The sequence below is a fragment of the Polypterus senegalus genome, chromosome 2, assembly GCF_016835505.1.
Source record: "Polypterus senegalus isolate Bchr_013 chromosome 2, ASM1683550v1, whole genome shotgun sequence".
Taxonomy (NCBI): Eukaryota; Metazoa; Chordata; class Cladistia; order Polypteriformes; family Polypteridae; genus Polypterus; species Polypterus senegalus.
The window spans coordinates 72945355-73214327 of NC_053155.1; the positions used below are offsets into that span (position 1 = coordinate 72945355).

General features: G+C 36.9%; 1 protein-coding gene across 11 annotated transcripts; it reads right to left on the reverse strand.

Moving 5' to 3' along the window:
- Positions 1-13166: 13166 nt before the first annotated feature.
- Positions 13167-235234, reverse strand: LOC120523032 (mitogen-activated protein kinase kinase kinase kinase 4). Of its 11 annotated transcripts, none has more exons than XM_039743961.1 (33): positions 234813-235232; positions 234354-234419; positions 158398-158454; positions 153957-154082; positions 150855-150965; positions 149270-149360; positions 145265-145395; positions 143940-143994; positions 137400-137478; positions 135914-136089; positions 133910-133982; positions 129875-130085; positions 124654-124791; positions 117298-117384; positions 103872-104093; positions 98168-98317; positions 87902-88138; positions 87309-87415; positions 72459-72598; positions 60127-60224; positions 59925-59933; positions 52318-52493; positions 51607-51727; positions 50573-50755; positions 46787-46904; positions 43635-43802; positions 41742-41885; positions 36997-37131; positions 35079-35179; positions 26137-26286; positions 22766-22925; positions 19392-19531; positions 13167-16188 (listed from the first exon to the last, which is right to left on the reverse strand). In XM_039743961.1, the coding sequence occupies exons 1-33, from the start codon at positions 234867-234869 to the stop codon at positions 16105-16107; spliced, it is 4101 nt and encodes a 1366-aa protein (XP_039599895.1). In that variant the 5' UTR covers positions 234870-235232; the 3' UTR covers positions 13167-16104. The 11 variants fall into 11 exon arrangements, with proteins under 11 accessions (XP_039599895.1, XP_039599894.1, XP_039599898.1 ...); XM_039743960.1 differs by having other exon boundaries at positions 87902-88144; XM_039743964.1 differs by lacking the exon at positions 50573-50755 and having other exon boundaries at positions 87902-88144; positions 234813-235234.
- Between the last annotated feature and the right edge of the window lie 33739 nt (positions 235235-268973).

Consider the following 268973-nt stretch of genomic DNA (forward strand, 5'->3'; position numbering starts at 1 on the left):
CAATCTCAATTCTATGCAGCTTGGCCTGTTCCATATAATGCTGGTTACTTCTGCCCTCACATCAGAAAATGGTAACATCCAAAGAATTTGTTTGCCGTCAGATCCCAACGTAAGTCATCCATATCAGCCTCTCTGTGTTTTATGAAGTGCTGAACTTTCCGAGTGTGTCTGCTAAAGACGGCCCCACAAATCACAAGCACTTCATTCTTTACAGCCACACCACTAGCAAAAATGTAACAGATCTTAATAAAACATAAAAAAAATAGCACAGAAGGTGCAAACGTCTACCTAAAACTGAGGATTTTTCATTCACATTTGAATTTCTTCAAATAGATTCTTTGTTTTAATATAGATATTCAAATCAAAATCTTTGGATAGCTTGACTGCCTTGCTGCACCACTCCTGAAATTTCAAGCCTTGGGTACCAGATGGACTGTGGTGCCCGGCTGCTGCGTCACATGTGGTTAGGACCAGAAGAACATCAGAAATGTGACATATAACATTGAGACCATTCTGTTCATCAGGCCCCCAATAAAAAAGTTTTAAAAGTTGAAAATAACCAAATACACAATTTACAAAGCTGAGTGTTCCCACACTTAGGAAGCACCAGAAGAATGACACAATGTACGGATATAGCAAAGCAAGACAAAGGACTCGTGCATATCCACTCGGATTCTGACACGAGCAACATGGACCACCGGCTGATGCTGGATGCCAACCCAGGATGTTACATTGGTGAGGCGGCAGAACTACCCACACTGCCTTACTGAAGCGCCCCCAGCCAACTAGACTTGTGAAAATGACCACGAGAGGCAGGGTGGTGCAGTCGGTCAACTGACCACGAAGAACAAATGGCAGACGGACAGACCTTTTAACAGATTTATGTTGTTAATTCGATTACGGACCCCTGACCTCAACTCTAAAACTGTGAGTTTTCACCTTCAGTGCTGTCCGGGGTTGCTTCATTTTCAAGAAGTCTAACATCCACAATACTGGAGTATTGTGGAAATCCCTGTAGTCCCCTTTAGTGGATTAATCATTTCTGTGTCTCCTCCCGAGTTGCGAGGTTGTAGGCAGAACCATGAAGCACTCGTTTGCTGTCATTACAGGATTTTTTTTTTCTTTCCAGCAATCACATCTTGGAAGGACAGAATCAGCGCCGATCATCATGTGTTATGCTACACGTGTTATGTCATTAAATAAGAAGCTTCACCGTGAATCATCAAAGTCTGGGCAGCTCTAGCAAACTTGACAGCTGGGCTTTTTCGTTGTCGGCTCGAAGCACAGTGACTCAGCCATGTTCACTTCCTCTGAGTTGATCTTACGAGCTACAGGGTGAATATTGACGTACAGTGCCATGTCTCTTCCTTTTCCAATTTGTCATTCCTGAATGAAGTATCTATGCTGAAATCACATTCTTCTCCTTTCTCAAGTTGCCATGCTGTCAAAAGGTAGTCGGAAGTAGCAGCCACACCACAGTTTGAACGATCTCAGCTTTGTCACCCTGACAGTTGATCAGAAAGTTCCAGCTGTGATGTTTCCACTTTCTGTGACAGCAGCGGCTCCGTTGCCAGCCTAAGGGAAAGAGAAGACGACCCTCTTCACACCCAACCCTAAGTGCAGCTGCCATTGTTGTTCTCTTCAAGAACGCCTGAGATTTGATGACTTCAAAATCTGAGAGTTAGTATAACAAGCGGTATGCAGCCATGAAGTTCAATCAATGCTCAGTACTTCACGATCATCTGTGTGCTCAAATATGCTTAAAGTTTAAATACATGATCTTCTTTGGAAATGCTCTCCTGACGTATACACATCCTTATATTAAATTGTGTTGCTTGGTTTAACTTTTTCTTTCCATTATTGTGATATATAAGTCGCCGAGAAAAAATCTCTTGGGCTCTGTCAGGAGGAACAGCAACAAAGTTCTTTGTTTCCAGAGATTTCTAATGGAGGGGACAAAGTTAGACACGGACAGGCTTATTGTACCAAAAAAACATCATCTCAAAGCTATAGATATCTTTAGTCAAGGTGGCACCATATAAGAGTGACATGCCACGAGTCCCTGCTTGGTGAATTTCCACCGTTTTTACCATTTTCCTGCGTGGCGTAAGCTGCTTTATTGTGTGCGACCAAACAACATTGCTTAACACTAGAAATAATGTTTCAGTACTCTTCACTATCCAGAACTTACCTCTAGATATTTTTTGCAACAGAACAATAACGACAATCAGTTGACTCAGTGAAAGAGAGGAAGACGAGGTGGCACCCTGAACAGGCTGCAGAGGCACCCAAAACAGCCTCCGGTCCCCTCCATCCTGCCAGCTAATGTCCAGTTCAAAGAAAACAAGCTGGACAAGCTTCAGTGCCACTTCAGCTCACAAAGGGGCGCCATGGACACCGCCATTAAACCTTAGGGCTTTTCTGAACAATGTTCAGACCACAACATGGCAACCACCGGCATGACAGAGAGGTGGTGTGTGCTTTTGTATTAACAGTTCCTGGTGCAATGATGTGGTAGGGGTCTTCTAGTCCGGTTTGCTTGTCTTGAAATACCTGACAACCAAGTGCTGGTCCTTTTTCCTCAGTGCCACTCACAGCTGTTTCTGTTCTTCCACAGGAAACTCTGGCACTTACTACACTAGACGAGTTGTACGCCGCCAACTGCAAACAAGAGAGTCGGCACTTGGAAACAATCTGCCTCATCACAGGAAACTTCAACCATTGCAACCTCAAGAATGTCCTCCCCAAGACGAGAAATTCTGAAAGATCAAGGGCAATCAATCACCATCTACTCCACATGAACAGCCCCCCGGTCTAGACAGTTAGCAGCTTTAGGTTCCTGGGGGTGCAGATCAACGAATGCTTTATGTGGTCTGTCAGCACCACCTGAACCCTCAGAAAGTCTCAGCAAAGGCAACTTTTCCTGAAGAGGCTAAAGAGCTCTGGGGAGGAAATCAAAACACGAGTTACCTTTAAAATATCCAGACTGGATGCATCAGGGTGTGTTCTCGTAACCTCTCTTACCAGGATTGCAAAGTACACCAAAGGAGTGGACCTTCCACATCTTTATATCATCTACTCAACCAGATGTCCGGAAAGAGTGAAATCCATCATCTCTGAATCCAGCCATCCAGCTCATCTTCTGTTTTAACTTCTTTCTTTTAGAAAGCCCTACCAGACCCTCACCACTCACTCCACCTGCTCCAGGAACAGCTTCAACCCCCAGGTCATAAGGTCACTGAACTCCCAGCAACCAGACCCTACCTGCCTTGCGCTGTGTACTGTACCCACCTGCTGATTTATGGGTAATTACACTCTACCTATCTTCTGTTGCTCTTATTGTATTCATTTATTCATCATCACTGCAACTGTGGCCCAACGATTTCACTCTGCTCTCACAGTGTACATGATAATAAAGATCTCTCATCTCTTTACCACATTCTGGCAGTTCAAAGCCCCCTAACCAGTTTATCCAGGACAGACTGGAGCACCATGACTGCTAATTGCGCCCAACCCTTCTGAATTGTGACCTCTGTGATCTTCCACCTTCCAAACCTCAGCACACTTTGCAGCACTAGAAGAAGATAAAGGTTAATACACAGAAGCAATGAAAATGGCTGTTTGTTGTTGCTGTTGTACCCTGAGGTTGAACTGTAAGCGGAATGAGCTAGACCACAACGTTGATCTCCGTCCATGTGTGCAATTAATGCTCCTTGCAGGACACACACAAACCTAGCCATGGATGTGTCACCACTGTGCTTAGGACCGCATGGTGTCAGAGCAGGTGGCACGTCTCGCACACAGCTTCAGAATCCCGATTTTGCAGTGAGGACATAACCTCCTTGTTGTAGGACTGTCTTGGTTGACACGTCTCTGCAACATCACATGGACTTCGGGGACAGTGCCTCTGGATTGGCAGACCGGGGTGGTGGTCCCCCTCTTTAAAAAGGGGGACCGGAGGGTGTGTTCCAACTACAGAGGGATCACACTCCTTAGCCTCCCTGGAAAAGTCTATTCGGGGGTTCTGGAGAGGAGGGTCCGTTGGATAGTCAAACCTCGGATTCAGGAGGAACAGTGTGATTTTCGTCCTGGTCACGGAACAGTGGACCAGCTCTACACCCTTAGCAGAGTCCTGGAGGGTGCATGGGAGTTTGCCCAACCAGTCTACATGTGTTTTGTGGACTTGGAAAAGGCGTTCGACCATGTCCCTCAGGGAATCCTGTGGGGGTGCTCCGGGAGTATGGGGTCCCGGACCCCCTGATAAGAGCTGTTCGGTCTCTGTGCAACCGGTGTCAGAGCTTGGTTCGCATTGCCGGCAGCAAGTCAAACACGTTTCAAGTGAGATTTGGACTCCGCCAGGGCTGCCCTTTGTCACCGATTCTGTTCATAACTTTTATGGACAGAATTTCTAGGAGCAGCCAGGGTGTTAAGAGGGTCCGGTTTGGTGGACTCAGGATTGGGTCACTGCTTTTTGCAGATGATGTTGTCCTGTTTGCTTCATCAGGCCGTGATCTTCAGCTCTCTCTGGATCGGTTCGCAGCTGAGTGTGAAGCGGCTGGGATGAGAATCAGCACCTCCAAATCCGAGCATGGTCCTCAGCCGGAAAAGGGTGGAGTGCCCTCTCAGGGTTGGGGGAGAGATCCTGCCCCAAGTGGAGGAGTTCAAGTATCTCGGGGTCTTGTTCACGAGTGAGGGAAGAATGGAGCGTGAGATCGACAGGCGGATCGGTGCGGCATCCGCAGTGATGCGGGCTCTGCATCGGTCTGTCGTGGTGAAAAAGGAGCTGAGCTGTAAGGCAAAGCTCTCAATTTACCAGTCGATCTACGCTCCTACCCTCACCTATGGTCATGAGCTATGGGTAGTGACCAAAAGAACGAGATCGCGAATACAAGCGGCTGAAATGAGTTTCCTCTGCAGGGTGTCTGGGCTTTCCCTTAAAGATAGGGTGAGAAGCTCAGTCATCCGGGAGGGGCTCAGAGTAGAGCCGCTGCTCCTCCGCATTGAGAGGAGTCAGATGAGGTGGCTCGGGCATCTGATCAGGATGCCACCTGGATGCCTCCCTGGCGAGGTGTTCTGGGCACGTTCAATCAGGAGGTGGCTCCTTGGAAGACCCAGGACATGCTGGAGGGACTATGTCTCTTGGCTGGCCTGGGAACGCCTTGGGATTCTCCCGGAAGAGCTACAAGAAGTGGCCGGGGAGAGGGAAGTCTGGGCATCTCTGCTCAAGCTGCTGCCCCCGTGACCCGACCTCGGATAAGCAGAAGAGGATGGATGGATGGATGGACATGACCTCCTACACCCTAAAGATGTGTATGTTAGGATACTTGGAGACTCTAACTGACCTGACCTACGTGAGTGGGTCCCACCATCCAGCATTTGTTCCACTCACGACTCCAAAAATTATATTAAGCAAGTTCCAAAAACTGATGTATTAATGGACTTCCAATTTGAACCAGCCTCTCATGTGACTTCACAAGGACACAACTGTCACCTTCATGTGAGGCCTGCTAAAGCCATCGTTTTGCATTTTGCCATTTTTCCTTGCAGTTGAATTTTTATTTTTTTGGGTTAGGTCCACAATTCTGGAGCCAACTGAAGGCGTAACAGCAGCTGTGTTTTTTGCTTCATTTGTCTCCTGTGCATAGTGCAAACAGACCTCATCCTGGCTAAGTACATTCATGGCTGGGATCACAAAGATCAGGCCATCACTTTTACAGTTCTACTTGAAACATGTTTGTTTCATTACTCACTGTCATATTAAAGTATGTGGTGTCTCGGCCAGTGGGCAATTCTGAAACTGCATGTGCTTCGACTGTTAAGTAAATGCTGGTGAACAGCTATTCCCAAGCGTGACCCTGGAAAAAGGCATCAGTTGAACATTCCGGAATACGAAAAGTGAAAGCAGGACTACTGCTCAACATCACCACTACTCCGCACTACAGCAGCCCCCACGTGACCACATTGGGCAGACTCCCTCATGTCTAGGGGCCCCCACTGAGTGTGTCACAGCCAGAGTGGAGCATGTCACAAGCTGTCACCGACATGCCATTGTGGTCTGCTGTGTGTTTTTCCAAGTTATATAACGTTTCCTTTAAGTGATGTTCTCATTTGCAGAACACTTTCTCAACTTCCTTCTCTCTGGCAAACCACAGCGGAAACCGACTACGGCACTTGCATTACGTTTCTTTGGCGGCGTCTGAGGACTCAGTCCACAGTTACTGGTCGAGGGCCGTGCTGTCACTGAGTGCAGCTTGTGCTGCTGCAATAGTCGCCATTCCTGGGAACTGCTGTGCTGGTGTCGCAAACCACAAGCTAAACATGAAAATGTCATTTGAAAAGGGGGGCATGTCAGCGTTGCTGAGGATCTCCAGCGGCACAAGTTACATTGATTCATTAGAATAATGTAATGCTTTGATGCAAATTAGAACATTAAAGATCTGAATGTGTGGAGGCCAGTCAGTGCATCGAGTTCACCTGGTCAGCTCATAGCCGGGTTAGTCCCAATGTCTCATTCTGGTGCATTTTAAAAGCTGTCATGGTGTCCACTTCAACTACATGACTCGCCAGTTGTGCTAGATTTCTACAGACCCTCATCTGCAGGCCAGAACTACCAGATGCACTAGCCTATGTAGCGCCCTTCTCCAGGTGCTTTAGCAGCACTCAGCCATAGCACGGACCTTTCCTTATTTCTACAGTTGGAGTAAAAACAAATTAAAAAAAGCTTGTTAGAAGTTAAACACGCTGACTTACCCTTTCATGCACAGTAGAACCCCCACAGGCGCTACGTCCTAAGACCCACCGTGGTCCGTTGTCCGTTTTTCATTTAATCGATAAATTTCCTACAATTAGACATCCCTATCCATCCATCCATTATCCAACCCGCTATATCCTAACAACAGGGTCATGTGGGTCTGCTGGAGCCAATCCCAGCCAACACAGGGTGCTAGGCAGGAAACAAACCCCGGGCAGGGCGCCAGCCCACTGCATAGAGATCCCCAACATAACAAAATAATAAAATACACTGTACATTATTATACTCGCACTCTGTCTCTCTGTAGAATCAGCCTTCAGGGGATGACGGAACAATGAAAAATATCTTGTCCACGCACAACTTGATCACATTTCTACATTTGTTTTTTAATAAAATCTCTTAGCTATTGTGCGTACTCACCGACTTCTCTGATCTTCGTTGTTTTCACTGATGGGAGGCACTTCATGGCTTCTCTTAGGTGCCAAAGAACTGCCAGCATCACTACATGTACTTTTAATTAAAATGAAGAGTTATTCTCACAAGGACACTGAGATAAGAGGCGATGAACGTGGACAGCAGCAACACGAAAGACCGGTTTATACTGAACGCATTGAAAATGATGTCAGACACATTGGCACTTGCTGGGTTTTCATCACATGCTGCGCATGGCATGCAGCGATCGTTTTATTTCTGGAATTATCGATTGACCATTTTTGGGCTACGGGCAAAGTGCGGATAAGTGAAACAGCAGGAATGAGATCTGTCCTGCCATCAGTTAAGATCATTTCAAACAGTGAAACACTCAGCTGGTAAAGACTTTGAATTGAATGGCCGAAAGATCTTCTCTTGAAGCGCATCACTAAACATAAGAGGAAATCATCACCATGAACAAATTAAGCGACCAACAGTAAAGGTGCAAGACAGATGAGAAACAAAACCGGAAGAGAAACCATCAATGAGTATGGAGAAGGCAGCCATAATAATAATAATAAAAATAATAATAATGCCAACACATTTTATTTTGGAACATGTGCACAAATGTCTACAATAAAATTACAGATGGAAATTCTGGGTGTGTTTTAAAAACCTGTAGCAGCCAATCAGTTGCCACCTTTAATATTTCACAGACAGAATCTGCTGCCCTCATCTGCTTCCAAAGGACATCAGAAAACCAAAGGCGCTAAATGAGTCCAGAGTGGCGGCTGTCAGAGTCTGTAAGGAAGTTTAGGATCCATGGCGGTGCTAGAAATAAAAGCTGTGGGCCTTTAACGTAATGGGTGTTTAAGGCAGGAGTGAGGGGATTGCTGGTTAGCGGCTCGGCTGTTTCTCACTGACACTCCGCAGGCTGGTAGGCAAAGCATCTGCAACCGCAGAATCTAAGAGGAGTTGGAGCAGGACAGTCACGAGACACAGCAAAGACTGAGAAAGGATGGGAACAATCAGAAGAAAGAGATTATGGAACGAGCCAGGAGTGCAAGTCAGTGAGGCAGATGGGTGGTATGGCGGTCAGGAAGAAGCCCCGTGGGGAGCGAGAGATCATCCTGTGGACACCCACAATGGAGTGCGCTAGGATGATGAAGGTGAGCTGGCTGAGGTGAAAGTCGTTTTAGTGGCTGATGGTCTCAGCCTCACTGCGAAGATGCAATGGGCGAGTTGGGTGAAGACGGGAGGAAAGAACGGCACTAAGGTTAAGGGAACAGCGAAATGAAACCCCATTCCATTTCTGCTTGTACAGTCTTTTTGGGTTTGTTTGTCTCCCCCAAGGAGTTCTTGTTTTTATTGGATTGTTCATTTAAAGATAATTTGCATCACATGTTCATTATTGGGACACACATCTTTTGAATAAAACTGCACTGTGCACTTTGGTTTGTGACTTCTGTTGTTGTTTTGTGCCCTCTTTGCCCCGTCATGACATTGAGGTCTCTGCTTTAAGAAGATGTCAAGGCTGAGGACACCAGTGAGACTCTTGCTGGAACACACTATTAAGAATATTCTAGACAGCCAATATCCCCTTCCAGTTTGCATATCAACAAAACCAGACCCAGCAGGGTGCCATATCCTTTGAACTTCACCCTGGTATATCTTGATAATAAAAACTGTTACACCAGTGTCCTGTTAATAGATCTCAGCTCAGCATTTAATACTCTTGTACCAGAAAAACTGACCACTAAACTGGTCATTTTAGGATTTGGTGTCAGTCTTTGTAACTGGATTTAGGATTTCCTAACCAACAGACCTCAGGATGTGTGAAACACCAGTGCCAAACTTTCCATGCTGACCCTCAACATAGACACAGCAAAAGGCATTTTGTTGAACCCCCTTCTGTATTCCTTGTTGTTCTCTGCCTGTATGGCCAAACACATCCCCACCACTATCAATAAATTTGCTGATGACTCCACCTCCTTAGGCCTGATCACCAAAAATACAAAATAATTAAAAAAGAAGATGTTTACCTGATAACTTAATGGTACCCTGACAACAATCTGATTTAATGACAGCAAAATATAAGAGCCGAGCATAGGCTTGATCAGGTGGAAAAATTCAGACCACACCAATATATACATTTGAAGAGATATTGTCAAAAAAGCAAGCAACTTCAAGTTTCTTAAAAGTAACTATAATGAAATAAAGTCGCACAACACATTTTGGCTCCTGTCAAAAAGGCTCATCAATGCCTCTGCTTCCTCAAATGTCTCTGGACAGCTCACAATTCCCCACATCTTCTAAGAAACCTCTACAGGTGCACAGTAGAGTCCATCTTCACTGACTGCATCACATCCTGGCACACCACCTGCCCACCACAAGAATGTAAAGCACTGCAGAGGGTGGTGAAGAGGGGGGCATAAAACTCCCCTGGCACCCAGCTGCCTTCTATTTAAGGAATAATGTGTGCAACACTCACTGCCTTAAAATTGCAAAAAAAGGACAATTAAACATCTCAGCCATCCTGCCAAGCAGTTTTTCTCACTTGTACGTTCTTGTAAACGGTGCAGCTCCATTGGTACCCACCCTGGTAGATTCACAGACAGTGTCTGTCAATACAGAACAGTCAGCCATGACAACAAGGATAAGTGTGTGTCTGTCTTTAGTTGGTATTGTTTTATTCTTAACTGTTCTAAGCAGACATGAAAGTAAAATTTTCATTGTACACATGACAACTAAAGCATTTTTTTTAACAAAATCCCTTTATTTCAGGGGCTCAAAAGTAACTGGATAAATTAAATAACTGGAAATAAAATGCTAATTTCTAATACTTAGTTGAAAACCCTTTGCTGGCAATGACAGCCTGAATTCTTGAACTCCTGGACATCACCAGATGCTGGGTTTCTTCCTTTTTAATGCTCCGCCAGGCCTTTACGGCAGCGGCTTTCAGTTGCTGTTTGTTTGTGGGCCTTCTGTCTGAAGTTTAGTCTTCAACAAGTGAAATGCATGCTCAATTGGGTTAAGATCAGGTGACTGACTTGGCCATTCAAGAATTTTCCACTTCTTTGCTTTAATAAACTCCTGGGTTGCTTTGGCTGTATGTTTTGGGTCATTGTCCATCTGCATCATGAAATGCCGCCCAATCAATCTGACTGCACTTAGCTGGATTTGAGCAGACAGTATGTCTCTGAACACCTCAGAATTCATTCGGCTGCTCCTGTCCTGTGTCACATCATCAGTAAACACTAGTGTCCCAGTGCCACTGGCAGCCATGCACGCCCAAGCCATCACACTGCCTCCACCATGTTTTACAGATGACGTGGTATGCGTTGGATAATGAGCTGTTCCGCGTCTTCTCCATACTTTTTTCTTGCTATCATTCTGGTAGAGGTTGATCTTGGTTTCATCTGTCCAAAGAATGTTTTTCCAGAACTTTGCTGGCTTTTTTAGATGTTCTTTAGCAAAGTCCAATCTAGCCTTTCTGTTCTTGAGGCTTATGAGTGGCTTGCACCTTGCAGTGCACCCTCTGTATTTACTTTCATGCAGTCTTCTCTTTATGGTAGATTTGGATATCGATACGCCGACCCCCTGGAGAGTGGTGTTCACTTGGTTGGCTGTTGTGAAGGGGTTTCTCTTCACCATGGAAATGATTCTGTGATCATCCACCACTGTTGTCTTCTGTGGACGTCCAGGTCTTTTTGCGTTGCTGAGTTCACCAGTGCTTGCTTTCTTTCTCAGGATGTACCAAACTGTAGATTTTGCCACTCGTAATATTGTAGCAATTTCTCGGATGGGTTTTTTCTGTTTTCGCAGCTTAAGGATGGCTTCTTTCACCTGCATGGAGAGCTCCTTTGACCGCATGTTGTCTGTTCACAGCAAAATCTTCCACATGCAAGCACCACACCTCAAATCAACTCCAGGCCTTTTATCTGCTTAATTGATAATGACATAACGACGGACTTGCCCACACCTCTCCATGAAATAGCCTTTGAGTCAATTGTCCAATTACTTTTGAGCCCCTGAAATGAAGGGATTGTGTTAAAAAAATGCTTTAGTTGCCTCAAATTTTTATGCAATCTTTTTGTTCAACCCACTGAATTAAAGCTGAAAGTCTGCACTTCAACTGCATCTGAGTTGTTTCATTTAAAATTCATTGTGGTAATGTACAGAACCAAAATTAGAAAAAAGTTGTCTCTGTCCAAATATTTATGGACCTAACTGTATCTAGTCTTCTATTATGTCGCACAGCCCTCTCCATTAGTCAAAAGGCTCTTTATTATACCTTCAAAAAACAATTTGTTCACAAAAACACCACCTTACTTCTGAATTTATGGATTCTTATAACTTTCTTAAATAATCAAAATGAACAGCAAAGTGTCCCTTTTGTGCTCAAGTGATTACAGCAGAGTGAACGAATCACAAAGTGCTAAACACTATTAAGGGTGGAAGAAGAGCCGCAACATCTGCTGAGCACCAAGCAAATCACAGAAGATGCTTAAGTGACAGAGAATGAGAAACAATAAGACACTAAGCACATAGATGACTAAGAAGTAATTCTGAACACAGAGAAATTCATCAACAGGAAAACACAATGGCTCGAAGGCATGCTTTGACATTAACATGAACATCATATGCAAGCTTAGGAAGGGGCAAGAAAGGATGTACTATAGTACAGTTAGTATTACTTCTGAAGATGGAAATGGTCAACTTAACTTCACAGTTGAATTCACTAACTCTTTGATACCTTCAGAACTGCCATCTCACAAGGTTACTCTTTATATATATATATAAAAAAAAAAAAAAAAAAAGGAACAATCACCATGGTTCTTGGAAACCTTAATGGAAACACAGGAATAGTCGATGGCACCAGGTATGTGAGAGCGAATCTCCTTCAAAACGTGGCATCACTGGATCTTTCAATGGTGAGACATCTTTTGTTTCTCTCTATTGAAGACCAACCAATCCCTTTTAAAATTAAAAGGCAGCAATCTCTAGTTTGCCCTGCCTTTGTAATGGCCATTAATAAAGCTCAAGAACAAACATTCAACAATCAGGCTTTTCTTTGGATTTGCACATTTTTTTTCCTCTTGGACAACTCCATGTGACAATTTCAAGGGTCTGTAAATATGATGGCATTAAGACACTTCTCTCAAAGAAAAGGTCAATGAACATTTTTACACAATGTGATACATAAATGAGTTCCCTAAATATTTCTGTGGTGTTTTCTTTGGCTTGCTTATTTTTAAATTTATTTTATTTTCTTATAATTTGTGATATTCTGTATATTTCATGCTTATATATTTTTTTTTCCCCCAATAACACAATTATTTCATTCTTACCTTGCATGGTCCCTACAAGCCCATGTTCAGCTTGCTCTATAGGAGTCACTCACCATAAGTAATGAAATACATTGTAACTTCTTCAGGAACTGAAAGAAGGATCTATTTAGAAAACATAAGAAATATCAACAGCTCCTTATCTTTAACTTGGTTTTCATTTGCATGATTTTATTAGGATTGGGTCTGACAAAGTTCACTAGTAAGTCTAAAAATATAAAACAGATAAAGCTTTTTTTTTTTTTTGTTTTGGAAACTGCTGATACACCAAAACTGTGTCTGAAATACTGCTTGAGAAATATGCAACATTGGGTCCCCCTACTCGTGCATGAACAACTAATTACAAATTCATAACTTATCAGCAAGTTTACATTTGATCACTGAGTGTTAGCAGCTTCAAGTTTCAATTAAGTTGTTAAAATTACACAACATGCACTTACTTTTTACTTTAACCTAATTCCTTGCTTCTTGGCATTCCAGTGGGTTTCATGCTATTTTAAAGGAGCAAACATGGCTTTTACTTGGCATATTACTTTTATGTAAACCTACGACATACAGACACGTTAAAGAGGCAGGGTGGACTTAGGTCAAAGTGGGGAGGAGGTGGAATTTCTCTAGATATCAAATGCATGCATACAAATGCATATGTAAGGAAATCAAACAACATTTATTACTTTATTTTATTCAAGAAAAAATTGACCTTCAAGAAAATACAAGAATTTTCATAATACACATAGGACATAAGTTAGATAGCATGGCAGAAACAAATAATGAAAACATTTTGCCTGTGATTTGTTGGCTCTGCAGCTAAAGAATTAGTTATTAATTGAAATTCACCATTTGCATTATTTCTGCATCACCCTTAAAAAAATAAAAATAATCAGCAGAGTTTAGGGGTTATGAGTCACAAAAAAAAGTGTATTTATAATACAAAACAAGCTTAAAAAACACAAAAAACTTGCTTTCAAATAAACCATAAATAAGTGATGCACATTAGTGAAACAAAACATTGTTTTTTGTAAACATTTCTCAACGTAACATGTGCATAAGATTAAAAACACTGCAGTCATATAATAAGGGTTACGTAAAATACAGAAATAAAATTTAACTATCCTTAAGCATCTTAACTAAATCTAGAACTTTAAGGTAACAATGCTGAAAGAGTTCTTCAGTTATTTTTTACGTAGTGGTTTTGTAATACTGTTAAGCTTGTATCATTGCCACCTCTGCACATCGCTTTCAGATGAAACCTGCTAGTCAGACTCTGCTGGGGAAAAATGCTTTCTGTTTTAAAATTTCAAAGCTATCTGCTAATGGTAAATTCACTTATGTCAGAACAGCCTTAATTAACAAAGTTAATAACATGAAGAAAGACCATCAGAAGTCTGAGACAGACTCAGTCCTTGGGGACTCTAGTTACCATAAAGACCTCATCAACAACTGTTTTCATTTTAAGAAAATGATTTTGATTTGTAGTGAATACAAGTGCAGTGTCTTAAAAAAATCTGTTATTGTTTTCAGGTCTTTGACAAGTACGTCCCTTTTTTAATATTAAAAACTTCTTGGCTCCCTTAAAAAATTAAAGCATTTGCAAGTTATAAGCAAAACAGCTTATGTCTTCAGTGCTCAAGTTAAATAAATAAATAAAACAAATATGCAGGTACTGCAACCTGGAGTTCACCAGCACCTATTTAAGTAAGCCATTGTCAGTTCTATTTATTTAATTTATTTATTTATTATAATTTTGGGGTGGGGAGGATGAAAAAAAATGAACTATAAATCAGAGGGTCTCCTGGGCATTGATGGGGCAGGGTAAATTCTTCCGTCGTTAGAATAATGCCTTGTAAAACAATGTTCTCTACAGCATTTCAAACGCTAGATATAGTTAATTTAACAAGGTGGTTAACAAGTCATAGATAATCTCTAAAATGTTTACTTTAAATATGACCTACCATTTTTAACATGTTAAACAAATACAAAGCCTCAAAAAGCCCTACGATGTCATGCTGATTCAGAGAATAATTCAATTTACTGAAGACTAAGCCCTATAGAAACACTGAGATTCTGTTCACAGAATGAACAGCTTAAGGCAGCTGTCAACACAGTACCCAAAAAAGGAAACTACGGTGTAAGAATGCAATACCACTGTGTATTGTAATTTTATCAATGTATCATACACTTCTGGTCTTTCAAGTAATCAGACAAAACGACATGTAACTGTTGAGCATTATAAATGTCAAACCACTTTGTAAAACAAAGCCTGTTTAAGCTCTATTACAAAGAAAAACAATTAAGCATCAGGATTGGTATTTTTGCATCCAAAAATGGGGAAATTTAATGCTATTTACTGAGAAACAGTAATTTTCTACATTCTTGAGAAATTTAGTGCATTGCATTCATTATTAAAAAAACGTAAAAGTAAAATATAACCACACAGAGTTTATACTCCACTACCCATGGTTCAGAAGCTTAGCAGAATTAACTGTTTGCTACAAAATTCTGTGTTTTTTTTTTTCCTTCCTTAAGATAAACAAAGTCATCCTCTCCATTTTTAGCTACACATACTTCAGGTACAACTTTCTGCTGTTACATGCTTCCTTGTTGTTATCATTGCCTTTGGGTCATCACCATTACAATGGTCCATCTGTCTGACTGTGCCAGTTCCTTTATAACAGTCAAACATTATCAAATATTTTGGTTAATGTATGTTTAAGAGTCAGAAATTTATTTTTTATTTACTTTTTTAACATACACAATATTTCCACCTCCATTAATTCCTGCATTTCAACAATGAGGTAGGCACAAAAACAAGAAAAAAATCAGCTGTAATCTGGGAATTTTCAAAGTGCAATATTTGTTATATATAACAACAACAATTATAATAATAAAAAAAATACATGTTGTTGCACTTCTAAGAAGGAAAAAAACTTCAAACATTTAAAAAGTTTAATGTCTTAACCCTGCATGATGTGAACCCAATCCAGGCCTAACACAAAGAGTAAGTGAACAATGACTTCCTTGCTTTCAGAAGATTCCTGGTACACAGAAAGTAAACAAATACATCTCCAAGTCCCATTCTCTCTACAGGAAAATCGTCATTTTTGCCCCCCAATGTTTTTTTAATCACAGATTAAAAACTTACTAAAACCTTTATCTCTCTTCTATAGCCACTACCAAACATTAACACTTTTAAGATTTTTCCAATCTGCCTCGTAACAGCTTCGCTGCCCTGCTCGCACTTGCACACTCAGTGTTTATCCTACTACGTGACTGAAGATAGGGCTCATTTTCATTTTGACAAGCAGAGTTGCCTGAAGCTTAAGGATTCTATAACTGAGATGAAGTGTTGCTTACTGTCAGGTCAGAGCCACAGTGTTTCTGGTGTCTGACTGCCACATTTTAACAGCACCAAAGACACCACAGATTTTAATTCCTCAGCTGTCATTATCTAAAAAGCCGATAACAGCTTTCGAGAATTAATGGCCTCAGTGCAGGTCGTTCTCCAGTTGTAGATTAGTTCAATGATTATTTTATTCAGATCTTAAAGATTCTGTTTGTCTTGTTTCATCTGGTAACTGTGGCTGTTTCTCTCGTTTACCAGCTAAGAAGGGAGCTTCGGCCAAGAGTCATGAAATAAACCTGGCTGGATCCACCGGAACGGACTGAGGCAAAGAAGACCTGAAATGAGACAAAAAGGCATAATATATCAAAGTCTTTGAAGACAAAAACTAAATGTTTAATAAATACTGAAGAGTCAGGCTTTATTTAGAATTTTTCAACATGACAAAATGCACCAGACTTTAGAACTAACACCAACTAACAAGTGGAAAAAAAAAAATGTTTTTCAATTATTGATCTTAAATTTGTCAAATTTCTAACAGGTTTGTCTATTTTTTTTAAGTAACCTAAACATATGAATTTATAAAGAAAAAAAAACTATAAAAGCTTTTATTTTTAAGCTAAATTACTATTTATGTATTCAGTAGTGTCTAATTTGCCACGGATTGCAACCCAAATGCTAAAAACACTCTGGGATAATATTTACCAATAAATGATTTATAGTCTTTGAAAATGAAAAATACATAAGCAAGAGAGAACATGAACAAGAGCTTTTTAACAAGAAAAGGTGCAATCACAGTGATTTTATGAAATTAACCTGCAGGACCAAAAACAGAAAAATATCTGTAGAGTTCAAAAGCATTCACCAACATTACACATGAGGAAAAGAGAAGCTGATGGAATTACAGAAAACTACAGCTAAATGTTTAAATTACATGATTCTATACTCTTCTGGGAAAACTTACAGAAGAAATACAAATGGCTTAATCTGATGAGATTTGCATAACTATTGAAATCAAAAGCAAGTCTGATAATGTTTCTTAAGTCCTGCATCCAGAAACAAAATGCAATATTTTCACAAGATGGAGTTAAGAAATAATGTAATTATTCTGTTTAAGTATATAATTGCTTCCAAGTTGATTATATCCTTTAATAGGCACTGGATATTTTTCATGCCTCATTTTGTGAATGCTTCTTTCACTGTGATGCATTTGCATTTCAATATTGAACTTTGATATTAAGTATATAAACAGCATGCTGTGGAAATATCTCTACCCTAGTAATTTAAAGTGTAAAGCAATTTGTTTCATAGCGACTATAGCCACATGTAAAGTTTTTCTCTCATCTATAGCAGCACTCATAGTGTGGACAAAGTCCTGGAATATTAGCCCAGCGAATTGCTTTTGCATCATTGTTATACTTTTGTTGCAATCACAAACGCCTTCTTCTCCCATTGTTTGTAGACAGCCTGTGTTTTACATAATTAACTGTTGAGTTCTAACCAAAAGTGTCTTCTTTTCAAACACAATTGGGAATATCTTGCATAACAGCATTAATATATTGTTTGCAAAATTCTAACAACTTAATCTGATGTCAAAACCAGTCAAGCAATGTTACTGACACCATCAATGGCATCTGTGCTAAAGTGAACAAACACTTTAATAACACTAAGTTGAGATAGCTAAATTGAAGCCAATATATGAAACTACAGTATTTGAATAATCTGGGGATGTCTGATTGCCTTCATTTTATTAGTGGCTTATCTAGGGAGCGTGATTTGAACTTCACACTTTTTTTTTTTTTAACACTATGTTGTCATTTGTAATAAAGAAATCCAAAGAAACGCCTTATCTTAATGATTGGGTGGGGCATGATGGAATTGTATTTTGCTCATCTCAGTGCATTCAAAATTTCAGTTGTACGGTCCAACAAAAACTCTGCTTGCCCCAAACAGCAACCTCCAAATAATTCAAACCAAACTCACTGGAATAGTGTCCAGAACAGACTGCATAATAAGGCAGTTAACCTCCTCACTTTTTAAACTACTGGCTAATCATCTGGTTGGGGTGGTTGGAGTTGGAGAGAGGAAGGATTGTTATTGTTGATAGCGGTGGATGATTTCTTGAAAAGGAAAGCCTGCAGATGAATTCTGTAAACTAAATGCCACCTTTGTGGATTCTGTATGGAATTCTTCTAGAGTTTTCAGTTTCTTCACAAAAAAGCTGTCAGAGATACCAATACATTTGCCATTGACTGGTGTAAGTAACATCTGATAAGCTGTTCAAACTGATAATCAGTAAACAACATACACTCAAATATTTGTTAAGTATTTAAATTGCCTTGTAAGTTGCCTTGGATAAAGGTGTCTGCTAAATAAATTAATACAAAAAAATGTTCATAAAATTCTAAAAATATATCAAACCAATTACGAGATGTTAGCAATAGCACACCCAAACTCTAGAATGATTTACCTACTAATGAAGGCTGACATACTTTCTTGTATATCTACAGTAGAATGATGTTTCAACATAGTACTTTGCAATCTGTGGTAATTCTTTTTTTAAATAATGTAGTCATAAATAACATATAATGCATTGAGTGCAAGAAGTAGGAATCTGCATAATTATGTTAAAATAAATGTGGATGTAATGTTTTTTGAAATATATGCCTTTGCGAATGGCTTCTGAATGGTACAGGCTATAATTTGGCATCTGGAACACCAATGCTCACAGCAAAACGCTGAAGCTAAATCAGTCCTTATTTGTCTAATTAAACATTGTGTTTTTGGTAATGCATTTAAATAACAGGCAACTAGTTTTCAAATGCATTTACTGCAAAATTTCATGCAAAATCGTGACAATTAATAGTAATCACATAATTAACATAACTTAATTTTTCAGGAACAATTAACTTTATTTTTATCTATTTATTGAACTTGAACAGTTTCAGCCAACTGATGTTGAAATCATCTCTGTTACAGATGAGTTTAGGTGGGTATGTGTGTTTCTAGAACCTGGTCTTACGGTACTTAATGCATTGTTCTCATGAAGGAAACAGGAAATGAATATAAATATAGTAAATATAGTACATAAATTGCAAAAATACCAAATGATTATTGCTGGCAATTATATTGACTCAGAATAAAATTATTCAACAAATCATGACTGCTTACTGAACTAAGGAAAACAATAACATGGTAGTAGTTTAGGAATTTTTGAAGAAAAATGGAACCATTTCAAATTTTATACAAAAACAAAATCTAAAAAAGTCACCATGATACTCACTATTAGGTTATTTAGCCGATTTTAACACATTCAGTGCAGTGAAACTACATCTATGAATCAGATGTGGAAAAATTAAGGGGAATATCTAATTTAACTTCTATTTTGTCATCTTGAACAACAAGTTTGTTTTTCTAATATAAAGGTAATAAAATCCAACACAATGTAAATTAAGTTAAAACATTTTTAGTTTTGATTTATATTAAATATCTGGTTAATGTGTTATGGACAAGGAAAAGACAGCCCTAAAGATATTCCTACCTTGTCATTTCTTTCACAAAGAAACTTTAATCTTTGTGCCCGTTTATGCATGAATACACCATCCAAATGTCCTGTTTCCACTGAGCGGATTTCAATTGCTTTTTCACCCCAGCCCATAATCTGATTGGAACGGATGTAGGCTGCAAAAAACAAATTAAAATATTAGGGGGGAAAACACTTGATGCACAGTAATTATTTCTAAATGAGAAACCAAAAGAAAAAAGTGGAGAAAAAAATGGCAGTACACTCATGTAATATTCATTCCAGTACAGACAAATCATCCTTTTTACAAACAGATGGAATGGGAGATAAGTATAACAATAATGACTAGCAGAATGGAACAGGAGAGAAACTATGATGTGCAAAGGGATTAAATAAATTCAGCACGCTTATTTCAAAGCTGAAATGAAAGGACACATACATCTTTTGAACACTTAACCGTTGGTATTCAAATATAAGCACTCAAATGGCATGGAGATCGGTATTATATATCTATATATTGAAATCAATTTCACTCAAGTGCACCGCATTGGTATTTATCACATTGCATGAACCCATACTTAGATACTTTATAGTGCCTGGCAATGCACTTTACTTTCACATATGTAACTACTACCAATTTGTACTCTGTAGTTTTTATTAGATAAATATATGATCTTCAGTCTATACTCTACTAGCAACGCATTTTCCTGTTGGGCAAAAGTTACAAATTGCAAATCATTCCTAAATGTTTATGGGTACCTAAATCTACTCTGCAACAGAAATTAACTTTAGATGAGATGCCGATGAAACACAGCAACATTAGGGGGAAGTTAGTTACCAACTGCAAAGTCAATCTGCAGGGTATAATTAAACAGACCACCACTTTTTGATAGCTTCAGGATACACCCAAATGATGAGGTTTCATTGCAATATCTAGTTTAATATGCCTTATCCATTACAAATAAGGAATTTTAAACAGTTCATTTCAATCATAAATTAAAAGTTATGATTCCATCTGCTACCTGCTACTTCACAATCAGTATGAGTCCAAGGATATGAACATGTTGTTTCTCTCTGAAAACTTGACTCCAAAACAGTAGGAAAGCAAAGTTTACAATACTCAAAACAACACAAAACAGAATTATGAGCAACAAAAAATACTCTGACTAAATATTGTATGTAACAAATTTTTAAGTAATACTGTAATTTGATATTTTCAAATTTAGTCCCGACACCAGGGTTGAAAGGCATGCTACAGTCCCGCTCAATCCTACAAAATCTAGCCCAATATTGGTTAGTGCATTTTGAGTAAGGAAATTGCCACCCAACCAATCTCCCCACTCAAGCTGCAAACATCCATGGATATCACTTCTCTGATTGGTTAACTGGTACTTAATTTGAAGGAGGAGGCACAGTTAAGTAGTTCAATTTTAAAGGTATTTTTCTGAACAGTTGAGATCTGTCAGAGTGTACAACCTACAGAGCAAAGCCTTTAAACTGATTCCTTTAACGCAATGTGTTGTCATATTTACTTATGTGTATGGCAATCTTTTCTTTCATATGAAAGAATGTAACAATAGGGAGGGGCTGCATCAGCGTGCACCTGCAAAGGAAAGAAGACTGCACAGCCTTTATTATGTCTGTCACCAAAATGTTGTCTATTAACCTTCTTTTCACCTTGGAAATAACCTGTAACTTTTTTTTTCCTTAACAGAATGTTAAGACACCACTACACTTATGCAACGCAATTACAAACATGATAGAATATTTTACCCCCACAAAAGGGACCATATCTTTATAAAAACATGATACCAAATGCGCAAGTGTAACATTCAAATGTTTTATTATAAAATTAACCCATATAAGAAAGTGTTAATTGCCAACTATGCCAAAGGCTTTAACTCTTATATTGCCTCAAAGAGAATAAGCAATTGGTTTAAGTCAAATACCTTCTTATACATACGTTTGTTTATTTTTTCAAAATAATTTTAGTTTTTCTCCATATTTGACAATCACAGAGTTACTGTAAAAATACTTTCTGTATTGCAGTTTTCCCACTAGTGCATTCCATTTTACGCCACTGTTTTATCAATTATAATTGGGTGCTCCCTATTGCAATGTCAAGTTTCATTGATAACTAAAAATGAGTACTGGTGACTGCAAAAGTCAACGGCTGAATGAACTGTAACTATCAGTGAAACTGACATGTTTTAAACTGGGGGTTGGTGTAACATTTCATTGTTAGAGGTGAAAAAAAGAAAGCAATGGTTTCATAAGTAAAACGGAGTGGAAATACAAACAGACTTTGTCTTTACAAAATTGTGTGTAATGTCAAAAAAAATAACCCAAAATTGAAGTGTTCTACCCAAACCATTTTTCCCCACACACAACAGAATTGAAAATAGCCCAACTGGGTGTGAAAATGCACAATTTGGCAATTAAACTGGCACTCTACTGCTACTGCAGGTTTTTGTCACAACCAATTTCTACTTTTAATTAGACTTCTACAGTAATTAAGCAAGCTGTTATTTCCTAATTTCTATATTTTCTTGTACAAATCCAAAAATTATAACTGGGTTACATAAGAATTTGTGTGTATTAAACAGGGATGAATTCATCCTTTTCAATGTTCTGTTGAATATTTTGTTAATTTTTTAATCTTCGTGTTATTTAAGTCATCCATCCATCCATTATAAAGCCCGCTATATCCTACTCATTATTTGCTAATAAGTCCACGTGTGGATTAACACTAAAGTTGCTGCTGGCCTTTAGCATTCAGTTAATTTGTATATGTGTCAGCTCTGCTCATTGTAAACTATCAGTATTCAGATGCAGTTAACAGAAAACTCACCACAAAAAAGTGAAATAAAATGAAAACACCAGAGAAGAGTTGAACATTTAAAGGTATGGCCCAAAAAAAATCCTTAATTTCTTTTTTGAATACAGAACAAACAAAAAAGGTCAACTTTAATGTACATAAATATTTTCTGGTTTTATTTCTGTCACACAATGGATGGTTACATGCTAATTATGAAATTATAAAAATACTTATATTAAAAATGTGTCAAAATAAGAAAGACCATCCAAGAAATGTGTAAAATATCCAGGAGTAGTCAGTATGTTAACACAAAGCTGTCATGGAGTAGAGAAAAATGTCTTTATCCAGCAGTTAATTACTCATTATCAGACAAAATGCCAAGTCAAGCCAAGCCTAGCACAGAGGTAAATCACCTGTCAGCCAAAAATATTTCAAAATGAACAAAACAACTTTTAAAAATATCATGGAGTGCTGATACAACTACAGAACTTGCATCAGACTATTTTACATTTTTAGCTTTAGTTGCTCATGCAGCTTTCCAATCTTCAGTAAAGAAAAAAAAACTTTTGCATACCAACTGATGTAGGCATTTCTCCCCACTGTAGAACCACATCTTTTGTGATCCTGCCATATGTGTTCACATAGACACCTTCATCCTCATAACATACCAATAACTCTATTCCATCTGTATTAGGCAAGATGATTATGGCATGTGGTTGGATGCTACTTTGGATCTAAAAGTTGAGAGAGAAAATCCCATTAATCATTTCCAAAATACATTCAAACAGTTAATTTGCCCAAAACAGTTAAAATTATTAATTATAATAACAAATCACACAATTCTCAAATGAGTTCTGGTACTCATTTTTGTACATATAATTTTGTGTCATATAATGTAGCAATGAGGAAGGAGGAACATGGGTGTTTTTGAACTTCAAAAATAGATGCTCGTCTGTCTGATGTCTCATATTTTATGTACCACAACAGAATGAAAAAAAATATATAAAAGAGCCAGATTGTGGCTGAACTCTCAATACCTGTTCACCCTTCGTGACGCACCAGCTCCATCAGGCAGCACGTTATTAGATGTTAAATAGGGGTGAGCGCAAATTTAGTTGCTAAATGGGACATGCCCAATGATTTTCAGTTGTGTAAACTGACAAGGTCTGGTGACAAGATTAGAAACTGCAGTCAGCATGTCTGACATACCCAACGACGAGAAGTTCCATAATGTGACATTGGCTTTCTAATAACAGAAACAACAGGAGGCCCTTGTACAGGACTAGGTGCACCATATGGTGTCAACAATGTTCAACTATTCCAGCATTATAACACCACCATATACTCTACTATTCAGTGGAACACCAGGTTGAACTGACACATAGTTCATGGCCTCCCCAACCACCAGATTGTAAGTGTACTGGTAATTTTTTGTACATTTAATATTAAAATATTAAATAAGTGTCCATACATTGACAGATTAAAGGCTAGAGGTCCACATGACCATCATCGTCTAATTCTTTCACATGAAGCACGAGGACTGATTGAGATAATTTATGTCAGGCAGAATGCTTAGTGGGGGCTGAGCAGACTCGTGGCCTTGGAACGCCTGCAGATTGTTTTTTTTCCTCCATCCCACTGTTTTTTTTTTTTTTTTTCTGCCCTCTCTGGCCATCGGAGCTTACTTTATTCTTTTTTAATTAGTACTGCTTAATTTTATTTCTGTATTTTTTTCTTTTCTTTTTCCTTTCTTCATCTTGTAAAACACTTTGAGCTACATAATCTGTATGAAAATGTGCTATATAAATAAATGTTGTTATTATAGTGAATACCAAATCTTTACTAAAACAGGTTTAAGTGAACTTCGTAGAATAGTTACTCAATCAAAATTGTCCCCCAGTATCCTCTACCTAGTCCCCAACAGGCTTTTTAAAAGAAGTTTCTGAAGTGCTAATTTACTGTACTAGAAAAAGTTAACTAATAAGATTCCGGTGTTCTACAGGATTCTTTAAAGCCTGCAGTAGTTAAACACTTAAGAAAAATAACGGACTCTTCGGTCTTTGACAACTTCAGACTAATCTCTAACCTGTGTTTTTTAAATAAAATTCTAATAAAGGTTAGTTTTCAGCAGTTGAATGACTACTTTATAATAAAAACTTTCCTAAATTCCAGTCAGGTTTAAAACCAAATCATAATACAGCAACTGTGTTGGTCAAGGTAGTTAATAACTTTTATGATAATGCTGACACTAACAACATCTTTGTACTTGCTCTCTTAGACATGAGCACAGGATTTAACACCCCAGACCTCAATCTACCTGCTCCTTTTAGGCCAAATAATTTTGAATTACAAGGTGACACGTTTACTTATCTATAGCATCTGATGACCCAGACACTTGCAGCTCTTCTATAAATTGTCTTACTAGAATTACAGAATGATTCACTAATAATTTCACCAACTTAAACAAGGAATAAAGATTTTGCTGGAGGAAATGTAAAAATGAGGACCTTAGAAGCCAACTTGATAACCAGACTCAAGCCTGAAGTAAATAACTTGGGTGTACAGATGAATTCAAATCTAAATTTCAAATCACATGTTAACTATAAAACTGAGTTTTTTTTTTTCATTTAAAAATACTGCAGAAGTCAGACCTCTTATTACATCTCTAGATGCTGAAAAATTATTTAACACTGTTTTTATCGGACTAGATTACTGTAATGCTCACCTAACAGGGCTATCTAAAAATAAGAAAAAAAATGACTGCAGCTAGTTCAAAATGCAGCAGCAAGAATATCAACCAAGAAAAAGACCATCTGAGCACATCTTACAGGTCTCAGCATTGTTACACTAGTTACTTATGTTCTTTGGAACTAATTTTAAAATACATTTAATCATATATTGTATTTAAAGTCTGTCCCCTTATCTTCCTAGTAATAATGTTACATCCTCTATTGCTAATTTGTTTATTATTCATAAACAAAGTTAAGTATAAAAGTGGTAAAGTGGCATTTTGCTGAAACACAACAAAGATCTGGAATGCTTTACCAACAAGATATACCAGGGCAACAATGAGGAACATAAACAAAAATAAAACAAAGAAAGAAAAAAACCCTAAATACCCAGTTTTTAATTTGAGCTTTTTCATAGTTTTTTCCAGCTCCAATTATAATGTATTGCAGTATCACATACTTTACAGATTTGCAAACATTAGTAACATCTCCTTTTTTTCCCCTCCCCCCACCCTAGTTTTCGGTGTACCACTGCCATCTGAACAATGTGCTCTGTGGCTGTCTGTAATTTTTGAAGAAATGTAGATCCACCAATTTGTTAAGAAAACCCACTGCATCTAATATTCTACCACAACCATAATGAAATACTGTAGAAGATTCATGTTTACTAGAATGCCCATTGGGGCCAGGTGGTCTTCTGACCTTGTAATTTATGCAGAATGTTTTTTCTCTTGCATTTTCCAGCAGGATTTTTATTCCCCTGTCCTTCCTGGCCATATGACCATAGAGCTAGATTAATCATGATAATTATTAGACTTATAAAATGAGTTTAGTAATTTAATCCCTACTTAAGGACTCCTCTATTTCTGTTGTTTACTTGTTTTTGTGCATTGAAAATTTAGCAGTAAGCCACTGCTTCAATATTTTTTTTACCACCAGTACTGCTAGAACACTGTAACTGCTTGCACCCTATATATTTAAAGGGGGTTTCTTTGGGCACCTCAGGTTCTAACAACATCTTAAAAATGTGAATGGCAAGTATACTGCCATTGAATACCAACTGTGAATACCAGGTAACTGTAAAGTAGTCCATAAAGGCTGATGAACCGGTATCCCATCCAGTATTATTTCTTGTATTGGATGAAATGCTATCATAATCCTACAGCAGAACAAGTCATTGAGAACAGGAATTGCAGCATGTAATTTTTGAACTCACATGTGTTGGCAGATAGATGTCATAAACTGTCCCTGAGTCCACATCCACTGCATGAAACCCAGAACTGGATCCATAAATCACTTTCAGCCTTTGACCTTCTTCGACAGTCAGATCCACCAGCAATGGCTTGTGCATTAATTCACCAAAAGACTGCAAAAGAAATACAAAAATAAAGACCATGAACACTATATTTTTCAGATTAATAAAATGACTGGACTTGGCGTTTCTAAAGATCGACGTGTACAACCAAGAGCGGAGTTTGGGGGTGGCAAGTGGGGTGACCACCCCAGGTCCCGTGCGTAAGATGGTCCCGCGTGTCCCATTTGAGCAGGTTTATCAAGTTTTATTCTCCAGCATTATATATATTTTTGAGATGTTTCTAAGAGAACCCTTTTAAAATCCCTCTTCAATGTCAAGGTCAAATTCCGTACATGTACGTCTTTGAAAACATTCCATAGTCCACCTTCATCATCTGAAAAGGGTCACCAGTATCATCTCTTCCTAAAATAGGTATAGCCCATTAGTCGCCGGGTTGGCTTCTCCTACCTATAGAAAAAGACATTGTATCCAGATTAGACTATGAAGATGTCATCAATGACTTTTCCCATCAGATGGCAAGAAAAGTGTATTTCCGTCTCTGAACCTGGAAACTGGTAAGAGATTTCATGATGATACCTCTACGTTAATTTCACACTTCCTGTCGAAACACTGAAACTCACATTTTATTTGTAGGCCATAAAAGTGTCCGAATATTAATGCACAAGAACATGCATCTCTAATGATAACCAGCTGACATGACATCAATATGAGTTATGACTATGACATCCTGCATATCGAGACTCCGCATACTTGCAAGTTGGGTACTTTTCTAGAAGAGGCCCTGCTAATTTCCACATGACACTGCATTTCTCACTGTCATGGTATTGTCATGAATTATGAATTGCACCTTTTTAATACATCGTTATATTTCGATAAAGTCTGTGTGTTATCTTGCAAAAAGTTTAGCTGAATACTGTAATGAGAAAATCTGGAGTATGTTAACGTTATTTTTTATTAAATTTGCACGCAGGTTTATACAGTCCACACATACCGGTAACAGTGTTTGACGTAACTGGCCCCGTGTGGGGTTGGTCAGCCCTAGGCCTCAAACATCCCTAAGGCCGCCTCTGTGTATAACCTAGCTAAGAGAGGACACATATTGTATATTAATAAGTATTTATTAACAATTATATTATTATAGTCCATTTGCAAGATAAAATTATTATACTCTGGAACTTTCCGGATCCTGCAAGAATGGTGTCTAGAATGTCTTAAAATTAGTAATGGTAAAACCTTTTTAAAGGTGCAATAACCTTAACTAAATACTTCCTATACAGCTGCAAAACAGATCTGACCCGCAATTAGGAGGTATTCTGCTTCTCTTCATCTTCACAGAACTGTTTCACTTGATTTATATTTCTGACATGGAATACTTGGGTTTATGGCACAGCACTTCAAAAGGATTGAGGTCAAAATGCAGAGGTGAAAAATAAAGGTGGATTTTCTTCTGTGTAAACAGACAACAATTTACTCCTGTGTTTGGCATTGTATTTATGTGAAAGACAGAGTGTCTTTTGAGTTTTCAGTTTAAAAGAAATTAACCTCATATTCTCATGCAGAATATCTTGTTACAGTTAGAAATAAATTGTCACCCTCAGTGACTGTAAGATCTTCAGACTTTGAGGCATCCAAAAAAAAACCAAACATATAACAAAGCTCCTGTCACCATGTTTCAGTGAAGGGAAGAGATCCTTGCATTGGTATGCTATGTACTTCTAAATAAGTTCAATTCAAACCTTATATATTCAAAAGGAACTGATCGTTTTTTTTTTTTTTTTTTTTAATTTTTTATAAGCAAATTTCAGAAAATGTTACTCTGGTTTAGTGATTTTGGAAAAGAACATTATCAGGTTCCTGCAGACTATCAGCTATCAAAAGGTTCTGTGTTACAACCCTGAGCACTGTACAGATTGTTTTTTGTGAAACACTCACTCCTAAGAGTCTTTAAACTTAGAATTAAAGGTTTTTACATTATAAATAACTGACATAAGATTTTGTGTTTCTCTAGGCAGATCCAATTCTCATTTGAAAATAACATGTGTTGTGTCACAAGTTTAGGTGCTAGCCCCTTTAAAAAAAAAAAAAAGTATCATGTTGCTTTCAAGGTTATTAGAAGGTTATTCAAGGTTGTTAAATAAAACTGAAACTATTAACAAAAAACATTTTCGTAAACTGAAATAAAATAATTAACAAACCCGAAATTAAAAACTAAACTATTAAAGAAGCTGAAAAGACTAACTAAACTAAAATAATTTACTAAAAATATTTTTAGTTTTCCTAACAACAACATTATGCAAGGGCTAACATGGGCTGCAGGGGTCCCAAAATTAATCAAAATATATTAATAAGAATATCATATTTGGCTTTTGAATAGATATTCCTGCCATTAATCTTTAACCCTTGTAACTTTTAACTCTAAAACAGAAAGTCATCCACCACAAGCCGCCAGCATCTATTCATCCAGTGATCAGCAGCTGGTGACTGAGAGTGTGTGTTCACACAGCATTTGCGGTGATAAGAGCAAGCTGAATATGGGCATGTAAAGTATGTGACGTAGAAAGAGATTTACTATGTGATAATGGCAACAGTTTTTCAGGAGCCAATAGTGACAGCATAATAAATTTAGGTCCCATTGTTAGTGAAGCACACCAAGGTGATGATTTTGCTTTGCATATGATCAGTAACTTTCAAAGTTGCCATTCACTGAATCTCTAGGGCTCAGGAGAGAAGTAATAGATACAGATAATCCTGTACAGAATTTCAGTCTGTTCATAAATAGCAGCATGTTAGCTATAATTCTGACTGAGCCCAAGATACAGTATGTAAAAAGCATTTAATACAGCAGCACACACTAAGCTAAATTCTAGGCTGCATGAGTCTGATAACCGTTACAATGAGCTGCTGCATTTGCTTGTGCTTCTTGCATATCAAGATGTAATTTAAATGCCTGTAATAATGTGCTGGTCAACAAAACCTTTACAGTATGGACAAAAGAATCACCAGTGGGTAACGTTTCAATTTATTTCGCAGGTGTTTGTGTTTTGTTGAAAATAATTTACCTGCCACTTCACACAGGGGAAACCTATTCTGAAAATAAAACAGCACTGATCGAAAGACTGACAGTCAACATACAAGATCAGCATATTGTTACTGACCAATCACTTTTGTATCCCTTTGGTATTAAAAGAGTCAGTTGACAACGAAGCAATATAAATGTCTCTACTGAACTAAAGGTAGGTAGGTAGGAGTATGGCAACTGGTGAAAACTACATGTGTTTGTATTTATTCTGTATTTATTAATTTATCTTTTTTTAGTTTTACTTTCACAGCTCAAAACACAGGATATTGTGAAAATAATCAGGTGGTAGAATTGTGCTTTAAAATATTTGTCTCCCTCTTTTCGATCTCTCTCTCTCTCTCAAAATAGATACTTGAAACATTACACTTTGTTGTTCTTAGCATCAACAATATCATACATATTGTACATATGTATATATATATATATATATATATATATATATATATATATATATATATATATATTATTGGTACAATAGGTTGGCACCCACTCCAGGGATTTTTTCCTGCCTTGCATCCAAAGCTGCTGGGATAGGTTCCAGGTTTCCTGTGATCATGTTCTGGATTAAGCAGATTTAGAAAATGTATATACTGCTCCTAATCACAGATGCTGTTCTGTCACTTTGTGGCTCTCCACACTCCTATTCCTGCTCATTAAGGGTTTACTATTCTTATGTATGGGCTATTCAAGTCCCACTGCCCCTAACCTTCACACTACTGACTTGTTTTTTTGTTTCCCTCAATATAGCTAGATGGGGCCTGCACACTAATTCAAGCCTAAGAGCCCTGTTCTTCCTAAGCCCCCATGATTTTCATGATCACACCAGAATACAGTAGAATCTGTTTTCTGATCTTTTTCAGGCCTGCAAGCGGCAAAATTCTGTCTATAAATTATATGTGCCTGAGATGGAATAAGAGATCAATATGGCTAGAAGAAAATAAAGCCCAGTATGGGAGATTTTTTAATACAATACTGAAGGCATTAATTGTAACCACGTTGTCTTGGAGCAAGATTATGTTGTGTGCTATAGACATTTAGAGTAAAAATCCTCAAACCTTAAAATTCACCTAAATTTCATCCCAAACTGGCCCATTCTGGTCAAGAAAAGGAAAAGATGCCAACAGTCAGCGCACACTTGTTCGGTACAAATGACAAGGAAAATATTTTAAAACATATATTTTTCATATTCAGCATTTGAGTTTGATTATGCTTGTTTTTATCAGACAAAAACAAATCCAGACAGTAAACTATGTAGTGTAGTGAGCTTCCACTAACATTAAAATCATATCCAAACCTGTTATGTGTACAATTCTGTCCAATTGTGACACAAAACTAAATTCCTTAGTAGCTCTTTAAACGTACTATAATTACTAAAACTGAAGGTAATGTATATTATATATAAATAATATATGTATATATATATATGTATACAGTATATATATATATATATATATATATATATATATATATATATATATATATACACACAAACACATACACACATATACATATATAAAAATAAAATACAAATGTCTTTGTGAAATAAAAACTAAATAATAACTAAAAATACACAATGAAGGAACACAAACTTTCCAAGTAGAATAAGTAATATAGAAATAAAAACTAATATAAAAAGATAAAACTATAATAACCTTGGTTGCTATTTAAAATAGTAATAAAATGTTTTGGTTTTTTACCATTTCTATACTAATAAGAAATATGCAAATTTCTTTTAAAATTTGATGTTTTTTCTTTCACAAGCTTCTTTATTCAAGCCAGTTTAAAAAAAATCAAAACGCTTACAAAATATTGGGTTGGGCTGGCAAGAAAGAATAAAATTAACAGTTAACACAGAGAATACCAGTAAGTACAGCAAAAGACCCTTGGTACTGCATTCAGTTCATGACAAACTCTTATGGGTCCCATTTTCAAGACCAACATGCACCACAAACCGCAACAATAGAATTATGAAAGAGTTGTGCTCCTTTGCTTCTGTATTATGATTGAAATGAAGGGAATTTTATACGTTATGTGAATGTTATTCCTCAACAAAAATGTTTACGTTAATCTGTCTGATATAACTAATTTTGCAAAAGTACAACACACAATATATATATATATATATATATATAATTGTATAAGGCTAAGGAGTAACGCAGTGGTAGTGCTGCTGCGTCGCAGTTAGGAGACCCGGGTTCACTTCCCGGGTCCTTCCTGTGTGGAGTTTGCATGTTCATCCTGTGTCTGCGTTGGTTTCCTCCTGGTACTCCTGTTTCCTCCCACAGTTCAAAGACATGTAGGTTAGGTGCACTGACGATTCTAAATTGTCCTTAGTGTGTGCTTGGTGTGTGTGCGCGCCCTGTGGTGGGTTGGCGCCCTGCCCGGGGTTTGTTTCCTGCCTTGCGCCCATGTTGGCTGGGATTGGCTTCAGCAGACCCCCCGTGACCCTGTAGTTAGAATATAGTGGGTTGGATAATGGATGGATGTACAAGGCTATAAACAGACTACATGTCCTCACTGAAATTAAAGCTTCAGTTTGGGTTGGATAATGGATGGATGTACAAGGCTATAAACAGACTACATGTCCTCACTGAAATTAAAGCTTCAGTTTAAGTAAAAAAAACAAACACTTTTCACCATATAAGAAACAATATTCATCAATATTAGAGGAAAAAAAACTTTCATTTTATGCAGCAAGTGTGCATCTAACTCTGTTTTCTTAGTAAGTTTTGGGATTTTTTCATTGTGTTTACATTTACACTTTATAGTTTTGGGATGAAGGTCTTATATTACACTGTTAACTTCTAGCTTTTTACTGTACCTTGTGCATTTAAAAAAATACCCAATGTGCAATGTGAATAGAATCTATTGAAGCGTTAAGCTGATTTGAAGATATAAACTGTTTGTTATTATAAAAAAAAAAAAAGTGGTTAGCACCTAAGACCCACTTAAACCCTTCACCTTCTTGAATCACATTGCACTAGTCAGGGAGGTGACCAAGAACCCGATGGTCACTGTCAGAGCTCCAGAGGTTCTCTGTGGAGAGAGGAGATCCTTCCAGAAGGACAACCATCTCTGCAGCAATCCACCAATCAGGCCTGTATGGTAGAGTGGCCAGATGGAAGCCACTCCTTAGTAAAAGGCACATGACAGCCCGCCTAGAGTTTGCCAAAAGGCACCTGAAGGGCTCTCAGACCATGAGAAACAAAATTCTCTGGTGTGATGAGACAAAGATTGAACTCTTTGGTGTGAATGCCAGGCATCACGTTTAAAGGAAACCAGGCACCGCTCATCACCAGGCCAATACCATCACTACAGTGAAGCATGGTGGTGGCAGCATCATGCTGTGGGGATGTTTTTCAGCAGCAGGAACTGGGAGACTAGTCAGGATAAAGGGAAAGATGACTGCAGCAATGTACAGAGACATCCTGGATGAAAACCTGCTCCAGAGCGCTCTTGACCTCAGACTGGGGCGACAGTTCATCTTTCAGCAGGACAACGACCCTAAACACACAGCCAAGATATCAAAGGAGTGAATGTCCTTGAGTGGCCCAGCCAGAGCCAGGACTTGAACCCGATTGAACATCTCTGGAGAGATCTTAAAACGACTGTTCACCGGCGCTTCCCATCCAACCTGATGGAGCTTGAGAGGTGCTGCAAAGAGGAATGGGTGAAGCTGGCCAAGGATAGGTGTGCCAAGGTTGTGGCATCATATTCAAAAAGACTTGAGGCTGTAATTTCTGCCAAATGTGCATTGACAAAGTATTGAGCAAAGGCTGTGAATACTTATGTACATGTGATTTCTCAGTTTTTTTATTTTTAATAAATTTGCAAAAACCTCAAGTTAACTTTTTTCATGTTGTCATTATGGGGTGTTGTGTGTAGAATTCTGAGGAAAAAAATGAATTTAATCCATTTTGGAATAAGGCTGTAACATAACAAAATGTGGAAAAAGTGATGCGCTGTGAATACTTTCCAGATGCACTGTATGCAAGTCTAAAATAATGTTATTTTCAGATTTCCATTGGTCTTCTGCATGTTAATCTATTCATTTTCTTATTTGTATGTTTTAAAACAAGTAAACAATTTGATTAGTATTATTATTTTCTAAGTCCACATCCTGACAAATGGAATAACATGACAAATACGTGATTTATGAGCTTACTAATAACATTTCACAACAAGCCAAAGAAAGTAGGATATTCATACATCATCTTTTATGAACAAATCTTGCAAATAATCTACATTAATATTATGTAGCAATTTAAGTTATCAGCACAGTACACGAGGAAGCACACAAAAGACAAAGCATTCCAAATCGGTCCAGAGTGTACTTGTGTGTCTTTCTATGTGCACTAAATGAACAAGTCTGGTGTATGGCTCAAAGGCTTTCATTCAGGGTTGAACACTGTGTTGCCTTTATTTTTGTAGAGACTGGTCCTCTGTGTTATAGTAATGAATACAGCTGTTTCAGAAAAATCACAAATTCTTTTGTGTTATTCAAGTTATATTACCACAAGGCCTAACATTTTGAGCTCCTTCTTCAAAGTAACACAGTATATTAGTACATTCACTACAAGCTTAGTGGTATGGATAGCTGCCAGTTTCTGTCCAATAGAGAGCCAGTGCCCAAGAACAGTTTAACTTATGTAAAACATTAGCAACAGCTTTTCTAGTAGAACATCAAAAATACCTGTTCATTCAAAATGCACACTTAAAAAAATGGTTTGCTTTTTTTTCTATTTTAGGGGTCAATACAATGATACAATGAGCAGGATTGTAGACTCATAGCTTCAGAATCCTGGTTTAACTGGGTTCCAATCCCAGCCTGGTCACTGACTGGATGTAGTCATCACAAGTGAGCCTTGAAAGTTATTTTTGAAGAAAAAAAAATGTATGAAATATATGTTGAAGGTTGTGAAAATATCTATAGATTTCAATCAAAACATTTTTGGTATTTCCAGTCATTTATGATGCCAGCATTTTACATTTGCTAATAATATTTTTTTTTCTCCAAAAAGAGACTTTGGTAGTTAGAAATAAAAATAACTTGGTCCTCTCAGGAATTCACCCTGCCTCTTCAGTCTCCTAACAGCTCTTAACAGTTATTATATATACTTCTGTCAAACTTAAGACTAAATGTTGGTTTTCTTATGTATTTCGTCCATAAGGTGAAAAAAGTGCTTTCAGTAACAGTGCAGATATAGTCAAGTGGGGAGATCAAAATGGCAGTTTTCTTTACAAGGCAAGAAAGAACTCTGCCAGAGCAGATGCGCAAGGCGTTCTGCTGCTAAAATAAACTACCTGCCGTTTAATTCTTACCTGAACAAGCCCGAATATTACAAATGAGAACTGAAAATAAGTAACACCATTTTGTAGTTATTTTTAAACCCTATGCTAGAGTTGGGTGTCCTTGCACCCAATATCAATCACCATTATATGGTACAATATGTAACTTAAACACACAGAAAGGTATGTAACACACAGGTAGGGGGTTAAAAAAAAAAAGGAAAGTGAATAAAGAAGACAGTAACAAAAAATTACATATACATAACTCTTTGAATAAAGATCTTCTTCCAAAGTTTACTAGACTATATTATTGATGATAATGAATAAACCAACATTTCAAATTTTTCTCTCTATTTTAACAATATGAAATTAATAAAAAAAAATCTTAGTTTTAATTCAATTTATTTGGTAAAGGTAAATATTTAAAGTTTATTATATGAAAACTGTGTACTGCAACTAAACCTGTATTTCCTACCTTGAAGGCCATAAATTTATGATATGGCTTGGGTGCCCATGCATAGACTTCCACTGAATTCTTCAATGCAATTACTAAGAACTTGATCCTTTCATATTTTACTGCCGGCCAAAAAAAAAAAAAAAGTGAGCACAACCAAATAAAAGTATTATATTATATAAATTATATAAACAAATCTTTTTATGAAAAATGTATTTTCAAAATTGACAACTTTGCCTAATACACAAAGAATTACTTAGTGCAAAATGAATGTTATAATAGTACTATGGTGACATGTAAAAGAATTTTGATTTAAAAAAAGTATCCATTATTTTATTGCAAATTTTCAATAAAGGGATGTGGAGCATAACCTGGCATTATTAGGCAGAAGGCAGGAATCAACCACAGATGGAATGAGTCCCCCTTAAAGGACACATTTAGGTAAAACACACCAAAACTTGTTCACACATCTGTTACTATCACATCACATTATACATATAACTTTCTGTCCAGTTTAACTGGCTGAGAGATACAGTAACAATAATAAAAGGAGGACTAGTAACTCAATGTAAAATATAGAAAAAAATAAGGATTTTAGAAATTTGACGCAAAGGCACAAATTGTAACAATTGTACAGACTTAATTAAATGAGTCATTGTTAAGAAGTCTGACACAGCTGAATATTTCTGTCATTTTGTACTTCTGTTTAGAATAACTACAAAAATAAAGTTAATAAATTAAAATAATCACCTCTTGCTTTTGGATGGAATATTGAGCCCAAAAAAGGATGTAAACATTTTGCTTATTACCTGTACTTTATCTACACTCAAAACATAATTTTTGTTTTTATATAAAGCAGGCATGACACTATACAAACTAAATAAAAGTTCAATTAAAGGTAATAAGACAAGGAATAGACGTGGTTACATGTGCTCTGTCCATCCCGCTAGAATTAAATGGAAAAATACAAGAAAACTCAGCATTGCCAGAAATATGATTAAACTACAACAGCCACAACCAAGTACATTTAAGTGTTCATGAAGACCACAATAATGAATTTCACTTATACAAATATCTCAACTATTTTTGATAGGAGAATTCTCTCCAGGAGTATGGCCAGTAATTCTACATGTTTTTTGTATGGGTTAACAGGCCTGATGCTGTGGGATTTTCAGTCCATGGACAACCCGAGTGAAAGCTTGGTTCTTATTGCCAGCAGCTAGTCAGACTTGTTCGTAGTGAGTTTCAGACTCCACCAAATCTATCTTTCTGTGCTCACCTATGGTCACTAGCTTTGAGTGGTGGCTGAAAGAATAAGACTGAATATACAAACGACAGGAATAAGCCTCCTTTGCAAGGTGTCTGGGCTCAGCCTTAGAGACAGTATGAGGAGCACAGATATTGGGGAGGAGCTGAAAGTACAGTATAGGCACTGCTCCTCTGCATCGAAAGGAGTTAGTTGAGGTAGTATGGGCAACCGATTAGAAAATTGATGGATACAGAAAATGGATATGAAAATTTATATGCATCTGGACTCTCATTATTGCAGCTCCAGCAAGGTTGCAACCTTTTCACTGTACTTTGTAGGATTGCATCTTACTTTGCTAATTGGCGAGTGTGCACTTGAACTGTGCCAGAACAATTTTTGTAATTGGCTTCTATATGCTACTGCTACCAGACCTGTACTTTAATTTTCACACGTTTGGTATGTTTTTCGTCTTTTGGTTGTCAGTTTAATGGTCACTATAATTTCTTACAACTATTACTTCAGTTACTTGACTTCACAAGAGTTTTTTTTCCTGGGTCAATTACTTTTTTTTTTTTTTTTAAAAAAAGGGGTAAACACACAAAGTTAATTTGCAATATATATTTATTTAACCTTGATACAGTTCCTTACTGTGGCTACCTTGGAAAGAAAAGATAACTGCTAAGTGCTTACCAACTTTATAGTGCACACATCCTTCCAAATCACCTACTGTTGTCCACCCTTGTTTCTTCTCTACTTCAGGATCATTATGCAAAATCTTATTTCGCAACCATGACAAATAATACACTCTTAGTTTGTTCTTTTTTCCTAAATAAAAAAATAAAATATATCTTAAAACAGAGCAAGGGACACTTTCATTCCATCATTACAATTTAGTTTAAATTGGCGATTGGGATGGGGGCAGTTGGAAGAAGAAAATGACACCTTATGAACATAACCTTGTGGGTAGAAACAAGTCCTTTGTTTTAGAGGAACATAGTGAAATACAACAAAACAAAAAACATGCAAAGCACAAGAGACTGTCTTGATAGTAAACCACTATGGTGGTCAATCAAATGCAAGTTCAGATTAGTGAGTATTTGAATAGCACATATTTTCAACATTAAGGTACGCACGTACTGAATGTTTTTGAGAAGGAAAAATAACAGGCACAGCAGATTTGTATTTGGCAATGAAGTAGGCTGTTTAATTTGTTCTACTATTGCACGTTTTGGTGATTACACATCTCTGTTGATACAGTACATATCGTATTAATGGGGAGATGTGCCTTGCCCTTTGAAGCAATGAAGCATTAAACACTTTTTTTTTTTTTTTTGGTATTAACACATGGAGCTGTTCTTGTCATCGTCAATGCAGGCAAGCCAAATGGCCATGTTGTTTCAGTCTTGCCCAGAGGGGACTGGGCAGTCTCATGGTCTGGAATCCCTACAGATTTTATTTTTTTCTCCAGCCGTCTGGAGTTTTTTTTTTTTTCCTGTCCACCCTGGCCTTTGGAACTTACTATTATTCTATGTTAATTAATGTTGACTTATTTTATTTTCTTACTGTGTCTTTTATTTTTCTATTCTTTATTATGTAAAGCACTTTGAGCTACTTTTTGTAAGAAAATGTGCTATATAAATAAATGTTGTTGTTGTTGTGTTGATATTTCTTGTTACAACTGTCATTTGCGTGTCACTCCTGCCACAGTCCTATAGGCGTAACTGTAGATGCGTGTTAAGGTTGAAATTCTAGCATAACCCCGAACTGTATACACCATTCGAAAATGGACAGATGCTTAAACTGGTGGACATCTGTAGAAGTGCTTATTACAATCAGAGAATGAATGTGAAGCCTCCTTTAAATTAACAGGGTTTGTGTAGAATGGCAATAAAAGTGATTAATTTCACTTTAATCTTTTTAACTCCACTAACAAATGCATGATGAAACAACTTAAACAATTACAGCTCATTTGATCAATAATGTTATTTCAATCTCACGGCAAAAACTATTTTTTTCAGAATAGGATAAAAGTGGCATTAAGTTGACCCTGTATGGGTATTTTGCTTTTTAATGTAATTTTTTTTTTAACAACATAAGATTCCTGTACTCATGTACTGAAATGTTAATGCACAAACTCAAAAGCATTCCCAGATATGACCTCTGCTGTTTGTTTTTTTCTTTCTTTTTTTTTTTGCTGTTGCCATGCTGTATCATTTCCACAGGGAGACCATAGAATTCTGAAAAGATCAGCTTAGAAACTGGGTAGGCCTCTCCAGCAGTGTCTTAAATTGGTTTCAGTCCTATTTAACAGGAAGAAAATTGGTTGTTAGTTGTTATTTAGCAATTGATTATACCTAGGAGTAGGAGTATGTGATATTGGCAAAACAATGATATCAACATATTTTCGGGGACTTTGACAATAGCGATAATGGGACAATATTTTGCATCCTTTAGAAACGCGTTTGTAGAAGTCTTATTGATTTTGCTTGGTCTTTTTAATTGGGTATTAATTGTAGCTGACTAATGAGATTAATAGAAATAACAGTTAAGGAAAACAGGTCTTATTTACTTAAAAGTGAAGTAAAATAATAGAAAAATGTTAACATGACTAGACAAAAGTATTAGCGAGATCAAACAGTGCAAGTATGAGTAAGCCATTTCAAAGTGGCACACAGGATTAATACAAAAGACCAACAAAATTATTATAATTAGAGCATTTTAAACAGACACTTACCCTTAATGTAAACAGGACATGAATCCAAAAGAAATAAAATACTAATCATAACTGAACTATGGGGCACAAACATTACAATCTGGATAAACATAAACTGCTCTGCCGTAAGGTGAATTGTGTAGCATACAAGCAAGAACAAAAATCTGACATACTGTACTATAGTGTAAAAATCCAAAGTTCTTTCAAATACTTCATAGGAAAAAAAAAACTATAGCATTTAAAAACAAGTTGTCAGATATTGCACTAGGGTACAGAAAAAACAAAAAACAAATCTAACATTTTACACACACACACACATATACATACATACATACATATTCTTCTGAGTCAGGCTGCTTGAGGCAGGGATGCACGGGTTGTTTTTTGCAAGTTTCTCCAATTTGGGGAAACTTATTTCTTGTGTTTTCCACAACTCAAGTGTCCGTGCTTGATCTCTTTCTCAATGGCAGTGTACAGAGACTCACCTTCTCTGAATAACTGTGCTTTTTTGAAACTCCCTTGTCAACACCTGTTCCAACTTCTGTAGCCATAGAGGTGGGATGAAGTATGGCAAGGAGGAGAGGATTTGTGCGAGTGTTTTAAACAAAAAAATGTGCTTTGGAATTGAGTACTCCTAACAAAGACAGCTTGCAAAATAAAAACGCACCCAATAGGCATATGCTTCTTATGGAAATAAAAATAATCAGTTTGAATGAATCACATTATTTGTTTGAACTGATTAATAATCTATTTTGAGCCCACAACATTTTACAATCTGCATGTTTCCATTTGGCCAGATTATCTAAAAGCACAAGATGAACTACCACAGGAAAATAAAAATAAACTTGATCAATTAGAATTAAATTCAAGGTGGAGGTAAAACACTTTGGTATAATCATGGACTCTGACCTAAACTTTAAATCGCACACTAATCAGATTACAACTACTGTACTTTTTACTTAAGGAACATTGCTAAAGTTGGACCTCTTATAAAACTGCAAGACCCTGAGAAATTAATTCATACTTTTGTTTTTAGTCAACTAGATTACTATAATGCACTCCTGTCAGGACTACCTAAGAAAGACATTAATCGGTTGCCAATAGTGCATAATGCAGTAGCAAGAAACTTAACTAGAAAAAGATCTGATTATAATTTTGAACTGACTTGAAAATACTACTAATGGTATAGTAAGTAGTACTAGGGTGTTGTACCGTGTTAGCCATTATGAATGTACAGAAAAGCCAGGCAAAATGACACCTTTAAATTGTAATCCTTTTAGTTATCCAATAAAAGGTGTCATTTTGCTTGTGCTTTTCTCTACTAATGGTATATAAAGCTTTAAATATTCTTTTGGAGTGCCTGTCCCCCCTAAATTCCAAGCAGTAACCTTAAATCTTCCAATAGTCTTCTGCTTATTAGTCCAAGAGCTAAGCATGGAATCAGTGGTGAGTCAGCCTTTTGTTGTTGTGCACCAAATTCTGGAACACTTGACCAACAGAGACACGTCAGGCTAATACTGTGGAACATTTTGAAAAACACTGCTAAAATATCGCTTTTTCATTACTACATATTCATTGTACTCTTAATAAACTGCATAGGCATAGAATTACTACATTCTTCAGTGATTTGCGGTCTTTACTAATCTCTACTTTCTTTGTTGGTTCTTCTGTGTTGGCATTTTGTGCCACCACCACCACCTGATCAAGGCTAAATGTAATGCTGGAATGACGGTGACTTTAAAAGCTGTCCACAAAATCTTCTATAATCAATCTTCTGGGACAAAGCCTGGAAATGATGAGGGATGATTTAAGCACATTTATGTTAGGCAGAATGCCCATTGGGGGCTGGGCGGTCATTTGGCCTTGGCACCCCAGCAGGTCTTGTTTTTTCGCCAGGTTAAATGGAGGTTTTTGTTTTTTCCTGTTCCCCTGGCCATCTGACCTTATCATTAAACTTAACTGTAATGACTTACAATATGACATTGTATATAAGCAGGCTACATTTCTACTCATCATCTGTCTATGTCATATAAGCCTGCCGAATTTATTTATTTAATTTTTTTCCTCTTTATTACTGATGTTAATTTTTTCCTTGTTACTTTTTCTTTGACATCTGGTAAAGCAACTTGAGATACATTCTTTGTATAAAATGTGCTATAGAAATAAATGTTGTTAAACACTATTATTCCCACTACACAACTGTTTGTTTCGCTTAATCACTTTGGATCAACCTACACATAATGCCATTGATCCCTAACAACTATTTGCTTAATTAATTACTGGGCTATATGCCTCAAAGATTTCACACTTTTTACTGTATGTGTATGCATGTAGGTTGCCTGGGTATACAGTTAATAACTGGGGGAAAGCTGCCTTTTTGGAATACAACATGGCTATATACAACCCACGGTGAGGCAAAAAGCAACACTCTTAGACAAAAGCTGTAATCCTTTGAGACAATGAAATTGTTATTCAAACTAATTTAGAAGAAAATTAGCCAAAAAAGACAACCTTCATAAACCTTATATGTTAGTAAAACCCTAAAATTATCCACAGCCGAATGCATGAATCTTGGAAGAGCAAAACACATAATCAGGCAAGAATTCATCTGATGTAGCAAGAATAGGGGAATGAGTAAAATGCACATATTCCTTTCTGTACACAGACTGCATTTTTGCAGCTGTATATTCATAGTACCTTATGCATTGCTTTTAAGTCTCACCTGATATTGTCACTAGGACATTCAGACCTTCAAGAACATCCATTTGCTGAAACCTTCTCCTTCCAATTAATGGATATACTTTCCCCTGTCCACTTCTGTCCAGTAGCATGAGGCCACTTTCTGTACCTACTAATAAGTTGACACCTTGAGAGAGGAAGAAAGAAAATATGAACATGTATTTAATGTTTGATTTTGATCATAAATGGAACTTGTATTAGACTTGTGCCCAAAAAAAGAAACAGTTTATACAGACACTATAAGAAACTAGGATAACAGGAGGATAGGAAAGTAGAAACAAACCTCTTTTTTGAACAGAGAGAACACTAACTTCTTTATAGTCTATGAATATGAAAAGTTAATAGGCTATTTTTACTTTTCAATTTATTTCTTAAAGTGACGATGAACCCACAGAGTGAAAGCCCATTTCTTTTTCTTAGACAGTACATTGTTTTTTTCAATAATACTCTGATATACTGTACTGTATATCATTTACAACATAAAGTAAAAGAAAGCATTATTTAATTAACATCTGTTGATCTTTACTTGTATTCTTGCAAATAAAAAAGGAAAGTGATTAAATACTATACAGTGTTTGCAAATATTATAAGACTAGAAAAAAATCCAAAGACTCTTATCACTAGAGACTAGGTACACAAAATAAATTAGTGTAGCTAATATTTGATATATTGCAGATACTAATGGTAAACTTTTCTTGTGGTAGTTAATGGCATAGTCTTAAACTGACAGATTTCCAAAGGCATGTTATAGATAGGAATTTCTGGATATTGTAGAAATGAAGAAACAGCTTAAAAACAAAAACTAAGACTTTAACAAGAATGCCAGGTCCCAAAGTAAAACATATATGAAGATAGATCAGTATTAAGAGGTCAAGGTTGCACCTTGACAAAAAAATTCTACCTATTATTAAATATCATTTATCACCTATTTGTGCTGTAAAAGAGTAGACTCTATTAGGCAACCTAGTACTTAAAGCTTAAGAAATTTTCTGAAAGATGCAAAGGTAGTTATACAGAACAATGCTAATAAATCTGTCTGTGCTTATGCCCCACATAGACTTTTTCCAGGTGAATTATACTCGTAAAGCAAACATATTTGCTTCAAGATTATTTTAAAAGTAAATTCTAAAAAAAATTAATAAACTGATGTGTTTATAGCCAGTATTTCAAAAAAGAATAAGGAAGCAAGCAAACACTGGCCTCATAATGATTTGCTTCAATATGACAATTTAAAGACAGACTACACTAATCTATTACATGTTCAACACCAGGCTGCCCTCTAAAGGACAAAGAATATATTTGAATAATGTGGTAAAATATGATGAATACATTATTACCTGTTAACACAAAAAAATGAGAATACAGTACTTTTTTAAAAACATTAAATATGGTGCATAGACCAAGTAAAATAAAGCAGATTTTTTTTAACAAATTAATTTTACCATGAGCCTAATCTTTATAACTGAGTTATGAACGAACTTATTTATTAAAAACCACTACTTGTCGCCACAGCTCTCACAATAGTGCAATAAGCACCATTAATGCTCGCAGGGTGAATGGTGGTGTTGGAGGGAACAAAAAAAAACAAAAAAACCAAGCATAACCTTCATAGTAAAATGGAAAACAGTTTAGCTGTCCTGGTAAAACAAAAAACAAGTTAACCATTTGATATTTTCTGTTTTTGTTGCACTACTTAGACAGTTAAATATAAAACATGTTATTGTCTTCAGTCTGATTGTTAAAGAAACATATCCTTTTACTATATTCAATCACATTAAACAGGTGTACCTCCATTTTTGAACATGAATTTATAGCATAATCATACTTTAAATGATGTATCCTTTCAAATATAATTAGTAAAAGAAATAATACTTACCCCACAGAGCTGCACAAAGAATTTCTGAATTGAACCGTTTTTTGTATTTACGTATTTCTGGGGTATCACTCTGTGGTCTAGTGTTTGTTGGGTTGACATTAACTACTGAACCTTTCCTAGTTGGATCTTGTCTCAGGGCATCTGGTCTGATTTCATTTGAAAAACCCACTGAAAAGAGAAAACCATAAAAATAAACAAACATACAGGTAACATTCCATTACAACGAATATCTTTACAATGAAATTTTCATTGCAATGAAGTATTTTTATGGTCCTGACAGTTTCCTCATATGACAGTCTATAGAAATCTCCTTACTGCGAAATACATGCCTGAATGAATCATCCACAGAGCAGTTAGTTCTGTGGTTGTAGCTCAGTTGTAAAAAAATGTTTTGTTTCTTCGACCTTTCTTCGTACTGTTTTTTTGTTGTGTTTGTTTTCTGTGGGTTTCAGTGATACCTTTTGCTTATTACTCGTCAACATTTGAAAAACATCCTTTGGAATTGAACTCATTGTCACCCTTCTATAGAAACGGCAGACACGAAAAAACGATAACAGATCATATTAGAAAACTACATTTTTGCGTCTCTCGATTCCGGCAAAAAGAAAAAAGACAATGCTAGTGAATTCGGAATTTCGCTATCAACACTGTCAACTTTCTTGACAGACTAAGCAAAAAAAGAAGAAAAATCTCAGGATGCAACTGTATGCAACCTGCTGCATTTGAAGACGTCGAAAAAGCAGTTTTTATGTGGTTCAGTGATGCTCGTTCAAGAAACATTCCTAGGGTATTAATGCGGCACTCATTCAAGAAAATGTGAGGTTTCTAAACTCTCTTGGGACTTCTCCCAACTGGACAACACACTGAAGAGTCTGCATCTATTGAAGACTGTTTATCCATTGCTGGGGCAACAGCAGGCTCACAGCTCTACTGCGGCTCTCCACCCAAGCAAACAGAAAAGATCTCGATGGGTGATGCAAGGAACATTGTAAATGCAGGGAACAGTTTTACTTGGCCACTAACCTAGCCACAACCCTGCCTGACTGCTGTGTCTGTGTATAGGAGAGTGGCTGATCCCACTACAATAAATAACCGTGCTGTTCCTGTTTCAAGCTAAATAAAGCTGGTTTTGCTAAAGTACTGAGACAGCGTCATGTTTTGGGGTGCAAGACAGGGACTTACAGTGCAACCACTATCTTTTAGGTTTTGCTTCTGTGTCGCTTCACTGCAGCGCTATAAGCCTTTTGTTGACCTGCCCCGGCAAAGGACAAACAATCTTCCACAGAAGCGGCAATCCCACTTCGGATGCACTTCAGCGTATCGTTCCCGTTGGGTGGGGGTGGGGGGAATCCCAAAAGCCTCATAATATGAAGTAGAGAAAAAGGATGAATTGGCTTTGATTGATAACTGTGCTGCCCACAACATGCTTCCACATTTAGATAATGTTCGCATTGAATTCTTCCTACCCAATTGCACAGAAGTGCTTCAGCCGTTGGATTTGGGCATCATTTGCACCCTGAAATTGTACTATTGCAAGGAAATGCTGAAAAGTGATAATCAGTAAAAAAAAAAAAAAAAAATTGTTTTCACATTAAACAAGCTCTGTTCGACAAATATTTTGAGCGAAATCTGCTGTGCAGCGAGCGTTGACAAAACATTTTTCCCCCAGCATCACATTTATGCTTTAAGAGGCCTCCGTGACATCACAGAGCTATAACAGTCATGCAGAGAACTTTGATGTTTGCATATTGCAAGCAAACTTAACCTGATATTTAACAAATTAATGCCCAATCTGTTTCACACATTCATGATGTCACTACTACAGCTGGATTTGCACCCCATATGCATCATAAATAAATTAATTAAACTAAATAGAGTAGCGCAATTATTGAGTCCCGGCGGCTGCACGCAGGGTTTTTATAAGGTAATGGGGTGCATGCTAAATGCATATGCAATTAGTCATGTAGTGCAGCACCTAAGCAAAACAAAACATTTGTCAGAAAACATGAAACACACTAAAATAACAAAAAAAAAAACAGATTTATAACTATTTGCAAGGCATTTCTGCCTTTTTGGTGGAAGAAAAAAAACCAAAGCACCTGCAAAGACAGATCAGACATATGAGCTTTGTTCTGACCTACCTGTACAGATGCTTCTAACTTTTTAATTTCATCAAAAAGATCGAAATCCCTTGTAAATAATCATAAATCATTCATTATTATATTTCATTGGGTTTATGGTTTGTTTTAGCCCTGCGCTGCATTACACCCCATTCAAAGTAAACTGAGATTTCCCAAATTCTGTGTTTAAGGAACAATATATTAATTAGAAAAAAGTTTGCTGAAGAAAAAAATAAATAAATTAATTAATTTATTATATATATATATATATATATATATATATATATATATATATATATATATATATATATATATACTAAGCAGTTATATAGGAATAATGTATTTTTTTCTTTTTAACAGTATTTTCATCTTGATTTTCAATCTAATTTTCTAGGTGTTCTAATTGTTTAATTAATCCATTATTTACTAATTACTGGGTCTGACTCTAAAGTTGCTGCAGCCTTTGATTATTCAGTGTTTGCCATCGTGTCTGCTCTGCTATTTTTAAGTTGTCATTATTAAGATACAATGAAGGGGCAAAAACTGCACAGAGAAAGGGCACAGTATAATGAAAGCAACAAAAGAGAGTTAAGCATTTAAATCTAGAGCAAAAGCAGAAATATTTATAAATGTAAAAATAATGCTGCTATGCTTTTCTGAATGTCAAATAAAAGAAAAAAATACCAGCTAATTAAATGAGATCAGTGCTATAAGGTGTTGTCACTGATTAGGAATCTGGTTGGAACAAAAACCTGCAGCCACAGGGGGTCCCCAGGACCGACGTTGAGAACCCCTGATCTATACGGACAAGCTACTAGGACTTCAAAATTGTGCGTAACATTGTACAGCATTGATCACTTTAGTCTTATATATAATTAAGCTTTCTTCCCCCTCCTGCTGCATTAAAAAAGGAGAATATGTTCCTGGCCATCATTACAAACTGCATGTGGTAAAACATAATAAAAAATATTTAATATTAACATATTAGCTATTACTTCTTGCACATTTATTTGCATGTTAAAAATCACTTACCTACAGATGTAACAGTTGTACCACTTGATGGTGAAATTTGAAGCAAGCGTGGGTCGATAAAGGGTGTAAATGATGAGGATGATTTGTGTTTCTGTAGTGTATTACTTGCTGAAGGACTCTAAAATGCATAAGGGACTATGTCAGTATTTGGTGTGAAATGGTAACTTATTCAACAAGCAAAAACAAATCATTACCAATTGACAAAGCATTTTAATCACTTAAATAAAACTATATTAAGAACATCAATAAATATTTTTACCAATTTAATCAAACAGAATAAGCAGTTAAAAAGGGTTATTTATGTGCTAAAATGTATTTAATATTTCAAGTCCAAATTAGATAAACTCACACAATAAAGAAATGTGTCACTAAATTAACAGCAAACTAAGTTTGCAAAATGGATTGGTTAACACTCAGCTGGACAATGATTAGTTTTCTAAAGACATAGGACCAAGCCTATTTTATTATTTAAGGTTTGTTTAACATAATCATGTGGGTTATAAAAATGCATATTAAAACTTGCAAGTCAGGCAAATATTTGCTACACTTGGCGGTTGAAAACAACTTCATTTTCCAAAATGAATACATAATTAAGAAGATTATAGGTTAACATCAGTATGAAAGCAGGTCAAATCCATTTTGTATCTTAAAGTGATGTGTAAAGTGTTTCGGGAAAACAAAACTGTGAAAAGTTCTGTAGAAATTTTAAATACACATAAAAGACCCATCCATAAACAGTCCAAAAACTACTTTAGACAGTGTACATAAAAAATTCATTTCACAGGCAAGGTTCACTTAAACGAATTGCATGCAGCTGAAGCCAATTTATACAGAGCTGCTCGATGTTTTTGGCAAGAAAGGCCCAATTAAAAAAAACAAATTCAAGAATCAAAATAATTTAAAGCAGACAGTACCCATCCACCCACCTTAAAATTAAGTTATTTAATTTTTTTCACTTGAGTGCCAATTGAAACATACTGCAAGAAATGCAACTATCCTACCCCATTGTGCCACTCTCAGCTAGACAGCTCTGCATGAAATACTGGCAGAAGTAACCACAAAAAAAAAACAGGGAAGGAAGAGTACAGATGAAAATTAAACTGGCTTTAACTTATGAGAATGATGTTGATTAAAAAATCTGGACTGAAAATACCTTAATTTACTACAGATAAGTATTTGTCTGGGAAAAACCACAAAGTAATCAACATACACTTCTTTCATAGCTAACTGTGATGGCTAGGATGTGAAGTATAAAAATAAAAAAATATATACTAAGAAAGCTGAATACATGTTATCCAAAATACAGAAATATACCAGATGTAAAAGAATTGGCTATGATATAAGATTTTAAAAAAGCCCCTCAGCTTTATTTTACTTATGGTAAAATATGTTTCTAAACTAGTCACTTACAAAGTGTTACTGAACATTACATATCAGATGTTCCATTAGGCAAATCATTATGTACTGCAGATAAAGCAAGTAAAACCAGTGTTCCTAACAATACTCCGATTGGCAAGTTCACTATGATCTTTGGATTCTGGCTAAACATTTGTTTATAATACAGGTATGTATTCCACAAGATCTAACTTTTATTTTGCCATTCAGAGAATTCAAAAATATAGCACTGAAAATAGCTTGAAAGTACCTAAAGTTTGTGACTAGATCAATGTCATGAACAAGAAGGTGGACCTGTTCTGCTATTTGTCTTGAAAGTCAAAATCTTAGAAATTACTGATCAAAATACAGTATATGCTGATGTGAAAACTGTCATTGCACAAAAAGTATCCTACTGTACATGAATTAGTTTTTACAATTTTATATTTCAATTAGACGGAAAGGGGAAGAGAGGCTCAGACCTAAATTAGGGTTGATCTGCTCTTTATGTGATTTTTTTTTTTTTTTATAGAGCTTTGCTTGTTGGTGGTGGATATTATTACGTATATTTAAAATATAAACAAATCCATTATATAAAACACATCGCCTTTTTCTAGTATTTTTATGACTTTAAATATCTAGCTGCATTTTATTGTACATTGATTTCTGTTTTGTTTTGACTGTCACAATTATTTCAGTAATCAAAGTCACCATGAGCATTGTAACTATAATTTCTATTACAGTTTTAATTTAACACTGGAATCTCAAATATTAAACCCTCACACGTCAGAGGCTGCTTACTGATGTTTAACCTCTTACAACTTACTTTTCAACACAAAAGTTGAGTTAAGCAGGTAAGAGTCATAATTTAACAAAAGAAAATATATCGTTCAAAAAATGAAAAAGTTCTTTTTGAATAAAATACTGTTACAAAAAAAAAATCAGTTTCTATGTTTAAGACAAATACTAAAATACAGTGTGTATTATATAAGACTTATATAAATTATACATTTGGTACTGAATTATACATTGTTATTTTTACAACATGACGGGCACCAAGCATAATCTTACCAAGACAATAAAAATACACTAATCCACATCTTCACTAATAAATTATTCAACTCATCAAACAGTAAATTTCACTCTAAATGGCATATGTGGCATTGAGTGGATTTTACACATTTTCCCCCCATTGTTAACAATATTTTTCTTTTGTTTTCAGGTATTCTAGTATTCCTGACACATTCCAAAGACATGCATTCTGACTCTAAATTAGACCACTAAAATAAGATTGTGTCAGTATGTGTGCCCAATGACAGATTAGTTCTTGCCTTGCTCCCACTGCTGCTGTGATAGATAAGAGTGATTTGTTGCAAAGTTTGTTGTTTTAACATAACACAGCTTTGTATATCTAATATTATTCAGTCTTAGTGACATACACTCAATCTTTCAGAATTTTAAAAATTGTAAAAATCTATAACCTAGCCAAAAAAATCATCTTTAGTGTTTTATCAATATCCATATATTTATTAAACCCATTTAAATTATGTACTGGATATCCCAATAGGCACAAGTAGGATACAACGCAGTTTACTACCATTGCAAATCGAAAGCATTTCACAAGTAATGCTTTTGAAAACTTAAAGAATCACTGTACACTAAAAATCTTATTTCCTAATAAAGAGACAAGGAAAACAGTAAAAAAATTTACTTCTACTATTGCTTCTACAAGGAACACACCAAATGTCACTTAAACTAATTTTTTTTATGAAGATTTATATAAAGAATGAAATAAGACCAATACAAATATTGGCAATCTATTTTTTTTTTTTTTACTGCAGACTTAACTGCACTGTTGTTGGTCTGTTTGAACCACTTGAATGCTGAATTAAATTTAAGTTATTAATTAATTATTAATGAATGGAATAAACTTCAAAATATATTTATTTGATTTAATGTGTTTGTTTTCTTTTGCGGTAATGAAAATCAATATTTACTTAACATTAGATAAAATAAATATAAATCCTTTCAGTCACTAAACAGTGATGTTCATATAAAGGCGTCCAGTCATAAAGTAATTGGCAATCAAGTGTGACCCTAGCTGTGTTTTTTTTGTACAGTCATTCATAATTTGCACAACTTGACAAAATGATTAGGCAAGTGGTTACATTTACTATGAAAGCAATATTTAAACCTTGGGAAATAAATTAATTACCAAATACCAATTACCACGGATAACCGTGAAAGTTGTAATAAATGTTCCCAAAAAAAGAAAAAGAAAGAAAAGAAGTGCTTATATGATAGCAGTAAAGTGGTTAAGAACTGGTCTATCTAAAGCTTTACTTGGCTAATCAGGTGCTGAAAACAGGCATGGCCTGCAAAAGCAGCCAGCTGAGCGGGTGCAAGACATACCTCATTTGCAGTAGGCTTGTCCTGGGGAGTCTGAGGGGACATGGAGGGAGTCGGCTGGCTGGAGGATGGGGAAGAGGTGGATGAGGAGGAATGGCTTTGCTGTATGAGATCTGGCAAGAGGTGAATGCGACCGGCAAAGCCATTGCTCTCATGATGGCTGGTGCGCTTTTTGTCACCTGAACTCTGTAATCAAAAACAGGCACACTCGGTCTCGCTCAAGTGCTGCGGAAATGACTGATACTAATCTATTTAAACAAAAGATGTTAATTCCAAAACAAATAATCCCACACCAACTTATTGTTTTTTTTGCTTACCTACACAGGCTGTTTACACTGAAATACTAAAATATACCTACAACAAACACTATTCAGAAATCTCCAGTGGAACTTCACTATGCATTATCCTCAGGTTTAACAAGGTAAAATGAATGTATTTGCATTGTTGTCTTCATATTATCTAAGGTGCAGGTATCAAATTTGGTTGACTAGTGTATGGAATGGAAGCTCTTTTTATAAAAGTAAAACTAAATTGCTTAACATCATAACTGCATTACAAAAGAGCTTCATTTAATTTCTTCTTACCTAAAACATTTTACTCTATAAACAAACTTAACTGAAATATTTATGCTCCACAACTGAGTGGCAAAATAAAAACAATAATATGGGCTTATGTTCAGTAAGCATGGATATAAAAGTCTTTTGTAAAGAGTTTATCCACAGTAGTTACTGAACTTCTAACACTTGCGGTAAATAAAGTTCTAACTTACTTTCTCTAAAAAAAATCACTAAATAAAGAGGGGGATGAAAAATGCATGTCATGCAAAATAGATATTCTGATTATGATTTCCTGTATACATGCACTGAAACATTTGCCTCTATTAATATGTTCTCATGCCAGTAAGAGCATCACAGATACATAGCAAAAAAAAAAAAAAAAAGACTAACTTGTAAAAGCAATGAATGAATTAATTCATAACTGCTCAGAAAATAGAAATGTAAAGAAAGAAGAAAAAGAAAAGAAAACACAAGTAATACCTGTCGGACAATTAAAGTGCCATCTTTGGAAGGAGTAACAGCAGGGTCACTCTCAGTGTCATCATGAACAATCATCGTCTTCACAGACTCTGTTTCACCATTACTCAGCTTAGATGAAGAGCTAGTTGAAATGCAAGAGCAAGTAAACAATCAGTCAATTTTCAAAAATAAGAATTTGCTTTCAACCTATAATGGTAGCAAATACAAAAAACACTTTAAATAATCTTGAACTGCTAGGTTTAAAAATGAATATAAACTTGATGTATCTTTTCATGCCTAATGGTATAAACAATTGCAGTGCAATTTGAAGCCTTTAAAGGAATGGTACTGCCAAATTTCAAAATTTTTATGTATTTTTATTGCCCTGAAACATATGACACGGTGTCAACAACTTTCAATAGGAATCAACTTTTCAACAGTATTCTTTAGGCTAAGTCTGTTAGAAAACTAACAAGGTAAATAGTTTTAATATGTTCCTTAAGTTTTCATAATGAACACCTTCTGAAGCATAAATTAGACTCCCAATGATCTTATACTAAAGATGCAAGAGTTCGGAAAATAAAGAGACTCTATTTCCATCCTAAAAGATCAACATATCTTCTTGCCGAGAATGAGGGAAACAGGCTTAGTGAGTAATTTAAAATGTGCAAGAAGGACATGTAACATGTCTTCACTTGAGCACCAGGTGTTACCCACTAGTTGCTAACTCACAGTGCCCTAGAATCCTCAGGTCCAGAAGTAGACTCATCAGCTGCTTCTTGTTCCAAGTCATCCTCTTCCTCATCTGTAGTTCCTGATTCTTCACTGGACGATGAGTAGTCTGTTACTTTCTGTGGTGGCCTAATATCTTCAACAGCTCGCAATTCCTTGGCTAGATCAGCAAGGTCCTAATAAAAGAAATAAACGTTTGTATTCAGTAAAGTTTTAAATCATTATTTAACATGTTTATGTTTTCAGGTCTACATAGGAGGAGAGTGACAGTGTTATAATAAGCTCAATATAATTTAGCTTAATTAGAACATAACTGACTGGTTTCCTGGAGTAAACTTCAACTATCAGTAAAAATTATAGACAGCTTATAGACTTGCTCACAAACAAAGATGAGACAGCTGACAAGGAATGTATACTTTTTGACACAGTGATGATATGGCAACAATCTAAACTTTAACACCAAGTAAAACCAAGGAGCTAATCATGAATTCCAGGAAACAGAACACAAACCTAGCTCTCATAAACTTCAGGGATGATGTTACAGTCATTGTGAGCATCTTTAAATTTATTAGTTACCATCACTAGTAAGCTGAAATTGGCCAAACATATCTTGTCTATCATCAAGAAGGGTTATCAATGTCTTTATTTCCTCAGGTGTCTGAGATAGTCCATGCTGATCTGTTTCAGAAGATACACTATAGGGATAAAAGATTAAATGTCCCTAATCAAATGTAATTCTAATGGACTTTAAAAGCTTCATTTAAAGACATATGAATGCAAAAGAATGCTTATGTGTTTTACCTCACACTAGCTTTAGCACCCAGCTACTCCAGATATGTTATGCAGCACTGTAGTATTTTTCAAATCTATTTTTGAAAATCAATTCCAGCATCAATCTACTGGAATTGTTAGCTTGCATCATCATTAATAAAATGACCAGCCATCTGCTTCTTAAACAACATAAAACATTTTGGGACCGATTTTTCTAATGCACTGCTCTTCTCCCAGATCTACAGTTTTACTATATTTCTCCAATACCCTAAAAGAATCATTCTGCTCTTGAACCCATTCCAGTTCACTCTTAAACCAGACAACTCTTATTTAGTGTGGTTTTATACAGCTGTTAAGCAACCATTATATCAAGCAAAAGCCAGTTTATCTTCTCTTTAAACAGAATGGAAAATAACTGCCATACGTCTGATTTTTTCCTTTTTATTGTAATAGCTTTATAAATTACCATTTTAAAAGAGCCAAGTCAGCAATGCTCATTTTAGCTACTTGATCCAACAAGTAGTCTTAAAGAAATCTGTATGGTAGTTGGCTGCTAAATTGGAATAGTTGCCTAAACAATTAAATAGAGGGAAAAAAAATTCAGGTCATCCTATCTTAATTTTGCTTGTACTGTAGAAGAGGAAAAGGGGAAACCAAGTTTAGCTTAGTCCTGTGGTCACTTCTTTCTCTTAAAAATAATTTCACACACCCTATCATCTTCCAATGATGACAAAGACATTTTATAAATATTTCTAGTTTTCAGCTATCCATGTAACTAACTAGACTATGCTTCCTTCGCATTACTTTAAAATTTTGTTCTACATTTATTATCTTAGTAGTCTCCTGATAAACACTCAAACTCATTTCACATTTTTGCAAGTTAATAGGAGATTGTTATCAAGACCATGACACTGCATTTTAAACTACCGAAGCAATCTAAAGATATTCCATCAGTTTCCTGTATACCTTACAGGTAGACAGAGATGGTGCATTATGTGCTCCACTTCCCTTTCTCTGTATTTATGTTGCTTTGTGCATGCAGAGAATTTCACTTTTGTGAATGCCTGTGTTGCATTCACTTGAAAGCTGTATGTTTTAAACAACATGACATGATTCATAAGCACTTAATTCATTGCAGGGACTAAAGCAAGCAAACACAGCAGGAATAATTATAAGAAAAATAAAAAAAACACATACAGTGGGTACAGAAAGTATTCAGACCCCCTTCAATTTTTCACTCTTTGTTATATTGCAGCCATTTGCTAAAATCATTTAAATTATTGTTTTCCCTCATTAATTTACACACAGCACCCCATATTGACAGACAAAAAAAGAATTTTTGAAATTGTTGCAGATTTATTAAAAAAGAAAAACTGAAATATCTCAGTATTTAGTAGAAGCACCCTTTTGAGCTAATACAGCCATGAGTCTTCTTGGGAAAGATGCAACAAGTTTTTCACACCTGGATTTGGGGATCCTCTCCAGTTCTGTCAGGTTGGATGGTAAACGTTGGTGGACAGCCATTTTTAGGTCTCTCCAGAGATGCTCAATTGGGTTTAAGTCAGGGCTCTTGCTGGGCCATTCAAGAACAGTCACAGAGTTGTTGTGAAGCCCCTCCATTATTTTAGCTGTGTGCTTAGGGTCATTGCCTTGTTGGAAGGTAAACCTTCGGCCCAGTCTGAGGTCCTTCGCACTCTGGAGAAGGTTTTTGTCCAGGATTTCCCTGTACTTGGCCGCATTTATCTTTCCCTCAATTGCAACCAGTCGTCCTGTCCCTGCAGCTGAAAAACACCCCCACAGCATGATGATGCCACCGCCATGCTTCACTGTGGGGACTGTATTGGACAAGTGATGAGCAGTGCCTGGTTGTCTCCACACATACTGCTTAGAATTAGGCCAAAAAGTTCTATCTTGGTCTCATCAGACCAGAGAATCTTATTTCTCACCATCTCAGAGTCCTTCAGGTGTCTTTTAGCAAACTCCATGTGGGCTGTCGTGTGTCTTGCATTGAGAAGAGGCTTCCGACAGGCCACTCTGCCATAAAGCCCTGACTAGTGGAGGGCTGCAGTGATGGTTGACTTTCTACAACTTTCTCCCATCTACTGACTGCATCTCTGGAGCTCAGCCAAAGTGATGTTTGGGTTCTTCTATACCTCTCTCACCAAGGCTCTTCTCCCCCGGTAGCTGAGCTTGGCCGGAGGGCCAGCTTTAGGAAGGGTTCTGGTCGTCCCAAATGTCTTCCATTTAAGGATTATGGAGGCCACTGTGCTCTTGGGAACCTTAAGTGCAGCAGAAATTTTTTTGTAACCTTGGCCAGATCTGTGCCTTCCCACAATTCTGTCTCTGAGCTTTTCAGGCAGTTCCTTTGACCTCATGATTCTCATTTGCTCTGACATGCATTGAGAGCTGTAAGGTCTTATATAGACAGGTGTGTGGCTTTCCTAATCAAGTCCAATCAGTATAATCAAACACAGCTGGACTCAAATGAAGGTGATCTCAAGGATGATCAGAAGAAATGGAAACAGCAAAGGGTCTGATGGGACCATGCGATATTTCAGTTTTTTTTTTTATTTAATAAATCTGCAACAATTTCAAAAATTCTTTTTTTTTTGTCTGTGAATATGGGGTGCCTGTGTGTACATTAATGAGGAAAAAAATTAATTTAAATGATTTTAGCAAATGGCTGCAATATAACAAAGAGTGAAAAATTGAAGGGAGTCTGAAAACTTTCCGTACCCACTGTACAGTACAAATGTACATGTAGTATTAGACACTTTAAGTCTGAATGTATTTGATTATGCATTTATTTTTAATATGAATATTCAAATATAATTTGACTGACCTAATGAAGAGTGGGGTTTCTTCTAATTGACTGTACGGTATCCAGGTATGGTACCAGGCAAGCGGAGGACCACAAAATACTACAAAGTCAGTGTGGAATATTACACCCAAACAGTGTAATTCTGCCCAGGTCAAATATAACATACACTTCCTATATATGGAAACATTATTATTAAAGACCTCCATTTTCCATGCTCAGTAACCACTCCCCCTCTGTTCTGGCAAATTAACCATATTGCACTTGGTTTTATTAGTCGGCTGTTGTTTCTGCCAATACTTCTTTGTGATAGACTACATTTTTATTTTCATTTCAAAAGATCTCCAGATATGACTTTTTGCTGTTAATTCTGCAGAGTTGTTTTAAAAATTTGATTAACCTAATTAGCACCTGATAGGTACTGCCAGCTTGTTCTCTCATATTGACTTAAAAGAATTTAAATAAAACTTAAAGCTCAAACATGCAAGACAGGTTCTTTTCACTGTCCTCCTCACAACCTATACAGAATGTATTTTTGACAGGTTTGTGAGTTTGCATCTCCATTTTCACTCCTCACAATACTTGAACTTAATTCTGCACCTTACATAAGATCTTTCTTTCGTCCTCTTTTTCACTGGCCTCTCTTTAACCCTTCTGGCAACTCCTTCCTTTAACTCACCCCTCAACTCCATCTTCACTGGTTCACTAGCCAGGGGCATCCTCTAAACCCAGCACTAGCATGACTTAAGAGCTTTGTCCGGAAATTACAGGGGTAAGGAGATGGTTTATAAAGTCACAGGGCCTACCAAGTCGACCGCCTCTTTTGGCACCTAAACTCTGCTTTACTTAAAAATGAGTCTACTATAAAATAGATACTGAGCATTCTGTTATTTTATTTAAAAAGGCAACATGTCCCCCATTGCCCCACTTGGGAAATGCACATGGTTTTGGCAATTAGTGTTTCGTCAGCTATTTGCACCTGGGCACCACCTCTCAGTTTAACCAGCAAAATAATAAGAATCAAACTCTGCTGAAAAGGAATATTTTTTTTTATATATAAAATGAAAACATCAGGTCAGAAAAGGCACGTTTACCCTCCGCATTGTTTGGGACAATAGTAAGAAGCATTTTTAGAGCCTCCAGTATACCTGTTAGGAGCCCAGAGTACATATTATTTAATTGTGAGCATCTTATTTAATATAAAATTACTCTTGTGCCCTCTAGGACTACACAAGGTAGTATCTATTTGTAATGACGTATAGCCCTTTCAAAAGGTTAATGTCAATTTCCTAAGGCTGAATGAACACTTGAAAATTTGCGACAACAGCGTGGTTGGAACATTCAAGTCATTACACGGGATCAATAAGCTGTTTTATGTAGCTAATGTTCTCAGCAATAGCTAGCCGTAACAGCTGAAAATACCTGATTCAACAGTGTACATTTTTGCTTCCAAGTTTTTCTTTCATGAAATGACTCCGTGCTACTGCAGCATTTGTTAGATATACGCATGCTGACTACTGTAGTAAACAGACTTTTACAATACTAAAATAACTTTTTCCTGAAAACAAAGAAACCCTTTTATATGTGGTTTCTTGTTGTTCTCTGCATACAGCACAGCAGTCATCGCTACTTTGTATAATATCCTCCTTATTTAGTCAGCTGAAAAAAGTTCTTCTAGTATTAGAAAAGTTATTTTCCATTTATTTTTGTCACAATGTTGATTGTAACTGAATCCTTTCACTTGTAACAGGTATTGAAGCAGTGGTGGAATTGTTAGCCTTTGTCCTCTCTTCTCTCTTTTATTTTGGAAATCCAAAACAGAATATGCATTTTCATTTATTTTGCATTAAACAACAAGAGAATACGATAAACTTTTGGCACACTTGCACTCACTACCCCAGCTGCTTAATAGCTATTGTTTCACTTGCTTGCTTACCAGTCCTGCTGCACAATTTTGTTGTATAGCTCACTGGTGGAGGAGTGCATGGTAAGCCCGGTTAACATTTGAAACATCCATGCTGGTTGCGAGGGCCACATGGTAAAAATGTCAGAAGTAGCAACATGCACTGGATTTTCACCGCAAATGGTGGTGAACTGCAAGGAAAGGCTGTTTACGTGGGTGCCAAAATGATTTACTAAGGGCTAAATATAACATAACATGTAATCAAAGCACAAGGAAGACATGCAGAAATATTTGCAGTTCATCTGTTCATCATGTAAGCCACCCGTTTACAAGAATGCTATACTTGCCCTCATTGTTTTTAGTTAATGGGTCTGACACGCCACCTTCTTTTCTTTTCTCTTAAAGTAAGCAATAACTGGCACAACTCTTCTTCAATCTTAACAGTCTCACTTCCTCTTCTGTGAAATTGTTAGGTATGCGACACTGACCAAAAACTGTCACCTAATAACTAGGAGAATATCAATACACTGATTAAACAAATATAAATGTATTTTGGATGCTGACAATACCTGCATTCTGAGTTGTGGTCTGCACTCAGTAAATATAACCAAGACAGTCTGGCAAGCTAAATGCAGCTGTCTTCACCCAAGTTATGAGTGTACTTGAAGAAATGGGTCTTTTGCTTGTATTCATTTTTTTTTTCCATTAGGGAAAAATTTTAGGGACCAAAGAGAGGAAGCATCTGGTAGTGCACTGGTCTGTAACTTGGTTGTTTGAAATTAAAAACTTAATAGTCCCAGCGTCCGGACAACCGATTTGTCCACCAGTGCTTGCTACATGTCTAATGGTCAGTTAACCTTAGATACAGAGAAAGATAAGATAAAAATTAAATAAATCCCACAATGGCTTCTGAAGTTAAATGTTGAGGTATGAAAACTTAACTGTACTCCAGAATGAGTATACAGTTCAGTATTGGTAATTACGATAAATCTCTTTGTGATGCAAATATATTCCCTTGTAATGCAAGTTAACTCTGTACAATAGCTGAAACAAATCTGTTTGAACAATGCTCTGTGCTAAAGGTGATACGAGTGTCAGGGGCTTTAACAGTTTTAATATATGATAATATACAAACTGAAAATGCATTAATTCCACCAATAAAATACAGTATATATTCCACTAATAAAATATTATAAGATAGATTTTTAAACCACTGTAACAAACACTGAAAACTTAGGGCCTAACAGAATATGCCAATGTCTCTATGATCATACATTTCAATGCTAGAATAGCTAATTATATAAACACACAATAACCTAAGATAAATTCAATTTAAGTCTGTTTCAAACCAAAAACTTGACACTAATGGATTTTAAGGGCAAAACACTCTTTAAAAACATGTTTATGTAAATATATTATGTTCTAATTTAACTCAGCATTAATCTCCCATTAAATAAGTGATGGTAATATGTGTAAAAAATATTTTTTCACTATTTTTGGAAAACAAATATTAAATATACAACATAAAAAATACCACATTACATTACTGTTCAAGCATACTGGTCTCAAAGGAACTATCCATTATATTTTGACTTAATTTAATTGATTATCTTTTTTGAATTAAAATTTCTCAAATAACTGTAAAATCTTTATCTGGCTTGCTTGTAGTATTATCTTGCATTTGTATACAGACATCTGTGAACATGTATAAGCAGCAAAAGATGACATCTGTACATTAACTTGGAAAGGAAACCAAATGTTTCCATGGATCTTAATTACATATGCCCACAAAATCCAAAACTGAATAAAAACATAACCGAAAGGAAATATTCTTTAAACAATTACGTTAGACCACTTAGATATACTGTAACTCCTAGTTGAAAAAATGCAACATCCAGTAATCAAGTAATTGAAAGGATAAAAGTGGTTGCAAAAACTAATAATTCATGCAGTGATATCATATGATAAGAACGAAATGGCTGGTGCTACAATGAAAAAAATAAATGGCAAAATTTTTCAGCCAACATGAAATGTTAGCTTCTTCCTTGATCCAAGTAAGGGCAAGCAATGATTCACAATAAACGATGACAGGACATTTTGAGTAAAACAGCTTACCACTTCACCCTACAGATGTTGAGATTAGGTCATACACAACCATTTATCGACGTTGACAGAGTGGTTTGGCAAAAGAAAGATAAACAAAAAATCAAAGTCAGCACATTTTACTGTTGCTAATGTAATAATATTCAGTGCTAAAGCACATACCTCTACCAATATTTAATTAATACAATTAGTCTGAAAAATAGCAAAATCTTACAGCTGGCCTGCTTGGTCTAAATGCATCCTTCTTCTCCTCTGGCTTTTTAGCAGCATTTTCTTGTCTTTGTGATGGTGATCCCTCAGATTTTGAAGATGCTAAGTGACAAACAGTAATTATTTAAAATATGTTAGTTATGATAGGGATACTGAATTGCTGTGTATAAAAAAATACCTGTTACATGTACATAAACATGTAGAATTACAAAACGTACATGGTTGTAATTTTAATGCTGAATATACTACCACAAATTTTTAAAATATTAAGCTAGAATTTAGCTTATATAATTTTAATAGTAATAAAGTTAGGAATAAAGTAACTCTTAAGTTTTATTAGAGAATACAATGAAACCTGCATTTCTGAAAAACAGAACATCATTTAAACATATCAGTTTATTTGTGTGATGTATATTTTTTAAACTACATTAAAAGAAAATCAATCAAACATTTTGATAATTAAAAGAATATATTATTTTCAGCCTGATTAGAAAGATAACGATACAAATGAATATATACAGTAAACACTGCTTGAGAATCAGCACCAAGCATTTTACGAAAATTAAGTACAAAGCCTTTTAAATACAAATATACCATACATTCACCACAAGATGGCATATGACAGTTGAATTTCTACAATCATGTTTGTAATACAAGCTTGTGTTTTGAGGCAGAAGGTTACAGCACAATGCCTTTTTGGTAAAGTCTGTCTTTAATATATATACGTTTTGTTATGTTACAGCCTTATTCCAGAATGGATTAAATTAATTTTTTTCCTCAGAATTCTACACACAACACCCCGTAATGACAATGTGAAAAAAGTTTACTTGAGGTTTTTGCAAATTTATTAAAAATAAAAAAACTGAGATAGCACATGTACATAAGTAATCACAGCCTTTGCCATGAAGCTCAAAATTGTGCGTGCATCCTGTTTCCCCTGATCATCCTTGAGATGTTTCTGCAGCTTAATTGGAGTCCACTTGTGGTAAATTCAGTTGATTGGACATGATTTGGAAAGGCACACACCTGTCTGTATAAGGTCCCACAGTTGACAGTTCATTTCAGAGCACAAACCAAGTATGAAGTCAAAGGAATTGTCTGTAGACCTCTGAGATAGGATTGTCTTGAGGCACAAATCTGGGGAAGGTTACAGAAAAATTTCTGCTGCTTTGAAGGTCACATTGAGCACAGTGGCCCCCATCATCCGTAAGTGGAAGAAGTTCAAAACCACCAGGACTCTTCCTAGAGCTAGCCAGCCATCTAAACTGAGCAATCAGGGGAGAAGGGCCTTAGTCAGGGAGGTGACCAAGAACCCGATGGCCATTGTGTCAGATCTCCAGAGGTCCTCGGTGGAGAGAGGAGAACCTTCCAGAAGGACAACCATCTCTGCAGCAATCTACCAATCAGGCCTGTTTGGTAGAGTGGCCAGACGGAAGCCACTCCTTAGTAAAAGGCACGTGGCAGTCCGCCTGGAGTTTGCCAAAAGGCACCTGAAGGACTCTCAGACCATGAGAAACAAAAATCTCTGGTCTGATGAGAAAAAGATTGAACTCTTTGGTGTGAATACCAGGTGTCACGTTTGGAGGAAACCAGGCACCGCTCATCACCAGGCCAATACCATCACTACAGTGAAGCATGGTGGTGGCAGCATCATGCTGTGGGGATGTTTTTCAGCGGCAGGAACTGGGAGACTAGTCAGGATAAAGGGAAATAGGACTGCAGCAATGTACAGAGACATCCTGGATGAAAACCTGCTCCAGAGCGCTCTTGAGCTCAGACTGGTGCGACGGTTTATCTTTCAGCAGGACAACGACCCTAAGCACACAGCCAAGATATCAAAGGAGTGGCTTCAGGACAACTTTGTGAATGCCCTTGAGTGGCCCTGTCAGAGCCAGGACTTGAATCCGACTGAACATCTCTGGAGAGATCTTAAAATGGCTATGAACCGACGCTTCCCATCCAACCTGATGGAGCTTGAGAGGTGCTGCAAAGAGGAATGGGCGAAACTGGCCAAGGATAGGTGTGCCAAGCTTGTGGCATCATATTCAGAAAGACTTGAGGCTGTAATTGCTGCCAAATGTGCATCAACAAAGTATTGAGCATTATGGGGTGTTGTGTGTAGAATTCTAAAGAAAAAAAATAATTTAATCCATTTTGCAATAAGGCTGTAACATAACAAAATGTGGAAAAAGTGATGCGCTGTGAATACTTTCCGGATGCACTGTATATATGTATATATGTGTATATATATATATATATATATATGTATATATGTGTATATATATATATATATATATATATATATATATATATATATATATATATATATATATATATATATATATATATATATATATATATATATATATATATATATATATATATATATATATATATATATATATATATATATATATATGTATACTAATAAAAGGCAAAGCCCTCACTCACTCACTCACTCATCACTAATTCTCCAACTTCCCGTAGGTAGAAGGCTGAAATTTGGCAGGCTTATTCCTTACAGCTTACTTACAAAAGTTGGGCAGGTTTCATTTCGAAATTCTACGCATAAGGGTCATAACTGGAAGCTATTTTTCCCCATATAATGTAATGGAGTCTTGAGTTGAGATGGCTGGGGCGGAGTTTAGTGTGACATCATCACGCCTCCTACGTAAGTACGTAGAGCACAAGGAAGAACTCCAAACAGCGATCAGCACAAAACGCCATTTCACAATTGAGAAGGCAGAAAAACATTATGAAGCAAATGATGCATACAAGCATATTCATAAGTACAGCTACTCGGAAACAAAGCACGGCGTGAACCGTAAGTTTATATTAAATTAAGTTCATAGGCTACCACTAGCGCTTGTAATTTAGTGCCTGCCCATATAAGGCCGCCCATCAGCGCAATCCAATACAAACACTGCCGGTAAATATTCACGGTGAAGGACTGTGCTTATGCAGAGGAAGATGAGATGGTCAGGGTGGTGTTTGGCACAAACTCATTGAAACTGAGAGAAAGTTTTAAGTGCCGGGTCTTAGCTGACATTACACGAGATGACACCAGTACAGCTGGGAAACTTCGATGCAAGAACACCAAGCCGCTCACGGAACTGACGCAGTGCACAGACAAAAGCAACAGTTCCAAAGAGTGCTGAACAAAACCGAATTACACAATTGAGAAGGCAGCAAAAAATATGAAGCGCCTTATACATACAATCATATTCATAAGTGCAGCTACTGCGGAAACAAAGCACACGGTGGAAAAAGTGAATGTCCTGCTAAAGGAAGACAGTGTAAAAAAAAACCGTGCATGCAGTTTGTCACATCACAGATAAAAGGAAGACGAGCTGTTTATTGATGCAGTAAGGAACTAATCGATGAATGAAACCTCTTATCTTTACAACGATTGACAAACACGGAATGTAACTTGAACACATCCTACAAATACGAGCCTGATTGAAAGAAATAATGATAATCAAATCCTTGATGACAGCAACATTCAATAACACTCACAAAACAATTACTGTATATTGACAATCATGTTACGCTATTTTTAAAATGTTCCCTTTTCTTTTCATAACTTCTACTTCTCCACTGCGTACACGGGTATATATATAAATGTATATATATACCCGATCTACAATACATACTTTAGCATAGACAAGCCACACGCTGTGGCTAATTGTAGAGTCTTAAGCCTCTAACGCCGACATTCGAGGTTCGATTCCCGAGAGGGATGTACTGACTATGTATGCGCTACCCGATTCATTTTACCTTCGATCTCCTTGGTTTGGGACGTATGAAAAATATTAGGTTAACGCAGAATCATGTTACGCTATTTTTAAAATTTTCCCTTTCTTAGCACAAGCACAGCTGAGAAGCTTCGATGCATGTACTCCATAACGCGCTAAAAATAACGATTTAATCACACTTTCAATTCCAAGCAAACGGAACTTTTGTCAATGCATGATTTCCTGGTACATCCATTACACTGATGCACACATCACAGCTACAAAAATGTTAGAGTCGGAATAAAGCGCGTTCCTACGACTGATCATTTCGACTTCCCGCGAAGCCTTGATAAAAGCATGGTTTTTGTGCACACTGAAAAGCAAGCAAAATTAGATGCATTACAGAAAGCGGACTTTGTGGCTCTTACTGGGGATCATTGGACTTCCGTGACCGTTAGTAATTCTAAATACATCTAATTACAAAATGTTCAATGATCACACTGTTTTAGCCTAATGTACAAAATAATTTTGGCTAATGTTACTCAGAGTTTAAAGAGTAAGCTGGTCAAATTACCTTTTATGTTTCTGACTTATTTTTTAAGAAGAAAACTGCACTTTATGGTGAAATTTTGGTTATTATTATTTAAAGACAATACTATTCTGAAAATGTACTTAAAGTACTTAAACTACCACTTTATTTTTAAGTCTGCCCAATTTTAACCAGGGATGATATTTTTGTTTCTGTTTTGAATTCAAATGCAGTTTAAAGGCTTTTTTTCAGAAATTAAAACAGCTTCAGTTTACAATATTCATGTCCATGTCTATTATTTGATTCTGTCGCCCACTAAAACCCTTTTAAAAAAAAAAAAACATTTGCGATTTGGGGCAAATTTACGTGTGCGATTACATACGATTAATCAAGATTAATTCTTACACAGCCTCTAATTAATTGGATTAATTTTTTAATCGAGTCCCACCTAATATATATATATGTAGATATATATATGTAGATTTGTATATATATGTGTATATACAGTATATATGTAGATATGTATATGTTGTATATACAGTATGTATATATGTGTGTGTGTATATACAGTATGTGTATATATGTATATGTATATATATGTGTCTGTGTGTGTATATATATATATATATATATATATATATATATATATATATATATATGCCAGCAACACTCATATCAATGACAAAACAATTACATTAACAATCATCTTACGTTATTTTTAAAATGTTTGCTTTTCTTTTTCATAATTTCTTTAACACACTACTTCTCCGCTGCGAAGCGCGGGTATTCTGCTAGTATATATATATATGTGTATATATATATATATATATATGTGTGTGTATATATATATATATATATATATATATATATATATATATATACACTGCTCAAAAGAATTAAAGGAACACTTTTAATCAGAGTATAGCATAAAGTCAATGAAACTTATGGGATATTAATCTGGTCAGTTAAGTAGCAGAGGGGGTTGTTAATCAGTTTCAGCTGCTGTTGTGTTAATGAAATTAACAACAGATGCACTAGAGGGGCAACAATGAGATGACCCCAAAACAGGAATGGTTTAACAGGTGGAGGCCACTGACATTTTTCCCTCCTCATCTTTTCTGACTGTTTCCTCACTAGTTTTGCATTTGGCTACAGTCAGTGTCACTACTGGTAGCATGAGGCGATACCTGGACCCTACAGAGGTTGCACAGGTAGTCCAACTTCTCCAGGATGGCACATCAATACGTGTCATTGCCAGAAGGTTTGCTGTGTCTCCCTGCACAGTCTCAAGGGCATGGAGGAGATTCTAGGAGACAAGCAGTTACTCTAGGAGAGCTGGAGAGGGCCATAGAAGGTCCATAACCCATCAGCAGGACCAGTATCTGCTCCTCTGGGCAAGGAGGAACAGGATGAGCACTGCCAGAGCCCTACAAAATGACCTCCAGCAGGCCACTGGTGTGAATGTCTCTGACCAAACAACCAGAAAGACTTCATGAGGGTGACCCAAGGGCCCCATGTCCTCTAATGGGCCCTGAGCTCACTGCCCAGCAGCATGCAGGTCGATTGGCATTCGCCATAGAATACCAGAATTGGCAGATGCACCACTGGTGCCCTGTGCTTTTTACAGATGAGAGCAGGTTCACCCTGAGCACGTGACAGAAGTGAAAGGGTCTGGAGAAGCCATGGAGAACATTATGCTGCCTGTAACATCATTCAGCATGAGCAGTTTGGTGGTGGGTTAATGATTGTCTAGGGAGGCATATCCATGGAGGGTCACACAGACCGCTACAGGCTTGACAAAGGCACCTTGGCTGCCATTAGGTATCAGGATGAAATCCTTGGACCCATTGTCAGACCCTATGCTGGTACAGTGGCTCCTGGTGCACGACAATTCCTGGCCTCATGTGGTGAGAGTATGCAGGCAGTTCCTGGAGGATGAAGGAATTGATACCATTGACTGGCCACCACACTTTCCTGACCTAAATCCAATAGAACACCTCTGGGACATTATGTTTTGGTCCATCCAATGCCACCAGGTTGCACCTCAGACTGTCCAGGAGCTCAGTGATGCCCTGGTCCAGATCTGGGAGGAGATCCCCACAGCACCATCTATCATCTCATTAGAAGCATGCACCGATGTTGTCAGGCATGTATACAAGAACACAGGGGCCATACAAAGTGCTCATGCATAATTTTGAGTTGCTGCAATTAAATTTTGGCAAAATGGACTAGCCTGCCACATATTTTTTCACTCTGATTTTTGGAGCGTCTTTGAATTCAGGGCTCTGTAGGTTGATCATTTTCATTTCCATCAAACGATGTGGCATCCTTTCGTTCCTAACACATTCCCCAGTCTATATCAGTATAGATATCCAGGAGGATTTCTTTTTCCCATTGAGATCTGATGTGTTTTCAAAGTGTTCCTTTAATTTTTTGAGCAGTTTAAATATATATATATATATATATATATATATATATATATATATATATATATATATATATATATATATATATATATGTTACACAGCAACATTAACAAATAGCTGTTTCTGAAAAGAAAAAAAATGTGCGCTTTCATTTAAGGATGACAGATTTTTTTTTTTTTTTATCTACAGCAGTCCTTCCAATATTTACTGTACCTTTCCCTACTTTAACAATTTATTGAAAAAAGGCGTTTTTTCACATTTAAACAGATTTCATATGAGACCAGGAAACACAACAATCACAATGAAGCAATAATTAGTAATGAAAACCTAGAGTCCTAAGTTCAAACTGTCTGTGAGCAGTAAGAGCTGGTTATACTTGACGCTCAAAATACTTACACGTACACATCAAGGCTGCCACATGTTTCCAGCACTCTTTTGACAGAATCGTGAGCAAACTGCACTATCAGCAAAAATTTGGGTGGCATGTGTTCATGCTTTAGTATGTGACATCAGCATCGTTGTTTATTATTAGCCATCTCCATAGTGATAAATATGCCAACCAGAACAGCTGGCATCAAATTGCCAGCAAAGTGGATGTGTAAACATTCAAGACAAAATGGAAGGAAATTCGAGACAGATATGTCTGTGAAAAGCGGAAAATGTCAAAGAAAAGAAGTGAAGATTTGGCTGTTGCACAGTACCACAGTATGACAGCAACCTGTATTGTAGCTCCCACAGGATCAATGTGCGTGCTTTGATGTTTGATGAAGGGATCGATGCTGGGAAGCAAACCATCAAACATAAATGCTGACATACGAAAGTATTCATGATGCTTTTCTTCATCTATTTTTCAAATAGGTAATGCAAGTGTTGCATATTCCCCATCGTAATGACCTGATACATTTAAAGGTCTCGCATACCATCTTGTGTGTCATTGTTGCCATCTTTAATTGCACCTTTGCTACAGCATCTCACACTGCCACCCTGTGAAATCCTCCAGATATACACACGTTTTACACGCAAGTATAGTCAGTACACAGCTTGCATAGTAGCAGCGCCTGCAAGCATATACGTCGTGTAGTGTCAAGTATTTCCTGGTTGTTACTATTCATCTGATTTCCAAATTAGTATTATTTAATATTGATTGAAATTTTTAAATGTCTCCAATCAGTCCAAATACAAAATTTCTCTACGTAATATTGCATGACTTTTTCCCCCATCTTGTATTTGCACATTATGTTTTAAAGAATAGCCTATTCTAGATTAAGAATAAATATCTACTAGTATTTTATTAAGTATAGCCTTTCTTCCTTTGAGAAAAAAAAACTAGTATTTTCCTTTTCTAATGAAGCTACACTGTGGTTTAATGCAGTGTTCCTCAATTTTTCTGGTGTTGTGACCCCTTTCCCCCATGTAAGTGTTTTTCGTGACCCAATTTTGAGAAGCAATTTCAATTGTCAAAGCGTTTTGGGTTTGTGGGAGGTTGGGGATATGTGAGTCCCCTTGATGAATCTAGCATAGTAATTAAAGCAGAACTGGAAGGAATGACGGTGAATCAAGTGCAACCATCGTTTAAGGGTGCAGCATGATCACCGGATCTCTGATACAATACATCACACAGTGTTATACACTACAATTAAAAATAATTGCAACTGGTGACCCACCGGCATCAAGCTCCAACCTAGTGTTCAAGAAACACTGATTTAGTGTTCCTTATTCTTTCAACAGGTAGAACATGTTGCTCTAGAACATCAGAATACAAAGGTGGTGACACATAAAAGCTTAAATGCTTAGTATAGCATGAAATTACTAATTCTATGCACATACACGTAGTAATCAAAAGAAAAGGAAGAAGCTCACACTTTAGTACAAGTCTCTTTCTACTCAATGACATAAAAGGTAGTTTAGATATTTTGTGTGTAAGAAATATACCTTAGGAATGTGGAAGAAAATCAGATTACCCAATGGAAAAAAATTTGGTGGGGGCGAGTATGTTTTATATTGTTTCTTGCAGTTGTGAGCTTTAATATAGTAGACATTTTAACAACATGTACCTGTATTTCTGCAGCACATTTTCCATACAAAAGATGCAACTAAAAGTGCTTTTACAAGATGTCAAAGAAACAGTTACAAGCAAAGAAAAACTAATTACAAATTAAAAAATAATAAATACATAGTAAACAAAAATAGATAATGAACACTTAACATAAGATATATAATTAAACATAGTCCTTAAGTACAGAATTGTTTTTTTAAGCCTCTAAATGACTGGCTGAAGATTCAACACTATAAGTCTCGTGGAAAGTAGGGGCACCTGATTTCAATCATAACATCAAAACCAAAAGTAGTCAAACTTGTTAAATTGTTATAAAAAGTCAATTAACATTAAGAAAAACTTTTGATAGAAACTAGGAAATAAAAAGTATTTAAATTAACAAGATATCCAATTAATTGCAAAAATGGATTGGTATGAAAATATGCAGCTGCTGCATTTCTCCAAGACTTAACATGGCTTATATTTACAATGATTATTCATTAGCTCTAAAACATATGATGTATTCAATGTACCCCATGAGCTGTCTAAGCAAAGTTATTATTTTGGCAGCTTGTATGTGCTCAGCCTTATTTTCAGTTTCTTCGGAGCCAAAGTCATACAAAGGAACAGTTATTGTAGCATTCACTATAATGTTACATGTATTTATGAATGATATGGTAAAATATTTTGCTATCCAGCTTGATAATTCTTTGTGTAATTTAACATCCTCGACTTCACAACCTTCTTAAGAATGAAAGAGATCAAAAAAGTTTATTTAAAAAAAAAAAAAAAAAGAACTTGGGGAATCAAATTTTAATTTAAGAAACAAAAATGTTAAAGGAACATTTCTCTCAAAAATGATTTTATATCTGCTAATCACCCCATGTTTGTAGTGATGGTGAATAAAAAAATGTATTCTCATGCCTTGATGGAGAAGGGATATAACAAAATTCCTTATACAAATGGTTTCAAATGGGAACAAAATTGAACATAAATATATCAAAACAGTCACGAAAAATTTCAAATTGTTTGTGTCCCATAATCCAATTATGAGGTATAGTCATATGTTCAAAACAATCTAAAATCATTTGCAAAAATGCAAGAATGTTGTAAATTAACCATTTCTGGAAAATCCTGCTGTGTACAACAATGACATGCACTGAATATGACTGAGGTTTTAAATTGAAGGTACTTCATCATTCTCATCTCTGATTTTTGTATTAGGTAACACTAGTTATATTTTCTAATGAATGAGAATAAAAATTGCTCTTGGTCATCACTATAAACATTACAAAAGTTAAATAACTTATTTTAGGATGGAGCCTAAAAGTTAGGCAAAACACTAATGAACCAGAATTTTTAGCTTTGCATATAAATAAAAACATTTCTTTAATGAAAAAGATATCATGATATGATTGGGTATATACACTTATGTGTAATGCTACTGTCGCCACTGAGCTCCATAGCCCTACTAGCTCGCAAAATCAGCTTCATGAAATGAATGGATGAGTGGTTATTTTTAGCATTACTTTCTTCATTCCCCTTAATATACGTAAAATAAGAATCCAAGGAGAATAAAACACTAATTATAATTTAACTACAGAGCATGGGTAAACATTTAACTGCTTTACTTTAAGGTAAATTGTGCAGCATATAAGCAAGAACAAAAATCCAACATACTCTACTCTAAGTCACCAAATCAGAATTTAAAGTTCTGTCGAATACTGCACAAGATAAAAATGATCATAGCATTAAATGTGGACAAACATTAGTATATCCTACTAGGCTACACTTAGTGCACCAGGTCATATGATATACAGTTATGTGCTAATTTACTGCCAAATGAGTTAAGGCAATTTGTACTTGGGGCCAAGGGCCATGCTAAAAGATTAGGGTAAAAATGTTGTAGGAATTTCCAATACCAGCCACAGTAATACATCTTATGTTATTATTATTACACATGGCTTCATATGTTTTCAGATTCTGAAAGGGCTCTTTGTTTGTTTTGATACACATGGCTAAAACATTTAGCCTACACCGTCTTCCCTTCCACCAGTGTTTCCCAACCTTTATGCTCCCATAACCAAGTTTTGCCTTTTTAAGTTCACTAGTAGTAATTGCACATTGCTTCCTTTGGTTAAAAAAAAATCATGATAGGGGGTTCCACCTGATGAAATAAGCTCATTTTGAAATGGGGAAACATGCAAATTGTTTAGGTGATTCACTTGTGGCGCACCATGACCCACTTGTGGACCAATGATGACAACTCTCGACCCACCGGGATGCAATCCAATGGTTGAGAAACACTGTCTTCTATGGACCCACTATGCAGTTGCCCAGACATGAACATCCATTTGTGCTACTTTGAACCAACAGTTACAGTATGTATACTGGTGACCCACACCAGAGCTACAATTGCAATGACCTGTAAAATTTGTGACAGCCATATAACCAAATGGTCAGTCCCAAAGGGAGACATAACTTGGCACATGACTGTACACATCTGGAGAAAATCATGAATGGTGGGAACAATTTGACAGCTCACTAAACCAATCCAATATCTTGTGAAGATGGTGCTTAAAGTGGGGGCAGTGATTTTGGACTGAAAAAAAAAAATACTGTTGTTAATTTGATCTGACAGCAAGCAACTTCTGATTACGATAAACTACTATGTTTGTGAAAATATGAACTGCAAAATATGTAGTCAATGTAAATGATGTGTGACACCCAGTCAAAGGCAAGTGAAAAGGGGCTGCCTTTAAGAGCACTGACAATGAAGAGCTACAGGAGATGCAGATTTTAGCAATGAACACACGCGAATCAAAAAATCTGCCTAACACCACCAGCAGAAACACGCATGAGGCTGCCCAGCCTCCACCGACTCATAACACATCTGAACAAATAACTAAGGGAAGTTAACATTACTGTCTAATCAGAAGTGTATTCTCATTTAAGAATCATGTCTAGCCCTGCATGACACAGTGAGTGCATGGACTCTCAATGTGTGTTTTTGATTTGTTTTTTTGTAAAGTGAGTAGCATACTCTATAGTGTCAACTCACATTTTGTTAAGACAACAATTAAGATATTATTTTAGACAATACAGATCACACACCCCAATTCTGGCCTTTAAATTATCAAAACTAAAGTTGAGTAAACAACCAAAAGAAGCATATTCAATGTTTTGCTGTACTCCATAGGACAAAAACTGGTGTAGTCAGAAAGAAGAACTGAATAAAAGAAAATTAGAAAAATACAATTTTGGCTTACCAGGTGCTATAGTTAGAGGTCACTTCAAAGGTGACTTACCTAAATGTGTTAACATTTAAATACAGCATGAAAAAAATCAAACCATTCCAAAATCAGTGTAATAATCACAATTTATACATGGCTGTACTACTTATAAAACCATGTGTTTATCTAGAATTACAACATGAATGGAATTTTGTTATTTTTAAGCATATGAAACAGATGCATAGATAAAAGGAAAAAAAAAACACTGAACCAAAAAGGCTTGCATGTTTCTAACCACTTGAAAGTGTTTTTAACGTGGGTCAAGATTAGCATAAAATAAATAAATAACCATGAGGACAAACTTAACTGTAAGACTTACATCGAACACGAAACCGTTCCCCAGACCCGCTCTGTGAACCTGGCTGCGACCCAGAGTTGCTGGAACCCGAAGAGCTGCCACTGCCTGGTCTGGGCACCCGCTTCTCAACTCGCTCCCATAGAAGTCTAGGTTCAATATTGCTGAAAGGAGACAATTAGTAAACAGTTAACACCCACGTTTAACCTGAATAAATGTAACAACATAGCCTACAAGGACATGATCATCAAGCTGGGAGAAAACAGAATATAAATTCATCTTCTTTGAAAACAGTAGAAAAAAAAAAGTTTTAGTAACACTTCTAATGTATATCAAAAATTGACCTCCAAAGCTTATAAAAAAGAAAAACTTTCCAAGTTTCCCTGTCATCTAGGTAGATTTAATCCAAATACTCAGGTTTAACACATCAAAAATGTGTGAGCTAGGTTAACTGGTGATTATAAATTGGCCTTGTATGAATGAATGTGCCGTGGACCCATAATGTTTGCTTCTGCGGTGTACCTGATGCTGCAGGTATAGGCACTGATACTCTGTAATTATGCACTTAAGTAAGCAGATTCCAAAAAATAATGAACTACCAAAATATATTTAAAAAAAAAACATCATGAATGTAATATTTGTTAGTTGTGGTGATTGTACATCAAAGGTCCATGATATTGTATATGGAGCACCACAAGAATATATTCTGTGCCTTCTACTTTCTTCAATCTGCAAATTTCCATTAGGTCACATTATCTCAAAACACAAGGTGAGCTACCACAGCTATGCAGATGACACACAGCTTTATTTATCGATAGCTTGTGATGATTCAATGTCTCAGGAGTATTTCGAATTGGATGAGTAGAAACTTACTCAAAATAAACAAGCAAAACACAGAAATCTAAGTGGCAAACATGAACATAGTGAGGGTATTAAGTCATTTATTTATATAGCACATTTTAAGACAACTGGAGTTGACCAAAGCACTTACTAGGTAAAAAAAATTTAAAAACAAATTCCACATGCACAGTAAATATATTAACATAAATAGCAAAATATAAAATATATACATAATATGAAATTGTACATATAATAGTCAAGAAAATAAATTAAAAATTAAAATTAAAGTAAATGTAATACACAAAGAACAAATTAAGAAAAGAGGGTAAGAATTACTAAAATGAGATTAAACATAATAGAGGACTTAACAAAAGCACTAGAAGAACTTAAAATTGAACTGAAAGCAAGAGGAAAAAAAAGGTGGGTCTTCAATTTAGATTTAAAATCCTTAATAGTAGGGCAAGACTAAATCCTGGAGACTATTCCAAAGTCTAAGGGCAGCTACAGGGAAACCCTGGTGTCTTTGGTTTTGAGATATGAATGAGGAACTGAGAGGAGCTGCTGTGAGGATGACCTAAGTGACCGGGGGCTAAACACAGAAATAGCATATCTGAAATGTATTAATGGGCTAATACACTGAATGCTTTAAAAACTGCAAAATTTTAAAAACCAACTTTGTGTTTCACACATAACCAGTGCAAATGAGCTAGAACAGGAATAATATGCTGTCTTTTCTTTGTTCCAGTTAATAGTCTAACAGCTGCATTCTGAATCATTTCAAGTCTAGAAATTGTGGAATGGGACAACCGAATACACAGGGAATTACAGTAGTCAAGCCGAGAAATGCCAAAAAGCATGGATAACTATTTACAGGTCCTTATGAAATAAAATTGGCTTTAACTTGGCTATAGTTCTAAGATGATAAAAGCTGCCCTTTACAACCATGCTGACCTTGAATTGTTCATAAACAAACCAAGGTTTTTAACCTCATTATGAAAATCTATGGACAGTGGACCAAGTGTGCTGCTAAGGCTAGTGACAGAGTTTTGGGTGCCAAATATAATTACTTCAGTTTTGTTTTCATTTAGTTGAAGGAAGTTCCTTGCCATCCAGCATTAATATCATCTATGCAATTGGAAAAAGTTCTTCAGAGAGCAGGTGCTATCAGCTATAACTAGTAGGTACAACTGAGTGAAATAAACTTCATCCCTTAGGCTGAAAAGTCAAGACAGAGGTAAAGAATTTAGTGGTAATTCATTGACTCTGACTTAAACTTTAAATCGCATGTTAACCAGATTACGTCTGCATTTTATCACTTAAGGAATATAGCAAAAGTTAGATCTCTTAAAACTTTACAAGACGCTAAAAAATTAGTTCACATTTTTGTTTTTAGTAGACTAGATTACTGTAATGCAATGCTAACGGGACTACCTAAAACAGACATCAATCTGCTACAATTAGTGCAGAATGCAGCAGCCATAATCTTAACTAGGGAAAGAAAATATGAGCATATCTCACCAGTTTTAGCACTGTTACATTGGTTACCCATGTCATTCACAATTGACTTTAAAATGCTACTAACTGATTCACAAAGCCTTACATAATCCATATCCATCCAAGTCATAACCTTAGATCTTTAAATGGAGGTCTGCTTACAATTCCAAGCACTACACTTAAAAGAAGTGGTGAGGTGGCCTTTTGCTTATCCACCCAAAATCTGAAATACTTTACTGATAGAAGGTCGCAAGGCTAGTACTGTGGAAAGAAAACTGCTAAAAACCCATTACTTTAATATGGCTTTTTCACAGCTACATTTTAGTTATATTCTTGATAGATTACAATATATGGGCATAGAATTATCATATTCTTCAGGGATCCACAAGCTGTACTAATCTCGGCTGTCATTTCATTTCTTCTGTGGTGACAAACTGTGCTATCATTACCACCTGGTCAAGGTACCATGCAACCCCCTGCGTTGCTGGATTGATGGTGGGTGTTCCAGCTGTCTACAAGTCCAGCATTATCATATTCTGTCATGTGACACCTGACAACAAAGAGTTAAGAACATTTACGTTAGGTTGAATACCCAGTTTTTTTTTTGTCCTCCCAGCCATCTGACCTTGTCGTTTTCTTTGTTACTTATTAATATTACTCCCTAATCTTATTTGTTTATCATTTTATATAACTTTCTTTTTGTCATCTTGTAAAGCACTTGTCATTGTATGAATATGTCATACACAGTATAAATAAATCTTGTTGTTGTAAAACTTTCAAACTATTTATGTGTAATATTAAAAAACTTAACAGAAGACAAAAGGTGACGGCAACAAAGATTTACTACTAATTCATTTCAACAATAAAGGGATTTTGGAAACATTTCTTCATTGTTCTAAAAAAAATGTATTCAGCGGTTTCATAAAACTAACTGCACTCCCATACTTGGCTTGGGAGTTACACCCCTACACTCATGCTCAAAGTATGTAAGAAAGCAGAAACAATATTCAGCATTTGTATTAGATGAGTAATTTTTTTTTTTAATTTTAGTTTTTCTGAATATTTTTGGAGTAGAGGTCTTTATAATTGTAATAAACATCACTTAGCACTACAAACAAAGGCATAACTATACAATAAATGTGTTAATGTACAATCATTGATTTAATGGGTATCCTTCCCCCAGTGAACTCAGTAAATCTGTTTTAAAAGCTAAAGAAACAAAAAAAATTATGTAAAATGAAAAAACACTAAAATCATAGATATAGGTATACAGTATATAAAACTAAATTTCTACATTATATCTAAATTCTGCAATTAATGTTTGCAATCTCTAGTGATGCTGTTGTGGCTTCTAAACTATATCATGTGTTCATACAAGATATTCATCTGAAAATACAGTACTTTAAAGGAAGGGGAAAATGACAGTTATGAAATAAATAAAATGAAATAAAAAATACGAACTTATATAATACAAAAAAACAAGGGTACAAAATATTGAATAATGTTTCAAATAGGAAAGAGAATTGTTTCTTCCACTAGACATATGAAAGATATAGATTTATGGATGTCCATGTCAGAACTAAAACTAATAACAATCCATAATAGAATAAAGTCATGATGTGTCTTCTTCAGCTCATATTTCAGCTAGTGAAGGTCACAGTGAAATCAGATCAAGAAGTTTTTTTCTAGAGCACAAGGAGAATTCCCACACTCCTAAGAAACCGGAGACTGTATTTCTTCATCTTGTAAGAGGCAAACAGGGGAATATACTAGCTACATACTGAAACCAACTCAAATGGCTTCCTTCAATCTAGAGAAGTAATTTTATTTCAATGTACACCAATACTGTTGAGCACTTAATTATATCAAAGCACCTGCACACATTAACATTGTGTAGGAACCACATTTTGACCATGCATACCCAGAGTCTAATTTTTTCCATCATTTGCCAGATTCCTTGCTAGGGTCGTCCTCAATAGGATCCATGATCACTTGCTCACCTACCAGCGACCGGAACAGTCTGGTTTTACGCCTAAGAAGTCCACCATTGACTGCATCCTGGCACTGAGGGTTCTCATGAGCGCAAACGCGAATATAGGCAGAGTTTCTTTGCAGCCCTTGTCGATTTTCGCAAAGCATTCGACTCAGTTGATTGAGCTGCCCTGTGGGACATCCTGAGGATTTGCGGGATCCCCTCGAGGTTGTTGGATATCAAGGTCGGCTTGTACATTGGTCCTGCGAGTGCTGTGCAGAGTGGAGGCAGGACCTCTGCATTTTTCCCAGTTGATTCTGGGGTTCGTCAGGGGTGTGTTCTTGCTCCTGCTCTGTTCAAAGCTTGTATGGACTGGGTGTTGGGCAAGGTCGTGGGGTCCAGCGGCTGTGGGGCATCTGTTGGTGAAGAAAGGTTCACGAATCTTGACTTTGCCGATGATGCTGTGATCTTCACGGAGTCAATGGAGGCTCTGATCGGTGCTCTTTAGAGCCTGAGCAAGGAGTGCGAGTGTCTGGGCTTGTGAGTGTCCTGGATAAAAACCAAGATCCAGGCCTTTAATGACCTCTTGGGTACAGCCATCAGTAGTGTGTCCATTTGCAGAGAGAGTGTTGACCTTGTTGAGAGGTTTACTTACCTTGGCAGTCATATTCATGTCTCTGGTGACTCTTCCTATGAAGTTAGTAGACGTATTGGGAGAGCATGGGGGGGTCATAAGGTCACTGGAAAAGTGTATGTGGCGCTCCCGATATCTATGCAAAAAGACGAAGGTTCAAGTCTTTAGAGTCCTGGTGCTTCCTGTCTTGCTATATGGTTGTGAAACATGGACGCTATTCAGTGACCTGAGATGAAGACTGGACTCCTTTGGTACTGTGTCTCTCCGGAAAATCCTTGGGTACCGTTGGTTTGACTTTGTGTCGAATGAGCAGTTGCTCAAGGAGTCCCAGATGAGGAACATTACCTGCATTGTGAGGGAGCATCAGTTACAGCACTACGGCCATGTGGCGCGTTTCCCCAAGGGTGATCCAGCTCGTAAAATTCTCATTGTTGGGGACCTGAGTGGCTGGACCAAGCCAAGGGGTCGACCACGTAACACCTGGCTGCGGCAGACAGAGGGTCATTTCCGGAGGGTGGGACTGGATCGCGTGTCTGCCTGGGGGGTTGCAAACCAGGATCCCCAGTTGTTTCGTTGTGTAGTGGGTGCGGCAACGCACTGTACCAGTGCATGCTCCCCAAATTGACTTGACTTGCTAGAGTTTGGAACCATTGAGAATGGGACTATAAACTGGCAATCAGAAAGCTTCATCCAGTTTACCATTATAATTTGGTATTAAAAAAAATGTCCTAAAACAATATTATGAGGTTTTTGAACTCTACAACTTGGGACAGCTGACAAAGAAGGTTTCAAATCTCACTGTATATATACATTAATATATAAAAGTGTCTGATGGCAATTTAATTTGTGAACAGGTTGCTGCTGCCACATATCACTAAATCAAACATATTTTTCAAACTACCACTACCAGTAAATCAAGTTACAAGCAATCCATGTACATATAAGAAATATATTTCCTTTCAGGTCTTGTAAATTCAATTAAGTATTTGGCATCAATATCTGTTAAGGTAGGTTTATAAAGGCAGCAGCGATGCCATTGTGGCTTTTTTATATTATTTATTAAAGAAGTTACAAAAATTTAGTTAAAAAAAAAAAAAAAGGACAAAACTTACAAAAATAAAAAAGGCTATATTGTTATCAAATGGCTAAGAAAAAATAATAATTCAATAGACCTAGTACATAAGAAAATGGAAATTTTAACCCATTGTATTACAAATCACACATTAGATGCTGTCAGTAAATTTTATCCAACTCTAACCAAGACTCAGACTCTAGTAATCCAGTAATTGCTTTCAACTCCGATTCCATAGCCATTTGTTCCTTTAATAAAGTAACAATAATAATTCCAAGCCTTTTAACGTATCAACTTCCAGTCACAAAAAAAATATTTTATTCAGACAATAATCAGTGCACTCATGCATACAGTATATCCAACCACACAGGGTCATCTTCACAGACGTGATAGGAATAGTATTATACTTATTACTACAAGAATAAGAACTTTACAATGCTAGTGTTGTCTAGGGCTAACTATTATGGGTGCCAGTATTCAACTATTGTTATCACTATTCAGCAAGAATGTCATAAAGCATTGATACTGAGTATTGATTTGCACTTTCTTTTATCATAAGTTGTTGAGACATAAATGTATTAAAATTACATTAAAATTACCACTTTGCATTTACTGTTTTCCATTCAATTTCTGTTTACTGAACTGGGCAACGGAAAGAATTTCCTTTTAATGAAATGTAGGGGCAATTGCTGTATACTATGATGGGGGACTTTTTTTTTCTACTTGAGTTTCTTTGAATTAACACAGGCAAGATTTAGTGATATTTCAAGTACCGTAAACAGCTAAAGAATGCCCACTTAAGATGAAAAGCCAAACATGACGGCTTGTTAGAGGATACCAATTGATGCTGTTGAATTCAACAATATAGACTACTTTGTAAGGTTAACAGAAGTATCATTTGATCTGACTGAACTGTACTGGTTGGCCAAGGAGACAGCAGCTGCAACTGAAGCCAAAGCAAAGTTCTGTTTGTGAAAGATGCTTGAAAACAAGGGGCAGTAAAAGCGGAACCGGTTATTATAAACAATGATAAAACAAAGATAAAGAAAAAATAAATAGTTACTTAACTGATAAATTCAAAAAAATATAAAAAAAAATATATATATACAGTAGATTGTGATGAACTCATCTCTCTTGCAGGCCAGGGGGTTGGCAAGCGAAGCCCCCTAGTTTCAATGAAAATACATTGAACAAAAAAACAAGTAAAGAGTACCAAACTACAAGGGAAACAACACCTGAAAATACTTTACAATTATATACTGCAAAGGTACATAGTGTGATGGATAAAAAATAGTTCTTGGAGTAAACGAAAAAAGAGGATTCAATCTTGGGCTTTCATGTATATGAGGTAGGACAATGCACACTTTCTTAGGTATGTATCTCTGAGTAGAGATTCATCAATTTCCTCTATCTCCTACAATTTACTCTGAGTAGTTTATATCCACAACACAGAGCTCTGCCTGCTGTTCTTTATTATATCTTGTCATCTGATTCCTGAAGTCAATTGTGACATTATTACATTCTTATTTAATTATCATCATTTCGTTCCATATCTTTGAATTCCTTTACTGACATCTTTTCATTTCTCTTTTGATCCCACTTTTGTTTACGCCACCTGTGTAAAAAGTGTACACTTTTTTCAATTTTTTACTTTGATTTCCATATCAATGAGCTTTTCATATTGTATTCTTTGCTTTTTTTTGTTTTGCTACTTTTAATACATTTGTTCAATTTATTTTCACTGATATAGTTTTTAAATTAGTCAATTAAATACCCATTTCTCCTTTTTTTAAAATTTTTGTTCTGTCATTGTTTATTATAAATGACTCTGCCCTACTGCCACTTGTTTTCTTTCTTGTTGAGTACTTTGAGTGACTCCTCATTAGATTATCATTACAAAGAAGTCTGGCAAAGCCATGAAAAATAGCAAATCATTTCATACAGTAACTCATAGATGGGGAGTCACTGAGGCAGTTGTTGACAAAGTAGACCTCAACTTGGAATACAGTCAAAGATCTCTCTTCACCACTTGACAATCTTCTAGTCCTAGCAAATATGAACTCTTTAGTAGGGCTGTCACAAAATCAGCATTTTTGTATTTGCTGCCAACATCACTGAAATGTCATTATGGTACAGCGGGTCTATGGCTTCAAAAAATAGAGCCAGATTTAAATTTATAAAGCCGTGTCACTCTCCGTGAGCACAATTGCATGACCGCGGGGAGTTAATGAGGTAGTTGGAGCAAGTCGCACCTGCACGTACGGGTGCGATCGTTCTCAATTGCTTCATTGGCTTCCTGCGGCGTATGATTAAGGCACTGCGCCCATGGAGACAAGAGTATATATACGGGCCAGCACAAAAGGAGAGGAGATGAGTCAAAGAAAAGGAAAAAGATGGAAAGGAAAGAGGTTAAAAGACGTTAAAGGCAGTCTTGGAAGGACAATCTGGCCACCTGGAAGGAGGAGGCAGTACAAGCTGGGGCCCAGCGAAGGAGCATTGACTGTGGTGCTCTAGGGGCTAGTTCGCCTCACTGAATATTCTGGTGGAGTGTGGCAAGCAAGGCAGGTGCCCTCCATAGGCTTCCGGGGTGCGACCAAGTGAGCGCGAAGGAAAAAGGGAGGATAGCCGACCTTGGATTGTCTGGTGGCAGCCAAGACAGGGGTCGGAAGAAAGGAGCTCATGGCTGCTGAGTCTCTGCCGGCTACGTGAGCAATGTGTGAGCCAGGGAGAATGAGAAGGAGGAGGGCTGAGATCGGTAGGAGTTAGCCTGCATTTTTAAACTTTGATTTTTAACGGATTTCTTTATTGATTTTTTTAAATTCCCACTTTTCACTGGATTTTTATGGATTTATTTATATACTGTTTTTAGAACACTGCACAATTGACACTTTTGTTAGTTTTACTTTTGTTTTGACTGGTTTTTAATAAAAGCACTTAGACACTTTTTCCATCATCCTCTGGCATCATTAGTGAATTGTCCTCATTTGTTAGCTCATCTTGGTCATAACTATCGACAGTGTTGGTTCAGCAGACTCCCATGTGGAAAGAGGGAGTCTGTAGGGGACTGGCATTGTCAGTCATGATACTCAATATCTTTTTTTTTTTTTATACAACTGCAAAAACTGAAATTCCATTCACTGGCTTTTTATGAAGACTACCTCCAGTATTCAACAATACTGTGCATTTATATATAACATATAAACATTAATAGTAACAGCAGCTTTAAAATACTGGTATATTCATCAAGTAGTTACCTGTTATTTAAGTAAACTAGTACTGGCATACATATCACAATACAGTGCAGGGCATGAACTTTAATGTGAGATAGACATGGGTTCCCTCAGTGTAACAGTAAGTGGGGAGAAACTTTAAAATCCTGGGGGAAGTTCAGCACCGCACAGCTACCTGATTTCGCTTAGCATGTGCATATTCCAAATTTATGCTGACTGTTTCTCTCTACTAACTGAAAAATACCGTCTAAAATTAACACTAAAATTAAAAATTCAAACATTATCATCTGTACTCTTAAATTAGTGAATTTTAAGCATTTTTTGTAACATCATGCTTTTAAAATCAGATTTTTCAGAGAATCCTTCTCAGTTAGAGTCAAATTGATTCAAATGTTGCAAAATTGTATTTCTTTTATTCTCCAAATATGCCCCCCCTCCAGTTTTTTTCAAGCATTTCTGAAACTTGAATATCCAGTGTGAAATCAAACTTAATAATTTCAAATTAAACAAACAATTATTTCAAAACTCCTGTAATGTAGCTCTTATTGTGCTGTTTTTTAATGACTAATCAGAGTTTGTTATTGCTTAGCCTGTGTACTAATCTTTAATTAGAATATGAACTGGACATGCAGTGTAGACAGGTAGATTGCATTACATCTCCCAATACACCATTCAAATACAAGACCTACAATAATAAACTTGAATATGAATATTGAACACACAGGCACAATGTCATGGGGGAGTATCAGTAGAGACTCAAATGTATGGCAAATATGAGAAGTTGGTATTTGTTGCTGGAAAATGTGTATGTGTGGTCCTCAAATAAAAGGGAATGGAAAAAACACTCAGAAGCAGTGTAATGTGGAAGCACAAAACAAAAGAAATGTTTCATTGAAAAAAACAAAAAAAAACAATAAAAAAGTACATGGAAAACACAAAGCAATGCAAGAATGTATTGAAACTAAAAGCCTGATGTACAGTACTATGTGCTATAACAGCATTGTAAAGGAGGTTGTACAGTACAGGACATCACCAATAGTAGCCTATGGTAATGCTTTAAAAGTGATTTACAGTAGAGTGGATTCATTGAAAAGTTAACAAAGCCAAAAATTAGCACTGATTTTTCTTACAGTAGGTTTAAATACATTTTTACCATCCAAAAAAAGTCAGTAAGTACTTTTAGTTGCTGAAAAGCACTGCTCTTCTTTGGTCTGTTTCTATCACATTCTAAAAACACCATCTACATGAGCTACAGAAGAAATCAGGGCTTATTCTGTTCTATTGTGACGTAGGTCCACAATTTGTGTGCATGTTTTTTCTTTTAATAAATTATATTTTGATTACTTCAAAAAGTGGTTAACACACTCGTTGTTGATGCATATAGGCAAGTTAATGGCAATTTACAGGTAGACAACAGTGTTGGCTTTTTGAAAAATAAAACGTTCTGCACTTTTCGTCAAGTGGAATGTACACAGTAAAATGAAGTAGATGCTTGAGCAAGTGCAGAACACAGATGTCAAATATAACATCATAAAAGGTAGTGTTCGGCAACACTGCATAAACCACCTTTGGATTTGTACATTTCTCTGAAGATGCTGAAGTTGAAAATAAAGGGGAGAAAGGTGCCTAAATGCAATTTGGCTAAACACAACCGATAATGAGAGAAAAAGACATGCTGTAAGAGAACAGCTGAAATCTAGTGAGGGAATTAAATTTCTATCACAAAGTGTTTCAGGAAAGAAAAAACATCCGACACTGCTGTGACTGATGTTTTTGCCACTGTTTCTTTTGAAACTGTGAGGCTGTTGACATTATCCACCACATGGCATAATGGGAAAAGCAGTCTTCACATCAGGATTGACACCAGGTTAGAGAAAAGATGAATATAAGGAGATGAGGGAGGGGTTAAAAAGGTCGAACAACATTTGCTGGATTATCTGTCTGAATTTGACTGGATGAGAAATGGTATAGTTTTGGGATTGGTTTTGCAAAGCGAAATTATGTTTTCTCAAGGACTGAGTTTTGTTGGAACCTCTGGCATATCAGTACAGGCTAAAAATAGGCCAGTTCTGGGTGGTCTCACTAACTCCACTGTGTATTGTTGGGCGTAAGGGCTTTGTGCTTGAATGAGATCCTGTATTTCTATAAGGAAGTGAGAACAGGTGTCTGTATTTGCAAGTCCTGAATGTGTTTGCTTAAGCGTTTCATCTGAACAGCTATGTATATGATATGTTGTTGAAGCAGTGAGTGATATATGCACTGTGTTGGGCAGGGTTTATGGGATGATTATCAATAAAGGCTCATATGGATGCAAAAAATAAGGAGCTCTTGATATTGCATGAGTGTTCTAAATCATTTATTCTTGTAGTTTCTGTGGAATTTCAGGCTGATCTTTCACCTTGGTATGTGTGGTTGCTTGTCATCTTTTATCAATGAAACAAACACAACACTGAGAAAAGGTCACAGATGTTGTTGTTATTGGCAAAATGGTGTGTATGACATTGTTTTGTGAGCTGATTGTAAGGTTGTAGAGGAAAGAGTCAGTGTTTGTCCACGACAGCATTTTGAGTCTTTCAGTTTGATACGTGCATCTTTGGCATATGGAATATGCCTCACTGTGACGGAGTATGTCAGTTTGTTTTGCTCAGTGACTTTCCTGTCCCTGGGGATCAGTTCATGTCAGCAATTCCACGTGAACACTGCATACCTACAGCAGTACCGTGCAACCATTAAGTGTACAGCTGTACATTTCCTGTCAGGGGATGCGCAAACCGGCATCTTCTGTGACTGTGAGAGGGACTCTATTAAATTTAAGGGTGACAATGAGCCAGAGATCCAACTCATGGATTGTGTTGAGTGTGTCATGGCATTAGCTGTTGATTGAGACTAACATCAAGCTTCAAAGGATAGCAGAGTGCGCAAGTTTTTGCATGACAGGCAGACTACCCTTACAATGTTTTTGCGAGAGAGAGAGTAATATGCTCAGTTATAATCATTTACTTTTTTTTTATCCATCAGCTATGTTTATTGGACAGATGATCGTCCAATTTAGGATCGCCAATGCACCTAACCTGTATGTCTTTGGACTGTGGGAGGAAACTGGAGCACCCGGAGGAAACCCACGCAGCCACGGGGAGAACATGCAAACTCCACATAGGGAGGACCCGGGAAGCGAACCCAGGTCTTCTTACTGCAAGGCAGTAGCGCTACTACTGCTCCACCGTGCCACCCAGTTAAAGTTATTTACATTAGTTTGGCTTGTAAAACCAAACCACAAATTTAGTGTTTGCATATTCATGTTTAACAATGAAGTCCATCCTTCTAACTGCTTTGAAGCCATGAATAAATATTACTTTGGTATTAACAAATGGATCAGCTTACTTCATCACTAGTTAGGACACAAATATCCACGTTTTCTAAATCCTGCCTTGATTTATTTATTTTTATTTATTTGCTACAACTGTTGTTAGCACTACAGTTTTCCTCAGTTCCATTGGCACAACGGGTATATGCAAGGTTTGCTCTGCAATAGTGAAACTTTACAATGGTGTCCTGAACTTTAAAAAGATACTTGAACAGACATCTTCAGACATTCTTTATGCACTCAGAGAATGAATGTAAAGCCTCAGTTTCCTTTTAGGCATTATGTAGTATTTGGAATTAAAAGGCAATTAAAAATGGCATCATTTTTTCTCCTCTTACAACTAAAAACTAAAACCTAGTATATGATCAGTACCAAAATTTTGAATTTGTGGTGTCAATACCAGCTCTCAGATTTCAGTACTGGTACCAAAATGGTTCTGAAGCAAATAATGGATAACTCCAAAATCTCCCAAACTTGCTCCAGTTTCTCTGGTTCACCGTATCATTGCACCCCTTCTCTCCCGATATCCATAATGTCCAGATTATGCCAATTTAACAAGGGTTTAATTTAAGGTTCGCAGTGCAATCCAAATAAGGTTGAAGCAATAACTGGGGGCTGGCGGAAGTCCATGTGAAGTCCCAATGGTGTCAAGCAATAAGGGTGTGTGTGTGGGGGGTGGTTACCACGAAGTCCTGATTACATAAAAACAATTACCCCATGAAGTTAGTATTGTGTTGAAGCATATAGTTTTGTTTTGTGAAGTCTACGAAATAGACATTGATCCACAACTGCAATATCAAGTGTTGATGGCAAGGGGAGGAGGGGGGTTGAGTGGAAGGTTCCAATAAAAAGTTACAACCTCAGATTTTGGTTATAGAAAGGTTGTCTGCCTTTTTGCTATTGCACAGATATCTAAAATATAATGAGTTTGCCAGTTCTGTTTACCTGAACATGAAAAAAGCTATTCACTATATGAATATTTGATATCATGTGGAATGTGGAACATGAGTATGGGGTTATGGGGATGCAGATGTATGAATTCAACCATTGTTACAGAATGAGAGTTGTGCTCACATAACCCATTTTAAGTGGGCACAGCACCCTGTCATGGGTGCATCTTGTGTGCTTTTCTATTTGTGACTTTTATGCACAAAGTAATCCCTGTGTAACATCCAGTTTGGGAATCCAAGGGAAACATCTACTGTTTGTGGATGCTATTATTCTTTTGACCTCACTGTGATCAACAGCATGCTCAAGAATTTATTTCAGCAGCTTTTTTCAGGTTATAGGAGAGCAACTGCTTAAAGAGGGTAATGTTCATCTGTGAAAGTAGAGGTAATTAAAAGATTGACCAACAAACTGGAAAAACAGCAACAGTTTCTTATGAGAACTATACTTGGCTGTGGTGGTAAAGTGGCAGTGAAATCTACAGATGATTGATTTCATTTACTGGCCGGTCAACAGATAAATGTTTAATCAAAAACTCTCTTTAAGATTATGGGCTCTGGGCAGTAACTAAGAGGATGATATCATGAATACAGGTGGCCAAAATGATGTTTCCACTCAAGGTTGCTGGGGTCACTCTCAGACATATAGTAACAAGCCCAACAATGCAGGGGGACCGGTGATTAGCACTGCTGTTTCTTAAGATTAACACGGCTCTTACAATAAAGATATAGTAATGATACCGGCAAATAAATCACAGTTGACTGGGAGGAGAGCAGGGGCAGACTTTAGACATTTCGAAGGGCTCACCTCTTCGCAGTCTAGTGAGCACCTGAAAATTCCACAAAAGGAAGGGGATGTAATTCTGATAAAATCAATGCCACTCACCATGATAATAGGAAGAAAGGCGAATCAAAGTGAAACCAATGGATGCAATAATAAAACAACTGTCATCAACAAATAAATGTTTAACCTTTATCAAAATCAATTCTAAACAATAATAAAACACAAAAATAAAAATAACTTCCCAAAAATTACATCTTTCTGAATAATCTATGAAGCTTCCAGGAAAATAACTTAAATGGGTTTATATTATTGGTGTGAAAAGCTTAGTACAAACATTTAGTAATCTCAACTACCCTGAAAGACAGTTAGGAAATAGGTCTTAAGACAATAAAAAAGAACCACTTAGGCTAATAATAAAAAATAATAAATCCAGCTACTATGATTGCATAATGATGCAAAAGAAACATTTGAATTATTTACTACCAATTTAATTATTAATAAACCACAGTTCAAAGGGGAAAAAACAAAACTCACAACCTTGTGGAATTCCTTTGGCCGGCCTGATTGACAAGTTGACTGTTCAACGGTGATGGTGAGTCACGACGTGATAACACAGGAGATCTGGATGTTGTTCTTACGGGAACCTTTAAACAGAAAGCCCAGTTCTTAAAAACCAATGCAAACCTTCCTGCTTCAAGATTAGTATACCAATTCACTCTAACTCAACACCACTTTTCAATATTTAGCACATTGAAAATACAGCAATTACAATAATTTCTGAGAGAAAGCCAGGTGTTTTATGAATCAAACCTTCAGTTGCAGCTTAGCAAGTGAAATTGAAATAAACTGAACAGCAAAATGGAGAAACTATAAGAGATGTTTTACAGGCTACAATATTAAACACATTCAGATAAGCTTTTATGATATAAACATCTAGAATCCATTGTTCAAAGCAAATGAAGTACAGTTTTATCTTAATACCTACAGTTCCAAAGAAATGTTTTACAGTTCACATGAAAATGGATAAATGTTTTGGTCACTTTATTAATGGCAGATTTTGCTTCTTTCCCACAACTTGTCCCACCCTGCTCTTCCCAAATAGTTCACAACACCACTTGTACTCCTCTTACCCTTGGGGGAACCTCCTCACTGTCTGCCTTAGCCCAGACCCCAGAGAATTTATCCTTTTGGCTGGGGTCAGGCATGTCTGACCTAGGCTCAGAGCTTTGCTGAATGTCATTGCGAGAAGGTGGATATGGGTCCTGAGAACGAAGATGGAGATGTGCAAAAATAGGAGAAGGGTCACTGAAGGAATGGGATCGAGACACAGGGGAAGCATTATTCTTGAGAGATGCCAGATGGGACCACTGTACCTTCCAAGAAGAGAATAAACAGAACGTTCAGCTTGCACTTCTATAAATTGCATCATGCTGCACATACAAAGGAAGGGTGTGGAAACACAGAAAATGGAGATGAATGGAGACAGACATTTACAGTATGATATATCCAAATGTAAGCCAACAAGCACTGCAGATTCCAAGGATTATATGTACACAGCAAAATAAAAAGTAGCAACACCTATTAACACTCACTTAAATCCCCAACTTCATTGACTCAATTCATCATCTTAAGGCCGCCACAAATCTCCCCAACATACATAAATGTTTTAAGGAGAATATGTAATGCCAAACAAATTTTGCCCAATAGTTCAATGTAGATGTGTTTAAAATAACTCAAACGTGTACTACACATTCAAAGTTTAACTATAAACAACAATAGACATACTGCAATAAATTAGGCACTGTATATTGTTTTGTTTTAAAATGTAGTAACATAAAATACAAATTAAACTATCAATGGACTAGAAACCAAAGGATGCCCTGTTGAAATACATCACACATTAGTCTGTGTGAAACTGAAATGTTGTTTCTTTTAAAATATAACCTCGATTTTCCATCAATATGTCAAATGTAAACCTTTAAATATTGTACGTGGAACTACAACTATTAGTGCTGAAATGGTCTAACCTAGTTAGATCCTTCAAGTCACACTGCCATCTGAAGCTGGTTTCTGAAAGCAATTTGCTTCACTTCCATATAGATTTAGAAAATTAAAGCAACATTCATTTACTAAATATTTACTAACACTGCAGGTGCAAAGGAGGTACACTGCTCACAAATTTTTGTGCAGCTAACTTTTTGTAAATGCTAGGACAGGGTGAATAAGTGAAATGGGGAGCTCACAGTAATGTGCCTCTTTAAAAAAAAAGGTCTTTGTTAAATTTAAATTAACCAGATTCTTGATTTGATTTCCTGGTGCATAGTATAGTAGTGGATAAACAATAAATGCAAGTTAATTTCCTGAAGTTACTATTTCATTTCACTCAAGAGCAAACATTACATCTAAGTGAGTTCTCTTGGGCCCTGGCATCTTGCTTTGAGATGAGGTGAAAGTGAACATTTCAAACAAAGAACCAAAGGTAAATTTGAAAAAAAAAAAATTAAAAAATAGCGTTTTGACCCTGTACAGGACAAAAGTAAGATCAGAAAATGGATGGCTACAAACTTGGAATCACAATTAATGTACAACAAGAGATAACTATTTTGAGCAGTAACTCATAGCAGACATTATGTAAAGGCAATAACTGCCAGTTTTATAGTAATTCAAATAACAGTTAAAAGAATGCTCAAAGCATTAAAAATCTGTTTTTAGTATAATAGCAGTCTGAAATGCCCAAACAATTTGTGCTAAACAAAACAGCTTTCTTTGTAATCTAAAAATGTGCTTTTACAGTTCCTGAAAATGTGTACCCAAACTTCATTCTCCAAATGAAAAATCAGTTTTCTAAATTAACATCTGAAATATTTTCAAAGGATACATCTGGGAAGCTGTTGAAATGGTCTGCTAGTCCACAGAAAGAATGTAGACTGTACTCTAGTCATGTTACACCTGTTAATTCGACCATTGCTATTGTTTTTTTAAAAGTGCTCAGCTTTTGCTTTTTCATTATTATTTTTGCCTTAATATTAAATGAAAATGTCTACAGAAAGAGTGAAGACTAGTGTGAAGATGATGGGTGAACCAGAGGGGCATAGATTAGTCCATAAACATGGTGGGAAAAAACTTCTAATTGAAATTCTGTTTGTTATGGTAAGCTCCACTGTGTTGCTTGTGTCAGGCAAAATATTGTAGATTGACAGCCACAGTCAATGTTGGCTTTCCATTATGTTTTTCGTCCCATTGCATAAACGTTGGCCAGGGGAAGTGATTTACCTCTTCTGTAGTAGTAAGAAAGGAGATTCCACAAGCTCCTTATAATCATACACAAACAAACCTCAGCCATTTACTTTTTCAACCATTCCAGCACTAGCTGTTTCTCACTTGATTTCACTGAGTGTCACAGTAACAACTCCTCCAATAATTCACTCCTTTTTTTTAACCGAACTCGTTTCAAGTCTTTAATCAGTAATCAACCATTCCTTTAAAATTATCTTGTTTATTCTGCAAAGTACTAAATGTATTCATTATGGGTTTTCATTGTTTAACTACATTACAGTTCACATTGCTGACCATGAATATGATATTTTTAATATTTGACTCTTCACTGGTGGTCCTAGATCTCTAACAGACACACCTGGAACGTTATAAATGAAAAATTTCAAACATAACCATGTAGGGTAGGAGTGGCGAACTCCAGACATGAAGTGCCACAGTGGCTACAGGTTTTACACATTTAAATTAAAGAATACACTGTAATATTTCAAATATCAGGTGCAATTTTTCACATTTATTATGTATGTATATCTATCCAGGGCTGTCACAATCTGGAAATTTTACATAATTATGATTAATAATTTAATTGTCTTTTACTGTTAGTTTTACAGTACAACACTAATATTACAATAAGCCTAATAATTTAATATACATAACTCCTTAACAAGAAAAGAAGCAAATTATTGGTATTTCTGTATCATCCAGCTATTTTTATACAGATGAATGTAGGCAATTCTAATAATCATGCAAAACAATCGTGGTCAGCTCAAATAATCACAATCAGGCAATTATGTAATATTTTTCGCTTAAAGCATGAAGGGAAAACAGATAAGCTTTATCATTTTATTGCTTAAACACAAAGTGATCAGTGTCGTATATCAAAACCATGTAGGCATTCTCTGTTCAAAGCGACTTCTGGTACTTATTAGGTTAAATATTCTTAATAGAGCAGAAAATATGCTGTGGAATACAGATACCCCAAATATTACAAATAAGTAATGATTATGGTTGATTCCTGTCTGTGCATTTTGTTTGTATTTTTCCACTACAGCCTGCTACAGACTGTATGCTGGTGAGCTAATATAATGAGAATTGCCTTTTCATAAATTTAAAATATAATGCAAAAAAACAAAAACACTTGACCAGAAATTAATATCTAGAATGGTGACAGCTCTTGCCTTCAGAATCACTATAGTTTTTCCTTTAATGTTGTCATATAAGTCCAAAACTGTGTCAAGAGTGGTATATTTCAGATAGAAAAATCTGCTTGGCATTCTACACTCCAGAAATTCCAATAACAGAGTAATGAAGTTTAAAGCTGGTGATTAGGGAGGCATTTGAGCTCTTTGTGGTGTGGATTAGTTTAAAAGTGTGTTTAGAAACATTTTCATCTTGATATACAGTAAGAAATCATCATGAGGGAAAAGTGAATGGAACATTAGGTCCTTTAAAATAGCATTCCTTGGTTATATGACCATGCAGAGCTATTATTGAACCTAATCACTCCCATGAGACATTTGCCCATACCAGAGAAGATACTAGGCACCTGGTGATGTCTATAAATTGCAGACTTCAAGCAGTCTTTGCATGCAAGGGATATACAATAAAGTACTAAATACAACTGCTCTAATATTTCTGTCATTGCCATGTCCCAAACATTATGGTGCCCTGAACTGAGGTGACCATGTAGAAAAAATGTTGGATTTTCTACATGGTGTAACTGAAATGTATCCAAATACCCTTAAACAAACATCTGCAATGTATACTTTAAAATTTCAAATCAAGCAATTCAGACATGATTAAACTGTGAAGGGGTAAATCAAGGAAAAAATGTGTCTCTGTCCCAAACATTATGGAGGGAACCTTATAACCCTCCACAAAAGCTTGTTCCAACCACTCAAAAGAGAAATTTGAAATTAATATTTTCACAAAATTACAGACTTACAAATTATAAATGAAGGGCATACATCATAAAACATTACTAACTGATAACCTGATTTAAACAAACTACACGTGCAATGCTGGCTCAGCTCATTACACTTACTACATTCTACTTGTCTGCTTAATCAATTTCAGTGATTAGAATAGCATAAAATAACATTGTGAAATAAGTCATTTTTTATGTTCCACTGGAGGCAATAAGCTTCTGCAGCCCTCCCCAAAAGTTAGCTAAGATAAATGTTAGCTAGTTATTGTGCTTAGATCCACAAAGTAAGAAATTCAGGGATTTTTTATTCTCTCAGTGTACACTGATTTAAATATCATATAACATAATAATGACTCAAATTAAATATAAAAATAGATTTCAAAACTACAGAAGAAAAGCAACTACAACCACAAGTTTACATACACTGAATATGCAGGTCTCATTATGTAAAATAATGTTTTTAATTGACTAATTCTGATTCCAGTGGTAGTCACTCAAACTACTTCACAAATCCTCCATGGATCCAGTTTTAAAACTACTTAATTGGAGTTTCCAAAAATGAAGACAGCATATTCCTTTTTTTAATGTTTGGTAAAAATGTTGACACTCTGATAATTAGTGGGACACCAGTAACACACAACTACAAAACAAGTGGCAAGGCTTTGTTATTCATTTTCAGTCTTAGAAAGGAACACAGATAGCTGAAAGTGACCAATGAAACCCTGATGGGGAAGGAGGCAGTAGCTGTTCTTCACAGTAACAGAGATGTGGGGGTTGGATTCAGTTGTAACATGTGGGTTGTCCTTTGCCACCTAAAATCACATATTCTAAAAATGAAAAGTTGCCGCTTCAATTTAGGGAATTTGTAATGTATATGTTTTCTTGGGCAGTAATACAAATGTGTATTGTTGCAATTTGACAGATGTCGATGCTAGAGGAGATCAGTGTTGTGATGCCAATAGAGATGCACATGTTAATACAGGGGCTCAGTATAAAAGAACATAATAGGTGGGCAGTACAAATCAATGTTCTTGTCCAACCTAACAACATATTTTCATGAATATATCGGCACCTATGTACACTTGCATGCATATTATGCAGACAAACGTGTTATGAGAAATCAAATTAACTAAAATAGCTTTTGTTTTTTCGTTTAAACTTTTTTATTTTCATTTTATTTTTTTACTAGTTATTATACTTTCAATTAAGATTTTCCTATAACAGTTTTTCATTAACAAGAAAACACCAGCTAGGAAGGAATCTAATAAATCTTAAATAATTTAGCGATTAACTTAGTGATACTTATCACTCACCTGAAGTTTTTAATTCAGACTAACATAATTCCCTTGACTGATATGGATACATTTTTTAAAGTCAGTATTCATGTTGATTACACTGAAATAAAATATGGAGGAATCCAGAAAATTCAAAGGGATTTACTGCTTCTCTCATAACTGTAATTTTCTTCCTCAATAACTGGATTTGATTCTGGCACCTTCAACTACTTATTTACACTTTCTGAAGTAGCCTAACAGAAAGTATGTTTACAGATTATAAAGCCGCAAGACTGCAAATAATAAAAATAATATAAACCAAAGCAATTCATGTAAACTACTGTAAAATCAACTATTTATTTATCCATTCCTTCACTCATTCAGGTGCATATTGATTCTTTTTTTTTTTTTATAAAGTGCATTAGGCTACTGACTGCAGTTAGGATTTTTACGCATGCTGACATTTTTACTGGACTTTTATGCAAGTGGAGCAACATAAATCCTAATCTAAATATTTTATTCAAGAACAAATTTGATAATTTAATAATTTGTCAGTGTCCCATCAAAAACTGCTGAAAGAGGAATTCAGCAGCTAGCGGTCTCTATGATCACAAATACAAATATATATAGCAAAACTTGTTCACAATAGTTAACAGAACCAGTGAGTGATTACAGACACTAAAAAATATGAGTTACTAGAAATATACTATATTCAACTGTTAAATAACCACAAACTAAACCAAAAATAGCTACAACTTAATAGTCAGAATTCCAATACACAATAATAAAAATCAAGAGCTCTGCACATGTAGCTAAAGTTAGGAGTAGAGATGCAGTCACAGAGTGCTGAAACACTCAGCATTACATGATGTGGCATTCAAAAATTAAACTTAAGTGATTTATATATCAACTGAAATATTTTTTTCTAGGTTACACAGCCTATTTTAAAGGGATACCTAAACATCAACTTTTATTGCATTTTGCATCCATTTACAGTCAAGTCCAAAAGTATTTGAACAGTGCCAATTTTCATAATTTTGACTCCGTATGCCACCACAAAGGATTTGTAAAAAAGCAATCAAGATGAGACTGAAATGTAGACTTTCACCTTTAATTTAAGGGGTTTACCGAAAATATCATATGAGACTTTTAGGACAGCCACTTTTCTACATAGCCACCCCATTTCCAGGGGCTCAAAAATATTTGGACATTGACTGACAAGCTGTTTCATAGTCAGGTAGGAGCAGTTCCATCATTATTGTATTAACTATTAAACACATAAAAGTCCTGGAATTGATTTCAAGTGTGAAATTTGCATTTGGAAGCTGTCATTGTGAACTCTCAATATGAGGTCCAAAGTATTGTCCGTGCAAGTAAAAACAGTCAATCATTAGGCTTAGAAAACAAAACAAACCCTTTAGAGAGACAGCAGAAACATGAGTACTGGTTAAATCAACCATTTGGTGCATTTTTAAAAATAAGGAATAGACTGGTGAACTCGTAAGACTAGATGGTCTGGAAAACCACAAAAGACAATTATTTTGAATGATTGCAGAATTCTGTCTTGGTGAAGAAGAACTCCTTCACAACATCTAGCCAAACCAAGAACATTCACTGGGAGGTAGACTTATCATTGCCAAAGTCTATAATCAAGAGAAGACTTCATGAAAGTAAACACAGAGGTTTTACCACAAGGTGCAAACGATTTATAAGCCTCAAGAATAGGAAGGACAGATTAGACTTCGGCAGAGAACATTTTTAAAAGCCTGTCGAGTTCTGGAACAATTTTCTTTGGACAAAGGAAACTAAAATCAATATATACCAGAATGTTGGAACGAGAAGAGTATGGAGAATAGAAGAAATGGCTCATGATCCGATGCATAACACATCAACCGTGAAACATGTTGGAGGCAGTTTTATGGCATGATCATGCATGGCTGCAAATAGAAGTCAGTCACTGGGGTTTACTGATGATGTGAGTGCTGGCAGAAGGATCAGGATGAATTCTAAAGTATACAGGGCTGGCTATACTATCTGCTCAGGTTCAGCCAAATGCTGAAAAACTGATAGGACAACACTTCACAGTACAGATGGACAATGAGCCAAAATATACTAGCCAATATATACTACGAAAGCAACCAAGTGCTTTTCAATGAAAAAAGTGAAATATTCACCATAGTCAAAGTCAATTAACTGACCTCAACTCAAATGGACAAGTAATGCACTTGTTGAAGACAAAACTGATGGCAAAAAGTCCAATGAACAAGCAGCAACTGAAGACAGCTGCAATAAAGACCTGGTAAAGTATCACTAGAGTGGAAACCCAGCACTTGGAGATGGCCATGGGTTTCAGACTTCGGGTAGTCATTGACTGTAAAGAATTTTCAACTAAATATTGAATATGATCATTATGATTAACCTGATACATTCAATCTTATCCCCCCACCTTCAGTTCTCTATATTTACTGCCTTTGCAGTAACTTTATAAAACTGAGCAGGCAAGACACAAGGGGATGAAAACTTGCACAATAAAATTATTTGTAACAAATACAGTACAGTAAAATTCTTGTAAATTCAAGTTCAAGTACAGTGCATCCGGAAAGTATTCACAGCGCATCACTTTTTCCACATTTTGTTATGTTACAGCCTTATTCCAGAATGGATTAAATTCATTTTTTTCCTCAGAATTCTAGACACAACACCCCATAATGACAACGCGAAAAAAGTTTACTTGAGATTTTTGCAAATTTATTAAAAATAAAAAAAATGAGAAAGCATATGTACACAAGTATTCATAGCCTTTGACATGAAGCTCAAAATTGAGCTCAGGTGCATCCTGTTTCCCTGATCATCCATGAGATGTTTCTGCAGCTTAATTGGAGTCCACCTGTGGTAAATTCAGTAGATTGGACATGATTTGGAAAGGCACACACCTGTCTACAGAAGGTCCCACAGTTGACAGTTCATGTCAGAGCACAAACGAAGCATGAAGTCAAAGGAATTGTCTGTAGACTTCTGAGACAGGATTGTCTCGAGGAACAAATCTGGAGAAGGTTACAGAAAAAATTCTGCTGCTTTGAAGGTTCCATTCAGCACAGTGGCCTCCATCATCTGTAATTGGAAGAAGTTCAAAGCCACCAGGACTCTTCCTAGAGCTGGCCCAATCTAAACTGAACAAATGGGGGAGAAGGGCCTTAGTCAGGGAGGTGACCAAGAACCCGATGATCACTCTGTCAGAGCTCCAGAGGTCCTCTGTGGAGAGAGGAGAACCTTCCAGAAGGACAACCATCTCTGCAGCAATCCACCAATCAGGCCTATATGGTAGAGTGGCCATGTAAAAGGCATGTGGCAGTCTGCCTGGAGTTTGCCAAAAGGCACCTGAAGGACTCTCAGACCATGAGAAACAAAATTCTCTGGTCTGATGAGACAAAGATTGAACTCTTTGGTGTGAATGCCAGGCATCACGTTTGGAGGAAACCAGGCACTGCTCATCACCAGGCCAATACCATCCCTACAGTGAAGCATGGTGGTGGCAGCATCATGCTGTGGGGATGTGTTTCAGCGGCAGGAACTGGAAGACTAGTCAGGATAAAGGGAAAGATCACTACAGCAATGTACAGAGACATCCTAGATGAAAACCTGCTTTAGAGCCCTCTTGACCTCAGACTGGGGCGACAGTTCATCTTTCAGCAGGACAACGACCCTAAACACACAGCCAAGATATCAAAGGAGTGGCTTCAGGACAACTCTGTGAATGTCCTTGAGTGGCCCGGCCAGAGCCAGGACTTGAATCCGATTGAACATCTCTGGAGAGATATTAAAAGGGCTGTGCAACGGCGCATCCCATCCAATCTGATGGAGCTTGAGAGGTGCTGCAAAGAGGAATGGGCAAACTGGCCAAGGATAGGTGTGCCAAGCTTGTGGCATCATATTCAAAAAGACTTGAGGCTGTAATTGCTGCCACATGTGCATCGACAAAGTATTGAGCAAAGGCTGTGAATACTTATGTACTTGTGATTTCTCAGTTTTTATTTTTAATAAATTTGCAAAACCTCAAGTAAACTTTTTCACGTTGTCATTATGGGGTGTTGTGTGTAGAATTCGGAGGAAAAAAATGAATTTAATCCATTTTGGAATAAGGCTGTAACAACAAAATGTGGAAAAAATGATGTGCTGTGAATACTTTCCAGATGCACTGTAAATGTTTTCCTTTTTATTTGTTTCAACACCCATTTCTTTGGTAAATTATATGATACAACCTATGAACGGATTAATATATAATGTCTATAGATTACCAGTTTTTTGTATATGAAGTAATTCCTCACAATATCAGTGCATTTAAAAAAAGCAAGAAAAACAAAGAAATTTACAAAAGGATTTTACAATAATCATAAAAACAAATACATTAATCAACAGACATGCATTTCTTGACAACAAAATACAGAGCCAGAATAAAGAGTTTTTTAGAGTTTTAATTTATAGTTATTTGTGGCTTTGACGATATAGGAACTGTTAGTTCAAGATGGAAAATTGAGGTTTTATTGTGTTCATAAAAATATTTCATATAATGCCTGTATACCAAACTGCTGAGTAACATCCAAACTTCAATGAATCTGGGTAAAATTTATATGTGCGTGTGTGTGTGTATATATATATATATATATATATATATATATATATATATATATATATATATATATATATATATATATATATATATATATATATACACACAAGCAAATAAGCAGAGATATCATATGTAAGTAAGCACTGCCCACATGTGATTTTTTTTTTTTAAATCTTTCAGAGCACTAGAAGGAAAAATTACTTGCTTAGAGTGACACACTGAGTCATTGACTAAATTTGTTTAAATGTTACTGCCCTAATCATTATGCCCAACTAATTTCCCCTCCATTTCTTACCTGAGGCTCCACAGGCCTGTGTACTGCAGACTGGGCAGGTTCTGAGCTGCCATTAGAAAAGGACTCTGAGCGGGAAGGCACTGGGGGCTCCAACACTTTGCTAGGTTGTTTTGATTGTGCTTGAGGTGAACTTCTGAATCGGTCCTCACTCTGAAAGTATATAGAATGTATGGATATTAATACAGAAATGAACCAAGTCATTAAAAAAAAAAAAAACAACAATGAAGGAAAGGTATAACCCCAAAAATCTGTAGTCTTATTTTTCATCTACTAAAAACATAACTAAAACATGTAAATTATCTTTACAATTCCTTTATATATTTTTTTTAATTTCACTCTAAAGCTGAATATTGTATATACATGATGTGAGATTTATGATTTTTTTCATTAGAAAATCTTGCTTAATATATTTGAATTTCCATTACTATTTGCACAAAAATAAAATGATACATTAACCTAGAGGCAAAAACCATAAGGAAAGTGATGGATCACAATTTTGACTTGTTACTTTAACGCATTAACAATCAGAAATAAATGGCTGAATGTAACTTCGACTTAGATAACAGTTTGCAGACTTAGAGTACGTTCTACATAAAGCTGCAAGATACGTTTGAGAACCTTTAATTTACCAGGATTTCTCCATTTAAACATTTACAGTCTAGGATGGAAAAAGTCTAAGTGAAACTTGCACTAATGACTTCTCCAAAGTCTAACTCAACTCAGGCATTATAGTCACTGAGATGAGATTCGACAAAAAAGGCACACAGAAGTATAGCTACTGACAAAATCTGTTCTTCTTAAGGATGTTTTAAGGTAAACATGGCCTTAATAAAAAGGTACCTATTCTCTTCTTGGAGTGTCCTCACCTGATTTGACTGCAAAACCAGTAATGAAGATGAGAGGATGAGGCCAGAAGATGAAAGATGCCTTTGAATGACTTTTAAGGAAATAAGTTCTCACACAGTTTACAGAGACTAAAATGCCAAGAGAGGAAAATGCATTATAATGGCCAAATAGTAATAATGCTAGATATTGTATCTTGATAAAGTAAGCACTATCACTGACACTGTTCTCTGGAGAAGGCAATATATACAGCCAGACTAAGAAATATTCCAGTGAGCTAAAACTTTGGCATTACAATTAAATGTTCTTGTAATGCCCTTGTATCTCCAGAGCCTAGGGTCTGGATCGCTGCCGATACTAATTTTGCTAAGTTTGAGCATTTTTTTTTTTATTATGAATTACTTCAAATGATACGTATGAGATTTGTATACATTATATACTATTTTGTTGTCTGAAAGATGGCATTATGCAATATGAGGAAAAACACTTTTTCATGCTAAGCATGCATTTAAATTTGAAAATTATTTTACTAACTTTGATTTAAATTATCATAATTGTTTGTTGCAGCCTTAATCAAAACAGAACATATTTTCAAACAGCTTACTGGCTGTAATAATAGTATTAAATTTCTCAGCACCTAAAAACATTATGTAAAAAATTTTCTGCAGAATACTTTTTTCCAAAATAAAAAAAATATATATACATCTCTGCTGCTCGCGTTGTGAAGAGGGGGGTTGAACACACCCCAAGGAGATGTGGTTGCACCTCTGAAACCCCCTCTTAAACAGTGATACAATGGGAAACAAATATACATCCTTTTTAAACCTCCTCTTTGCTCAATCACCTGCTTGCTTGCTGATGCTGCCGTGCCGCGTGATCTGCATCTCGCGCAGCGCACTTCTGTCACATCACCTATGTCCATATATTCGATCTCTTTATGCTTTTACCTTTTCACCAATATCACATTGAATTTTGATTCTGCGTTTGGAATTACATCGTGACAAAGCAATGTACAACTGTCCATGAGTGAATATCGTTTATTTCTCTCTACAAGAAATGTGTCTGGCAATAGCATTCACACAAATGAGAAATTATTTTTCTCATGGGATTTCACTTTCGCCAAACAAAAACCCTTTTAATTCTTGCAGATACGCCTCTTCATTGGGAAGAAATACTACTTTTTTCCCTGATGGCAACACGAATTAGACAATCTACAAGTCTCAGGCATAAAGTTTAAATCCGAACAATATATTCAATCTCTTTTCGCTGCTCCGATGTTTCACCAAGTAATACTTTCCATTTGATTGAGCTAATGTGATCTTTACTGTCATTTTTTTTTTTTTTTTTTTGAGACTTTCGAATTTCCGTACTTCCATTATCTCTAACCTGCTCTGCATGTGTACTGCCCGGGTCTGTATCAAAGGAGTGACAGTTTACAGGAGTGACATAACAGAGGTGTGATACCTCAGATATAAATTTCAAAGGAGTGACAACCATCCAACCAATCATCCAAGTGGTAGGTGAGGTGACAACAATTTTTTTGGTGACCGTACTTTCAGTTGTGTGTGGTAGGTGAATGTCACTCCTTTAATACGGTATTTATGTCACTCCTTTTTAATGTCACTCCTTTGAATGGGACCGGTACCGCCACAATGTTTTTGAATTCTTTACGACATTCTACTTTGTCATCTACTATGATTTATTTCTGGCTCCAGGCGTGATTATATCACTTGGCACACAGTCACGTCTAGCAGAACATGAAAGTGTCTCTCAGAGAAAATCGCATCTAGTCTCCTTCCAAGATTTTTAATATATATATATATATATATATATATATATATATATATATATATATATATATATATATATATATTAGCTGTCAGTGGTGGACTGATTGGGACAGCTTATCATAAGACATGAGCTTTGTCCAAAAATTGTGAATACTGGTGCTTCTTAGACGTGGCTGGGAAGAAACAAACTTCAAGAATAAGGAATATAGCACATATTTAAATAATCATTTAAAAAAAAAACTAAAAAAAAAAAAACCAGAACCACACACATCTGCCTCTATTTGAAGTGTTCTGTTATGTCCTACTTTAAACACATAATTACATAAACACAATTGCATTTAAAAAAGTATGATTACAAAATACTGCAATAAAATAATTATTATTTAGTATTTTAATACTTTCGTGTGTCCCACTTAAATGCATTTAAAACAGCAGTCACTTTCATTCATTAGAATATAAAAGTGTAGCTTCAAATTTGATTTAAAGTACCAATGTGCAGTTTGACAAGGAATTAATATTGAAGTCTTGCTTTCTCTGTGTAGCTTACTGTGATGTGGGTACTGGGCCTCAGGTGCTAACCCTTTTTTAATTTACTAAACAGATTTTACACCTTTAAATTAGCTAAATATTTAAATGTTTTTTACTCATATGCCTAGTATATAAACAACTAGAATTTAACAAAAACAAACTTTTACCATTTCTGCTCCAGTCAGGATATTAGGTGAAAATGACTGTCACACAATTTTTAGTATAAGCTGGCCCAAAGATTGCAGTGGAGGAAGCAATGACTGTGACAAGAGTGCAGATTTTGTCTTGTTATTAATTGGACAAGAAAGAAAGCAGCAGTCAAAGCGGCTGAGGTATCATCAGACAAATCAAATCTTAATAGCTCAAATTTGAACCTGGACCGAAAAAATTTTTTTTAGAATAAGCACCTCACTTTATAATGCTTAACTCTTACGAGTCTGAGTTACACTGCACTGAACTATACTCTGTAAAGCAGCTGTATTAAATCCTGATTAAAAAATCTTTTGAGATTTTTGTTCTTGATATGTGAAACTAGAGTCCGGCTTTACAGTAAATGCAAACACTATCACTCAATAAAGCTCATAACTAAAAAGTGACAATAAAACCAAGTAAATGCACTGCAAAAGTCATTTGTACTTGTGCAGAAAAAACTGTTACATTGCTATTTTGAATAAGTACCAGTAAGGAGGTACAGTTGTGCTTGAAAGTTTGTGAACCCTTTAGAATTTTCTATATTTCTGCATTAATATGACCTAAAACATCATCAGATTTTCACTCAAGTCCTAAAAGTAGATAAAGAGAAACTAGTTAAACAAATGAGACAAAAATATTATACTTAGTCATTTATTTATTAAGGAAAATGATCAAATATGACATATTTGTGTTTGGCAAAAGTATCTGAACCTTTGCTTTCAGTATCTGGTGTATGTTGGTGGGTTTCCTCACATTAACTGCTCACTTCAGGTCCTTCCACAACATTTCAATTGGATTAAGGTCAGGACTTTGACTTGGCCATTCCAAAACATTAACCTTATTCTTCTTTAACCATTCTTTGGTAGAACGGCTTGTGTGCTTAGGGTCGTTGTCTTGCTGGATGACCCACCTTCTCTTGAGATTCAGTTCATGGACAGATGTCCTGACATTTTCCTTTACAATTCTCTGATATAATTCAGAATTCATTGTTCCATCAATGAAGGCAAGCCATCCTGGCACAGATGCAGCAAAACAGGGCCAATCCATGATACCACCACCACCATGTTTCACAGATGGGATAAGGTTCTTATGCTGGAATGCAGTGTTTTCCTTTCTCCAAACACAACTCGTTTCATTTAAACCAAAAAGTTCTCTTTTGGTCTCATGCATCCACAAAAACATTCTTCCAATAGCCTTCTGGTTTGTCCACGTGATCTTAAAAAACTGCACACAAGCAGCAATGTTCTTTTTGGAGAGCAGTGGCTTTCTCCTTGCAACCCTGCCATGCACACCATTGTTATTCAGCGTTCTCCTGATGGTGGACTCATGAACATGAACATTAGCCAATGTGAGAGAGGCCTTCAGTTGCTTAGAAGTTACCCTGGGGTCCTCTGTGACCTCGCCGACCACTCCTGGGGAGGGTAGCAATGGTCTTGAATTTCCTCCATTTGTATACAATCTGTCTGACTGTGGATTGGTGGAGTCCAAACTCTTTAGAGATGGTTTTGTAACCTTTTCCAGCTTGATGAACATCAACAACTCTTTTTCTGAGGTCTTTAGAAATCTCCTTTGCTCGTGCCATGATATACTTCCACAAACATGTGTTGTGAAAAGCAGACTTTCGTAGATCCCTGTTCTTTAAATAAAACGGGGTGCCCACTCACACCTCATTGTCATCCCATTGATTGAAAACACCTGACTCTAATTTCACCTTCAAAATTAACTGCCAGTCTTACAGCTTCACATACTTTTGCCACTCACAAACATGTAATATTCGATCATTTTCCTTAATAAATAAATGACCAATTATAATATTTTTGTCTCATTTGTTTAACTGGTTTCTCTTTATCTACTTGTAGGACTTGACTGAAAATCTGATGATGTTTTAGGTCATATTTATGCAGAAATACAGAAAATTCTAAAGGGTTCACAAACTTTCAAGCACAACTGTAAATAAAACACAACATAAAATGAAAAATAAATATTTCATCCACTGTTAAGACCTATTGAACCAAATTAAAGCAGCAGTAACAGATAGGAGCCAACAGGGAAGTATGCCAGAGTACCATTAAATACACAAAGAAAAGTACACTAATACTATAAGTTAAACAGCAACAGACCCAACGTCAGTTTTAATGGTAGGCGTTAAGTACAGTTCCCAGAAGATATCCTCAGAAACAGTGATAAAGCACACTAACTTGACATAGATCTTGGGGCTTATGGAAATCCTTGGGGAAAGCCAAAAAAAAAAAGGATTACCAAAATCAAGATGCTCACTGAACAACCCTAAGACGAGGTGATGATTTAAAAAAAAAAAAAAACTGTCAATAAACAACAGCACTGCAGTTCACCTCTCTTGGTCTGTCTGTTGGCTCATGTGGCTGAGGCTTCTGCTCTGTTGGCTGGTACCCTTGTTGCTGTTGAACCTGCTGCTGGGACTGCTGCTTATTCCTGTCTTGCTGCTGTTGTCTATGGTCACTCTGCAGTGATAGGAGGTAGAGCTGCTCCTGCTGTAACTGACGCTGAAGCCTCTCTGATTGCCGTTGCTCTTCCATCTCACGCCACTTAAACTCCTGATGTACAAAGAATGCAAGAATTCAGGAATGTACTGTACAGTGTCTAGAAATATATTCACCTCCATGGAAGCTTCCACATTTTACTGTTATACAGCAATGTATCGCAGTTGATTTAATTTGGCCTTTTTGACACTGATCAACAGAAAGACTCTTTAATGACAATGTGAAAAAAATGTCTGCAAAGTGATGTAAAATTACTTACAAAAATTAAACAAAAGTATTAAGTATTCACCCCCTCAGTATTATACACCTGAATCATCCATGGTGCAGCTGATTTGTTTTAGAAGTCACATAACTATTTAAATGGAAATCATCTATCTTTAGTCAAAGGGTTTCAATTGATTGTGGTATAAATGTACTTCATCTGAAAGGTCCAATTTAAGACAATTAGTACTATGGCCTAAACTACACAATGAGGATACACTCCAAAGGTGACTTCATGAGAAGGAGATTGCAAAGCACAAGCTATGGAATGGACAAATATACAGGTCACTGAATATCCATTCAAGTACAGTTAAATCAATCATTAAGAAATAGAAAGAGTATGGCACAGTAATAAATCTGTCTAGAGCAGGTTGTCTTTAAAACAGAGTGATTGTACAAGAACATGATTACTGAGGGTGTTCACCAAGAACCATATGATATAACACTGAAGAGTTAAAAGCTACACTACCTGAGATTGGAGAGACTGTGAGTGTAACAACTGCTACCCAGGTGCTAAACTAGTAAACGCTTTATGGAAGAATGTAAAACAGTAAGCTGCTGTTAAAAAAACAAGAGAGTTTGCTAGAAGGCACTACTGGAGCCTCTCAAGTGAGCAAGAAAAAGGCTCAACGGTATGCTGAGGCCAAAACAACTTTCAGTAAATTAGACTGTACATTATCATTACACATCATCCCCATCATCAAGCATGGTGGTGGTAGCTTTATGCTGTGAGAATGCTTCTTTTTTGTGGAGGGTAAAAAGTAATGAATCAAAATACAGGAATGTTCTGATGCAGTGTGTAAGAAACATTTACCTTGGGAAAAGATTTGTTTGCAACAAGACAACGATCCCAAGCATAAAGCCAAAGCTACACAGGAATGGCATAAAAACAACAATGTTAAAAGTTAAACTCTACATTTCAAACCACCTGAAAATCTGTGGCAAGACTTGAAAACAGCTGCTTACTCAAAATTCCCATGCAACATGACAGAACTTTAGCAGTTTTGCAAAGAAGAATGGGGAAAAAAAACTGCTGTGTCCAACTAAAGATAATAAAGACTTAACCACACAGACTAAAGTATGGAACTGCTGCCCAAGGTTCATTCACTAAACACCGACTTATAAGAGGTGAATACTTGCGCCGTCATTTTGAATTTAATATTTGTGATTAATTTAGATAGCTTTGCTGAAACTGTATTTCTTTGACATTAAAGAATTATATCCACTGTAATTTAATGCTGTATAATAATAAAATCTGGAAACTTTCAAGGGGGTGGATACTTTTCCTATGCAGTATATATTTATATATACACAAATTACGCAATAATACCATAATTTTTCCTTCATTAATTAAAAATATGTTCAGAGGAAAATTAATTACAAGTACAAAGTAAAAAAAATTAAAAACAAATAAAAATAAAGCTAACTAGATTTCAGGCTTGATTTTTTTTTTTTCTGTGCACATGCCAACTTTCAAGAAACAGCAGTCTTAGTTATTTGTGTAAATAAAAAGGTAGCAAGTACCCTGTGTAATCAAAGGAACATTTGAACAGCATTGTCGAGCTGTAAATGACAACCAAACTCATTCACTGAAAGCCCGTTTTTTATGAATATCATTTCCAGTGTTGGAACAAATGACATACATAAGGGAAGACTGTCAGTTCTGCAATACAAATTTGAAGAGTTTGATGTCAACCTGAGCTGCAGAACTGACAAGATGGTTTGCCTTGAAGTTCTACACCAGTCAGAGTAAAAAAGGAGATTCTTAAGTTTATCATGTTGCTCAAATATTGGTGTAGTAGAGAGCAGCACAGGTTTATGGAACACTGGGACTCCTAATGGAACAAATGATAACTGTTCACCAGTTATGATTTATATTTCAACTTGAGGTGCAACAATATATTGTGGAGACACATGATTAGGTTATTTGAAGACTGTTTGAGTTTAAGACAGGCTAGTTTTAGATCTTCACATAGGGGAGCAAACAGTAGTATAAAAATAATATACAAGATAATAGTGAAAGATATAGTCTACCATTGGAAAGTTAAGGATATAAAAAAGCAATACATTAAAAACTGTATGCCTTATTACTAGGAATATTAAGAATAAAACCTGCTCGCAATTATGATATAAATAGCAATAGAGATTGGTAAGTATATACATACATACATACACATATACATATATATATATATATATATATATATATATATATATATATATATATATATATATATATATATATATATATATATATATATATATATATATATATATATATATATATATATATATATATATACATATATACATATATATATATATATATATATATATATATATATATATATATATACATATATATATACATATATATATATATATATATATATATACATATATATATATATATATATATATATATATATATATATATATATATATATATATATATATATATATATATATATATATATATATATACATACATATATATATATATATATATATATACATATATATATATATATATATATATATATATATATATATATATATACATATATACATATATACACATATATATACATATATACATATATATATATGTATACACACACACACACACGTACATGTGTGTGTATATATAAATCAGGTTCTTTTCAGTATAGCAATACTTCTTTTACCACAAAATCCAACTTGAATGCTTGTTGCCAAAAAGCCCAATTTTTGTTTTCTCTGACCATAGAAAATGGTTTCAAACACTTTTATCTGTATTTCTCCAACAGTGATCTTTGAGGATTTTTTTTTTTTACCTCTCTTAACAACCGGCTCACTGTTTCTGGGGGGCAAAATAAACCTGGATTCTGTCCCATGCAAGTTGGTACCAGTTCCAGTTCATTTGAGCTTTTTAATTATTGCCCTAACTGTAAATATGGTCATTTTCAGGCAAGTAGCATTTTATAGCCCTTGCCTGACTAATGGAGGCAAAATATTTTTATCTTCTAATAAAGGAAACTGGAATCTGGACCACATCTAATATATATGTGTGTGTGTGTGTATGTGTGTGTGTATGAAGTCATGGATTAATGATTGAATGTTTCTACAAACTCTAACTTAAAAATATCAGAATAAATGGGGGAAAATATCTTCAGTTATACTTTGTTCATAAGAATTTGTAGCGGTACCAATAATCGTGGAACCTGTGGTTTTGTTAAAAAAAATTCTCACAATAAATTTACTTCAGTTAAAGGTTGGAATTCTTTTATTATTTTCAGTTAGAGATTTTTTTAAACAACTGTTTTTACTCATCTTTACAAGGGGTGCCAAAATTATGGAGGGGACTCTACAAGTACAGTTTTGTCATCACTTCACAAAAAAGACATAGCAGCACTAGAGAAAGTTCAGAGAAGAGACAGAAAGGTATGAAATATAAGGAATGGCTAAAGAAATTGAACCTTTATCATTTAAGGAGAAAGAGATTAAGAGGTGACATGATTGAAGTGTTAAAAATTATGAAGGCAATGATTGCAGTGAGATCATGCTTCAAGTTTAAAATGAAATTCTTCAATGACAACAGTTGAAAACTTATAAGAAAATTTCACAAAAATTACAAAGGTTTTTCTTCACAAAATGATCCACAAATACAAGAAATAAATTACCATGTAGTATGAAAAAGATTCGGACTTTAAGTACCTTTAAAACTTGACTCTGTGTTTTTTGGGTAATCTAGGTGAATAAGTATGTCGAGTTTGCGAAGCTGAGATGCCTAATAAGAATAGCTCTCAAGTTCTAATAAAGAAGTTGTTTGATTTTTAGCGTTATGCATGGTGTTCGTTCCCCCAATCCCCATATCAGTTTGCAAAACTAATTGCATCCAACTATCTACCAGGGTTCTTGGCTTGACATTTTAAATCAGGGGTGTCAAACTCAAACCCTGTGGGCCACATGTGGCCCTTGGAGATTTTAAAGTGGCCTACTTCATCAATTTTTGAAACATGTTACATATGGCATGCAAAAAATGTTAAATGTTGTAAAGACCGCTTTAATATACATTTTATATACGGTAACTCACACATAATTTAGCCAGATTATATGTACACCTGGCATTAAAATGTGCCTCCAGTGTCCATGTGAATTTTTTCCCCCAACATGTAGTTAGAATTAAAAATGGCTTCTAATCACAATGAATCTACAAGAAGTAAAAAAAAAAACCCAAACAAACAAAAAAACAGTGACACACAAGATTGCTCTAAACAACTTTTTACTTTACTTTTTTAAAACTGCACAGGTGTTAGAATTGCCTTGACATAGGATTGTGACAAGCCGACAAACACCTGAGATGTATGGTTTTTGTAAAACAAATAGTGGTGGTAGCTGTAAAATATTTCAGAATGTGCTGGGTATATACACAGTGTAATAATTTATACCCATCATAAAATAGAAGTTTACACTGTAAAAATTTTGATACCATTAAATGTTCATTGATAAAAATGATTGTATGCTGGTACATATGACTTTTATATTAATCAACCTCTAATAAACAGGGTCACAAATGCATAGAATCATGCGTGTCTGATATCACCTTCATTACCCCGCTCCTCAGTCACCCTCATTTCCTCCACGATTGTATTATTTCCGGGGTTCTAACTCATAAAAACTCCCTCTGGAAACTGTCTCATTGTCTGATCATGTATTTTGTATGCCAATGACTGGTACCTCAGTGCTACTGCTTGGCCTGAGCTATACGGGGGCGGTTTCCCAAACCTTTAATCGTTATCTCTGTGTCTTATCTTACTTCACACACCATGTAAACATATGAAATAATTGATTCCTAAAATCACTGCAGTGCTTACCATCTGTCAGCACTGTAGCATTACTCACTTCGAACAGTGGATGAATTCTGACATATTGGTAGGTACCCATTCAGATTTTCTGTAGAAGGGTAATCTGTGATTTAGTAGAGAGGCAGTGTACATTTTTTAGCAAAATGCAACTCACTAAATACGCTGGATTACAACATACACAAATAACATCTTGATCAAAACTCAAGCAGTGATCACTTGATTCTATAACTCAAACCTGTACTTTTACTTCAGTGACTTAAACAGGCATGGCAATAGGCTTGTGTCACTGTCAAGAAACTAATTCAGGATGTGTCCAGCTGACCTCTTTCTCTGCTGCCAAACATCCACCCAGAGACATACCAGCAGTGGGATTCAAATTCTAATAACTGGATCACATAAAAACCAGTCGTAACAAATGGAGTTAAAGACAGAACTCGTCTCAGCCAGCTGCAAACAAGACTTCTGACTTTGTAAGTAACAATTTCATGTGCAGCTGCAAATTCTTTTAGTCTAGCACAGCTGGCACTGTAATAACACTTGAGAAAGAAATGGGACAAGTAGGAGTGGACTTTAAGTTAATTAAGTTGGTAAGGCAGTTACTTTATATAAGAATGGTACAGAATACGTAAAATGAGTGTGATGTGCAGTAAATTGTGATTTTATTTGACTGCACACAGTATATCATAATTTCACATTATTTTCAGATTATCATTGTATATTTTTGTCTTTGAACATGAAGGAAGTCCAGTTTCTGTCAGAAATTGTTTTTAGCCATCTATTATACCAAAAAAGGACTGAATAAATATTTTGCTCATACAATAAAATAGACAGAAAATTTCCTCGTGTTGGCATATAAAAGTAAAGTTGCTAATTATGTCTGAAGAGTTCTTATGAATCATTGCCCATGATCACTAGAAAGGTTTGCAATAAATTAATCAGTCAGAAAAAAGCATGTTCTAATTACAAAATATGTTCAGTTTAATGGGTATTACATCTGATAGACAACTGCAGAAGAAAAACAATTTCTCTGATACATATACCCCTGTTGTATAATCATGAAAGTGAACTCTTCAATTTGATTTCAGGTAAGAAAAACTTTTATCATTTAAAAGTTGTGCAAGGAGTTTATCCTATATACTTTGAAAGTTAAGAATACATTGGACATTTGCATACATTGTCACACTTTTAGTATGTTTCAGAGCATATTCAGTGGTCATAATTTAAATGTTTTGCAAAAAAACAGGCAAACATACCAAATGCATTTATTAATTTAATTCACCTCCCTTGAATAAACAACACAGACCCTTTAGTGCAAGCAATAGAAGCAATACCCTACTATAATCCTACACTTGTATCAATGTAAATATGATACTAACAGAAGTTGCTCTGAAAAGATGAGTTAAGTTGTTAAAATGAAAAACTAAAACTAAACTACTAAAAGTTGTTGAAAAGATTAACTATGTCTTCTTTCGGCTGGTCCCATTTTAGGTGGCCGCAGCGGATCATCTTTTTCCATATCTTCCTGTCCTCTTCATCTTGATTTGTCACACCCATCACTTGTACGTCCTCGCTCACCACATGCATAAACATTCCCTTAGGCCTTCCTCTTTTCCTCTTCCCCGACAGCTCTATCCTTAGCATCCTTTTCACAATACACCCAGCATCTCTCCTTTGCACAAGTGCAATCAACAATAAATAATATTTAAAACAAAAATCTAGTTTTTGTCAAAAACAGATAAGCATATGACTAAATAGTTTCTGCAGATAGACTGACTGAACGAGTCTTCTTTAACCCCACTTGGCCGTCATGTGACATAACTTGCATACATCATCATCCAGTAAATAATAGCTATGTGTGTGGACAATGTGTTTGTGGAACAAAGATAAATACTGGTATGTAACGCATGTGAAGAAGAAAGTGATTTTCAGTGTGATGACAGACAATTCTTCATACATTGACAGTGACAGCATGATAGATTCCATTTCTAGTTTTAGTGAAGCATACCAAGGTGATGGTTTTGCTTAACTGGTAAATTATGGCGCAGCTTTTTGCATTTGCATGGTACCACAAGAGTGCTGGTCAACTTTTCAAACCTGCCATTCACTTGGTCTCCAGGACTCAAAGTAAGTGTATTGAAACAGAGGTGACTCCTTACAGAATTTCAATTGGTTCAGAAGTGACGGCATGTTAGCTGTAATTGTGTCTGAGCTTAACATATGAGCACAGCAACTGATTGATACAGGAGCAGAATGAAGCGATACAAAACTCCAGAGTTGCCAATATCTCCAATACACTTCAGTTAAAAGTTTACTGGTAGGTACACAAAGGTGCATAGAGCCTACAAACTGGTGAAAAACTAAACCCACTAATTTTAGGTTATTATTAATGTTTTTTTTTTTTTTTATTAGCCTTAGACAAACAGCTGTAAATATCTGATATTGTGAAAATAATTTGTTGCCAGAATGGCTTAAAAAGTTACTGCCTTTTTCATTCTCTCTCTAACAAAACACAGACTAAAGGATTATACTTAACATTTATTCTTAACATTGATAAGTTATTAATATATATATTACTGAGATGGAATGCCCCCAAATCCAGGAATTGTTCCTGCCTTAGCTCCAGCTTTCCTTCATTCTGGATAAATGGGTTTAAAAAATTGAAGGATGGATATACATATTGCTCATAATCTCAAGATGGTATTTCTGTCGTTGAGTCTATCGAGGTCTCAGCTACTCCTTAGCCTTGACACTATGTACTATTTGTCTGTGGTTCCCTCACTAGTACAGATGGTGGGGTCTAAACAATGATTCAAAGCCTACGGACATTCTACCCAGTAAGTCACTCCCATGGTTTTCAGCACACGGCATAATCTTAATTTCTTGTGTTTGATAACTTTCCAGGCCTGTGGACGGCAAAACCCTGTATATAACTGTGATGGCATCAGCATTCAACACAGTCAGTAAAAACAAAAGCCTGGTATAGGAGTTTTTTTTTTTTTTTAATACAGCATCAAAAGTGTCTATTGTAAGGGCATTGTCTTAGAGCAAGATACTTTGTGTACTGTAGACATTAAGAGTACAAAGCCCACAAACTTTATCTACAGAGCCATCACAAGTTGTCCTGTGACCAGTTTCTGGGCAAAGGAAAGGTTGAAAAGCACCAACAACCACAGAAGCACATTCAAGTCCAAGTCCACATACAGGTGCCGGTCATAAAATGAGAATATCATGACAAAGTTGATTTATTTCAGTAATTCCATTCAAAAAGTGAAACTTGTATATTAGATTCATTCATTACACACAGACTGATGTATTTCAAATGTTTATTTCTTTTAATTTTGATGATTATAACTGACAACTAATGAAAGTCCCAAATTCAGTATCTCAGAAAATTAGAATATTGTGAAAAAGTTCAATATTGAAGACACCTGGTGCCACACTCTAATCAGCTAATTAACTCAAAACACCTGCAAAAGCCTTTAAATGGTCTCTCAGTCTAGACAATCATGGACTGCTGACTTGACAGTTGTCCAAAAAGACGACCATTGACACCTTGCACAAGGAGGGCAAGACACAAAAGGTCATTGCTAGAGAGGCTGGCTGTTCACAGAGCTCTGTGTCCAAGCACATTAATAGAGAGACAAGGGAAGGACAAGATGTGGTAGAAAAAAGTATACAAGCAATAGGGATAACCGCACCCTGGAGAGGATTGTGAAACAAAACCCATTCTTCAAGAACCACCACGCACAGACGTATGCAAGACATTGGTTTCAGCTGTCGCATTCCTTGTGTCAAGCCACTCTTGAACAAGAGACAACATCAGAAGTGTCTCGCCTGGGCTAAAGACAAAAAGGACTGGACTGCTGCACAGTGGTCCAAAGTTATGTTCTCTAATGGAAGTAAATTATGCATTTCCTTTGGAAATCAATGTCCTAGAGTCTGGAGGAAGAGAGGAGAGGCACAGACTCCACGTTGCTTAAGGTCCAGTGTAAAGTTTCCACAGTCAATGATGATTTGGGGTGCCATGTCATCTGCTGGTGTTTGTCCATTGTGTTTTCTGAGGTCCAAGGTCAACGCAGCTGTCTACCAGGAAGTTTTAGAGCACTTCATGCTTCCTGCTGCTGACGAAATTTATGGAGATGCAGATTTCATTTTCCAACAGGACCTGGCACCTGCACACAGTGCCAAAGCTACCATTACCTGGTTTAAGGACCATGGTATCCCTGTTCTTGATTGGTCAGCAAACTCGCCTGACCTTAACCCCATAGAAAATCTATGGGGTATTGTGAAGAGGAAGATGCAATACGCCAGACCGAACAATTCAGAAGAGCTGAAGGCCACTATCAGAGCAACATGGGCCCTCATAACACCTGAGCAGTGCCACAGACTGATCGACTCCATGCCACACCGCATTGCTGCAGTAATCCAGGCCACAGGAGCCCCAACTAAATATTGAGTGCTCTACATGCTCATACTTTTCATGTTCATACCTTTGAGTTGGCCAGCATTTCTAAAAATCCTTTTTTTCCATTGGTCTTAATTGATATTCTAATATTCCGAGATACTGAATTTGGGACTTTCATTAGTTGTCAGTTATAATCATCAAAATTAAAAGAAATAAACATTTGAAATACATCAGTCCGTGTGTAATAAATGAATCTAATATACAAGTTTCACTTTTTGAATGGAATTACTGAAATAAATCAACTTTGTCATGATATTTTAATTTTGACCGGCACCTGTAATCTAAGACATTATCTTTGACAAGGGCAGCAGCTTGATGGAAAAAAAAAAACTCAACCGAACACAAAAAAATGAGAAGCCCAAAATGAATTTACTCATTCAAACTGGCATGTCTGTAGAAGTATGTGACATGACATGGATTAGAAAATTCTGCTTTTCTCTCAACCTCAAATTTAAAATGCTATATGCTGAATGAGTAAATGTTAGTGTGGGACTGTAGAAAAGTGTGCAATGGAGAAAGATGTATTGCTCTCTTTTACATTTCTGAGATCTGGACTGAAATGTTTTGCCATTTACAACCTGTGTGCTTCCCTACTAAAGACAATCCCCTTTTGAATAAAGTCTTGTGTCTCTACGTGGCAATTCAGCAATGAAGATTTTATACCTTGAAAACCTAGTTCCTTTTTCCAGTCTCCTGTGCAATGCTATGAACCAAATATACAGTATGTGTATGAGTGAGTGTATAAATATATAATTATACACACACACCCAAAGCAAAACTAAAAATACACAATGAATAAGTGATAACTAAACTGAATTCCCAGTTAAGAACAGAAACAATATAAAAAAAAATAGTATTAAAAAACAAAACTTTTTGGTTCAAATCAATGACATGATCAGTAATTCATTTTACCTCTAACTGATCTAATTGTTTGTTTAGACGATCTTTCTTTTTTTAGCATTCAAATAAAGTATTCTAGTATGAGATTTACATAAATTAAGAATAAATTAAGTGTGTATTTTTGCCATATGGTTAAATGCTTAATTCTATTTTATCATTTCTTTACTTTTTCTGTGGAGTTTTCTCTCTTAATTGTATATGAATACTAACTATTAATAACAGGTAGAACAGGCATCAATACAAACAATACTAAATACTGAAGGGCAGCTTCTTCAGTGTTACCCTCTTGTATCTGTATAATTAAACAATGGCCAAAAGGAAGGGGTCACTGGGGGTTGAGACTTAAACATGCACTTTTGTTTGTTTCACTCAGTAAAAACAAATGTTAATAATTTTTGGATTGTTACAAAACACAGAAGCTGGGAAACAACAGCTTGCTTATTGACATAGAAGTAAAACTGAAAGATGAAATAAGTGGGGATAGGTGTTAAGATGACAGCAAGTAGATACCAGTGGTTACACAGCACAGGAGGCTTTGCACTTGTAATCTGAAAACTACCAGAACACTGTGTCACAATATTTATACTTCTGAAATAGTTTATTGCTATATTCTGCAGTTGTCCTTTGATGCTAGTTTTAAGGAAGGTATTGACTCCAAAAACAACCTTCTTGTTGTTTGTATTTTAAACATTCCATCATAAGCTATTAGCAGGGAATGGACTTAACAGCTCTCCCATGTCTTATGATTAAGAAGAGGACTTAATTCTGTGTCAGGTACAACATAATCAACATACTTGTTGACTTAACTACAACTAGTGTTGTACACTATATTGCATTAGAGTGAGAGAGGGGTGAGAGGTTAGGAACATGTGCTGATAGCATGTTACCACTCCCACAAAACAACGAACTACCTGTGGTGCCCCCTTAAACAGTTACTGCTTTAGACACACTCCATTATTTGAAAACCAAGCAGTGTAAGGACATGTTCCAAGAGTTTCCTTTCTTCAAAAAGCACAAACAAGAGAGAGAGAGAGAGAGAGAGGCTCAGCCCCGATTGTCACATATATTTGGATAAAAAAAAGTCCCAAAATGCAGTTTCCAATTAATGCGTGAAAATTTTTTTAAGAAAACCAAGAACTGATGCAAGACTTTTTGAATTAAAATGACCTGCAGTGACAATGTTTTCCTCTACATAGTCAAAGATTCTAAATTGCTAATCTACCCAGACATTAGACTGAGTGGCTCTATGTGATTACGAATATGAACAGTAGTGAAAATAATCACAGTGAACACTCCAGGCAGATAGACAGGAGGTAATTTGGTTAATTAAAAACAAGACATCCAATAGAAAAACTATCCTTTTATATAAAGGGAGTCCAGTCTTTGCGGTCGTAGCAATAGAATAAAACTCTGTATGGAGATTTCACAGTAATGCTAAATGAACTGACAATTTTGTGTGGGCCCTCTGAGGATGAGGTTCAATTTTGCAGCACCTCCCCAGCGAATGTTGCAGTTTGGTTGTGTGAATTAATTCAGCTCTAGGCTTGTAATTTTACTATTTTATTACAAAATTAAGTGCTCAATAGGAACTATCCCTAGTTTCTTGCAAAAGCCTATGCATTGCACTTCATCTACCTCTTAGTACAATCTACACACATCTATCAATTATTTATGTGTAAGGCTGAAGGTATGCAAGTATCACAAACTTTAGGGCTGTCAGACCGAATGTCACTATTCAAATGTAATTCAAAATGTATTATAAAAATATCTTTATTTGAAGGCAAAAACTGATGTTTAAATGTAATAATACATTTCAATTAAGTGCCTTTCCCATTGTTTTACTCCAAACACACTATGCAATAACAGTGCTTTTTACAACATTATTTCCGCAATCAATCACATTACTTCACAATGCATTAGATGACATTTTTTTTCCCAACCTTACTGTACTGCACTAGGTTCTACATTTGAACTAGTGAAAAAATTTAAAACAATTCTCCTTTACTATAATAGTATCATTCTGCAACTGGCTCCTGAACCCCAGGTCCCTAGCTTTCTCCTGCATTCCAGTAGAACTGTTAGGCATCACTCACACCAAACAAAAGCTGGTGTAAATATCATTACTGATAAAGGGAAAACAAGTACCAAAATTTCTAACTTTATTTCTAGTGACTTTAAAATTACCACAAATGGCCTATCCAGTGTCAGAAATCCTCATTTTGCTACCTCAGTGTACACGCAGATGCATGTACCATCTAAACAGGCTAATGATTTGACACATACTGCCTAAAACAATGAGAGGAAATTTAAAAATATATTGTCAGGCCATCTATATTATATATTTGCTCTCAATGCAAACAGGAGAAAAGAGAGAAACTCAGTTTAGTTCAGTTTTGCATGTTATGCCCAGACTAACTATTCCAACATGGTATACTAAACTGGTTATCATGGCCACAATCCATCATTCTGCCATTGTACACCATGATCATATGGCTGCAGTTAGTACATCTCTGTAAGCCCTCTATATAACTCACATGAACTGGATGTTTGCTCATTCAAAAAAGATGCTTATTTCACTAATACATACTGTGCACAGTACCAAACTTTTGTTGTACATAAGGAAATTCTACACTGGTTCATGTACATATTGCATGTGTTTTTTCAAGGTTGATTTTAACTATGAACAATTATTAAATGTACTATTTTTTATAGGATATGGTCATAAGTAGTATAGCACATAGATTTCATTCCACCTAGAACAAATAAATGGACAATATTTATTTACCAGTAACATAGCCTGCTCATGGAGTAGTTGCTGTTGAAGAATTTCCAAGTGTCTCTGTTCTTCCTCCAATTGTCGTCTGATATATTCCTGCCAAAAAACAGACAAAAGTAAAAAGTTCAACTTCACAGTTAAAATTTTAAGATGGTTAGTGTCAAACTGAATAGGATTAAAAGGTTGTAAAATTTTACAAAAACAGACATATACTGTATGTGTATAAGCATACTAAGATAGCCTCACTGCCTCTTAATTAGGCCACTCGATTTAATGCAAAGAGCCTGCACTTCTAAGCAGCCTATTATGCAGATGCAACTCAATAAATATAGAATGCAGACATAGTTAAGAAGTTTATCTGTTATTTGACCACACATTACAATGGGCAAGACGCATGATACAAGTGACTAGGATAATGGTATAGTTGATATTTAACATGGTGGTTCCAACATGTAAGAAACAGCTGCCATCCTCATATTTTCACGCACTGGAGTTAGACGTTTGAGAAAATGGTGCAATAAACAAAAAAAAAAACATTCAATTAGCAACAGTTGCTGTGGGTGGAATATGCTAGTCACTATGAAGAGAACGGGGCAGTAAGGAGTCACACATCTTTACAGAACGATGATGCAACTACAAACATGAAGAAACATAAAAACTCCACTTCATCTACTTTGTCAAGTCATGAGTGTAAAACAGTACATAATGACCAGTGCCGTAATGCAGGTTTGCATACTGCACTGTAATATATTGAGTGCAAGAAGAATCTTTCTATAAATGGAAAGTAAACTGCATCCACCTGCCTTGAAATGCAAGAATAAAATTAGGTCAAGAGGGGGAAGTGGTGGTTCTGAATGGAATACCATCCAAGTGTAAGGTGTCTCTAATAACATTAACCCACTATGAAGAGCAACAACACACTGAACTATAAAGATTATTACTTGAAATCTTGGTGTAATTTATTTGATTTCCACCAATATTTTGACCACATATGCGCAGAAACTACAATATTTAATAAATCTGCTACTTATTGCTTCAAACATAAATCCTTTAAAATATAATGTAAACTTGAAATATGGTAAAGAATTCACACATCTGACTTGGTGCTGCAATTGCAGTTTTAAGAGATGTCATGCAACTTTCAACACTTGGGCTAACATTTGGACAATATGTCTATAATTAACAGGATTTTAAAAATTGCACCTTATCTTGAGGCCGATGCAAGTAATTTGAAAATTGTATCACATTATAGCCAAGGTCTCTAGTGTGACTAGGGTTTTATTTAAACAGATGGCCCAAACTGGCTGTAACATCACTACATCGATTAAAGCATTAATACAGTGGGTATAGAAAATAATTACCCCCTTCGAAATATTCCCATTTTTTTTGCTTTACAGCATTAAATGAAAACACACAAACCAATATTTTTTCCAGTTTTGCTTAATCAATGCAATCTATAACATCCAAGTGAAAGATATCACAGCTACAGTTCAGAAGAATTTTAAAAAATGAAAAAGAAGAAATACTGAGATTAATAAAGGATCACCCCCCCTCCTAAACTCACTCAGGGATAAGTAACCACCATTTCCATTGCAGACCATGGATACTGACTTCAACCTGTGATCAACTGTAATCAGTGCGATTAGTGAAGCATAAAAACATCTGTTCCTGGAGCATTCGCTTGCTTGGTAGTGCAAATGACAACAAACAACTGACTATGAGTGGCAAGCTACTTTCAAAAGATCTCAGGGATAGAGTTGTGGACAGACAAAAGACAGGAGATGGATACAAAAAATCTCAAAGGCTTTATCAATCCCAAGGAGCACAGTAAATAAAAGTGGCGGCAAGTGTTTGATACTACTAGGACCCTCTCTGGATCCGGCCGTCCCTCCAAACTGGATGGAACAGCAAGGAGGAAACTGGTAAGAGAGGCAACCAAGAGGCCAATGGCCACTTTGAATGACTTACAGGATTTTATGGCAAAGAATGGTCATTGTGTGCATGTGACAAAAATTTCACAAGCGCTCCACAATTGTGGTTTGTCCAGGAGGGTCGCAAAGATAAAGCCATTTCTCAAGAAAGGCCACATTAAGGCTCATTTGAGCATTGCCAGAATGCACATTTAAGATTCTGAAGTCAAGTGGAAAAAGGTCTTATGGTCAGATGAGACCAAACTCAAACTATTTGGCCTCAATACCAAATGGAACACCTGGCAGAAATCCAATGCAGCTCACCATCCACAACACACCATACCTACAGTAAAGCATGGAGGTGGCAGCATCCTGTTGTGGGGGTGTTTCTCTGATGCAGGGCCTGGTGCTCTTGTGAGGGTAGAAGGAAAAGTGGATATACCATCAAATTCTTGAGGAAAACCTGCTATCCTCTGCCAGACAGTTGAAGATGGGCAGAATGTTTACCTTTCAACACAACAATGAACCGAAGCACACAGCAAGATTGACCACACAGTGGCTGAAGGAGAACAAAGTGAATGTCCTTGTGTGGCCCAGTCAGAGCCCAGACCTAAATCCCATTGAAAATCTGTGGAAAGATTTGAAGATAGTAGCCCACCAACGCTCACCATCCAATTTGACTGAACTTGAACAGTTCTGTAAAGAAGAGTGGGAAAATATTGCTCAGTCTAGATGTGCAAAGCTGATAGAGAAGTATCCCAATAGACTCAAGGCTGTCATTAAAGCAAAAGGTGGTTCAACAAAATATTGACATCGGGGGGTGGGGGTGATCCTTTATTAATCTCAGTATGTCTTGTTTTTTTATTTTTTATCATTATTCTGAACTGTAGCTGTGATATCTTTCACTTGGCTGTTATAGGTGTCATTGAGAAAGTAAAGCTGGGAAGAAATATTTTTGTGTGTGCTTTCATTTAAGGCTGTAAAGCAAAAAAAATGTGAATATATCGAAGGGGGTGATTCTTTTCTATACCCACTGTATGCATAAACAGCTGGGGTGAGTTGCTAAAAAATAAGAAAAAAGATAACCACTTACCTTAGCATAATTTCTGACATTATTAATATTCATTTTTTAAGGCAAGAAGTTTTCAAGATGTATAAACATAGGTTTAAAGCACTGCTACTGTTATTTGCTCACTGAATATAGTGAAATTCTTTCTTGCATGTGGAAATCACCATGCCACACATCACCATTACAGCACATTAAACTTTTAGTTCCTTTGAAACTGGATTGCTGACTTCCTTAACATTTAGCTAAAAGGACTAGATGATTAAGTGCAAGCTGCTGACAAAAAAGGGGCCATAAATTAAATAAACAGCAAGATGCAAAGTTAGTACTTCTAAACATAATGCACCGAATGTCAGAAGTGCAAGCTTTGTTAGTAGGAAGTGTGCAAGAGGGATGCAGTATTTGATACAGAAAGTGTAAAAGTGAAGGCTACAGGTGTTGCACTAAGAACAATACGAGTAAGTTGGTTTGGGTACATGGCGCAAAAGGCAGAGGATGACTGGGTAAAGAGGAGAACCAAAACAGAGGTTGGTAAGGCCCAAAGGAATATCAAGGACATAAGGATGACAATGACCGTAGAGAGTGGAGGTAACTGATTTGGGTGCAACTGGCTTACTTGGGTTAAAAAAAAAAAGCTGCCAAACCAGTGATAATGATAAACTCGACAATACCATGCAAATGTTTGAGCACCCTTGCTTAAAATGTCTGTTACTGAGAATAGTTAAGCAAGAAGAAGACGAACTGATCACCAAAAGGCATAAAGTTAAAAATGACATATTTCTTAATATTTTAAGCAAGATTACATTTTTACTTCCACCACTGACAGGTGCAAAATGGCAAAAAATTTTAAAAGGCCTGAAGCAAACATTTGGGCAACCAACATGGTCAGTAGTTAGTAACACCCCCTTTGGCAAGTTTCACAGCTTGTAAACACTTTTTGTAGACACTTAAAGAGTTTTTCAGTTCTTTCTTGGGGTATTTTTCCCTTGCAAAAGGCTTCTAATTCTGCAAGATTCTTGGGTCGTCTTGCAAGCACTGCTCTTTTGAGATCAACACACAGACGTTCAATGATGTTTAAGTCAAAAAACTGACAGGGCCATGACAAAACCATCAGCTTGCACCCTTTGAGGTATTCCATTGTAGATTTTGAAATGTTTTTCAGATCATTATCTTGTTGTAGGACCCATTCTCTTTTTAACTAACTTTTTACAGATGGTGTGAGGTTTGCTTTCCAGAATTTCCTGATATGTGTTCATTCTCTCCACTACCAATGACATTTTTCCTGTGCCACTGGCTGCAATACAAGACCAAAGTATGATCAATTGACCCCCATGCTTAATAGTCGGAGAGGTGTTCTTTTAATGGAATTCAGTACAAATTTATTCTCCAAACATCTCTTTGCATATTTTGGCCAAAAAGTTATATTTTGGCATCATCAGTCCACTTGTTTCCAAAATGCATTAGGCTAGTTTAGATGTTCATTTGCAAATTTCAGGTGCTGAATTTTGTGGGTAGGACACAGCAAAGGTTTTCTTTTGCTTACTCTACCTGTAAAAGTCGTATTTGTTCAGGTGTTGCTGCTCAGTAGAACATTGCTAAATCTTCCCGGAGGTTTTTTGCAGCAAGACAGTTCTTTGAAAAAGTTTTCTTACTCTTCCAGACCTCAACTTGATCTACTCCTGTGACCTGTCAGTAATAAACTCCCTCATTGGTTCTGTGATCTGGATTCAACAGACTTTGTCCTCAATAGTGAATAACATCCAAGTGACAAAGTGCAAGATGCCAAAGGCTCAAATAAGTAAAAACTTATTATGAAATATACAAGTATGTTAACCAACTATCACTAAGTTTCTCTACCATGAGGATATTATTTTGATTTAGTTTACTTTCATGTGTAGTTTTGTTTTTTGCTACAAAAACAAACCATCAAATTTTACAACTTGTTTTCGCACCTTGGTGGAGGTGTGAGCTTACCACTGCAGCAAGACAAAATACTAACTAACCAATAAATAAATAAACAAATAGGTTTGGGCAAATGCAGAACTGAAAAGGTCACACTGATTTGGTATTAACCAGGAGGGTAACTAAATGAATGGGAGGTTTATTCCGAAGCATGACGCAAAAAAGCAGTTTAGGACCACACTTCTCCTGTAACTCTTGGTTATTCAGAAAACGCATTCATCCAGGGCTGGCGTCTTCACTTGGTGCAAGTGAAGGTTTGGTCAGTGAATAATTTTGTCAAAAACAGCCACAAACTACACATGTTTGTCACACAGACACAATCACTGCTAATTAATTCATTATAACAATTATTATTTAATAAGTTAGTTATAACAAATGTCACCAGTGTCATGTAGTGTGCATCAGAATCACCCAGAATGATCAGGCAAGCCTGTCAGCACCACTCGGTCGCTAACTGTACCTGTTTTCTCCACAGCTCCAATTAATTCCAGGGAGATGATGCCTAACCCTGCCCCAATGCAATTCCCAACCCCACCACTCCAGGTTCGGACCTATTTAACCACGGGACCTACAAATGGCAGCTCTCAATAGGATTTTTTTTTCCCCCAATGAACAAGTACCTTAACACTGATCTTTTTTTGTTATTGTTACTGTTAATGAGACAAAGTAGGATATTTTCTATTATTAAACAGGGCTATCTGGCCTAATTCACCTAACCTTTGAATCCATTTGAATCATTGTCTCCTAACTCTTTATATCAGATAGAGAAAACCACAAAGAACAATACAAAAACGCACTATTTTAAACATACTGACATTCTAGGAAAATTAAACTACATTTTTAAATTATACAGTGGACATGAACTGTCTACACACCCGGGACAAAAATCATGGAATTTGTGAAATAAAACCAACATAAATCCTGTCAGAACTTATTCCACCTTTATTGTAAAACTGTAATCTATACAAAGTTCCACCTTTATTGTAAAACTGTAATCTATACAAAGAAGGTGAAAATAATCAAAACTGTTTAGTGAAAAAAGGAAAAAAAAAATCATACAAAAACTTGGTTGCATTAGTGTGTACACCCTTTACTAATCAAGGATGTGGCTACATTCAGAATTCAACAACCACATCTCATCTCAAATAGTAGTTAGTAAACACCTGACAGCAATGAAAGTGGATCTGACCGAGTTCAGAAACATTTTAGCGGTTTCTGTAGGATTATTCTGATATCCTCTTGGTTGCAACATACTTCAAAAGCAATGATCCACAAACAGCTTTTAAAATATGAAGAGGATCTCATCATGCAAAGGTATGAATTAGGACAGAGGTACAAAAAAGTATCCAAAGTATTAAAAATCCCATTGAGCACCGTAAAGACAGGAATCAATAAGTAGAGAAAATATGGCTCAACAGTGACTCTACCAAGACCAGGACCTTCCTCCAAGATTGATGAGAAGACAAGGAGAGTACTGGTTGTTCCCTACATATAACAATCAGTTGTATTCTTCAAATGTCTGGGTTGTGAAGTACGATAGCAAGCTGAAAACCTTTGCTCACAAAGAAAAGCATCCAAGACCAGCTGATCTCTGCAAAAAGGAATACAGAGTCTCCTACAACCATGTGGAAAAATGTATTATGGTCTGATGAGACCAAAGTGGAACTACTTGACTATAATTCCAAAAGGTACGTTTGTCACAAAAATAATGCAGCACATTATCAAAAGCACCTTATCCACAGTGAATCATGGTGGAGGCAGCATTATGGTTTGAAGGTGCTTTTCTTCACCTGGAACTGGAGTTCTAGTCAAGGTGGATGGAGTCATGAATAGCTAAAAGTATCAGTCTATTGTGGAACCAAAAACCTAAAAGCATCTGCTAGGAAGCTGAAGAGGAACTTTACCTTTCAGCATGACAACAAAGCCTTGGCTTCAAAGGATGATCACTATTCCTGAATGGCCCAGACTTTAATCCAATTGAAAATCTGCGGGGTGACCTGAAGAGAGCTGTACAGAGGAGATGCCCTCATAATTTTATAAATCTGGAAATTTTTTTGCATGGAGGAGTGGACAAAACCTTCCAAGTCAAGAATGTGCCAAACTGATAGACCTAATGTAGTAATAAAATTAAAAGGTGCATCAACAAAGTATTAGTTTAAGGGATGTGCACTGATGAAACAAGTTTTGTATGATTGCTTTTTCTTTTTTAACTGAACGGTTTCTGATTTGTTTTCATCTTATTTATATAGATTCTAATTCTGCAATAAAAGTGGAATACGTTTTGACAGGATTTATCTTGGTTTCATCTTTTTATTACAAAAAATCTGTGATTTTGGCAGTGGTAACTAGGGTTTTTATATACATTGTATTTACAATCACAGACTTTGCTTTTTACCAAGGCATAATATAGCTTTGACAAGAGCTCACCTGTTCTCGTTCAACTCTCCTCTTTTCTTCTTCAGCCCTCCTCCTCTCTTCTTCCTCTTTTCTCCTTCGCTCCATCTCTTCCATTCTTCGTTTTTCTCTTTCTTGTTGTCGTCTAACTTCCCTTTCCCGCCTTTGTTGCTGAAAAGAAAATACTATCATTCTAATAGATGCAAAATAATGGGTAAACATTTTATATATTTAAAAATTTAAACAGACTGCTTTCATAATCAATGCATATGTGACGCTGTAAAAGTATTCATTACAAATAATGGCTTATATAATGTGTTTACATTTTTTTTATTACTTAAGTGGTTAGTTACACTTCAATATTGTTTTACTAATTAGGAATTTAAACAATGGCTTATTAAAATAATACAAATGCAGCTAAATTAAGTGTGCATCTACAAAAGGAATACAAAAATAAGAACACCACATGGCAGCAATTGCTTATTTCGAAAAAACAAAGCTATAACCATTGTTTATTTAATAAAAATACTGCAATGCATTTTGTCTTGTTCAAAGGCAGGGCCTTTGCCAGGCAAAAAAAAAAATAGCCATGCAACTGAAATTAACTGCAAATATAGCAGCCTGCTATACAAATAAGCAACAGTTAACATTAGGTTTTTTTGTGTTTTTTTAAATTAGTTTAAAAAGAAAATCAGGAGTTAAATGAGTAAAAATACATTCAACAGACATATTTAATAACTGACAAAAATACTTCTACATCTTTGTTTAGCTATTGCACAACATGGTTAGGTTGCTATAATCCAAACAAGAGATGTTCAGGAGACAGGCTTTGTATTTAAAAATGACAAAAAGAAGATTCAGCATTATTAACACAGTTGTCTAAAACAGATCAAATTATGATCAAAAGATTGAAAATGACATGAACAACATCCAAGGATGAAATATTAAGGGAATATACTAATGTAATTAGCTTTATATAAAGTACCCAGCTTCGCCTGGAAATTTTCTAAGACAATGGGCCTCAGGTATAGTGAAGTCAATTAATCAGATGTATCAGAAGTACCATGTAACTAAGCACTTTTTCGTATACAACATTTGTATTTTTTTTGCTAGTGGCTAATATTCTAAGTTAACTGGAGTTGCTTACTCTTGAAAATAGAAAAGATAACTGCACATGAGTAAAACATTTTTCCCATAGATCATTTCCTGCTTTTCCTACTGAGTGACACTGGCTTTTGTTGATGGTCCTTCCAAAACAGAATTTTATAGAAAATTGTATTTGTTTGAATCGAAACAAGTAATATGTTTAGTGAATAATACGAATTTTGAGTGTATATTAACATTATTGGAGGTCTACAATTTTCATTTGCTTGCATAGTTCAAATTTATAGCCACATGTGGTATACACAGTAAAGTGAAGAAAGTGTGCACTTGGTCAAGTGTATTATACCACTACCATCCAGCTGCTTGAATTTCACTGTGCAGATTATGATAAATATAAAATTACAGTAAGTAGTGATAGGTAAAACAGGTTTCCTTTTGGTTACATGATTGGTGTGACTTTACAAATGCAGAACTTGCTAAAAACAAGTGTTTGGTGTTGGGAGTTTTTAGGTTTTTTCCCCTTGAAGAAAGAAATGAAACTTGCTTCTTATGGGTTTGGCAATACTGCACAAACCTGTTTTGGTCCCATATATTTCTCAAAAAATGGTCCAGATTTAAAATAAACAAAAACATTTCTTTTGTAAAAGCAAAATTTTTTAACACAATCAAAAATGTGACAAGGAAACGTAAATCTCAAACTGTAATCCAGTAATGAAAATGTTATACCAAGGCAGTTGGGGAAAAAAAAAAAACAATAACACAACATTTGTGACCTTTGATGACATGCCACTTTTGTAAATGCTCTCCTTTAAACTTTGTGAGTGCTTTTCAAATCATCTAATACAGCATACAGACTGGAATTCTAATTTCCACAAGGTTACAGATAAGGGTTGGGATGTTTAGGGTATACAGTATGTGTATGTTATGTACTGTATAATGAATACCCTTGTTACTAGCCCAACTTTGTGAAACTGACTGGTCCCGCTCGCTACAGCATTATTAACGAAATATATACAGTCATATAAAAAAGTTTGGGAACCCCTCTCAGCCTGCATAATAATTGATTCTACTTTCAACAAAGAAAGATAACAGTGGTATGTCATTCATTTCCAAGGAACATCTGAGTACTGGGGTGTTTTCCAAACAAAGATTTTTAGTGAATCAGTATTTAGTTGTATGAAATTAAATCAAATGTGAAAAACTGGCTGTGCAAAAATTTGAGTACCCTTGTAATTTTGCTGATTTGAATGCATGTAACTGCTCAATACTGATTACATGCAACACCAAATTGGTTGGATTAGATTGTTAAGCCTTGAACTTCATAGACAGGTGTGTCCAATCATGAGAAAAGGTATTTAAGGTGGTCAATTGCAAGTTGTGCTTCCCTTTGACTCTCCTCTGAAGAGTGACAGCATGGGATTCTCAAACCAACTCTCAAAAGAGCTGAAAACAAAGATTGTTCAGTATCATGGTTTAGGGGAAGGCTACAAAAAGCTATGTCAGAGGTTTCAACTGTAAGGAATGTAATCAGAAAATGGAAGGCCACACACACAGTCGCTGTTAAACCCAGATCTGCCAGGCCAAGAGAAATACAGGAGCAGCATATGCGCAGGATTGTGACAATGGTTACAGACAACCCACAGATCACCTCCAAAGACCTGCAAGAGCATCTTGCTGCAGATGGTGTATCTGTACATCATTCTACAATTCAGCGCAATTTGCACAAAGAACATCTGTATGGCAGGGTGATGAGAAAGAAGCCCTTTCTACACTCACGCCACAAACAGAGTCGCTTGTTGTATGCAAATGATCATTTAGACAAGCCAGATTCATTTTGGGAAAAAAGTGCTTTGGACTGATGAAATAAAAATTTAGTTGTTTGGTCATAACAAAAAGCACTTTGCATGGCGGAAAAAACACGGCATTCCAAGAAAAACACCTGCTACCTACTGTCAAATTTGGTGGAGGTTCCATCATGCTGTGGGGCTGTGTGGCGAGTTCAGGGACTGGGGACCTTGTTAAAGTCGAGGGTCGGATGAATTCAACCCAATATCAACAAATTCTTCAGGCTAATGCTCAAGCATCAGTCACAAAGTTACGCAGGGGTTGGATATTCCAACAAGACAATGACCCAAAACACAGTTCGAAATCTACAAAGGCATTCATCCAGAGGGAGAAGTACAATGTTCTGGAATGGCTGTCACAGTCCCCAGACTTGAATATCATCGAAAATCTATGGGATGATTTGAAGCAGGCTGTCCATGCTCGGCAGCGATCAAATTTAACTGAACTGGAGAGATACTTATTGGACGAATGGTCAAAAATACCTCCATCCAGAATCCAGACACTCAAAGGCTATAGGAGGTGTCTAGAGGCTGTTATATTTGCAAAAGATGGCTCAACTAAGTACTGATGTAATATCTCTTTTGGGGTGGCCAAATTTATACACCTGTCCAATTTTGTTATGATGCATATTGCATATTTTCTGTTAACCCAATATACTTAATGTCACTGCTAAAATACTGCTATTTCCATAAGGCATTTCATATATTAAAATGAAGTTTCTACTTTGAAAGCTCAGCCAATGATAAAACAAAAATCCAAAGAATTAAGAGGTGTTCCCAGACTTTTTCATATGACTGTAAACAAAATAACATGGGTCAGCTAAGCATCTTTTTTCTAGAATGTCATCAAATATTTAATTGAATCAGTCAAACATTTTTGACATTTTGGCAGGTTTTAGTTATTTTTACTGATGGAGGGGGAAGTTTATTCCTAAATTCCGATATATCGAAATGTCCATTCTTACAGGGGAACCTATTGCCCTAGATGTACAAGCCTGACAGATTTCATGTTTTTAACTACAGGTAGTCCCCGAGTTACGAACATCCGGCATACAAATGTGGCCGCAGCTGCTCCCTAATTTGTCTGGGGGACGCGACGCAGGCTCTTCAGTAACTGCCACTCTGTCATCTTCAGCCTGGGGACGCTGCAAGCGCTGGCTAGACTGGGTGGAGGCTGGTTTTGCTGCTCGCACAGTGTAATGTCCCTTAGATGGCGCCGGTTGATGAATGGGGTGGAGGGGGCCGCACCCTATTCATTCTCATTGGGCAGCTAGGTGCGTGGCAAGCAGTGACCCGGGGTCCACAGCTACCACTTGTGTGCAGGACGGAAGCTTGATGGGGCGGAGGGGGGCGGTTCGCTGCCCGCCCACCATGCCGCCGCAGCTCCTGACTGAACGCAGGCTGGATAGGGCAGAGGAGGTATCGTTTAACTGCCCGCCCCAGCACACAGCCTTGCAGTGTCCCTCAAGCGGCTGCCCCGTTCGTTCTCAGTGGATGTTTGGTGATGCTGCAAGCAGTGACCCGGTTGTGGCTGAACGGAGGCCACTGAGGGTGAATGGGGCAGCAGAGGGCAGCATTGTAGTGTGCCTCGGGTGGCTGCTGGTTGAATGGGGGCGAAGGCGGGTGAGTGCTCAGTGGGCGGACACTGCAGGCAGCATACTGTATGCAAGTGGAGGTGAACCTCCCCTCACCGCCCCCATTCATTCTCAATAGTAAACCTGCTTGTACTGTTACACACATAGCAGGAAGCTGTCTCTCGTTCAGTGCACCAGACGAGCTTACAAGGGGTGCCTTCCTGCTGTGATAGCGTGATCAGTGCTGTGCAGAAGAGTTCATCTTAACCTCTTGTCTTCACCCTTCAACAATGTCTGTGAAACACAAATCTGATGCAAGTGCTGGTGATACAGTAAAAAAAGAGAAAAACCATCACCATTGAAAATAAAGTAGAAATAATAAAAATGTCAGAGAGAGGTGAAACTCTATTAATTCATTGGCAGAGCACTTGCTTACAGTTGGTCAACAACAGCATTTTTAAAAATTATGTACCTGTTCCGACTTACATACAAGTTCAACTTAGGAACAAACCTACAGTCCCTATCTCGTACATAACCCGGGGACTGCCTGTAAAGAAGAAATAGTGTTTTCCTTGAGGAGTAAGTAAATGAGTCAACTTTGTATTGCATACATATAGATTTGACAAAATAACAGAAAAACCCTTTCCTACTTGTACCAATTTTGCTGGGACACGTTTAACTAAAAACACAAAATAGGAAAATTATATACTACAGCCTCAATGGCTTCCTTACCTCTTCTAAACGTCTCCTTTGCTCCTTTTGCTGTTCAATACGCTTCTGACGTTCCGCAAGAAGCTGCCTCTTGTACTCCTCCTGTTCACGCAGCTGCTGTTCTTGAAGGAGCTGCTGTCTGCGCAAGGCTTCTGATCTCTCCTTATTCTCTTGCTGTAGCCTCAGAAAATCCCTTCTAAGTGTTGATTCACCAGGGACATTCACAATGGAACTGTAAGATATATTAAAAAAAAAAAAAATGGTAAGACAAGTTGGGTTCCTGAAAAACAGAAAATGACACTTGAATGAACACATGCATATCATTTTAACAGGTAAGGAAAATGAAAGCTAAAAATAATTTCATAAATTCATAATAAAGAAGTAAAATTCCATTAGAAAACATTTTTTAATTTTACAAACAAACTTAATAATACAACTTAAAGTGGGAGTAAACCAGGTTGGGTACAAGTGCATAAGTATAAATTTATGTTAAAGACAAAGAAAGAGGAAAAAAATAATAAATATGAAAATATCCATGAGAAGATACATTGTTTTTAATTTTACAAATGTACTTAAAGTGGGAGGGAACCAGGTTGGTTTGGTGCAAATGCATATATAAATTTAATAGAGTATTAATACAATAGGACAAATTTGTGACTACTAAACATATTTGTGGAATAAATAAAGTGCAATTATTCTACCAAATGTAAACATGTTTTATATTTATATAGCTGATCAATATATATTACAGCACTCTCAATCAAACCTAATATCATAAATACTGAAGTAGGATGGCCCTTAAAGGAATAACTCACCCACAAAAATTTTTTTAATCTATTACTAACTCCACAATGTTCGTAGTGATGGATGAATAAAAGTTTTAATCTCATGTTTTTGTAAAAAAGAGACCAAACAAAATTCCTAATACAAACGGCCTAAATGGGGACTCACACTGAATAACAACAATATCAAAGCATCCATAAAAATATCAAATTACATTGGTCACATATTTTACGAGTCAGGTATCCAGTCATATGTTCATAATTTCTCAAACACTATACTAAGTAAAATATTGTTAAATATTGTATTTCTAGAAAATTTTCTTGTGCACTAAAATTGAGCACATTCAAACCACAGGACTAAAAGGTGGTTTAGTAAGAACATTTTTGTCCAAATAAAGAAAGATGAAACAAAAATATCTTTTTACAGGAACAATTTCCATACACATATTTCTTAAGAAATGTAACTCACTGTCATCAATTATTTTCAGAATATGAAAATATAATGAATGTTGCAACTCCTATCCAGCCCCAGGTGACTTTTAAGATTCATGTGTATGCATGTTTGCTGGTACAGTGTGGACAATATCCTGCTGAACCTTCATTTTCAGCCTAGCATTATACTACTAGAAGCAAGAAACTAACTTGTGGACCTTTATTAATTCAAGAATACATGAAACTACAAAACTAGTCAACCTTTGATATGAGAACTTGCATTACATTTACACAGTAAGAAATTGTCTTATCTAAGGTATATAGTTAGCATATGATGGCTAGAGGACATCAATTTTTCAGACAGCTATTCTAAGGAAGTCATTTGGTGTTGAAATGTGAGCTCACAACCAGCAAATTGAGGGCGAGTGATAATGCTATTAGGATGAAAGCAGAAGCAATTTCTTGCAACTAAACTGGTGGTATTATTTATCTAAAAAGAATCTCACTTTAAAAAAAGTTAAATTAAAAGAAGGAAAGCAACAAGTTGTCACTGCCATTTTATTTTTTTTACCTAGTAAAAGGAAAGGTACTCCATTTATTTGAACAATTCCAATCATATATTCAAATTATATTTACATTTATTAAAAAACAAAAGAGAGGAATTTTGTTTTCCTTAAACATACTTTTGAGCTCACAAGAATGTTGCTTCCTGCTATGCTTAGTACAACCATTCAAAGTTTTTAAAATTGTGTTATTTCACAATAATTATTACAAATATTTTGTAAATGTATTGCATCCTTTTAACCAGTAACACCGTCTTCTCTTGTAGGAACAAGTATAAAAACGTGCAGGAAGGATGTTGAGGCCAATACAGAAGTAGATATCAATATATTAAGTATCCATTGAGTTTAATGGTTAATATTTTGATACAGGATCAGATTTAATTTCTACCTTGGTCACATTATATATTTGCATGGGCAGATTGCTATGGGCGACTGGGTAGAACTGCTTTTATTAATATATTCGCACACCTTTCAGGTTTGACGGCTATTCTGCCATGCTGCAGACATAGGCACTGCACATTTCCTTGTGGTATTGGGCAACTGTGCATCTGCTCTATAGAAACTGGTCCAGAGAGAGGTTTCATAAGCATCGAGATTAAAGTGGAAATGTTGAGAATAAAGTCAACATGTCACTCTACAGGTACATTACACAGTATTGGGAAAAAAATAAAACAAGTACAACCTGGCTTGCAGTATACTTGAACATAATGGTCCACATCCAACCTTTTAAAACCAAAGTGTATCCAGACAACAGACATGGCTCCTTTTTCGGCAAAAGTTCTTCTGTGTCATTATGTTCAACTTTATCGTCTGCTAAAGCTTCAGTTTCAGAATGTTCTCTGTCCATTTTCATTGCTCAATACCTCCACTAATTCATGTACTCTGTTGCATGTGTGTTTAGCGGTGCAGCAGTGAAAAAGGTTCCCCCCCCAAAACAGTTTCCCGCTGCACTATGTTCCGAACGTTGTTTAGGCTATTTAAACCGGTGTTGCTGTATAAGAAAAATCCATATCATACCAAAAATAAAAAACCTTTTTTGGTATGAACCGGTATACCGCCCAGCACTATCCATGAACAAATTAAGCTTATCCTTAATTGCTTGTTGTGATTAACTACCAAACTAACAGCAATCTTCCAAAATCCTAACTTCCTAGTACTAAAATCCTAACCGGAAATTTATGTGAATGTGGGAGGGTCACAAGTAGGAATGTCATGAGAAGTCAAGCAAAATGACAACTTTTATTGGCTAACTAAAAAGATTCCAATATGCAACCTTTCAAGGCAACTCAGGCCCCTACTTCAGGCAGTTTGTAATAATATTCTAAGGTTTACTGGTTGTTTAATGTTGCTTTGCAACCCAGTGTGATCCCTTTAGCTTCTCACCATTTTTCATTTGCTTTTAAAGAAAACTTTGTGATCCTTCAAAGTATACCACTACTTCTAGCATTCCCTGTTGTATACAAACTAGCACAATCCTCTAAAGATGCTATCCATGCCTCAATACACAAGGTGGTATGACGTATGACTCATTCCCTATAGAACAGGGAGGTGATATTTGAAAGCATCATCCACCAGCACAGTGCAGCAATGGAAACAGTGTCACATGTTCAGCCAAACGCTTCAATATTTTTACTCATTCAGCCAAATACACACTTATTTTCTATGACTAGCTTTTTCTAGGACCTTTAATACTAGAGTTTATTGCAGTTTTCAAATTTCTTTTTATAATTCAAAAATAAACATTACCAGCTTTGGAATACTCCATCAAAAATATTTTTGTGTCTTCCTTACCTATATAGTTTGTATAATGGCCAAGAAAAAATTTTAAATACATGCTTTCACAAAAAACAGAGCTTGCAAATGTCCTGACACAATGGGTGTCACTTCAACAAAGCAACACAGCAATATCAAAATGTCCATAAAAATGTGGAAAAAAAACATTGTAATTCTGTTGTATAACCCAAATGTCATGTATCCAGGCGAATGTTAAGACCATGGTCATAGTCAAAACAGCACTACTATGGTAAGACAGTTTTATCTGATTCTGTTACACATAAATAGCAATATAACATTCCCATAACTCGCCAAGCAATTTAGATAAAATGACATGTCTCAAATAGCATTTTACTAAAATCTTGTGTAGAAAATTCTTGGGAAAGATTTTAGGACCGGCACTTACCATTACATACAAACTTAACCTTCAGTCAGAACATAAGGAGCTCATTTAAAAAAAAAACAATAATTGCAAGAAAGCAAGAAACAAAGCAAATAAATGTTACCTTGGTTCCCCTTCCTGCTCAGGTACTTCCTCCTCCTCTTCTTCACTTCCACTATATTCATATTCAGTCTCATCTGTAAATAAATAAAATAAAAAATAATCTTCATTCATGTCAAACAAACTCAGCATATACCATATAAAACAGCAACAAAAAGACAAAGTACATACAATTTACTTTGCATCTTTCAGTTTTCAAAAAGACACACTGAGAACTTGATATAAACTGAGCACTTGATATATCTTATCCCTGTAATTGGCAGGAGAAACACTTACATCAATGATCATATTTTAGGAGTGGTTCATGAAAAATAACTATATCAACTTCAGTGTGCTCTGGCACAAGCTCTTAACATCTCTGGAAATATACAGAAGACACATCATATTTCCATCCAGAATAGCTTATTTTGCCCAACATTAGAATACTGGTTGGCCATAATACATCATTTAGCCACAACACTAAAACCACTGACAAGTGAAGTGAAAAACAATGATTTACATGTTACAATGGCACCTTTCTTGAACAGGTGATGTGCTGGAAACAGGAAAAATAGGTAAGTCTAAGGATCTAAGCAACTTTAACAAAGACGACTAGGACAGAGTATCTGCAAAACAGCAAATCTTGTGGGGTATGCAGTGTTTAGTACCTACAAAAAGTAGTCCCAAGGAATGAAAACCAGTGAACCAGCGACAAGGTCATGGGTGCTTAAGCCTCACTGCTGCATGTAGGGAACGAAGACAATCCCCATCTGATCTAATCCTACAGAAAAGATACTCCAGCACAAACTGCTGAAAAGTTTAATGCTGGCTATGAGAGAAAAGTGTCAGAACACACAGTGCATCACTGCTTAGTACGTTATGGGGCTGCGTAGCCACAGAGCAGTTAGCAGTTAGCCCATGCTGAACCCTGTCCACTGCCAAAAGTGCTTACAATGATCAGGATTGTCAAAACTGGACCTTGGAGCAAAAGGTAGAAAGTAGCCTGGTCTGGAGAATCACATTTTCTTTTAGATCATATGGATGACTAGGTAAGTGTGTGTTGTTTATCTAGGGAAGAGATAGCCGAAGGACACACTATGGAAAAATGGCAAGCCAGCAGACATAGCGTGATGCTCTGACTTGGTCTCCAAATTCCCCATATCTCTATCTGATCAAGCATCTGTAGGATGCGTTGGAAAAACAAGTCCAATCCAGGGAGGCCCCAACTTGCAATTTACAGGACTTATATGGATAGGTCACAGCTGTTTTGGCAGCACAATGAAGACTTACTTAATATAAAGCAGGTGGATTTAATGTTGTGGCTGATCGGGGTATATGGTTTATTTTGATGAATGAGGGAGACCTATTATCATGTACCTGCAATACAGAACCTTTACTGCGACAGAAATACTTCACTTTAGGATAAACATGATTGCTAAGCATTGTCTTGAATATACTGACATTTACCTTGGCCTAGGTAAAACCAGGGACACTACCATGCCAGGAAAATATAATAAACAAAGAGCCACCACAACACTTAACCGCGGGAAGCAGGCATCTAGCCCTGTAACAGTCTTTTATTGTGCACCGCAAATGCACTTTGTCTGCTTGTTGAAAACATGAGAAGTTGCAGTTGGCAAAAACTCATTGAGTGTGTAGTGAAGGGTTTATGCCACATAACCTGAACACAGCATCTCTTCCTTTGAACTTTAATATGGTTCAGGAAAATCAATGCTCCTGCCTTTGTCTGAAATCTGCAATAAAATGATCCATAGTTGCTAGTAGATTTTTCTTTGCATTGAAAATTATGACATGAACATCAAAGTCAAGAAGATTGCAATCTCTATTAATTTACTTACTGATTTTAAGCCAAAAGTAAAGGAGCTTTATATTTTCTTTAGCACATTCCGCTACTGAGAAAATAACAGTTTAAGCTTCTAAAACAAAGATTTAAGTTTAAGAGGGAATTAAATGAAATCAAGACAAGAAGAATGAAAAATGAATTAAGACCAAAAAACATCCACAGTACCTTTTTCTCCCCTCTTCTTTCTTGTTCTGTCTATGTGATCTTTTAACTGGATCCGAACTTGACGTTCATTTGGTTGGTCCCGGATGAAAGGATGCTTTAGCAACTGGTCTGTTGGAGGTCGCTGCATATAGTTCTTCACTAAACAAGCTTCTATAAAACTGAAGAACTTTTTAGACCTGAAAATTACAAATACATGGATATGTTGGAAAAGTTCAAATAAACATAAAGAAACCCAATAATAACTATATAGTTACAGTATATTATCATATTAAATTTACAATACTAATTTACAGGACCCATATTGAATTCCAGCTTTTTAGACTAGTAAAGCTCAACTGTGTGCCAGGCAATGTGGCTGTGAGCATAGGTGTTTCTTCACCAGAAGCAAAAAGTTAGGTAGAGAGAACTACAGGATGAAGTATGGCCCATGGGTACACACAGTACTCCCTATTCTGTTGATCAGTTCTTACTCCTCTTACTCAAGATGTAGAATAAAATGCATACAAATTAGAGCACAGGGTGGGGAGAGTGTCCTCCTTGGATTGTCAAGTGTGCTTACATACATACACAGTACTTTGAAGTACAGGGTTGGGAAAGAAGGGTACATCCTCTGGTGATAAAAGCACACAGTACTGCAGAGCACCATGAAACTATGCTCCTGTTTGCAAAGTCGAACTGATGAAACCGTCAGTAAGTTATGACAGTGGGTACCAGCCCAATTCAAATCCTGGATAAAACACATATCAGAAACTGCAGCATGCCTTGACCAGTTTAAACACCTGCATAAGCTTAGTTTAGTGGTCCAACAAGGCCAGAGCGTAGAGAGGGTGGACAATGTACATAGCAGTATGACATTATTTCTTTTTACCTGTGTTTAGTGTTTTTTTTTGCATGCAGTTCTTAAAATGTTCAATTGATTGCATGGACCACGTAAATGTACAGTCTGTAAAACTCAATATTGTATGTTGACTTTAACGTATTACCAGAATTCACTGTTACAACTTTACTGCCTAGCTATGGTATTCAAGATAAAGTCTACATAAAGATAAACCCTCCTCCCAGTTGATTACCAGCTTCTTCACTAATGAAAATTTGATATAATTGTAACAGTTGTATTTCAATACCTACATATTTTATTTCATTACAGTTTGTTACTTTACAAAATTATGCTTTTCTATATAAAATCATGGTACATTCACTGGCTTCAACTGTTTTAATGATACCCTTGCATCATTTTGTTGGACAATTTGCTTAATGTTATTTATATCAGTGACCTTTTAACGGGGGTTGTAACTGTTAAGGTCCATGTTTTACCCAGGTATATATTAGTTCACTTTCAACAGGCAGTATCAAGTCTAAGGCAAAGTATTAAAAACATGATTCTAGCAACCAACAGTTCCAATTACAAAAGCAATTTTGAATTCTGAATCTCAAGTCTTGCATGGATCACCATTTCTCTTAAATTATTTGAAAACTACCTACTTACCATTTTTTGGATTTCAGTCTTGGAGGAGGATTTCTAGGAATAAGGAAGAGTGCTCTCATTGGATGCATATCACAAAGTGCTAAAAAGAGAATAAAACATCTATAAACACAAAGAATCAATAAAGAAAAACTAAACAAAAAGGGGTTGGGTAGTTTGTTTCTGAACTAGATAGACAGAAAGACCAACAGAGAGGCTGATATTTTTAAATAATTAGTAGATACTCTGATGGAGTGCACTACTATTCAAGTTTCATAGAAGTACTGTATATTTACTGTACATTCCACTTACTGAGATAAAACTTTGTTAGCTGAACTTAAAGCACTATTTGTGTGGTTCACATTATTGAATGCTGGAGAACATACTAATACTGGAGTGGTGTGAATACTTAAATATAAAAAAATAAAACTGTTTGAACTTCTTCTGTTGGTCTAGAAAGCTCTCTACAAAATAATAAAACATATTACAGTAAGTCAAATTTAAAATAATCCTAAATTCATAAGAAATCAACCTTTTAGGTTGCAGAGACAGCCCTAGTTTACATTATAGTGTGGTGGTGTACTTGATAACTTTTTCTCTGGAGCAATTTGAAAATCACAAGAAACTCAAACATTATGCATAAATATAGAGAGAGACACTTGGTAATAAAATCACTGTAGTAGTGGAAAAGTCTGTAGCAAGATATTTCTTGGAATGTATAAGGAATGTGTTATCTGCATGCAATAAAATTGTGCTATGCAGTATGTAATCTAATAACATGCCATTCTTTCTACATTCTAACAGAGATTGCACTGCAGATGTTAGCACAGCTGCACACGCTTCTATAAATATAAAACAAGTACCTGTTCTGAGGGTGTGTGTGTATATATATATATATATATATATATATATATATATATATCTCAACTAATATTAATTTTAGATTTTTCACCTTAAATACAGATACTTTTTGCCATATTTATTTTTTTGCCACATTTATTTTTTTGAATTTCACTGCAGTTATTTTTGTGATTAATGCATATTTTCCAACTTAAACATGTCCTGGGGACTCACGCATAACGGCGTGTGTAGAATTCACACTATAAAATGACATAAGCACAAAAGCCGAAAGCACAGAAAAATCCAGATGCAGGAATCTGTGCGTACTCCAATTTCTGCGTTCTTCCGCTCCATAAATCCCGGTCAGCGTAAAAAGTAACGCTCGTGCACACGCCTTCTGTCCCGCCCCAACTCCTCCCAGAATTATGCCTCTTTGAATAAGCAAATCAATATAAATCGCCCTTAAGCTCAGCCTTCTGTGAAAAGACGATGGGAAAAGCACGGGGGAAAAATATAAGAATTTCAGCGAATACCAAGTGGAGGCAAAGGAAAAACATACTATTTGTTTATTTAAACCATGGTATAATCAACAAAAGGAAGTTGATTGAGTGACATAGCGTGTTGGAGAAACTTGAACGCTCACATTCACAAAATCGCACAGTGCCGGAAACAAAAAAGAAGCTGTCAGATATCAAAGTCGCCGTGAAAAGGCGAGTTGTAGCCCACTGTCTGAGTGTCATGTGAAAGCTTATTAGGGTACAGAGAAAAAAAGGCACACAGTGGGGAAAAAGCATGAAATGACAACTTCAATCTCGAAATTTCCACTTTTATCATGTTGTTTAGTTTGTCATTAAAGTAGAACATTATAAACTTCATCTTAAAATCGTTTAACCAGTTTCTCAAATCACATTGTAATTAAAGCAGCACGTTAAATGCTTTGTTTTGTATGTGATCTTCTATGTGCTCTGTGTGTGTGAATCACTACTTGCTTCTTAAACAGGCTCTCTTCCTCCGACAGGACACAGAATCCATTACATTCGTGATATTACAGCTCTCTGAATAACTAAAATACTGAGATGTATATGTGATATCATTTTCATGATGATAGGAGTTAAAGCACATTATTAAACATGGGTTTCACGGCGCAGTGATTGTGCGTGACCTTCGACGAAATTATTTATTGCAGCAGTACTCATGGGCGGCTCTAGGCTTGTGGCAGCCCTGGGCAGAGAAAGAATCGGTGGCCCCTTCACCCGCCAATGTCAATATGGTATCTTATGCACGGTGGATGGCCACGTCCATTGCGGACACTGCATAGCCGCCTCGTGCTCATGACACGAGAGTTTAATTTTTGTCGAAATTTGCTGCTGCATTTTTAGCTGTGTCGTCATATTTTCTTTCTGTTTTATATTCAATATATATTGGCGTAGCCGCCCCTGCATTCCTTGCTTTTCTTCCTCCAAGAAACCGATCTCCACACAATCAGCTCTGTAATAGACGTTAAGCCATCTGTAAGCTTAGAGCGCAGATTCTTCAAAACGTTTAAGCAACATTGAAATATCTTCGTAGTACATGTTTAATTATTCTAGTTCCAGTGAAGAATATAGATTATTTAAATGAAGTTAAAGTTTTATCTGTATAATATAATAAACATATTATGCTGCACTTCATCTTAAAAATGATATCGTCATCATATGTAAATACGCGCTTTATAAAGTGGCTCAGGTTGTGTAATATTATAACTGTAGTGCAAGTTTACAGTGCAGTGATTGTACTTATAAGTACAAACAGTTCTACAAGGAGCAATTGATTGAGTGTGTTTACAGTTCTTGGGATGAAACTGTTTCTGAACCGCGAGGTCCATACAGGAAAAGCTTTAAAACGTTTTACCGTGGCTGAGACAATGTGCGCTTAATACTGTATATCGAGAATTCTCTTTCCGATCAGCTGCTGCTGTGATTCCCTACTCAGATACAGTGATATAAATACTCCGAGTGGTGCAGTGAGAGTAATATGGAAAAAGATGATCCGCTATGGCAACTCCTAACGGGAGCAGCTGAAAGAAGAACATCATGGTGCAGTGAGAGTAACAACGCTAAAGCAGTTATGGTATTTGGAATACTATGGCTATTCCCTGGATCATTATATTGTTACAAGTTAATTACAATCAGATGCATTACACTAATAAACAATATGCAGTTAGTTTCAGTGTATTTATAAAGCCGTGTCAGGAAAATAAAGAGTAACCACACAGGAACAGTAGCACTGCTTTGACGCTGGGTGCCGCCAGTCTGCAAAACCGAGTGGAGAACTTGCGTACGACAAGGTATGAGGTACCGTGGAAAAGTGCGTGGCTTTACGATAAGTGTAGGTTTTATACATCGTGATTTGAACGTGGAAACATTCTTACACAACATTTCTGTGCATACGCACTGTTTATGCATGAGGCCCCTGGTGTTTTAAATTTAATTTGTGTCATCATTGTTCTTTTGCCGTTTCAAATTATTATTCTTTGTCTTAAATGCTCTTATTGTACAGACAGCAGAAGCACTATTATTAAACCATGAGAGCCTGAAACTCAGTTGTAGCGCAGTTCATACAACTTTGAAACCAATTTTTGAAAACAAAATAAGGCTATGTTCACACTCGGCTCTTTCCCCCGTTTTTTCACTAGTGCAAAATGGCATGGAATCACAACTTTACAGAAAGGATTCACACTACTTTTGTGCCCACTGTTTTGCACCCAAAACCTCAACAATTTGCAGTCTAAATCCTCAGTTTTGCTTGAAACATTTTAAATTTCTATTGAACTTTGTTAAATGTGTAATCAAAGTAAGTTTTTATTTATGCTAAGAAATGGTGGATATTTACAAGTTATATTATTCAATAAAATTAATTCAATTAAGGCAAAGAAAGTGTAAATAAGAATTTCTGCATGAGCAAAAGTAAAAGGGGACATAATTCTTCAGCTATGACTGAAAATGAAAAAAAAAAAAAAAGTTTCCTATAGTTAAAACCACATTCTCACAATCTCTTACAACGCTTCAGTTTTTTTGGCTACTGATAGACTTACTGTTTTCTCTGTAATATAATTCTGAAAGAAGTCTACATCAAGGTAGAGACAATGTGGTCTCATATTTTCTATATCTGCACAGAGATCATCTTGGAGGAGACTACATCTACTGCAGTGCCTACTCACTCACATATAAGCAGTTAAAAACTGCATCATAAATCAGGCCACTAGATCTGAGGGAACAAAGCTAATCACAGCACATGCACTGTTCTTATTTACCTTTTTATGTTTGCATTGTGTGCAATAATTCATTTAAATTATAAATAAGACTGTGCTGATTTAGCAAGAAATAAAATCTAGAGGTTCACAAAATTTCAAGCAGCAATGTACATATTTGTAGTTTTAACAATTACACATACTGCGCAAAGCTTCAAATAAACAGTGAGATGAATCGTTTAAGAATTAAACAGACATCATATGTAATGCAGGATATCATTGTTTGCAAAAAGCTCAGTGCTATCAGGAAAAGTTATTGGTGGCTTTACACGTGTCTGCATATAAAAGAAAAGTAGTTAAATGTTTCTTAAATTATGTTGTTAATGAAGGCCTAATAAATACTAAATTACTTGGCAACACTAGTACACTAGAATGCATTTTGTAACAAGATATGTCACAGGATTAAAGCAGTTGATTTCTACAAGGACATTTTTTTGAAAGATAAATCACACTATAGTCCACACATATAAGCTGCAGGCAGTCATTCCACCAGCTATACTGTACATAAACAATAAATACAAAATTTCAAATAATATTGTGAACAAAGAAAGTAGATACAATTGGCATAATATGTGAGCCAATCCATGCAAATCAACAGATTTTAGAAAATATCCCCTACTCACCATCTCTGACTTGCTTTATATTTGCTAAAAATAATGTCACTAGATAAAGAAACTGAGATATGGAGGCTTTAAAAATGGGATGTAACTTTCATTTTAGTGAAGAACAAGTGATAATAAAAAAATTACAATGTTACGTAAGTCATAACGTTTGTACGGTTATTGCTAGATGCATAAAATTTTCAGAGAATGTTTTTTACTATTACAATTCTTTAATATCTAATAAACTTGGTCCGCAGTTGCATATATGCCAAGTTATGGCTTGCTGAAAATTGCATTGATTTTTTTTGTTTTTGAGCAATTTTGGCCCTCTATATCTCCACACTAGACTACATCAGAGCTTTCAAATTTTTTATAGGTATTACTCATATTATAGTAGTTCTTTAGTAAATAGGTGTCTGAATGTCTGAAAGACATTAAACCTTCAGATTTATGAGGCATTAAAAATAGAAAAAAATGAATACACATCTAGAATTCAAATGCATATTGCCCATGAATGACAAAGTCTACCATAAAGATAATTATACAAAGAGCATAACTAAATTACTAAATGAACAAAATATTAAGCTGGTGCCTTAAACCAAACTATCAGTAACATCCATTTCACCTGGGTTAGAAAAGAGCAAGTGTCACAGAGTGAAGAAAAAAAAAAGACAAGATTTTCTAGGTCAGCCACCATTCCTGGAAGAAGGGACAACTACTCATTTGTTCCACTCATGCCAAACTACATGCAGGACAGAAGGGTGTCACAGGTGGTTCTAATTTAATTGTGGATTTGAGTATGAATAATCAAAAAGCAATGGCTCAAACTGCTATGAAATCAAGAGTCTGTCTCACAGATTCAATTCCTGGGAAATATGCTGTATCCATGTACAACAGTGGTGGATATGCAACATTCAAGCAACCATCATAGAGTAAGATGTACACGTAATATTTATGCATCCTCATAGTCCGAGCCTTTCAGTTGGTCTCAGAGGATACTGGCAGGGTCCCACTTGAGCATATCCTGAAGATCATTGATGCACCACTTACATCAACAGGCAGGCAGTATCAATTTCCAAATGAAGTGAAAAAGGACATCTGTGCATTGTTCAGACTCTTAAACTTGACACTATTTCTTTGCAGTTTGTTTAAATGGTAGAACTGGGTTTAAGAGAATATGGCATAAAAAAAACACATTTCACTATTTAGACATAAAATACATATATGAATTTAGCACTGCATTTTTAAAACTCTATTACACAGCTCTGTAATCGTAAGTAGTATGCCTATGCACTTTACAAATCTCTTTGTAGCGAAACAAGGTACCAAATTCGTGCTTTGTGTGTTACTAATTAAAACAAGCTCTTTCCAGTGGTATAATTCTTTTAATGGTAGACTTTGCCATTCATGACCAATATGCATTTGTAACAGACAGTTTTTTCTTCACCATGTTTTTACTGCCTCATAAGTCAAAAAGTTTTTTCCTTTCAGATGGTCACCTAGTTGTTAAAGAAGAACTATAACAAGAATGAGGCCAAAATTTTAAAGTTCTGACTTGGTTTAGTGTAGAAATATAGAGGGACAAACTTGTACTACCACGCAAAATAAATTTATAAATTTATCCAATTAAACTATTTTAATTTGCTTCATCCAAACCTTAATGGAATTAAAGAACATCTGTTACTGGTTATACTTTAAATCACAAAAAAGCAGGATGAAGTTTGAAACAAGGGCCAGAATGTAATCAACTGAGGCATAAATGAAAAAGAAATAAAAATGCAAAGTCATAGAAAAAAGTACAAAGAACACTAATAAAATATTGCCAACACTCACGTGGTGCACCCTCTGCCATTTCAATAGCTGTAATTCCACAGGACCACAAATCACTCTGGAGAGAGGGGAGGAAAGGTATTTTACAAAAGATGTTTAGTATAATTAAAAATACTACTTTGCGGACACCTAAAAGAAAAAAAAAAACAGTATATGAACAAAAACTAATAAGCATAATTGGAAGAAAGGCTTTCTCCAAGATTTTGAATTGTATTCTAATAAAATACCTTAAAACATCTTTTTCAAAATCTGTTTTGTGAGAACAATGAATTTAACTGGCAAAATATCAGGAACTGTGCATCTATTTTGTTAATGTTTAAAGCAATATGAAATGTTAAAGTGAAGCTGAAATGGAGTTTAATATTGCATTTACACTTTACATGGAAAGTAAGTAACAAAGGCTTAAATAAATAGTCCAAGTGGCTTGCCACTGGATTTTTTCTTCTTCTTTCAACTGCTCTCGTTAGGGGTTGCTACAGCAGATCATCTTTTTCAATATCTTCCTGTCCTCTGCATCTTACTATGTTACACCCGCCACCTGCATGTCCTGACTCATCACAAGTCCATAAAACTTCTCTTAGGCCATCCTCTTTTCCTCTGGCTTGCTACTGGGCTTAAAATCTGAAATTCTCACATAATATCTAGAAATATATGGACTTTATATGATGACAAATTTCCTGTCACAGTCAAGTTGTGTGAAATTGGCACAGTAGAAATTTAAGAGAGAACATATAAAGCAGGGCTTTCAAAAAGACTACTCCACCTCAACGCACATTCTGGCAGAAACCTGATAAATTTCTACTACTGACTCAAAATTACGAGAAGTAAACTTGTTTTCTTTCTTTTGCGGTTCCTCTTTAATTTATACATATATTCAAAACTGATGTGTGGTAAATTCATATGGAGTAAACATTATCAGTGTTACCATGCTGTACCCAGCAGGGGGCACTCCTACTACCCAGGATGTGTTTCTTGATGCACAAAAGCTACACAAGCATTTCAGCAATTACCTACAAATCATTTATAAATGAATGACAGAATAATGACAGCCACTAACTCAAAATTAGACCAAGAAACTAGCTACAGACATGACATTTAAAAGTGAATTAAGCTCTTTCCATTAATACTGATATCAAATCCTATTTAAAAGACTGACACAATAATAGCTCGATGTGTAAAATAAGTATATGAACTTTATAATAATTTGACAGCCACATTTACAGTACATTAAAAAGTAAAAAATATACACACAAAAATGGGGACATATGCCATAAAATTATATTTGTGTTTTGATCATGAAATAACCATGCTAAATAATAATTTCTCACCCTGTAATCATATGTTGCATCAGGATTTTCATCACAAGCAATAACCTCAGGAGCCATCCAATATGGAGTTCCAATAAAAGTATTTCTTCTTCCAACAGTTCTATCAAGTTGAGCACTGACACCAAAATCCACTAAGAAAAATTAAAATAATTTAGCTCATTTAAAAATGTAGTCATCTTTTTTTGGCAACGTTTCTTTAGAATACACAAATGCAAACAGCTGCAGAGATGTACAATATATAAATAGCACTCTGATAGAACATTTTGTCAATTCCTTCATAGCACAATGAATATCAAAGACATTTACATTGATAAGGAAATCAACAAAAAACAGTACTTTAGTTTTAGTCACTTAAATATAAAGTTTATGTTTAATGTCCTTTTCCAATTCTGGATGAAGATATAGAGCTAAACTCTTATATTTTTTCCTTAATAACAAGTCAAATATCAATATGGCCCTAATCTACTTCTGAAACAATCTAACAAAGAGAAAGAAAGTTAGTATGCAAAAAATTACAAACACGTCAGAACAAAAAATGAAACAATTAAATTTACCCAGCCAGTGGAAACACCTAAAGTTATATAAGGAAAAAAACATGTCGTACATTTGAGCATTTTTTTTTTTTTTTTGGGCAAAGTGCTACATATGGGCAAAAGGATTTGATTGGATAGACATGATAAAAGAAAGACAGAACAGCACTTGAAGCTGTGCCGTGGAGAACAACCAAGTGCATCCCTGGACTTGTGGACATGTTTTCTGACAGACCTAGAGAATTAAACTGGTTTAGTCTCAAGTAGAAAAGACTGAGTGAGGACCTAATCCAGGTATTTAAAATCCTCAAAGGCACTGATAAAGTTGATCCAGCAACATTTGTTCGGGTTAAGGGTGAATAACATAATCAAGATCATCAGTGGAAATTAAGGGGGAAGTGTATTTAATACCAAAGCCAAGAAGCACTTCTTTACATAAAGAGTTGTGGGGCTATGGAACAAAATACTGAGACATGTAGTTGACACAAATTTTGACAACCTTTTAAGAAAAATATGAATGAGATATTGGGACAAATTAGCTAACTATTACTTATACAAACAGCTTGATGAACTGAATGGTCTCCTCTCATTTGTCAAATTTGTTATATTCTATTTTCAAGTGTCCTTCAAAGAACGTGCCATCAAAACACATTTTTTAAACAAAACAAGAATTTTTTAACAATATACAAAATTTCACATAGTAATAAACAAAAAGAGTCTACATAACCAAGCGGATACACTGATCTTAAAAATATTGCTCACCCCAAAAAAAATCACAATGGTAATAATTTTTGAGACACTATGCCCCTTTATGATATTCTGCAAATAAGAGTTTCAGCTCTACAGAGTTTTGTTTTGTTTTTTGAGAACTCTATTTTACCAAATATACATGTATGTAAAGGAATTTTTTGTTATGTCTTTTGTAAATAGAGTGGTACTTGCACTTGATGATACCAAGCATTCCACAAAAATGCAACACAAGTTTACAACATAGGCACAATTAGAGCAAAAATAATACAAATGAAATAAAACAAATAAAACATTCAAGGCGAACAACAGCAATCTTAGCATATTCCTTAATAGTACTAAAGTGATATCTTGCAGTTTATTATTACAGTACATTACATTGGGTATCAGTAAGTGTCTTGAGTTAAGAAAGGTGGTTGAAAAAAGCTTCAGGGAAAAAAATATTTAGGTACAAGGTGCTTTAGGGTCTGTTAAAACAGAAGCATTTACCATATGAGAGTTTATAAGGGAGATAATGGTAAAAGTGATTAAGAGCAGCAATAATTTTTCCATGCTCCAATTTTTGCCTTTTTGAACACTTTCAGGACAGGGTGCATGATAGCCTATCACTTTCTCTATGCAGGAGACAATTTGCTCTTGAAGAAAGCAGATGTCAAACCAGACTGGATGAATGATAGGAAGATACTCTCAATCATGGCTCTGTAAAACTGGACCAGAGCTGAGTGCATGACATTAGCTTATAAAGGGAGCACATTCTGTACTCTGCCTTCATGGTTATAATAATTATATGATCATACCATTTCAGTGTTGGAAATTGTGGTTCTAAAATATTAACTGTTAATCCTGTTATGCCCAGTGGGGGAAGTGGTTCACTTGAGTTGAACATAAAATGGCAATTACTACACCATGATACAAATGGTCCACTTCCTCATGAGACTAATGAGCAATATAGCTTTAGTAAACTTAAACAATTTGCTGGGTCTGCACGGATGCCGTCATTGGTGTACATCAAGAAAAACACAGTGGGCAACCTCCCTAAGGAGCTCCAGTACTTATGGGGCAAAGGCCCGAGGCAAGAGCTGATCTGTACCCACTGCTTCTTGTTTGTCAAAATCTTAGAAATCTACTGGAAAAACAGAAGGCAGTACATGTATTTAGTTGTGAATTTTTAAAATAAACAATTTTTTCATTGTTTATTATTGAAATTACTATATTAAATGCAGCGATAAAATTCACATATATATCAGGGCAGTTTGGACGCTGCATAATACAATGGAGACAAATGTTAAAAGGATCCTCTGTTAATCTGTTGGCTCCATATGCTAACTAAAGATGGTCCAGTGGTAAAACAAAGAATCAATGCTGTCATGAATAGAAATCTTATACTTATGTTGGACAAAATTTACTTATTAATAAACAAAATAACTGTCCTTAATAAAGTATAATTAATTGTGTCCAAATATTTTATTTTCAACAACTCAAGAGTCTTGTATTCAAAACAAGAAAGCACAGGAGCACATGGGTTGTTCCTTAATACTACAGATGTTAATGGTAGGGTTGATGGGTGACACTGAAATGACAGGTCATCTCTGTTAGGTTTGGATCCTGCTCTCTTGTAGCTCTCATGATCCTAAATCCTACATGGATCCTCAGCTCTTCCTAGAATCATGATTTTTTTTTTCTTTTAATTATTGTATTTGGGAAAATGAAACATAAGGCACCTCAAAAAAGGATGACAGATTATGTAAGAGTGCCAGTAAAATCAATGTAATGATTACATAAATCTTGAAAAACCTGACAGTTAACAGTGTCCATCCAAGCTGTTGTCTCCTTGATGGTCTCAGCAGTCCAGTTTGAATCTGTATTCTTAATTAGTCTGTTTTTGCTGTTAGACTAAGATGAGTAACAACTGAATCATTGCTTGATTTGAATTATCAAATGTTGTAGAACAGACATTTTCTATACTTTAGTAACAGGGTTGTCTTTTCTCTGTGTGATCTGCTGGAACTTGGGAGCTCACTGTTCTGATTTGCATGGCCAAAATGTCCCATAACCGTAAACAGGAAATCAGGATGCTTATATGTAATTTAATCATGTTCATGTGAAACAAAAACTTGACAGAATGTAATAATCCATATTTGTTTCAATAAGAAGTAAGAATAATTATAAAATAATAATGTAAAGTATAGCAAACTACATTTCATTGCTATTTTCGTGATGAGGTACTACATTACTAAACATGTATTAAAAATAAGCTCAGTCTCCCCTATTGCAACATGTCTCGTCAATGCTAGCTTTTAATTTTAAATTAAAAGAGGGACAGCTGAAAAATGTTTGGCTTTCCTGATACATTAAATTAAGTTACTTTACCAATGCAAATAATCACATCTAAGAAGATATTATAAGCATCCAAGTGCAGCATTCACTCGCCTTTATTGTTAGTCTTTTCTAGTTCATTTTTGATCCATAAACGTATTTAAAGTTACATCGAAAAAAATATTTCTTATATCATTATAGAAAGTTAATGGGTAAATTATGCACAAGGTTTTCTGTGTTTATATTTAAAGCTATATTCACTAGGGAAAACATCAGTTGTACTATAAAAGAAATCAGATTTGTGTTATTCAAATCAAACAATACACTTCGACAATGATTATGTATTGGCATACCGTACATGGCAGAACCGATGTCATTTTTGGCTATGACAATATTAGAAGCATGCACATACCCAGTTTAACTTCAGCATTTTCTGTTAGTAGAACATTTTGGCCCTTAATGTCTCGGTGAATCACATGATGGGCGTGAAGATGCGCCAGTCCCTATCAGGAAGAAATGGTAAAATACTGTAAGACAGTTATGAATCAAACAATCAAAACTACGTATTCTTAGGCTGTAGTCCACAACAAAGATTTGAACCTTTGTACTCCTAACAGAAAATCCTAGTGTCAGACATCAGGAGCAAAATAAAGCCTATAGATAACTTGGGTTTGGGTTCTTCATTATGCTCCTCATTAATAAAGGACAGTGAGAAGGAAAAGCAGCAGAGGCTACATGTAAAGTTGTGCATTCATCTTGCTTAACAGGTCAATAATCACTAACGGTCAGTGTATATTTTATATTGGCACGAAACAATGACCATGTGACATCTCAAACAGTAACTGCACTACAGCACAAGTTGCGACCAAAAACAGAGACACATGGACAAAGAAACACAAAAACAAGGTCAGAATCTATGTATGCCAGTGAAAAAATCTCTGTGGGTTATGAAGAGTTCAGAAAGAATCACCTGAAACTTTTGAGATGTCAGGAACTGTACAAAAGACTGCTTTAACATTTGATTCTGTAGCAAAAAATTGACTGTAAATTCATACCTAAAATAAAGTCAATGAAACTATTAGAATATGTGTCATCTTGTCGATGGTGTTACATAAACTAAAAGTAATAACCTCTGTATCAGGTAAAAGTTTACTTTTATTAGTTTCTCCCTCCTAATTTAGTAGGAAACTAAACTTGTCAGGGCATAAAATTCCACTTATCTTGCACCAGTCTCTAAATTTGTGTGACACTCAGATGAACAGTTAAGAGAATAAATGCATCTGAGAATCTAGTAAACCAGACACTTGTCAACCAGACAAATATTCAGCCATTCAACCTGGTAAACTAGAAATCTTACCAAAGCATTTGAAAGTTAGTAATGAGTGAATGTTTTGTTGGCCACTCTCTAGACAAAAAGTTAACATAGAAAATAAAACCCATATGTCTGTGTCTCCTTTATAGGAGAGAGATAGAAAGAAAAACAAACCAGATTAAATGTATTCTTTTGTGTTCACTGACCTTCATGTTTGATACTACCTGTGTTAATAAACATAGTACTGTAATCAAAAAGTAAGTACATTTTGGATATTCATTGAAAAATCCTCTTATTGCCTTATTAGAACTACAAACTAGGAAAAGTGAAGGTGTTAATATACCACTTTAACTGATGAACTTTGCTCCAAAATAAAAATTGGCATCTTTTGGCAAAAAATTCATATTAACCTTATCCTTAAAATCAGTAAATTTTTAGGTCAAGCATTCCTTTCAATTGTGCAGACATAAGTGAAATGCAACAACTCCACAACATTAAAGTAAAAGATTTGGCAGTGTATCTAACAAAATCACAACACTTTAACAATATATAAAAATGATTGCATCTTACAATTTCAAAGTAGCACCACATTTTACAGACTTTCATACAGGCAGGCATAATCTCATCTTTTAGTACTAAAAAGGATAGCAATATGTTATACATTATGAACTGGGACATATCTTACCCTGAGAATCTCCCTAGAGATATATGCAATCCAGTCTTCTTTCAGGCTATTTCCCTTTGTGTTCTTCACCAAATCTGTGATAGAGCCAGCACCACAGAATTCCATGACAAGCTAGAATATATATGATATACGTTGAGAGGAATTAAATTTTGCAATCAAGGGTGATTAAATATGTGCTCTACAGGTGCCGGTCATAAAATTAGAATATCATGACAAAGTTGATTTATTTCAGTAATTCCATTAAAAAAGTGAAACTTGTATATTAGATTCATTCATTACACACAGACTGATGTAATTCAAATGTTTATTTCTTTTAATTTTGATGATTATAACTGACAACTAATGAAAGACCCAAATTCAGTATCTCGGAAAATTAGAATATTGTGAAAAGGTTCAATATTGAAGACACCTGGTGCCACACTCTAATCAGCTAATTAACTCAAAACACCTGCAAAAGCCTTTAAATGGTCTCTCAGTCTAGTTCTGTAGGCTACACAATCATGGGGAAGACTGCTGACTTGACAGTTGTCCAAAAGACGACCATTGACACCTTGCACAAGGAGGGCAAGACACAAAAGGTCATTGCTAAAGAGGCTGGCTGTTCACAGAGCTCTGTGTCCAAGCTCATTAATAGAGAGATGAAGGGAAGGACAAGATGTGGTAGAAAAAAGTGTACAAGCAATAGGGATAAACACACCCTGGAGAGGATTGTGAAACAAAACCCATTCAAAACTGTGGGGAAGATTCACAAAGAGTGGACTATAGCTGGAGTTAGTGCTTCAAGAACCACCACGCACAGACATATGCAAGACATGGGTTTCAGTTGTCGCACTCCTTGTGTCAAGCCACTCCTGAACAAGAGGCAGTATTAGAAGCGTCTCGCCTGGGCTAAAGACAAAACTGCTGCTGAGTGGCCCAAAGTTATGTTCTCTGATGAAAGTAAATTTTGCATTTCCTTTGGAAATCAAAGTCCCAGAGTCTGGAGGAAGAGAGGAGAGGCACAGAATCCACGTTGCTTGAGGTCCAGGGTAAAGTTTCCACAGTCAGTGATGGTTTGGGGTGCCATGTCATCTGCTGGTGTTGGACGAACTTTATGGAGATGCAGATTTAATTTTCCAACAGGACCTGGCACTGCACAAAGTGCCCAAACTACCAGTACCTGGTTTAAGGACCATGGTATCCTTGTTCTTGATTGGCCAGCAAACTCGCCTGACCTTAACCCCATAGAAAATCTATGGGGTATTGTGAAGAGGAAGATGCAATACGCCAGACCCAACAATTCAGAAGAGCTGAAGGCCACTATCAGAGCAACATGGGCTCTCATAACACCTGAGCAGTGCCACAGACTGATCGACTCCATGCCACGCCGCATTGCTGCAGTAATCCAGGCCAAAGGAGCCCCAACTAAATATTGAGTGCTCTACATGCTCATACTTTTTATGTTCATACCTTTCAGTTGGCCAACATTTCTAAAAATCCTTTTTTTGCATTGATCTTAATTGATATTCTAAATTTTCCGAGATACTGAATTTGGGAATTTCATTAGTTTGTCAGTTATAATCATCAAAATTAAAAGAAATAAACATTTGAAATTCATTCATTACACACAGACTGATGTATCTAATATACAAGTTTCACTTTTTGAATGGAATTACTGAAATCAACTTTGTCATGATATTCTAATTTTATGACCGGCACCTGTATGTCTGTTTATTTTAACACTCCAAAGTTAAGCTGAATGTTAATAAGAAAAAAAAGACAAATTGCACAATAGTTGGATAATAAGAATTAATAAAATAATTTATACACAAAGTGAAATTGTAACTGGCCCATATTAGTGCCGTACTGTTATTGTTTAACTATGAGGGAAATAATTTTTAACTGACTAAACTGTAAAGAATGCAAAAAGAACAAAAATATCCCAAAATCTTTATTTATGAGGATTTGCTGTTCTAACAAGCTTCCTGAAGAACAGACAACAAATAGGGCAGTGAATTGAACAATGAACAGACTGCCTTAGCAATGTTTTAAGGATACCATAAATAAAAACAGGATTTTTTATACACTATTATTAAGTCAAATATTTAAAAAAAACTAAGACAGTTGGAAAATGGATAGACAGCCGTTTCTCTAAAAGAATATTTATTACCCTGTGTTTGTATTGTCAGCTAAAAAAAAATAATAATCTAATGCTTCCATGGAGAACAAAGATGATAAAATTCTTAATGTATTAGGCTTCAATGAGTGCCAACATTAAACAGCATCAAATGTCAAAAATTTTCTAAACAGAAAAAAAAACTCTAAAGATGGGTGTTAGGTGAGCCTATAGTCAGCCGTATAATGCCAGCAGGAAACGCATGCATTTTGGCCAAATTATTATTAATAAACCTTGTCTGGAAAATCCACACATGAATAACTAGGCAACATGCACAAACCAGATAAACCCTTTTAATTAAATTGAATTGTTTTTTGCTTGTTAAGGCACACTGAATATGCAAAAATAAGGAGCATACTCGCTTAAAATTTAATCTAAAATTGTAAACCTCTCGGACCACACTCAGTAACGTTGATCACACATGAAGTCAGCCCATCAATGAGCTATTATAGAGCATTACTACTGACCAGTGACTGATAAGAGAGGCAAATCTTCAATTCGAAAACTTTGATGCTGTTTGAACCTACCCTACCGTCGTTCACAAGATCATTTTCTGAAAATAGTTTTATTTTAACAATATTCTAGCCAAAATTCTTGTTATTGGGAAGTTTTGGGCATGCAACTGGATACCGGATGTGAATTGTCCAGCAAAAGTGTATTTTAAGATTTTTGTCATGTATAATTTAATATTGTTTGCTGTTGATTAAAGGCTGACCATAATTGAAGCACACTGTTTCAGGAATGTTATGAAAACACGAGATCAAAACTTTTTCTCACCCTTCACCACAAACAATGCATGGTAAGTAACAGACTTTAATAAACCATTTTGGGTGGCATTTCACTTTAAACGATAGCGTTGGTCACAGCCATTTGGTTTTCCTACAAACATAACAGCCATAAAAACAGTTTATTATACTTTTCTGACTTGTGCTGCAGAATACACTTACCCACAGCTGATCATCATGCCCTGGAGGGCTTTTCTTTATAAAAGCACCGTAGTAAGTAGCAATATTTCTATGGTGTGAGTATTTTTTCAACATGTTAATCTCAAGTTTAATTTCTTCCTCTTCATCCTTAGTAAAAAAATTTAAAAACAAAAATGCAGTTTTGAAAATCCTTCTAAAATTATTTTCTAAGATCATAACTAATGAATGAAACAACTGACAAGAAGTCACACAAATCGGTAAAACAAAACAGCATCATCATTTAATTCAAACTATTTTATACAGAAAAATTGATGTTTAATTTAAACAATATATTAATTTAGTAAAAATATTACTTAAGAACTTATTTAACTATATTCAATGTCTTCACTAGCACTGTATTTCAGAACAGATGGTCCATTTGTTTCCCAATTACATTATAAAGAAGTTGTGAATTACTATTTTATTGGAACTGTTCCCGCCCAATTACAATTTAAAAACTGCAGTTTTGCAAAAACACTTGGATGAGTGCTATTTGGTTTAAAATAACAATAATAAATAAATAAATAAAAGCACAAAAAACAAAAACTATTGTTTCAAACATACATGTATATAAAGGACTAGGGGAGACCCAGCGAGCTAGCCAGAGATGGGAGGGAATGTGACTGAGCTGCTGGGAGGAAAGGAGGAGAATTGTTGTGTGATTATTATAATTATTGCCTGGTTATTGTGGTGGAGGTGCTTTGGGGCACTTCAGAGAAGAAAATATCTCTTGGTGCTTTAAAACCTGTGTCTGCATCCATTTGTTGGGTTTCACAAGGCAACAGCGATCTCAGGGCAACTGCCCTGGTGCCTTTGGGGGCCACGGGTACAGAGCTTTGGAGCTCAACCCTGCAGGGACCCGTGGTCACCACCAGGGGGTGCCCCAATACCTTGGGAGCCTTGGACCTCAGCACTTCCACCACACCCGGAAGTGCTGGGGGTTAGAGGAGCAGGGACAGCCAGAGTGCTTCCCAAGATACAGCCAGCACTTCCGCCACATGGAAATGTTTTAATCACAAAAGGAGTGAATTGTCAACCATCTTAAATCATTCAAACAGTTTAGTTAGTCTACTTTTGTTTTCAATGGCAATTAAATTCTTTTCATGACCAGCTCATCGGCTGCAACATGTGTTTAAAAGAAATCCTGACTGAATACTTTATGGATAAAAAACATTCTTATGTCACCCACAGAAACAGAAGAATTATTTAGGGGGCACTGTATGTACTAATATGGAAAGTACTATGGTCTTATTATTAAAGTAGGCATAGAAAGCATCAAGTTAATCTGGGATAGAAAAAGAGGAGAACACTGGGTTAGATTTTAATTTATATTCCTTAAGCAACTAAAATCATTTTACACAATTTATACACTTTACAAGTGCTTTTGTATTGTGTGTCTAGCACCTGTCTCCAGAAAATGTGTCAAAGTGATGACCCTGAATGCATCCTTTTTACGTCAAAGAAGGATTCCAGAATGATATAGTGGGATCGTAATGACTGGGTCACTGACCTTACCCCTCTAAATTGTGCACAAGCTTCCATGCACCATCCATGCACAGATGATTACATCTCTATGGCTGACAGACTGATCCACAAGGTGCAAATTCAGGTTCAAGATCTCATGCACCTTGTATGTTTGTTAATTATGAGATAACATGGTCAACTACACCATGAAAAATATACCAGCGATGTAATATTCAATAAGATAAACAACACTTATTACAAAGAATTGCTCAGAGAAGATCTCTAATTGCATGCTGAACTAGTTTGGAAGCTTGAAGAGGCCAAGATTGCCTGGAAGGAAAAAGGCTTCCCAATGAATAATACAATTATCCATCCATATCATGGTTGGCACGCTTTAAATTTGGCCTTTAATTATACATGAAAGATTCAGCTAGTCGCCCCTATAAGGCTAGCAAGCCAGCTCTGTCAAAGGAACAATGCTGGACCAACTGATGTCCCGATTGTCTAGTGAAAACCAGCATCATGTGTCTGTAACATTCTTCCTCCAGAGTCAATGAAGCCTAGAAAGAAAACACTTGTGCTACACTACTATTGTTTCAAGATATACCACAACAGATAACTATTGCATATGCATCCCGGGTTCTGGGTATGACTTCCATGTATTGGATAGATCATGGAAGCAAACTTTGTGTGGTTAAATGTAAACTGCTGAAAAACTTTAAGTTTAAAATGTGGGTGGATGAATAGGTTCACTGTATAAATGGCTATGTGAAGTAATTACAGACGGTGCTGAACACCATTAAATTGTGTGGCTATCTTGGATTTTCTTTTTAATTAAACTGTGGCTGGCAAGCAAAATAAATTTTGCCCAAAGTTTTAAAGCTTGACAGAAACAAGTCATCTACAACTATTAAAGGAGACACTAATAGAACACATCCTGACAATTAATGTTAATGAAATATGGCTGACAAAACTTCACAGCTAAATGTGACAGCTACAGTCTACTGTAGTTGACCCTGCCTCTTCTGAAGTACCAGACACCTCAACCTCCTCAGTTATTTACAGAAAAATAATACTCTTGATTCTTTATAAACAAGCATGTCTCATGGTTGCCAAATATTAGATAAAAGATTGACTACTGTAATGAGAAAAATTCAAATGGAATGCCACCAATTACACAAAGCATTTGACTGTACCCCATGGTCTCAAAAAGAAGTGTAATTTGAATGCACTTTGATAATCTTATAGTCTCATAAATCTGATATCTTTTCCAGAAAACCAATCAGCAAATGATTTAAATAATAACTAATTATCATTTTTTTCCAGTTCCTGCACTCTGTTCCCCAGAAGGCTGGCATGATACTTGCTTGATACTCTGATTAACAGATATGTGAATTCTTTTTTTCCCCCAGACTGGTCAAACAAGCAAATCCAGAGCATGTGAAATTAGACATGTTTACATTTTAGAATGACAAACAGATTTAGTAAAAGAAATGAAAAGAAAAGTTAACTACCAGTTTTCAAAAACTGAAAAGCTGATATATCATAAATCAATTTCTGCACATGGTAACTGACCTAAAGAAAAGGGAAGGCTACATGTTTAACCACAAAATGATGCTCTTTGCCCCATTTGAACAAGTATATAAAAGAGAATAAAAACCAGTTAACGCAAAACCTAACCCTAGTAAAATACTACTATGCTCTGTGTAAACGAGTTTGATCAAAAATTAAATATTTAAACATTAAAAACATTTAAGACAAGCAACAATTATTACATTTTTTATACTACCTTTTAATGGAAGTCATAAAATGGAAATGCATTATATATTGAGAATGACTTTGCTATATTTTGATAAATTATGTAATCTAGAAATGTGGTTATACTTATGGTTAACTATAAATGTATCATATTTTCATTTATTGAAAAATGTGGGTTTCCACTACAAGCTTACTGACACTCCTGTCTTCCACTAGTATAAAATAAGCTGAACAATTAGAATTAAGTATTAATGAACAAATGTAGTCTTGTCTTATTTCAGTGATAGATGTGATAACTAACCTGAAATGCTTTTAAGACTTAAAATTGAGTCATTTCATTTTAATTCAAACTTTTTTGCATTAATGTTTTTGCTTTTGAAAAAATCTGGCATATATGAATTGTGTATATCATCTTATAAAGCTTAGAAATAATTTGTTTAATCAGAAGAAAAATTTCCTTTGAGATATTGACAATTTTCTGCACCAGCGATGGTGAGAAAAGTATAATTTAGAATGTTTTCTTAAGAGCTATGACGTCTCTCCTATGAAAGCTACATGGCTCAACTTTGGAAAGTTCAAAGAGAGTATGGTCACATTTAACATTTACAGAACTCTAAGTTTCTCTTCTTAAGGTCAAAGTTCATCCCACAAACTACATGTTTTAATACTTGGAGTAACACATCCATTTTTTGAAATGAAATTCATATGCATGAATAGCACTTCAATTTAAAAATCTGACCTGTTAGACTGCCCTATTCATGAGATAAATACTCCAAAAGCGTACAAGTTTTTTTTTTTTTGTTTTTTTTTAAATGTAGCTCTCAAGACTCAAAAAATTATGTGAGGACCTTAATTACCAAAGTACTTGGCCCCTGCTTTCAAACAAAAAACCTGTGTTTTTATTCAAAGAGGTTTACGAACTATGAGCCTAAAAATCACTGAAACAACACACTAATCTCACTCTCTTTTAACACTCTTGTTCCATAAAAAACAGCCTAAGGTTTAAATGTATTATATTGTTGAGTGATTAGTTGTAAGGATAACTGTGTTGACCCGTTAGTGGTTGCTTCTAGTTTGAGTTGACATTTCCAGTCATGCTTTACTAGCAAGTTCAAACGGGTGTGTGCATGTTTCAGCAGGCCCAGGCCTGTCTCCACAGGCATGGAGGAGGAGGGAAAAATGAAATGTTTCACATACTCACCTCCGTAACATCCATAACTTTGATAGCAGCCAACTGACCCGTTTTAACATGTCTGCCCTGAAAAAAGGGAAAAAAAAAAAGTTAAATATTTTGTATCTGTGTTACAATGCAAGTAATTCACAAACATGTATGAATCGGAAGATGTACTGTTAAACATAAGCATTTTTAAACTATCCCTCTAGCCAAGAATACAAAATGGTTACGAGATGAGGTAAGCACGCTAATAATGTTCTTAAACTTAAACAACTAATGAAACACACATTTCTCCAGACAAAGCCTTACATTATGCTGCACGTGTGACAATTAATAAACATAACATTCTCAAACCCCCTTAATCAAATGCAGAGCTGCAGTAGGCTAGAGCCTATGCTAGCAGCACTGAGTGCAACATAGGAAGCAGCTCCTAAAAGGGTTCCGGTCCTTTGCAAGGTAGACACTCAACCTACATCGGGTCAATCTGGAACTACTATTGAACTTAAACAGCCCATTTTTTGTCAGATATGAGGAGAAAAAAGCAAGAGTACCTGGAGAAAAACCCATGCAGACAATATAAAAAATATAAAAGAATATAGTATACCCTCCTCTACCATGCCAAGCAGTCTCTTAGCTAAGATTACTGACACATTACATGCCATCGAGTTGGTGAGCATGTCAAACTTAATGACTGCACTTGCTGGATTTCGTTGATATTAGGATGTCTGATTAGCCTAACTGCCTCACAGTGTCTCTACAAAGTGCCAACTATCCAAATAATCATGTGCTCACTGCGGTTTTCATGGGTAATTGATGTGCTGCTTGATAGTGTCAATGGATATATGAATGTTTTCTAGTTGTAGTGAGTACAGACTGTTTGATTTTGTTCAGGAGTCACAGACTGGTATTGTATTACTAAGTGTATGGGGATGTCCAATTTGTCCACATGGTGGTGGTATCAGGACCACACTGCAACTGCTCCAACTCTGTAAGATTATGTAAATGAGGTCTACAGTTAAAAATTATTGATAAAACTGCGTACAGACACAGGGGCTAAACTTGTGTGTACAACTTTTAATTATTTTCAAAGTCAAAACAGAAACCCAACTAGATATTGAATAATTCAATGTCAAAAAAATAATAAAGTGCCCAGCCTACCAGCACGCACACACCCACTCTATTCCATTCAGAAATGGCTGAAAAAAAACAAAAAAAGAGGAAAGAAAAAAGGTGCCAGCAATATGACCCTACACATCCCAATTAAAACAACAGAAGAGATTTTTAGTAAATGCAAACCCTTTGTCTAAAGATGATGTAGTGCATGGAAAAGAGAAATTAATATGAGCAGCTAAAAGTTCTAAAAGAAACACATTGTAAAACAAGTTCCACTAGGAATTTACCAGATATTGGTCTTGCCTTTCCAGGATGCTAGCTAAAGAACTCACTGAAATCAATTTCTTACTAGAGGATGAGAGGAAAAAAAAAAGAGTATGATGAAAATCAAGAATTAAAACAGTTGTGAAGGTTGAGAAAAGGACATCCAAATTAAGCAAAAAGAGAGGTGAAAATGGAGGTTCACAAAGTGCACCAGGAAAGCAAGACAAAAATATATGAAAAAAAGAAACCAGGAACTTCTAATAGAGCATAAATTACACAATTCCACTGTGTAAATCCTATGGCCAAGTCTATACTGAACAAACTGCTGATTCAAGTTTTTGGAGCACTTTTTGCTTTGTTTAAAAACTGAACCCCAGTTCAAGGCAAAAGACGAGTACAGATCTGCATCCCTCTTAACTAAAAAAGCAAGAGGATTTTTACCAGAACCTTGGGCATATGTGCATAGAGCTGAGAAACGTTTTCATTGAAAGCTGGTTGTTGAAAGAAAATTTTAAAAAGAGTAAGAAAAGATAAGAGATGACAGAGGGATGTCACATGTTTTGAGGACCAACTTGAGCTGTACATAAAAGAAAAGTATGGTAAGGTGATGAAACTTTAGAGGTTAAGACGATAGAATGAAAGAAACACTGTCTTTCCAAAATGTTTGAGGGGTCTATGAATACTTGAAGCAGACCAGCATGGATATGAGATGGAACATCCACCAGTATTAAGTGCTTTATTATGAAAGACTAGGGTCTGCAAACAGCATTCCTGCACAAAACACAATCACACCTCAACTTTTCTAAATATCTAAAGCATGCATGAAACAACATAAACCTGATTTGTTAGAGCTAGACTTAGTTCAGTACGGAGAGAAAAATATTTGACAGACATTGCAGCAGACCTAGAAATATTTTCAATAGAAAGCCATGAAGGGGCTAAAGAGGAAAGAAAAACAATGAGATAACGGACAGACAATAAAAGCCCAATGATAAAGCTCAAAGTGAAGAAGGTAGAAACCTCCATCAGCCATGGCTAAGGAAGAAAACAGGTGTCTCATTCTCCACAAAAGAAAGATAGGAGAGGAAAAGGGTAGCATTGTACTCACATAGTTCAATCATGGTAATATATTCAGTTACAGCTAATTTAATATCTGAAGAGTTCCTCATATGTGAAAAACCATTTTAAAATAAATAGTAAATCCTCAGAGACATTCCCAAGAAACACAAAGCTTATCAGTTTAAATTTGATTTTATGACATGAATTATTGATAATTATAGGAGAAAACAGTTTTGAATCATGCAAGAGAGCAAGATTCTAGTGTTCTAGAGATTAAGACAATCAGTTCTGTAGGTAAATTCATGACACAAAGAAAAGAATAAAAATTCCTTAGCAAATGGGTTAAGCAGTTGAAACGAATCAACAAGAATGTCAGAAATAAACTTGGCCAGAGCGGAAGAGGTGGGTGGAATTTTACCTAAAAGTGGTCAATAAAAGAGTATGCTTAGATACCTACAATAAGTTTAAAACCAACACGACAGAATGTTTACAGCATTGTCATAAAAGAAAGTGCTTCTATATAGTGTGAGTGCATAAATAGAACCACAAGTCTCCTGTCATACAGGAGAGCTAAACCTTAACAAACCTTCCACCATCATCCCTCCCTGGAGGCAAGAATCTTAAGTTGCAATGATTGTCTAACAAAAATCATGAACACACTTTTAAGGATGGACAGAGCATGAGGCAGCAACAATATAACACTTGCATATTTAGAGGAGTTTCTTGAATAAAAACTACTGTCTGTTTAATGCCATTGCAGTAATACTCAATCTCTTCTTAGTTTCAGACAGATCTTAACATTCCAAGAGAGAGTATTAAGATTAGCTATTCATTATAACATTGAAAACAGCCATAGTAAAGAACAGAATGTCAATGAGAAAAATATTATGAATGCCACAACATACAGCAGCACATTAAACAGCAAAGCAGATCATCAACTATCTCTGAATACCCACCGCTATTACGAGTTTGAGGTCTGAAAAGACTTTTTTAGACTTGAGTCATCTTTGTAAGACTCCTCAGCTGTAGAGGTCACAGATTCAGGAGGAGTTTATGTTCCAAAAGGCATCATTGTAAGCAGGTAGGTTAAAGTACTGTTTAATTTAACTACTGAGATTTTGTTTATGACTGACATCGGGATAAGTGATTTCTCAAATTTGTTGTGTTACAACAATACTTAACTTCTGAACTGCATGGCTTACATATGGCTTTGCTTTTTATCCAGATGTTCTTTATCGACACATTATTTGAATACGTAGGAAGCCCATACGTCTGATTTAATTTTCGTAGGCACAGAATTCAGTTAAGGAGGACCCACCATTTTATGCAGTCCTACCTACAGCCGGACCCTTCTCATTCTATGCAAGGTAGTAAAGTGCCTTTTTCCATAGAAAGCCTTAATAAGCACATTAGTGACATCTACGCCAAAAATGAAGATCTTGAGACTTTAAGAATCAATACTAAATAACTTAAAAGGAAGAAAACCGATACTTTTACCCAGGTCTAATATACACATATACTGTACATTCATATACACATACATACAAACACATACATTGTGGCGGATTGCCACAGGGCTTCACGGGAGTTGGAGTCGGGCATAGCCTAGTTGGGTTTTATGGATGCCGCCGGGAGGTGCTGGTGGGACTGCAGAGCCCTACTTTTGGTGGGATGTCTGTCAATCTGATTTTCAGGTGTGACATCCTTCCCATATTATACACACACTCATATAAAAGTTTGGGAACTCCTCTTAGCCTGCATAATAATTGACTCTACTTTCAACAAAAAAGATAACAGTGGTATATCATTCATTTCCTAGGAACATCTGAAGACTGGGGTGTTTTCCAAACAAAGATTTTTAGTGAAGCAGTATTTAGTTGCATGAAATTAAATCAAATGTGAAAAACTGGCTGTGCAAAAATTTAGTACCCTTATAATTTTGCTGATTTGAATGCATGTAACTGCTCAATACTGATTACTTGCAACACCAAATTGGTTGGATTAGCTCATTAAGCCTTGAACTTCATATACAGGTGTGTCCAATCATGAGAAAAGGTATTTTAGGTGGTCAATTGCAAGTTGTGCTTCCCTTTGACTCTCCTCTGAAGAGTGAGATATGGGATCCTCAAAGCAATTTTCAAAAGATCTAAAAACAAAGATTGTTCAGTATCATGGTTTAGGGGAAGGGTACAAAAAGCTATCTCAGAGGTTTAAACTGTCAGTTTCAACTGTAAGGAATGTAATCAGGAAATGGAAGGACACAGGTACAGTTGCTGTTAAACCCAGGTCTGGCAGGCCAAGAAAAATACAGGAACGGCATATGCGCAGGATTGTGACAATGGTTACAGACAACCCACAGACCACTTCTAAAGACCTGCAAGAACATCTTGCTCCAGATGGTGTATCTGTACATCGTTCTACAATTCAGCACAATCTGCAGTGGAAGAAGAACACCACATTCCAAGGAAAACACCTGCAACCTACTGTCAAATTTGGTGGAGGCTCCATCATGCTGTGGGGCTGTGTGGCTAGTTCAGGGACTCGGGACCTTGTTAAAGTCGAGGGTCGGATGAATTCAACCCAATAACAACAAATTCTTCAGGATAATGTTTAAGCATCATTCACAAAGTTGAAGTTATGCAGGGGTTGGATATTCCAACAAGACAATGACCCAAAACACAGTTCGAAATCTACAAAGGCATTCATGCAGAGGGAGAAGTACAATGTTCTGGAATGGTCGTCACACTCAACTGACTTGAATATCATCGAAAAATCTATGGAATGATTTGAAGCAGGCTGTCCATGCTCGGCAGCCATCAAATTTAACTGAAATGGAGAGATTTTCTATGGAAGAATGGTCAGAAATACCTCCATCCAGAATCCAGTCACTCATCAAAGGCTATAGGGGGCGTCTAGAGGCTGTTATATTTGCAAAAGGAGGCTCAACTAAGTATTGATGTAATATTTCTGTTGGGGTGCCCAAATTTATGCACCAGTCTAATTTTGTTATGTTGCATATTTTCTATTAATCCAATTAACTTATGTCACTGCTGAAATACTATTGTTTCCATAAGGCATTTCATATATTAAAAGGAAGTTGCTACTTTGAAAGCTCAGCCAATGATAAACAAAAATCCAAAGAATTAAGAGGGGTTCCCAAACTTTTTCATATGACTGTATGTGTGTATATATTTATTTAAATATAAATAAAACGATCACCTTTATCAATTAGTTGCTTACGTCATTAGGCTGAGTAGGTTGTACCATGCAATTACGTCATTACATTGTTAACTCATTTGAAAAAAGGCAGATGGTAAGCAAGTGGCAGAAAAGGCAGTGCAACCTAAGACTTCTAGAGTTTTTAAGCACTTTACTCTGAATGCAAGGGGGAAAAAAAAGGTTGTCAGTTGCAAAATGTGTAGGTCTGGCCTCATATGGCATGAGAGCACGACCTAGATGCACAAACATCTGAACAGAAAACCTAAGGAGGAACACTTGCCATCATCCCAATAAGTTGAATGTTACTTCAGCGTTATGTGATACCGATATATAAACACAATGTTTGCTAGGCTAGGCATAATGACACAACTTCTGGTTTGAAGTGAAGAATAATTAGAGTTATAGTACAGCCCCTATAACGTGAACACTAGCAAATACAACAAAGTTTAATGATAGGTAAAAAAAAAAAAAAAAAGTTTTATTAGTTACTACTAGCTAATAAATGTAAATTTTCACTTGCCATATTTTTTTTTTTTTGCTGCGGTCACTCTGCTAAATTAGGGTGCTACATTACACACATTCACATGTAACATAAGCGTGTGTGTATTTATAAAAATAATTGCAAAGAATTTTTTTTTTAGGTCTCACATGCAAAAGAAATCAAAAACTCCACATGAGTGCGGCAGTGAATCTCACAGCACATCAACCATGACTGAAAGGTATACTGCTCATTCGAGCCAAAAGATAAGAGTGGGGTGGAAAAGCGAATGTTCCAGACTAGTTGGTTATCAGATTTCCACTAATTTTTAATATAGTCTGGTGGAACACACAATTTTGTGCATGTACTGCTGTAGCAAGCATAGTTTAGTCAGTAAAACAGATTTTGTGGCAGGATTACACAATTTCAAACATGAAAATCTAACAGCACACTTCTGAAAGCAAATGACATGTGCTCGGGCTGTGACCATGTGTTGGCCACACAAAAATGCTCCAAAGAATCTTCAGGGGTAAAAGGTTTCCAGATAACACCACACATAAAAAAAAGGACTATGATAATGCAAAAAGGGATATCATATAGCAAAGGGAGAACAGAGTTTCACACAATTGAAACTACTTGTTTTGCTACAAAAGAGAAAATAGTCTGGACATTTCCCAAATATGTGATGATGATGTTTGTTATGCTGAATTAACTTCACACATTATTGTAGACTTGTGAAAAGGGAAAAAAACACTACTAAAGTCATGATGTGCAACTGGTTCTTCTGTGATGGAGTATTGTAGTGATCAGATACTTTATTGTAAGGTGACCTTGAGTGATAAGAAAGGAGCCTATTAAATAAAATGTATTATTATTATTATTATTATTATTATCATTACTTGTTTCTCCTTCACAGAAACTAGGGGAAAAAACTAATAACTTAAATTACATGTTTCATTTTGAAGTGTATAGTTAGTGTGATTCTGAGTGCATTAACTAAACTCGTAATTTGGCTAATTCATTAAAAACTGTTGGTTTTAAAGAATATGTGTGTGTGTGTGCTCATTGCACAACCATAGCCAGAAGTGTTTTATTTCTATTTATTACGGTTTATTTTTAATGTATTATTAAATAAATGTACAAAAATCTATATTTTGTTTCAAATATCGGCAAACAGTTCATTTAAAAATACACTTCTGAAAACTTAATACAAATCTGTTTATTTGGTTAAAAAAAATGAATTGCAAACAAATTTTTTTAACAATCCATAAATACAAATACAATAATAAATAAGTAATAATGAAAAAAGACATTCATGTTACGATTATTACAGTAGCTTTATTAACTCAGTAGCGTTAAGAAGGTGAAGATAAATACAAACAAATAATAAAATAATAAATAAATACAAAAATAAACTGTTTCATGTAAACCTACTTTTGACCACCCCTAAATAGAAGTATAAATTCATACACACATAAATGCTGGATAAGGTACACTTTATTCAGATAGGTATGACTGATTTACTCAATGCAGGGTAAAACAACTTTTTAGTTTACACCCACGGTGATAACGTCCCATACAGAAAATGCCAAGAAGTAACTGACCACCATGCAAATATTCATCACTCTGTCACTAAGGGATTCTACATACTCTGAAATAGAGATACCAAATCAACAAAATAGCCATGTTGCCACTCCTACAGGAATTAAAAGGTTGCAAACAAAAAAACACCCCACTGGTAGAGCACAAACCCTTCTTTTTTAAATGCAATGTTTAAAAAAAATATAATTTCCTTTTATGAAAAATAAAATGCTGATACCACTAAGCACACTACCACCAGCTTACTGACCTGCGTGTAAGCAGAATAAGCAGCCCACCTGCAAGTAACACCATCAATGCTTAAAATGGTTAAAGCTGCATGTGCTCACCGACACCACCACCAGCTATAAATTAATCTAAACACTGCTTTGTGTACTCACCATACCGTATCATGAATCCAAGAAACTCCTGACACTTTTCTCCTAGTCTGAATACCCATACTAGAAACGCCAGTTTGTTAATCTCACTAAGGTACATTTTTTTCTCTCCTTTCTTTGCTTGTTGCTTGACTATAACCTCACTGCAACTTCCTTGCCTGTGTTATTAAATACTAACTGCAAGTGAGGGGGTACTTACTGGATTAATAAATCCTGAACTGACTGCGCGTGTCATTAGAGCATGCAAAATCTGGATGACCAGTGAGGATCGCTTTTTAAGACCACTTTACCAGGGTCAGTCAGCGGTCATTTTGTTGTTGCACTTAATTTGATTCAGTTGTGCAAATCTAAATTTATAGAACCATCCTGCAATAAACGTGTCTCTCTCTCTCTCTCTCTCTCTCTCTCTCTCTCTCTCTCTCTCCAATTTGCATGAATACATGAGATTAAAAATATTTCTCGGCTACCATTACAAAGTATATGGAGGTATGTAACGTATTAAAATATATTTATTTGAAGAAATACTCCACCAAAAAATGATAAGGCGTTCAAAATATAAAGGGAAAGCTCCAACCATAGTTGTTAAATCCTAAAACGGTTAGTAAACTATACTGGGAATTTCTGGACTGACACAAAGGTATAAACAGCAAAATAACAGAAAATCCAATTAAACTACAACTTCAATCAAATGCAGAAATACATTAGCACAAAAACCTGTTCTTGCAATGACTCTACAAAAGCTAAATCACCCCTGCCTAAGTGAAATCAGTGAGGGGGGAAAAAAAAACATTTACAGCATTGCAACAATTATGTTTTTTAAATACCTTTAAAACAGGTTTAAATATTTTCATGAAAACTATGGTTGTAGTTCATTTGTTAAAATGGCAAATTTAAAAAATTTGTGTTACTGCAGTTTTAATAAAGATGTAATTCTTAAACAAAAACTAGTTTCTTCATTATACTCCATTATACAAGACACATCTCCTTTTCAAATATTTCTGATAAAAATCTAGCATTCTTTAAAAGCACTCATACTGGAACTATTACCCGATACTGTTAACAAAGTGGATCAAACTGATAAATGAGATCTAGTTTTTGCTTAGTTAACAAAACGGCAGCATTCCCCCAAATGTGGCCCCAGATGTGGGATTTAAGAAAATTTACTCCAATGTGGGAGAACAAAAAGTACAGCCAGAGAAGGGAAACTCAGATCTGTACTTGAGAGATGGACAAGTGCATATATCACCACACCAGGCATTCATTTATATTTGTTATGCACAGCCCAGAGCCAGATTGGAGAGCAATCTCTCCACTTGTTTAAGTTCATATTAAACATATCCATTTTGATATATCCGGGTTACCTGGCAATACTTTGAATTGGATATAACTCTACACTATTATATAACAAAATTGAAAATGAGACAAGACACCCAACAAAAAAAAAAATGGAACCTCATGAAAAGACGCACTGTATCTGTACAATATGCATTAGGCCCATCAAAATTACTGCATTAATTTTGAATACAATCATAGCCACAAATAATGGCACCTCTGCACCTTTTACAAAATTCACCACTTCTCAGAGAAAACTGTTGCAATTACAAATGTTTTTATATTCATGCTTGTTTCATTTGTTTGCCTTGGAACAAAATAAAAAAGCAGATAAAAAAAGTTGTATCTGATATTTCACTTAGACTCCTGCCATGGGACTGAACAAAATTAGTACCTTTTCAAAACTGTAAGAAATAATTGGATTTTAACCATGTGATGCTCCTTTAATTTGAATCATCTTTGGCAAGTAACCAGTGCTGGCAATATAGAAACCATATTTTCAACCCGTTTAAATGGAGAAAAGTAGATTCAATCTTTGTGTCTGTGTGTACCACACTGAGAATGGATAATAAAAAGAACAACATTGTACTGTCCAAGAATGTAAGAGACAAATTTGTGGAAAAGCATGGATAACTTCAAGGCTACAAGTCCACATCCAGAAATCTTAATGTTCCTGTGTCCACTGTGCGCAACAACATTAAGATGTTTACAGCCCATGGCACTGTAGCTAAACTCTAAATGGAAGAAAAAAAAACTGATTAAAGATTGCAATAAAGGATTGTTTGAACTCTCATTCAACGTGCAAATAAATTCAAGTTGACCTGCAGGGTCCAACAGTGTTATCTCACAGTATCTGTTGCCATCTGAATGAAATGGCAGACTATGGTAGGAAACTCACTGCTAATACCACTACTAACATAGAGACATAAAAAAGCCAGACTGGAGTTTGCCAAAACATACCTGAAAAAGTCTACATCCTTTAGGAAGATGTTCAGTGGACAGAGGAGACCAAAACAGAGCTTTTTGGTAAAGCATAGCATTATGTAGTTTATAGAAAATGAAAAAAGGACTTCAAAGAAAAGAACACAGTCAGTTCAGTCAAACATGGTGGAGGTTCACAAACATTTTACAGTTGCTTTGCTGCTTCTGGAACTGGATTGTCTTGGCTGTGTGCATGGCAGCATTAAATCTTAAGTCTACCAAAGCAGTCTGGAGCACAATGTAGGGCTCAGTGTTAGAAATCATGGACCTTTCAGCAGTTTTCTGGGTGCTTTTTAACATAAAGCATGGGAGAGTTCTAAGGTGGCCAGCAATGAGGCCATTGATTTCAGTTATTGCTTCCAAAAGATGTGTTACCAAATATTAAGTTCAGAGTGCAATAATTTTGCGTAGTCCATTTCTGGAGATCTGTGTGGAATTACATCAGATTTGGCTTTTTTCACCACTACTTTATTGTCCCAATTCAAACAACGGAAACAAACATATCTCCCTATTATAAAAAAAAAAAACTTTGGAGGCAAGCAAAGGGCACAACATGTGGCACGGCAGCAGCAGCTGATCGAGCAAAGAGGAGGTAAAAAAAAAAAGGAATTTGATTTCCATTGTATCCCTGTTTAAGACGGGTTTCAGAGGAGCGGCCACGTCTCCTTGGGGTGCATTCAGCCCCCCTCTTTACAACTGCATGTATCGCTGGTTGGGGGTTGGCGAGCAAAGTGAGCAGGAGGCAAAGCCCCCTAGTGAATACTAAAGCATTTGTAACTGCAACACATTTTCCAAAAGAAGTGCAGATGTGCCAACATTTTTGCCCATGACTACATACACTGAAGTGCATTATCAATTTTCAAAATTAAGTAGAAGTTAATATATCTCTCTACTCAAAAGAAATTACCCCATACACAGCTAAGTATCTTTCAGGTTAAAATCTCGTTTGCAAATCAGTTCCAGAATTGCCAATCCAAGTTTTTGGCTGGACAGCCTTAAATGAAAGAGACAGCCATGTCTCCAATTAGAAAAACCTGCTTTTTCCTCATCAGGTGTAAGCAACTTTGAAGCTTCTCCCATTCAGCTAGAAGTGCCCGATAACACATAGCCCACAACTCTTTAAACTCCTCTTTAAGGCAAATTTATTAAAGCAAAGGTAGTTTCAGATGTTTGTACAAATTGACAAAGTCAAATAGAAAGTAGAAAAGTACACTCTATAGTGTCTGCCTTATTCTACCTGTCGCATAACGAAGATGTAGAAAAATTTTAAACAGAAGAAACACTAATAAAAATCACTCATAAGCAATCACACACTAGTTAATTCCAAAAGACACAGAACAACATTTTAAAGCAGAACAGAAGCAGCTTGATATACCAGCTAGTCCCAAAGTTTAATGAATTCTGGAACTCTGATAAAATTGAAGGAGGTGGATGTCTGTTAGGATCAATATGCCCAGAGGGGACTGGGCGGTCTCATGGTCTGGAATCCCTACAGATTTTATTTTTTTCTCCAGTTTCTGGAGTTTTTTTTTTTTGTTTTTTCTGTCCCCCCTGGCCATTGGACCTTACTCTTATTCTATGTTAATTAATGTGGACTTATTTTGTTTTCTTATTGTGTCTTTTATTTTTCTATTCTTTATTATGTAAAGCACTTTGAGCTACTGTTTGTATGAAAATGTGCTATATAAATAAATGTTGTTGTGGTTGTAATAGACGTTAGAGTTATAGACGGCAAGGACAGTGAACATATAGAAAGAGTGCACTTGCTTTTTAAATTTCTGAACGAGCTGAAGCATTCACAAGTACCCTGAACATGAAAGAATAAAAAGTTTTAGGGGATTAGACTATGAAGACATAGTGTTGGCCTCTGTCCTACTCAGACAGAAACATAGTGGTGATTCAAAAGTAAATGGGTGGGGGTGCATAGCAGGATGTTCCATGCCATGGTTAACAAGTAAAGTGCATCAGTACTGGAAATTAAACACTGTTCATGCAAATAATTTAAGAAATGAATGCTTGTGTAACAATAACCTTGTTAATATTACATAACTCAAATGGAAATGCAGATTTAGTGCTCAGTACTTTTAGCACACATTTGAATATGGTTAAACAAATTATGTATGACGCATCTGACTCTCAATCAGAGCTTCAAATGAAAGCCAAATGATTTTTGGCTATCAATCAAAGATACAAATGAATCGGCAAAGTTTGATTTTTTTTTTTTTTTTAAATCATACAGCACAACACCTAGGTGAAACTCCATGGGATAATCAATATCAGTTTCAGAACAATATATTGACAGGGGCAGATGCAGGAATTCTCATCTTTTAAAAGCGACAATCAGCAGCTATTTACCTTTTTAGTATATAAACAGACTGCAAAAAATAGCTACTGCTGCAGGATGGAACTTGTGACAGCATTGATAGAGTTGCTGCTTAATGATATACTGATTATTAAATATAATTCAAAATTGATTTAAAATTGCTATGAATTACCACATCATATTATGGGCTTCAGTAAATATCCACAAACTATAAGCAGTGAAAGTTACCAAGTACTTTTACTCACTGTGGCCCCGGCCGGGACGCCCAGGAGGACGTGAGGAGGGCTTGTGCCTCCTCCAGACCGCGGCGTCCGTCCTGGTTCTATTGGGAGCCACGGGTCGAGGGCATGGAAGCCCTACCCTGTAGGGGCCCGTGGTTACCGCCAGGCGGCGCCCCGATGCCGGTTCATCCCGTGTGGCCCTCGGCGGGTGGAGCCCGGCCGGACGCTTAGAGGACCGGAGGAGGCGTGTGCCTCCTCCAGACCGAGTGGGGCGTCCGTCCTGGTTAGACAGGGGGCCTCGGGTACAGGGCTTTGAAGCCCAGCCCTGTAGGGACCCGTGGCCACCGCCAGGCGGCGCCCCGGTGCCTAATTATCCCGGGAGCCCGGCACTTCCGCCACACCAGGAAGTGCCGGGGGGAAGACTTTGTGTGGCACCCGGAGAGCTGCCAGGAAGACAGCCGACACTTCCGCCACGCTTGGCCGTGGCTAAGGACGGAACACCTGGGGCTCATCCGGGAGCCTTATTTAAGGAGCCGCCTCCCTCCAGTCATTGGTGGAAGTCGGGAGGAAGCGGACTGAGCTGGAGAGCGAGGACAGGAGGCGGCCAGGAAGCAAGGCACAGAACTGTGGGCCCTGGACTTTGGGGAAATCAGTGCAGAGGCACTGGGGTTGCGTGAGTGCACTAAACTTGTACATAGTGTAAATAAAGTGTGTTGGGTGCAAAATATGATGTCCGTCTGTCTGTGCCGGGGCCAGCGTTCACATCACTCAGAAACACTCTCCTCAGTAGTTGTTTTATTTTCATATCCTCAGCAACAGCGACTTGTCAGGCATTTTAAAATTCCGTAATTGGTTTTTGGTGCTTCAGTGGATTAGTTATATCAAAAAAATGCATCTTTTGATTTTCTTTGTTTCTTTTATCGTGCAGTACATGACATGCCAAAGATGCCAAAGATAATATATAATGCAGAGTGCTGATCAGCATTGGGAATTTAATATCAACATTCGGGTGGCCTTGGCTCTTTGAAAAATTTAAGGCATACTCCAGTCATGGCAGACCCGCCAGTGCATGAAAATCCAACAATTTTTTTTTTTGGCTTGACTCTAACAAACTCTTGAGACTGCACCAAGACTAAACAACATATGATTAGAGCATGTATTCACCAGCACTGCCTACAAAAAAATATGATCCGAGTAATACAAAAACAAACAAAAAAAAATAAATTTAAAAAAAGCATAAACTTTCTGGATTACACATGTGCCACTGCTACATGTTTTTAAATCCCCCACTCATAAGTTTATCTAATAATGGTTCGACACAGATGAGTATTCAAATCAGATCATTTCACAGCATATCGACAGCTCTGCCGCTATGTCAGGCACTCGGTACAGAGCCTCATAACATAACCATTGATGAAACAGAGTTGGACAGACAGGAAATTCAAATAATGGTGATGACTTTTAAGGGAACTGTATACTTTTTATAAGGCACAGCATGTGTGGGTGTGTATACACTCATATATACATAAACACACATATACATATACATACATACAGTATATGTATACATATACACACACATACATACATCCATACATACAAACACTTATTACCACACTGATCACAACTTATTTGTAGAAAATGCTTGCTAAACTATTGCTATGGATAAATCTGTATGTACTGTATATGAATATCATGTCACTTTTGTAATCAATTCTGTTTTTTCATTTGTTTCCTTACAATAAAACAACAGTTATAAATCAGGCTAATACAGTGGCATAGAACATTTTAAAAGGTTCTAAAAACACTTTTTTTTAGTTTGGCTTTTCCATGGCATTATACTAATTCTATTTGTAAAAGTTTATACAGGCATTTGCATAAAAATTTCATACTCTTACTGAATTGGTATTAATAATTAACGTCTATTTTTCTTGTCTTTGGTGGCGCTTTGCATGACGACCACCACCACTTAAAAGTGCTCTGCAGCCACTTGAATACTGCTGCTGTTGATGAGATCCACAGCAAAGAATCTTCAAGGAGAAAGCTTAAGAACCAATAGAAACTACTGTACTTCCTCACATTTATGTTAGGTAGAATGTCCAGTAGAGACTGGGTGGTCTTTTGGCCTGCAGATTTTGTTTTTTTATCCTGCTTTTCGCATCTGGAGTTTTTCTTTTCTGTCCTCCTTAGTCATCTGATCTTAGTATCAGACTTAACATTAGAGATGTAAATAAGCACTCTCTATTACTTATAAGGCTCAGTTGTATGTATTGATTAATTTTTTATTTTTCTACTATTTTAGATCTAACCCCTTTTCTCATCTATTTTAAATTTGACTTTGTTTTCTTGAAAGTTATTTCTTTTTTGATTCTTTTTCAGTCAATCTACATCCTCTAGAAATTGTTTATGTAGTTGGACCTTCTAATTCTTTGTGAATTCTCTTGCACTCTATAACTCAAACCTGATCTTTCATTTTTAGAGTACATGAGCAATTATTTACTACATATTGCAAAAATGATCACTGTCATTAAAAAAAAAAATCTTGTGATATAAACACTTTGCCAATCTCACCCACCTCAGTGGGGGATCCACAAATCATTAACTGTCACAGTTATCAACAGTGCCTTGATATGAATGTCCCAGTATTCAACACCAGAGAAAAGCAATAAACTAGGATTTCTATTCAAAAATGTGTAAATATGAAAAAACAAACTCTGGTTCACTACACAAGGCTAATATACTTGTTTTACATTTTCCATACATTCATTTTCTAAACTCACTTTAGCCGAGCATCAGGTGCAAGGTAGGTACAATCCCTGGACATGGCACCAGTCATTCACAGGGTGAATACACAATCACATGCCCTATGGCCACTCAACAGAAATTACTCTCTCTTATTCATGTTTTATTTGACTAAGATAAAGGTGTTACTTTTGAAAAAGTACACTCTATGAAATTATTTTACATTAGATATGTGGACATATCAAAATTTGATCTTCATTTAAACAGTTCCTTTACATAAAGATGATGCAGTCGGTGGGAAAACACAATGAAAAGTAACTTTGCAATTAATTTATTCAACAAAAAAAGACTGGCATCTATGGAAAAACTAAATACACCCATGGCCCTAGCCTCAAGTGTTTTTTTTTCCTAAAACTGTCTACTAACTCCTGATATCAACCAGGAGAAAGTTTTTCCAACTGCATCAAGCACAAATCTTTTAGCTGTGTGAGGTTTCAAAGGTGTCCTGCATACACTGCCCATTTTAAGTCCTCTCAAAACATCTCAATAGGATTTAGACCCAGGCTTTGAATTCACCATTCCAGAATCCTCAGTTTCTTTCTTCCCAGCCATTCCTTAGTGAATTTACTGGTACAGTCCCTCCAAGATGTTTGCAAAAAAGACACTTTTCTTTGATTTACCACTTTGCTCCACAGTTTACAACTGCAAATCAAACAATTCAGACATGACTATAGAGCAAATTGTGGACTTCAATTTAAGGATATTTGCATACATTACAGTCACACCATGTAGAAATTATGTTTTATACATGGTCCTCCCATTGCCTCATCTGTCCAGAGCAAATTGTTGTAGAAGTTCTGGTCTTTGTCTAGGTATTCATGAGCAAACGTCAGTCTTACACTGATGCTCTTTCCAGACAGAAAAGTTTTTCTCTTGGCAAATATCCCAAGTAGATCAAATTTGTACATCCTCTTTCTAATGGTAGAGAGACATGCATTTTGACATCAACAGTGGGGAAAATGACCTGTAAGTCCCATTATGAAAATCTGGGGTTCTAACAGATGTATTTTAGCATCCAGCTTTCTGCCCTCAGGCTGAACTTTCTGAGGCAACCTGGTAAGGACAAGCTGGTACCTGTTTGAAATAATCTCCACTTGTGGAAGATCTTCTGGACAGTACAATGGTTAATTTCCAGCTGTTTAGAGATTTTTTTCAAATCCCTTCCCATATCCACAAATAACCTTCTTTCTGAAGGCCTCCAATAGCCTTTTTGATACAGGTTAGAGGTTATACTAATGTTTGGCACCGAAAATCAAATAGATTACACAAATTTAGTAATAATGTTTTTAGAAAACTTTATTATTTAAACCAAAAACTGAGCACAAGGAAATCATTAAAATAATTATTAATAATAATCAATATCAAATGATATGTAATATTGTGCACTTTCAGCCATATAGCCCAGCCCTGTAACTGATGCACCTCGGAATAACTGGGAACTGGTCGCCATGCCCTGGGCGCAATATAGTAAACAACTGAAGACTAGATGGCCAGACGACACACTCACATGGCCGACTGCACTTACCCCAGGCCATTTATGAGCAAGGACATTTTTATGTGCTTTTAATAAGGAAGCCCTCAAACTCAGCAACTATGAAGTATACTAACACAGTCTCAAATTTTTTTTTTTTTGGTTTTCTAAATTCATTGTTAAAAACATTTTACAGTGAGGACCAATTATCAAATTGTGATTATTTAAGGCACAGATTAACTACAGAGACCACATTTGAAAAATCTAGCAGGTGGCTAGCTACTTTTGACACGTGCATGTTTCACACACACTCCGAGTAAGTGTCCCAGGTGAATAGCCTCTGATCATTGTTCAGCCAAAATAGGTATCAAATACGAAATACCGGGATGAGAATTACCAACAAGGTTAGCAAAATTTAGTATGAGGCTCATTGTTCAGTTGAAGGAGGCACCGACACTGTCCAGGCATGGACAGTCTAACAGCACCCAACTGTAGATGCATTCAGTTTCACTGAGAATCTCCACAGCTATAAATGCAATCAGTATATCTGCTATCACTAGGACAGAGACTACAATTCATATATCATATAAAAACTCATATTGTTTTTAAAAACCAGTGGATGTTGACCACCTTGTGCTTACTAAGGCAGCAGGAAACCAAAGAACTGAGGCTTAAAGCTAGCTCTCCATTAGATATCAAATGCAGGGTACTTTGCATTTCCCAACAAAACCTACTTTAGACATTGCTCTCATTTTCTATACCACAGTGCCTTTTTACATTATAGCTTGTCAGATTTTTGTTAATTCTCAATGCAAACTTAACAGTTTAAGAGACACTTACCAATTATAGTATGTTTCACAGCTATTTTCAGGCCAACATTGAACATCTTTTACATTTTTCAAGTACATTTATAACAGCATGTGGTATATAGAAAAATGCATATATTAGGAAAGACTTTCTTATCTCTTGTTTCTAGAAGTCTGCTCAAGCTTAAATAACACAATATTCTCAAGCATGATTAAATGAGTTTAGCATCACAGGTGGCCAGAACCTACGCCAGCAGCACTGGGCAAAAGATGAGAGACAGCACTGGTTGGGCAGGTCACCGGTCCAATGCAGGGCCCAAATGACACACACAACAACTAATTTAACAATAATGTTAACAACCTTAAAAGTTAGTTAACTAGTATCTTTGATATTTTAAATGCATTACAATAAACATTTCAAGAATATGTTAAATACATTTAAAAAGCAACTATAAAGCAGACAACACTTTCCTTTAGATATGATGACAAAGAGTGTTCCTGGCCCCTGGGCATCTCAAAACATTCAGTTAAGGATATATTTAATTTCAGCATAATTGCAGTAATTTAAGTGTATGCCTTATTTTACATTCTGAAGCAGAATAGAAGACTTCAGAAAAAATTAAGTCTGCTTAACACAGCATGAGAACATATTTCTGAAAACTGGACAGATGAATTCATATAGAAGGTGTATACTGTACAACATTGAGCCAACTTATTTATATGGCTTATTTAAACAATTAAAAGATGACCAACATGTCTTACAACATTAAAGCAAAGAGGCAGATTTATAAGCAAGGTAACATAATTTAAAGGAAAATAAAACCAATACAGACCAAAGGGAATATTTACAAAATACAAGTAAAAACATACAGAGAAAGATCATCACCACCAAAATTGGAAATAAATCATTTAATAAGACCTGAAAGCAAGCATATCAAAGTAATTTTAAATCTGAATTTAATTGCCAAGGGTCAAGCTGTTCCAAACAAACTACCAAAAGGCACAGCCACCCCTAAGCTTTAAGCACGTTTGTTGAACCAAGAGTAAATAACTGGTCAGTAGACCTTAAAAATCTAAAATACAGGTCAAATTCCGTTACACCAAAGTGCCAGGGACCTAAAAAATATTACGATGTAATGAAAATTTCGTAGAAATGAGATTCTGTATTTGTCGCTATAGTGTTTCTTTAACTTGCGTCCAGGAGTTTGCAATAATTTCAACAGCTTCTTTCACATTAATTTTCATTTCCTCCTGTGTACAAGTTATGCTGACGAGAATTTTTCTCAGCATTTTCTTGCAATAATACACTTTCAGGGTGTGAATGATGCCCAAATCCAATAGCTGAAGCACTGCCGTGCAACTGGGTGGGAGGGACTCGACGCAAACATTATCTAAATGTGAAAGCATACTGTGGGCAGCACAGTTATCAATCAGAAGCAGAATCTTCCTTTTGTTTTTCATATTGTGAGGTTTCTGAACTGTTTTAGGACCCCCAGAAGTGAATCCCCAAGTGCGATTGCCACGTCTGTGGAAGACTGCATGTCTGTTCCTGGGGCAACCGCAGGCTTACAGCGTCAAGCCAATCGAGATCGCGCTTGTCATTGATATGTGACACAAGGAACATTATAAATGCAGGGAACAGTACCAGCCCATTTGTTGTTTCTGTGTATAGGAGAGTGGTAGCGCCCGCTGCAATAAAAAACTGCACTGTTCCTTTTTCAAGTTAAATAAAGCTGGTTTTGTTAAAGTACTGAGACTCAGCCTCATGTTTTGGGGCGCAAGACAGGGACTCGCGCATCACAATATCCTTGTCAAGTTGTCGCAGCCAGCTTCCCAAAATGTCTTGAGTCATTCAAGCTCACTGGTTTGGTTTATACTCGCAGGGAAGGAATGTAACACACTTAAAACACAGAGGACTGGTCGACTTGCCAATGATGACAGGAATAACTTTGCGGCTGCCAGTTGATTTGCAGCAAAGTAGAGCTGTCAACCTTTAATTTTTTTCCTCCTCGGCACATATCACCTTTGAGTGCTAAAGTGCGATGCGGTAGCAGCTGGTAAAAGATTCCAGTCTCTTCAGCATTGTAGATGTCTTCAGGCTCTTAAGCTAAAACGATTTTCCTTATTTCACCTGCACGCCATTTGTTTCCTCTTTCAATTGGAACTGCAGATTGTTCTCCACAGATCGTTTTGGCTGCAATTCTAAAAGAACCACAAAGTGAATTAGCCCACCACAGCTGGCAGTAAAACCTTCGTGGCCCAAGGAGATTGACACTGACTTTGGTTTTTCTTGAATGAGAAAGAAGGTTGAGGATCAAGGTTTGCAAACTGAGATTTTCTTCTATTTTTGCTCTTTGGTCTTTCACGAAAGTTGACAGTGTCGATGACAAAATTCCGAATTCACTGTCAACGTCTTTTTTTCTTTTTGCCAGAATTGACAGCCACAAAAATGTAAGTTTTTATGCGAACTGCTGTTGGTTTTTGTCATGTCTGCTATTTCTATAGGAGGGTGACAATGGCTTAAAGTCCAATGGATGTTTTTCCAATGTTGACAAACAATAAGCAAATTGTATAACTGAGAAACAGAAAATGAACACAGCCAACAAAAAAACAGTATGGAGAAAGTTCAAAGAAAGAGAAACATTTACAATGTTTGGGGATTGGGGACAAAGCTACGACTACAGAACTGCCAGTAACTGCTCTGTGAATAATTTATTCAGGCATTTCAAGGTGTTTTGGGCACTTCGTTGTAATGAAAGTATCTGCTGAATGTATTCGTAGTAATGAGATTTTTTTTTTTATAGACTCTGTCTTATGGGAAAACTGTCGCGACCATAAAAATACTTTGTTGTAATGAAAAGTTTGTTGTAACAATATTTGTTGTAATTGAATTTTACCTGTATGAATATGGGCTAATGTGGACAGCAAGATAAGATGATGGTCACCCATATAAAGCTTTAAAGCAACAAAAGTCTTAAAATCCACCCTGTCTCTCACCCAAGGCTAACACAAAACTGATAAAATGTTATCTGTTTGATGCATTTTGGATTAATTACTGGAGAGATGGAAATGAGTGACAAAAACCATCATAGATGGAATTGCAAGTAGTCTAAACAAGACAAAAGTAAAGCATGAACAAGAGCTGTTAAAGAAACAGAAAAGGTGTGATGGCCATGAGCTGAAATAAAAGCTATCTTTAAGCATATTAATGTGTTTATCAAATATCAAAATCAGTGCTTAAGTTTCAGATGTGCAGGGTTAGTGAAACTAGGCTGTTGATGATGCTACGAATGGAAGCTAAAGAGCTAGAAAGCATAACCTATACAGTATTTTCAATTTATTTCGCTAGAGGAACTTTAATGCCATCCTACATTTCAAACCTTCAAGGCAGGTAATCTTATCACCAGGTTTCAAAGGAAGGTAGATTTGGGTATTATATCTTGTCACACACGTGTGCATGGGAAGCAGCTGAAGGGCTTAGACAATACTGTTTATACATCTGCCCAGGGGGGTACGCTGACGCTCTTTCTGAGTTCTCTGCAGGTCTTACCGGAAATCCCACCAGGAGCCGCCATTTCCAGGAAGGACACACCACCTCCGGTTCCGGCCCCAAGAATGAGGTCACTTCCGGTTCCGGCCCCAAGGGTGATGTCACTTCCAGTTCCGGCCCAGAGGACGACATCATTTCCGCCCTCTGAGCTATAAAGCTCACTGCCTTGCTTAGGCAGGCAGTTCTGTTTTGGACTCTGTTGTGTAAACTTGACTATGATGTCCTCAAATGCTTTGCAGCCAGGAAACCGAATTAAACGGGTGGCTGCCCCAAACCTTTTCACGCCTCAAGTCTCTACTTATTACAGTGGCGTAGTCGGCAGGATGGTGTCCCTGAAGAACCCGGGACACGACCTTACAAGGAACCAGGTGGGTGAGTACGGGGCGAGTTTGGGGCAGGGAGTGCGCGGGGGTCAGGAAGGGCGGTGCAGGCTCTGCTCCACGAGCATAACCGGGGCTAACAACCCATCTCGTGGAGAAGTAGAGGGACCCACAGGCGTGGGCTGGCCTCTGGGGAACACACGAGTAGCTCAGTATGCTTTCCTGGGCAGGAAAGCCGAGCCGCCCATCGGGACCAAGGTCCCTGTTAATGATGGGTTATCCCCAGGCCAGCAGGTAAAGAAATATTAAACTGGGAGTTTAACCCCAGTAAAGGGTTGTCAGAGCAGGCTATGGCTCTCTGGCAGCAGGTGGGGCAGTGGCTACGGCCATTTGAATTAAGCCCCTTACAAATAGTACAGCAAGTGGCCTGTTTTTTGCTGGTACAACACCTACCCCAGGACTTTGCCCAGCCGGCCTGGGGCGAATTTCATTCAATGGACGAGCTACTACAGCTCCTAAAAACACCAAGGCCGGCTGTGAAACCTGGGAGGGCAGAACAGCTGCTTTGTGGACTACCCGGGAGTTATGTCCCACTGAAGCAGTCCCTCCACGCAATCCAGAGCCTGTTCGAAGTCGCGGGCGCCTGGCTGCGACCTGTCGGGAACAAGGCGGACCGTAGGGGACAATGGCGGGGTTGTTTGTGTGCCCTTAGCAATCCCCTGGCGGATAAACATACGGGAGAGCTTATTATTAATGGACATAGGGTAACAGCGCTGTTTGATTCCGGCAGTAACGTGTCTGTCGTTGCTCGCCGTTTTGTTCTACGCAACAATGGATTAAGAAAAGACCAGTCTAAAATGTATACGGAGATATCCGCTCGTACAATACCGCCGATGTTACGTGTGTCTCGGAGGAACCCTTGGCTTACGTGGCGGTACACCGGATCCTCCGTTTCCGTAATCCTCGGGCGGGACTGGTCTGACAGTAACATGTAGTTTAGAAAGCATTCCCCGAAAAGCTTTTGGCCTCGTTATAGATGATAAAGACTCATCTCAAGCTGCTTCCACACCGTGTAATCAGCCGACAGGGAGTGAGGCGGTAGGCCAAGAGAGTGCGAAGATACTCCCGGACCGTCGCGGGCTACGACGTCATCCACTAGCGCCCCGGCAGCGAGGGAGGATTCTCCGCCCCTTGAGGTCAGACCGGACCCGCTCTCTGAGTTGCACTTTCAGTTTAGGCGACTCCGGCTTCTTTCAAGAGAACAGTGGAATGGCGACTCTCTGAAGCACATAAAGAATGCAGTGGTTCTCGTTAGCGGCCAGCGCGCATTTGCCCATGCCACAGGGACCTCACTTTGTCATGGATAATGAATTATTGTATCGGGTTGCTGAACATGAGGGAAGGTCCGGAAGTTGTTGCTAGTCCAGCGGACCTACGGCGGCAGGTTTGCGAGTTAGCCCACTCTCACCTTCTTGGAGGCCATCTCGGCTCCGATAAAACATTAGAGCGCATTAAGCTCCGTTTTTTGGCGGGGATTAATGAGGAGGTTAGCGCTTTTGCATTTCCTGCCGGAGTGTCAACTGCGGCAAATTCCTAGGAAGGACCGTGCTCCTCTGATTCCCCTTCCCTTATTGGCGTTCCTTTGACAGGATTGGGGTGGATATAGTAGGACCCTGGAGCCCTCAGCCCGAGGATATAAATATATACTCGTCCTCGTGGATTATGCAACCCGATTCCCTGAAGCCGTTCCATTGCGCTCGGCTACCACTAAAAATATTGCACGGGAACTAGTAGGAGTCTTTTCACGCGTGGGCATTCCTAGAAGTCCTGACGGACCAAGGAGCGCCTTTCACCTCGGAAGCGTTCAAGGAGACTGCCAAGTTACTGAAAATAAAGCATTTAAAACCTCGGTGTATCATCCTCAAACCGATGGGCTAGTGGAGAGATTCAATCAAACTCTCAAGCAAATGCTACGTAAGGTAGTCAGCAAGGATGGGAGGAATTGGGACCAACTCCTCCCCCTTGTCCTCTTTGCCTACGGGAAAGTCCCTCAAGCCTCTACGGGGTTCTCTCCCTTTGAATTACTATACGGAAGACAGCCCCGGGGCTTATTAGATATTTTAAAGAGGGCTGGGAAGGGAGGCACAGCCCTCCACTAACATTTTGGAGTATATCGCCCAGTTCGCGATAGATTTGATGTAATAAGACCTATACTAAAAGTCATATCGAGGAGGCACAATCAGCACAGGCCGCCTGTATGACCGTGTACGACTCTCCGGGAGTTCCAACGGGGATCGCGTCATGGTATTGGTTCCTACTTCACACTCTAAACTGCTCGCACATTGGCTAGGCCCCTCTGAAATTAAGGAGAGGAAGGGATTGGTCGACTATTTGGTGAAACAGCCCAATCGCCGACCAGCTGGCGAATATATCATGTAAACCTGCTGAAACCGTGGAAGGAGAGGGATCGATCCCTCCTCCGGACAGCCCTGCTCTCTCTTGCGAAGTAAGTGCCCTTAATTTGTGAAAAGCTATCTCCCAGACAGAGACAGGAGCTCGAAGCAGCTATCCGATCGGTAACAGAGGTGGTAAGTGAAAAACCAGGTCGGACCACTATGATTGCGCGACATAGTGACTGACCGGGGTGATCGTCCGTGGCGACCCTACAGACTCCGGAGGCAAAGAAAGTAGAAGTGGAACTGGAAATCAAGCGAATGCTGGCACTAGGAGTGATCGAGGAAAGTAGTAGTCCCTGGTCCAGCCCCATCGTCTTGATTGCTAAGCCTGGCGGCAGTTGGAGGTTTTGCAATGACTTCCGTCGGCTCAACCAAGTTTCCGATTTGATGCTTATCCCATGCCTCGCGTGGGCGACCTCCTCGAGACTGGGACCAGCCAAATTCTTGACTACACTTGACATGACAAAGGGGTACTGGCAGGTTCCTTTAGCGAGTCGCGAAGGAAAAACGCGTTTAGCACTCCTAGCGGACACTGGCAGTATCGTGTCCTTCCATTGGGTTACGGGCCTGCGACTTTTCAGCGTCTGGTGGACAAAGTGCTCCGGCCCCATAACTTCGTTCTGTGCTGCCTATCTGGATGGCGTTGTCATCTATTCCAGCACCTGGAAGGAGCACATACAGCAGGTCACAGCAGTATTACGGACATTGGGAGAGGCGGGCTCGCATCAACCCCAAGAAATGTTACTTGGGTTGAGGAAGCCAAATATTTGGGCTACCTAGTGGGCCGGGGTACTGTGAGGCCACAGTGTTCCAAGTTGCAAGCCATAATGGCCTGGCCCGTCCAAACCAAGCGGCAAGTCCAATCCTTTCTCGGTTTGGCGGGTACTACCGCCGGTTTGTGCCTCGCTTCTCGAGAGCGGCGCCCTTGACCGACTTGACAAAGAAAAGAGCTCCTAATACGGTGGTATGGTCTGATAAAGCGGGGCTGCATTCAGTGACTTAAAAGGGCTCTGACTTCAGCACCTATCTTAATCTCCCCTAACTTCTCTCCCTTTTGTCCTCCAGGCGGACGCTTGGACACAGGCTTGGGAGCCGTGTTGAGCCAAAGCGTCGGCGGTGTTGAACACCCGTTATGTACCTGAGCGGAAACTGTTGGACGGGAGACCAGGTGCGGCGGTGGAGAAGGAGGCTCTGGCGATCAAATGGGCGGTGGCAGCTGCGGTACTACCTCTTGGGTGGCGTGTTCACTCTGGTGACGGATCATGCGCCTTTAAAGTGGATGGCCCTTCACAGGGAGTCGAATCCGCGGGTCACGAGGTGGTTTCTTGACCTGCAGCAGTACAAATATACGCTTCGTTCATCGACAGGGGTCCCTTCATGCCAGCGCCGATGCCCTCTCCGGGCCCACGACCTCTCGGTGCAGGTCGCCCGACCCGGCGGGTCTGGGCTGAGGGGAGTCTTGTCACACACGTGTGCATGGGAAGCAGCTGAAGGGCTTAGACAATACTGTTTATACATCTGCCCAGGGGGGGGCGGGGTACGCTGACGCTCTTTCTGAGTTCTCTGCAGGTCTTACCGGAAATCCCACCAGGAGCCGCCATTTCCAGGAAGGACACACCACCTCCGGTTCCGGCCCCAAGAATGAGGTCACTTCCGGTTCCGGCCCCAAGGGTGATGTCACTTCCAGTTCCGGCCCAGAGGACGACATCATTTCCGCCCTCTGAGCTATAAAGCTCACTGCCTTGCTTAGGCAGGCAGTTCTGTTTTGGACTCTGTTGTGTAAACTTGACTATGATGTCCCAAGTACGTTTGCAGCCAGGAAACCGAATTAAACGGGTGGCTGCCCCAAACCTTTTCACGCCTCAAGTCTCTACTTATTACAATCTGTACATTTACTGTAGAGGAATAAAAGTTTTAACATATATGAAAAAAGATTAAATAGTGCCAAGATGAACCCTCAAAGAAAACTATTCCAATTAGACCACTTGCTTGGAAAAGTTCATAACAACAGTATGTTGGTATAGTGGAAACCCAGTACTTAGCCATTTAATAGCCAAGTTGATGAGAAGACAAAGAATTAGCTCCAGCTCCAGAAAGGAAATCTACAGAATTGGAAAGGTTCAGAACAGGAGAGAGAGAGGGCTGGATTCTAAGCAAGAAATACAGACTGATGTTATCACACTTTCTGATCCAGCAAAATAAAAGGAATTATATTTTAAGATGCACAGAAAAAGAATCACTGCAGAACAGCAAACTTCCGTATAAAGCTGCAGTAGCCCACGCCGATTGTCTTAGTACAAGTCTCCACAGTCAGTGGAGCTGGAGTAGCAATCCACTCAAAATGTCCACAGAAAAAAAAAAAACAACATGAAATGTATAAAAAGCAAGTCAACAGAGTTACACTGTAAATGAAAGTACCCACAAGGAAGCATCAGAGCAGCAGCATCCCACTGGAAACTCAAGCAGATGGTGCTAGTAAAGGTGCAGTATATGAGAGAAAATTCCCATAATTAAATCTATGTATTGTTAAAAAAGTTCATAAGACTTAAGTCATCCGAGAGAGAATATTGTCAAGACAGCTCGACTGTGTGCTTGAGGCTCAAATTCTCACTCCCTGGCCAGACTACCTATTGTAATAGCCTGCAGTTGGTCGAGCCTGGCAACACACCTTAATACAAACCAGCATGAAATGCAAGATGAAACTAACAAGCTGTGTTGAAAAAAAAATCAATTTATAAATTAAATTTTGTAAGAAAAGGTTATAGCTAGTTACAGTAGTCACAGAAGGTAGATGATTGCAGATACACATTAAAACTACTTTGCTTTCTTAACTCAATTTTTCTTTTTGTAAAAACTTGATTGCTTTGTATGGATTGCAATAAAATTAATTTAAAAAAAAACTGCTAAAAACTTAGATGCTCTGCATTTCAATCAAACATTGCAATTCAGCTTCTAGCTAGTCTGAAAGCCATGACTCAGACATGCTAAAGTATAGACAAAGATGTATACTAGCTAAAAAAAGGGGTAGAACATTTGGTTTAACACCCCCATCTCCATTTTCTCACTCCCACATTCTGCTTTCTTTAGCGCCACACAATATAAAATACAGACCACATTTCTACTTTATTAAATATACTTTATTTTCACAAATTTCATACCATAAACACGGTGGAAAGATGTCTTCACTTCCCTATAATTCTTACACACTTTTATGGTGTTCATTTCTTTAAACTGATAATTACTCCATTACTTAGAAGAAGAAAACTTCCAGAAACTTACCCTCACAAGGGAAAAAACAGACACTTTCTTTCATAAGAAAGGCCTTCAGTATCACAAGGGCAAAAAAAAAAAATCAGCAAATGGGACATGGTAAGCTGGCGGTACTGTTCACTTTGAGCACGATACATGTGTTAGTCAAATTAGTGGATGGAATCAGCTCTTCACCGTAAGTCACTATGCATGACACAAAAAAAAATTGGAACACTGTTGCAATTACGTATTTTAATAGAACTGAAATCTAAAAGCATTTTTGAAGCAGATAGATTACTTTCAACTGCCTTACATCCTGTTGTTTTGAGATAAGATCCAAATACCTGTACCTGATCAAATTTAAAGTGAAGTTAACAGGGTAATCTGAAAGTAACTCAATAATACATGCCAACATCTTGAATAACTTCATCCACATTTCCAGAATACAGCACATGTAAGTATTCCACCTTTTTCAATCATACAATATGTTGGAGAACTCTGATGAGTAATCTAATTTTAAGAGGCGCACCAACTGATTGTTATGGCTGATGCAAATCTTCAATTTCTTTTCCGAACAATTTGCCCTTTTTGAATCAGCATGCCGATTTCACGCAACTGTGCCATCTGCAAGTGTCAAGGGATATTTAGTTAAGTAAAACTATAAAACCTGTATGTCATTCAATGATTAAAAGTTTAAAGTAACAATCTGTAAATGGTTATTTTCCATACATTATTTCTTACCAACCTAGTCTGATTTATTGTCACAACTTCGGCAGTGTTCAAATTATTGACACAGCAGTAAATTGTGAATGAGATGTTATGTGAATAGTTGTAGTCATTTCTGTATCAACATTTATCAATCTACTTTTCATATACAGCTTGTAAGTAAGAGAAAATGACACCATATTCAAATATAGGAGAGTCAGCTTTACAACGTCCAGCAGGTGGTAAGACTATTTAGCAGCTTAGCATATATTGAAAGTGCCAGCTGCCTTTCACCTTCTGGGAAGAGTTTGGGCTGTCCTAACGTTTTTCAGAAAAGGCACCACTGTTAGCAATTTTCTCAATGAAAACTGCTCCAGTTTCCAGTACAGAAGCTCATGATCAATGATTCAACAAGATGACTGAGCAATTCCTCAAATGACCACCCACTTTATATGTGGCACTTCTTTCTAACAAAAGGAGGAAAAAATGAAAAAAGGCACTGGACATGCAAGTGACACTGACACTGAATGTGTCAAAGACATTATAAAAAGCTATGAAACAATGCAAAATGCATCAAATGTAAAGTGGGAAGAAAACACTCCAAGACAGTCAATTGTGCCATCTTTACATTCTTAGCTCACTCAGAAAAGTCACATTAACCCAAGTGATTCATCCAGGACTAATGACACCAAAGCAGACCTTATGAGGACTTCAAAAATAGATACATGGGTGAAATAAAGTCACTCTATATATATTTGTGTTGGATCCACATTTAAAGTCATTTATATTCATGCAGTCTGAAGCATTCAACAAGAGCAGCACATAAACATACTTGATTTTTCTCAAGAAAAATACACTGCTTGCTTAATCATATACATTTTCAAATAAGCTTCCAATTAGAGGTCTATGCAGGAATATACTTGGTACAAGCATGCTTGGTAAATAAACAATTATACTTTTTATTATGAATTAAAGTGGGCATGTAAAAATCATGTGCATGTATAAAAGAAATGTATGCAATTTTGGCAACCTGTATGTCTAATTCACTAGAAGGAGCCTAAACAGTGCATAGTGAAAAATTTGGAGGCCCAAAAAAATGTGCCTATAGTACAAAGGACTCTGACTATCATAAAGCTATGAATTTGGCAACACAGAGTGCAAAAACAGGAAAGTCACATTAGTTCATTACATTCACTCATGTGTGGAAAATTTAGGCTCACCAATCACAGCTGCCTACTTATTTACATTAAGACATTATGCACAGCCTTAACAAACATTATTCAGTAACTGAAACAACTGCACTAAAACAGGCTCATTAAAAAAAACAATCAGCCTGCAAAATCTTTTGGAGATTCAAAAAATAAGAACAGCTAAGAAACACTACAAACAATTAAACTAGTATGCAGTTTCTTGCATTATCATCAATGGTTTAACAGATTCTGGTAATAGATTATGAAAATCACAATATTTGCAAATATCTCTCTATTATAATAAAAAAATCTTGGAACGAGACAAGACTAATCCTGTGATGAGACATGACTTTTTGGAAGGAAGTCCCGTGAGACAGAGACTTTTACCATGAGATTCTTTCAAGTCACTCCATACTTACAACCATTGGAAGCAAGTCACATGAGACAGAGACTTTTGCCATGAGATTCTTTCCAGTCACGCCCTACTTACAACTATTTTCAAACAAGACCACGGTCATCAGCTGCATTCCTGCACTTAACATGGACAGACACCAATCTATTAAAGGGCTTACTTAAGAACATGAACACACACACAAACTTACGAAGATCCAGTTTAGAATCACCCATTCATCCAAATATGGCAGTGAAAAACGAAGTCAAACGAATTAATGTGAAAATTGTCAATTGGTTACTAGGCAAATTGATTAAATGCATATCAATAGGCTATGCTGAAGCAGTTGGTGATGATCATGCGGAAGATGAAAACATCAATTTATAATATCCCATAGAATATCTACGAGTGTTAACCACGTCCGGTCTTCCACCCGCCGAATTACTGTTGAAAGAAGGATGCATCGTAATATCATTGCATAATTTATGTATGAGTGATGGACTATGCAATGTAACAAGATTAGTTGTATTAAAAATTGGTCGAACAATTGTAGCATGTAAAATTTTAAAAGGCGACAAGAAAGGTAATGTAGTACATATTTTGTGAATAACATTAGACGCAAAAGGATATCTTGATATGCCATTCTTATTAAAACATTTAAAGTTTCCTGTGAGAACAGCTTTTGCTATGTCAACTAACAAATCACAGGGACAAACATTCAAAAATGTCGGTTTATTTATAAGAGAAAAATGAACAATATTCACTCACGAGCAGTTATACGTTGCGTTGACACAATGTAAATCCAAACACGGAATCAAAATTCAATGCGATCTTGAAGAAAAGTTAATTTTAAATATTGTTTTAGTTAAAGTTTTAAAGGAAAAGTGAAAATAATGCATATGTAACAATTCCCATGAAAATAACAATCTGTCTATATCCGGTTAACCAAACCAGGGGGTTGGCAAATGAAACAAGCAGGGGGCGGAGCCCCCTAGTAATAAAAAATAATGAAATGCTGTTCTGGCCAGTAGGTCATGTTTTTTGATGATAAAACTTGTGTCATGGTTACGACTCCTGATTAGCAGTTATTTGCACATATTCATTGAACAGGATAACTGAGCTCCTCATTATGTTGTATTAAAAACTACAATTTTACAGCAGTTTTAAATCACAAATTAATTATTTAGAACTAGATAGTCAACACCCGCCGTAACATACAGCGGTGTAAGAATAGGAACGGAAAACGGTGCATTGCCTTCATCAACCATTTGTGTCAAGAAATAACCCGCAGTTGCCGGATCCTGGAATACAGATGACGTTGTACAAAAACCCAAAGATACTGTCGTTCATTTTATAACAAAGGCTTAGGAAACAACCATCGCAGTATAATGAAAATAGCAAGGAGTGAAACCAATGCCAATGGTCGAGAGAGTACCTTCCTGTAGCAGGCTATGGAAAAGACTCCCAGGCGTACACATGGCCGAAGTGAAAGGTCACGCGGTCAGGCTAGATATAGGGTGGTAACATGACACCAATGGGGTTGTGAGAGAGGAGCGGGGAACGCGGTAATCCGAAGGAGGAATAGAAATCGAGAAAAGCGGCATGGGGGTGTATGGGAGGCCGCAGGCAGTGTTGGGAAGGGTTTGGAAGAGGAAGAATAGGAATCAAGAAATGCTGTGGGGGCGGGACCGGGTTTGAAGAGGCAGCAGGACAAACCAGAAGAGAAATATATATAAGACATCCTCTTTATAACATTTCCTATCAAAAACGTTGCTGTGCCCACTGCACTTTAGTGTCGTTAGTACATTCCTGTACATTCATTTATAACAAGCACAAAGCTAAGTTCATTTAGTGCATTAACAATGATGTATTAACCATAATTTAAAAAAAAAAAAATGACTGTCACAAGTTTAGTGTTGCAGCATAATATTTGGAGAGAACAATTTCCCTCCTGATAACAGACACTAAATAAGTGGGGAACTACATCAATCTGATTATTCAGTGATGACATCTTGGTAAAACAAATCCTGTAAATCCCAGTGAGAAGTGTGCCCAAGAAGGATGTTTTCCACGGCTGGTGACATTTTTACTGTACTGAGAAGTACATCAACACCACCAAATGTTGAACAGTTGTTCCTTAAAAAATAAATATATTAAAACAATGCTTACACTAGTATAGAAGGACATTCATTTAAAATATACAATTTGATATATAACTTCAAATGTATATCATAAAAAGTATGTCATGCTGTATGTCTTATATGGTACTCTGTGTCATACTGTAATATATCATGTTGCATTTTGATTGGTATCATTTTGTAATACTTGCATTGTGAAGCTGCTGCCAATGCCCAGTCCTATTGAACAGCAAGACACTTTACATTAATTAAATAATTGTAATTCATATCACGCACAGATAATGTACTTTCATTTGTGAATAAACCATAAGAGAGTTCACATGTTCATTACAACAGAATTTGTCTTCATTTTTGTCTTGAAACAGTTATTCTCCAAACTTAAATCAAAGATAATTATACAATTTTCAGAAGTCACACTGAAATTCAAATTCTGATATGCGCCAAAAGTACCACAGCATGGAGCTATGTTAAATGAATGGAAAAACTCTTTTGGATAGCACCAATAAGAGATTTTTGTAAAGTACAAAATGTGCATATATTCAATATAGCTATAGTTCCACATTCATATATTATTTTGACAGGTGATAAAAACAAACCAAAAACAAATTAGGGGAAAAATTTGCCCATCATACAACAGAAATAAAAAATATCAGTCTCTATTATGCATCAATCTCTATTCACAAATGATCATGTAAATAGATCAGGTGAAAAAACTAAAAAAAAAATTCTAACAATAGAACAGGACCTTCATTTTTGATAACTATGGCATTGCAGATTCTTTTCCCCAACAAAAGGAAGCAATTTCACTTCACACAGAAAATGAAATGTCTGGACAGAATTACTCAAGAACCAAGGTGATTGGTAAAAATATGGCCAAGAGCTTTTAACAGATGGAAAATCTACAGTAAGTTGCTCTTAATTTGCTAACTGTATGTTTGCTCTAAGAATTTATACTCTTCTGTATTTTAAACATTGCTTGCTTACAAAACATATTTACACATTCAGTTACTCACTCATACAAATCCCTAATATGCTGACAGAGAGTGCTTTACTTTTAACCACATTAACCACAAATGCTATCATTAAAAAATGAAAATAAGTCGGCTCAGTTATTGCCAGAGATTTACTTCCTTCCTGTTTTCTTTTTTTTTTTTTTAATTTATAAATGAGAAAAACAGAATGCATGTACAAGTTGCAGATCAACTTTATAAATCACTAGTAAGAATTAAATAAGGGACATCATGCTCTGTATGAAAGGAATTAAAGGCTGTGATGTTACTGTAGTAAGACAGTAGTAGATAAAGGTTATTTTCAGTATTTTGGAAACAGGAAGGGGGGGGGGTCTTTACTGGAGACTTTCCATTTATTGTTATTAGAATAGCATGGTTTATACAGTAGTATGTAAACAGTACATAGTAGATTTTTGTACACTCACTTGACCACTGCTTACAAAAATGGAAGTGCGGCTAAGACAGTGGTTTTACTTTTACCCACAAAAACCCACAACTGAAATGACTAGTGTCTGCAGCTTTTTTAATAGTCACAGTGCTTGAAAACTACGTTTTATACATTTTAAATGCTACAGTTGATCTTTTTTGCTCATAAGCACCATGAAGAATAATACAATTAACTCAGCTAAGCATGTCTTCAAGTCAAACAAAAATGATAGAGCAAAGAGTCGCAGATGCCTAAATGGCACATTGACAAAAGTTAATATCGAATGGGTTTTGTTTTTTTGGAAATTTGACCTCACATTACTCAATAGCAATAATATCACTTAAAAATCAAGTAGATTTTTTTAATTGTTCTTAGGCATTTGCCAGTTCAGTTCTACAGGTATCAGTTTAACTAGGATTGCACTAAGCCACATCATAGTGAGTGTAATGCAGGTAAAATGTTATACCTATACAATTTGCAAAATACAACTTATAATATTTCATTTGCATCTGTTTTATTTAAAATTATTTACATACAGTAGATTCAGCTTTAGTGAAGAAATTTTGCTGAGAGCTCATACAGGAAACCTGGCATTAGCTCATAGATCACAAAGGGGCTACAGGATTAATGACTCATAGGATGTTGATTAAGAGAAAGAAAAAAAAAAAACACACAGGATGGACAATGCATTTCAAATAAGGCTGTCAAATTAGCCAAAACATAAGGTCTGAATATTCTAATTAAAAATAATTGAAATATTCAAATACATTTGAACTTGGGTTAACAATTCTGGATGTTACAAGTACATTTGTACATGCTTTTTTAAATCTTTATTATTATGGTAACGGCAGCAGTGGCAAAAAACAGCAGGGACACAGAAAATATCCAATGGGCAGCGTGGCCCGAATATTTTTAATTACACATCATTGTTTTAGGCATTGTGTGTAAAACTAGCAACCACGCAAGACAGAAACTATTTGTGGGACACAAAAGCAGTTGGGGGGCTTATAGTATTGTAATACAAGGAAAATCTGAATTACAAGTCATTATCCAATTCCTTTAACTAGAATTAAACAATAGACGGGAATTTCATGGAATATTTTTCATGGGATTAAAAAAAAAAAAACAACACACACACTACAATGTGAAGGGGTCCGAGTTAAGTTTTACTAATGAAGGTAGCAAGCTAACCTTTCAAAATTACAAAATGGGCAACCCTGGAAGCAAAATGCAAAAATAGAACAGTAAAATACTGCAGCTTTGCACAGGGCATCTCAAGTAACTCAATGCCAAAGTCAGTGCAGGAAACACAACCAACCTTTCTTTGTCAACTGAATGTCTTCTACTGCCTTTGAATACAACCTTTCTGAAATAAAATGATATTCAAACAGCAACGTTCAAACCAACAGACCTAGCTTCAAATAGTATTGAATCCTGGGGATGGGTACACAAGAGACAAGAATTCTGGGAAATATATGCAAATGTAAAAGCAAAAGTAAAGAGTGTCATTATATATTAGAATATATTGTAATGTATGCTTAAGGTTAGATAAACTAACCAGTGTGTATATGTTTATAAGATGATGTAAAACAGTAATTTGGGACCTTATTTTTAATTTGCCAAAAAGCAACCAGACAGTGGGACTTTGTCAATTGTTCAATTTCGACTGATGTAGTCTTATAAGACATCACAACTGCCAGACAAAGACAGCTCTGCCAGATTTACCATCTAACATTGTTCTGTTACCAAGTGTCACACCTGGATACAATGACCAAGACTGCAAAAACTGGATTGATGGATGGATGGATAGATACTTTATTAATTCCAAAGGGATATTCACAATATAGTAGGGCACCTAAAGATTAAGTTTATTTTATTCAGAAATTCAGTTTTTTTTTCCTGATTTTCAGTGTTCACTGTTTTATTTTTCCTAGATTTGGATTTTTACAATTTTTTATTACTCTAAGAAACAGCTACAACAAAACAAACAACAGTGAAATGGCACTTTACATTGCTTTTAATGAAACAGCACACTAGCACAACTTTACCTTATTGTACCTAAAAAATGGCTAGAAGTTCAGGGCATAAACTAATGATTAAATAAACGTTCAAGGAATAATTGAAACAAATACATGTATTTAACTAAGATTAAAAATGTAATTTGTATGTTTAAACATCTGAATTCAGCAAACTAACAGTATTTTATTGCCCTTAATCAGTAGCTGCACTAATTTGGTTAATTTCCATCTCTGACACACATCAACATTAAAGTACATGATTGTGAGGCGCTTGTCTGTGAGGAGAGTCTTTTATTTCCTAAGGCTCCTCTCATAGTCAACTGAGCTGACTGGAAATTATATGTAGGGCAATGCTATCTTTATCACCCTTGTAAAACACTGTTTTCCACACTTCCAGTAATCGGCCAGCTCCACAGAAGAAGAGAGACCATCATTTCAAGCACAGTGTAAATAGACTTGTCCATTCTTCACTTAGTTCTGCTGATGGGTTCATCACAAGTTACAGTTTTGCGTATCCTTCAATGTGTTTGCCCATAGCAGGGGCCTTCCTGGGATCAAACACTCAGACCATCTTATATACCTCTTTCGCAGGATGGACATCCCATTGTTTTGAAAACTTAGCAAAGGCCAGTTGGAATGCATCATGCAGGTGGTCAAGCACTTCAATTCTCTGTCGCACACACATCTGCTGCAACAGCTCATCAGTTTTTGGCACCAAAGCCATAGGTTTTTGCAGTTCCATTCATCAGGTAGGAGACCAGATCCTTCATGATGTTATATGCTGAGACTGCAGTAGGACAGTGAGTGCACTCCAGAATTGTAAGAGCTGTGACAAGTTTGATGTATCTTTCTGAGATGATGGTTAACTTCACTTTTAGGGTCTCCAGATTTTCCTCATTTCCAATCAGCTCCAGAATATTTGTCACAACCTAAGCTTATGTGTTCTTAGCCAGAAACAACTCTTTGTAGAGGTGAATGTTTAGCGTGGTACCGTACTTATTCGAACCAACTAATTCACCTGGTGTTTCCTGCATCGGGGATGAGATCCTGGTCAGCACAATCTCTTTCAGTGACAAGAAGGCTGCCATTTCTCCTTTTCCTAGCAGGCTTCTTGAAGAAGGTAGATTTTAACCACATCACTAGTGATGCAGCCTCACTGAAGTATTTATAGTGTTGCTAGGTCTCTCCCATCAAACTGATGACATGACACAAGCAAGAAGAATGCACACTGTTCGGCATTACCCCTTTTAAAACTTACTGGAAAGCTTTCAGACAGTATGATGCATTGTCTGTAAACACTGCTAAAATGTCATTAAGATTCAGCTGGTTGTTGTAAAGGGACCGAAATACTGCCTTGAAAGGTGGAAAAGCCGCAGTTCTCCATAAAGCTAACATTTGCCAGAAAGTACTGGTCTACAGTACCTGTAAATGGTAATTATTTCTAATGATTCTTAAACCTTAAATGTATACAGTTTGAAAACGTGGATAACTACATCTGTAGCTTCAACTACTGCATATCTTAAAATAATCAATTTACAAAGCAAAAGCTGATTAATCTGGAAGAAGCTAAATCCAGGAATTAAACAGGAAAAAATGAAAATTGTTGCATCTTAGAAGAAGTCTGCTCTTCTGCCCAGGTTTATAGGTTCAAGATTCAAGAGTTTTTTTTGTCATTTCATCCATATACAGTAGTACAGCATACAGTGAAATGAAACAACGTTCCTCCAGGACCATGGTGCTATATAGAGCACAGGACAATGAAGAATCCACGACACATAACATAAAGACACATAATATATAACAATGTGCATAAATAACAAGGTGCATGTAAGTCAAATGTGCAAACATGTGCAAAATTGCAGAGCAGAACAGATATATCAGATCAGTCCATGAATGTTTAGGAATCTGACTGCCTGGGGGGAAAAACTCTGTTACACATTCTGGTGGTAAGGGCCTGAATGCTTTGGTACCTTTTTCCCCAATGGCAGGAGTGTATACAGTGAGTGTGAAGGGTGTGTTGGATCATTCATAATGTTGGTGGCATTGCGGATGCAGCGCATGGTGTAAATGTCCATGATGGAAGGAAGAGAGAGATGGGTGATCTTTTTAGCTGTCTTCACTATCGGTTGAGAGACGGGTGATCTTTTTAGCTGTCTTCACTATCGGTTGTATGGCTTTACGATCCCTGACCGTGCAATTCCCAAACCAGACAGTGATGCAGTTGCCTAGGATGCACTCTATGGTTCCTCTGTGGAATGTTGTTAGAATAGCTGGTGGACGATGGGATTTTCTCAGCCTACGCAGGAAGTAGAGCCGCTGCTGGGCTTTCTTGGCTAAAGAGCTGGTGTTGTAGGACCAGGTGAGGTTCTCTGCCAGGTAGACACCCAGGAATTTGGTGCTATTGACGACCTCCACAGTTAAGCCATCATTGTTCATTGGCAGATGGTCACTCTTAGTCTTCCTAAAGAAAACAATCATCATCTCCTTTGTTTAATCTACATTCAGACAGGTTATTGGCTTTACACCAGTCCGTTAAGCGCTGCACCTATTCTCTGTATGCTGACTCGTTGTTGTTGATAAGACCCACCACAGTCATGTCATCGGCGAATTTTATATTGTGAGGTCTCTCAGTCAGGAAGTCCAGAATTCAGTTACAGAGGGATGTGTTCAGTCCCAGCAGGCTCAGCTTTTCCATCAGCTGCTGAGGAATAATCGTGTTGAATGCTGAGCTAAAGTCGATAGACAGCATTCGAAAATGTGTCCTTATTGTCCAGATGAGCGAGAACCAGATGGAGAGTGGTGGCTATTGCATTATCTGTTGAACAGTTCCGGCGATAAACAAACCGCAGGGGGTCCAGTGAGGGGTGCAGCAGGGTTTTGATATGCCTCATGACAAGCTTCTCGAAGCACTACATGATAATGGGAGTGAGTGCAACGAGACTGTAGTCATTGAGGTTGGACACTTGAGACTTTTTTCACACAGGAACTATGGTGGTGGTTTTGAAGCAGGTTGCGACAATGGCGGTGCTCAGGGAGATGTTGAAGATGTCAGTAAAAACATCTGCCAGCTGGTCTGCACATTCCCTTAGTACTCTGCCAGGAATATTGTCTAGTCCTGCAGCCTTCCATGGGTTGAATCTTCGTAGAGTATTTCTCACATCGGCCACAGTCAGATTTAATGCTTGGTCGCTAGGACAACAGGTGGCCTTTGTCATCACCACATTGCCGAGTTTACTGAAGAAGAGTCAAATGTGGACCTTGTGTGCCTCAATACCACGAGGCAAAACATTTATTAAATCCAGAAACATCGTTAATTTTCAAAAGGGAACCCGCTAACCAGTGCGGTCACTAATAACATTTTTCTATGGTAAAAGATTGTTAATACTGGTTAAATATAATTTAATCAGCTAAATGATTTACAGTTAAATACATGCCATATAATTACAACTGCCTACATAAAATAATTACCATACAGCCAAGTATTTACTCACCTATTACTATGTTGAGAACGCTGTGGTCTCTGCCATCAATAGTTTCATCAACTACAACATAAATTTTCTTGCCACAAATCTTTAAACGAACAGCATCCATATGTTGTTCAAAACACGGGGCAAACGAGTTTGACAAAGACTGCTCTCATTTTCTGGCAGCACGCCTCCCTGTTTACAATGCTTAATAAAGAAAGGACACGTCTTAGTCATTTTTTGTGAGCAGTATGTCTGACTACGTACACATGGCCACAAAGTCCTCCACACACTGGCATCTTGCATCTGTTTATTTTGGTGTTTCCTCTATTGTTACCTGAAGGGGAACACTTATTGATTTTAATTTCTCCTCGTTCTTGACATGGTCAATGCAAGTATCTTTTTATGTCCAGTCTATGGTATGCTGGCAAAACTTGCAGAAACGTTGTTGTCCAGATTCATAAAAGTCGCCGGGATATTGTGTGCCCTCAATTCTGCAATTTAGCTCATGGTTCTTATTTCTTTGGAAGTAGCTGGGGTATCTGATACTGCTTACTTCAACATTTCTGTCTCATGCAACTAGCTAATTTACATGCCTTTAATGAAAAAACAGAAGAAATATTGACAAAAAAAAGAGGCAAAACTGAATTTTTATGAAGAATTGCATTCTCTTAAAAAACAACAAACTAGAAGAGAGTATCTGAATGATAGAACTACATATTATTCAATCATTTAATACGTTGGGAAGTTTTGTAACAGTCAACCCGTCAGTCTCTAAATTCTGCACATTTCCATTTTTAAATCTAAAATCTGTTTTTATGCATTAATTCTGTGATTCCATCTATGTTTTCCACATTGCGGAAATAATATGGCCCTACCATAGCCTCTTGATATGAAGTTTTGAGTGGCCACAAATTGAGTCATTCAGGTTGAACGTTTTTTATATTTAACACCTTTAACGCCTTGATTTTCTGCAAATAAACACAAATAATGATTGAAATAAATTTTGAGTATTACCACACTGAAGTTTTATTGTTGTTTACTGACATTATGCAATGCTTAATAAGTGTTAATATAATAAGCTGTGTTCTTTCAGGTTAAGTTCTTAAAGAAGAAGTGATTCAGATGGGTTGCCACATTAATGAATCCCGGCAGGAGTGCAGCTCATGAGCTAACATACTTCTCTCTGTGACAGTAAAGTGATAAACAGCATAAAGTAAAGTGTGTTAGGGTTGAGAAATGTGTGATAAGTGCTAAATAGTTAAATACCGTGGGCTATATATGTAAATCAAGGCAAATGATTAGGTATGTCCAGTAATGACTTGTCCACCAATATAAAAAGAATCTTAGAAGTTAAAATGGCTTTCCTTAAAACTTGTTCCTTGACAAGACTAAGAAAAGCAGTGCTAATACACAGCAATATTACGTTTCTTTAGGCACCATAATACCTATCCAGTATACTTGGATATGCTTAATGCTACTAAGCATTGCTAGATTTGTAAGATTAAATTAAATACAAGTGTGGTAGCAAAAAATTGACAAAAAGTCATGCACTTCCTTACTAAGTAAAACACTATCAGTCTGCATGGTTTGAAGAAAAAAATACACTACAGTAATCCCTCGCTATATCGTGATTCGACTTTCGCGGCTTCACTCCATCGCATATTTTATATGTAAGCATATCTAAATATATATCATGGATTTTTCACTGGTTCGCGGACAATGGGTCTTTTAATTTATGGTACATGCTTCCTCAGTTGGTTTGTCCAATTGATTTCATAAAAGGGAGACTACTGGTGGATGGCTGAGAAGCTACCCAATCAGAGCATGTATTATGTATTAATTAAAACTCCTCAATGATATACAATATGCTTCCCACGTGATGCTTCACATACTTAAAAGCTTTAACAGCACGTATTGATTTTTGATTGTTTGCTTCTCTCTCTCTGTCTCTCTGACATTCTCTGCTCCTAACGGAGAGGATGCGAGCAGAGGGGCTGTTCACACACTGGCCTAGAGGATATGGATGCTCCTCTAAAAAATGCTGAACGACTACATTCACATTGCTCCCTTCCTTGCAGCTGCTTTGTCGGGTGGTGCTTCACATACTTAAAAGCACCTATTGATTTTTGATTGTTTGCTTTTCTCTGTCTCTCTCTCTGACATTCTCTGCTCCTGACGTGCACTCCTTTGAAGAGGAAGATAGGTGTGCATTCTTTTAATTATGAGACGGAACTGTCATCTCTGTCTTGTCATGGAGCACAGTTTAACCTTTTGAAAAAGAGACAAATGTTTGCTTGCAGTGTTTTAAAGTCCCTGTCTCTACAACCTCCTGTGTTTCTGTGCAAATCTGTGACCCAAGCGTGACAATATAAAAATAACAATATAAACATATGGTTTTTAGTTTGCAGATTTTCACCTTTCGCGAGGGTTGCGTTCCAGAACCGAGGAGGGATTACTGTATTCTAATTTGTATGTACAGGTAAAAAAAAAATGAACAAATAAGCGTAAAAACACAGTTTATGTTGTTGCTGCAAGGCATACAATGCGTGTCCCTGACAACATACATCACAGTTCCTGTTTGGGTTGGAGTTTACAAAATAACCCAAAGAAGCATCTGGCTGAAAACTCTCAACAAACCTTGGACCCTTCAGGTGGATTAAGGGCTTCATTTCACACAGTTTGTTGAATATACACCTCTTAAAAGGATATGGAGAACTTGGTCTTCCAATCCTTAATTTTATAAAAATAGGTTACCACAGACATCCACCTATGAAGCAAGTATGTTATTACATGTACATGGATGGAAGCAGCTCACCCTTAAGATTATCCTGTCTGATTGTGTGTCACTCGCAATGAACTTCTTAGGGCAATGCTCCCACTCTCTTGAATCAGAGGTGAGAAATGAACCCTGGCTACTGGAAGTAAACCTGCCATTTCTGCTTCTTAGCCAAAGATGATTACTGCTGACAAGTTGCAGATGTGGCTCTATTGGCCGTGTGATGTGGCTTCCTTGCAGCACCTCTTTTCTCTGCCTGATTGCAAGGCCCACCACATTAAAGTGCTGGTGTGTTGTCTAAATGCTACAAAAGCAGAATACGCTTGTAAAGGATTTAAAAAGTAACATTTATTACTGATTTCCCAGTAGCTTTAATTATTTGAGTGGGGAGAAAAAAATACATTAAAAATAAATTTGGCCTCCAATGTTTGTTTACTCTAGGGCCACCAAGTTAAAGATACCTCAACTCTGATGACAGGGCACTCTCTTACAAGTTCTGATTTAAGTTCCAAATGCAAATACTTATAATAAAAAAAAAAAAAGTTAAAGAATTCAGAGTTTTCACTTGTTTGCATAACAAATTATATTCAAAGTTTTCATTTCTATACTTAAGGGCAAGCATGATAGTGGACATTTTTTATGAATGAACACTATCTATGGGAGGTGAAAGTAATAACCTGCTGTGATAGAATTAACAGGTGCATACCTAATTTTAAACACAACCTGTAAAATGTACATTTCTCAACACTTTTTATCAAATGTTTTTGGCCAGTAGGCAGTAATGGCAGTAGAAAGCTTTGGTCTCAGCTTTTAAATCTAGGACAAAGACTCACTACTTTAGTCTAGCATATCCTGCTTAGAGCTGTCAATGAGCTGCTATATATTGCATCTTTTAGTCATTTAAAAGAAAAAATACAAATACAATAATTCTAAACCATGGGTGTCAAACTCTGGGCCTGGAGTGCCATAGTGGCTGCAAGTTTTCTTTCTAACCATCTTCTTAATTAGTTATCAGTTTTGGCTGCTAATGAACTTCTTTTGCCTTAGTTTTAATTAAATTGACTTAGGCCCCTTCGTTGTTTCTTTTTCTTTAATTAGCAGCCAAACAATAAAGAGATACAAAACGAGCTGCCATATGACCAGCTGTGCCCAACTGCCCATCACACAATATTTGGAAATAAAGAAAGGTGGAGGACTCAGTAAGGCAGGTCTCCGAGATCACCAAAACATTTTGACGGTGTTCTTAGAAAATACAGAAAATCAACAATTTTGGAAATGTCTACTATGGCAAAATGAGAGCAGCAACAAGCTGTGGAATTAAGTAACGATTTTAATTAATAGCAAGAATCGGCTTCTCATTAAGAAATTTGTTGTAGTGAAACTGGTTGGAGTTTGAAACCCCCAATTTACCTGGTCAATTCTCAGCTCATTTCATGCCTCATTTCTGTTTGGCTACCATTAAATGATGAAAAGAATCAATTCAGAGGACTGAATCCTTAAAAACAGAGCTATTAATCTGAAAATTAATTAGCAGTGAAACCTATTCACTGATTAAGAAAAAGGTTAGAATGAAAACATGCAGCCACTGCGGCCCTCCCTCCAGGCCTGGAGTTTGACATCTGTGTTCTTAACTGTTATTAATCCTCATCTGTTCTATTTCTCTTCTCAGTATCCCACTGCTGTACATGTCCATGCAATTTCCATGCCCAAGCAAATATTTTGGAAATATTCTGAGCATTAGAATTAATGGGTGGAAAGATTCTATGGTTAGATTAGACGAGCCCAACACAGACTCACCGTAAAATGCCAAGGAAGGACTGCTGCAGCCAGGTGGCCTAGGACTGTGACTGTGTTCTACTCTGTCCGTGACTTTGTCTGTTATAACTAACTGTGGACCATCCTCAGGTTTATTTTCTCTAGGGTTGCTGGTGAAGTGGAGTTTGTTTTCCTCTAATGACATTGTCAACTGGTCATGGTGTAACTAAATAATTAATGGACAGATATAGATGATCTTCATTTATTCTAATCAGTTTCAAACTGCTTTGGTTTGGTGGTTGTTTAAACAAATGTGCATCTTTATGTATACTAAGTAGATTAATCATTTTAAATGTTTATATTTGCACCTACCTTTAAACCTGTCACAGTACTCTGTACATGCATGTCAAAACCACTATACAAAAATAAGCTCAACTGAATTAACAAATTAACTTCTTTGAACACTGTTAATTATGTAATTTTTACATTAACAAGTTAACATAGTGTATTTCTGGCTATGTATGAGTTTGGAAATGTGCAGGATGCAGATATAAACTGGCCCTAATGCTGCATCCCTTCCCTTTATGCATGCATTACATTTTTACTTTTCAACAACTTGCATTTGAGGGTCACAGAATTGTTGCACATACAGAGCTGGTTTAAACATAAACTTTAAATAAAACTGTTCGGAATAACTTTTTTTAAGCTACCTCTAAAGGTCACACGAAAAGACAATTTCCCGTAAGTGATTAATAAAGTGTACTGTACCCGATATCTCTAACACCTTGTAATCAAGCAGCCTCAATATATATACCCAAATTGTTACACATGTGTATTATTACAACTTCTTAACTCCAAAACACATCTGGCACCAAATAATTTCTGATAAACTGAAAAGCTGTATTGTAACATATAGAATTTCATGATCCAAGCTCTAATATGTGAATGACACTTCCTAAACAGATCAACAGATGTTCTCCAAAAATTCAGACATGAGCATCAGTAGGCTTTGCGCCCTAGGCCCAAGTTACCCAAACTACAGTATTTTATAACATTTCAATTATTTACCGCTCTGATGCTGATCTTTTCGATCATTAAATAGGTAATTACGATAGCAATTGATGAGAAGAATTCATAATTAATTGTAGAATTAATTGTAGAACTACAGTATTTGAGGGTTCCACTAGAGTGCCTCTTTCTCTTGCACTATTTGGCTCAAAAACTAATCAGCACATCATCATCTCATAACAGGCTCAAGTTTCAAGTTTGGTATTTCTCCATCCAACCACTTCAGCTCTAGACCAACCCCAAGAAATTGTGCACACAGACATAGGGACCCTAAAACGTCGAGATCCATCAAAAACTGGAGATCTAAATTTTTGACGAACCAAAAGCTTTCGCTCCTCCCCCACAGATGATCATTTATGGTGGGGAGGACACAAAGCAAAAACATGGAAAACCAATCAGCAGCATCAAATAAAAATTCAGTAGTATCTTTTGCATTCTTTGTATAATGGCACCCCCTCACTTCTATATTTTATAACCCTGTTCTTTCAGTAGGTGGCTGGCCCTGTGTATTTCCTCCTTGGCAGAGTGCTGGAATTAGTGTGCTGGGAGATCTGTTTAATAGTTCAGGGCTTATGATGTTCCAGTATTTACAAGCACATTTTAATCTTGCTGGTTCCAGTTTCTTTTTCTACCTTCAACTCAGATCAGTGCTCAGGACATGTGGAATTACCCTGACTACAAAATCACTTCATTATACTATTTGTTTTGTTCTCTCTCTCCCATGAGGGAAAAAAAAACTCCTCTCTCTACCCTCTACTCTTTATTTTGCAAAGCATCCTATAAACCTCTGTCCTTGATTTTTCTCTGGTCCAGAGACTCTTCTCCCTTCACCTCTTTCATGGGGCACAGTTCTCTCCAATGTAAGGCTTTATTCTAGAAACCCAAACTACCAGGCACACCATGTTCAAAATTCTACACTGACTCTACCCTACTCCCCACAAGCGGTTTCAGATGGCCCTCACTCCTGATCCACTCTGTCATTTATGTTTCCTTGGTTTACGTGGCACTTTTCACAGTATGTACTGCCACTGTCCCCGTTTTTTCTTTTTGGACACACATATATCACCGTTTTCCTTTATTTCCTGCAGTATTTCTCTGTTACCTCAAATCTTTCTTCTTTTAGACCTTTCTAGGATTCCTCTGCAATTTTCTCAACGCAAGATATTCTGTCTGGGTACCCTTGCAGCCAACCGAATTATTTCCTTCCACTGGAAGACACCCGAATGTGTTACTGTCGACAACTGGCAGTCCTCCTCCTACAATTGAATACATTTGGAGTTGTCTGCATGCCGAATTAATGGCACTTCCAGTAATGCAACTGAATCTTGGTGTGCTGTGCCTCAATTGTTTAAGTCTAGGCTTGCAACTCCTTTTTTTTTTTTTATAAATAATCCCTTGTCTCAGGCTGGGAGGGAGAGGGTGAAACAGAGAGTGCTGGGTTACTTTGTACGTTATGTCCATTTATTCCTGTCAATTTGCTTTTGCTCAAAAAGTTGATCACAAAAAAATTTTCAGGAGAATCAATAACTAATATAAACTTGGTGAGACTTCCCAGCTCTGCCTAAAGCATAATTGTGAAAGAAACTATGATGTAGAATATTCATTCAACATGCACTACTAACTTGCCCCTCTTTTCATTTCCATTTTTAAAACTGTGAATAGTATTGAGTGCCCATACCTTTAGGTTTCCATTACCAACTTATCTGCTTCAACAAGACACATAATAGAAACTTACATCTGAAAATTTTGTCTGAATAAGGCAATGATCCATGCACAAGTACTTTTTAAATATCCAAAACAATATTTCTGTAAGCAATGCAGTTTTAGACCGGCAAAACTGAATTGTACAATAAATCCACACTGAAAGGAAAGTGATAGACTTTTTGGGCTAATCTGATGTGTTTTATACATACACGTAAGAAAATCATCAACAGCGTCTCCAAATGGTCCAGAATGAAAAGAGCTGCACAGGTGGTGTCACTGAATACAGCTCATTATAACAGCTGCTCCAGCACTGAAAAACAGCATCCAGATGGGGTTTTCTCCACAGAATAGAAATAACCCTTTAGTTCACATCCACCCTTAGATAAACTTTTTGTTGTTAATGCATACTCTTATACACTATGTGTTAAAACCTTCTCCAATATACACATTTTTTTTCCAATACTACACAAATATTCACAGCTCTGCAACCTAGTAAGAGGAGAAAAAAAATCTCATATGAATACCGTTGGGAGACTTCAGCTTATACTCTGCATATTAGAAATTACAACAAACAATGGGAAGAAAAACAAAAAACTGCTTATCTCAAGGAACGAATAACATTTAGCCAGTTTACTTTTTATACGTGAAGAGCTCGACAATTAAGTGTACAAGGACTGAAATAATATTGTCTTACATGCCAAAATAAAGCTCACGAATAAAAATTTTAAAACAATGACTTAAGTTGCATCTCTAAAACAAAAATTTCAATGGATCACTGTGAAAATGATCCCTTTTCTTCATATTTGTAGTATAGTGTAAATATAAATAAAGAAAATGTTGGCTGAAATGCCATCTGTTCTTTGCCTTATCTTCCACTGATGGGATGGCTCAATCCCTTTAATTTATTTTATTACTGTACATATTTATATACACACATATACATAATTGAAATTGCTTACTGATTTTGATTACATTTCCATCAGGCATGTTAATATTATTCTATAAAGTAGAAATAACCAATAATCCTATAATTCAAAATAATAAATATTTTCCTAGGCATATAAAATTATTCAGTTACTTTACTGAACAGTTTCCGGCAATAGAAACAATGGAATAAATAGTGATGCACTAATCAGTTAACAGAACAAAGCAAGATTTTTTTTTATATATATTTTTACATTTTCAGCCCCATCATAATGCAAATTAGTCTGGCATGTTGATTCGCTCTGTCAATAATGTGGTCTTAAAAATAAGAAGATGACAAATAAGACATTACCGATTTTCTGACTATTCAGCTAATTGCATAAGAAAATCAGTTTATTTACATTGTTCATTCAAAGGATGATTTTTTATTGACATATCCAGATACAGAAAGCAAATGTCTGCAAGGGACCAGTGTGAAGAAAACATTTCTTCTTAAAGTAACTTAAAAATATTCATTGCTTAAAAAAAAAAAAATTAAATATGTAATAATTATAACATGTAATACTCCAATTTCTTTTACATCACTTTCCTTCTTCAAGAGATATCAAACCCACACTTATGAGATAACATTTCCTTGAACACAGACGGGGGAAAAAAATATATATATATATTATTTATTCGTATTTCATTCCTGGTAAGGATGATATCATAAACAAGGATTTAATGCTATTTATTTCATTATGTAGCTTTTAGTGATCCTTATTTCATGTCTTTATCTCTTAGGAGGTCAGTTCTAGCACTATGTACAGTGGAACAAAACTATTTCTCAAGTAAGAAAATATGGTTAGTCTATCATGTTAAGTAAATAACATCCACCCCTTTTCTATCCTAAAAGCAAGCTCCAAAGATTTGTGGTATGACAATTAACTGCTGTGCCTCCAGATTACATGGTTTCAAAATATCTATGCCAAATAACTGGATTATAACTAAACTGATACGTTGTCAATTGGTTTCTGCTTCTAGATTGTATGCAGTACACTCTTCTAGTTGGCTATGCAATCGAGCCCTGCCAAGGACCATAGTTTGCTTCTGGCCTTACACCCACTGCTGCTGTGATGGTCATTGGCTCCCTCTGACCCCTAAATAGCACTGATGCAATCGGACTCTCAACGTATGCAGGTTTAAAGGAATACCTATAACTTTTGTTCAGTTCTTTACACTTAAAAGCGCATTACGCACATGTTTAACCTCTTTCATCACTAGCTGCCACCAAACAGCTGGAGCATATGTGTGTAAGATGACACCGAAACTAGAAGCCAATGTCTTAGTAAAAAAAGGCAATACTTCTGTGTGAGGATGCAACTTGCTTAACAGTTTAACTTTATAGGGGCCCTCCCCATCTTTCTGTGTGGAAGTAAACGCTTCTCTTGGTGTCCACCTTTTAATATAATTTATATGTGCCCTGTAAGTTTTCTGCTTTTAAAATAGAGCATAGAAATGGCATGTATCTGTATCCTTTCAAGTACTAGAACATACATATACATACAGTTGTGCTTGAAAGTTTGTGAACCCTTTAGAATTTTCTATATTTCTGCACAAATATGACCTAAAACATCATCCAATTTTCACTCATGTCCTAAAAGTAGCTAAAGAGAAACCAGTTAAACAAATGAGACAAAAATTTTATACTTGGTCATTTATTTATTGAGGAAAATGATCAAATAGAGTCAGATTGTATTACATATGTTGCCGCTCACAAATATGTAATATTCAATCATTTTTCTCAATAAATAAATGACCAAGTATAAAATTTTTGTCTCATTTGTTTAACTGGTTTCTCTTTATCTACTTTTAGGACTTGAGTGAAAATCTGATGATGTTTTAGGTCATATTTATGCAGAAATATAGAAAATTCTAAAGGGTTCACAAACTTTCAAGCACAATTGTACATACATACATATACACACACACATATATACACATAGACAGTCTGCCTATATGTATATTCCCTAAACAATCCAAAACCCTTTGACTATTCTGTATCAAACTATGCACAGTTGTTCTTTCAATGACCATACAGACAAGATAGAAACTACTTTAGGGTTCCCAGTGTTTTGTTATTTCTTCCTGTATGCTACAGTTTTCATAACAATGCCACTTACTGGCCCAAAAAGCTAGTTGCGCTCTGGCATGTTTTCACAGTTCTACTCAAAAACAAATCAGCTGCAGTGACATAAAGCAGGGATGTCACAAGATCCAATATTTTGATACCAAATCAACAGTAAAGTTCATAAAGCTTAACTGTACCTGTTTTACGGAATTGGTAGTAAAAAATTAAATTTGGTGCTACATTCTTACAAATTACTCCAGAAGGCACAATAGTACATGAGAAAAACAGGAGTGAAAACTACATATGGAAATGACTCACGGCCGTGAGAAAGCAGCATTCCATCAACAAATGTAGAAAAGAAAAACAGAAGAAGTCATGTTTAGAAATGCTTTGTCTTTAAGAAGGAAGAATTTCAGAGCGCAATTATGGGAATCATGCTTGTTATGCTTAACCTTGTCAAATTAGCAAAGCTGCTTTTTTCTTAGTCACCAATTCCTCCTTCTATGTTTTTGTATATTACACAAAGTATGTTTGTGCTTTCCTACAGTGCAGTGCTGTTAACAATGAGAACACCCAGTGGACAAGCCAAAAATTTGAGGAAATACCAATAATTGGTTACGCAGTTAAAATGGTGATGCTTCAGCCCTGACAAGAACATCATCTAATGTCAATATTTAAGTAGACTATTGATCAACCCAATAATTGTTTATTGTGCAAAATCCTACCACAATAGGTATGGGATTGAAGATGATGCAAGAAATACCTTGAAATAACACAGATCCCTTTCTGCCATAAAAACAATTACTTCACCTCACAATTAGTAAAAAATGAGGAAATAAACAATGGACAGATCAAGAGTAGCAAAACAGCAGTACAGAAGTTAAGTGAAACTTCCTCACAGATCCAGAATCTTCAGTTCAATTGCACACATGCTACCATGAACAATTTGGTTTTTAACAGTGTACCACTTCCGTTACATCCCAAAAAAGTCAATATGATTGTTCAGTAATAATACATATAATAAAAATTTAAATAACATTGTGAAATATTTGTTTTTCTCCAGGTCCTTCAGTTTTCTTTCCACATCCCCAAAATGTGACTTTTACATTGAATATATGAGAGAAGACTGCAAAACTTTTTTTTTTTTTTTTTAAATCGTATATTTCTCTGAGCATTTCCAAAATTGAATCACTCTCAAAATACTTTCCCTAAGACACAATACTCTTGTCCCACCACTTTTTCCATTGCTCAAAACTGTTCTGAAACTTGTGCAAAATGATAGCCTTCAGTCCCTCCATTATTTGTTTCTTGACCTCCTCTACACCCTGAAAATGCTCTCCTTTAAAGGTCCCTGTTCATTCTTGGAAATAAGAAAAAAAATTTGCAGGGTGCAAGGTCCGTTTTGGTTTGGGGACCGTTGTCATGCCATTTTTCATGAGAAACTGGCACACACACAAAGTTGTGTGGGCGGGAGCTTTGACGTGATGCAGAAGCCACTCTCCTGATCGCCGCAATTCAGGTTGTTTTCTCAGGAATTTATCAAGCAATCGCTTGAGCACTTTAAGGTAAAAACCCTTGCGTGGTTCAAAGCTTCTTCTCTGAAAACCACTTGAAGAATGGTGACAATTTCTGCTGCTGTTTTCCCTAAAAGGAATGACGCATACACGTTCTTCTTTCAAGTCTACCATCACATATTTGATTGTAACAGAGGTTTAAAGAAAAAAAGACTTTTCCCAAGGACGCCATTTGGCCAAATGAGGCAGAGGGCAGTCTAGTTCATGCAACTAGCTGGAAAACGTCATAACTAATGCCGCAACCAGCCTCGTAAATTCTGTACATGATCACAGTTTGTTTTTTCCGCAACTGCAGTAATTACTCGTACCTCGAGGATACATCACACTCGCTCACAAACCATTTAAATACCTGTAGCATGTGTTTTTACTTCATCTGTCACATTTTAATTGTTATACGAATGAACTTCACTTTGCTTCAAAAAAACAATTAACAATACAAATTTAGTGGGTGCCGATTCATTTCCGCCAAAAAGTTATGTTTTAGCTGTCCCACTAATTGCACATTTATGTGATTCCATCATTGCATTAACACAGTGTAACATTAGAGAAATCTGCCTTATTTTTCAAAGCATTTTAAACTAAGCCTCATGACTGTCGGGTCAATACAAAATTTTTGAAACACTAAAAGAAAATTACATTGTACTTTCAAATGAACATACGGGGTGGAACTGTGATGCTCTAGAAGTGCTGTTGCCTTGCAGCAAAGAGATAAGAATTCACGTCCGGGTATTCATGGAGTACTGTTTTGACTCTGCATGTTCCCCCCATGTTCACAATGGGCTTCTTCAGGGGGCTTTGGTGTCCTCCCACAGTCCAAAGGCATGAAGGTTAGGGGAACTGGCAATGCTCAATTGGCTACTGAAATATATGTATTCACCCTCAATGGGCTGGCATCCCGTTCAGGGATTGTTTCTGCCTTGCGCCAGATATTTGCTACAATGAATGGGGCTCCACTTTCACCACGACCCTACTCTAGATAAGCAGGTTTGGACAGTGGCTGGACTGGTGAACATGTGGAACTGCTCATTTAATAACTGTTGCAGATTATCCACAGGGTAAATTTGCCTCAGCCTTTATTTTCAACAGCTATACCAGCCACCATCTATGTGGAGTTTCCTCTGCATACTCTTGACTTCCCTCCCACCAAAAATAGGCAGGTTAGATAATCTGAATTTAGAGAAGCCCAGTTTTTTTTTGTTTTTTTCTTTTTCTTTAAAGAGGTAATGAGTTCTGCAACAGATATGAACAACGATCTTGCCATTCAGCTTTAACAAAGAACTGATGACATTAGGAGTAAACACCCATTGATGAAATCAATCAACAGAATAAACTTAAATATATTTTACCACACATTTATTTACAAACAGCAGAAACAGATAACATATGTACAAAGAAAACTAACTGTATTTACAGTCTTACTAGAAGAGGTGTGATATGAATCCAGATGTGAAATAACTTACTTCAACACCCCCAACTCCACGCAGAACAGTAAAAGATGTTTTTAATTCTACTCTGCAAAACCACTTCCAGAAAAAGGATTAAACAATTAGTCCCACCAAAAACACCCAGAAGTTTCTACAGTTCTTCAAAGGTGCACCAGCAAATCACATACGGCTCTAAGCTCACTGCTGAACTTTACTGTTTGTTTGGTAGTACAAATCAACAAGGCTGTCAATGTGATGCTTGTATAAAATTTCAACAAATCCACTCTGCAAACTCCATTTCTAGTTTATGTATTGTACAATCATAAGCTGGGGACTACTAATAAGCCTCTCCATTTTCTTAGAAGCTCTGCTTAAAGACACAAACATAAATATAAGATTCACACTAGATTCTTAGGCATCTGTCACAACATTGCATTAAACACAGCATACTCAACAAAGAAGCAATCCAACCTGTGCCGTTCCTATATGATGACCCTCTGGTTAAGTGTGAAAGTGTGGGTATGTAAGCACAGCGCCCTGTCCAAGACTGGTTCCTGCCTCACACCCAGTGCAGCTGAGATATGTGCCTGATCAAAACCATGAACAGATTTTTGACTAGACATCCATTACACTCAGAAGAACAACAAGAATGTATTCACATTACCCTTTCCAACTTGTTCTTCCAAATGGAGGATGCTACAACTTAAAAACAACTGCAGTTCGCAGCTGATTGATCACATAATTGTACCCAAGCATGCACAAATCATGTAATTTTATTTCTGAAATTCAAGCTCCATCTAGGAGTGCATTATGCTATACTAAACAAGTACCGTTAATAGGTAAGTTGTTTGATTTATACATGCATATGTTACTTTTTTGAGATAAATATGCATTCTTACCAAAAAAAAAACACAGAATGCAGGATAAACAAGAAGGAATTAATGTAATCGTTTCCAGGAGTATTAACAATGGCAATATATAATTCAAAGACTGCCCAAACAGATCTTACTTGTTGCTTTTGGCTGTTTCGAAATGATTCTGCAAGGATCATTACTAGATCTAGGAAGTACAAAGACATAACTCTTGTCTAAGTATTTTGGCTGGCAGACCCATAAAATCAAATCTTCCAGAATATAAAGCTTTAAATACCTTTGGTCGTATTCACCTAAAACAACTTCTCAATCCATACATATAAGAACATACATTACAATCTCAAGGTGAATAAAACTACAAATATATTATCTTGAGAGGTCAAAGCTTTAGCCACAGGCCCTAAAGTTGAATAGCCTGCTCATGTACAGGATGCTGCAACAGTCTCCACATTTAAACCAAGGATGAAGAACAATTATTCTAAAATACCCTGATTAGAGCTGCTGACTAACTACTAATACTATTCATACCAAAATGCTTCTAATGGTTTATATCATTAAAATATCTGCACTTTACTGACCTGAGCATATTCTCGATTGAAATATAATTTAAAGTACAATATACACTATTAAGTTCATGGTTTTTTGGGCAAGACTATTTTTCATAACATATGACCTGTGCACAAATTTCACTTAGAAAAATAAACACCTAAAAAATGTAATTTCAGGGAGATGAAAGTATGCCTTTATAGTTCTTATACTGTAACACAATTACATAAAAGCCTGAAAAAAATATTTGAGTATCCCAATATCATCAAAACTGTGGACACCTGGAATGCAGAACAAGCAAGTTGAATTCACCAGCTTAACCTGACTGGTGTGTCCTGTATACCAACAATATGTAACAAATTCACACAACACACATTTTCAATTATTTTATGTGAATTATAGCAGACCTAAAGACTCAACAAGCATGCCAGTCCAAAATCTATGGCATAATTCTAAATTTCACTCAGTCTATAGCTACAATAAAGTTCTGCATTATTTTATACTTAACTTTTGCTTTTAACATTTTTGAATCTGGTCTAATTATTTCAGTAAGACTTCCAGCTAATAAAACAAAAAAACAGAAGAAAGCCACAAAACACAATATAAAATATCAATACAGGCACATGGGCATCTGAAAGCACAGTACAAGTTCAAAAAATGTAAAAGAAGTTATCTCAAGTCCTAAGCGTGAGTGGAAACAACATGTCTCCCAGTGCAAGGAGTGGAAAAACACACATAGGCCCCTTGTCTAAGTACCACTTTACAAAATGCACAGTCACAGGTCAAAGGTGGAGACTTGGGAGTATGACAAACTAATTATGACAAGGACAGTGAGAATGAGGAGGCACCTAATAATATTATAGATTGCTTGAGCATCATAGACATAAGATCTGTGCTCCATAACCCAGTGTTACATGGATTGAAAACAAAATGTCAAAACCATGGAAGAAGGTTAGAGCCTGTATTGTCAGTGTGACCGTTATAAATTTTACAAATATTCAAAACCAATTAAATGCTGTCCTGTATATTATTTAAAATATTACCCTTTAAGGAAGGGCCAGTCTCAATATCATCTCTCTCTTCATCATTACCCTTACTTTCTAAAAACAAAGTAGCGACAAAAGAAATAAACTGGGCACATTCATAAGAGTTAAGTTGTAAATTAATAAAGTGCAAAAGACAGAGAAAACAGCACATAGATGTTATATTACAATTTGTTATTGGTTATAAAATGTATATTTTATTTCAGAAAATACTGCAGAAAATGTTAAAAATTATAAACACTGGAGATTGTTGGTGGCTTAGTATTATTCCACAATTCAAAAGTTAGTTCTATGGGTTTAATAGCTCAAGTCTCATAAATGCAATTTTAAACTCTTAATGTAGACCTTTATATTTATATATTTATTTATTTATAGTTATATAAATGAAAAGTATAATATTTACAAAAAAAAAAGCTTTAAAGATAATCATTAGTGCTTTATAAAGTATAAAAAAATGCATAACTGATTATTTTATTTTCTCTAGTTAAACTGTTATATTTAAAAATTTCAGTACCAAATACTGTAGTAGATAAGCTTTTTATATCAAAAAATGCATACATGCATTATCAATTCTTCAATCCCCTGAAAAGCTAATGGGTCATATGTTGAGAAGCCCCTTGGGAACATACATTTATCCCAGATACAGCCCAAGCACATGACTGTCCAGGAAGATTTTAAAAGGAAATGCAACAGTCCAGAATCTAAGCCTGCACACAATGCATGAACACTTCTAAATACCAGGAGATTAGGCCTCATCATTGTTTCATATTAAAGGAAAAGGTAACCTTAGGGTCTACAAATAAATCTATGCTCTTTTACAAACAGCTTAAAAATGATGAATAATAATAGGTATAGAACTCAGAGACAATGTAATACCAAACTGAATATAAAGTAACAGTAATTACTTTTGTTGTGCATTTTGGGCAGAAGGGAGCATTTTGTTTCTTCTATTTCTTGAGAATCTATAAAAGCTAAACAGACAAATAAAGCGCCACCTATTCATCAATCCAATAAGAACATCAGATCTGCACTCTTGTTAAGCAGTTTCCTCTGCATTCGTTATATCCAAATTGGTATTTTACATGAGCTGTACTAATCACTTTGTAAAACCACCACACAATCTACTGTTCCCGGTCTAGGATTCAAATAACATTTTGGTATATGAGTTTCAGACATGAGGTGCTATTTTTTCTTATTTAAATAAACCAACAGTAATGAAACTCGCACATTTCTCTAGATCTTTTTAGAGTAAGAGCATACTTAAGTTATCCCATTTAAGGTAACAATTTTCAGCAACCATATGGGCTTTTAGCTTGGGAGTCATTCTGCTATACAATGACAGAAGCACAAGGCAGTTCACTACTGAAGAGCGCTTTGCTTGATAGGCAGGACTAAAAGATATGTTGAAATCCATCAGACAAAAGACAGGAAGTAAATCATGAGAAAATTCAACCTTGAGATTTTGATGAATCTTCACGTTTAAGACATTCCTGTGTCCAAAATTACCATTTTTGAAATTATGTCTGTCTGCGTGTGTGTGTGTGTGTGTGTCTGTGTATAAACGTTATAACTCAAAAGCGCTTTGGTCTAGGTCACTGAGATTTTATACACCTGCTTTATATCAAAAATAAGGTATTCTATCAACTTTTGGGCCACCTCCGGCAACTGGAAGTGGTACTTTAACTGAATACTTTTGAGAATTTTCAAATAAAATATGGTTATAATTACAGATAGAGGATTCAAATTTTGTATAAATATTTATAATAAAAAGCAAACAGATATAAAATTTGAGAAAAATTACTCAACCAGAAGTAGCATTTTATTTAAACAACTATCTGAATTTTTGGTGGTATGGAAATATAAATGTGTACATGGTATTAAAAACTGTATTTATTAAATCGCATATTCTTTCAACAACTATTATTAATTTTAATTTATACATCATCAGTTTAATAATAAACGTGTAAACATTGAACATGCCATGTAAATATAAAGACGTAACGGGAATAGTAAGCTGCTACTTCCCTTCATGTTCCTGGTAATATATTTAATTTCTTGGTATTTTTTTTTTATTTCTGCCATCATTATCATAATTAAATATAGCCAAATGCAGTTTTACCTATAGCAATTCATTGAAACAAATCTCTCTATTATAAAAAAAAATCCTGGGAGGGAGACGAGACGTGATCTTCTCAGAAGACAATTTGACGTCCCGCGAGAGACACTTTAACGTCACGTGAGACAACATTTAAAACAAGTTCACGGACATCTAACCAAGCAGTTGTTGGAGTACTTTTGACAGACAGATCTCATATGCTCCCAGGTCTTAAAATAACGACAAGCAGAACACGCAGCTTGCCAGCAGCAGGAGGCCAGTAGATGATCTGACTGCTTCTCCTTAGTGTGTGTTCAGCCTCCCCCCCTTTCACAGCGTAAGTGTCAGAGACACGAAGTGGCAAAAGGACAGCTGCTGTACAGGCTTTGAAATGATCAACGCAAAGGGTGACAAGCAGAAAATGCAGCTTGCCAGCAGCAACAAGCCAGCAGATGATCTGACTGCAACTCCTTAGTGTGTGTTCAGCCTCCACTTCACAACGCGAGCAGCAGTGACACGAAGTGGCAAAAGGATAGCTACTGTACAGGCTTTTAAATGATTGATGTGTAGCGTGACAAAAAGAACACGCAGCTCGCCAGCAGAAGCAGCAGAAAGTCAGCAGATCATCCAATGGCATCTCTTTAGCATGTGTTCAGCCGCCCCCCCTTCACAACACGAGCAGGGTTATACGTCCTGCGAGAAAGACTTAACCACGCCCGGTGCAGAAATAAAGGACAAGTATTGTTTTTACAAAAGTTTTAAAGTAAAAGTGAAACCAAACCCGGGGGTAGGCGAGCGAAGCCCCCTAGTATTATATAATACTAACACTTTTTCTATGTTTTTAGGGGACTATAACTTTTTATTCTTGGTAATGCATATGTAAAAATTTCAAAACTGTTTATGACCTCTATAAGTACAAAAATATCATTTTAATATAAAGTCTGATTATAAATAGAGATTAATGATTGTGTATGGATATTATCAGTTATGATGAGAAACAAAGACATATGATGATATTTGAGAAATACTGCACAACTGAAAATGGTTCTGATGACCTTTTCCTCTATCTCAGTATACGAGAAAGTAGAGGGGAGCACACTCACAATTTGTAACTTTTGTGAACAATACGTCAGCAAATCATTAAGTTGATTTATATACACTTGCATTAAAGAAGCAAGTGAAAACTGTAGCCTTCAAGCAAATGTGACACTTGAAAACCCAGCATTTCACAAAAAAACATTCTCTTCAAAGTGATGTTAATCAAAATGAGAGCAGAATAGAGCCCAGCTCCCACTGCCTCTTGAACATCTACTGAACGCAAGCCCAGATGCTTTAGTTAGTTGATTCTTCATCTTTCTTCTAGCATTAATAAAAACATGCAGCTAGTACATAACAGACTTGTTGTGGAGGACCCAAATTAATGCTTTGCAACAAACAATCAGTTCTTCAAGTTAGGAGCAGGTGATCAAAGAATAACATACACGGCAAAATTCATCTTCTCTTTTCCCCTTCACAGTTACAGCAAAAATGTAATATGGATGACCTTAATTCATTGCATTATACATCATAATTTTAGATAATTTGCAGCAAGCCAACTAAGATGGAATCTGCATGAGAAACTGTGTGTTGATACAGTTAACTAAAATAACAGAAGAAGAAAAATCATAAATATGGCACTTGTTTGCAACTGTATTTAAAGAGAAAGTAAACTAGCTTTTGTCTACTAAAATAAATGATTCATAATTTCTAACCCAAAAAAGCAGTTAACCAGTTATGCCAGGTTTAAGACTGAACTGGAATGGAATCAGGAGAGAATAATCCTGGGGGGTTTAGGGGGCATCACAGAACAAAAGCACATGGTGACAATCACCTGAAGGAGAAAAAGAACATAGCAGCCAATGTGTACTTCTAATAAATCCACGATAATAAACTCTCCATTACATATACACAGGGCTGTGGATCCAGAGTGGGAGGTGTGGAATCAACTAGTTTGATTCCACCAAATAACTCAAGTTCTGTAGCCTCCATAGCATTCCATTTTTTTCTCGAAAAAAAACATGTAAAAAGTGGTGCATTTTTTGGCTTGAAAAATTACATATTTATTAAATCTCATCTTTCTACTATAAAAAGTGCAAAAACACTAAAAGTACAAAGTCAGAAGTGTAAAAACTATAATAATGTAAATGTAGATAATAAATGTAGATAATAAAAATAATAATAATAATAATAATGCTAATACCATACACAATGAAGCACAAATGAAATGCACAATCAAACATTACACTCGGGACAATAGTACTGCAAATCCTTGCAGATTTTCCTTCCAGACTGAACAGTACACATGCTTCATTTTCAGATTCATCAGAATCACTTTTGATTTCCCTGTTCATTTCAATTCCACGTCATCACCTATTGTATAACTGTCAAGAGCATGGCAACACCTGGGCTGCTAAAAAAACGTTTCTTACAAGATGGCATTATTGGGCTAGGAGTAGATGTTGTATGCACCATTGCCCAGGTAACTAACACTCGGGCCTGACGCTAACGCAAGACACACCTATATTGTTTTTCATGCAATGCTCGGCACTAATACTGTTGCCACTTTTTTAGCCAGAGTAATCCTCAAGTCTAACACTTATGTGAGACACTTCTATATAGTGCCCCGAGTGACACTCGAGTTTAAGGCTAAGGAGGTTAATAAGCACACCTAGAACTCTAGCTTGACTTCAAATGGCTAACACATTAAAAAAAACACACACCAATACGACAAACATCATTTGGCTTCAACGTTTATGGGATACCACATGACTTAAGCTATGCAGCACAATTTAGTCATGCAAAAGAAGGTATCAAGCAAGAGGGTGTCTGTCCAGCTAGACAGTATACTCTCATTAGACTTGGGCCAGATTGTTTTATTAAACCCATTCTGATAGAAACTGACTGCTACCATTCACAGTAATTTGAAATCTTTTTAAAGTATAAATCACTGCAAAATTAAGATTTGAACTGTGGGCATACTTTACTTTGGGATAATATGGAGCCTGTGTACCATGCAGCAAGACCTTGTTCATGGTGAACACATATGCTTCCAAGTAGTATCACTGTCTCTCGCATACTAAAATCTACACTTTGGAGCTGCTGGTAATTAAATGAGAAAATGTAAAATGTGCCCAGGTATACCTTGTGTGGAATGCATTCAGAAGCATTATTTATACCAAACACATCAAATCTGCCATATTTCAGAGCTGTGACATTGAAATATTGACAAAATTAAACAAATAATTACCAGCTGCAAATCTAGTTATTTTTCCATTGTTTAACGCTAGCAGGGAGGCTTGCCAAAAGAGCAATAAACACAATTCAGCTTCTTTCCTACTGAATCTAAAACCAGTGAAAGCCTGCTCCAATCACTTGATTTCTTTTTTTAATTTTGAGATAATGGTCACTTTTGGCTGCTCTTTGCTTATCTGCTCCAATTTCTCAGTACACTTTGAAAATCTGACCCTTGGAAATATCACAAAAATAACAGCATTATGACCAGATTTTTATATGTAAACATATTATGCAATGGTTTCTTGTTCACATTGAAAGCAATTGACATTTTATTAGTTTTATTGCACATGACAGACAATTTATCATTCATTATTTCTCAGTGTTGACCTACCAATTCTTATCTGAATGAGCAGCCTATACCCAAAACTTTTGGGTCAGTTTCCACAGGAACTCAGTCCCAAAGCACCCCTCTAACAAACATCTTCATTCATGGCTTTCTTTATGATATGAAACAGAGTCATGATTTATATTACTATAAAATAATTACCAAACAATCTGAACAACAATGCTGCATATAGAGGCTACGTTTTGAAAGATAGCATGTACCATAGCTGAAATCTCAGTCAATACAAGACTTAATAACATCATCCTTTATTCTGCATATGCAGAACACATACACATCATGATAAGCATCTCACAAATTGCAACTTTACCAGTGGAAAATATTGTTTTATTTACCAGAAAGATTTTTTTTATAAATATAAATGAAATAAAGAAAATGTCAAAAAACAAGACAAATAAAAAATATACATAAAACACAAACCATCTATATAAAAGAGGAACTTTGATGTGCAGTTTACAGCACTAAAATATGCTGAATATCTCTGAAAAAATCTAAAAACATTACCTGTCCATATATTAGTATTATTTGTTACAGGTGGCGATTAAACTAGATGTCTTCATTTGGATTTCAGGAACATATTTACAAACTCTTAAAAGCAGAAAGGTTTTTATTAAGAATTTAACATACAGGGGAACCTTACAGTCATTTTTGTAAGCTAAATTAAATTAAATTCCACTAGCTGCACATTTGCATCCCAGATCAGTATCTATTCTTGGTGCAACAGATGACACAACAGCCTAATGGTGGGATAGAAAAATCAATTCAAAAATGTATTTTGAAGAGTCGTGTTTAAAAAGCAAATGGCGGTCTATAGGCATGTAATGCAGACGGGGATTTATGAAATTCTGTTCTTTCTGGGCATGTGTGCTTTCCGATTGTACTGCAAATGAACCAAAAGTGTACATGTCCGGCTTAAAAAAAGAGACATGACTAACAGTCTGTGCCATTTCTATGTGATTGAGAACTATGGGATGTTTCACTGATATGGTAATCATATTTTTATCTTTAAACTATACCGTAGCATTGAGAGATTCACTGTTTGTTTAAAAGACAAATGTCAGTTTAGGGTATACAACCGAGATTCACAAAAAAAAAAAATGAAGAACTGGCACTTTAAGTGTGTGCACAACTGACAATGACTCCTCAAACAGCAGCCAGCACTCCTTAGTGAGACTTTGAGGAAATATATATATTTTTCACACACGCACACAGTACTAGCAGGGGTAGCCAACACTACCCAGGGTAGAAAAGTCCAAATAAACTCAACATGGGGAAAAACTCTGGCCATGATTCAAACATCCACTGAGTAAATTCACCATGGGAAGCACCTTGTGCAACATCCCAAAAGTGTCCCTGACAGGTTCAAAAGTGTAGATGTGCATACCGGACAAACATACATACATACATACACACACACACACACAGTATTAACAGTATTATATGTATTGCACCTATACACAGTGAGCAGTTTCTCAGAGAGGCTAAGTAGTACATCATTCGGCTCCTCATCAGAAGGCCAAATGTTTTAAGGAAACTTTATATATATAAAAAAAAAAGCTAATCTTTCTGTTAAAGTAAATCCCCAGCAATAACAGCTTAATTCGATTCTATTCTGGTACTGCAGACTTCATGTAAGGCTGTAGCCTCCAGAAAGCTGAAAGTTGCAATTAGAAATAGCCATACATTTCTGAGCATCAGAACCCTCCCACTAAATAAAACATTTAAGAGACACATAATTGTACTGACTTGCCCGCACCCCCTCGCCTTTTTGCCTTTTACTCTCAATGTGGACTTTTTACCAAGCTTTGCTCTTTCAAGATGCCAACTGCAATGAATACCTAAGACTTTATAGGAGCCAATCACCGAGTTTTCCTGAGCAACGCTCTATACTCTGAAGAACCACATTAGGGTTCACTGTGTTGTCTCATTTTACACCACTGGTCTGAAAAAAATGCCAGATTTCAAATATAAGAGGAGTCTCATTTGAAATATTTTTAAAACAGCATATAATTCTCTATAAAAATAAAAGACTCACACACACTACACATACACAGTACTGCACTCCACTCCCAGCTTGTATCTTATGGTACCAAATTATTTTCAGCCTTACTGACTCGGCACAGAAGCAGCAAAAGGTATTTTTTAAAAGTATTGTTAAGACTGAAATCCCATGCACTTTGTTCAGAAATGTACATATGCATGTAAATAAAAAGTTAATCTCTCATACACACATTCCAGGGGTCTCATGTATAACACTGTGCGTAGAATTCAAACTAAAACATGGTGTACGGACAAACGCGGAAATGTGCATATGCACAAAATGATCCAGATACATAAATCTGTGCATACGCCTACTTCCACGTTCTTTCATTCCATAAATCCCAGTCTGTGTGAAATGTAACGCTCATGCACACACCTGCTGCCCCCTCCCAGACTCCTTCCAGAATTACACCTCTTTGAATATGCAAATCAATATAAATAGCCCGTTATGTTTTGCATTCTGTGAGAAGACAATGGCAAAATCACAGGGAAAAAAAAAAAAAAAAGAATTTCAGCAAATACCAAGTAGAGGCAAGAAAAAACATACTATTTGTTGGTTTAAGCAGAGATATAATCAACAAAAGGAAGTTGATCGAGTGACAGAGTAGCAGAGAAACTTGAAAGTTCAAGTTCAGAAAGTCGCAAAGTGTCCAAAATAAATCAGAAGTTCTCAGATATCAAAGTCGCCGTGAAAAGGCGAGTTGCAGCCCACCGTCTGAGGGTTATAAGGAAGCGCATTAGGGTTAAGAGAAAAGAAAAACAAAATAGGGACACAATTGAAAAAAAAAATGTCCAAATGTCAACTTTAATCACGTGGTTTATATTGTCATTAAAGTAGAACGTTATAAATCGTTTAATTCACTCGTTTCTCAAATCCCATCGTAACTAAAGTAGCACGTTAAAAGCTTTGTATTGTATATGTTCTTCTATGTAGTCGGTTTGTGTGAATCACTACGTGCTTCTTAAATGGGCTCTCTCTTCTGCCGACAGGACACGGAATACATAACATTCATGATATTATAGCTCTCTGAACATTTTAAATATTAAGATGTATACTTGATATAATTTTCATAATGAAAGGAATTAAAGCATGTGTTAAACATGGGGACACAGTTGCAAATTCCAGTCCTTCTTTATCTTTCTCCAAGTAACCAATCACCACATGATCAGCTCTGTAATAGATGCCAAGCCATCTGTAAGCTTAGAACGCAGGTTCCATAAATTTTATGGAACACTGAAATATCTTGGTAGTACATGTTTAATTATTCTATCCATCCAGGGTTGCGCCAATCCCAGCAAGCATACAGCGCGAGGCAGGAACAATCCCTGAACAGGGCGCCAGCTTGTCACTACCGCTGTCCACCGTGTCCTCAAAATATTTAATTATTAACAATATACATTATTTTAATTAAATTTAAAATTTCTGTATAATGTAATAAACATGCTTTACTGCATTTCATCTTAAAAATATCAAGCGCTCCAAGTAGATAGCACTTGGAAATCTAAAATCACAGATTTTATTTTTTTTCTCCAGCTTTTTTTCTTTTTTTTTCTGTCCACCCTGGCCATCGGACCTTACTTATTCTATGTTAATTAATGTTGACTTATGTTTATTTTTTATTGTGTCTTCTATTTCTCTATTCATTTTGTAAAGCACTTTGAGCTACATTTTTTTGTATGAATATGTGCTATATAAATAAATGTTGATTGATTGATTGATTATTAGCCAGTCATCATCATATGTAAATACACACTTTATAAAGTGGCTCAGGTTGTGCAATATTATAACTGTACTGAAAATTTACAGTGAGGTGATTATAATTATAAGTACAAAAAGTTCTACCAGGAACACTTGATGGACTGATTGAGTGCGTTTAGAGCTCTTGGGATGAAACCGTTTCTGAAGCACAAGGTCCCTACAGGAAAGTCTCCAAAGTGTTTGCCGCACTATATGCGAGAAGATCAAATAGACTGTGCGTATGGCTATGACAGCTTGTGCTAGATGCTGTATCCCGATAATCCGATCAGCATGTAGAACTGTGATTCCACACTCTGATACATTGGGTTAACTACTCTGCTAAAACATACATCGGGTTAAATACTCTGCTAAAGCAGCTATAGTATTTGGAACAGCTTGGCCAGTCTGTGCACCATTATATGGTTACAGGTTGATTACAATCAGATGCCTTAAACTAATAAATGATATGCGGTTAACTTCAGTGTATTTGATAAGGCCGAGTCAGGGATGAGACACTTAAAAAATAAAGGGAAATCACACAGGAACAGTGGCACTGCTTTGCCGCTGAGTGCCACCAGTGTACAAAACCGAGCGGAGAACTTGCATATGCAAGGGATTGAGCTGGCGTGAAAATGTGAGTGGCTTTACACCAAGGTTTTACATATCGTGATGGAAGCGTGGAAACAGGCGCATGCAACATTTTTGTGCATACGCACCGTTTATACATGAGGCTACCTGGTTCCGAAAGAGACAAGCAAGACAAGACTAAAAATACACTCAAGAATTCTAATGGCACTGAAGGAGAGGACGGAGCAACTGTGTACTTTTAATTTATAGCGTATACAATAGCAATTTAATATCTGACATAATGTATCCATAATCTCTTTAAATGAAAGTTTAAGACACCCAAAAATAAGTCAGCCAACTCACCTCAGGTTTATTTCTTCCCATATAAAAAAAAAATCCATTAAAGAGAGACGTCATTTATTAAATGATGGCAGCACTGAGAAAAGCAACAAAAGCAGAATGAGAGATTATCACTTATGTTTTATTCAAAAGCAGGCTTTCAGTGAAGTGAACATATTTCAGCCAACAAACAAGGCATGCAAGAACAGAGGCAGATGCACGCATGGAAGTGCAATGAAATGTCAAAAGTGGTGTCACTGCAATATCATACAAACCTGGAGAAACCTATTTTCTTATTTTATTGTCTCAAATTTTAAACTGACCATATATTAAGATTTTTGAAAGCTAATCTACAAAACAGCACCTTTCCATTTCCTAAAAATTAAAAGTTATAATTGCAAGATATGTTAAAAGTATTGATCTCCTTTGTAAATATGGCGCTAACTTTGGACAGGTGCTATGCACTACCTTACTCAACTCACAAAAACGGTTGTTGGTTTCCACCTGCATAGAAAATGTTTGGATCATCCATTATCAATTAATTTATCACAATAAATACCCCAATCCATGTCCAACAGCATGATTAACAATTTCAACAAAGCAAACCAAAATGAGGATAAAAGAGAATTTATAAACAAACCAGGAGCAGAATTACAGAGAAGCACAAATCTGGAAAAGGCTTCAAGACCATGAAAGATGCTGAAACATACAGCAGGGAAAATAAGTATTGAATGTGTCAACATGTTTGTCAGAAAATCTATTTCTAATGGAGCTATTGGCATTAAATTTTCACCAGATGTTGGTAAAAACCCTTGTAATCCACACATATAAAGAAATCAAAACAAATAAGTCCATGAATTAACTTATGTGTAATAAAGTGGAATGACACAGGTAATAGTATTGAACACATGAAGAAAAGCAGGTGCAAAAAGCCACAGAAAGCCAAGAAACCAGCTGAAATCTGTCAGTATTTAGAAAGCAATCCTGCCCCCTATCAGTGAAAACTAATATCAGCTGGTTTAGTCCTAACTGAAAGCCTATAAAAAGGTTTCTTATTACCAAGATAGCATACAAGAAGCATCTCATGATGGGTAAAAGCAAAGAGCTCTCTCAAGACCTTCGTAACCTTACTGTTGCAAAACATACCAATGGCATTAGTTACAGATGTACAAGGCTATTCAAAATGAAACAGCAGATTTCCAAAATGTATTTCAAACAAACTGTATATGACAGAAACACATTCCGCACATCACTGGATAGAGGAAAGTTCAAAGTTTGGTCCTATGGTCCGAGAGGTTGCATGCACTCAACATGAGCACTAGGTATAGTGCAACAAAAATCAAAATGGTTGACCATTTCTTGCCACACACGAGTCAACTGGTCCCTAGTTAAAGAATTCACAGATTCTTCAATTTGATGTCGCAAATCTTGAATATTACCGGGCACAGGTGGAACAAACACACTTTCTCCCCATAGATAAAAATCACAGGATGTAAGGTCTGGAAACCTGGGAGGCCATAGACGATGAACAAGATCCTGTTGTCCACCTCTTCCAATCCATCATCCTGGTATGGTGTTGTTCAGGTAAAGCTGGACCTCTAAGTGGAAATAAGACAGGGCACCATCTTGCATGAAAATGAAGTCATTCGAATCTTCTTGAAGTTGGGGAAACAACCAGTTTTGTAACATGTCCAGGTATGAAAATCCAGTCATAGTTTGCTCTGCAAAAAAGAAAGGTCTATAAACTTTGCTTACAGAAATGGCACAAAACACATTCACCTTCAGTGATTTCTCTTGTGGTGTTGTCGCCATTTTGCTATAAACGAGAAACAACGCTTGGTGGCATTCACTGGTATTTTAGGTGGGCTTTTAAACTTTGAACTTTCCTCTATCCAGTGATGTGCAGAAGGTTGTTTCTGTCTTATACTTTTTTTAAATCATTTTTTGAAATCTGCTCTTTCACTATTTCTAAACTTCTGAACGTTCTAGTGAGAACCATTGGTGCCATAATCTGGAAAAACATCATTTCACCATAAACTGGTCAAAACCAGATGCTCCTCGCAAGATTTCTGACAGTGGAGTCAAAAGGATAATCAGAAGAGTTGTCCAAGAGCCAGGGACCACTTGCGGAGAGCGTCAGGAAGACCTGGAATTAGCAGGGACAGTTGTTTCAAAGAAAACAATAAGTAATGCACACTCACTACAGAAGACTCCACTGCTGAAGACAAAGCATGGGAGAATATAGTCTGGTCAGGTAAGACCAAAATTGAGCTCTTTGGATGTCACTGCACACACCATGTTTGGAGGAGAAATGGCACTGCACATCAACCCAAAAACACCATATCAACAGTGAAGTTTGGAGATGGAAACATCATGGTGTGGGGCTGTTTTCCAGCATATGGTACTGAGAAACGTCTTGTAATTGAAGGAAGGATGAATGGAAAAATGTACTGGGACATTCTTGAGAAGAATCTGCTGCCATCCACCAAGATGCTGAAGATGATACGAGGGTGGATATTTCAGCAATACAATGACCCCAAACACACAGCCAAGGAAACTCTCAATTAGTTTCAGAGAAAGAAAATAAAGCTGCTAGAATGACCCAGCCAATCGCACGTCTTGGATCCAGTTAAAAATCTATGAAAAGAACTGAAGATCAGAGTTCATAGAAGAGGCCCCCAGAACCTTCAAGATTTGAAGACAGTTTGTGTAGAAGAATGGGCAAAAAAAAAATCCACACCTGAGCAATGCATGCAACTAGTTTCTCCAAACAGGAGGCGTCTTCATGCTGTCATTACCAACAAAGGCTTTTCTACTAAGTATTAAATAAATTTAGGTAAGCATGTGCAATACTCATTCCCTGTGTCATTCCATTTATTACACATAATTTATTGACTTATTTGTTTTGATTTCTTTGTATGTGTGGATTACTTGGGGTGTTTGTGGTGTTATGGGTCCACAGCTCGCTGAGCAAAGGCCGTTTTTTGAATAAATAATCACCGCACTCGCGGCGGCTTAGTAAGGGGGCATGATGGCCATAGCAAGCCATAGGGCGATCTGCAGTTTTGGCGTTTCTCACCTAGTGCACAGGTGAGGAACTGCCTATATCCGTGATTGTTCCCGTGGCTAATGTGCTGCAGCTGCTATGACCCCTCGCAATATAAAAAGAAGCGCGAGTCGGTTGGGGAACAGAAAGATCAATGAAAAAAGGAAACAAAAAGGACGGAGGTTACAGGGAGCAAGTCGGTGCAAGAGAGAGAGACACAAGTAGTGTGTGGGAAAGCGAACGAGCGCTCGTGGGCAGCTGTGAGGAAGCTGGGTGTTAGGCCGACACCCAGGTGTTGAAGTTGAAGTCGCTCCCGCAGAGCGATCAGGTAGCGGGAGTGACCAGGGAAAGGCGACTGGCCGCGGAAGGCCGGAAAGACAGCGGGAGTCGGGAGGCTTGGTGGTGGATTACCCAACGTGAGCGTCCTGGCCATTGGATGTGAACCAAATCTCGGGACTGGGATGAGTACCAGACCGAAGCCAGGGATCGGGAGGTCTCCAGACCCGTGTGGATGTGATTGAAAAGGGCATTTTCAGAGAGCGTCTCGCCTGCTGCAAAGCTTTGTCCGGAGAAGCAGGTGAGACGCAAGCATAGAAAAGCACCAGGCTTGTTGTTGGTTTTTTTTTTTAAGAAGACTGCTTCCAGCGTCTTTTGAACCCCATTATTTTAAAGGATTGTTTTTTCTATTGATTTTAACCTCCACGTTTCTCTTATGGATTATTTATTGAAGAATTTTGAACTACACAACACTATTTAATTGAACACTTCATTTTTGTTTGACTGTTTTAATAAAAGCACTTTGCACATTTGTACCATCCCCTTGCTCAGTTGTTGCCTCTACTGTCTAGCTCATCTCGTGACATTATCGACGGTGTTGGGTTAAAGGGCTCCTGAACAGCGATGGGAGCATGGAGCCGAAGCCGCATCGTCAGTGTTATCGACAGTGTTAGACATCTAGTGAAAATTTCATGTCAATAGCCCCATTAGAAATATATTTACTGAGAAAAACGTTGATGCATTCAATACTTATTTTCCCCGCTGTACTTCACACCTCAGTGCAGTCAATTATACAGAAGTGATAAAAAAAAAAATATGAAACTACGGCCACTCTGCCTAGATCAGGTTGCCATTCAAAACTTCATCACTGAACTAGAATGACATTTGTCAGAAGGGCTACTGTAATGTCAACTGTCACTTTGACTGAGGAGCAGAAGTCATCAAGTCCAACTGCAAGGCTCAATAATATTCAAGGCATTCTACAAAATGGGCACTTATGTAGCAGATACAAGGAATTTGCAAAAGTCACCTAAAAGAGGAGGGTTGTGGGGAAAAAATGGAAAGCTGCAAGCACCAATGTGCTGACACACTGAAGTACCTTTGTACTAGACCTCCAAGTCTAGGAGTGCTCAGGCCTGGAGAGTCACTGTACCTCCTTATTAGGGACAATTCCCACTTTTAAATTAGCATTTGTTTCAATTAAACTGTTACTTTACTGTTCCTATCTTTGTGTCATTTGTATGTTTTTGGGACTCATTCCTTTTAAAAGAAATTTATAATGTATGAATAGGTCTTTCTAATTTTGCACTAATTTTTTTTCTGTAGTGTCTAGATTACTTAAGTGACTGCTGCCTGTAAGAGTAACCAAACAGTACGGACAATAAAACAGCTTCATCTCTCCAGCATGTGATTCTATTTACTAAATAGCTTTTAAATTTGTCCTAATTTAAGGTCTGAACAGTCATATATAAAAAAATAAGTATAATTCAAATGTATTTAAATATACTCAATGTTAATACTAGATGCTATTTGCAAATTTGTCCTTTAATTTTGTTATATATATATATCCCAATAATATTTTACATTTTTTCATGAAGCACATTTGCATTGCATTAACTGTTTGACTAGAGTACCTCCTTAAGATACATTTCAGAACTCAAACGAATTTATACTTGAAAACACTGCTCTTCACAAAAGCTAGATTCTCACTGCACACAAAGTGAAGTGATCGAAGAGGAAGCAGAGCTAAGAACACGTCACAATGCCTGTAACATACATAAAAACATAGAGAATATCTCCTGTGACTGCTCAAACACATTAAACATCATTAATATATGTGTTCATACCTCAGCTACATTTCTTTTTATTCCTAATAGCCAGATGACATCATGTAAATGCTCATTTCTCTTTTATATAAATTGAAGCACTCTGAATCCGAGTGCTTCACAAATAAAACAATATACTAAATGTTGCATTATTGTGATCTTGAAGTTATGTCCACCGCATCATAATTACTAAAATATTCTGTCCGCAGTAACTCAGAAAATTCTGTAAAAATGAGCCTTGAGTGTTTGTCAAAACAATACAAAACAAATGTGGGATTCCAGTTGAGCACTACAATGACTAAATTCAATAGAGTACCTTTTTTCCTCTTTATGGTTGCAGCAGAAACATAATATATTTGAACTGAATACACCATTTTTAAATCACACCTCACTGATTTTGATTCACGCAAGTGACTAGTTGGTGACCAATTAACATGCAAACTGCTTTTGAAAGCACATGTTAGCTGAAGTAGCTAAATATGCATGGATGATACTAAAGATGCACTTTAAAACTGATTTTAAATGTGCTGTAATAATAAAAGGAATAACAACAATTGTCAGTTATATGCATGTTATCTGGTTTTAGCAAAAAACAGCAGCAAGTCAGGGATCTTAGCTGCAAGAGGGAACTGGAACAGTAAAAGGAACAGAATGATACTTGAAGGGTGCCAGAGAAAATTGTTTAAAAATCTGTTTTTAGTACCATAGATAAGAAAACAGAGCAGTGTAGGGTGTCCTAAAAATATTTTATCAAAGATTATGTTTAAGAAACAGAATGTCCATTTTACTAAGGATTACTATTCAACATTACAAAAAAATGCGATTGTAAAAAGACGTACGAAAGCAAATCGAATATACACCACAATACTGTGCATGACATCATGACAAATCACACTTTTTTTGCAGTTTAGTGATGTAGCGTCTAACATAAGGCATGTCCTGCCTGAGAAAAATAAAATGCCTGTCCGTATGAAGGCAAAACTTTCTCCAGGTAATCAATGTAACATGGTGAATTACACGTGTTTAACAAAAAAAAAAAAAAAAACTTTGAAGATATTTTACTAAGTTAAAAGAAATAGGAAACAATCTAGAATTTAAAGAGAATAAGCTAACAGTGCTCCACTACTCCAGAAAAGGTTCAGTATGCAACACAGACTAAACTGTATTTTTAAAAACTGCATTAGCTATAGAATATACCAAAACAAAAAACAGTACATATTAAGGGCTCTGAGCATTATACCTGCCAACCACTTTCATCTAAGTTATAAAACATTTGTCATAATGCAGAGGCTTGTTTTAAATGACTGATCGTGTTTTTTTAGCCTTTTTATTGCCTTGCACATTCAAATAGTAACAAAACAGTCAGAACATATTTTATTGGGTACACCTGCACTTATCACATTACTGAAGGCCGAGTATGTGATGTGCAGATAATGTTGTTTAAAGTAGCTGGACAGCTGGTTTAAGTATTTGCAGTTTTGTGGTAAAACAAGAATGAGTGAAGACTTGAGTAGCTTTTAAGATATAATGCTCGCAGGCAACAGACTTGCCAGAGGGAATGTAGTGTATCAGCCATTTATTGAGAATAAGACAACAGTCAAAAATCATCCAAAGTCTGCACTGTTGTAGACGTACTGTTGACGAAAGAGGACGTCAGAGACAGCTTTGTGCACAGTAACAGATGGTCTATAGATAAATAGCTGATCAAAATAGTGTTATCAGGACACAAATCTCACAAATACAGTATGGCAACCAACAGCCCAAATTTAACAAAGAGCATGTCTGCAATGAGCTAAGGGACACAACCAAAGGGTAAATATTAGAAGAGCATTTTCTACCATTATGAATATCAGTTCTGACTGATTCATAACAACTGAAGTATCATATTAAATATATATAAAAAAACATGAATATCTTTCATATCTGTTACCAGTAATGGTTGATGACAGTGAGGTAACTGTGTTTTGACAGCCCACCTTCAGTCTTCTGATACAACTGAAGCAATAACATGCCATTTGAACATTAAGGCTGGACTAGTTCACTATCTAGAGAGCTGTGGAGTAAGGCTCCAGGACACAAATGCAGTTTCCCTCTCAGTTACCACATCAAGTAATTATGCAATTAGATGAAGCAAAATCTATACACACATACTTTATGATGAGTTGCCTTAAACAACTGCTGCAAACCTTGCAACAGAGCTGTGTCATCAGAAAAGCATTAGGGTGCATGAAGTGACATCCCCTATTATCTGCATAGATGTCTATTAAATTTCACAGCCACAGAAAATCACTGTCTGCTTTAAGCAAAGATATGCATATATTACTAATGAGGAGCAAAATTTAACACACACACACACACACACAAATCATAAGCTAAGTTAAACAAAAAAATGCATAAAAATAAAGAGGTATATATGAGGTACAGATATTACGAAAGCAAAGTAAATAATAAAAGTCTTCAACAGAGTTAGCTGTCCTAATTCAAGGTATTCATAAGAAAGGTAATGATTTACTTCATGAGGTAAAAGTACATAAGAGCAGATGCATCATATTTTTGAAATATTAAAATGTGTTCTTCAGTATGACTGTTTAAAGCCAAAATATGCTCAATTGTAAAACAAATGTAATCAAAAATACATTTCTAATCACTGACCTGCAAAGATTAAAATGATACCCCACTTGCTTATGCTTGAAATTTGGCCTTTATCACCTCCTGGGAGTGTCTCTTAAAGGCTGGGACCACCAGTAAAGAATCAAGTATCACAAATGTCATCATATTTCTAAACAGCAACCTCAAAATAGCATAAAACAACATTCCACATGCTTATATGATCAATGCCCATTTTTCCAACATTTTATGAAAAGGAGTAGCTTTGACCTCTGATATCCCATTGGGGAGATGAACCCATTGAGTTGGTTGATTTGGCAAGCATGTTGTCAAGTCCTTCTGATCATTTTTGTGAAAGGCACCTATTACTCTACTCTTTATTAGAGTTTTAATGTCCATAACAAGATATGGTTCAAATTGAGCATTTTTTGGGGTTGAGAGGACGAAAAAATGGGAATGGACGCCCAGAAGGTTTGACATCTTGCATAACTAGACATTGAGACAAGTCGAACACTACATCATAGGCGGCGGCTTTCTTGTATCGCCGAGTCAGTGAGCAACAAAAACCCAAAAACTGAAGAAATTTCAAATTGCTCTTAAGTAATTCTTATGAATACAAAAATTGTTTGCATTTCTCCATGACTTATCCACTATATATGTAGCACATAAGGAAAAACCTAATATGGAATACAGGATAATTTAAAATAGGACATGTTCTCAGATACGTTTAAAATGAAATATTTCAGTGAAAAGCACTCTCAGAAGGCAGACAGAAGTCCCAGATATGTCAAAGTACACATAGTATTGAGTTTATTACTCATTTCTCTTGGTCAGTCTCCCACACAAGTTACAATGCTTGGGGGACGGAAGGGATGGGCCCCATTTTGTTTTCCCCAAAGATCTTTTCAAACCTCTCTCTACACAAACATAACCAGTCTTGCCATTTCTCTCTGTTCATGAGCATAAAATAATGAGGGATGATTCCCTTTGTAAATAATGACCTATCAAAATCGGAATAGCATAACATTACCAATAAAACAACCTGTATGATGGAAGATATTTCAGATAAGACTGCATGACAGGAAAAAAAATTTAAAAAGATAACAAACAATTGAAGTGCAAATGGAACTTAATGCAAAAAAAAAAAATACCAACACAAAATAGCAATATGTGAGCCTTCATTCAAAATAAGAAAAATTGTGTCATTCCCATCACTACCGCAATGCTACTTTACTGCACAACTGAGACTGGATCCAATGTTTTTCAGTGAAGGCACTTTAATTCTTTTGTTCCGAGAACTAGTCGGCGTGGAATATAGTTAAAACTTTTCACCAGCCTTTTTTCAGTCAGTACAAGCTTCTTTATCCTACCACTGTGTACGTTTTTCCACACAATGATACACTCATACCACATTTCAGTTTTACTTAAATTAATACCTCTTGGCAGCTTGGGTTGTATTAATGTCTCTTGATAACTTGCAAACATATTTCAGTTACTTTGTGCACACAACAGCGCTTTTCAACTTCCAGCTTTTGTGTGTAAGCAAATGGGAAAGAAAGGTTTAACAAAAAGATTGTATTCAGGGAGCTGTACCAACATTAAAAGCAAAGAACTCTCACTAGCTTTTTCATTCAGCACCATAGAAACACATCAAGTTTTCAGGACCATTTTAGCAGGTCAGCACTGAGCACTGCAGCTGATGAAACATGATCCACAAAAAGAGCATGTATAAAAGATTCAATTAAAGTGCTTTTTCACTGCTTTTTTTTTTATACAGGAATTGCAGCAAGGACTCTCCAGAGTTGGGCGAATTAAAAATTCAAAATCATAATTCACTTAAAATACTGTCAAAAACATGAAATTGTAGTGGTAAGTGCAGAGTAACTACAAGAGCAGCCTTTCCTTTTTACTTTAACTACCACATACATGCATTACAGTTCCCACAGGTGCCAATAACTGGCATACAAGTCCTGCTTCCCATCATGAAGAGCCGAAGCCATGAGATAAGCTATTCTGGCCTACATGAAAGGATCATATGACTAGACCAGCAACGGCAGCTTCCTCTTGTTTGTTACTACTAAGATATAGTCATCCCTGTTAAACTTGCAAAAGACTTGATTAGACAAAGGTATGAAAATTATGGAAAGTGGCCCGATTAAGGTTTCAATGATGCACGATATGGGATGAAAGAAACATCTACTGAATGAACTGAGCTTTGGGTGAAGTGGAAGGTTTAAATCTGACCTTGCATAGCCAACCTCAGCACTTAGACAAGTTTTTGATCATAAAGTAATGATCTGAATATATCATATCACACAATTCAGAATCACAATCATGCACTGGACTGGCACCCCATCCAGGACTTGTTCCTGCTTGTTGCCCTATGCTTGCTGGGAGAGGCTCCAGCTCACACATGGCACTGCTCAGAAGGAGGTGGGCTAGAAAACGGATGGATGGAATCATAAACTGAAGTTAACAAAAAATAAGGTCAGTACAAGTGTTCAGTTCATCTGTAAATCACCAAACAACTATGGGGAGATGATCAGAAACCAAACCAACAATAAAACATATTACTAGAACAGACAGCAATTTTGCAGTGAACAGATTTCAAGGCCTGAAACCCTTATCTTTCATGCCACAGCTATCCAGGTGTGATGTAAATACATGCCCAATGCGTGACGTCTTCCCTCAAAGCCAAGAACTGCAGACTGATGTCCGCCCACTCGGGTACATTCATCCAGTGCCCCCTGTTATATGGCTGCTGGCCACCACAGGTCCAGACCCGAGCGAAATATATCTGTCTCATACAAAACCCCTGCCAGACAATGGCATGGCAATGCTTCGGATCTGCACCAACAACCTGGAGGCAACTTTTCCTAAGGGTCTGCACCATAAGCTGGCAAAGCGCTAGGCTGTCACTGCCTTAAATGCACCCACTCTCGCCCCAAATACGATCTCGGAGGCCGCCGACAACACCACTCCCCAGCAGGGTAAAATCCCATTACACAAACCTTGTAAACTTGTCCATAGGTGCCGTTGCCAACCACTTCCACAAGTTCAAAAATCCCGGCTGGGTCCTATTGAAAAGAGGAAGAGAGATGCAAGGAAAATTCATGAACGTTGAAAGGTAAGCAAACACGCGCGCGCAGGAAAGCACCGAACGCTGCGTTAGCGAGGAAGCCACCACGCGATGCGGCTGCTGCGCCCCGTTTTTATTCTAACATGCCAGTGCATGCAAACAAAGGAAATCTCCAACTATCCCACGACACCCACCCCACCGGAACAAGAGACAACCCCAGCCCCTGCTGCGCTGCTCCGCTATGGGCACCACGCTAGCTCACACTGCTCCGCTTTCCACGCCTTTGTCCCTTCGTTGGGGATTTTCAGCCCTCGCTCGTCGACCGCTCTCCTATTTATCGATTTCTTTAATGGATTTCTCGATCATGTCCTCCCTGATCTCCCGCACTCACCCGCAAAGAAGAAAGGTCTATATCCACCAGACTTTTAGCTGGAGAATCGTTCGCCATCTTTTCAATTTATTCAACAAAAACTACAATGTCCTCGTCTCTGCTTTCAAAACGTTTGCGATTGTGCGGCGCTGTCTCTCCTCCACATTTGGCGACGCTCCTCTTTGTGTTTCTTTCCGGCCCCGACAAGAACAACTACACCATGTTGAGCTGGCAGCTCCCGAGCGTCTCTCTCTCTCTTTCTGCCTTTCTTCTCTCTCACGATCAGCCACACAAACACAGGAAGCTGAACCGGTCTGATGTATCAGAAAGAGAGGGAGGGAGGGAGGAAGCAGGAAAAAAAGGCTTGGGCAGTACTTTGCGGGAGAGGAATGGGAGAAACACTGCAAAAGAGCTCCCCCTTTCCACCTCCTCCAGCGGAGGAAAAAAATTAAACCGGAAGCGGCTCCTGTCTGGCACAGAAAAGACATCAATATTCATCAGGGGTGTGGTAGGACAAAGGTCACCGTCTGAGCACAGTGCCACCCGTGCGGGGCTGCCCCAGTGGCACAGTCCGTGCTGTAGCCGTTCTGATGGAGAACACCTTTTATGGCTACAAGGCAGGGACTTTGTTTAAAGGCAATGCTGAACAATATTACAATCAATCAGAATAGTACGGAACTGTTTTGTGCAGCTAACCTGATTATGATATGAGAATATGGCTATTATTATTATTATTATTATTACACATCTTCTTGATCAGAATTATACCATAATGTGTCATCTAGAAAAGGTGATGATAATAATAAAATGTTGCATTTATTATTATGATTTTATCACTTCATTTAGTTAAGTGATACAAGGGTATGCGTCCTAGCAAATAAATAATTTATTTTTCAGCCCTGCTTGATGTAATACTATGTCACGGCTTGTTGAGCCAGAGCCTTTTTCAATGACGCTGGATGCAAGACAGGATTGCAGGATGAGACAGATTGAGAGATATGAAAGGCACTATACTAAATAGATCAACTATGTTCTTTTGTTCTGTTTGTCCAGGTGGAAATCTGGCTTTTTACAAAAGCTAAATAAACAAGTATTATTATATTGTGATTTTTCCAACTCCGATTCTGACTCCAGTTGCCTAATAATTGCTTTCCACTGTGACCCTGTGTTCGGATTCAGCGGGTTGGAAAATGAATGGATGGATGTTACTCCATAACTTTGACTCTATAGTCCTGGTCCCAGCACTGATCCCTGAGAAATGCCACTTTTAACATCACCTAAAGATGAAAAATATTATTATTATATCCATCCATCCATTTTCTAACCCGCTGAATCCAAACACAGGGTCACAGGGGTCTGCTGGAGCCAATCCCAGCCAACAAGGCAGGAACCAATCCTGGGCAGGGTGCCAACCTACCGCAGGACACACACAAACACACCAAGCACACACTAGGGCCAATTTAGAATCGCCAATCCACCTAACCTGCATGTCTTTGGACTGTGGGAGGAAACCGGAGCGCCCAGAGGAAACCCACACAGACACGGGGAGAACATGCAAACTCCACGCAGGGAGGACCCAGGAGGCGAACCCGGGTCTCCTAACTGCGAGGCAGCAGCACTACCACTGCGCCACCGTGCCGCCCATTATTATTATAATTTATTATAATTATTGTTATTACTATCATCCATCTTCCTAATCTGCTAATTCAATTTCAGGACATGTGCAGGACATATTCATGTACAGTATACATCTAAACCCATTGACATAGGCTCAATTTAGACTCACCAGTAAAGCTGAACTGCAAATGTTAGAGGAAAGTGACATACCCAGAGAAAATCCACATGAACACAGGAAAAATGTGCAAACCCCACAGAGACAATGACACACACAAGACAGTATCAGAAACCACTGTGTCACTTTGATGTATGTTCCTATAGTCATTATTATTATTCACATTATTTGATCTGGCATGTCCTATATCCAATATTTTAACAAGGGACCTACATAAAGTACTGTAATTTAAGATTGTCCTCAGGCGGTACGTCTGTGCTTTGTTTGCTGTTGCATGGTCAGGGAACAGCCTCAGGTTGTTCCTGAATGCTTGCTTCAGCTTATATTGTTACTCTGCTTGTCACTGTGGTACACATCCTACAGACCTTAATTTTGCAATGTTTGTATTTGCTACGTTTTAGTGTTATTCACTATGATTTTTATATATGTTAAAGACACCTACAGTATGCAAATAATTATTCAGTTTTTATGAAACTTTATGTCCAGTCAGTCTTGTATATGCTCCTAAACTTCCATTTGCTCCCTTATTGTGTCTATAGCCAGTGTCTGCTTTGTGGCATATGTCCTTTTCTGCCTTGTTATGCCTAAATTTGCTTATGGTGATATGTAACCTAGTCTCTGGTGCTGAACTATTATTATGAAAGTCTGTGTGTTGAGGCCTGAGCTACATAGTCTTATGCTAGATGCTTTTGGTATTGGTATACAAATTGCCAAATTTTCCCTGGGAACAAGTACATCTATCTATCTATCTATCTATCTATCTATCTATCTATCTATCTATCTATCTATCTATCTATCTATCTATCTAGTGTGCCAAGCTCAATAAATAGTTGATAATGACGTGCGTTATTCCTTAGCATATCCATTTTGTCATTTTCATTTTGTTTTTCTTTTTGGATGTTTGTGTTTGAAACATTTTTGTACAAAGTGCATGAATTCATAGTATGCGTCCATACCTTATTCAAGACTGACTCAAACTGCCGGGTTAAATCGTCCTGGTCTCTGGCACCACATGGAAAGGCAAGTCTACCTATTTTACCTTACCTATCTGTCTTACTTTATTAAAAAATATTCAGACCATATACCCACCATCACTTTTGCCAACACATGAGAAACAAGTGCACCCAGCTGGCATATATCCATTTATTTTTTAAATAGTGGTGCTAGAAGTATACTCTCCCTTTCCAGTTTTTCCCATGGTGTAGACTCACACCACTTACCACAAAGAACTACTTTAACTGCATGTAGTCCTATATTCAGCTGTTTTCCATTGGTTCTTTGTGCTTTTCTCTTTAATATAGTACTAGGGTGTTGTATTTGTTAGCCATTATGAATGTAATGAGAAGTCAAGCAAAATGACACCTTTTATTGGCTAACTAAAAAGATTACAATATGCAAGCTTTTGAGGCAACTCGGAGAAGACTCACAGGCTTGCATATTGTAATCTTTTTAGTTAGCCAATAAAAGGTGTCATTTTGCTTGACTTCTCTTTAATATAAATAGTTAGTTCAGATAATAAATGGATGAATTATTGGTTTTGAAATCAGAAGGTGCAGATGTTGTATTAGACCATTCATACTGAGAACAATTCTGTGTTGAGTGACTGTTCTGTTTGTTTGCTTGTTTTTTTTTGAGTTTTGCCTTGAAAGTCCAGACCTTGCCTTGCATGCTGATTATTTCTACACTCTAAATATATTGTGGCAAAGAGAATGCTTTTTTTGTTCTGGCTCCCCAGCAGTTCATATAATTTTTTATTATTTTTGATGTCCCTTATTTGAGCTACAGTACCAATACTATTGCTGATCAGTTAAGATTATCCTTGTTCACTCCTTTCCCCCTTATTCTTAAATAATAAGTGAGTGGGAAAATATTAGGTGCAAACTACTGTTTTCATGAAGGATATCAAGGTGGTAAAAGCTGAGATGATGGGAAGAATTAAAATAGCAAGTTGGCTACCAACATAAGTGCAACTACTATTGACTCATACATCTATAGCTATGAATAACTAATTCAGTCAGAACCTTTAAAAAATGAAAAATGAGGGACATGTTATATTCAATATTCAAACATTTTAAAGTTTTTATAAATTAAAACCTAGACAATGAAAAGCACAAAAAAGGAAAAGCATGCTTTAGAAAACATTTCTATTGTACTTTTTCATGTGTTGTCATGTTTATTCTCTAAAGGTCAGATGAATTCTAAAATTTCTTATTAAAATGAATTTTAAAATGTGATTTAAAAAAAAAAACTTGTCTTACATAGATAATGTGTTTTCATGTTAATTCATTTTGCTAATAATACTTTTGCAGTAGAGACAAATTGTTTATAACATTCTGCAATCATCGTAATTCAAGTCAAGGTCACGAGTGGTCTCAGCAGCATTGAATAAAAGTCTGGTAATAACTCTGAACCACTGCAGGTCCCGTTCACATACACACCCACATTCAAACTCACATGGGGCTGGTGGACAGTTACCAAGTCACTGAATATGCACATCTTTACGCATGTAGGAGAAAAACTAGCATGTCCAGAGGAAGCCTGAGGGTACATACTGTACATGGAGAACATACAAACTCCATATAACTAGGAACAGCATCAAAACTAAGACACTGGATTAATGAGGCAGCAGCACTACCTGCTGCTCCATTGTGCTGCCCTAAATTGCCATAATTTCATTAAATTGCAAAATCATTGCTGCGGACATGCTTTGAAGTTGCTGATGCACATTGCTTTCATGGCGCGCTGTTTATTGTACTGCTTATGTAAGACAGAATGGCTCCAAGGACATTTGTCAGAAAATTTCTTTAAGTGTGTAATCTCCACAGTTTGTCCAATGTCTAGTTTACTATACCTGTATACTCTGGGGGTACAGGGGAAATCACCATAAAGGGCTTTGAAAACTCTGGATGCCCCAGGGTTTGAACTTTCTCTTTTGGCAGGGAGATATCCAAAGATACTGGCCAGAAGCTAGGGTCCTAATAATACCCAAGTAGCTCGGCAGGGATTATAAGGTCCACATCTTCTGGTTACCTGAGACAGAAGACAATCAGCCTGTCTTATAGCTGAAGAACAGAAGTCAGTTTGAGAAGCTGCACTTGCTATGAATATAGGGCTCTGATTGGAGCTTTCGGTGACTGAAGCAATAAGAACTGTGTGGTTCTGAACACAATAAAGACCAAGGAGATGACCATGGATTTCTGCATATCTCCCCTTCTGCCTGTCAACATCTGAAGGGAGGGTAATGAGGTGTTGCAGACTTAAAAATGTCTAGGTGACCACCTTGATGACTAACGGGACTGTTCTATGAGCACAAATGTACTCTGCAGGATGGGGCACAGCAGGCTCTTTTTCCTTAGAAGACTTTGATCATTCAATTTATGTACCTAAATGCTGTCTTTGTTCTATCAGATACTTGTAGCCATTTTCCACTTTTTTACTATTATTTGGTGGGGAGGCGGTAAGACAGATAAGAACATTAAGAGGCTGGACAAGCTGTTGAAGAAGGCTGGTTTGGTGCTGGGCAGGAATGTGGACTCACTGGGAATTATGGTGGAAAGGTGTATAGAGAAGAAGGTACAGGTCATTCTTGACAATAGCAGTCACCCTTTCTGCAACATTTTGGTAAGTCAGAGAAGAAAACGCTGCAGCAGTCTTCTCTCACTGTACAGTAAAACAGAATACTTTAGAAGATCATTTGTTCCTAGTGCTGTGAGATTTTATAATGCTGTAATAATACAAGTGATTCATGACCTGCTCACCACTCTACCTTCCAATATTGTAACAACTGACACATTTGCACTTTTTTCCTATTTATTTATTTATTTATTTATTTATGTATTTATTCATTTATCTATTGTGGAGACTGTCCCAGACACAGCCAGGCAAACACGTTGCAATCACCCAACACATGTATATTTACACAATCCATTATTTACCAATAGTGCCCCAAAGTCCTGGCGACAACACAATGCCTTCTCACTCTTCAGGCCACCTCCTTGCCACCTCCTTGCCTCCTCCAAGACCTCATCTCCTTCTCTCCCAACTGCAAGCCATTGTCTGAAGGGAGGCGGCCCCTTTTATACAACCCCAGATGTGCTCTAGGTGTGTCCCAGCAATCTTCCACTGGCACTCCCCAGTGTGGTGGAACTGCTGGCTGCGCTCCCGGAAGCATTCCGGGTGTCCCCAGTCCTCTTCCCCCCAGCACTTCCGGGTGTGGCGGAAGTGCTGAGGTCCAGGGCTCTGCAGGCATTGGGACGCCCCCTGGCGGTGACCACAGGCCCCTACAGGGTTGAGCTTCAAAGCTCTGTACCCGTGGCCCCCAAAGGAACCAGGGCTGTTGCCCCCACTTGGTCTGGGGAAGGCGTGACCCCTATTCCAGTCCTCCTGGGCGTCCCAGCCGGGTCACCATCCCAGCCATCTCCGACACTATGTTCTCTTTGCTTTTATAATAATTGTTAACCATTTTACTGATGTGTTTGAGCAACTGGACGCCTGCATTTCCACGAGAGGATGAATCTATCTATCTATCTGTCTATCTATCTATCTATCTATCTATCTATCTGTCTATCTATTTAGCTAGCTAGCTAAATAAATAAACACAGCAGCATCCCTGGTTTAAGACTTAATCTAGAGTCATGGTTCTTGATTTTGTGAGTGCCTCCTGGAGGTCACAAATGACACTAGTGATTATTGATTTAACTCATACCATTTCTCTTTCTATAAATTTCTGAATATTTCAAATTTGACAGTTTACATTCTCACTACCGATTGGTACATTTCTGCTGTTTACCAAAGAGTGACGTACTTTATTATTGTCACACTGGCTTCATGAATGATAAGAAAGGTATGGAATTCACCTGTTCTGCCTAACTTCATTTACCACTGGTGGCTTCCAGCTCATCAAATTAAGTTTAATTTTTTGTCATTCATTTTCTCTAGCTTTGCACCTCAGCAAACATCTAATAAAAAGGACTCATTAAACATGTGGACTTCCCATACAATGCTTTACTGTACAAGGACTCTTGCTTTCAAAGGATAATGCTTCCAGGATTGACTCAGACTTTGCACGAACCTTTTATGGAAAAAATAAATCAGACTAGTAGAATGGATGCAAGGAAAATGTTTACATTAAATTAAATGCATTGGATTATATTTGTTTAATTTTTATAACAAGTTTAGATAAGGATCAAGCAGGATGCTAAGTAACATGCAATTTTAAAAGCTGCAATGTTTTACTGTCACATATTTGATAGTACAGCATTACTGTTTATTGTGTTTCAGGCATACATTTTGTATTTCAGCTGAATTTAAGCTCACATATTCTGAAACTTATTTTTGATGCAGTGTGAATCCTCACCTCCACACTCTGCAAATGATTAATTTAAATCTGTGCCAATCTTTTTGTACATGTTTTTCTGTTCTTATGTTACACATTGTTTTAAGCTATGCTTTAATAATTATTAATTAAATCTATCCTCACATCTGAATTTAATGTTTGTTTTTTACCTCGAGGGTTACAATATCTGATTTTTTTATCTGTTAACATATATATATATACCGTACTGATCAAAAGTTTTAAAACACCTCTGTTTCTTCAGTTGTTATGGAAATGCACACAGTTTAATGTCTATTTCTGACATTGCCTGTGGGTATGTTTTGGGTCATTGTCTTGCTGTAGGATGAACCCCTGACCTACTAGACACAGAACATAAGGTATTGCATGGTGCAAAATACAGTGGTAACCCTTGTAATTCAGAATGCCATTCACTCTGTGCAAGTCACCAACTCTCCCTCCAACAAAAGAACCCCAGACCATCACACTTCCTCCTCCATGTTTGACAGTTGGTGTCACATACTGAGGAATGTTCCTTTCACCAAATTGATGGCTTACAAACCCTGTGTGATGAACAGAAGATTTCAAATTTTGATTCTTTGATTCATAACACTTTCTTTTAGTCTGCAGTAGTCCACAGTCGAAATTTCAAAGCCCTATTTTGTCCTTTAAGGAACGGTTTTCTTACTGCCACTCGCCCTGTCAAAATTGCAACCCAGTTTCCAATTGCCTTTGGATTGTGTAGGACACCACTATAGTCACTGACGCCTTGATTTATTTGCAATTTCTTTAAGTGAAAGGCCTACACTTCTAAAGGCAATAGTGCTTCGTCTCATTTCATTTGTTGACTGCAATTTTTCTTGCCATTATCACAGGAATTTACAACTTTCTGCAGTGTAATACTATCCAGGTAGTTCCTCAGAGTGTAGTAACAGTCAGTTTCAACTCTGCTTTAAGACAAACGGAGGGGTTTTAAGTAATCAGCAGATGTTGGGACACCTGTGCAAATTATTTGCTTCAATTTGCAAGGCTTCATTAACTTTAATTGCTGCAAACATCTGTAGGTTGCAACGTATTAGTTTTTTCTTGAAGAAGGCCCATTTCTAATATTGCGAAGTCTCCTCTTTTTCAATTTAGGCTAACTTAAACGTTAAATAAAGTTTACTATTTACTTTTTCATTATTTCATGTCATTCATTGTATTTCAGAAAAACTAGAAAAAAATGTATATATATATATATATATATATATATATATATATATATATATATATATATATATATATATATATATTGAGAATAAATACTCTCCAGACATTATAAAGGTTTGGGGCAGCCACCCGTATATTATATCCAGGCTGGAAAAGTTTAAAAATTATTGAACAGAGATGTTCACAAGACTGAGTCCAAAACAGAACTGAATACTTGGAGGTAAGATGGCGGTTTTAAGGGCTGGTGGAGGAAATGAGGTCATCTATGCCAGAGCTTCAACATTAAATATCCTTTGCCTTATGCCCACTCCTATTATTTGCCATAATTAGAAAACAAGTAAGCAAGCAAAATCTGCAAAAAAAAATTAGGAAAGAAAAAAGAGAGAATTAGGTATTTAAAGGTACTGCATTTCTAAATTTCACTTAAACATAAATGTCACACTAATGTACTTTTCTGAAGACAGAATTAGATATGGCAAAAAGACAAGCTAATTAAACAGTAAGTTTAAATTGCGGTGACTCATTGACCATTAACTGTTTGGAACAAAATGCTGTTACTACAGGGGACCTCCTAGGACTGAACTTAAGAATCATTTATTATACTGTACTTCATCTACTTGCTGATGCTCTTATTCTGTGCTATGAGGGTTTAACATGATATAATGGAAGACTTACAACATGTAGGTGATTTATGGATGTTTGTAGCATTGGCTAGTGCAAATATTTCGGAGTTTCAGAGTCATATGGGGTTTTCTTTGAGTACATTCATTTTGATGCACGTGCTACCTCTAACCCTAAACAGTTAATCAGGTTTACAAACCAGATCAATGGATTCATTTGTATTGTAATATTTTATATGGGTGGCACAGTCGTTCAATGGTTAGCAAACTGCTGCCTAACTTTTCCAACATACTGCATTCAAACCCCGCACCTATTTGCTCTTTGTGGAGTTGGCATGTTCTCCCAGTGTCTGTTTGGGTTTTTCTCCAGGCACTCTGGGTTTCCTCTCAAAGCTCAAAGTATGCTTATTAGGCTAACTGACAGTTCTCAATTGGCCCATGTCCATGTGATGTACTTCTGCTCCACCCAGAGTGGGTTCCTCTCTTTCACCCAAAGCTTCGAGGACGGGCTCTGCTTCCCAGAAATCCTGAACAGCATTAAGAGGGTTTGAAAAATATTTTGTGTTTTTTTTTTTCTTTTTTGTACCTTTTTTTCCATATACTGTATATTGATACTGTACATTTATAAGTTTTCATATGGAAAATTTTAAACACAGATGTTAATGTGAATATACACATTACCATTACTCACACTTACTTACAAAGTCCAGTTATTATGTATATCCATATCATTGATAACAGATAATGTACTGCATCTTCTAGTAAATGTTATGAGGTTGGAAGATTATTATCATACTAGCTGTGCTACCTATCACAGGCAGATAATAGATAAATTTAAAAATATTTGCTCTCTCTTGCCCTATGTGTACCTTTAATAACTTTCCTTAGTATTCTTGTGTCTGAACCTCTTTTGTCCGACGCTCCCTCTCCTGAGTGTGTTCCTGAAATGCCTGCTTCTCAGATTCTTTCATTATTTTTGAGGCACCTGACTCACCTCCTCTCCTTGAAGGTGACTCTCTTCGCTGTGTCCCCTATGCCTTTTGTCCTCCTGGTGTGCCTAACACACTTCCTCTTTTGATCGCATCACCAAAGCAAACTGACAATCAAATTTCTCTGCAGAACCAGATACACATACAGCTTTACCATTTTATTACATAGTAGATAGTTCAGTACATTATCTATTTCAATAATGATACAGGACTGTATTTTCTACCAATAATAATAATAATAACCCTGAATTAGATTAAGAGGATTTGAAAATGGATAAGATTATTTTTACTATTATTTCCTATTCATTAACAGGTCATTATTGACATGCGTACCAAGTTTAGTGAAATTCGTACTTGCATACAGTAACCAACATGCAATACACTGCCATTTTCCAAGTCAAGTCAAGTCAGGTAACTTTTATTATCATTTCAACCATATACATTACATAAGAAATAAAACAATGTTCCTCCAGGACCACAGTGCAACACAGAACTCAAGACTACAGAAAAAAAAAACACATTACAATGTAAAGCGCATGTGTGCAAGCATGTGCAAACATTGCAGAACAGTGGTACAAACAGACAGTGCTGCGCCAACCAGTACACATTTATGATATCTAAAGGTACAAAAAGTAGCAGGTTAAGCCAAACATGTGACAGTATCTTAATAGAAGGAACAGATGAAAACATGACACTGGAAGTAGGAAGCTATTTCACATTCTGGTTGTGAAGGCCTTAATGCTTTGATACATTTTTCCAAATGGAAGGAGAGTGAATAGTTTATGTGAGGGGTGTGTCAGGACCTCCACAATGCTGATGGCTTTGCAGATGCAGCGTGTGGTGTACATGTCTGTGATGGAGCAAAGAGAGATTCTGATGATCTTCTCACTTGTCCTTACTATCCGCTTCAGAGTCTTGCGATCCACAACAGTGCAATTCCAGACCAGACAGTGATTTAGCTACTCAGGATGGTCTCAATAGTCCCCCTGTACGAGAAGGTGAGCATGGATAGTGGGAAATGGGCTTTCCTCAGTCTTCACAGGAAGTAAAGATGCTGCTGGGATTTCCTTGCAATGTAGCTGGTGTGGAGAGACCAGGTGAGGTTCAAGGAATTTGATGCTCTTGACAATCTCCACCCTTCAGCCATTGATGTACAGCAGAGAGTGGTTGCTTCTAGTTCATCTGGAGTCAACAGTCATCTCCTTTGTTTTGTCTACATTCAGAGATAAGTTGTTGGGTTTGCACCAGTCCGTTAAATGAGGCACCGACTCCTCAGTATGCTGAATCATTGTTCATGCTGATGAGGCCCACCATAGTTGTGTCATCAATGAACCTGATGATGTAGTTCAAGACGTGCATTGCTGCAAAATTGTGAGTCAGTAAAATGAACATCAGTGGACTAAGCACACAGCTCTGTGGAGCACCAGTGCTCAGTGTGGAGGTGCTGGTGATGCTGTTTCCAATCCTGACTGACCCGGCATCATGATTAGTGAGTATAACAGCATTACATTGAAATTACTGTCTTTCTTAACTGAGATAACTACACTACTTCAAAACGACTCACTTCTTTACCTACAAAATCTCAGAACATATTGATACTAAAGAATGGCAACACAGTCTCACAGTAACAGCCCAAAATCTGGAATGGTCAACTGTACCTGCTAATATCAGTCTCAAAACTGAAATCAAGACAGAATGTCTATTAACACAGCACAGGATGATCATGATCATGTTACAACTGCTAGTCAGAATGGCCTAAATTGTTTTTTTTATAATAATTGAATTATGATTATCCTCCAAACACTAAACCAGGGCCACAGCATAGTTAACAGAGGCCTCAGACATGAAGTAAGCTCCACAGACCTGTGTTCTAATAAGAAAAAGGCAAAAACTGTAGGCATACAATCTGCCATGGACCTGTTACTCTAGCCGCACAGCACTGAATAGGATATACAGAATAGAGAAGGAATGAATATCTACTATGTTAATGGCATGAATATGATAGCTAATGGAAATAAAAAAATTGTCACTTGTTACTATGGCATACTTTCTTCTGGATAAAGAAATTTTATATTTCAATAAGAGGATAAAAGAATTGCTGGTAATTCATATTTTTTTTCATTAAAAGATTTTGGTTTTGTTTCTAACGTAATGAAATGTAATATCAATTAAACAATTCAATTGTTGGTAGTATATTAAGTTCTTGTTGATTTGATTTGTGGTTACTAAAAAAGAGCTGGTATATTTAACTGAAAGTAAGAGAGCTGCTGTGATGGCTGTGCTGATGTATCAAGGGACAGTTAAACAGTACAATGACAATAAAATAAGCTCAGTTATATGATTCAGGTAGGAAGGTTTGTGTGCCTGCTTTTCTTCGACTCTGTATTGTTGTTTTTCATGGTAGTTTTCACCATGGGCTTCTTCAACCTTAGCTACTTGGCCAGAATCTACCAATCTTTAATGTTTTTTGTTTGTTTGTTTGTTTTTTTAACAAAACAATCAAAGGAAACTGAAAGTTAATTTGGTTTCTTTAGCTTTCTCAGGTCTTGAGTTATGCATATCGCACTGAGAGAAGACAGAGTGAATACATTAGCATTTTTTAACTTCTAAAAAGGGACAGCACAATACTGCTTATTCTTATTTTTGTGTGTAGTCTGTTTAAATTTTTGAACAACACCAAGAATGACAGCCGTGCAGTGTGCACATTTTATCTCAAAGTGTAATCTCATTATTTGCTTTGTAAAGCCCTTTGTAATAGAAATTTCTGTGAAAGGAGCTCCAAAGTATAAGAAGTGATTGACTGACAATATGCCATGGATACTTAGGCAAAAAAGGCCACTTGTAAGGATGAAAGGTTTGTTGTGGTTTATGGGTCTTTAGAATTTTTCTTTAAACTTAGATTCAACAGCAAATATGCATAATGTCAAAAAAGAAAATAGCAAATAAAATTAAAGATAGTTAAAGAAATACAACTTTTTAATAAGAGAAAAGTAAAAGATGTAAAAATACTTTGCTCTTTTTCCATTTCACTTTGATGACGCATAAAAAAGCTGTCACATATTTTTAATGCTGGTAGAAAGACTGTAGATTTTTGCTATTGGTATATATTTAGGCACTGCTGTGTCCCGTCTGCAGGAGGCAGTGTGTGAGTAAAGGAAGGTCAGAGTCTGCGCGCAATTTTCACATTATGCATTCACGTACAGTATGTCTTCTCCATGTTCTTCCATTTCCTTCTACATCCCAAGTCAAGCAGGTGAGGTTATCAATGACTGGTCTAATTTGAGTGTGTGTGTGTGTGTTTGTGTGTGAATATACAGTACTTGTTTTGATGCTGCTGGAATGGCCTTCAGCTTCCTGTGAGAAAAAAGATGGATTAATTGGGATCGGTAAATGGTAAGATAAAGGGAAGATTTAACTTTAAGGGCACCAGATAAACAGATATTTCCTATTAGGATTCTTTAATTATGAAGTCATTGTTGCTTTCAATTTTCCTTTTGTGGCTTAGCATCTCTATGCTTTTTGAATCTGGCATTGATCTTTTTAGCTTTCATAATGTACATTTAAATTTAATATGATAAGCTCAGGACCAGAATTCAAAAGGGGCTCAGAGTTGAACCGTTGATTTCTGAATCAAGATGAGCCAGTTGAGCAGGTTTTAGCATGTAGTTAGAATGCCTCTTGATGTCTGCTATGGGGGGATGTGCAAGAGTTGGCCGACTTTCATCAGACCCATGGCCATACCCACAATATACTGGAGGAATTCTCAGCTAGACTGGGAGTGTCCAGGGTTGAAACATGTTGCTGCAGATGGCGTGGCCTGGTCAGCATGGCTCAGCACGTTGCAACCACAACTCTATTTAAGATAAGCTGAGTGAAAATGATAATGATGATGTTTAAAGGCAGGACATCTGTAGGATATCGTTTTGGTCTTTATCATTCTAGAATCATCTTTTAGATGTATTCGGTTAGTTATGATTGTATATCATGACTATCACAACTAAAAAAAGATCATAGTTGATATTTTTTAATTTTTTCAGCAATGTTCACTACATCCAATATTTGTGTGATCCATATTTTCATGCACAAATCAGTTATTCTATTAATATCATATAGCTGACAAATTTCTATAAAATCAAAATTGACCTTTAAGACATGTGTTTTAATGGTTTTGTATTATACATAATCCATTTTTATAATTATTTTGTATTTTTACACTAGTTTTACCCTCTCTTTTATATATCTGTCTCTGTGATGTCATCATGTCACCTTTCAGTTTTCAATTTCTCCTGTGAACAATGCCACATATTGTTGTTGATAACCATGCCCCTAGTTTCACACGGTCAGACATGATTCTTGGGACAAGATTACATCTCTGAAGGTAGCTTGCTAAAATCTTAGTAGTGGATAGCATTGAAATCTGCCACTGAAGAGGATACACCTACAGGACTTCTTTCTAAAAACTCGCCCCCAACTTTCTCCAGTCCATACACTTTACATGTTCAGGGTACATCTCGGGCTTCTTTCAGCTCAGTATTGTAGTCTTTACATAGACATTTAGAATTAGACATTAATGTTATCGTAATTTACTCATTTATTTAGACATGCAGTCAGAAGTTGGAAGCTCTGCAGTGTTGTGTGTCTTATGGAGTTCTGTTGACGTGATATCCGTGTTATAAGTTACTGTTTCAGACTATGTAAATCAGCAACTCCTGCAGCACCTTATTATCAAAAATAAAAAGACCTTACTTATGATTGGTGCCCTGAAATAACTCATCTGGTTACTTAAAATCTGTTGTAAATGATATTTAGGAAGTTACTGCTTACTTCTGTATCATTTATTACTTGTCTATTGTTAATTTTCTTTTTGTTAGATAAAAATCAAAACAAACAATTAATAATTCTAGTTAGGGAAAGGAACAATAGTTATTGTTAGGATCCTTTCCTTGCCTATTTTTGGCCTTCAATTTCAGATTATATATATATTTTTTTGTGTTCTTCCTCTGGTACACTGTACACCATTAACCACCCCACGTTACATTCCCGCAAAACTCTTCACTTTCTGTCTTTTGATCATCTTTCATTCTTTTTTCATTTGTCTTTTCTCAGTTTCAGCACAATAATATAAAAGCCAAAAATTTCAAGTTTGATTTTCCCCATGAGTAATGTTTTTTTCTGTTATATCTACTCCACAGTCACACATTGGCAGTATGATTCATGGCGCTTCATCAGCAGTGTGTTAACATACTGTATCAAGCACCAGGACAAACAAGTTAAGACTTAGTGCCGATCACTGATGCATCCTTACCGTAATTGGGAGGACTGCTGTATTCCAGCAGGTTGTTTCCAAAGTGCCATCATAGCATGTGTGAATTTATTAGTATTCTTGACAATTATTATGCCCTTATCTGAAATTTGTCTAGCCATTACATACCAAATTGTTCTCATTATTACTCCACCATACAAATAAAGCAAGGCCCATACGCTGTACTGTTTATAAGACACAAATGGCTTTAAATGTTAAACCTCCTGGCATAAATACATACTCATTTTCTTGCAGGCTATTTTCTTTATTCAAACTTTTATCATTATTTATTTCCTTCATTTCATGTCCAGTGTTATTAATTAAAGAACTCAATGGTTTACAAAATCCACTAAAGTACACTTCTTCTTGAATATTTGACTTCTAATGATCTTGTACTGTTCATTTACTATTAATGTCTCTCTTTGTGCTTCACTGGGGCCTGCTATCTTTTTAAAGTCCACTGTAAATCTTTCACTGGTAACTGACTTTAGCTTTAGCAACCCATTGATTTGTTTACTGTTGTTTTTTTGTTTAGTTTTGTTGTTTTTTTTTTGGCTCACTTCATGGTGGCAGTTTTTCTTTGTACTTCATTTTCTTGGTTTTCAATACCAATTACGTGACAATGGATCACTGCCAGTTTTCCTTGCCTTTAGCAGTCTTTGCTAATTCCAACACTAACATATATTTTGCAGCTTCCTGTATTCTTTCGGCTGATGCTGTCCATTCATCTTTAAATCTTTCATCCTTTTCCATTTAGTTCTTCTCTGTTCTCCATTCACATATCACGATTTGATCCTCTGTGACTATTCCTTTCTTACTCACATTTTCTTATTTACTGCAGATTGTCAAAATATAACTTTATAAACTTTTTGCATGTGATGGACTGCTCTGGTTTCTTCCTAAAATTCATTCACTATACCTCATATGCTAAAATCAGATATTGGACTTTTTGCCCTTCTCTTATTTTTTTACTGACAACCAACCCGCCCTGCTGTCCTCATATTCTTTAGTTTTTTTCTTTTTTCACCTTGTGGTTAGTAATGACATTCAACAACAACATTTATTTATATAGCACATTTTCATACAAACAGTAGCTCAAAGTGCTTTACATATTAAAGAATAGAAAAATGAAAGACATAATTATAAAAAATAAATCAACATTAACATCGAATAAGAGTAAGGTTCAATGGCCAGGGGACAGAAAAACAAAAAACTCCAGACGGCTGGAGAAAAATAAAATCTGTAGGGATTCCAGACCATGATACCGCCCAGTCCCCTCTGGGCATTCTACCTAACATAAATGAAACAGTCCTCTTTGGATTTAGGATTCTCACGGAAGGGCTTGATGATGATGATGGTCACGTAGACTTCTTCCTTTTAATCAGTCCATTAATGTTGGAGCATCATGAAGCTTTGAGTAGGTGGTGGTGGCGCAGGCCACCACCACAAAGAAACCGGAAAAAGAAACAGAAAAGAGAGTAGGGGTCAGTACCGATTTTAGAGCCACCATGAATAGTTGTTATGATGAATTGAACATACAGAGTATCAGGATTAAGTTAAATTACGATTAAAATGAAGTTATAAAAAGGCCATGTTAAAGTAATGTGTTTTCAGCAGTGTTTTAAAGTGCTCCACTGTATCAGCCTGGCGAATTCCTATTGGCAGGCTATTCCAGATTTTAGGTGCATAGCAGCAGAAGGCCGCCTCACCACTTCTTTTAAGTTTTGTTCTTGGAATTCTAAGGACACACTCATTTGAGGATCTGAGGTTACGATTTGGAATATAAGGTGTCAGACATTCCGATATATAAGATGGGGCGAGATTATTTAAGGCTTTATAAACCATAAGCAGAATTTTAAAGTCAATTCTGAATGACACAGGTAACCAGTGTAGTGACATCAAAACTGGAGTAATGTGTTCAGATTTTCTTTTCCTAGTTAGGATTCTAGCAGCTGCATTCTGCACTAGTTGCAAACGATTTATATCTTTTTGGGTAGTCCTGAGAGGAGTGCGTTACAGTAATCTAGTCGACTGAAAACAAACGCGTGAACTAATTTCTCAGCATCTTTCAGTGATAAAAGAGTTCTAACTTTACTTATGTTTCTTAAGTGAAAAAATGCTGTCCTAATGATCTGATTAATATGTGATTTAAAATTCAGATTACAGTCAACAATCACCCCTAAGCTTTTTACCTCCGTCTTGACTTTTAATCCTAATGTATCCAGTTTATTTCTAATAGCCTCATTGTATCCATTATTGCTGATCACTAAAATTTCAGTTTTCTCTTTATTTAACTTGAGAAAATTACTATTCGTGAGATATCTCCAAACTTGGATTGCCTCCAAGGAGACCAAAGTGGCTTTAAATAGGAGGAAAGGATGATTACAGAGACACATTAAAATAACAAAAACATTAAAAACAGTAAACCAGCTGGCCCTTGTAGGCTCTTATTTAACAGATATAGAAGCTTTATTTAACAAATGGGGTGACTAAAGCACCTACGCACCTCAATACAAACACAACAGCTACTTTCCACTACTCATTGATTTTTTTTACTGTATCTGGCCTCTTTTCTTCTTACCAAGTCAACTGTTGTCCTGTTCTCCTCTAAATTCCATGGCCTTGTAACTAACTTAACCTAACTTCTTTTACAGACGCACACAAACACACACACATTTTATATATATATATATATATATATATATATATATATATATATATAGTGGTGGACAGCCCTCGGCCAGGACGCCCCTTCTGTATATAATCCGGGGGAACAGACATAGATTGCACAATATATCACCCGGGTCACTAGATTGCAGCCCCCCTGGGTGGCAGTGGTGCCTCAGTTTCCTGCAGGCCTCCATGGGAGATGGAGTTCTCCACAGCCCTGTGGGGACTCAGGGTGGCCATCAGGGTCCGCTGCAGGGGTTCCTGAGCCCGTCTGGGCGGTTCTTCCAGGTGGACTATAAAAGGTGTCAGCAGCCACCACTCTGGGCACCAGAGTCGGGAGGAAGAGGGACAAAGCTGCCAGAGAGGAGTGGAGGATTTAGAAGAAGAGAGATTTGTGTTCGTGTGTGCTTAGTGTGGGACTGTGTTGTGCCTGAGGGACACAGGGAAGACGTTGGACCCCAGGCAAAGAAAATAAAAGTTTATTTATTTTTACGCTTGCCTCCAGTGTCAGTCTGTGTCGGGTCAACGCTGGTACAGTGCCTTTTCCACAATATATACATATTATATATATATATTGTGACAGATGGGTGGGGCCCATACCTGGCCGGGACACCTCTTCACCACATCTGCCAGGGGGACAAGGGGGGGAAGCCCAGTATCTCCCCCTGGACGCTAAATGGCAGCCTCCTTGGGTTGCAGCAGTGCCTCGGACTCCCCCAGGGCTTCATGGGGGTTGAAGTTCTGTGCTGCTCTGTGGGGTTCCGGTACTGCAACAGGAGCGGCTGGCCCCTTTTGGGCACTGGCTTTACCTTACCCGGAAGTGCAGCCAGATGTTGGCAGTCAACCACCTGGAGCACTTCCAGGTGCCTGATAAAAAGGAGCCAGCGACCACCACTCAGCGGCCAGAATCAGGAGGAAGAGGACGAGGTTGCCTGGGAAGAGAGTTGTGTTGCTTTTGGGACTGTGTTGTGGCTGGGGGATTCACAGGGAAGACGTGCCCTCCAGCTGAAAAAAATAATGTGTGTTTGGATTTTACAGGTGCCTCTGTGTCAGTCTGTGCCAGATCAGGCACTATATATATACAGTATATGCTGTAATAGTTGACTTCCCCTGACAGTCAGCATCAGAAACCTGTCTATTCCATTTGAGGTGAACAAAATGGAAGAGTGTCCTGAAAAGGATGATTGATAAAATGGACCAAGAGCCCTGAGGGAAAGTTCTAAAGGAATCGTCATTGGCCATGTTCCAAACTCATTAACAGGAGGTCAAAATGATCATGCTACCAAGACCAAAACAGGAATTAAACAGACAAAAGTCAAAAATTCAAACTGAATATTAAAGAGTCAAAATGCAAATTAACTGCAAAGTAGCAATTTTAGAGAAGCATCCAAATACTCTAGAAATGACTGAATAGTGCTGTCATGTTTTATACTGGCAGCATGATGACGTCACATATCACACATCAAGGGTTACATGCCCACCAATCGTTCTAGTAATGGCAATACAGAGAACCACAAAACAGCCGCAACAATGAAAAAATAATAGAAAAATGTAACTAATAACATCATAGCACTCTCTACCTTAATTACCCTAATACATACCAATTACCTCAGTACTGGAGATAAAAGAAATAAAAACAGGCACAATATAATTTTGGGGAAAAAAAAGACAAAATCAAAGTACTGTCAAGAATTATCAATAAGTAACAAACAATTTACAAAAAATTAGAAAAGCTAATAATCTTACTATTGGGGTAGGTTGGGGAAGATAACTGCCGAAATCACAGAAGTTCACCCATTTGACATCATATGCTTATCACATGACCACATCCTGATGGTGGGGCTGCCTGTTCCAATTTCACCCCTGCTTTCACTGAGCACTATGAGGTCCGTTTCAGGGACAGCAAGTGAAGTTCTGCTTGAAATTCACCCATTCTGTTCCCACTGTCAGCTGTCAGTCTTATCAATTGTCCTGCCAACTGTCAAGAAACACTGCCAGCAGACAGTCATCCCCACTATGCTGCCACTTCTGTTGCCACGGGTGTGACTGGCAGCTGCCACTAAATACTAGAAGGTACAGAGCATAGTCCACTATAAGATGCTTCAACAGTGACGTCTCATTTATAGGTAGGTGCTGTGAAGCCACTGTGCAGCAAAGCTACTCATAGTTAGAGTGGCAGCTCAACTTCTTCAAATCAAGTTACACGCAGACAGACAAACAAATTAGGGTTTGGCATTTATAAATATACTGCTCAAAAGAATTAAAGGAACACTTTTTAATCAGAGTATAGCATAAAGTCAGTGAAACTTATGGGATATTAATCTGGTCAGTTAAGTAGCAGAGGGGGTTGTTAATCAGTTTCAGCTGCTGTGGTGTTAATGAAATTAACAATAGATGCAGTAGAAGGGCAACAATGAGATGACCCCCAAAACAGGAATGGTTTAACAGGTGGAGGCCACTGACATTTTTCCCTCCTCATCTTTTCTGACTGTTTCTTCACTAGTTTTGCATTTGGCTACAGTCAGTGTCACTACTGGTAGCATGAGGCGATACCTGGACCCTACAGAGGTTGCACAGGTAGTCCAACTTCTCCAGGATGGCACATCAATACGTGTCACTGCCAGAAGGTTTGCTGTGTCTCCCTGCACAGTCTCAAGGGCATGGAGGAGATTCTAGGAGACAAGCAGTTACTCTAGGAGAGCTGGAGAGGGCCATAGAACCCATCAGCAGGACCAGTATCTGCTCCTCTGGGCAAGGAGGAACAGGATGAGCACTGCCAGAGCCCTACAAAATGACCTCCAGCAGGCCACTGGTGTGAATGTATCTGACCAAACAACCAGAAAGACTTCATGAGGGTGACCCAAGGGCCCCATGTCCTCTAATGGGCCCTGAGCTTACTGCCCAGCAGCATGCAGCTCGATTGGCATTCGCCATAGAATACCAGAATTGGCAGATGCACCACTGGTGCCCTGTGCTTTTTACAGATGAGAGCAGGTTCACCCTGAGCATGTGACAGAAGTGAAAGGGTCTGGAGAAGCCATGGAGAACATTATGCTGCCTGTAACATCATTCAGCATGAGCAGTTTGGTGGTGGGTTAATGATTGTCTGGGGAGGCATATCCATGGAGGGTCACACGGACCGCTACAGGCTTGACAAAGGCACCTTGGCTGCCATTAGGTATCAGGATGAAATCCTTGGACCCATTGTCAGACCCTATGCTGGTACAGTGGCTCCTGGTGCACGACAATTCCTGGCCTCATGTGGTGAGAGTATGCAGGCAGTTCCTGGAGGATGAAGGAATTGATACCATTGACTGGCCACCACACTTTCCTGACCTAAACCCAATAGAACACCTCTGGGACATTATGTTTTGGTCCATCCAATGCCACCAGGTTGCACCTCAGACTGTCCAGGAGCTCAGTGATGCCCTGGTCCAGATCTGGGAGGAGATCCCCCACAACACCATCTGTCATCTCATTAGAAGCATGCACCGATGTTGTCAGGCATGTATACAAGAACACAGGGGCCATACAAAGTGCTGCGTACAATTTTGAGTTGCTGCAAATAAATTTTGGCAAAATGGACTAGCCTGCCACATATTTTTTTCACTCTGATTTTTGGGGCGTCTTTGAATTCAGGGCTCTGTAGGTTGATCATTTTCATTTCCATCAAACGATGTGGCATCCTTTCGTTCCTAACACATTACCCAGTCTATATCAGTATAGATATCCAGGAGGATTTCTTTTTCCCATTGAGATCTGATGTGTTTTCAAAGTGTTCCTTTAATTTTTTTGAGCAGCTTATATACTACTTTTTTGCCAAATGTGTAAACATTAACAGTTATATGAGTACTAAGCAAATAGTTTCAATTCAAATTTTAATGCATTGATGAAAATTATGTGTAGCGTCATTTTGCCTATTCGATTTAGCCTACAAAGAGTTTATTTATTAGCACTGAGTTTCGTTTACATTTCCAGCTAGGAACTATTGTTCATGTGTTACCAAAATAAAGGGACAGAATTTAGCTGAAAATATTTAGCGAAAACACTCATATTTTGCATTTTAACTTCCTGGTTTCTGACCTTGACTTTTGTTTCATCCTACTAGTTACTGACTTAGAAACACCTATCTATGATGCAAACTTGTTTGACTACTTTTTCTCTAAAATAAATTACAAGTACATATAACAACACCAGAGTAGTAAAATAGTGGAGAGAGATTCTGTTAAAATGCAACCGTTAAATATTCCTCCGAAGCTTGATGTAGGCTACTGATAAGACTGAGAGTCTGTGTTGTTCTGCTTGAAATGGTGAAGCCCTGCTTGTGGGCGTTTCTTTGCACATCTTTGAAATTTCAGAATTTCCCTTTGATAAGCACTGGCGAATTTTCAAACTTGCGCTGTGCAAATTCAGTTACGATTTTGTTTACTGTTTTGTATTTACCCTGAGAGAAGTTCCTACAACTTGTATGTTGTGTATATTTTCCTCTTGCTATTTGTTCGACAGTTGCTCCTGACAGCAAACAGTGAAACATGTACAGAGGAAAACTGATGGCAGTGTCTTTTGTAAATCTTTGTCTACAACAAGAAAAATCTAGCAACAAGAGGACCAACATGGCGCGTTTGAACCTCAAGCAGAAACTGCAGTACCACCCACAACCAGAAGGTGTGACCAAGGTGAAGAAAGTGACAAGCTTCTAAAATAAAGAGTGAAAGGTGTGCTGAAGATCCTTTCATGTGTCTGGAAAAAGCCAGCCAGGAAAGTAACAAAGGATCATATATACCAAAACCATAAGTACACCTACTTTGATTCTCAGAACTATTAATTGTAACTTAGTGGTTGTACTCATTTCTAATCCTATCCATCCTTGTCACACCCAATGCAAATCTTTAACTCTGCTACCCCCAGCTTTGTGGTGACTTCACAAAATGTTTAAAATATTCTAAAACTGAAAAAGAAATTAATCAGTGTTGAATGTTCAAGTTATTTTGGGAACATTATAGAAGCAATTAATCTCACTCACAAACTCTGCAGATATTAAATTATTGCAGTTGATTCAAGAATCACCAGTACACCGATAAAGCGGTTCTGCTTTATATATATATATATATTGATTTTCTACCCTGCTTATCTGATTGCATTGTTTCAAACTATAAAACCATATCACTGCTTTTTTATTGTCATCATTCAATTTTCCAAGCTCATTGATTTAATTACAAGGTCGCAGGGTGCTGGATCTTATCCTGCCAGCATCAGGTATAAGGCTGCAGTCAATCTTGGACAGGTTGCCATCCCATCATAAGGCACACATGTACTCACTCATACTAAACAAATTTAGAATCACTGATCAACCGTACATGTTTGTATTTGGGATATGATAAGAAACCAGAACAGCCAGAAGAAACCTTCATGAACAGAGGGAGATTGTGCAAAGTACACTGTGGCCTGCAGGGGGCACACCAGCCGTTCAAACCCGAAACTTACAGACACCAGGACACACGTTTCAGCACACCACGTTTATTTCATTGGGAAACACTCCCGCAGCAGCCCAGTACAAAGCATCAATAAAGCACTAATAACTACAGTAGTTTGTCTTCTTTCTCTTCTCTCTCTCACTAATTCCTCTTTGCCTCCAGTCCTCCTCCGGCAAGCTCTGTCGTCTCCCTCTCAACTCTGGCACCCGGAGTGGTGGCAGCAGGCTCCTTTTATAGAGCACCTAGAAGTGCTCCAGGTGTCCTGTGATCTCCTTCCGGCAGCACTTCTGGATGTGGCAAAATTCATGCCCTGAAGGGCTCTGCCATTTTCACCGCTCCCCCGGCAGCATCCACAGAACCCAATAGAACTGCAGCAAACTTTGTGCCCTGCGGGACTCTGTGGAGCCACAGTAACCCAGAGAATCTACCCTCTAGCATCCCCGGGGAGGTAATGCCCAGACCATGCTCTCTCCCCTAGTCCTTCCACCACAAATGTGTCCTGTTTACAGCAATACACATAAAGTGATGGGACACATTCAGTCCCAGTCTGTGAGTGTTGTGAAGGAGAATTAGCCATTGTTCAACCATACTGCCCAAAACAATAAGTCTGGAGAAAAGTAAACATAAAGTGCAGTGGCCTACCAGGGTAACATGAAGTAACCCTTTGAAAATAATCTTTTCTGTATTTTTACTTTTTGTTCATTGTCTTCTGGAGCATCTAGAACACTGCACTAGAGAGTGGCTATAAGTCTTACCTTTATCTTCTAATAGTGTCCAGTACATTGAACATCTAGATCTATTTCAAAATGTAAAAGTTAACCATTAATGCTCTTTGACATTCAGATAAGCAATTCTACCTGGTTAAATACTTGTGTACATCTTTGACCTGCATTTAATTCACATCTACTGTAAGTAACGGACTATGCTCATTTCAAAAAGTTAATGTGTAGCATGGGCATTCACTGTGTTCTAGCAAACTTGATAGGGAAATTCAAATTATAAGGAATGCCATGCTTATGTTATGCTCAGGTCACCTTCCAGAGACATAAATGGGGTTGTAAGATTACAATTTTTAGTAGTATTATAAAAGCTTTAAATACATAATATATGGTCACATTGGAAAAAGGGCGGTAGGAACATATAGTGCCTTCACAAGGTATTCAGACCCCTTTTTCACATTATTTATATTGCAGTCTTATGCTAAAAATCATCTAAATCGATTTTTTCACTCATCCAACAACACTTATTACCCCAAAATGACAAAGCAAAAACAGGATTTAAGACTTTTTGCAAATTTACTAAAAAGTTATTTTTTAACCCACTTAGTCCAGAACAGGGACACGGGAAGTGCTGCTGCCTATCCCAGCTAGCACAAGGCGCAAGGCAGGAACAAACTGTGGACAGGGTGCTAATCCATCACAGGGCAAACACACACACACACTATGGTCAATTTAATGTCACCAATGCATCTTGCCTGCTTGTCTTTAGACTATGGGAGTAAACCGGAGCACCCAGAGGAAATCCATGCAGACCCATATATATATATATATATATATATATATATATATATATATATATATATATATATTTGTAGTATATATATAATTATATACCAGTATATAGTTTAGAAAACTAGGGGGCTCTGCCCCCTGCTTGCTTTGCTTGCCAACCATTGTGCGGGCGCTACGTGCTAGCCTCTTTGCAGATAAGCTGCTCGCATATGGGGAAGTGGATGTACAATTTAAACAGATTGTTATTTTCATGGGAATTGTTACATTTGTATAATAGACCTAACTATTTTACATTACAGCGAGTAATTAACCATAGTAAAAAATAGTAAAACATAATAAATTGAAAGAAAATTATGTTTCATGTTGCGTTAGAGATATTCGTTGCATTATACATTTTCGTTCTGTTTGGCTTTGAAATTAACAGTGTGACAGACAGCAGGGTCCCATGTCCGGTTGGGATGCCCCTGCTGCATATGTTCTGGGGGAGCCATCATGGACAGCTCATTACCTCCCCCGGGACGCTAGGTGGCAGCCTCCCTGGCCAATGTTCATTTCCCACTCTCCCACGTGGCTCCATGGGATATGGAGTCCTCTACAGCCTGGTTGGGAGAGGGGGTGGCTGCTAGGGGGTGCTGCCACGACTCAAGAGCCTGGCTTGACGAATCTTCAGCCCACCCGGAGGTGCAATTAGGACCAGGTGGTCAAGCACCTGGAACACTTCCGGGTGGGGTATAAAACGAGCCAGCCTCCACCACTGAGAGGCCAGAATCAGGAGGAAGAGGACAAGGTTGTCTGGGAGGAGTGGTGGTGCCAGGAAGGGTTGTTTAGACAGTGTTGGGCCTGTGGGACATGGGGAAGACATGCCTCACGGCTGAAGAGAAAAATAAAAAGCCTGTTTATTTTACACGTGCCTCTGCTTAAGTCTGTGCTGGGTGGGGCGCTATATAGTGCCTTTTACAACAGGCAAATACTTTTTAAGCCATCACTTTTACTTTCACTTTTTACTTTTACTGTAAAACTACAGTAAAAACAATATTTGGAATTAACTTTTAAACTGTAAACATTTTAATACGAATGGCACATCAAGATCTCCTTTGGTGTTTAATGTTATCTGCGGAAGATGTACTTCATTACCTTTCTTGTCGCCTGTTAAAATTTTACATGTCAGAATTGTTCGACCAATTTTCAATACAACTAGTCTTGTCCTATTGCATAGTCCATCACTCATACATAAATTACGCAATAACATTATTATACCCTTCTTTCAACAGTAATTCGGCTGGTGGAAGACCGGATGGTGTTAATGGTTGTAGATATTCTACAGGATATTGTAAGTTGATGTTTTCATCTTCCGCACAATCACCACCAACTGTTTCAGCATAGTCTATTGATACGCATTTAATCAATTTGCCGTTTAACTGATCGACAATTTTTGTGTTAATTCATTTGACTTCATCGTTTCTCAGTGCTAGGATTGCCTGTGTACTCATTTCTTCTGATCATAACCCTTCGGGATGAAATTCTTCAATAAGATTTGGACATAATAAAGTCTTCTTTTATTGTGAACTTAAAAGTGAGGAAAATGAAAAAATTCATAAGAGCTGACAGCGCAGAAACTGTGTCTGACAAAAGCATTCACACGAATGAGAGGTGAGAGGACCGTTGGCGTAGGCCGTTAACCGTAATTGGTTGAGAGGAGGGAGGGACTTGAAAAAATCTCTTGGAATAAGTCTCGTCTCAAGATTTTCTTTTATAACGGTGAGATAATAATAATTTCCATTCTGTTTAGGCTCTTAACCTGCAATTGCTTCTTCATGGGTATGATGTTAACTTGCATCCAGCCCTGCCAGGGAAAACTTGGGGGTTGATGGCAGGATTGGCACTCCAGCCAGTGTAAGAAACCTTGCACTGTTCCAGTGTGGTGCTGAGGTGTCACCTGTTGCACAGCTGCACCCGGGTCCCGATCAGTGCATGCTCCCAATATCCTCCTCCTTAAAAAATGACATTTGCATTCTGTATTATTGCTGACTGATTTCTGATTTGCACCAATTGCTACCAGAAAAGGCTTTTTTCTCTGTGTCCCAGACCAGAAAACGTGGAAGACAAATGGAAGCAAAACAGTGTACTGAAATTAAATCAGTACAGCGTGGGGAATATTTCATAGAAAATCTGAGCAGGCAGATCTAAGCATGACCATTGATACCCAAAGTGGCTGGAGCTTTTATTCCAGCCTGTTAGTTATGAAATAATCCAAAGCTATGATATACTGTGTCATGTAGTATGATGTTGTGGCACTTGCTCAGATTACGTTCTTTTAAGCATTTTAGTTGTTCAGCTCTCTCCAATCTGTTGTTCACCATTTGCCATTTGACTACAGTGTTAAAAAGAAGTGAACTTATTTTACCAACTGCAATAATCAATTTATGCTTGCTTCTCATATAACTACATTTTAGCTCATATTTTCTTAATGCTGTTAATTGTGAAAGCAGACATACTGTATGAATTGAGACATCCTCTCTCTATATATATGATTACTGAAATAAGGAAAAACTCGTGTCATGCCTGAATCACTTTATATCAATACTGTCTGTATCTTTTACTTATAAAACACTAAAGCACTGGACTATAAACTACTTTTCTCTCGTTGCATGACCCTGAGCAAGTCAATTATGCTACCTGTGTTCAAAATATGAAAATGTGCAAATATGCTAAAAGCATTAGCTTTTTGTAAAGTGAAATAAATCCACAAGTGAATAGTGTTGTGCTAAGCTCAGCTACAGCAATCTGCTCATAAAACTTTTATACTCTGAGATGGGAAAATCAACTCAGATGCTTCACTGTTTCTACAGCTTCAAAACAGAATTCCCTGCTACATCAAAAATGGCTCTGAATATGGGCTCAAAGGAAAGTACTGTATGTAGAATGATCGAAGACTTTTGTAAGACTGCATGTGTATTTGTGTTTAGAATGCACAGCCTTATAGATACTTTACAGTATACTGTATATGCATGTGTTTCATATGTTGTGCAATGAAAGGTAAAAGATGCTTTTGTGAAAAGCTGTAAAAACTATGACGTGAATGAGATCAGGCAGTCCATCCACCTTTGTTTGCTAACAGATAAACAGCTTTAATATTTTATCCATATATTTTTTAAAAGCTTTCCCATTGGATTACATCTGATTTTCTTTGACTATTTTGTAATTTGAACACACTTTCCCTTAACTGCTAACAGTGTCAAGCATTTGGTTCACAACTTGCCCCTTTAATTGCTTCTTTGCACTGTCTGGAAGATAAGGCTGCTTTACATGCTCTTCTGTTGCCTTGGAGAAGAATTCCCTGCTGTTATTTAGAATATCATTTTTACACAAGTATCCTCAGATTTAGCTTCTAAAATCCTAAACTGGATAGTTAGGATTTCAGATGAAGTTGTAGTGTTTTGTCTATACTATTGTTTTAATTATGTTTATCCAATTTGATTGGATTCATTGATTGTATTGTTGAATTAAATGTCATCATGCATTGATATGGATCATCACTTACATACTTTGGTGATGCTGGAGTGCCTGGTCACATTGGTTGTCTGACTATTTTATGGTTGCAGTATTGTTTGTTTGGTTTGTTGCTGTCACATTTATGGTTTTTTTTAAATGTAGTGTAGTCCTAAGGGATATTTTGAATATATTATTCTTGAGGTTTTAATGATTATTTACAATTGTTGATACTCGCGTCTCTACTGATCTTCCATATGACATCATCATTACAGATGTTTTTTAAAGATGGTGTCACAGTTATTCAAACATCCATAGTTTTGACTAAATAAAGACAAAGTTCTCTTCTATTCAGTTATATATAAAAAGGATATTACATTGTCAGGACTCTTTTTTTTAACTTGTCATACAGAGAAGCTGTGGGGCACTTCACTATTTTGTTACTGTCTACCTTTTTTTCCCTGAGTGGAGGACGAAAATGTGGGTGAACCTTGACATCACTTCTACTTCTACCAGAAGTCCCACCCCTTCCTGTGCAGATCCTATTTAAGAACACGATCAACAGGTAGTTGGGGCCATGCTCCCATCCAGGACAAAACTTTCAATAAGAAAAATATAATTTTGAGTGGAGTTTCCCTTTACTAACTGGTCACACCACCTTTAGTTCAAATGACTGCAACCAAACACTTCAACATCTGCATTAGATGTCACCATGGAGGGAACTTTAGTTTAACTTTCCTTGCATAATAGCTTTAATTTAGGAACAATAGTAGGTTTACCAGCAAGAACTTCTTTTTTCAGGTTGTACCACTACATCTCTATTGGGTTTTGGTCAAGAATATGACTTAGCATTTCCAAAACTTTTGCTTCTTTTAAGCCATTTTGATGTGCATGTGTTTTAATGTTTTCAATCATTGTCTTAATGCAGGACCTAACTACACTCTACCTTCTGCACACTGACAAATGACCTGAAATCCTCCTTTGAAGTTTTCTGATACTAAGCAGAATTCATTGGCCTTTCAGTTATGGAAAGACTTTTAGATTCTGAGGCGCCACCACTTCCATCACCCCGTTAGTATGATGTTTGACTTCAAAAGTTGTGTTAGCTTCATGCCCTACATCATGGCATTGTGTCTTGCTTTCATTCCCGGCACTGATTTTCTGGAAGTATTTTTGTAATAATATTTTATTTAAAGAGGCATGTGTTTGGAAGTTGTAAGCATATAGCTAGATGACTAACATATGGATTATGCATCAGGAGTAACATAAGATTTATTCAAGGTTGTTTTTTCAAACTGTTTTCTGTTCTTTATCCTTGTCCTATGCTGTTTATTGTAGCTCAATTTATGAGAAACTTATTATTTCTTTTTTCCATTAAACATTTTTTCTTGACCAAACAATACCGTGGAAGTAATGAAAAAACACACTTTTGGGTTGAGTATTCCTTTAAAATACCTTTAGGAACAAAAAGCGAATCTTTCTAGGTGAAAGAAATAAAGAATTCATGGGGCTTTAGCTGGGATTGTGACTTCTGGTGTGTTCCATTAAAATGAACATTCACTAATTGTTACCTCTTAAAAAGTGCAAATAAATGTCTATGAAAAACCTCCATACTCATGAAGAATGCATTTCTGGCTTCTCATAAATCAGCAAATAATGGCAAATACCTACAGTAAATGTAATAAAGTATAGCCAAATCACTGGAAATCTAAAACTATAACAGAGTGGAGTATTGTTTAAACCTATTATAATACAGTTGGACTCTGACACAAAAACAATTTCTGAGATGTAGCACTATATACTTTCAGACCCTTTAGCCAGTAGTACACTGTGCTAGCATGTATCAAAGACTCAGTCACGTTTGACAATCAGCAGCTAAGCTCTTCCCAGATAACCACCCCGGGCCGAGAGGGTTTGCTGCTGCTAACTGTCTTGTCATTTTCTTCCTCCACAGTCTTGAGAAACCGCCCAGTAAAGGCAACTGATCCAACCCTTTCTGGTCCTGGAGCTTCAAAATATGACCACCCTGGAAAAAGGCATTTTTTACCACAGAAACAACCTGACCAAAGGACCTCCTAGTCAGATGACCCATCAACAGAGCCGAATTAATGAGTAGCCCACTCCACTATGTGGCAACTGCCTTTATGTTGTACACCATTAAGGATTCTTTTTGTTGGACACTGTTAGTAAATGGGGAGAGCTGTGTTGGCACCCCAAATATTCCAGAGTTGTCAATCTTCCTTCACTTGGGTGGCCACAACTGGTTATATATGATTTAATCTGTAAATGGTCTTTTTTTCTGATGTCATAATGCTCAACAATGCTTTAAAAATGGTAAGTTGGCAGTCTGTTTGAGTTGCACATCTTTAAAAATTTGCAGTATCTATCCTAAACTTACAGTTGTGCTTGAAAGTTTGTGAACCCTTTAGAATCTATATATATATAATTCACTAAGGGCATGCAAGACACTCAGCGCAAGCAAGACAGAGAGCCACGCCCGCCAACTCTAAGACCAAGGGATACGCTCGACAGAGCCCCGCCCACCAACTGTAACCCTCCTCCTGTGTCCACCATTGCTCTCGAGGCATGCGCACTGCTTGCTCATGTGCCCGCCCCCAACACGTCACCAAACACATCGTCACTCGCTTTGGTCCACACGAGGGAGTCCACATGAGGAATTTTAGCACATTGCTCCGTACAGAACGGATTCAATTCTGGGATGTTGGTGGGTTTCCTCACATTAACTGCTCCCTTCAGGTCCTTCCACATTTCAATTGGATTAAGGTCAGGACTTTGACTTGGCCATTCCAAAACATTAACCTTATTCTTCTTTAACCATTCTTTGGTAGAACGAGTTGTGTGCTTAGGGTCATTGTCTTGCTGCATGACCCACCTTCTCTTGAGATTCAGTTCATGGACAGATGTCTTGACATTTTTCCTTTAGAATTCTCTGATATAATTCAGAATTCATTGTTCCATCAATGAAGGCAAGCCGTCCTGGCCCAGATCCAGCAAAACAGGCCCAAACCATGATTCTACCACCACCTTTAATAGATGGGATAAGGTTCTTATGCTGGAATGCAGTGTTTTCCTTTCTCCAAACGTAATGCTTTTTATTTAAACCAAAAAGTTCTATTTTGGTCTCATCCTTCCACAAAACATTCTTCCAATAGCCCTCTGGTTTGTCCATGTGATCTTTAGCAAACTGCAGACGAGCAGCAATGTTTTTTTTGGAGAGCAGTGGCTTTCTCCTTGCAACCCTGCCATGCACACTATTGTTGTTCAGTGTTCTCCTGATGGTGGACTCATGAACATGAACATTAGCCAATGTGAGAGAGGCCTTCAGTTGCTTAGAAGTTATCCTGGGGTCCTTTGTTACCTCGCCGACTATTACATGCCTTGCTCTTGGAGTGATCTTTGTTGGTCGACCACTCCTGGGGGAAGGTAACAATGGTCTTGAATTTCCTCCATCTGTACACAATCTGTCTGACTGTGCATCTTTACAGATGGTTTTGTAAACCTTTTCCAGCCTGATGTCCATCAACAACTCTTTTTCTGAGGTCCTCAGAAATCTCCTTTGTTCGTGCCACGATACACTTCCACAAACATGTTGTGAAGAGCAGACTTTGATAGATCCCTGTTCTTTAAATAACACAGGGTGCCCACTCACATCTGATTTTCATCCCATTGATTGAAAACACCTGACTCTAATTTCACCTTCAAACTAACTGCTAATCCTAGAGGTTCACATACTTTTGCCACTCACAAATATGTAATATCCGATCATTTTCCTCAATAAATAAATGACCAAGTATAATATTTTTTGTCTCATTTGTTTAACTGGTTTCTCTTTATCTACTTTTAGGACTTTTAGAAATTTGATGATGTTTTAGGTCATATTTATGCAGAAATATAGAAAATTCTAAAGGGTTCACAAACTTTCAAGCACAACTGTACTTTTCACTAGGTGACTTTAGAAAACATGAACTTTAAAAAAAATGCCTATGAGTCAGGTAGAGTGTTGGAAGTAAACTTCCTTTTGATTAGTTAAAGCCTCAATCAATCAAAAAGTAAAAGACCCTGTTTGAAGTTTACGTCAGAGCTGTACCTGAATAGATAAATAGCTTAAGAAAAACCCTTAGTATGTCAGGCAGAATTTTATTAACTGAGATATCCACTGGCATTTCCTTTAAACTGCTGCATCTGTAAGGAAAGCCCATTTGTACGTTGAGGGGATGTGACTCACTCACAGATACTCCTACTCTACACTCTGGCTTGGGCTCTCATGCAAACAAATACAAAAGTGTTTCCGAATTTACTGTTGTAATGAGTGATAACAATCACTGTGATGAGTGAAAACATTCTGAAATAGTGTTTACGGGTGGCATGCCAATATAATGCCACAATTTAGTGAAGTATCTGTTAGTAAGGTGATGTTAGGCAGTAGAGACAGGTATGGCACTGAAAAAGCATTTTCAGACCACAGTTTTGCCAGCTGAGCAGCAAAATACACTAATGCATTTTTATTCACAAAAACCATCTCTAGCCGATTAGTAATTGTTGTTATTAATCAATTATAATCTAATGTTCTTGAATACTTGAACGCATTCTCTAAAGGCATGAATATAATATTTCGTTAAACTACCGTGAGCCTGCATCATTTTCTTTTAAGTGCAATTATATGAATCTCAGCAAAATCACTGTTTATAAAATATAAGGAAACATGTGGAGCTTGTCAACTGGACATTAATTCATATCAGCTGCTGATAAACAATGATATATAAATTATTAGGCACTGAAGATAAATTAAGAAACAGACGGCTCTAAAATCGTTTGATGGCAATTTGTGGGCTGATCACATATTTGATAACATGACCTACAACTGAATGCTTGTCAGTGAGTTTCACAATAGTCATTTCTAAAGGCGAGACTGGATGGGTGAGAAGGTAAGGCAGTTGCTGAAGACCATAAACATGTAGAATGAGGAACTGAAGATGGAAATATGTACAGTCATAACATTCTATCAAGTCTGTTGGTACTGTACATGTGGAAAGTATTAAAATTAATGCTAGTTTTTTCCAGTAACATTTTAATCTCTGAGGTGTAATCAAGTCAGATTTTGGCTAAATGAGTAATTTTTACCCATCTATTTTGTTGACAAAGAAATGGGAATGAAATCTTAAATTTGATAATTTTCTTAAACCTTAAGCTAGGTAAACATCTAATTAGATTCTTAATCCAGAAATATGTTCTCTGTTCTTGCAAGTGACCACCTGACTAACACCAAGATTGATCTATCATCCTGGGTTGAATCTATGTTTGCAGGAGGTGATCATTTCACAGAAAATGATAATTGTTCTATATGGGTTCATTACACGTCTCCATGTGAGTTTCCTCCAGGTGCTCTGATCTCCTCCCACAGCCCAAAGACCAAAGGTTAGATGAAATGGTGATGCTAAATTGTCCCGTGTGTATGTGCATGAGGTTGTGTGTGTTCACCCTGCAATGGACTGGTAGCCTCTCCAGAAATTGTTCCTAACCTGCATATGATACTTACTGGGATGGGCTCCAGCTGCCCTACCACCCTGTTCTGGTTTGGAAGATGGATGAAGGAGGTCAACACAATAAAAAGGCCTAAAAAATAACTAGAGTAATAGAGGTCCAGCGTCTGTGGTTCTCGACCACCAAAATATATCAGTTATTTATATTTTATAAGTATTGTAATGTGCCACCCAAGCACAGGAGAGCTGCATCACAGTGACTCCTGAGTACACAGTCCCTATGTCTAGGCTGA

Coding starts and splice junctions, on each gene's coding strand:
- LOC120523032 (XM_039743960.1), bottom strand. CDS start 234,869: ATGGCGAACGATTCTCCAGCTAAAAGTCTGGTGGATATAGACCTTTCT. Junction 133,983..135,913: donor AAAGAAGAGGGGAGAAAAAG/GTACTGTGGATG, acceptor ATTTATTTACAG/ATGAGACTGAATATGAATAT. Junction 16,189..19,391: donor TTTGTGAAAGAAATGACAAG/GTAGGAATATCT, acceptor GTCTCATTTCAG/GTCTTCTTTGCCTCAGTCCG.